We start from the raw sequence: 216749 nt of genomic DNA on the forward strand, positions 1-216749 counted from the left end.
ATGGTTGGAGGAAGGCAGTGTGGGGACAGCAACTTACCACCGTATGCCAGAGCCTAGCTCAGCACCTGGCACATAGTAGGTGTTCAATAAACATTTGATGAATAAGTGAGTGAATGAATGAATCTAATGAAAAGCCTCCAGGATACTGTGGTTGTGCTCTTAAGAGCTGGAGGGATTTTGAACTCCTTAGTAACTCATCTGGCTTCACTGGCCAAGGAGGATAAAGCAACACAAATATGCCCTCTTGTAAGAAACTCCAAGTGCGGGGATCCGTGGTTACTGCTGATAAGCCGTCCTCGGGAGTTTGCTGTCACCCTGAATCGCGGACGTCCTTGGCAGGCCGCCTCACTAGCTGTCTTGTCCCTTTTACGGGTGTTGTGTGTGCGGCCAGTCAATGGACACTATTGTCTTGTCATTTACCATTGCATTTGGAGCCATCACCTCTGTGGGCTTTGGGTTTTCCTTATCTTATATCTTAGATCCATTTGTTTGTTTCTAAAAAGGCAGCATCTTGCGGGATATCTCGGGAATAGTCTGAACAGTGACAGGGCAGTCTGTTACCCCCCCACCCCCACCCCGACAAGACGGTGTGTGGGAGAGGGCTCCGGTTCTGGCTCAGAGACCAGCTCGCTGTGACCTTGGGCAGAGCACTTCATCGCGCTGAGCCCCATCTCTGGGGCTCTTTGAGATTTTAATTCTATGTCAACATACAGGAGTGGGCTTCCCGGAAGTGGAGTGATTTTTAAGTTGATGTACGCTTTTCTGTGAAATTGTAGCTATTTTTATTGAAAAACTTTTCATTTAAGCTCCTGTGCTGAGTGTAAAAACAGCACTAGTAGCTACAAGGCATTCATAGTTTGTGATTTATTTGGAGTATTAATATTATATCAGAAAATGGTAGTTTTTTGGTTAAATATATTTTTAAAAGGCTTCTGCATTCTTAAGTGTGATTTTATTATGTCTTGGGATGACTTTTCTTCTCCATGAAGAATAGATCTGTGATTAACAATGAACTTTCACACCGAGGCTGGCCATATTGCAGAGGAGACCAGGTTGCAAGGTTCTTTCTAGAACTCAGGGTAACCTGAGACTAGCCATGCCTGTGTCCAGCCACACACTGAGGTGTCTTAGGGACACACCAGCCCAATTCTTACTTCGATGAGGAAAACCGAAGCTCTGAGTGGAGAACTGGCTTTCCCAGGTAAAAGGCCTAGGATATGTCTGGATCTTGATTATCCCACATTCTGGACCTGGTGCAAGCCCCGTCGCCCAAAGGTGAGCATCGATGCTCGTGCCCAAACCATTGTTCACGCCCAGGGACACGTTCCCTGTCTCATGATTGGCGTTCCAAGCACCACATGATGGAAGGGCTGCTGCTAAGCTGGCTCTCCAACCAGCATCGACTTTGCCCTGGACACACTGTTTCCCCTACCAGCTCGGCAGACAGTTTATTGGCATAATTTCTCCAGAAAGAGGCTGGAAGACTTAGTAAGTTCAAACTTTAACATTTTTATCAAGAATCCCAAAGGGCCACCGTTTTCTCCTCCCATTGCCACCACCAACCCCCATCAGGCGTTCTCTACGCTAGGAAGTCAGGGCGCACAGAGCAGAACAGCACAGGCCAAACCAGCAGGCACATGATACATCATCGAACCAACGGAGCAACCGCCACCCGAGAGCCAGCTTTGTGAAGGGCAAGATGAGCCGCTCAGGATACAGGAGGATACAGGAGAGACAGGACTATCTGTATTCTTCTGGAGTGAGGGAGGCTGGATTGGGGTTGAGGGGGAGACTTTCCTTCCCTGTTTTCTCAGAAAACAGGCAAAGAAAGGCTTCACACACAACGAAGGTTACACACATATCAATGTTTCCAAATTCCCTTTTCAAAGATGGCCGCCCGCTGTCCATTCAGAGAGAGCTTGCAGCAGAATCTCGGGGCGTGGAGAGAGAGACAGGCAGCAGGAGAAACTTAGTTTTCCACAAAGGTTGTTGGTTTTTTTTCCCTTTATTGTTGGAATTTAAAATGCATAGAACTGAAGGCAAAGTCCAAGGCCTAGAGAAAGATATGAGGCCCGAGAGAGAGGCTCTGAGATTCTAAAGGCGGCAGAAGGATACCCACCTAAAAAGGCCACTTGAGCTGCAAAAAAGGATGGAGCAGAGATAGAAAATGGGAAAAAGAGAAAAGGGGTGGGGGTGGGGCCGGGGAGGGGGAAGGTGTTTGGGAGGAAGAAGACAAATCAATACCAGTTCAGAAATTCAGACAAAGATACGGAGTAGGAGCTAGTTTAAACCCCAGGTAAGAATAGATGGGCTGGCCTCCAGGTAAGAGCATTTGTTTTAGAAAATGTGAGAAGGGAGAAATAAGAAGAGCAATGGCCGGAAAGCACAGCACCCAGGGGCCCTTCAGTTGGTGGCGGTAGTGGTTGAGCTTCTCCAAGACTCTGTCATGTCTTCCTGGAGACTCAACAGGGGTCTAAGGAGACTCCATCCAGCCAGGAGAAGGCAGGGACTGGGGATCCTGATCTGGGGCCTCCCCAGAGCTCCCTAGCAGATGGCAAAGTCTTTTTGCTACTGAACTGTGGCCGGGATTGACTCACCCACACAGGCTGTGCCATCTTCGTTGGGCTCGTAACCCCGACTGCACTTCTTGTTGGTCCGACATCTGTAGCTTCCGTATGTGTTGACACACACGGGCTTGTCTCGAGGGCACACGAATGGGAACTGGATGCATTCGTTGGTGTCTGAAAGGGAAGAGAATCACTCACTCAGGAGGGCGTAGGTCCTTGCTCAGGCTCTGCTGTTCCACCCACTCTGTGACTGGGACATGTCCCTTATCTCTGGGCCTCAACTTCTTCACTTCAGTCCCCTTGGCTGACTCCTACTGTGCTTGACCTCTACATGTTAGGGGTGCTCAGGCTCAGTCCTGGGTCTTCTATCTACCATACTTTATCTAGGTGGTCCCTTCATACATGAATGATTCCAGACTTCCTATCTCCAGCCACAACCTCTCCCTGGGGCTCCCGACTCGTGAATGTGTCTAACATGCATCTTAAACTTAGTAGGTCCCAGATGGAACTTTAGATTCCCTCCAGTCCTCAAACCCCTTCTGCCCCCTCTTCCCACCTTCCCTAACTCAAGCAGAAACCAGTGATACCCAATTCTTTCTTTTTCCTTATCTCTGCAGGCAATGTAACAACAGATCCCATTAGTTCTGCCCCTACGGTATCCCCCTTGTCTGTCCACCTGCTTCTCATTCTCATTCTTCTGCCACCAGCCATTCCCAGCCAGCACTGTCTCTTGCCTGGATTTCTGCAGCCGCCTCCTGACTGGCCTCTTGGCTTCCACGCCTCCCTCCAATCCAATCTGCAAGTTGGCAGCCAGCGTGATCTTTTGAAAGTGTGACCACGCCATGCTACTCTCCTGTAAACTGTGCGGGGCCCTAAGAGCAAAGTCCAGACACCTTTCCGGGGCTTCAAGACTCTGCCGGCCTTGGATCTGGCTCCTCTGTCCTCTCTGGGCGCATCGGCCTCCTTCCTGTTTCTCTGACATTCCAAGCCTTTTACCCGCCTCGTGGTCTTCGCTCTTCCCTCAGGCATTTCCATGGCCAGGCCCTTCTCATCCTTTAGGTCTCAGCTCAAAGGTCCCCTCCTCTGAGACCCGTCCTGACTACTCTGTCTAGAACAGTCTCCATAGAGCTCCTTGCTTAACGGGTTTTTAACTCGTCTAGTCCAGCTATTGGGTCACGAGTGATGGTCTGTTTCCCCCGGCTAGGATGAACACCCTCCAGGGGAGGTGCTTGGCCTGCATTCCCAGCTCCCCACATGGGCCCGGTGTGGGGGAGGCACATATATGTCCACTGGAAAGCGAAAAGGAAGAGGCGGCTGGATTGGTGATCTCACAGGGACCTTCCAGTGCCCAAGGAAGGTGCTGGAATTTCTGTGTGTGTGCACCGTCCGTTTGGAGTGGCTAGAGTGGGGACATGGAGAGTGGAGGGGACTCCTTTTCTCCTCAAGCCTCTTAGAGCCCTCCTCCTCCACTTTCTCACCTGTGGTCATTTGTCCACACAGTGCCCTCCAGCGGAACACTTTCTCCCCTCTCTTGGCCTGGCAAACTCCTCATCACCCCTCAGGTCTCAGCTTAGACTTTGATCTCCTGGGGCGTCTTCTTGAACCCTCCTTAGACTGGTGTGGGCCCCACCTCTTTGCCACCTCACAGTCCCTTCCCTCCCCCACCCCAGCCTCTCACACTCTGTGGGCATCGCTGTTAACTCGTGTGCCTTTTCCATGAGCTCTAACCCCTGGAGAAGGACTATCTGTCGTGTTTACTCGTGTATCTCAGTAGCAAACACATTTGCCTGGGCGGGCGGACATCTGCAGGGGGGACTTGGGAAGAATGCTTTCTGAGGGCTGAAAGGCAGAAGGCATCCTTGATCTGACCCCTTACTGTCAGCCAATGGGATGGAAGACATCTGTGAGCCTTCTGGATGCCGAGCCTCTAGGCTGCCCACCTCCCACTCCAGTCCCTGGGGGACTTCCAGGCCACCGGACCTTCCCAGAGCTGCCTTCCTGGCAGTGCCACAGCCACCTGCCCACCTCCCCCAATACTGCTCAAGGCTGCCACCTCCTTGTACTGAGACCATACCCCACACCCTGGTTTGCTCCAGTGCCCTTGCTGCTCCACCGGTGGCCAAGCTGAAAATGCCAGCTCTCCACGGGGCCCTGTGCCAACCCAGCCTCCACCGCCCCCAGCAGTCAGGCCTCCCTGTGAGCACTGTCCAGGCCGTGGTGTGTCTCATGGCCATTCTCTCTGTATTCATGGCACGGAAGCTCTGCCAATTCCCAGAACTGTGGTGATTCAGCCTGCTGGTTGCTAATGTTGCTCCCACCTCAGTGAGTCACTTGGCGGTTGTCTTGGCATCTGGAGCCCCAGGGACAAACAATAGGCTCCCCTCCCCACTTTCTACCCCTTGTCAGCAACCTGAGCCTTGCCAGGACTCAGGTTGACCGTCCCCAGGGAGATTCTGGCCTCTGCTCTATCCCCCGGTGCCGGCAGGCAACTCACCCATGCAATGGCCATTTTCCTGCTGGGAGAATCCTTGGCCGCACTGCAAAGTGGGCAGAAGCAGAGACACTAGTGAGTTGAGAAGATGGCATCTCAGGCCCTATCACAGCCACAAAGAAGCTGCCACCCGGCCCCAGAAGGAGGGATGTTCTTAGCTCGGGGCCTGGAGGGAGCCCCTCCCTGCCAGGACTCCTTCCCTGGCACTGAGAATAGGACACTGGGGAAGGCCAAGAACAGATTCCGTCCAAACTCCTGTTCATTCCCCTCACGTGGGACCCACATGTCTGAGCGGGGACAGGTAACAGAAACGGGTCCTTCTGTGGCCTTGCCCTGAGATCGAGGCTGGGTCTCAGTTGAGGCAAAGGGTATTGAGGGGTGGGAGAAGCTTTCTGAGGTGTCTGCTCACTCCCCACACCCTCTTCTCTGAGAACCTTCCCCACTCACAGGGGTGGCACCTGCAAGCCAGGCTCCCCACCTCCCCCCATCTCTCTGGGCAAGGCCAGCTGGACCAGGGGTGGGCATCCCAGCAGGAGGGATGAGTCAAAGACGCTGTGGCTAGAATCTGAACTGAGGCTGAGACGGATTTGGAAACAGACTTGGGGACTCCAGGCTGTGGGGGCTTTGCTGTGTCTATATGGGGGTTTCGGGGACAGCAGACTGGTAGCAGGTCAGGGAGACTCAAAACAACACTCTACACAAGACAGAAAATGTCAGCTGTCAGCACCGAGGGACAAGGGTGGGGCGTGGGGGTTATTAGGGAGGGGTAATGACCTCTTCACCCCCAGGCCAGTGCACTAATGACAAAGGTCCTTGAGGTCCTGGGGCGCAGGCCACTGAGCTGCATGGTTCCTGCTCACCCTCAGCTTTCCATGGACTTTGTGAGCTCCCCTAGAAGTTTCCTTAGAGGTCCCCTCTTCGGTGTGAATTTAGGTGGGTTCCTGTTATTTGCAACCACGTGACCGCCACCAGAGTTGGAATCTAGAGCTCTTTCTCCAAGAGCTCCCAGAGGCCCGACCCCACCCTCAGAACTAACACAAGGCTTGTCAGAGATTTGGAAAGAGCTGGGAGGGAAGCAGGAGAGCTGGGGTCAGTTCCTAACTCTGCTCCCAACTGGTTGTGCAGCCGGGTGGGTTCTCCCACTTGGTCTCAGCTTTCCTCCTCTGTAGAATGGGTGCAAAGATACTTGTCCTGCCAATACCCCGGATGTCTGTGAGGAGCAGAAGAGATGTGCGTGTGGTACTATTGTGCAAACTACAAATGGTGGGATCATCATGAAGCCTGCCCTTCGCTAGGATTTCCATCGTTCTAGAGCAGTGGTTCTCAATCTTCCCAATGCCGCGACCCTTTCATACAGTTCCTCATGTTGTGGTGACCCCCAACCATAAAATTATTTTCGTTGCTACTTCATAACTGTGATGTTGCTACTGTTATGAATCGTCATGTAAATATCTGATATGCAGGATGTATTTTCATTGTTACAAATTGAACATAATTAAAGCATAGTGATTAATCACAAAAACAATATGTAAGTATGTATGTGTTTTCCGATGGTCTTAGGCGACCCCTGTGAAAGGGTCGTTCCACCCCCAAAGGGGTCACGACCCACAGGTTGAGAACTGCTGTTCTAGAGGCAAAATCTGCAGATTCCCGGGAATCCAGCTGCAGCCCGTGGGTTTGTGGACGAGGCCTCTTTTCTGGCCATCAGGCCCAGATGCCTTTCTCACCTGCAGTGGGGCTGGGTCCTGAAGTCTGTCCTCATCCCGGGGGTAGGGGATCTCTAGCACCGAGTTCATCTCCCCGCTGGCCACGTTCCGGCTCACCACCTTGCCATCCGGCCACGTCACCTCCACGCTGCTGGCTTCATCCTTCCCTGAGGGACAGAAGGAGAAGAGGTCAGCAGCAGAGGAGAGTGGGAGGGGGTTCTCGTTCATTTCCTCATTCACTGAATAAAAAATATGAGCTGAGCATTGTTCTAAGTGCCGGGGGAGCCGCGCACGTGCGGAGTCCAGCAGCACTGCAGTGATGGTGATGTCCCGTCTGTGCCGTCCAGCACGGCGGCCACTAGCACATGTGGCTGTGGAGCAGGGAAGTGGGGCTAGTGTAAGAAGGAACCGGATTTTAAATTCAATTTAGTTTTAATGAAGTTACACTGAAATAGCCCCTCCGGCTAGTGGCTACCCTATTGGACAGTGGCACGGCCAGTCAGCAGGAGGCTGTTTTTGGGAGAGGGTAAAGCCTGGTGATGAGCAGCTGGCTGTGGAGTCCTGGGTTCGAGTCCTGGCTGTACCACTTACCTGGGAGGTGGGGTGGCTATCTGGGAGACCTGGGGACATAGCCCAGCTCTGCAGCTGACTTGCTGCATAATCGGGAGCATGTCACATATTTATATTTGTACTAGTAGCCCTGCGCGTGAATCTGTGCACCAGTAGCTTGCCAGTAGCTCACTGCCGCCCTCTAGTAGCTCTCTGCCCGCTGCCCCGCCCTCCTGTAGCTCCCTGCCCCCATAGCTTGCTGCCCTGCCCCCTCCTGTAGCTTTCCGCTGCCCGCTTGTAGCTCGCTGCCGCACTCTCCTGCTGATCCGTGATCTGGTCATTACACTTCATGGCGTAATGACCATTTGCATACAACATCTTTATTATATAGGATTTATATTTATGCTTATATTTATGTTTATAGCCTGCTACGGGCAAGGCTCTTTTTGTCACTGGGGAATGTCCTGGTTTTCAGAGAGCTTCCATTCTAGTTGGGATAGACAGGCAAACAGATGAACAAGTAAATAGTGTCAGCTACTGACAGGTTCTATGAAGAAAATGAAAACAGGGAAATGGAGTGAAGAGGCCCTGGGGTTGGCTGGGCTCGGGGTCGTCAGGGATGGGGTCTCGGGGAGAAGGCATCTGAGCTGAGCTCTAAATAAGAGCTGAGGCACTTAAGACCCAGAAGGTGGCCGGCACAGGAGCAAGCCCACGCTGCGAAGCCGAGACGTGGACAGACGCTGACAGAGAAGCTCAGAGAACATTCCCGCTGCATCCATCGCACACATCCACGGAGCCGTGCATTACATCATTGGCAGAAAACAAGTTGGAGAGATTTGTCAGGTGTTTAGGCATTGTCAGAACCGGCCCGGCTCCCTGCTTACGGCGCCGTGGCAAGGTCAGGCTAATGGTGATGGATTGGGGTGGAGAGGAGAGGGAGCTGGGCCTTGCCTGCGGAGAGAAGCTGTTCTAGTCAGTTCCCTGGGGAGGAGGGAGGGGGAGAGGGTGCTGCCCCTTGTTATCACCCACCCACGCTGACCGGATGTGGGCGGCTGCTCAGGAGCCCACACTCTCAGACACTCCCCACCCCACCCCCAGCATCACTCGTGGGCTGAATACATAATGTGTCACCCAACGGAGGTGCTCCTTTCCCCTTAATGTCTACAGACACTGTGAGAAAACAGGTGGGACCGAAAAGTGCCTTTGAGTTGATAGTAGCTTTGGTCAGCCTTGTCCATCCAGGGATTTTACAGTGGTAGATACTCTGGGCAGAGGGTAGTTTGTGAAACATCCTCCTGTATACAAAGGGCTCCCACGTTTCAGAACAGGCGTGGGAGCCACGCCCAGACTTTGGGGAGAGATGCTGTGTAGACTCCTGGGCAGCCGTGGCTCTGGGGTGGGGCTGAGGCCGCGTGGGGTGCAGGGAGGCCCAGTCTCCCCGGAACCTTCCAGCCGCCCTGCTGCTGTGCTTCCGGTAAGTGAGGGCAGGGGCCAGCTGCCACCCTGGAGGGTCAACGCGAGCGGCCCCTCCTTTGTGGGCAGGTGGGCAGCCGTGCCAGCCGGAAGCTCCCAGCGGGGGAGAGAGACGCCCACGAGCAGTGCGGCTCTTCTTCCCACACAGATCCTCCCTCCCAGGCCGCCCTCGGGCTCCGGGGTTTGCTTTATTCAGCTGGAGACATGTCTCAGAACCCCTCCACTGCCCCACCCCCTTATCCTACAATAACTCCTTCTGGGGAAGGGGGCAGAAATGGGGGTGGGTGGCAGCGACAGACTTCTTTTAGGTTTGAAGCAGTTTCTGGAGGCTCTGGCATTTGCAGGGTGTGCAGTGTCCTTATGTAAAAAGTAAACATTTTTCCATAAAAAAAAAGGAGACAAAGAGAAGCAACTGTTTGTCACCTAAGCCAGCAGAACAGCTCCATGAATACATCTCCCAGCCTGGCTGAGGTGCCACAAATAACTCAAAAGAGTCGCCGAATATTCATAGATGATCACAAATTTACATCCTGGGCTTGCTGCACATATTTCTGAGTCCTGCTTCCTTCCTTCCTCCAGGCCCAGGGCGGGGCCGGGCTCTGAGATAAGAAAGCCGGGAGAGCACATCTCCGTGGGACTTGCCGGTGATTACTTTGCTGACTGGGCCTCAGTTTTTCCATCTGTAAGGTGGGGGTATGACCTGAGCTCTAGCACTTCACGGAAGCACAGTTCTTCCCTGGAATGTGAGCCCTGCCCCGGCTGTCGCCTTCAGCATCTGCACCCCTGTCATCTCAGACGTGGGGCACCTTGCAGGTCCCAAAGGGCTTTCACTGTTGGCAACAGTACAAGACAATATGTTCCTCAAACTCAACCGGGCGACTCTCCGAGTTAGCACCTCAGATCCTCATGGCAGCTCCATGAGGAAGGTGCTAGTTTTACAATTTCCACTTTAGAGCGCAGGGAGCTGAGACTTGGAGAGGTGACGTGAATTGCCCAGCTACCCACCTAGGGAATGTGCGATCCCCAAACCCACACCTGCTACACCCTGTTCTACTGGCCAGCCCACCCCACAGCCGGCTGAGCATCATCCAGGGTCTGGGACTCAGCAGGAAGGAGACAGACCCTGGCCCCGCCCTGCAGGGCCTGAGTCCTGGGCGGGCAGTGATTATGTTATGAGCAGCCCGGAAAGTGCAGCCGTAGCCTGGGTACCACCAGGCGAGAGAGGCGGTGTTAACAGTCGTTTCAGTTGGGTGCTGTAGGACGTGAGAGCTGGTGAGGCAGGGAAGGAGAGGAAGGAGAGGAAGGAGCGCGCCAGGTGGAGGTGCAGCAGGGGCAACGGCATGAGGTGTGGCAAGGGCCTGTGCGCCTGACGGTCAGGAGAAGTTCAAACTGGGGGAAGCAGAGCCTGAGAATGTGTATTGGGTGGGGTCCGTGGGAGAGGAGACTGGGAGGGGACTCTGGAGCCTTCACATGTGTGGCCCACTTGCCCCCTCCCAACGACTCTGCAAGGGGGCGTTTTATCCCCACTTCTCAGATGCAGACACTGAGGCTTGGCGAGGTAAAGTGAGCTGCAGGGGTCCGCGCTAGGACCGGCTGTTCCCTCGGCCCCAGACATTGCCGACTTCATGCAGCTGCAGAGCCAGGGTCCCCCCAACCCCCAGACACTGCATGGGGCGGCCTTTACGTGGCCTGTGTGCCAGGCCTGTGGGTCTGCGAGCAGAGGTGGCCCCATTAACCAGCCACAGCCCTCTGGCAGCTCTGAAAGGACAGAGACCAAGGAGGCACAGAGAACTGTGCTTTTCAGAAGAGTCACAGCGAAGCAGATGGTGGGAATACAGTTGGCGGAATATCTTTGCACTTTAATAAAGCGATTTTCATGTGGGCCACTGAATTTTCCTTCCCTAAATGAGCACCAGCCGGCATGAAGGCAGCTCTGAGTCACTTGCAAACAACTCGCTGAAAGGAAGGCGGTGTGTGTGTGTGTGTGTGTGTGTGTGTGTGTGTGTGTGTGTGTTACCCTCAATGCCCGAGGTGGGCTGGCCGAGTTGGGGAGCCCCTAATGGAGGATGGCGGGGCGGGGGGGCAAGTAGATTATTGGTATTTGTTTTCATATTTTGGGTTTTGTTGAGCTGCCTCGGCCCTCTGCTAGCTAGGAAATGAAGACCCAGTGTGTGGGATACGCAGGAGTGGGTGGGCAGAAGCAAGTGGGGGCACTCAACAAGGGCTGTGAGTGGAAACACTTATTTATGAGCCTGGTGGGCCCTCTGCACCAGGAGGAGCAGGGAGAGGCCAGGGGCCCACTGAGCAGGGGTGGCTGGGGTGGAGGCTGATGCCTCCAGAAGGGACAGTTCTGCAGGATGAAGCTGAGAGCGCTCTGTGCAAGAGTGGGCCCTCTGGGAACCCCCTGAACAATGAAAGATCCAGCAAGGTACCTGAATTTTTATGGTGTGATTCCACACAGCCCAGATCCTCTGGATTTGAGAGTACATGGGAGGGTGGGAGAAGCTGAGTCCTCTAACCACACACAGCTCAGGGCTGACTGAGCAAGGCCTGCAGCTCCTGCCAGTGCAGAGATGAGCTGGAGAATGTGCTGGTGGGGGGGAGAGGGGGTGTGAGGAGAAGGAAGCACCCAGAGGCTGTCTGCTGAGAGGCTCACGTATGCACCCACATACATGTCCACATGCTCATCACCCCTGGCTGCAAAGTCAGGAGGAGGCGGGGTGATCCATGGAGGGAGGGAGGAAGCAGGGGCAGGTGGGGTGAGCAGGCACATTGTGAGTGCTGGAAGGGGAGCTTCCTGCAGGCCTCGCCCCTTAGAGACCTTTGCCTTCAGCACAGCTTCAAGCCCCACATCTACTCGGTACTTGGCACCTTTAAGGCAGGACTTTCTTGCCTCCACGCTCTAGACATGCCCCTTCTTACCCCAAACATCACAAAACAAACTGCTCAGGATTGAGACACGTCAAACTATCCATCAGTAGGGGACTTGCTAGATAAATTATGAATGCTTCCAAAAATGAAATACTGTGCAGCAAAAAATTAAAAACAGAGCTGCCATCCGATCCAGAAATCCCACTTCTGGGAATTTAACCGAAGAAAACAAAAACACTACCTCGGAAAGGTATATATATATATGCACCCCTCTGTTCATTGCGCATTATTTACAATAGCCAAGAGATGGAAGCAAACTAGATGTCCATCAATCGCTAATAAATAAAGATGATGTATCACACACACATCGTGGAATATTATTCTGCAGTATAAAAGAATGAAGCCTTGCCATTTGAGACAACATGGATGGGCCTACAGGGTATTACGCTAAGTGAAATAAGTCAGACAGAGAATGACAAATACTGTACCTGGTAGCCCTGCTAGTGGCCCTGGGCTCCTTCAAAGCACCCACCCCTCTGCCCCCCGCCAACCTTGCTTGGGCTTTCCCAGTTCTCTAGACCTGCTCCATCCCACCTGCCCTCAGCCTGGCCCTGGTGCTCCGACAGTCTGACCCTGGCCTCCCTTTCCAGGCTCTGCTCCCACCAGACCATTCCCATTCTGTGGACACACTGAGTACCCTCCTTTCTGGGCCTTTGTTCAAGCCAGCACTGCCCCTGGAATGCTCTCCTCAGCCCCCATCCACACCCTCTAAACTCCCACCATCCTTCTAGACCTAGTTCTAGGCCCAGGTTCTTGGGAAAACTGCCCAGAGCAAAACGAATGTCTTCTTCCCGGGTCCTCTCATAGCCACTGGGCCAGGATGATGGCTCATCCGAGTCTGCTTTGCACCAAGTTCCTGTGTCCATCTGCTTCTCTCATGGACTGTGAGCTTGGAGGGCAGGGAGCCTTTCTTCTTCGTCTCATCTGTCTCTTTCCCCGTCTCTGTGTCTCTTGGTCTCCCCCAGGCCCTGTCTCAGTCTACCTCCACCCTGTTCTCTGTCCTCAGCCCTTCCTTCCGCCCAGCCTTCCCCTTGGCTCCCTCTCGTCCTGCCCCATCGCTGGCCCCTCCATCAGTCAGGAGGGCCTGCGCTCTGCTGGGCCCATGAAGCGCCTCATGAATGTGGGAGTCTTCGAGCTGCAGGGATGGAGCCTGTTTGCCCCTCGCTGTGTCCCGGGCTGCTGGGCCTGCCGCCTGCTGAGCTGCCTTGGGGAGTCTCACTGCCAAGCCCATGGCTGACACAAAGGGCCTGTCTCAAAGAGCAGCCTTCCTTCAGTGCCTCCCTGGCAGTGGATCCCGGCACTAGAGGAGTGTGCAGGGGGCCCGTGGAGCAGTTTGAACCAGAGTTCAGACCTGGAACAAATCCCAGGGCTTGCAAGATGCAAGGATGGGCAGTCAGGAGGGGCTCCCACCTGGGTGCGGCGTCCATACTCCCGAGCATGGGAGGCAGACGGTCATGAAGAGGCACCGAGGCTCTTGGGCCCCCATGATCCCACCAAATGGCCTGGCCCAGGCTGCCCAGGTGAAGAGCAGGATTGTTATCTCGGAAGGGCAGATACTGGCCAGGGCAGAGAGCCAGAGACACCCATAACACAGGTCTTAAAACAGCAGAGACAGTCCATGGGGAGTGGGGAAGGAGAACCAGCCCCAGTCCTGGCCTCACCACTGACTTGCTTTGTGAGTTTCAATTCCCCTTTTTGTACAATGGGGTGAGGGTTGATGTCCAGCCAGATACCTGGTGAACATCCCACCTAAGATACCATCGCAGTCACCTTGGTGCCTCGGAGATCTCACTTGGGTCACCTGGTAACTGAAGGGATGTGGATCTCCAAGAAGAAAGAGGCAGAGCAGGAGGACCGTGGCCGGCCCCACACAGACAGCTATAGGAGGTCCAGCAAGATGTAATTTGGGGCAGGTTGCTTAATCTCAGCCTCAGTTTCCTGATCTGTGAAATGGGGTTAATGACTCATCATGTTGTGGTGAGAAATGAATGAGGCATTTTAAGTAAAGCACTTAGCCCAGTGCTCGGCACATACTAAGTGCTCAGCTCATGTCGGTACTGCTGTTTCGTAAGAGAGGACTATGTATTTAAAAGTCATCTTGGCCCTATCTGGTTTGGCTCAGTGGATAGAGCATCGGCCTGCAGACTGAAGGGTCTCAGGTTCGATTCCAGTCAAGGGCACATGCCTGGGTTGCGGGCTCAATCCCCAGTGCGGGGCGTGCAGGAGGCGGCCAATCAGTGATTTTCTCTCATCATTGATGTTTCTATCTCTCTCTCCCTCTTCCTTCCTCTCTGAAATCAATAAAAATATTAAAAAAAAAAGTTATCTTGTACTTTAAGGACTAGCATAGCAAATGGCTGCCTCTGATTACAAGCCAACCCACCCAGGGCGAAATAGCCCAAGAACATGCTCATATAACCAGGCCTTGGGTCCCCTAAATATTTGTTCATCTTTTACAGACAAATTATGTGTTTCCTATAAAAATTGGAAAACACACACACACATAAAAATCATATGGAAGAAAATAAAAATCCCATACTCAGGCGGGTCTGGATTTGAATCCTACCTCTGCCATTTACCCATTACGTGGTCTTGGTTGAGCAGGTTTCTTAGGTGTTTGAGCCTCAGTTGTCCCATCTGTAAAATGGGGATAAATAATACCCATCTCACAGGCGGTCGTGAGGATGGCGAGAAGAGTAAGAGTGAATGTCTCCGTGCCTACAAGGAGTAACAGTTACCACATTGGTCCAACCACTCGAATCTTTCTTCACACTTTCTGCATTTTCTTGAAGTATTTTCTATGCGATATGCTGTGTTAATAATATTAACACATACATATATTTATCCGTTTGAGGCCATACTGCCTATTCTTTTTATGTTAATATTATAGCACCTCATGAGGTGCTAACACAGGTGAGAGGATGTCTGCTTTTGAGCCTAGGTATATGTCACTCAAATGCTTTCCTAACCATCGTGTTTCAGTAAAGACACTCTTGGATCCCCACCCCGACCCCCAGTGTTTCTCAACATTTTTTCCATGATCGCCCCTCTTCCTCAAGAAGCCTTTTTAGAGTTTTTTCTCCTAATTCCTTTCCTCAATTGTGTTTCTTTAAAAATGTTGTATTTTGAAATAATTATAGAGCCACAGGCAGTTGCAAAGACAGTGCAGAGAGATCCTGTGTACCTTCCATCTGGTTTCCCTCAATGGCTGCATCTCCCGGAACTATCGCACAAGCTCAATACCAGAAAGTGGATGTTGGCACAAGGTGTGTGGGTAGCTCCATGCCATTTTATCACCTGTGCAGATTCGTGCAACTGCAACCACTGTCGAGAGACGGGACCGCCCATCACCACCAAGACCTCCTGGGGCTATCCCCGTACAGCCCCCCCCCCTCCTTTTCACCATTTCTCCCCCTCCCGCTCCAGCAACCACTGATCTATGTTCCATCTCTACCATTTTGTCATTTCGTGAATGTTATAGAAATGGGACCAACAGTGACTTTCTGAGATTGGCCCCCCCTCCCCCCGCCCTGCTCCTAACGTAAGGCCCTTGAGAGCCATCTAGGTTGTTGTGTGTGTCAATACTTCATTCCTCTTTATTGCTGAGTAATAGTCCATGGTGTGGGCAGACCACAGCTTGTTGAACCATTAACCTATGGCAGGGCATCTAGGTTGTTTCCAGTCTGGCCTATTACAGATAAAGCTATTACAAACAATCTTATATAGATTTTTGTGTGGACATAAGTTCTCATTCATCTGGGAGAAATACCCAGGAGTACAATTGTTGGGTCTGATAGTAGTTGTGTGTTTAGGTTTTTGTTTTTAAAAGGACTGGCAACGTATGTTCCAGAATAGCGGTGCCGTTGTACATTCCCACCGGCAATGTGTGAGATCCAGTTTCTCTGCATCCTTGCCAGTGTTTGCTGTTGTCACCAGGGGTTTGGTGAGGCACTTTCGTCACCGAGCCAACTCTCAAGAGGCCAGGGAGAGAAATAGTCTGGTGGAGGCCAGTGTTTGAAGCACAAGGCTGCAGCCTGGACAAATGGAGAATTGAATACTTTGACCCCAAGGTGAATACTCTGACAGAGGCACTGGGGTGAGGACCTCTGTAAGAGGCGGGCCTTCCTTCCTGAGCTCAGGTTCACCTCAGAGCAGGGTGGCCTCCAATGGCTGGTGTCACCACCGCGGCTCAGCACCATGGTGCCCGGTAGATGCCCGAGCTGTGAGTCCTGCATCGGTCACCATGATGCGGGGTGCAGTTCCAGGACCCGCTGTCCCGCCAGCCGCTCACTGCCCACCCTCTCCCCTGGCCCCGACTCACCCAAGCCAAAGTGTGCCACGGGCTCCATCTCGCACAGGTAGCCCGAGCCCCCATCGATGATCCGCAGGTGGGCCCCGCTCTGCTTGGTGTAGAGCACGACCTTCGCCCCCCTGGCGAAGGCCCCAAACCGGGTCCGTGGGACCACTCGAAGCCAGTTGTTGTTGAAGCCCTGTAGGGAGGCAGGAAGGCAGGCCAGGCGTCAGCGGGGTGGGCGGAGGAGCAGGGACCTAGGGCAGGAGAGGGAGAGAGGGAGAGAGGGAGAAGGAGGAAGCAGAGGAAAGAGAGAGGAGGCGGCCGGCAGGAAGGTGAGCGAGGCAGACAGGTTGGCTAAAGTTTGGAAAGAGAAACAGTGGAGAAGAGGGGGGGGGGGCAGTCAATAGACTCGGGAAAAGCAGTCTGTGAAGTGCCCGTGGAAGGCAGCGGGGCGGAGGGCTTCTCCTGGGAGGCAGCCCTTCTGGGGGGTTTATGATGTTGCTGGGAGTGTTTTGCCTCCTCCAGGCCCCAGCTGTCCATTTCCTGCCATGGACCCCTGGCTCCTCTGCCCTCCTCCACCCTAGGCCCAGGGGACCACCCCAGGCTGGGCTCCGAGGGTCCCCCAGTCCATGCACACCTGATTCCCGCGGAAGACGGACAGCGGCTGAGCCATGGATTCTCCGTGGGACAAGATGAGGTCCAGCATCCCATCTCCATCGAAGTCTGTCACCACGCCCCCTGCAACACACGGACTGCGCTCTGGCCATCGGCCGGGGGACCCCTGGGGCAGCCGAGTGGGGAGGTGCTGGGCCTGAGACTGTGGCTGCCACCCCCGCCCTCCCCTTTCTATCAGCCACCTCGAGCTAGGAATTCACGGAAGACGGTTCCCTTTCCTTCCCAGGGGCTTTGGCACAGGAATGGGGGGGGCACTATTATCCAGACCATGAGGACTTCCTTCTGGCCTCTGTGTTATACACGCCTGTGATATTGGCACAGTTTTTATCAATCTACTAAGTCTTCGCATACACATGGTCTCCTTGGGTCCTCACTACTCCAGAGAGGTGAGAAGGCAGATGTAATTGGCCCCATGTTACGGATGTGGAGAACAAGACCCAGACCAAGTACCCTTTCCAAGACCACTCTGTCTCTGACACCAGGCTGAGTGCCAAGAGGGGAGGGGCTAGACTTCAGGACCCCAGCCCCTCCTTTCTATCCCCGCCCCGCAAGGCACCGCCAGAGAACCTACTGCCCACAGATTCTCGGCCCAGCCCCGCCCCCAGCTGCCCTGGGACTGGGAGAATGGACCACCCCCTCCTCTGCTTCCTGTCTGACACTCTTGGCGGCTCCCCCTTCTCCACTCTTGCCCCTGCTCTAGGGTCTTGGCCCTCAGAGTGGGATTGGCTGCCTCATCCTTCCCTCCCTCGTCCCAGACAATGGGAAGCACTGAGACAGGGGCATGCAGGCCGAGCCCTGAGGTGCCCTCACCTGTGCCCCGGCCCTCAGGCTCCAAGGCATCGCCAGGATTGAGCTCCTCAATGAGGGGGTCACCGTGTTCCCTGCGGATGACGCTGTAGGAGAAGAGACAGGCTGTTCATGGGTGAGTAACTAGCTGCAGAGGCCTGAGTCGGCACCTGGACCTAGAGACCTACTTCTTACTCCAGTCTCGGCCCCTGGAGCATCTCGGGTCCCACTGTGCAGGGGCTGCCACCTGCATGCCTACGGGGCCACACTTGGTTCACAGGCCCTGGCCACACCCTGCCTGTTCTCTTCTTGGGTTTGGATTTACATTGGTAAAAATGGATTTTTCCTTTCCTAATGGATGAGTTATAGACAGCCTGGGGAAGGCAGTTGATGGATGGAGAAGGGACAAGGACACAGCTACCTTCAAATGCCCTTCCCTTTCCTTCAAGTGGCTCTGGATTTTCAAGTTCTGGATGGTACCCAGGGTTCAACTCCCGCCCCCCCTCTCGCCCCCCCAAGTTCTCCCTGGTCGTCCCACTAGAGGCAATGCCTTTCTGCTCTGCCTTTATCACTTGCCTGGCCTTTATCACTTCCTGCCTTGTGTTAAAGCTTTGTATGAATGTGTCTTATCTCCCCGGTTAGACTGCGAGCTCTTTGCAGGCTGGGACCATGTATTATTCATCTTTGCATCTCCCACAGCATCTAACATCGTGTCTGGCTCTCAGAGCGCTCCAAGCACACGTCTGTGGGATACACAGATGAATTCCAGAGGCAAAGGGAGGAAATGGGGCCCTTTGGGTTGCAGGGGTTCTGTCTGTGTTGACTCGGAATCACAGTAATATTTGTTCCAGAAAAGTCCACTGCAAAAGTCCCGCTCTTTCTCCACAGAGCTGGCTGCTGCCGATGGCCATGAGCTTTCCTCTCTAATGTTACTCACTCGTTAGATTCTCCCAGCCTTGGGTGCTCTACATGTGTGCACAAATCTGGGGGCAAACAGGGGGCTAGGGGGGTTCTTAATTACCGCCCCCCCCAACACACACACATTGCAGGTGACTGCTGTCTGCCCAAATCACAGTCACCAGAGGGCTGCCATGTGGCCAGTGCTTTCAGGAGGGACTGATCCCGAGCTGGAGCCTACGGGGTGTGGATGGCAGAGAGCGTCGGTACAACTGCAGGGTGCCTGCAGGGTGAGCAGATGCCCTGAGTGATGCCCTCCATCCACACGGGGCGCCTGTGCTGACATCCCTGTGAGCAGCGTGCCTGGGTGCACTTGGCTATGTGCACACCTGCTGGAGGTGTGCATGCCCCGGCCTGCGAACACCCACTGTCCCTTTGACTACTTGGGTCCTGCCGACTCCGCCACATCTGGGCAGACACACCCCTTGGTTCAGGTGACCAGGCAGTGAAGGGTTCCCGAGGATAAAACCCAGCAGTTCCATTGCATGTATGTATTCGCTGAACAAGTTCTTCCGCAGCACCTTGTGTGTGCTGGGCACGCTGTGGGGGCCTGCAGCTATGCTGTGCATCAGGGAGGAAGAGCTCAGGTCCCATGACGACAGGAAACCTCATGCAGAAAGGGTGCCGAAGGCAGACAGGGAGAGGGGCGAGGGGAGGGCAGAGCTGGGCAAGCTCATCCAGGTTTGGGAAACCGGGGCAGGCTTCCCGGGGGAAGGGCTGAGCTGAGACAAGCATCCTGAGTGAATCCATGGCATTCAGACGTAGAGGCAGGAGCGAAGTAGAGGGTGTGGGCAGCATGAGGGTCCGGGGCTGGCACAGCCCAGAACGGAGAGAAGCTGGGGTGCCTGGTGCCTAGTGGTAAACGGGGAAGTAGGAGTGTGGAGGCCGGGGACAAAGCTGGTAGGTGTGGGATGTGCCGAAGAGGAGGCTTCTGAAAGGTTTCAAGTGGAAGAGGGGCGTGGCCAGATTTGCCTTTTCAACTGCTTGCTCTGCAGGACTAGACACAGGGAGAAGGCTGCAGGTGGGCACAGGAATCCCCTAGCAGCGGTTCTCAACCTGTGGGTCGCGACCCCTGAACATACATCCTGCATATCAGATATTTACATGACGATTCATAACAGTAGCAACATTACAGTGATGAAGTAGCAACGAAAATAATTTTATGGTTGGGGGTCACCACAACATGAGGAACTGTATTAAAGGGTCGCGGCATTAGGAAGGTTGAGAGCCACTGCTAAGGGAGAGGGGGGGGTGGCAGAGGGTGGAGAGATGAGAACAGAGCAGAGGGGTGTTTAGATGGGTAAGTGGTGTGAGCGTGTACGTCCAGTCAGTGCCTGCTGTCCTGCCGTCATTAACAGGACCCTTGTGCTCTCAGGAAGCTTCCGGTCTGGGTGCTGCATTCCGTGGTCACCCTGAGCGTTGCTGGAGGATGTGCAGACGCAAGTGCGGTGAAGCTTTGAGGCTCCAGGGCCTCCTACACAGAGACCGTGTTCCATTCGGGACAGGGACGGGTCGGGGCTAGATTTCCAGTTTCCAGCTGCGTGGGGGCCTCAGCTGGGTGCTCAAGACCCAACCATCTGCCAGGGGGTTTGGGGCACAGCCATGTCCCTGGGAAGTGACTTCCATGGCTGCTGTAGAGACTCAAACACATGAATTCATGGGGCAAGTGCGTGGTAACACTGTCTGAGGACAGCCCTGTGCCAGCCGGCCCTTGGGGCTGCCCAGAGGGAGGCTGGGAGGGGGGCTGGGCAGGCAGGCCAGTGGGTAGAGGAGGTGTCTGGGTTCTTGGACCTCGGAGATGAGAGCACTGGGCTCCTTGATGATCAGGGGCCCTGGCAAGTGACACTTTATTAGCCTGAGAAGGAAAGCAGTGTCTCTGTTAACGAGTAATTGATCTTCCGCAATTAATCTGGAAGTTGTGAATAAGCTTTTTGCAAGGCACCTAATTAGTAAATCTGGTGCCTCCGGGGGGTGATTACATCCAGTCAAAGATTGATGCTTTGTTAATACTTATATTTTAAATGCACTTAGTCACAGCTCTCACCTTTTATTAATAGTTGGGACCCTCCTGGAGGAGGGGATGGGACCTTGGGGAGCCCAGCAGGTGATCTGGCCCATTTCCTGAATCCAAGGCCCCTGGCCTACCCTTTTCTCCCCACCTGGTCCTGAGCCCCATTAGCATGTTCCATACCAGGGACAGGGCCATCTTGGTTCTGAGGCTTGCTCCCCAACAGTGGTTCTCAAACTTTATGCCTGATGCCTAATGCACTTGTTAAAACTAGACATTCCACCTGGCTGGTGTGGCTCAGTGGTTGGGCATCAAACTATGAACCAGGAGGTCATGGTTTGATTCGGGTCAGGGCACATCCAGTCAAGATTGCAGGCTCGATCCCCTGTGTGGGGCGTGCAGGAGGCAGCCGATGGGTAATTCTCTCTCATCATTGATGTTTCTCTCTCTCCCTCTCTGAAATCATATATATATAGAGCGCTTCCTGGGCCTCACATCCTGAGATTCTGACTCAGAAGATCGAGGTGGCCCCTGGGCTTCTACTTTAAGTAAGAACTCTGGGCGACCCAATGCCAACATTCTCCGGAGCCCTCTTAGACAAGGGCTGCCTCCACAAACCCAGCCCTGCCTGCCTAGGCACAATGCCCAGATGCTTGCAGATTTCTTTCACTCGGTCACTTCATGTACTTGTCTACCATTAAGGTCTCACCCAGCATTTCCCAAAGGATGTCTTGCAGAGCACCAATCCCAACAGAAAAATCTTTGAAAAAAATGTTTTGTGGTCAAATCTATTTGGAATATTTTATCCACCTTTTGGGAGGTAAAAATACTTATGGTCATGTTAAAGGCTCTGAGAAGTCCTGCAGTAAAAAAAAACACCTGCCTGTATTTGCTTGACTCAAGCGCACTTAGACAGATTTGACTCTGTAACCGCTTTTTGTGTTTTTTTCTGGGCACACTTTGGGCCATATCCTTCTGCCCACTATCCGCGCCCCCGCCCCCCCACCAGGAGGCCCGCTTGTTACTCGGCATTCACCCTCCATGCCTGCAACCTCTTGCTCAATCTCTGTTCTTCCCTCCTCTCTGCTCCTTCATCAGGGTACCATCTTCCACCTCAGCCCTGGGACGCCCCTTCTGAGTCCTGCACCTTCCTCCTGACCCCCCAGCTGCCAAAGGTGAGTGGGCATGAGCCTCGCTGAAGCGTCTACCGGAAGAGGCGGTTGGCTGAGGAGCTTCGGTGGGCGAAGTTGTTGAAGAAGATCTCTAGCTCCTGGTCATTGTCAAAGTCGGCGGCGATGACTGTGCGGACAGGGGAGGGCATGGAGAACTTGGGTGAGGCGATGTCCTGGAAGGAGAGAGGCTTCAGGTCAGAGACAGATACGTGGGAGAATGGGAGCGGGTGAGAGGGCGACTGTCCCCCTGTGTGGGTGTGCATGCACCAAGATAAGGCAGCTCGACCTAACGCCTCCTCTCTCACCTCCCAGGTAAGGGACCTGGGGGGCTGTGCTGAGGACCACGGAAATCTCAGGCTGCTTGTGGAACAAGGAGGGAAGAGGGATAGTTCCAATTCACATCAGTGAAGCGCTGGGCTTTTCCTGATTGCTATCACATGTAGCCTTCTCACCCTCACCTGAGGAAGCACAGACATTAGCATTCCCATTTTACAGGTGAGGTAACTCGAGTCCTGGAGAGCCCATAGTCGTAGCTAGTAAGTGGGGCTATAGCCAAGGCTTCTGATTCCAGGTGCTGTGCCCTTTCCAGTACACATCGTTACTCCTCCTTGTGAGAGTCAGAAGCTGGGTGGATACAGAAAAGGGCTGTGCACTGGAATCCAGACTTCTCCGCTGACGAGCTGTGTGATCTTAAGGCAAGTTACTAAACCCGTCGGATGCCACTTTCCTCATCGGGGAGTAATAACAGTGGCCCAGGTTCGAGGGCTGCGTGTAAAATGGCTGGCACAGAGCGGGCAGGGCTAGCTCTCCGGCAGCCTGTCCTCGCCTTGCTCCTGCCCTTAGCCTCATGGAAGGGGGCAGAGGCTGCCTTTGGTTGCATTTTTGCTGTCTCTGTTTGATTATGTTGTTTCTTGGGCGTCTCTTGACGTTTTTAAAAAGACATTTGCTTTGGAAGGTTGCATAGATGCTTGTCCATGGCTCAGGGGGACCCCAGGCTCTGGATAGCCCAGCTGGGACCCCAAAGTGTGGACAGGGCCTGGAAAAGAGTCCCAGGTGTGGGGCTTGCCTTGGAAATAGGAGGAGTGCTGCCTAAATCCCAGGGCCCATGTGGAGAGGGCTGGGAAGGGCACAGTGGTGTTTCTGGGAGTGCCCCTCTTCCCCTCGCCTAGGCCTGCCCCTGGGCCTCGTACTGCAGGCCCTCTCCATTGGCTGCAGGAGGGAGCGGCCTGGGACTGCTGGCGAGCTGCCTGCTGTGGGGAGGCCAAGGAGGGAGGCTGTCCCCATCAGCTCAGTAATGAGGCTGATGAAGAGCCCAGCCAGCTGGCCTGGGAGGGCTGCGCAGGGCCTTAAGAGCTGGGGAACAAAGAGGACTCAGTATCTCCAACTCGTTATTATGCTATTGATCCTGTAAAGACGGAAACCTGCATAGCCCCCGTGGGGCTGATCCCTGGGATGCCTGGGCTTCCAAGATAATGTATGTAAAGTGCTTTGTACAGTTCCTGGCCCATGGAAGGCACTTGATAAATGTTGCATCTGTTGTTGTTGTTGTTATTATTATTATTATTATTATTATTGCTCCTGTGAGCTCTGGGGAGGCGCCATCAGAGGGTTGGCAGGGTTCGGCACTCTCGGCACTGACACTGGGGCTGGGCCATTCTTTGCATCCCTGGCCTCTGCAGACTAGCTGCCCGCAGCATGCTCTGCCCATTGGTGACAACCAGGAAGACATTGCTCAGTGTCTTCGGGTGGGGTCAACATTGCTACTGGTTGAGAACCTGAGTTAGAACAAAAAGCTGAATAAAAATCATCCACATCCCAGGATCAGTGGCCCGAGTTCAGGGCACACCTCCTTCCCTCCCAGCGAGCTGGCTCTCCAGCCTCTGCAGGGAGCGAGCAGCTGGGCCTGAGCACCCCAGGGTGGCTGCCTACGGGTAGGGAGCTGGCGGAAGTCACCCCAACAGAGGTGCCTAGAGACTTCCCTGGAACCATGGAACCTCAGGCAAACGCTGGAACTTTCTCACTCCCTTAGGGGTTTTTGGCAAGACCCAGGTATCTCCAGGGCAACCCTGACTCCCCAAGATCGGCTTCAGCCATCCACTACCCTTCTCGAGACAGCCCCAAACTCCAGCTCATCAGGCTGGTGGCACCTCCATGACCTTCACAGAATTCGTGGCATCCCAGTCTATCTGACAGCTCAGAGAGGGCGCGCAGAGTGGAGGGGCTCGCCCACCCTCTGCCAGTTGTCCTTAGGGGGCAGCTGTTGGATCTGTGGCCTCAACCTCCTCCACCCCTACTCCCCACTGTACCCTTGGCCAGAACCTCATTTTGCAAAGCTCAGGCAGGGCTACAAATGGGGTTTCTGCCACACCCAGAGCCTCCTTTGCTCTGCCCACCTTGGGGGGCTGCCCTCCCTCCTCTGCTACTGGCTCTCTCTGCTCCGGCCACTAGAGATGCTACAGCAGCCAGGGCCAGAGTCCATCGTTGTCTCCCAGATGCTACCTTCCTTGTGGCTCCCCACCCCCACTCCCAGGCTCCGCCTGGTGGGAGGCACAGGCGGGGCTGCAATCCCAGGACTGCAGGGCCACTCAGTGCTGGGTGGCGGAGAGAGGGGCCCCTTCTTACCCGAAAGCGGACCTTCCCGTGGGCGCTCATCTGCAGATAGAGGCGGTGGGGGCCGTTCCAGTTGCCGTAGACAATGTCCACCTTGCCGTCGCGGTTGAAGTCCGCCAGGGCCACACCTCGCCCGTGCTGGTGGGGGTCGTCCACACCTGGGAGGGACGGCAGGAACCCTCAGGGCGGCGCCCCTGTGGCTCCCGAGACACTAACCTTGCGGGGGCTCCGTGATGAGCAGCAAGGGCGGTGGCTCTCTGCTGCCCCGCCCCTTGGGATGGGGAGACACAGTTGCAAGTCTCAGAATTTTCCCATAGGGGTTGGGAGGTGGGATGGCCGTCCAGCTGCAAAGGAATCAGAACCTTGTCTTCAGGCATCATTTGCCCAGCAGGCACATTATTTTTACTCAGTTTTGGGGCAGCCTGGGGGAGACTCGGGAAAATTCTGGAGCACTGAAGCTCTCCCAGCCACCCCAATACTACCACTTGGACACATTAAGTTGACCAGCACTCTTCCGCTTGTCTCTCAGTGGCTCCCCAGTACTCTTGGGTCAAGTTCAAATTGTTGCGGGGGAGGGGGGTGGGGGTGGGAGGGAGGGGGGGGGGATGGACAGGTCCCCGCCTACCCTGGCTGGTCTTTATCTGGTGCTCTCTGCCTCTTACTCATAAGCACTGGCCATCCCATGTTCCTTTCGTTCCTCAAATGAACCAGTCTCTTTCTAGCTCTTGGGTCTTTGCTCAAGCTGGTCTCTCCTCCTGGAATGCTCTCTTCCTGGCTCTTGGGTCCCTGGCTCCCTTGTGTTCCTTCTGCGATTAGCCACCATGTCACCTCCTCAGGGGAGCCTTCCCTGGTCACTCCCATGAGAACAGCCCTTCCGCCCACTCTGTCTTCTCCCCGACAGCCCCTCCCTGGTCTTTTCCTTCGCCGTGCAGATCACACGCATAATCACGTTCCTCTGGGCTTCGCTTGCTTAGGGTCAGTTTTCCTCCAGGTCCTCAGAGACTGCCTTCCTACTCACCTGCGTTCACACGGCATCTGTCTCGGTGCCTGTGGTGACTTAGTCGTTTTCAGTAAATACTTACTGAATAAATAAAGAGGCATAAATAATTCACCAGGAGGCAACTGGGGATGTTGGTGACAGCAGAGGAAAGACCGCACCATGACAGAGAAGCCCACAGCGTGCCCTGTGCGGTCTGGGGGCGGAAGCTGGTGTGCCCAATGTCACCTGCTCATGCTGCCCTTGAATCTGCCTGTGGCCAGCGGGACAGAGCTGATCCTGGGGGAGGTTGGAGGGGGGTTTTGCCCAGGCGGCCTGGCCTGGCTGAGAGATGGTGGATGCGGCTCTAAATACCCACGCTGACTCTTTCGGGGGGCAAACTGCTATTGGTCATCAGGCCGTCAGAGATGGCAGGCGACAGGACAATGAATATAATGGGGAGTGGGAGTCACAGACCCGAGGACACAGGGAGCTCTTGCCAGCTGCAAACACAGAGAAACTGAGGCCGGGAGCCAGGAGAAGGGGGGCTGCCACCCACCCAAGGGCCTTGGAGGCTGAGCATCCTCTGGGGGAGAGGGTGGAAGGGTTGGGGTGGGAGATGCGGGGGAAGAGGCAGGGAGAGCCAAGCTTGAGAAAGAGGGTTTGCAAAGAAATGGGGGTGGCCTCCAGCCTCTCGGGTGAATAACCCATTAATTCTCTGCAGAACCCCCAGCCCGAGCGCCAGTGGCCGTTTGTGTTGGCCCATTTCTCTCCTACCTACGAGGCACCTTGACAAGGAGCAGGTTCCCTTTCACGGGAATAATCGGTACTGGCTGCATTTCACAGCAGCATCTGTTTGGGTGATGAATGCCCTCTTGACATGTCTAGTTAAACCCCTGCAATCATTCTGACTTTCAATTACGGGGCCTCGCACCTTTCCTCTCTCCTCCCGCCTGCTACCCTCTCCCACTCCAACTCGTTGGCTCACCTCTGCTTCCATCTCTTTAACACCTTATCAAATCCTCTAGGTTCTCTCCACCACCACCTCGCTTTCATCTTATGCTTTTCAGCAATGAGAAAATTTGCTGCCAGAGTGTACAGCTCTAGGAGGGGCGAGCTGATGGGGAAGACAGGCCAGGGGAGCTGCCTCCAACTTTAGCTTTGCCTGAAAGGAGAGGGAGAGGCAGGATGGGGAGCTGACCAGCTACCAGTGTGTGTGTGGGGTGGTGGGGGGTGGGGAGGGGCAGTGGTCAAAGCGGGGACTCTGAGCAGAGAGCTGGGGAGAGGTATTCTTACGGATTGGCACAGACGCAGGGATCTGATGCTCCTGCAGGTGCTGGAGCTTGTAAGACGTTGATCTATGACTCTAGGTCCCTGCTCACCCCTTCTTCTGGAGGCCAGGGATTGTCCCTAGGCCACCAAGAAGGAGGGAAGGCAAATCTTCCATTCATGGGCAAGGCAGGAGGGCCTGAGCAGGGGGAAGTGGCTGGAGGGCAGACTGAGTATATCCATCGACTGTTACTGTGTCCCTTCTATCATTCAGCAGAATGTCCTGGGTGACCACTGCAGGCCGAGTGTCGTGTCAAGAATGAATAGTACAGAGCCCGGTCCTGTAGACACAGAGGTTATTACAGCGACGTCGGAGCCCGAGTGAGAGCTACATGCCAGGGCAGTGGGAACACGGAGGAGGGAGTGCCAATCCCTGCCGGGCGGCACAGAAAGGCTTCCCTGGTAACACGCGAGCTGAGTTCTGCACATAGAGAAGGGAGAGAGGGCACTTCGGGCAGAGAGGACAGCAGGTGCCAAGGCCCTGGGGGAGAAAGGGAAGCAGAACTAACTGGAAGCCTGGAGTCTAATTTTGAGTGGATTTTATCCTGTTTCTTGTGATAGCTATTTGTGTCTTTGTCTGCGTCCCCAGCTACAATGGCAGTGCCTTGTGTGAGTGTGTAAGATAGGGCGGTGTATGGTGGCCTGAGCCTCATTCAGGTCAGCATGCCCAGCTCAGCACCAGCCTGGCCGTCAGCAGGAGCTCAGTAAATGGTTATTGGATTGAACTGAATGCTTAAGGTAAATGTGGGGAGGGGACATGGAGAGAGGGGAATTGATGCTGAGACTTAAGCAGAGCTCAGAGGGACATGGGCCTAGTCAAGCTGCCGGAAAATGGAGAGTAATCAGGAGTTCCAGCAGCAAACACCCCTGTGGCCTGAACCATGGCGGGGGCAGGGGGATGCAATTGGAGATGACAAGCAACGTTCCCCTGTGTGGGGCAGAGGATGACTGTCCCGCTCTCTCAGGGGCCTGTGGGTCATGCTAGAGGGGGCGGGGCAGCCCAGAGTCCCTATGGGTCCGGGGGACCGAGGGACACAGAGCAGCGGCTACACTTACCAGCACTGGCAGCTGCGTCCACGAAGGTGCCATCGCCCCGGTTATGGAAGAGGAAGTTGGGCCCATTCTCGTTGTCACAGAAGATATCAGAGGCACTGCTACTGAGGATGGGGCCCACGCTGACACCCCGGCCCCCTGGAGAGGACATGGACCACAGTCAGTGGCAGCAGCGCCCCTGTTCTGTGTGGAGGACTGGCTGCCTATGAGGCCTGCAGAAAGCCGCACTGTGATGCCTCAGGAGAGCCTTTCAGAGGCTTCCCTGAGCCCAGATCAGGGCTTGAAGTCCCCCAAACCCATGTGGAGGGTGGCCACACGGATGTTGAGGCAAGTGAGGAGCAAGACCAAGTCACCCTGTGCTAAAGGAATGAGTCCATGAGCAGAGAGATGGCTGACTTACCATAATCCCTAAACCCAGCTCTCACCATGCCTGACACCCCACCCACACCCCAAGTCACACAGACGTGGGGCGAGTTCCTGTTCTAAGATTTATAGGAATAGGCTCCAGCTATCGGTGCAAGATGCTCACCCTGCTTTGTTCGACATTGTGAGCGATTGGGAACAACCTGCATGTCCATCAACAGCAACTGGCTGTTGGATTATGGTACGCCCATATGGCGAACCATTCTGTAGCTACTAAAAAGACGGTGTAGATCCATATGCATTGACTTGGAGGAGTGCCCTTGACACATTTTTAAGCAAAAAGCATTTCAGCCCTAGCCGGATGGCTCAGTTGGTTAGAGCATCGTTCTGTACACCAAAAGGTTACAGGTTCAATCCCCTAGTTGGGGAGTGTACAGGAGGCAATTGACCGATGTTTCTTTCTCATCTCTCTCTCTCTCCCTCTCCCCATTCCTCTCTAAAAATCAATGGAAACATGTCCTTGGGTAAGGATTAAAAGGGAAAAAAAACAATTTGCCAAGTAATTGTATTGTGTGATCTTACTTTTCTTAAAAAAAAAAAAAGGAAAATACATGATTTTTTCTGAACATGTGTGTGCAAACTTGTTCTTGAGCGTGGGAAAAGTGGGAAAAGCTGCACCCTGAGCCACCTTGGCTACTGGGTGGGATCAAATTTGGGGAAGGAAGAAAAAATGATAGTTGGCCTTTTTTGTGAATGTCTTTATATTGTTTAGCTTGTTCTAACAAGAATTGTTTCTTTAGTTTAAAAGAAAAACATCCAATGAAGTATATTAAAAAAAAGAAAAAAGAAATCTAGCCAGCCAGCATTAAGATCTGAAGTCTCCAAGATCAAATTTGGGCTATCCATGTCAACAAGTCCAATCTTTAGACATCTTGAACAAACCACCCCAACAGGTGGGGTTCAAAAAAAGCCCTGAAAACCACACCCCAAACATAGGAAATACCATGCAGAAAACAGCCTGACCAGGACCAGGACATGGATTCTAGCCCCAGCGTGGCTTTTTACAAGACGTTGGGCAATTTGCGTTACACTTTTAGCCTCAGTTCCCTCATCTGCAAAATGGGAATAGTGTGACCTGCTTTTGTTGCTTCTGGGTTTTTTAGGGGATCAAGTGAGATGAGCTACGTGGAAGGTCTTTGCTACTCAGAGTCAGGCTTTTGGACCCGCCGTGGGGGCATCGCCTGGAGCTTGTTAGAATGCAGATTTCAGAATGGTAAGGCCTTGCATTCCAACAGGACCCAGGGTGGATTCTGCACACAGTGAAGTCAGAAGTGCTAAAATGAAGGACTTTTCAGTGCAGAATAATTACACGGGAATCAGAAGAACTTGATTTGTTTTGAATAACAGAGCTCAGGCAGACACGAGTGATGCTGGGCCAGGCGCTCCCTGCCTGCTGCCTCTGGGTGCAGCAGAAGTTTCCACAAAGTGACTGTGCCAGCTGAGGATGTAGGTTTTCTTGGTCTCCGGGCCCCTCCTGTTCTCCGAGAGAGGCCCCTGGAGGAAATCAGTGGGCCTTTCTCATCTGGGCACATAGGTGGAGCCTAACCACCAGGCGAGTGTTTGGGGACACTGGGCCTTGTGCCTCCCCATTCCTTCCGGGTAATCTAATTAGCTCTCAAAGAGAGCCCGAGACTCATAAAAATTAAGCCACTAAGTCCACGACGCTGCTGGGGAACATCATTCAAGATGCAGCCAGTGCTTTTCATTAGGAGAGCCCCAGTGCGGGGCGGGAAGCTTTCAGAAGCCGTTCCTAAAGCCAGTGGGAGGGGTGCTGGGCCACAACCTGGGCACCACTGCTGCCCATTCAGAGGAGCTGCTGAGTGGCTGTTGGCAGCTGTCCCTGCCCTGGCCCTGCTAGACGCCATCCAGCCCAGCAGCAGGCCTTGCCGGAACCCCTGGAAATTCCAGGTGGGGCTCCGGGACTTGCCGCCATAACTCCATCCTTCTTCCCCTAGCATCCTCCAATTTCCTCTCCGCCTCTGGCTCCCAAGCTGTGACACATTCCCTTCATTTTCTACAAAGCAGGTTATTTCCCTCTTGGAAAAATTTCTAAATCTTTCTAATTAACTAATTGGGTTGGGTTGAAGCCTTCCACCATTTGTAACCTGTAATTACTAGAAAATTGCCATGGTAACCACACTACTAATTAGTGACAATTTATTGCCATGGCAATCAGACCATAACAGAGATGTTACCCACAACTCCTCCTTGGCAAGTTTGCTACACAGTTGGGAGTAGGTGAGTTGACATTGGGGGAGCTGGCCTCTTGGGCACTGGCTCCAGCAGCCTCAGGTTGGGGGGAGGTAGGAAACCTGGGGTCTGAGGCAGGGGCAGCCAGATGTCTGTACCCCTCACTGGTGCCGCAGGGGAAACTCTTCTCCCAGGTCCATCATGTAAATCTCCTTTAAACCAATAAAATCTATCCATCCCAAGTGCAGCCTGACACTCCCACTCCTGGCCTGGTCAATGACAGAGGCCCTTACTCAGCAAATATCTTCTTCCTGGACCTTCCCTCCTCCCCAGCCTCCCCCCTCCTCTGTCACGCCTCCCTGTCCCCCCTTCCTAAGGTTTAGCACACACGTTATGGGGCCGCCCAGAGGGCAGTTAGGAGCATCTTTATCTGGCCTAGGAGAATGTGCCCCAATAGTGATGTCTACCTGACATGGTGGGTTCTTATCTACTGGAGGCAGGGTGTCCTCTTGGGGACAAGCAGTTCCCCGTTGGGGCTGGGGAGGCAGCACTGCTGGTGGGAAAGACTGAGGGGCAGAAAGTTCAAGCTGTGTGACCTTGGGCACGTCACTGGGCCTTTCTGGGCATCTCGTTTTCTCACAAGAGAAAGACTGATAATGATGATAATAGTCTTTGTCAGGGCTGTCCCAGCGGGCTTTTGGAAGGTACCCGGGAAAATGCCAGGTGCCACACAGTCATTAGCTGGGACTATTTCCCACCTGCTGGGTGAGTAAGGTCCCTTCCAAGTTCTCCTGGTTCTGCTGTTGGGTGTGGGTGCTGCTCCCTGCCCACCCCTTCCTGAAGGCTTCTCCACCCACCAGGCGGGGTGAGAGGTGGAGTCACGGGAAAATGTGTCCCCACGGCTCCCTCTCCCTCCTGCCACATTCTGGCACTCCCTTTGATGATTTGCTCATTGGGCCTGAGCCCCATTCACCCTCAAAAACTGTACCCCTAAACCTCTGAACCCTGTACTTGGGTGATGCGGACTCAAGTCCAGTTGGGGTGCAGGTCATCCACCTCTCAGACCACATCTGGGTCAGCACACGGGGGTCCAGGGTGTAGGGTTGTTGTGGGGTGAGGAAGGGAAAGAGGTTTTGGGGGAGAGGATGTGCGCTGCTGAACTGCCCCATACTACGGGACTGAGGACCAGGGGACTGAGAGGCAGGAGGACTCTCTGTGCTCAGGGAAAGACTCTAGGTCAGCCGTGGGCAAACTACGGCCCGCGGGCCGGATCCGCCCGTTTGAAATGAATAAAACTAAAAAAAAAAAAAAAAAAGACCGTACCCTTTTATGTAATGATGTTTACTTTGAATTTATATTAGTTCACACAAACACTCCCTCCATGCTTTTGTTCCGGCCCTCCGGTCCAGTTTAAGAACCCATTGTGGCCCTCGAGTCAAAAAGTTTGCCCACCCCTGCTCTAGGTTCTTGCCCCGCCTCTGCACCCTCTCTGGCCACGGGAACTTGGGAGTGTGCTCTCCGGACCTTGGTCCCACTCCCTGGGAATGGGTGGGGGGATGAGATCCCCAAGGCTCCTTCCACCTCCCTCCTCAGTGCATCCCTCAGGCTGAGCTGCAGGATAAACATGGTTGGGAATAGAATCATGGGCTCATCTAGACTGGGCACAGTGGGGCTCGGGCGAGGCCTGTCCACCAAGGAACTTGGACGTGTGAGAGCAGTCTGCTGAGACCTTGATAGAAATACGATGCTGGTGGACGCCAAGGCCTACAGGCTGCCAAGCACATCCAAGACATTGTAAAAGAGTAGCAAAGGTGCTAGAAGATGTGGGCGTGGAGGAGTGGGCAGTGTGCATGTATGTGTGTTGGGGAAGGGGGGGTGAGGGTAAGGGCAGGATGGTGACGGTCTCTCACCCTAAATTTCCTGAAAGTTCTAACACGCAAACACACTGTGTTGGTGCTAGACCTGCCTGTCTCCCCCGGAGCCTCCGTGAGCTGTCAGATGCTGGGCAGGGTTCCGAGTGGACCAGTGAACAGGGCATTAGACAAGCACAATCCTATTGCGTCCCCAGTCCTCCCTGCTCATCCCTGCAGGATGCTGAGAGGCAGGTGGGCAGGAGGACAGGCTCCGGCATCTGTCTGCTGGGATTCCCACACCTGGGGCACCAGGTGGTTGCAGGAGGGATGCTGATCCTCACTGTGCGCTGCCCCCTCCACCCCAGGCAGCGAGGGGCTGGAAGAAGCTGTTTCAGGAGAGAGGACAGGTAAAGGAGTGGCAGGAGTCGCTCTGCTGGCAACCTGTTGTTCAGTCCTGTGCACCAGGTACTGTACACGTTTCATCTCACCTCACCTTGCCTAGGTGAGGGAACCGAGGCCCAGGGAGGCATGATAGCAGCCAGCAGGCAAGAGATCACAGTTCAAACCCATGTCTGGGTGCCCCCGAGCCTAGACTACCCCACAGTGCTCTCTCCAACACTTCTGCTAAAGTTCCCTCTTGGCAGAGGAGCCATCTGTATTTCTGTAGCCAAGCTTGACATTTCTTTAAAATCTCTTATTTTAGCTAAAGAAAATGTGTACCAAATTACATTTGTATTGTCTAACATATCTGTGTTTGTTTTGGAAAAAAAAAAAAAGTGATGTCCCTTCTTGTCAATCATCTAATGCATCTGATAGCCTGTGTATCTCAGGGCTTTGGGTACCCCTGGCAGGGTTCCCGGGCCCTGGCTGAGGGGCCTGTCACTCCAGCCCAGGCTGTCCCTGGTTGTCAGATCTGGCTGCACTCCCGCTGCAAGGCCAGAGCCCCCCGCCCCCCCCCCCCACCGGGAAGCTGGGAGGCTCGGCGGCCCCCGCTCTGCTGCCCCTGGTCACCTCTCCAGAGCTGGCTGGTGGGGATCCGCCAGAAGGCCTCAGCTGGGCTTTAGGCATCTCTGTCTCCTCCAATAATGACTTCCTATAAATCAGACCTGCCCTCGCTTTGTTCTGCACTGCTCCCAGCCAACAGCGAAATTCCCCACCCAACATCATAAATCCACCTTCATTTTCTTCCCAAATTTCTTTTAAGGCTTCTTTAATCACCACCTTGCAACCCGGACAGATGCTCCCTTAAAGGGTGGGGCCAAAATGCAGAGTTCCTGGGGAGGGGTGGAGTCTGGGGAGGAGGGGAGGCAGGGTCAGGAAAAAGGGAAGAGACGGATTCGGGTGGAGACAGGGATGAAGAGGCCCACGTCTGTGCCCAGGGCTGGGCACCTCGTTTTCTCACAACAGGGGCTGCAGGGTAGAGTGGGGGGCTTGGGCACACATGGAGAATGCCTCCAGGGCAAGGGCTTGGCCTGCTGGCTTTGTGCTTCGCCCCGTGCCCAGCATGGCGCTCCTTACACCAAGGAGATGCGCAACAGAGGGTCCTGGCATCACTGTGGGAACTTCAGGGGAGTAGTGTGTTGCTGTTTGCTACACTTGGTGGGCACGGCCTGTGTGCTAGGCCTGGTGCCTGGCACGTCCCATGTTTGCCTCCCTTCATTCTCACAACACCCCCATTTTGCAGGGGAGAAAGCTGAGGCCCACAGAGGGTAAAATCCTGCCTCCACTGCTGCCTGGAAAGGACATGGTGGAGGCAGGATCTGCCCCTGGTCCTCTGGCTCCAGACGTTGTCCTGGCAGCTGTGAGATGGCTAGTTCAGAGTGCTCACAGGGGCTAAGAGACTTGCCCAAGGTCACTTGGGCCCCAGAGGCAGTGCAGACCTCTTGGTCCCCACCTTCCCCCTCCTTGGATTCCATGCCGGCCTCTGCGATGGGGAGAACTAACTCAGGATTCCCATGAAGGGTAGTTCCCCGCACTGCCCAGGCTCCAAGAGGCTGTGAGCAGCTGAGGAAGCCGGGGCTTGGGATTCTCATCGAACCAGAAGCCATGGGATGCACTCTTGGCTCTCCCAATGTCCCTCCAGGGGCCCTCGAGTCCCCCAAGTCCCCCGAGAGCGGGCACGCTGGCCGCTAGATGGCACTGTGACCCAGCAGAGCAGCAGCAGAGACAGCCTGGAGAGGTCTGCCCTCCCCCTCCAGAGGAGCAGGACAGCCAGTGCGGGCAGTGCCATCACCCGGCCGGCTGACCTGGTTGCTGGGCCTCCCCCTGCTGCCCTGGACACCCCAGGCCAGGCGGCTGCTTCAGTCACAAAAATCAGGGACCATATGAAAGTCTGAGTGGCAGTCCCTGGGGCTGTGTTCCCATGGGGGCGGGCCTTCCTCCTTCCCCAGCCCACTGTCTTGCAGGCTGGAGCGGGATTCTCAAGCTGGAGGTCATCGGAAAGGTCAGCCAGGGGGGTGGGGCTGTAACTGCTAGTTTCTCTACACCCTCCCGGGTGACCTTGGGCAAGTCCCCTCTGCCCGGGGCCCTCCGTTTGTTCTTTTGTAAAACGGGAAGTTCTCTGAGGTCTGTCCAGCAGATGGGGGCTGTGTGGCTTGGCTCCTGGGACCTGCGGCTCCCTGACTGCACAGCTGGCTGTGGCTTGCTACCCTCCCAGCCCGCTCAGGGCCCTGACCCTACTGCCTGCTTCCTCACCCCTTGCCAGCCCCATGGCACTGGCAATGTGCCAGAGCCTTGGCAATCAGACTGGGCTGCGGTGGTGGTCCTTACATTTGGGGTCCATTCCTGGGACTCAGGGGGGTGCTCAGGGCTCGTTTTCCAGCCAGATGTCCACGAGTTGTTAATAGAATGACAACAGGGCCTGCCGGGTAGAGTTGTTGGGGGGCTTGGCAGACAGGGGAAGGGTGGGCTGCGGAAGGCGGGCAGACATAATACTAACTTGGTGGGCCAAATACGTTCTTGTCAGCCAAATGGCTTTTGGAGGTCTGCAAAGCTGCTCTAACGTGTCCTCTGGGCATGCCAGCTGCCCCGGCCTGCCTGTGTGCTCCACAGAAGCTGCCGTCCCTTCCTTGAGCTGCCCGGTCCTTCCAGCACAGCCCGGCACAGTTGGCTGGTGCTCCCGTCCCCACCCCCGCTCCTCAGCTGTCTCTTCTTGGTCCCCTCCTTCCCCCTCCTCGGTTCTTGCCAGCCTCTGCCAGCCCAGCCAGCGAGAACAATGTCCCCTTCATGCTCAAACCCAGCTAGCACCTCCTGAATTCTTTCATTCTGTGTGGAACCCTTTCCCAGACCTCGCCGCCCTTCCATCTCATCATTTTCAAGTGCTACATCTCCCCGGCCCACCCTCCTCCTCCTGCAGATCAAGGCACTTAATTGCCAAGCCAGCCCAGTGCGCAGAATTGGGACCTATTCCGGAAAACAGATTGTACAAATCTAGGCTGAAGCTCCTGCGTGTTTATTCCTTTTCCCGGGAAAACATAGTTTATTACTGACACTCAGCCTTCCCTCTGCACATCCACGTGCGGAGCTCTGGAGGGCTCTGCCGGGCTGGAGCTGTGCAGACGATTTTATTGTCTAGTCATATGTTCCCCCAAACTTTGTCAGACAGGCCGACATCCATCTCCCCTTTTCACCGAGGTGGAAAGTGGGCTAGAGGAAGGCATCATAAACTCGGAGGAGGCTGTGACAAGCCTTTCTGGGTAGGAGAGTGGGATTATGCCACCACCCCGGTGTCTGGAAGCAGAGGGAGTGGGGCAGCCCAAATGACCCCTCCAGTGTCTTCCCATCCCCAGGATTCGGATTCAGGCAGATGGCCCCCCTGGAAGTCTGTGGTGCAGACTGGGATGGCTATATTGGGAAGGTCGACCAATGAGAGAATTTCTCCGTCCAGAGGGCGGACGCGGTGTGAGTGAGGCTGGAGTTCACGTGAGAAGTTGTTGTGCACAGCTCTGGCTTCCTGATTTCTGGCACCCAAAACAGGAACTGGATCGCTCTGCCATCAGCAGTCTATTGGCAGATTGTCAGAGTTTGGTCAGCAGCCGTGCTGGCATTAGAAAAACAGTCTTCCCTAGAAAGATCTCCCTGTCAGAGACTCTGACAATTGGTCTCCCATCTAGAAACATGGGGATGGGGGGGGGGGGGCGCGAGGTGGGGAGAGCTTGCCTTCCAAAAAAGTGCAGGAGAGGTTTTGGAACAAGAACACAATTCTTTGAGCCCAGTTATCCGAGACGGAACCCAGCTGAAGCTCAGGGATTTAGCTAGCACTCAATTCCTGGCTGCTTATGTGTGAGTAAATAATTTCATCTGCTGCTTGGCAGTAAAGAATGCTTTCAACCTCAGCCTTTGTGACTTGCCCGTTTTCTCCTGCAGAACCTGTTCGCCCGTCATGTGGGTCACAGCAGGGGATGGGGCAAAGGTTCTAAGGACAGGTGATGTTACGGTGTTCACACCTTGTGTCCTCTGTACCCCAAGAGGCCACCTAAAGCCCTCACCTGCCAGGCATCTCATCAGCCCTTGGAGAGGCACTGCTGGAGGAGCCCTCTGTGGGTGGAGGGATGGAGTAAAGTCTTCATCCTCCCTCCCCAGGGACACCCACCCATCCTCTCCTGTGGTCTCTGGTGAACTGGCCCACTCCCCAGCCCCAGCCCCGACCCCTCCAGCTCGCAGCCTCCCATGTCACCCTGCATACCTGTATACTTGCTGACCCCAGCCTCAGCAGCCACATCTCTGAGCGCCAGAATGCCCCGGGAGAGGTCACTGGCCTCGGGGTCCATTTCAATGAGGGCATCCGGGCCCACGTTACCGTAGGCATAATTGGCGATGTAGATAGAATAGCGTCCGGAGCCCTGAGGAGGAAGGGAAGGAGGTGAGCAGGCCCATCTGGGCTCATCGAGGTCTTCCCCCCAGAAAGCAGCTCTCCCCCTCCTCTAGCAGGACCACAGCTCTTTTACGGGGTGGGGTTCTTCTCCCCGGATCTGGTGTGCAACGGCCTTGCGGGCTGTGCCCTGCACGACTCCAGAGTGCTTTTCACGGAGGCTACAGAGGGCATGATGCCCCTGGAGTCCCACAAAAAAGCCACCCTCCTTCTCTCTATCCTGTTCCAGAAGAACACATCCCTCCCTCTCCCCCAAACCACCTTCTTATAGACAATTTTCTAATGTGCCTCCCCCCAGCTGAGCTCTCTCCAGCTGCCAGCCAGGGTAGCTGCTCAATAAATATTTGCTGATTGATTGATCTACCAGTTCCCATTATTCTCAGTCTCTCTCTCTCTCTCTCATTCAAGCTCACTCCAGCCAAGATGACAAGCAAATTCCTGAGACATCTCCCCCCCCCCTGCCCAACCTATACTTCTTCATTCCTCTATCTTGGTAGCACGGGAGGCTCGGATACGCAGGGGTCCTCCTTCCCTCCCTTTGTCTTCCCCACATCATATAGAAAGACATATTGTACTGCTTCTGCCTTTATAACACGGCCTCAAATGTTTTCCCTGTGCACGCTCCTTGTTGCCGTAGTCATTCTCGTCTGTAGCCCGCACCACTGCTGATGAGACGGTCTGTTCTGCCCATCATTATAATGGTGTTATTTCTCCACTGGATGCCTCCTCTCCCCCAAGAGACCCACACAGCTGCGAAATCAGTTTTCTAGCTTTCCTCTCACCCCTTTCAACATTTCCCTCCAATTAATCAGATAGTAGATATTTCTTGAGCTCTAACTACATGCAAGGCGCTCTGCTCTATGCACTTCAAGTCTTCATTCTTAGGTTGCTTCTAGTCAGGTTTAAAGGCAAGCCATACACACAAAACTGCTGAGTCCAAGACAAGAGTGTGCTCTGTCAGCCCCCCTTTTCAACTCTCCCGCTTGCTTCTATTTCTTACCCATAGACCCCATGGGCAGAACCACGTTCCAACTAACTGGTCACTGACTTTATCTCCTCTCTGGGACCATTTTCTCCGGGAAAGCTAATTAAGAGCCACTTGGTGGGTGAGGCCGACAAAGGACCTCAGGGTGTCCTGGGGGATGCTGACACATCAAGAATCATACAATTATATATAAATGTTATTTATATATAAAAATATAAATACCTGGTATTGCATACTTGCTGACCCCAGCCCCAGAATGCCCCAGGAGAGGCCACTGGCCTCGGGGCCCATGCTACCGTAGGCATCATCATATGTATATGATTGAGAAAGTGTGTACAAGATTTCCTGGGTAACAGAAGAGGGGCTCCGACCCCAGAGGAAGGGCACCTAGTCATTGGAAATTCAGAAAAGGTTTTCTAAGAAGAGCATCAGCCAGGTGAAGTAGAGGGGAAAGAACCTTCCAGGCAGAGACGAGACAGAGAATGATGTATGCAGGGAAACCACAGCAGTTGGCTGAGTGGTGCTGGAATGTAAAACGCGAGGCAGGGCATGCCAGGGGACAGCGCTGGAGGAGGTGGCGGTGCTGCTCCCTAGGGCCTTGGACACCCTTTCGTTTTTGGTTTTCTGGGTCTCTCTCCTGCTACCTGGGAATCGATGCTTTACAAACCTCTTTACTCAAAGGGGTCCCTGGAACAGCAGCATTGGTGTCATCTGATTCCACCCCCATGTTAGAACTCTCAGGCCCCACCCAGATCTGCTGAAACAGAACCTGCATTTCACGAGACCCCCAGGCGATCCTATGCGCACGGAAGTTTGAAATGCACGGCTTTACAACATGGCTTCATGGTTAGGGGAGAACTGGGAAAGGTTCTTGCCCATCACAGGAGCTTGGCATACGTGGGTGGAATGACTGGGTACACAGTGAATGAATGGGGCCAAAGGGGAAAGTCACCATCACTGTCACGGCTCCTGACCCTACCAGCTGTTAGCAATTTCATGCAGAAATGTGCAATTAAAGCCTAAGTAAATTGAGATGCACTCTGCTAGAAATTAGGATATTTATAAAATTCACTTATACCTACTTCCTGACTTCAATGTATTCGGGGGACACTAAGCTGGCAAACATAGGTGCGTGACAGCCATAGGAGACGGCAGAAATTCACGTGTGAACTTGACCACAGCCATTTTGGGGAAGCTGAGATGGAGGTCATTCCAGGAAAAGGAAGATGTTTCTAGAGCTTTGGGGCTAGGACAGGAGGCCCCACCAGTTAGCCTGGCACGTGGAGGGCTTGTTCCAATGTGGATGTAGGGCTCCGTCCCAAGAGGTTCCGACTCAGGATACCCAGAGTGGGCTCCGAGAATTTGCATTTCTAACAGGTTCCCAGGTGAAGCTGATGCTACTGGTCCAGGAACCACATTTGGAGAACCGCTGGTCCAGACCTATTAGCCTGGGCCCTAGTCCAGGCTCTCCCCCTAACTGGCTCCTGGTCCTGGGGCAGATTCCTCACCCCCTTCAACTGCATCTCCTCACCCGTTAAATGGGGATCATATTCTCCCTGCTTCCTGGCAGGGTTGTTGAGAAGATAAAATGAGGCAATGTATGTGAAAGGTCTTTGAAAGATAAAAATGCTATATAAACATGCGGCATAATCATTATCGATCAGGGAACGCTTCTTGTAAGAGATTGGCTTTGAGTTGGATCCAGAAAGGTGGGTGAGTGACGAGGCAGCTGAAGATGAAGGGCAGGCGGTGTTCCAGGTTTGGGACTGAGAACAAGTGGGGGCTGGAAGGGGAGAGGGAGGGAACAGCAGATGGGAGGGTTGAGGCATTTATCTGGCGAGATGGTCCTCCAACTTGAGCCTGCATCATATTCACCTGCAGAGTTCGGTGAAACCCAGATGGCTGGGCCCTCCCCCCAGGATTTCTGATGCTGTAGGGCTGGAGGGTGGACTGGGTTGGGGCCTGAGGACTTGCGTGTCTAACAGTGCTGATTCAGCTGGTTGGGGACCACACTCTGAACAACACTGACCAGGTAGACTAAAAGGCCCTAGATAGGGCCTGGGGGCTGAGGAAGGCGCAGGGCGAATGCCATAATAGGAGTCGTGGTTGGAAATGTGTGCCGGATACTGGTTCACTCAGAGGCAGGGTAGCTGAGGAGTGAAAGGGTATTTGATTCACTTTCAGGCGGGCAGGACTCAATTCTTGGCTTTGCCTGCCACTCACTATGTGACCAAGGTCAAGTTGCTTAATTGTCCCAAGGGTCAGTTTCCCTATCTGTAAAATGGGGATGCTGAGAGTATCTACCTCGTAGACTTAGTATATGGATTTAATAAGATGATGCTTATAAACCACTTAGCACAGGGCTGGGCATGTTTTTAGTTTAATAAATGATCGCTATTATTGTCATGATTGCTCTCGAATTTTCCTACATCTTGCTGCATTCCTATCTCTCAACTTCCAGGCTGGCACTGACCTCTCCCTCTTCCCCGCTTCCACAGGTCTCAGGCCCCAGGGACTGCGAGGTGGTGGTGGACTCAGAAAGCAACCCCTCTGCTGGCGGCAGATGGGCTGAGGCTTGGGCTGGGCAGGGACTGAGTGAGCAGCCAGGTGCCCGCCTACTGTGCTGCGGGCCCATGCTTTTTTTTTTTTTTTTTTTTGCATTTTGCATTTTGCACGGTGCCTTTGTCCTGTGGTTAAACGTGTGGGTGTGCAGATGACCTTGTTAGGACAGAGAGTGCATCTCTTTGTGATTAACCTTCAGGCCCTCCCACCAGCTCTGAGAAGGTTCCCACCTTAGCAGAGTGTGGAAAATCTTGTTCCTGAAAGACCCAGACAGGAAGCCAGCAGGACACTGAGTCCAGGTCCCCAGCAGCAGCCGGCCTGGCACTTCTACGACCCTCCCCACTCCCTGGGGCCGCTCACAGAGCCGCCTCCCCTTCCCTCCCACCAGGCAGGAGTCCAGGTGGCACAGATTCAGGTCAGGGCTAAATGTGGCTTCACAGCCCAGCTTGGCTCCTCTTCTCAGCACCAGCTTGTTAAGAAATAAATATTTATACCTGGCACCTGTCTTCTCCCAGGTCCTGGAGCCCCTGCTGTGAAGGTTCACGCTGAATCCCCAATCCCCTCTGTGCCATCTCATTCCTGAAATGAGCCAGCCCCCTTGCCCCTGCCCCGCCCTGTGGAAGCTGGGCAACAGCTGGGTCCCTGATTTAGTGAGGACTGTTTTGTAAAGTCAAGGAGGGGGCGGCAGGGGAGCAGGTGACACAAGGGATAAATCACCTCCACAGGATGCCTCCAGCTCTGGCTGGGGCTGCTGGGATGCATGCCCAGTGGGGGGGGGGGAGGAGGTCCCCCAGGGCAGATGGCTGCAGCTGCTCCTCCTGCTCCCCACTTGGCCTTTCTTCCCGTCCTTCTTGTAGGGTGGACCAGCAGGGCAGAAAAGTATTGATAGAGATATTGATTAACGGAGGTACTTGTGCACTGTGGCAGCCTCCCACTCACCCACCTGTGAGCCCCTTTGTCATGCTTTCATTTGTTGGATCAATATTTACTGGGGGCCCTATGACTCAATGCTTGGCACACAGTAGGAACTTAACAAATGTTAGTTGAATGAATGAATAAGTGCACAAGGTTTACAGCTAGAAGATTGCAATTCAGGTCCTGGCCACACCACCAATCCATTTGGGGTCCTCAGGCCAGTCACTGCCCTAAGCTGGGCCTCGGTGACACTGTCCAGCGGATGACAGCACCTAGCCAGTTGCCTCACTGGTTGCTGGGAGGGCCTCATGGGAGAAAGGCTGTGAAAGTATATTGTAACTCATCCTGCAAGTCTTGGTTGTTACTCTATAGCACCTACTACGTGCAAGACACTGGGAGCGCTGAGATGGCCCAGGCTTTGGTTCTGCTTTTGAGAGCCACACTCTGTTTGGGGACATCTGCCTATTGGCTCCCCTCCAGCTCTCACATTGCTGTGTCCCCTCCTCCCCGCCCCCCGCCCAGGTCCTCCATGCACCCCTGAACTCACCGTCCTGTCCACGCAGGCCACAGAGCGCCCGGCAAAGAGGCTGGCCACGCCGCGGGCCACGTTGACCTCGTCGCTCAGGATGTCTTCCCACCTGCTATTGCGGAACTTGAATAACTTGTCTGTGTACGTGGCCACCCCTGGAGAGAGGAGGAAAGGGAGGCTGGTGGGCCAGGGCCCAGATATGTCTCGGAGTACCTGCCACAGGGGTTGGGGCCTCTGGTGGATGGGTCATCTGCTCAAGGTGAACACTCCTGCAGTGCTCACTCAGGCAGGGAAGACTCCTGTGTTTGGGGGCACTCAGGTATTTTCAGTTGAGAGCAGAGACTCTGAGGCCTATCACAGTGGCCAGCCCGGCCTCAGAAACTATGGAAGTGACGTTACTGCTACTATGTGTCTGAGATGAGCCTCGAGATTGGGATGCCACTGTCTGCACATGCTCCTACATCATCCTCAGGGAGACCCGGGATTGCCACTATTTCAGGACCCAAACTCAACCCAGAATGGCTCTTTCTCCAGGAGCTGTCCCCTACCTACATTCTCTGCTGGGTTGCAGGACCTGATTGGGGTCTCAGAAGAAACCGGGTGTGTCTCCAAGTTCTGATCAAGGAAGGGACTGGAAGTTTATCTCCGACAGGTCTGTCACCTCCACCCTCAGGGAACCAGGTGGCAGTAGGGTTAGCACTCGGGCAGCCCTGGGAGGCCCCTGCTCCCAGGACCGGGGAGTCCTAGGGGATATGATCCCCTCGAGAGCTGGAGGGAAGCTAAGGCCCCTGAGCTCAGGGAGTGTGCACCACACAATATGCCATATGTAACTGCAGGAGGTCCGTGGCCTCCTGCAGCTCCTCCTGGGGACATGGGGAGGAACTTCCGGTGGTGGGAGCTCAAGTCCTTCTGAGACCATGAAAGCAGAGCTCTCCCCTCTGCCCTCACCCTTCGTTCATTTCTTGCAAATGTGAGACCCAGAGCATCCATGTTTTAGGAGGGATCATATTCTACCCTTAAGGACTCGCACTGGAAACACAGGAGAGGAGCAGCTAAAGGAATCGGGAAGGTGAGCTTGGGGAAGAGTGGGCTTGGGGACAGAGCTCCTGGACTTGACTCTCTGGCTGCCTCGGGGGAGAGGCAATGGGCTTAGTGTAAAGGGAGAAGTGTGGTACAGTGGTTAAGACCTCAGGGTCTAGAATGAACCAGCCCAAGGCTCAGTCTCAGCTCCATCCAGATTGTACTTCTAGGTTTCAGTTGTTGACTTTGAGGAAGGTGCTTAGCGTCTCTGAGCCTCAGGTTTCTTATTTGTAAATGGGGATGACAAAAACTGCATTCAAGCCCTCGCTGGTTTGGCTCAGTGGATAGAGCGTCAGCCTGCGGATTGATGGGTCCCAGGTTTGATTCCGGTCAAGGGCATATGTGTGCAGGAGGCAGCCAATCAATGATCCTTCTCATCATTGATGTTTCTCTCTCTCCCTCTCCCTCTCCGAAATCAATAAAAAATATATTTAAAACAAACAAACTGCATTCAAGTTTACCATGAGGAATAAATGTGATGATGCACATTAAAGGTTTGGCCCAGCACCCCTCCCCCCCCCAAAGTGGTATGTATTAGCCAGAAATAATGATTCCAATTTCATAGATGAGGTGTTCTTAAGGTGCTTTAGGGACATAAGGTCTGCACTGCAGGGGTTTGTGAGAGTCAGAGTGGGAATGAATGAATGAGAATGAGTATGTGAGAGTAAGCAAGGGAGAGTGGGAGAGTGAACGTGTGAAGTTGAGGAGTGAGAGAATAAGAGTGAGTGCATGTGAAGGGAGTGTGAGTGTGCCAATGAGTGGGTGTGCGAAAGTGAGTGTGAGTGTGTGTGGGTGAGGGCGGTGTATAAAGGATTGGAGAGGACAATACGGTTTGCTCTCTGAGTGGCCTAACACCTCAGGAGCCCATGGAGGCTGGTGCACAGGCTGCGGGGTCTGCAGTTGGTCTCAGGGATGCTCTCCAGATACCTGGGAGGGAAGGCCCTTCGTGAAGCAGGCCTGGGAGACCGGCAGGTGTTTGTTCAGGTGGAGGCCTGGGCTGGGAGCTGCAGCGGGCTCTGTGCAGAGCTGCTGTGGGTGGGGCGGGATGCTCCTGGGGCAACCGCGGAGCCGAGTCCTGACAGAAGCACAGGTGCAACTCTGACTGGGGAGCCCAGGGGCCTGGCCGGTCCTTTCTTTTCTCCCAGCCTTGGTTTCCTCTGTGAGAGTCGGGGGTGACAGCTGCGCACCCTCCCTCACAGCGCTGCTGTGGGAATTACAGGAGAAATCGCACTGAAGTCTGGCCCAGGTCCGGCACCCCCAATTGCTCACCAGAAGCCCTGCACCCCCAGGTTCACAGCCCCTCGTCGTAATCCCTGGGGGTCCAAGGCATTTAGAAATTTAGATTTTTCCTTCCTGGTTTAGAAATGTAACAGTGCACACACCGTTTATTACATAACACGCCCAGCAGGGACCGGGGTGGCACCCCATAATTAAACACATTAATATTTTTGCAGTGAAATATATGAATATTTACATGAAGCGGGATAAATAAAGCCATAAATAGCTCACATCAGTTCAGGACAGGTTTTGCTATCCACTCTTTTTCCAGCAAATTTAAAAAAAGCACTTGAGGCTTTCAGAGCGTTTTGGATTTCAGGACTGCGGACAGGGACTGTGGACCCAGACTTCCATCCTCGCGGCTGCTGTACCGGAGGCAGTGGCAGCCTTGTCATCGCTTCCTGGCGCCTGGGGGGCCTCTAATGGCCCTGCAGGCCGCTGCTCGCCAGCCTCCCCCAACAGTCAGTGACCCTTGCCCTTCTCTGTCAAACCAGGGCCCCTATAGACTGTCCTCCGGCTAGTCCAGTCCCCCTGAAACACTGAGGTTGAGTTTGACCACAGCCTGGGCCAGGTGAGAGAGCAGCTGCCGGCAGCCAGGGCTCTGCATGGCTCTGATGGGCACCTCTGCGTTCCGTGGGAGAAACTGCTCAGTGGCTGAGCTCCTGCCTCAGCGAGACGAGAGGGGAAAACGGGCCCGGGGTGGCTCTACCCCCCTCTGCTTGCCTTATCACTCCCAAGACAACATTTCCCAAAGTGTGCTTTGTGGAACCCTGTTTTCTGTGAGCTGCCTGGAGAAAAGACCTCGTGATCATCGGAGTGCGGCGAAGACCATACCTTCCATCCCCCTCTTGGAGACCTCACAATGAACATGAGTCTATTGAAACTTTGAAAGGTCCTGCCATAAATGACCTGCATCATTTTATGGAATCCAGCCTTTCCCAAACGAGCTTGGTCACGGAACCCCTTTGTGCAGCTCGCCTATCAGCGTCCTGCGGAACTAGGGCTGTTCTTAGCAAACTGCTGCCCTACGGGGTCGCTGTCTGGCCAGAGGGGTAGGGCGTCCAGTGCCGCTAGCCTCTTCCTCCGTTCCAGCCTCCCGGCTTCCGGGCTGACCGAGGACGCCCAGAAGAATAAACTAATTAAGGTAAAATGTGCAGCAGCGATGCGGAGCCTTGTAGATCATAAATGGGAACGGCAAAATCAATGGCAGCCCTTCTGCAGGCAGAGGCCCGAGGCCTGGGCAACGGGAGGGACGGGAGCCCGTGATTTAGGAAGAGCAAACGCTCTGGCAGCTGCAACCTGGGTAATTAGGTATGTCAGGAAGACAGATAAACAGCGAGCTGTGCGGGTCGATGGCACTGGCAATAAACACCCCGCACTGGCCCCCCGGCCCATGTCAGCACCTAATCCTGCCTCTGGCTCCTTGTAGCTGCACTCTGCCCTGGGTCCCTCACTGAGTCGGGGTGGGGGGCAGCTGCTCGGGAGAGGACAGGCTGCTAGCTGCAGAAGAGAGGGGCTCTCCTGAGTCCCTGGGGGAGATGCTGAGAGGGCAGGGGACTGAGAGAAACGGGAAGGTATTCAAGGGCAGGGCAGGAGGCTCTGGAGGTCACGCCCTTGTGAGAGGCACCTCTGGGGACTTCCATTTCCCCCCTGACTTTGGCATCCTGGCATTAAAGGAGCCTTGAAGGTCCCAGAGTCCAGTGGGTGAGGCTCAGGTGCCCACCAGGCTCTGCTGAGTGCGGGCTGCTCTGAGAGGCCCCAGGAAAGTAGGAGTCTCTGCCCGTGACCCAGGGCACTGATGGTCCATTTGACAGCACAAGGGACAGACAGGTAGAGGAGGTGCCATGCGATCGTAGTAAAACTACTACTACCTAACATGTCTACTACACGCATGTCTATATGCCAGGCATGTCACATATTAACCTTCACTCAACCCTAACACAACCCACAAGATGGGTACTATTTTCATGCCCATTTTACAGATGAAGAACCTGAGGCACAAGAGACCACACGGGACTTGCCTAAGATTCCACAGCTAGCAGAACCCCTCAGGGCAGGGCAGGACAGCACATCCTGGAATCGTGGGGAAATCAGGATGGAATAGGCTACAGTGATCAGGGAGGGCTTCATGATGGAGGAGGCACCTGAACGGGGACTTGAAGGGCCAGAGTAACAACAGCAGTGACTCTGGTTTATGGAGCACTCAGTGTAGCCAGGCTTTTAGGAAACATTCCTTTTTTACAACCATCACCTTGACTAATCCTGTGGCCACCCTGAGAGATAGTTACTCCATTTTACAGGTGGAAAATGGAGGGGCAGAGAGGTTAATGCCCAAGGCCACAGAGCTAGTAAATGGTTGAGACAGAGATTCAAACCCAGGACTGACTCCAAAGCCTATGCTTCTGAGCCTTGCACCATATGGCTTAGCCTGGCAGAGGAGGAGGTGGTGCATTGGGCAGGCAGGTAGCATAGACAAAGGCACAGAGGGGCACCGGGTTCGCCTAGAGAGGAGGGTTTGTGCAGGTGGAGGAGGAAGCATGGCAGGGCAACGAGACCCCCTACTTCTAGTGCTGAGGGCGGAGGGGTCGTTGGTGGTTCCTGATCTGGGGAAGACAGTGTTTCCAGAAGATTACCCTGCAGTGGAGTGAGTGGTGGGCAAGCCAGAGAGCAAATGAAATGGGTGGCCACTCTTGTAGTAGCTCATGCTTGATCTGGGGTGCTGACAGTGGGAGTGGAAGCAGTGCCGGGAGCAGGGAGGGCAGAGCGGGGTGTGGTGGGTCAGAGCAGGGGAGTGGTCCGCCATGTGGTGGCAGGGACAGAGCAGGGGCATGGGGCCAGCTGGGGTGGCGGGAGCTTGCCTTCAGACAGTTTGCATTTTAGGTGGTCACAGGGTGGCTGTGGAAGGCATGGTGAAGAGGTCACCGGCCAAGAGGGATGGCAGCGTGCAGAGCGGCGAGGCTGGAGCTGGGGCAGAAGGCAAAGACCAGAGCCACAGACTGAGTCCCAGGGAGCAGCTGCAATTGAGTGTAGGAGGAAGAAGAAGGGGCAGACATGGAGGAGGCATCAAACGTGGAAAAGGAGGTTCTGCACCGAGGGCAGTGGTGTCAATCAAGCAAATGGCACTCAATTCACCACCCCTTTCTCCCCTCCACACCCAGCTCTGCCCCCAGAGGGCAACTTGGAGCTACTGGGAGAGCACGTTTGGGCCATAAAAGGCTCTAAGGATCATTGGTCTGAGTGCCTCCTCCCCCGAGGCTGCCCAAGCTCAGGGAGATGTCCTGACTCATGGCGTGGTATCGGTGAGGGAATGTGTGTGGCAGGGCAGAGGCTCAGCTCCAACCTGGTTCCTAAGGCCAAGGGCTTACTGCCCAACAGTAGGGCTAGGGAGGTAGCCTAGGTCGACCTTGGGCAATTCGTGAACTTGTATTTCTCTTCTTGGTAGCATGGGATAATGAGAATGGCCACCTACTCATCAGGTTGTTGTGAGGATTAAATTAGATCATGTAAGTGAAATATTTAGAGCGATACCTGGCACATGATAAGTTCAATAAATAACAACAATACTATTATAATCATCAGCATCCTTATCCTCACAATCATTACCTTCTTCATTCTCTTACCACCGCCATCAACATCATCATTGAGGGAATTACAGGGCATGACCACTGAAGGTCCTCATGAGTTAACCCCAGGAGGCCACTGTGACATTAAGTGTAAAATGCTTTACATGACGTAGTCAGTGAAAAGCCAGCAAGCAGTGATGGCTCTGGGGAAGAATGAATTCAGGTAAAGAACAGTTTTAAAAAGAATGAACCCAGCCTTCCCTGGCCTGAGCACACCCGCCCCCCCGCCCCCCCACCCCACTCCACCCCCGCCGATGTAATTTCTGAGCCCTGTCTTCCACCCCAGGATGAGGAGGCAAATCTGACCAACCCCTGCAGGTGCTTCGCTCACATTAGCTTATTTAGCCCTCTCCACTGTCGTATCAGGAAGATAGACCCTTCATTTTCCAGAGAGGAATCGCGGCTCAGAGGGTAAAACCGTTTGCCTAAGGCTGCACAGCTGTCAAGTGGCAATGCTGAACTTCAAATCGTGGTCTGACTGCCAGGTGCCCCTTTGCTCCCCTCCCCCCATATTAAAGACCTGGGGTGGGGGGCGCTGGTGGAGGGAAGTCCTCCGTTTCCTAGGATCCTAGGTCTGTGTTATGACGGAGGAAATGTCCTCTGGGGCCCCATGCTCTTACGGTGCTGCTTTGACAGCCTCACCCATTCTTGCTGCATACGGGGAGGGGGTGGGGCGTGTGAATGAGGCACAGTAGGGGTGGGGGTGGGGCAGGGAGCTATCTCCCCCAGTGGGCCATACTGGGTGAGCTGGAAATCAAGATTGTGCATTTAAGGGAAACATCACTGGGGGGACAGGGGACCCTGGAACCTAGAGGATCCTGGGGAAAGAGGGCAGAGGCACAGGGCTGTGTATCCGAGGCTTTGCCAGGCACGGGAAGTCCTGGACATCTGGTTAAAGTGCAGATTCGGGTTCAGTGGGTCTGGGGTGGGGCCTGAGATTCTGCGTACATATGAGCTTCCAGCTGTTGCCAGTGCTGCTCGGAACACCCTCCGAGTAGCAAGAGGTAGGTACCTGGATGCAGCTGGACCTGGGTCCAGGTGACGGAGCCCCGGACAGTGGGTGTGCTCGCTCTCAGGAGCAGATGGCGTGTCTGCTGTGTAGGCAGAGGAGGCTGGAAGTGCGTCCCGCCCCCAACTCCCTTTCTTCTCTCTGGCACTGTGACTGACGCCTCCTCTCTGAGAGGTTACAAAAGCCCTGCTGAAGGCCTAAGTATAACACAGAGCGCAGAAGCCATCACAGAAAAGGGTGATAAATCCAAGTCCATAAAAATAAAAATTTTCCGCATTGCAAAACCCACCATGAGCGAAGACAAAAGAAAAATGACAAACAAGGGGGAACTATTTGCAACTTGTATTGCAGTCAGAGAGCGAATTTTCCTAATTTATAAAGAAGTGTTACAAATCAATAAGAAAAAAATGGGCAAAGGCTATGAGCAGACAAGAGATTCCACTGTATAAAAACATGTTCAGCCTCATTCATTTTAAGAAAGATGAAAATTAAAACTACACATAGGTACCAATATTTGCTATCAGATTGGCAAATATTTTTAAAAACGATGACACACTGTGTTGGTGAGAATGTGGGGAAATGCTCACTTGCATCAGGGCTGATGGGATGTAATTAGGAATGTCCCTTTGAAGCACAATTTGGCAATGACTATCAAAACTGCACACGGATATGCCTTTGATGTAGCAATTTCATTTCTACAAACTTACAGAGAAACACCTGCAATTGTGGAAAATGGCACGTTATACAAACTTATTGATTTGGTGGCACTGTTAGTAAGGGCAAAAGACTGCAAAGAATCTAAGTGTTCATCAATAAAGGACCCCTTCAACGAGTGGCAAATCTATACCATGGAGTACTCTACAGCCACAAAAAATGAGACATCTCTTTGTGTGCTGCCATGAAATAATAGCCAAAATTTATTGCTAAATGAAAAAAAAAATGAGGGGCAGCGCTGAGAAGAGCATCTACTATTTGTGTAGAAAAGGAGGGAGGGAGGTGTAGATTGAAGAGAGCAGATTGTCAGGGGCCATTCTCCTCAACGAAATGACAAGTGGTGGGGCTCACAGCTCATGCCGACTCATCCAGGACCCACACTCCTGTAACCCCCAGATCACATAAGGAGGCGAGCTCAGGGCCGTGCAGGGCAGCAGCTGGTGGCCAGCGCAGGACTCCTGGGGGATGGGCTCTGACCGGGCACTGTAGGAGGTCCTGGGTTCCTGGATGTGGAAGGAGGTGCTGGGACCAGCCTTTTCTCCCCCTCTGTCCTGCACGCTCTTCTGCGTGGTTTTCACCAAGTTAGTGTTGCCTGCAACAGACTGGCTTGTGTTTTTCCAGATCAGTTTAGCCGTAGCTGGTTTTTGGGCCCTGGTCTTCCTGGGATTGTAGTCAACCTCTCTCTGTTCCCTCCCTCTCACCCACTCTCCAAGTCTTAACCCTTGACTCATCCCATCTGGACCCATCATCTGGGTGGCCTGTTGTTTACACTATGGTCCTTTTCTCTTTCTGCTCCTGGAGTCTCTCTTTCTCAAGGGCCAGGAGGGAGGCCTATGGAACCTCTGCCCACGGCACTGCTGGAGGCTCTGGCTTTCTTCATGCCACAGGGTCATAACAACCATTGCTTGGAGAGCACTTCTTCAGTCCTAGACACTATAAGTGCTTTTCCTTCATTATCTCATTTGTTCATTCAAATAGATGTATTTAATATTTACTAAGTGACATAAGAACGTTGGTCTTGGAGATACAGCTGTAAACACGACAACGTTTCCATATCCATGGAGTTGAGCAGAAGAGAAGCAGCGGTGAACCACAAACAAATGCATCACATGCTTTCAGACAATGGGAAGGGCTATGAAGAGAAATAAAGCAAGTGAAGGGTATACGGAGTGGTAAAGGTATGATTTTAAGGTGTCCATCTGAGGAGGGGCCTGAGTGAAGGGAAGGCATGAGCCCTGAGAACAGTGGTGGGAAAAGCAAGTAAAGGGAACAGCATGCCCAAAAGCCTCAGGTGGGATTGCAATGAGTGAAAGGAAGAGTGGAGGAAACAAGGTCAGAAAGGCAACCTGGCTCACGTCAGGAGGGGTTTTGTAGGCAATGATCAAGACTTTGGAGAGAGTCTATGGAGCCATTGTAGTTGAGCTTATGAAAAACAATTTTAATGTATATTTCTTATCGTTCACAGTATTACAGATGTCTCCCATTGATGCCCTTTACCCCTGTCCTCCCAGGCCCTATTCACCCCTGCCAGGTCTTCACCATGCTATTGCCTGTGTCCATGGGCTATACAGCTACACTAATAAAAGAGAAACATGCAAATTGGTGTCACTCTGCTATGCCCACCAGCCAATCAGATGAGTATGCAAATTAACCCAACAAAGATGACAGTTAATTTGCATACACAGGCGTGGAGCGAAGACTGAAGGCTCCAGATGGAGTGAAGACTGTAGACTGAAGAGGCTTGGCTTCTCCGCTGCGGCCGGACCAAAGGCCTGGGTCCTGGGTACCAGAGGAAAACCGGTGCCGGCAGCCAGGGGAAGGAAGGCCTATTGCACGAATCTTCGTGCAACAGGCTTCTAGTATCTATATAAAAGGCTAATATGCAAAGTGTTCCCTTGGGAGTTTGACAGGGAGACTGGGAGTTTGATCGCTCGCTATGACATGTGCTGACCACCAGGGGGCGGCGCGGAACGAAGGAAGGTCCTGGCCAGCAGCCAGAAGGCCCCAATTGGCCCAGATTGCCAGCCAGGCCTAGGGACCCTACCCATGCACAAATTTTGTGCACCAGGACTCTAGTAAGTATATAAGTAAGTGCTTTGGTTTATCTCTTCTTGTCCCCCAAACCACATATAAGAGCTTATGAAATTGATATGATTTTTCCTGTTCTACAGATGAAGGGTTTGAGACAGAGAATCATTTTGAGACTATGATTTTCACCTTAAAATCAGACCTTTACCACTCAGACTCAAATATCCTGTCCAAGGTACCCAGTAAATAAAGGAAGATCCCAGGTTGTGCAAACTGACCCCCTCACAGCACTGCTAGGATACAGGTCTCAACCCTCTTCTGGGCACTCCAGTGCTGACATTCCAAAGGCTGGCTGAGCAAGAGGACAGGGACTGTCCTGCCACAGGTCCTTCTGATGCTCTGCCACAGGCTAAAGGAGCCCCCAGTCATATGCCCTGGGCAGGCAGGGGCTGGCTGGAAGCTCCTGGAGAGGATCTCAGGTTACCGCGGTGGGTAGGGTGGCAATGTCTGAGTGTCATGCCAGCTGGACCCTGGGAAGTGCTGACACAGCACAAATGTCCGGAGTCCACACCCCGCCCACTGTCGATGAATCAATTGAATCACTCAACTGAAAAATTAACTCAAACCCACAGACATCCCTCAAACCCACAGAAGGTCACGGGGAGGTGCACGCCTGAAGCTGAGGCTGCGGGGCACCATCTTCCTCACCCCAGCCCTGGGGGCCCAGCCCCAGCCTCTCTGAGGAACACTTGTGCCCTCAAACCCAGGAAGCCCAGGACCTTCGGGGGGAGGGAGGGAGGACTCCATTTTGCCTGTCTCCTCTATTTTGCCCTCTGTTGGCAAAACCTTCTCTCAGGCCTAATGGCTTGTGTCTGGTCTGTTCTTCCCAGATTCACTTACCAAGTTTTAATTGTGCTGTTAGGATGCTCAAGGTCTGGCTGGGCTAGAGGGATGCACAAAATGACCAAGACAGGGATTTTTGCCCTCAAGGAGCTTAGAGTCCAAGGGGCTGGGCGAGGGTTGTCAGGTACCTAGAGAAATATAAGGTCATGTTGGGGAAAGAGTGTAAAATTCATAAGGGCAGGATCTTTCTGTTTCATTCACTGGGGGCATTCTTAGTGTCTAGAATAGTGCCTAGCACACAGTAGGTGCTTAATAAATATCTGTCCAATGAATGAACGCATTAGTGAATGAAAGGGGCTACGGTTAGGCTGAGCATGGAACTAAGGTGATTCTGGGATAGTGGCCCCCCTTTCTCCAATACACATGGAAATCTGATAACTGAGTCCCGTCCCCAGAGGTTTGGATTGGGCTGGACCGGGGCACACACTGGGCACTGGGAGTGATAAAAGCTCCCCAGGGGATTCTAATGCACAGCCTTGGCCTTGCACCACTGCTCTAGGAGTCACAACGGGAGACTAAGAGAGTGGGAGGGGCTGCTGCTTGAGAGACATCTGACGGGTCCCCTCCCAGGTGCTGTGCTCAGTGAGCGGGGAGGAGAGCCTGCCCTTCCTCTGGCGTCCTGCCTGCACACCCCTGTTGAACACTCCTCCCACAGTTCTTGTTTCTGTTTCCCTGCCCTCCAGCATCTTCCTGCAGACTCACCCTCTCCTCAGCCGTCCCTTGCTGCTGCCCCCCTCCTGACATTGCCCCACATTAAAGGGTTGATCAGCCCATCAATTAATTGTGCCCTAATCCAATCTTGGCTTGGTTGGCGAGAGGGCAGTAAATCCAGCTGGGTAATCATGCCCCGATATTTGTGTAGGGATAATTACTATCTCTCAGGCCTCACTTGGTGGCAAGATGAGATGAAAACCCATAAAACACCACGAGGGGCTGTGGCTCATTGTTTCTTGGCTGCACAAGGCTGGCTGTCAGCCAGCCAGCCCTGCCCGCCCCTGCCCCTGGCACCAGCCCCAACCTCATCTCCAACCTCGTCCCCTCCCATTCATGCAAGTGGCAGGGCTCAACATCAGAGACAGACTAGGGTCTGGACCCTGGCTTGGGCTCAACAACCAACAGGGGCCACACGATGGGCCTGGGGACAGCCAGTATGGGGCTGGGGAGAGGAAGAGAAGGTGGTTCTCACAGCCAGGCAATCACCTGCCCCCAGGAGGTTAGGACCGTGAATACACAGGTATGAACCATATGGTATCATTCAGACCAAACCAAGAGCCTGCTGCCATCTGGAAGAATCCAGTGCACGTCCGAGCGGGCCTCACAGGGACATGAGGTCCTGCATCCTTCAGGAGGACGCCCTGGCCTGGGACTCCCCTGCAGATGTGATGGCCCCACAGGAGAAAACTTCATCCTAGGGCAGCGGTTCTCAACCTGTGGGTCGCGACCCCTTTGGGGGTCAAACGACCCTTTCACAGGGGTCGCCTAAGACCATCAAAAAACACATATATAATTATATATTGTTTTTGTGATTAATCACTATGCTTTAATTATGTTCAATTTGTAACAATGAAATTGGGGGTCACCACAACATGAGGAACTGTATTAAAGGGTCCCAGCATTAGGAAGGTTGAGAACCACTGTAGAATGTCTTGGTTAAAAGGATAAAGCTGGAGTCAGACCCATAGGTTTGAGTCCTGGTATTTACAAGTTGTGTGGCTTTGGGCAAGTCATGTGATCTCTTTGTGCCTCAGTTTCCTCAACTATAAAGTGAGATGCACCAGTACCTAACGTCATCAAGCTACTGTGAGGCTTAAGTGAGATAATTATGATAGAGTGCTTAGATCAGGGCCTGCTTGCTATTTACGTACTACCTGTTACCATTTTTGTTACTATTATTTAGCCTTCTGTGCATCAATTTCTTTCCTCCATTCCTTAGGACCTTGCTACTCAGTGTGGTCCCTGGACTGTCAGCAGCATCATAGCCCAAGCGTATGTGAGCAGTGCAGGATCTTGGGCCCCACTCGGCTGCTGAGTCAGAATTCGCATTTCCACAAAACCCCCAGGTGACTAGGATGGACACTCTGGGCTAGAAGAGGCTCCATGAGCTCAAGGTCTGTCTTCCTTAAAGTTGCACCCCCATTGCCCAGCACCTCTGGCATGGAGTAGGTGCTTGGCAGGAATCTGTGGTGTGAATAAATGAGCTGTGCTGAAAGCTGTGAGGCCACTGAAGGATTTCAAAGCATTTTAGAAAGGCCCCCTTGAAACAGCATGGAGGGCAATTACGGGCAACATTTGTTGCTATGGTGGCCACCTGGGCGAGAGTGCTGTGTGGTTGAGCCTGGCCGGAGCAGTGGGGAGGGAGGGGGGAGGGACTAGAGGACTGGAGGCTGCTCCTACCTACCGGGAGGCCAGAGGACAAACTCTGAAGGTAAGGACAGGCTTTTGCTCAAGGCCCTCCATCTCCAGGCCCAGCAGCCAGGAGATGAGGGCCAGCTTCATGCACAAGAGGAAAAGGGGCTCTCCTGCTGGGACAGAGCGAGGTCCTGGAGGCAGCAGGGGACTATGTCTAGGGGCGGGGGGCCCGTGACAGTAGCCTGAGGAGGGCCAGGGTCCCCAAGGCCCTGCCCCCAGCTGGTGCTGGGAGGAAGGAGGTGGAAAGCAGGAAAAGGCCCGAGGCCCCAAACCCTTACCTGAGAAGGCATTATTGGTGTTGAGGAAGTAGATCTCCTCACGGCCATCCCCGTCGATGTCACAGGCTGTGACGCCGATGGCGTTGCCCTGCCGGTCCCGCAGCGCATAGTAGGGGGAGCTGCGCTTGTCCACTGCGATGTTCACCAGCCGCTTCTGGGCCCGGTCGTACTTCAGAACCAGATTGGGGCCGTTGTACCTGGATGGGGGACGGGAAGGGGACATTGGGGAGGGGCGGTTGGGCCACCTGCCTCCACCTGACCAGCAAAGGGCTCAGAGTCCTCCCAGAGAGGTCAGTGTGGGGCAATTCAGCCCCACAGAATTCCTGGGGAGCCCTGGGCAGCTTGCCCTGGGGGTCCCTGGGTGTTTGGTGAGTGTCCATGAATCAGATATGGGCCCCGGCAAAGCGAGAGTCAACTGGGCCCACACGGGCCTCTTCCTGTTTTCCACCTTCATGGAGCACAATATAAGGAGCAGGGGAGTGGAGGGGAGGGGAAACCAGGGACAAGCCTTTTACCACAGGCTATCCCGAAGAAAACAAGAGCCTCCCGGACACTTAGCCTGCCCATTTCAACGCCAAAGCCACTTTCACACTTATGATCTCATTCTTTTAAATCTAACAACAATTAGGGGAGGGCGGTGAGGAAGGCTGTATAATTAACCCATTTTACAGATGAAGCAACTGGTGAGCTTCATCAGGGAAACAAAGGCTCAGGGAAGTTCAGTGCCCTTCTCAAGGTAACACAGCAAATAAGTGTCAGGTGCTGGGACTTGAACTCGGACCCTTTCTGCTATCCCAAGAGCCCCTGCGTGACTGAGCCAAGGAGGAGCAGAGGCTTTGTGGGTGAGGTTCGGGATGACTCTCTCCTGACGGAAGTCCCAGCGCTTAAACAGTATGTATGAAATTCGCATCTCAGACGGGAGATTATGAATACATCTAAAGTCATTAGCAGAACCTTCTGGGTTTCTTTTCCTATGAAACCCAAAACCAAAAGATTAAAGTTCTCATCAGTTCTCATCTCTTCCATTTCACTCCCGCAGCCCCAAGCCCCCAGGTATGGTCTTGCCTCAGGGACTTGGCTCTTGCTGCTCCCTCGGCCCAGGATGCTCTTCCTGCAGACGTCCACATGGGTGCCTCCTTCCTTCACCTCCCTCAGGCCCTGGCTCAATTGTTGCTTCTCAGTGAGGCCCTCCTGCCCACATTCCTGAAACCTGCAACCACCTCCACCCTGCTCTTCTTATTCTGCCCCCGGCTCTTCCCCCATGGCTGTTACCACTAGCTGACGATCTGTCTCTTCTTGGTCATCTGTTCCTTCTCTGTCTGATCCCACTGGAATGTCAGCTCCACGAGGGCAGAGCTTTCTGTCTGTTTTGTTCCCCAGGGCCTACAACAGTGCCTGGCACACAGAGGTGCTCAATAAATATTTGTTGAATGACTGAATGAGGGAGACCTCAGAGCTCACGGCTGAGTCATAAGGGTTTAGAGGCCCCATAGTCGATTTCTTCCCCTCACGTTTCCATCTGGAGAAAGTGGCATGCTCCAAGGTCACCCCCAGACAGCACAGCCATGAATGTGTGAAGGCCTCTTACTGCTCCTGGAAAACCAGCTTGCCAGGCTCTCCAAAGGAAGCTGGCCAGCCTCCATGCACTAGGCCCTGGTCTCCTGCCTTTGTTCTAACCCGGGCATGAGCATCCTGAGTTCAGCGGCCAGCCGCTGGATGGTCCGGGGCAGAGAACACGTGGAGGGCGGGAAGAACTCCCCAAGGTCTTCGAGAGAAATCACTTCTTGCTTCCTTGAAACAGATCCAACTTGGCCCTCTCCTTCATCACCAAGTGCAGAGGCAGTGAAATTTGGGGGATGCTGAGCAACTGGCCGGGAGCCTTCTGGCACCCACAGTGTGTGAAAGGGGAGACAGAGCTCACCGGGGGCTGAGTCAGCACCGGGTGATGGAAGGTCGCACATTAGACGTCTTGACAAAGATTGTCTGAGGTCTGTGTTAAGGACACAGCATGACCTGGGGACACTTCTAGGCAAGAGAGAGAGTATACGGGTTCCAGCACTGTCAGCAGCTGGCTCCAGCCCCCAGGGACAGGAAGTGCCTTCTGGGTGCTCAACACGAGTCCTCCAAGCCTCTGGGTCTTCTGTGTACCACCGTCCCTACTGCTCCTCACAAGACACGTAGTCCTAGGGTTCTGGGCCTCGTTAAAAGCACTTTCATAAGCATTGTCTCACCTGAACCCCACATAATCCCAGAAAGAAGGTAGGTAAGGCATTTTTCTAGAAAAAACCCTGAAGGTCAGAGAGGCAAAGTGAGCTGTCCGAGGTTACACAGCTCATACATGGCAGTGCTGGGCCTCCAACCGTCTCCAGGGTCCAAATCCCATGTTCTTGCCATGTTGTCTATGATGCCAACACTCTTAGTCCTCTGCATTTAAAACATATATTTCAGAGAGGAAGGGAGAGGGAGGGGGGGCAGGGAGAGAGAGAGAGAAAGAGAGAGAGAGAGAGAGAGACAGACAGACAGACACCGAGGAATATCAATGATGACAGAGAATCATTGATCAGCTGCCTCCTGCATGCCCCCTACTGGGGATCAAGCCTGCAACCCTGGTATGTGCCCTTGACCGGAATCAAACCCAGAACCCTTCAGTCCGCAGGCTGATGCTCTATCCACTGAGCCAAACCAGCTAGGGTTGCATTTAAAAAACACATATATTTTTATTGCTTTCAGAGAGGAAGGGGGAGGTAGAGAGAGATAGAAACATCAGTGATGAGAATCACTGATCAACAGCCTCTCACACTCCCAACTAGGGATTGAGCCTGCAACTAGGGATCAAGCCCGCAACCCGGGCATATGCCCTGATCAGGAATTGAACCGTGACCTCCTGGTTCATAGGTCAACGCTCAACCACTAAGCCACGTTGGTCGGGCAGTTCTCTGCATTTTAAAATTTTTTTCTGGCAGCCTCTCCCAGAGTAGTGATGGTGAGCAATGCCTGAGGATGTCATGTAAACACTGGAGATGATAACCCTACATTTCTACAGCACTTTACAATTTACAAAGAACTTCTCATCCTTGATTTCATTTGTTTCTCGCAGGTCTTGACTCTGCCAGAGGTTAGCTTTGTGACTTTGGCTGGTCAGAAACCCATGTTCTGGGCTTCTCTTCCACAAAACAAGAGATTTGGACGAAATCAGAGGGTCACAAAAGGGATGTCAGTTCCCACACCAATCGGCCGGGGGAGCTGGATGTACGGTATGTGAGATTTCATGCTTCTTCTTGTGACACCTGCCAGAGGTTGTGGGGCAACTCTACAAGTTCAGTGAAATGGGGTCAGGCAGTGGGACAGGGTCCATGTTCTCAAAAAGCAGATGTGACTTCATAATCTCCAAGGCTGGGCCAGCAGGCAGAAGTGATGGGCTTGGAGGCAACTGGAAAGTCTGCTCGAGAGACACCAGCAGGGCACAACCCACAGCTATGTGAGTGCCATCCAATGTTGGTGCCAGTCTGCTGGGACAGGGCTGCGATGGGCAGGGAGGGGCCTGGGGGTTGGGTCCAGAGCAGCCTGGGCGTGGGCTTCTGGCCCTGCCACTTTCTGGCGCTGACCTTGAGCTTGACACTCATTTCTCCAAGCTTCAGCTTCCTCATTACTTCTACTACATCTATGGCTACATAACTCACAGGATAGCTGCAAGGATGAGAGTGTGTGACAACACTTGGTAAACTGTGAAGAGTTACACAGTTGTATGTTCTCATCATTATTACAGAAACAACCGAAGCACAATCTCGAGAACTCTCCAGTGCTCATTTTGAGAGTTTCCAAACGCAATCTAGTATTTCTCTTCCAAAAACATCCCACCCTCATCGCTCATCCTCTGTGGGTATATTTCTTTATTGCCCTTTATAACTGAAGTTCTCAGAGTTGTCGTCACAAGCTGTCTCCACTGTCTCTCTACCCATTTACCCCACCCCACCCCACATCCTCCCCCGCACCCAATTCCAGCCACGCCACTCTTGTTACTGTCATTGGGAGCTTTTGTGTGGCCACATCCAAGGACACCCTTTCCGGTCTCCCTCAGTGTCCACCACACCGCTTCCCTCTTAAAACACTGCTCTCTTGCCCCTGAGTTTGCCACCCTCCTCTGGTTTTCCTTCTCTCTCTCTCTGCCTCCCCCTCCTTTTCCCCTTGTAGGTTCTTCCTCCTCTCTCTGCCCTCTTGATGTTGGAATCCCCAGGCTTGGTCCTGGGTCCTCTTCTCCCCTCTGTCCCCTTTCACTAGGGGATAATATTCGTTCTCAAGACTGACAACTCCCAAATTTATATCTCCTCCCCAAATCCCCAGTCCAAGCTCAGACTCATATATCTGACTGCCTACCTGACATCTCTCCTTGCACCCGCACAGTCACCTCTGATGGAACTATCGATCGCCCATCCCCCTGCCCTGCAATGGACACCCAGGCACTGACGCCAGAAACCTGGTGCCAGCCTTGGTTTTCCCACCCCCTTGTCTTCACACCTAATTCATCAGCCAATCCTGCCATTTCCACCTCTTAAAAAATCTTTCAAAACTTTCTCTTCCCCGCCCCCCCCCCCCACTGCCACCAAAGAGGCTTCTTTCTTCCTTTCATCACTTGTCCCCATCAATCTAATCCCCCCATACCATAGCCACAGTCATCTTTTTAACACACAAATCGGGCCAGCCGTTCTGCTGCCTTAAACCCTTTGGTGGCTCCCCATTATGTTGGAATGGAACCCAGACCCCTTATCATGCCCGGACTGGGAGCCCAGCTTGGTTGGTTGCCCGCTTCGCTGACCTCCTCCAGGCCCTGGCCTCTCAGAGAACTGCTCCCTCTGACTAGGACACTCTCTTCACTTCCCTCTGGCTTCTTCTCATTCTTTAGGTCTCACCATCAAAAGCAGCTCAGAAAAGTCTTCCCCTCGGGGTATCCACTGTCCCACTCTTGTTTGGTTACCTAGGTATTGCCCATTTCTCCAGTAAACAATAAGCTTCATGAGGGCGGGGTCTGTGTTTGCCTTGTTCATTGCAATCTTCTCATTATCCAGTGCATAATGAGTGCTCAATAAATACCTGTAGAGTGAACGAAAGAGAAGTAGCCTATAGAAGGTACCAGATCACCACTGGGTGGCTGAGCAAAAGCCTGACTGAGCCAACAGTCTCTTGATTGGTGTTTGCCCTCCACTTTTATTGTTCCCCAAAGATATACATATTGACAGAGTGGAGGCCAAGACCTGGTGTCCTGGATAAGAGTGAGAGAGAATAACAAAATGTTATAGATACAGAGAATCAACCTTTTCTCTGTTCAGAATCATTGACCCATGTGAAAAAATAATCTTAGACAGTTACATAAAGAGAAACCAGATAATAGGATGTAATAATTATTGGGTACCTGCTATATGTTCGATACTGCGCTAAGTATTATACCTGAATAAAAAATTTTTAAATTTGAAAGATATATAAATCACGCTATTTTGAAAAGTAAGTATAGGAAACCTTTTTCATTTAGAAAGGAAAATAATGAAAAATATATAGCTATTCAGCACTATAGTCAGGAGAGAGAGGCAGGGCAGAGAGAAAAAACAGATGTATGTATGCACAAAGAATGAAAGATAGAGACACATAAAATAAAATAAAAAAACAACCGTAGAAATGGAATGAAACCCTGAGCAGAGAGAGAAAAACACATGCTGAAACATAGACAGACTGGCTCATACAGACACAGAGACACGCAAGAGGGGACATGCAGACCTGTAGAGACAAATGGAGAGACCACTGGGAATTTCAACAGGAACCCGAGATATTATCATAGAGAAACAACCCACCTCTGTGGCCATTTTCAGCATTTACTCTAAAGGCATAAGGATGTATTTTATTCTTGGTCACTTCAATACCCTTATTTTATAGATGAAGAAAGCGAGTTTCAGAAAAAACGACTTTCTGAAAGTCAAATAGCTAATTGTTAGATAAAATAAACCAACGGCAAACTTATCCCTTAGCAGGGATCAACAAAAGTATGGCCTTTGGACTAAATCTGCCTGCTGCCTATGTTTGTAAATAAAGTTTTATTGGAACACTGATATGTTCATTTATTTGTATATTAAGTATGGCTGCTTTGGCTATACTGTAGAGTTCAGTAGTTATGATAGAATGTATGGCCCAAGAGTTGAAAATATTTATCATGTGGTTCTCTGCAGAAAAACATTTCCTATCCCTGACTCAAAGGGTTATCAGCCTTATATTATAGGTATATTAAAAGTTCTAAGTGATCAATATCAGAACAGAACTCAAAATTAGAATAGTGTTAGTAAAAATTACATTGGGAGTCTGTACTTGGAAATACAGTTTTTTTGAGATAACATGGTATTTCAGGGAGAGTATCAGTTGAATGCAAGGAAGATATTAGGTCTTAGGATGGAGACTGTGAAGCAAAATAATCTTTAGAGAAAAGAGACAGAAAAGTTGCTTAAGAAAAGAGCAGTGTTCTCTACATGGGGCTTATCTAAGGCTTAGAAGTAAGAGCATGTTCCTTCCCTCGCAATGAATGAAGTGGTTAAAGGGGTGTGGTAGAGGATCTCCACAGAGGGCAGCCATCTTCTCTTTTCTCTGTGGGCACTTCTTACTCCAAGCAGAAAAAGGTGGAATCTATTTCACCTCCCCTTGAATGAATCTGGACTTGCCTCAATTAGCAGCATATGGTAGAAGTGATGTTGGGCCAGTTCTGGATCTAGCCGTTAAGAGACCTACTTTGGGTTTGGTAAAAGCCAGTCACCATGATAGAAATGTCACTACCTTGAGATCACCATGCTCTGACACAGCCCAATCTAGCCTCATGGAGAGGCCCTGGGGAAGGGCACCGCGGCACCAGATATGTGAGTGAAGACTTTGTCAGCAGTTGAATGCAGCTGAGTTTGTGATACCAGCAGATGTCACGTGGAGCAGAAGAACCATCCAAATGAATTTGCTCGAATTTTTGACCCACAGAATTGTGAAAAATGACAAATTCTTTTTAAGCCACTACATTTTTGGAAAAGAAAGTACATAATGAAGACCTATGATTTCAGACCCAAAGGGAAAAGGAATTTTACTACTGGAAAGTAAGAAAAAGTACTGTTCATAAGTCAGTGAAATTCTGTAGGGTAGCCATTTGAATTTCCAGTAGGCAGGTCTCCCCAAGGGATGCCTGGATCTGTTGAGTTGATACTTGCATCTCAGAATATCTGAGAATTTGTGCAGAGCCTGAGGGTAGAAGGGTAATAAGAAATACAAGGATTCCAGAAACCTGTTTTCTTACTCCTCATTCTCATTCTTCATTCTCTTTTAGCCATATCCATTTCCTAGTTTGAATGTACAACCTTTAATATAGATGATTTTTTGTAGATGTGTGTCATGCTCTTTTTTCTTTGCTTACATATTTAATCCAGTGAAAGCCATTGAAGTTAAATAGGACCAGCACACACATGGGAAAGCATTCAAACAAAAGATTCACAAATTGTATCCTAGGATAGGATATATCCAGAGGCCAGTTTAAAGGAATGGAGATTTTGGTAATGGGAAGGTTCTAGGTGTGGTGAAAACTTTGGGGGTAGGGATTTTAAAGGAGAGTAAATTGGATAAGTGTGGAAAGGGCATCCATCCCAGAAAACAAACAAACAAATTTGATCCCGAATTAGGAGCTAACCAGGTTGGAGAAGACCTCACAAATAGAGGGAAAAGAAGGAGAAGGTAACTTTAAGATGAACAATAAAAACCTTTTGTCCTAAGGGGTAGTTTTTAAAGAAAGGAATATTTGGCACCAAAAGGTCAGAATAATCTACAGTGATGAGTGTCTGTAAGAACTCCATGCAGACTGATTGATCTACACCTTGTTCTAAAAGAGATCTGTGCTCAGCATGAGCTCTGTGCTTTTGGAATTTCTTATATGTTGATGAGCACGGAAGCACCCAGAAGGAAGTGCCCAGAATACCATTTGCAGTTCTTGCATCCCTCACCATACGTGGACAATGCCAGAAAAAACAGGTGCTCTGGTCGTGATGTTGATGATGATGATGATAAAGACCATGACTCCATTCCTCAATACATGTTTATCTCACTAAACGAGGAAGACAAGGAGACAGGAGTTCCATAAAATATCAAAGAAGGAATTCAGGTGACAGATGGAGGCTATGGCAAGCAGGATTCTTTCGTTGCAAGTGGCAATCACTCCACATGCACTAGTTGAATAATTTATTGGCTCATATGTCCAAACGACCAGAGCATCAAGGGTACAAGTAGTCTTCTGGGTACAGGTAGATGGGAACCAGGGTTCTGACCAGAAGGTTTCAGGATCTCATTTCTCTTTCCCTCCTCCTCTTTTCTCTGTCTCTTGACCTCATTCTCTCACACCATCCTGCTTCACAAGGCTTGACCGGTGTTAACACTCTCAGCCTCATACTTCAGCTTCAGCACAGAGTGGAGATGCTATCTTTCCTCAGTTCCAATGGGAAAAACTCCAGGGAAGGGCTATGATTGGCCCAGGTTGGGTCAAATGTCCATCCTCAGAGCTGGGAGTCTATGATTGACAGCCTTCAACTAGTACCAAACTTAGTGAAAGCAGCATCTCAGGAACCATGTATTTTCAGGAAGAGATGAGGAATGTGTCTCTAGATAGACAGTCATCCATCTGGGTCTGCACATTCTGGAGACAAACTTGCCAGGGCCTACTGATGGAAGGCAATGACTCCCTAGAACCACCAAGTCCCTGTGTCCTGGAGACACATCTCAAGATCCTCCCATCCCCCTCTAGAGCCCCAGAAAGAAGTAAACACAGGAAGTGGATTCACAAAGGGTTCTTGGCCTCCTGCCTGCTCCTGAAGCCTCTGTTCCAGGCAGCATTGCTGGCTGTGGGGAGGCGGGAGGGCACTGAGAGTTGGCAGCGACAAGCCCGATGTGGGGCATGAGGGGACACAAGGTGAGCTCTGGCCCAACTCTGTGATCAACTCTCCACAGACTCAGGCAAATCACTTAACTGCCTGGACACAAAATACTTTACATCTCTATTCAAACTTTCTTCCTTCTTGCTATCACTCTCTAGAAGCATTAGCTAAAAAGCCATTGGTCTCTCTCTCTCTTTTGTTTGAAGAGGTGGGCCAATTTAGTGAGGCAAATAGCCAATGGATACTTCAGTAAGGCCTAGGATACTGGCCATGGGACACTGAGTTAAGAGATGGTTTCATCAAGCTCTGGGGTCTGTGCATGTTTGCGGCAGGAGGAAAAGACCCAGGGGGGCAGTGGATTTAGAGTGTACCTAGGTAAGATGTGTAGAAGGTGGAAGGCAACAGCAGGTAAACTACCAGCAGATGGGTTAGGCTTGAAGTCAAGAGAAGAGGAGATGAAGCCAGGATGGGTTAAGAAGACAGGATGAGGTGGAGGATAGTGACTAGGAAGTTGATGCCCAGAGACCTTGGTCTGCTCATAGGTAAATAAGAGGTGAGGTTCTTCGCTGAGAGGAGGGTGCAGAAGTCACAGCTTGAGGAATGAGGAAGCTGGAAGAGCAACCGAGGGGCTAATACATGGCCCCTTTCCATGGTAAATGGGGCATGCAGGGTGCACACCATGAGGCTGAATTTGGGAGATACAGAGGGCAGGCCGCGGGACAGGATTAGAGTTACAGGTTGCACAGAAGATACAGGAATGAAGCAATCACAGCAGGGAGGCCGGAACAGGGCCCAGAGAGTGAACCTGGACCAGAGGGCACAGGGTAAGGTGGAGGAGAGGCAGGGCTGCCTCAGGGAGCCGAGTTCAGGGTGGGAGCAGGTGAGGGCAGGTGTTCAGGGCCTCAGATCTGAAATGGGAGCTGCCTGCTCTTGGCTCTGGAGAGTGGCTGGGTAAAGGAAGCTGGAGCATCTACTCTTGGGAGTGAGGTGGATTCTGTGGGGGCAACAAAGGGCAGCAGAAAGTGCCCTGGACATGGAGCTAGAACAGAAAGGCTGAGAGGCAATAGAGCTCCGTGGTGAGGAACTTAGCTCAGGGGTCAAGGGCAGACCCCTACTCTGCAACTCTCCAGCTGTGTAGATTTTCCTGGACAAGTCACCCAACTGTTCTAAGCCTCAGTTTCCTGATATCAGCTCCCCTGCCATAGGGTTTTGCCGAGAATTAAGATAATACCTATAAAGCCATTAATACAGTACTGGGCATAGAGAAAACACTCAATAAGCACTAGTTAGTGTGTCTGTCTTCTTCTCCCATATACACTCAGTCAATGGGAACTCGATAAATATTTTTGAAAGAATGAGTTATTATGATTATTACCTGTGTAGCCTTGAGCACAGGAGACTGTGAGCTCTGTGGAGTTCTGGAATATGTTTTATTCTTCTGGCTCCTAACACAATGTTTGATAAAGGAACCTGATTACATTCACTAGAATTCAGTTTCCTCATCTATAAAGTGGGGCTAATAATATTTGCTCTACCTCAAGGTCAAATGAGATAACGCATGCAAACTGTGACAGAGCTGTAGGTTTTGCACGCATGCATATACATACACACATGCGCATGCGCGTGCCCACACGATATATGACTGCTGTCTGCAGCAGAGGCAGTGCCTGGCCCCCCCGGGGAGCCCAAGCTTTTCTACCCCATTTGACAGGAGCTGAGTGATAGGCCCATTGAGCTGCAGGAATGCCCTGTGAAAGGAAGATGATAGGAGTTTGTTGAGGGCCTCGTCAGAAGGCGGCTGTGGTTTTCTCCAGCAGGGAAGAAGTCTGGAGCTGGGCACTGGGCTGGACAAGAGGCTGCTTTAAGTCAGCCTGGCCTGATGCCTGGGTTGGACAACAAGGAAACAGAGGTCACCAGACAGGTCACAGGCCCTGGTGAGGAACAGAGAACAGACAGGTCTTGCCTGGTGAAGGGCAGGGCTGTTGTGTGAAGACAAGCACCAGGTGAACTCTTGCTGGTCCAGCTCATGGGGGAATAGAGATGGCCATCGTTAGCTTAGAAAAGGCCCATCCTTCTAGCCCAGGATTGTGTCCAATTAGAGTCTTAGCCCAGACTCTCTAGCTGGGTAGCAGGCCACTCTTCGTGACAATGAGCTTCCCCCATAATGACTATCTGCTTGGAATTTCTCATATAAGTTACTGTTGGAGCCCCCCTGTCCCTTGTGCCTATCAGGATATATGGGCCAGGCTGTCCAGGCCACTGTCTGGGTCTCCATACACTCTCTCCAGACCCTGTGGATATGCTGTCCTGATTGCGAGCCTCCACTCCCTGTTCATCCTGGGATCCCATCCCAATGGGAAACTCAAGTTCCTCTGGTTCTCCCTCATGCTGCAGCCCATGGGGCATGCCTGGCTGTGTCTTGTGAAATAATGGTTGGAGGAAGCAGCAAAAGCCTTCCAGTGGCTGTGAAGTGTTAACTGATGAATTAAACTCTTCATTTTGATTTGAAGGCAATAGTCCTAGAAGACACTCTTGCTTTAAAAAAATATTAAGCTGCCAACTATGAAAGGCATTCATTCGCAGGGGTCCTTGTTGCCAGGCTGGCTTGAATTCCCTTAGCCACGCATTAGTACTAATCAGAATCTGGCTGTGCGAGCAAATGTGCACTCGAGTTTAGGGGCAGAAAATGTGTGTAAAGTATTAGTGAGAAAGTACCAAACATACCTATTTGTTCCTTAAAGTGCTTGTAGTATAAAAATGACCTATCTGGCTGGCAGTTAAAATAAACAGTTATTTTAATTACAAATGAAAGGTACATGACTATAATCTAAGATATTAGGTATCACAGACAATTTATATTTGAACCATCCATCTAGATTAAAGCCCTGCTCGAGCTGGTGCATCCTGATTACACAAGACTAGCAGGCAAATCCTTGCTCCTCACAGTGGGGGTGGGGACATGTGGCACTGGCAACATTTGAGAGCAGGTTAAAAATGCAAAATCTCAGGCACCAGATCTCCGTGTCAGACTCTGCATTTTAACAGATGACAAGGTGATTTACATGCACATTCCAGTTTGAGAAGGGCTGGTCTGGGTCAGTGTTTCTCCAGGAGTAGCCTGTAGCCCATGTACATTAGAAGTACCTGGAGAGCTTATTACAAATGCAAATTCCTGAGCCCCACTCAGACCTACTGAATCAGAAATGTCCAGACATGGAGCCCAGGAACCAGCATTTCAAACAAACTCCCATGTAGTTTTTATTTTTGCAGAACTGTGAGGCCTACCCCTAGTCCTTGCTATCTTATCAAGATCTGTTAAGGACCAGTTGACATTCGATGTTCTGAGTCCACTGCAAAAGGATTTGGATGGATATCATGTCTGCCATTTAGGGGTTTAAAGCGACATTGCTGTAGCTGAACATGTAGGGGACAAGCTATGGCATAAATACCGAGAAGGATAATGGTATTGACTAATTCACGATGCATTTGAGTCTCCCTTCTGCACTGAATACATGTTCTTCCTGAGGGGGAGAAAAACAGACATGTGGTCCTCATCCTTCCTACTTCTCCTGGAGCCAGGTGGACTTCCACCTAAGGGACCCCTCATTCTTTTGGGCTACTGGGCAGAGCTCAGCCCATGGCTCAGCATTTTGTTCCTTCAGAAAGAGAGAGACATGAACCATAACATTCTCTTTTAGAGATAAGAGAAAAATAGCCAGCATCTTTTGGAATTCAATGTATGACAAGTGGAGATGGGGAACATGTGATAGGAGCCGAGCTGAGGCCTCTGTTGACTCAGAGCTTAAATGGAATGAAGGCTGGCCCTTAACCTTGGTCCTTTGGTGAAACAGTGTCTAAGTTGGGCTAACCTGGCCCAGATCTCAGGACTCATATGTGGTTACAGAGTGCTTTCTGGTTTACCAACATTATGACTTTATTCCCTCATCGATCCAATCTGGTGGGGTCATTATTTCTCTCCCCTCCCCCTTTAATGCAAAACCAGAGGTTAGTCATGTGCCCATCGCACAGCTGGAAAGTGGCAGGGCTGAGCCTTGAATTTGCTTCTTCTAACTCCAACCACAAGCCTTATTTGTCTTCTATTCATGAACTAACATATTATTTTAACTAGACCAGGGACTCCTTTTGGCAAAGCTCTCTCCATATTATACCAGTGAGTGCAGCATGAGCACGTGATAACCCCTCAGCAGGTTTAGTGGCCAAAAAAGAGTTATTGCTTCTTTACTTTGCAGCTCTGGCAAATTCTCAGAGGTGTAGGTGAAAAATCAATGCCAGATGGCTCTTGTGGAGAAGATGCCACGGCTTGGCTGCCGTGGAATCACCTTGGGAGGAACGTCATCGCAGCTGAAGGGTATGGCAAGATCAGGCTGGACTCTGGACCACACCAGCCCCGCGTGGCAGCCCAGCCCTAACGTGGCTCAGCTCCACTTTCCATGTTCACGCAAACAGTGAGGTGAAATGAGGGAGGAGGAGCGGCAGAGAGAGCAGCATCCAGGAGGCATTACTGCTCGCCCTGAGAGACCCCTCCAGGCCTGGATGTGGATGGTGATGAAGCTCCACGGTGACAGCACAAATAAGGCTCCTGTCCACACCATCATTGGGCTCAATAGATAAATGCAGACCTGCTGTCAGAAATGACAATCTGGGTGTTGCAAATAACCGACTCAACGTCATGATCGCTGGCGCTGAGGTTCAGGAGCAAAGTGGAAACCTGAGTGGAAATCCACAGTGGCCAGGAGGGATCTTGAAAGAGCTGCGAGGACTTTTCCAAAGCCTGCTTGCCCGCGTCCAGGAGTGATGTGTGCACCTCTGATGTATGTATTATTATTCTCAGGATTCCGGCATGGGCTCCTCCGTCTTTGTAGAAGACAATACCCATACTCACAGCATGGGCTGGGGCCCAGCTGGAGCAGTGCGCCCTGTATTCGTTTCCTAAGGCACCATAGCAAATTACCAGGAACTGCGTGGCTTAAAACAGAAGTTGATTCTCTCACAGCTCCGGAGGCCAGAAGTTCAAAATCAAGGTATGGGCAGGGCCGAGTTCCTTCCAGATGTTCTAGGACAGAACCTCCTCCAGCTTCTTATGGCTACAGGCATTGCTTGGCCTGTGGCCGCCTCACTCCACCTTTGTCTCCTGGTCACATTGCTTCCTCCTATCTCAAAACCCTCTCTGCCTGTCTCTTTTGAGGCAATATTGCATTTAGGGCCTATCCAGATAATCCAGGGTAAGTTCTTTTTTCTCAAGATCATTGACTTAATCTCATATTTTGTCATATAAGGTAATGTTCACAGGACCCAGGGACTAGGGCATGGATGCATCTTTGGGGGGAGGGTGGTGCACCAGTCAACTCACTACAGGCTCCTCTGAATTAACTCTTATTTTCCCAATAAATGATCAGTTAGGATCACAATAACAGTACCTGAGAAGTGTGCTAGGTGCTTCATATGCTCATTTAATTTTCCCAACAACTCGGGAAAGCCAATATTTGTATTCCCATCACAAAGAAAGAACAAAGCTCTGAAGTCCATACTCCTTCAGATTCTCCAAAGATTTTTGGTCTGTGTGTTTGGGGAAGAAGAGAGGATGAGCCCCTCACCTTCTTCAAACACAGCATTTCCACTCTGATCTTATTTAGATGGTAGGAGGGTGCAGATTTCCTTTATCTTCCAAAGGGTTACACTGAGAAAAAGTTCACAAGACACAGCTCTGCACTTCACAGCCTTGCATTGTTTGGGCAGGGACCCAGGTTCAGGAGCCCCACCTCTGGAGGCAGACACGCCTGGGCTCAAATCTCTTCTCTCTCCTAACCTTGTTCTCTGTCCCTGGGCAAGTTAGCTAACCTCGCTGAGCAGCATGTTTCTCACCTGTGCAATGGAAATGATAATAGAATGTACCTCAAAGGGTTGTCGTGAGAACGGAATGAGATAACGCCCCTCGAATGTTTAAATAGTGCTCCATAAAGAATAGCTATTAATTTCATTGTTATCTTCATTGGCTTATGCGTTTCTTCTACTGATCAGTTCCCTTGATATTCAATCTGGGATCTCTTGAAAGTGGAAATGTTTATCCAGAATAGGTGAGTCCAGCTATTTTTCCCTCACTTTCAGAGGACGGGTGGCATCAGTCCAGGGCAGTGATATGCAGTGTCACTCTTCCCGGCTCATGGAAGAGGACGCTGACGTCCACACTATACCCAAAGGGTCTGAGTCACATGCATGGTGATGAATTCCAGGTGCAGCCCTAGACTCACACAGGAGTTCCCAAAGAGGCTGTGATGACAAAACTTATAGAGCAGTGGTTCTCAACCTTCCTAATGCCGTGACCCTTTAATACAGTTCCTCATGTTGTGGTGACCCCCAACCATAAAATTATTTTCGTTGCTACTTCATAACTGTAATTTTGCTACTGTTATGAATTGTAATGTAAATATCTAATATGCAGGATGTATTTTCATTGTTACAAATTGAACATAATTAAAGCATAGTGATTAATCACAAAAACAATATGTAATTGTATATGTGTTTTCCGATGGTCTTAGTTGACCCCTGTGAAAGGGTCGTTCGACCCGCAGGTTGAGAACCGCTGTTATAGAGGCTGGGCCCTGGAGCAAGGTGTGGGACTTTATTGACATCTGTAATAATTGCAAAGATTTATTTATCGACATCTGTGGGGTTCCAGATGACCTTAGGCAACTGCTGCCTCAGTGGCCAAGCGCAGCTCACCGTGAAGTGCTACATAAGTGGCAAAGGGATGCTCATGTGCCTCTGTGAAGGGCTTATGATTACATTTGCTTCCAGATGAATGAAACGCGAGTTCCAAGAGGCAGGCTGACTGACACCAATCTCTTCAACATATTCCAAAACAGCTGCTTTAAGTACAGGTTCTGATTGAATTTTGGAATGTGTCATAATGAGAGCTTAGCATTTATTGACTGCTTACCACCTGCCAGGCACTGGGCTGAGGACTTTATCTGCATGTTCTCACGTTCCCCCAAATGAATTTATTATCCCTTTTTACAGATGAGGCACAGGAGGCCAAGGGACTCCTTGAAGGTCATTTAGTTGTGAAGTCGAGGTGCATGGTGCAGCCTGGGCTCTGCGGGAGTCTCTGGAGACGCCACGCTAAGACCCGGGCGGAAAGAACGCACACTGCCTGCCCTTGTGCATCTTCGTTTTGGACGGGATCTTATCCTGATCATTAAAAATGAATGTTCTATTCAGTAGCTGTGGTAATTTAGCAAAACAGAACAAACAAGAAAACACCGCCACCATCAACAAAACCCAAACTAACAAAAATTTGCCTTGGGCCAGATTCTTCTCTAAATCGCATAAATCTACAACTATAGGCTCCCAAAAGGAACAAGCACTCACACAGACCTAACCCGTTTCTCTGAAGGCACACTTGTGGGCCAGGGTGACAGATACGCTCTCAGATGACGGAGAACTTTCTAGAAAGTGCATGCTGGGAAGCAGGGCACTCATTTTAAGAAAAGAGGCACCACTCTAAGAGAAGGAAATTTCCAAAAAGACGTTGGGACGAGGGTGTGCCTGGCTTTGGCGGGGTCTCTGCAGGGGGCAATGGTAGACATGATAGTGAGGAGAAGGAGGTAACTGAATTGAGGTGTGACGAAATGCAGTGAGTGATAACAGAAGGAGTGTGTTTTCACTGTGGCCCTGGGAAGGTGGGCTTGTTCTTAACAGCATTAATGATATCTGTCAACAGTAGAAGCAGCAGCTGATATTCACTGAATACTTGTTGATGAGTGATGTGCACATCAATGATCTTGTTTAATCTTTACAACAACTCTATAAGGTAGGAACTATTATTAGTCCCATTTTACTGATGATGAAACTAAGGCTCCGCAAGGTTAGGCAACTTGGCAGAGGTTGCACAGCTGGAAAGCAGCAGAAGCCCATTCAATGAACCTGGGCCTGTGGGATCCTAGAGCTCATGTTCTTACCCAGCTTTCTTCTTGCCTTTCACCTGGCTAGTCCCTGGACTTAGTCTCCTGAAGATAGGACGTTTTTGATGCAGTGAGGACTGCCTCCTTGCATTGACTACATCTATTGCATTATAGTGTGATGGACTCTCCACACACAGGAAGTGGGTTTAAAATGTGTGAGAGACTCACTGAGTAGGGGTGGGTTAGGAGGTGATAGGGACAGGCTTAGAAACAGGACGTGACAATGACATTCATCAATATGCATCATAACCTCTCACCGCTTTCTGTGTCGATCAGAGTGGATTTGAATTTGGGGGGACTGGGGCAGGGCCTATGAGGCTCTCTTCCTTCCCACCCCTGTACCATCACCAAGGCTGCATAGGGGAAACTCTCCCTTCTTTGTCTCCTCTAACCCCTGCAAGGGGCCTGTGACAGCCCTAGCAGATAAGTGGGGGCTACTGGAAACAGGATACTAATACAAGTGGTAATTCCCTGGTAAACCTCTGGCTCCCTCAGCCCAGGGCACCTTAGGTGAAGGATGCGTTTTAAAGACAGAACTGGGCATTCTGTGCCTTCTCGGGCTAGAGGAGAAGATGGGCACATCACATGCCAGTTGGCAAAAGAAAGGGGACAATTTCTTCTCATTCAAAGTCATTTCAGTGCATTTATTGGCGATAGCAGTGGGGGACATTAGAAATTAGTCACCCTTTTAAGTCAGCAGCGGTCCCTTGCTGCCCTAATCTACACCCTAAATTACACTTGGAGATCTAGAGCGTGTCGTTTTTTTAAAATTAATAAATTTTACTTTTTAGAGCAATTTTAGATTCACAGCAAAATTGAGCAGAAAGTACAGAGAGTTCCTATATACACTCTGTCCCCAAACACCGACAACCTCCCCCATTGCCGACATCTGGCACCACAGCGGTGCATTTGTTACAATCGATGAACCTACACTGGTGCATCATTATTGCCCAGAATCCATAGTTTACATCAGGGTTCACTCTTGGTGGCACAGTCTATGGTTTTGGAGCATGTTCCTTTTTTATTTGATAGGAAAACGCATAAGATGACTGGCTGTGGCCATCTAGTAGGGAGAAGCTGCAGTTATCACGAGCCCCTAACCCAGCCGTGGGCAAACTACGGCCCGCGGGCCGGATCCGGCCGGTTTGAAATTAATAAAACTAAAAAAAAAAAAAGACCGTACCCTTTTATGTAATGATGTTTACTTTGAATTTATATTAGTTCACACAAACACTCCATCCATGCTTTTGTTCCGGCCCTCCGGTCCAGTTTAAGAATCCACTGTGGCCCTCGAGTCAAAAAGTTTGCCCACCCCTGCCCTAACCCCTCGTTGGTGCTCACACTCACACCTTTTTTGCCAGAAAATACAATCAACTGGTCTCCCAGGGATCATATAATGAGAAGAGAGGCAGAGAGAATCCACAGGGATGAAACTAACAAGAATCAATTCCACGGCTTGAAAAAAAAGGGACCCCTCCCCACACCTGCTGCTTCAAGGTAGACTGTTCTGTGGTTTATTCTCACCCCAGAAGACACCGAGATGAGACTGGAAGACTGGAAATCCGGCAGCAGCAGGACTGTCCATTCAAATCTCAGGGCCCGTGTTAGCACTGAGCCTAAAGAGCATCGGGTTACTGTGCGAGTCTGCAGGTCAAGGGAGCCTGGGAGTCTTCTGGTTTCAAGCCCAGGATCTGCACGTTACCAGCAGTAAGTGTAGGATTGCTATAAGAATGACATGATGTAATAAGCATCAAGCCTGTGGATCAGGGGTCCCCAAGACCACCCCCAGATCAATGATTCCCTAGAAGGAGTCTCAGAACTCAGCATCCAGAATGCATGGCTAAGATTTATGACAGTGAGACGATATAAAGTGAAATAAACAAAGGGAAAAGGTGCACAGGTCGAAGTCTGGAGGAACAAGCTTCCAACAGGCCCCTCCCAGTAGAGTCACACAGAATGTGCTTAATTCCCCCAGCAACAGGCTGTGACAACATGTGTAAAGTGCTGTCTGCTAAGGAAGCTCATTAGAGACTCGGCGCCCAGGATTTTTATTGGAGGCTGGTCACGTCGGCACACTCTGCCTAGCACATACCAATACTCCAGACTCCCAGAAGGAAAGCAGGTATTTGGAATAAAACCACAGTTTGTGTAGGCAGTTTAGGTACAGTGAGCTACTGGTATCGGTCCTGGGGATAGTGGGAACGCTCCCCAAATCCAAGTTCCCATCCACAGGCCAAAGATCAACCTTGAAAGTGGGGTTTACTAAGGATAACGGCCTGCTCTGTTAACCCTTTTCTGCCCAGCCTGCTTCACTGTTTGACACATGGTAGATGTTCGATAAATTGCAATTATCATTACCAGCAGCACTGCAGTTCTGCACCTTTCTCTACAGGAGGAGAGCTCAGCATACCGACACTGGTGTCCTCCAAGTCCAACCAGGTACCACTTAGAAAATGAAGGAGTCTTAATAGTTGGAGAGCTGGAGGAGAGAACCAAGATGGCGGCATAGGTAAACACCGGAGTTAGCTGCCTCGAACAACTACTCCACAAATACAACTAAAAGACGGAACGGACATCACCCAGAACCACAGGAAAGCTGGCTGAGGGGAAATTCTTCAACTAGAAGCAAAGAGAACAGCATACCGTGACACAGAGGAGGCGCAGTGCGGAAAATACAAAGGTGCTGAGGTTGCGCGGAGCGGGCTGGTGGCTGAGGGTGCGGTTGTCGTTTTCAATCAGGAGGGAGGCTCAGGCCCTGAGCTCCAGTTCTGGGCGAGTCTCTAGAGACCCGGACTCAGACGGGAGAAGCGGGACTGTCTGTCATCAGTCAGAACGCAAGGGCAGCTTTCTCTCCGAGGTTTGCAGCAGTTGCTGGGACTCTGAGAGGCAGAGCCTCTGGGGACAGGACTGAGAGCAGCCATAACTGCTCCCTCCACCTGCCCTGTTTGATCCCGTGTGACCCGCCCCGCCCAAGCCCTGCACAGAGCCATTTGCCCATAGCCTCAGGCAAAGGCTAGATTAGCACCTCCCCAGAGGACAGAAGTTTTCCCACTGCAGACACAGCTGACTCTCACAGCCAGTTGGCCTGGAGGTCAAATCCCCCCAGTATCAACTACAAGAATCAAGGCTTAACTACAACAAGACTGCGCACAAAGACCACTAGGGGGTGCACCAAGAAAGCATAAAAAAGAATGCGGAGACAAAGAAACAGGACAAAATTGTCAATGGAAGATATAGAGTTCAGAACCACACTTTTAAGGTCTCTCAAGAACTGTCTAGAAGCCGCTGATAAACTTAATGAGATCCTCAAGAAATCTAATGAGACCCTCGATGTTATGATAAAGAACCAACTAGAAATTAAGCATACACTGACTGAAATAAAGAATATTATACAGACTCCCGACAGCAGAACAGAGGAGCGCAAGAATCAAGTCAATGATTTGAAATGCGAAGAAGCAAAAAACACCCAACCGGAAAAGCAAAATGAAAAAAGAATCCGAAAATATGAAGATAGTGTAAGGAGCCTCTGGGACAGCTTCAAGCGTACCAACATCAGAATTATAGGGGTGCCAGAAGATGAGAGAGAGCAAGATATTGAAAACCTATTTGAAGAAATAATGACAGAAAACTTCCCCTACCTGGTGAAAGAAATAGACTTACAAGTCCAGGGAGCGCAGAGAACCCCAAACAAAAGGAATCCAAAGAGGACCACACCAAGACACATCATAATTAAAATCCCAAGAGCAAAAGACAAAGAGAGAATCTTAAAAGCAGCAAGAGAAAGAAACTCAGTTACCTACAAGGGAATACCCATACGACTGTCAGCTGATTTCTCAACAGAAACTTTGCAGGCCAGAAGGGAGTGGCAAGAAATATTCAAAGTGATGAATACCAAGAACCTACAACCAAGATTACTTTATCCAGCAAAGCTATCATTCAGAATTGAAGGTCAGATAAAGAGCTTCACAGATAAGGAAAAGCTAAAGGAGTTCATCACCACCAAACCAGGATTATATGAAATGCTGAAAGGTATCCTTTAAGAAGAGGAAGAAGAAGAAAAAGGTAAAGATACAAATTATGAACAACAAATATGCATTTATCAACAAGTGAATCTAAGAATCAAGTGAATAAATAATCTGATGAACAGAATGAACTGGTGATTATAATAGAATCAGGGACATAGAAAGGGAATGGACTGACTATTCTTGGGGGGGAAAGGGGTGTGGGAGATGCGGGAAGAGACTGGACAAAAATCATGCACCTATGGATGAGGACAGTGGGTGGGGAGTGAGGGCAGAGGGTGGGGTGGGAACTGGAAGGAGGGGAGTTATGGGGGGAAAAAAAGAGGAACAAATGTAATAATCTGAACAATAAAGATTTAATTAAAAAAAAAAGAAAATGAAGGACACGTGTGCACACACATACCTGTACACACAAGTGTGTATCTAAGATAAAGTAACTGCTCACATAATAAACCTTTTCCTCTTCAACTATTGAATGATTCTTCTCTCATCTCTGGTCTTAGTCTGCCATTTACAACTCTAATTAACATGTTTTTTTTGTATCTTCAACTGAGTTGTTTTTAAAAAACAAAACAAAACAGGGTCATACCACATGATCTCACTCATTCATGGATAATAGAGACCATTATAAACTTTTGAACAATAATAGATACAGAGGCAGAGCTGCCTCAAACAGATTGTCAAACTGCAGCGGGAAGGCCGGGGAGGGTTGCGGGGCAGGAGGTAGGGGGGTAAGAGATCAACTAAAGGACTTGTATGCATGCATATAAGCATAACCAATGGACATGGGACACTGGGGGATGGGGGAGGCTGGGGGACTGTCTAGGGCGGGGGGATAAAATGGACACGTATGTAATACCCTTTGTAATACTTTAAGCAATAAAAAAAACAAAACAAAACAAAACAGGGTCATCATGTCAGGACCAAGGACAGAGCCCCGGGCACTTGTCTTAAAGCAGGGGTGGGCAAACTTTTTGACTGGAGGGCCACAATGGATTCTTAAACTGGACCGGAGGGCCGGAACAAAAGCATGGATAGAGTGTTTGTGTGAACTAATATAAATTCAAAGTAAACATCATTACATAAAAGGGTACGGTCTTTTTTTTTTTTTTAATTTTATTAATTTCAAACCGGCCGGATCCGGCCCGCGGGCCGTAGTTTGCCCACGGCTGCCTTAAAGCCTCCTTTTACTTAACGCTCTTGGATCAACCTTTAGGATGATTCTGCTAAAGGAATGATCATCTGCCTCATGGCAGCTACAATAATATGTGAGGAGGCCATTAACTGCTTCATTAAAATAAAAATAAACGATGTATCCAGCATTCTGCCAGTCCACCAGGCAAATGCTTGCTTGCAAGGAAACAAGGTTCGTTGTGTCTGCAGCCAGTGCTGGCTCCTGGTGATCACACACTGTGTCTTAAAAATTTATAAGCCATTTGTTTGAACTTAATGTTCTTTAATTGACAGATACACTCTTTTTAAATGTTCTCTGTTTGAAACAAGCTGCCTGTTCTCGTCTTTGACTGTGGGTTCCCCAGCCTCTGGGATGCACCTGGTTTTGTGACTTAATGTCAGATGACCAGATGTGCACCTCACCTGCCTTTGGCTGCAGTTCTCTTAGTAGATTATTGGTTCTACCTGTTCAGGTTTGAAGGCCCCCTTCATGGAGAAGATGGAAGTCAACTGAAATTCTAAGTTCTACCTCCTTTCTATCACTTGAACACTATATTCTACTCCCACTCCCAACAACCTATCCTTTGTTATGTCAAAGGAGAAATATAACAACGTGCAACATTGCATTCCAGGACATCAGTAATTAGGAAACACAGTAACTAAAGCCCACCAAAATTACAGGGGAGTCATTATACTATTCTGCCTACTTTTGCGTATGTTTAAAATTCTTCAGTATAATGTTTTTTGTTTTCTTTTTCAAAAAAACAATGAAACTGGCCCTAGTTGGTTTGGTTAGTAGACTGAAGTGTCCTGGGTTTGATTCCAGCCAGGGCATGTACCTTGGTTGCTGGCTCAATCCCCAGCCCTAGTCTGGGTGCATATGGAGGCAACCAATTGATGTGTCTCTCACATCGATGTTTCTCTGTCTCTGCCCCTCCCTTCCACACTCTCTCTAAAAATTAAGGGAAAAATATTCTGGGGTGAGGATTAACAACAACAACACAATGAAAATTATTTCAGCAATATTAGAAAACATAAGTTATCAGTCTGGATCTTGGGTCAGAGGGACAGGAGGGGAGAGACTAGGCATGTATTCAGGAAGTAAATAAACCAAGTAGACACAAGATCTTGAGAAAATGATCAACTTCTCTAGGGCTTTACAATCCTGAACCCAAAAAGCCAAAATGCACTTTTTCCTAGCACTCCCTCCCCTTGGGTGGTGATGACCTGAGGAATAGAATTCTGACCCGGTTTAAGCTAACACCTCACTGCTCACAGGTATCGATCTTATGCCTTCCGTAAGCACCGACCCCAGGCTTGCATCTAATTTGAATAGGAACTGGTTAATTTCCATATGTATTAGTGCTTCTGTCTCCTCTGTGTCTACCCTTGTTGGTGGTATTCTTTTTAGCACACAAGATCCAAGAAGACCGTTTCCCTGCCTTTCACTTTCTTCAGAAAGCCCTGCAACTAAGCATCCCTACCGGCTCCATGCCTGCGGCTCTCCTTCACCCAGTGCCCGTCTGCAGATGGGCCTCAGGTCACAAGGGCTGGGGCTCTCTGCCCAATTTCCTGGTCAACACCCCAGACAAGAGCAAGGAGAGAGACTGAGGAGATCAGAAGCAGCCTTCCCGAACAAGACCACGAGGGGTGGGTCACAGCCAGCCCCCGACGGGAAGTCTCTGATCCACGGAAAACAGGACACTCTGTATCAGTGAGAAACACTCAGAACCATTTTTCAAAATTAGCAGCTGTAAAGGAATGAAAGCCGATCACCGTCCAGTGCGCACACAGACTCATTCCACCCTCAGAGAGCCTCACAGTCATTATTAAAGAACACATTTCAGAACATAATATTACGCTATTGATTGCTGTTTGTTTCGATGTTTAATTCAGTCACAGCTCGGGTTGTGGAGAGTTTTAAATGGAACGGACGCGCTGAAGACCTGCACGAATGTTCCAATTTTCCACTGGGTTTCACAAGGAGCGTTGGTGATGCTGTGGGGACCAGGGGCTCCTGGTGCCCCCAGGTTCTTACAGGCGAGGAAGTCAGGGGCGGCTGCTGAGCAGGGCTCTGCGGTCTTTCTACAGAAAATGGAAAAGGTATAGAGTTCCACATGAATCCAAGCAACATCCACTCCTTCTGCCACCACGCATTAAATGATCTGGGACCGAAATTCAATACACACCTCAGGCACTCTTGCGGAACGTTACCAGTGCATCTCGCCAGCATCAACATCCCCGGAGGAATAGAAAAGAAAACAAATAAAGGCTCTCCTCTGAACATACACAGAGATAAAGGGAGACCACAGTGGGAAACCCCGCTTGGATGACAGGCCTGAGGGTTCCAAAGGCACAGCCAGACCCACACTGCAGCTGCTCCTCCTCGCCCTGAAGCTGGTAGGTAGGGAGGACCCTAAGGGTGTGCAGAAAATCTAGGGACAAGCAAACCCTGAGGCCAGACCTTGAGGTGACCCAGTCCTGGTGTCCCTGGGGCCCTGTCATCACCACTTCCTGTCCTTTCCACCCCTAAAACTTGCCTAGAACCATTTCCCCAATGACCCTAGTTTGCATCTTCTTTATGTTTCCATGTTCTCTTATTTGCCTGGACCATGGTTCTCCTATTGTGGTCCCCTGACCAGTGGCATCATCATCATCATCTGGGGACTGGTTAAAAATGCAAATTTCTCAAACCCCAACCCAGACTTCTCCCATCAAAACTCTGAGCATGAGACCTGGACATCGATGTTTTTAAAAAGGCCTCCAGGTGATTCTGATGCACATTCAAGTTTGAGAACCACTGACTTGGACTCTTGCAACAGTTTGTAAGTCTCCCGCTTCCAATCCATTTCCCACGCTGCCACCAGAGCCGCCTTCTAAAACACAAACCTAATCAGCATAGGTGCCTAGCACAACCCAACACAGAGTAGGTGCACAATAAATACTTATTGACTGAGTAAATGAAATACCACCTCTGCTTTTAAAACTTTGATGGCTACTCATGGCCTATACAAAATAACCTAGAAACTCCTCAGTAAGGTAGATTAATATTTATCTGATCGTTATTTCTTGTTAGTACTATTTTTCTTAGTAGTTGTCATTTGTGGAGTAATCTACTCACAATTTAGTCAGTACCCTGTATTATGCTATCCTTTTTCTTTTTTTTTCTAACCTGTCCACCCTGACAGAGCTGGGTAGGTATCTTTTATAGATGAGGAACCATCAGAGAGGTTATGGAACTTGCCTAAGGACCTCCAAGCACCAAGTGGTGGGCTGGAGTTCAATGCAGGTTTGTCTGTCTCCAAGGCTCATGCTTTCAATGTATTTCCTTTCAAAATCAGATCGCAATGTCCCTTCTAGGCTCTGCCCACCTCTCTCAGGCTTTGGCTTGTGCTCCAAGTGTTCTCGAAGTCTCACCCAATACTCTTCGAAAAACAGAATGAACTACTTGCTAATTATACTAACGGGCCAGTGCATTATGGTGGGTGGCTGATGGGAGCCTAAAAACCCTGCAATGAGTAGCTCCTGAAATGCGGTCCTCAGGTCACCTGCATCCGAATAACCTGGATGCATGCTGGAAATGCAGAGCTCCAGGCCATGCACCCCCAACCCCAATTCTAACACAAGGGACTTGGGGGACAGTCAGGAAATGAGTGTGTCCTAAGCATCCTGCTCCCCCATAGTTATTCTGCAGTGATGTCTGAGACCCACTGCCCTGGAGTGTGAGCTCATCTTGTCCACACTGGTCCCTGCAGCAAATCCACAGGGCTGCTGCGTGACAGGCCATCAGAGAATGAATGAGTGAGCCCTTTTCTATGAAAAGGATTGAGGTGGGGTAGGGTGTCCCATAAAACACTCATAGGAGAGAAAAGAAGCCACGGCAGAGACAGGCTTACCAGATGTGGCACCAGCTGTTGGCACACAAGAAACAAGCCTGCGTGTGAAGAGAAGACAGAAGTTTCGAGCCACAAAAACTTGACATATCGACTTTGGCAAGGCTTGCCGACCACGCAGTGCCGATAATGTTATTAACGCTGAATGTATTTGCCTGACCTTATCAGGCCGTATAAAGAACACAGGAGTCTAATTAAGTTCAGAAGCCAGCACCTCTAACTTCTTTCTCGATAGCTACTGAGCCCATCATTTACCCTGATGTTCCTGAAATGATTGGTCTTTAAAACCAAAGGAAGTTGGTCATTAGCATGTGTAAGGTGCTTGTCATGATTTGTGGTGAGACCAGTCTGGCAGCCAGAGATGGAGGGTATTTCATTCTGCTTGGCACAGCACCAGCCGGCTGATAGGAGACCCGGCCTTATCACCCCATCACACTCACCGCAGGGCTCTGTGCCTCCATCTCCTTCTATTCAACATGCACGCAGATGGATTGAAAGGGGACACTGATGGGCCTGCTGATCAAATGGGCAGATGACATAAGCTGGGGAGGAAGCCAGGATCCAAAAGGGATCTGTGAGTCAGGAGTAATTTACAGGGGCTGATGGCAGATCTTACATTTGGACTGCCTCCATCCTCAAAACAAATATTAAATAGTAACTTAAAATAACTGCAAACACTTACAGAGAGAGGCCTGTGGCCAGAAACTGTTCTAAGAAACTTTGAACATACTAATTCATTTACTTCTCCACACCCTGTAAGTAGGTTCTGTTGTTATCCCCATTTTTAAGATGAGGAAACTGAAGCAAGAGCAATTAACTAGTCCAAGGGACTATAAATATTTTATTAAATATTACTATTTATTTAGTATTTTATTAAATATATACATTTTTGGTTATAGTAATGATTGTTTATTTTCATTTTTATTTGTTTTGCTGATTGAAGATGCACTGGGGTCTGGACTGGGTGAGAGTAGGATTGGATCACATGTGTCATATGTTGCATTAAAAATCAGGGAACCCTAAGGAATACTCCCCTCTGCTTAGGAGCCTCCTGGTGTGGGGAGGAGGCGAGGCCTTTCCCACATGTAGGGTTAACCATACACGGGAGAGTCTGATGGAGGGTAGGGTGGGTTGCAGGACAGGTGCCAGAGCCCCTGAGACAGAATTCACCCAAAGGGAAGGAGTCTTTCCAGGAAAACCAGGCCCAGCAACAGAGCCTGAGGGTTGGAGGAGAGTGGGCCTTCGGTGCTTCCCAGACTCTGGGTTTTGATCCTGTCGCAGGATCCTTGTGTGACATCTCTTTCCCCAGTATATCTCTATATTAGAAGTTCTTCTTTTATTTATTCATGCAGACATTTCCCTATAACAGTAAGCCTTAGAGAATAATCCATGAAAGTACTGCAGTTCTGGAAGCTGGAGTCCCAGATCAAGGTGCCAGCACCTCTGGTGTCTTTTTCCTGGTTTACAGATGCCATCTTCCTGTGGCACCCTCGCAAGGCAGAGGGCACAGAGCAGGAAACTTACTGCCTGCACTTCCTTCTTCAGTTCCGCCCACCAAATCTCCCCTTTCTTTGTATATAGCTGCCAAGTGTACTTGACAAATACTCGATCGATGGAACATTCACTACTGTCCCCCAGAGGCAACTCCCCTACCCTCATTTTTTGGGGGTAGGCTCCAACTTTAAAGAAAGTTATTTCTTACGTCAATTGTAGTAACGCTGTATTTTAAACAGGGGTAGTTGAGTTGGAGATATTAATGTAAGGTGCCTGCTCCCCAAAGTACCAGTCATTGAAATCACTGTGGGCTATCCTAACAGAGATATAGTACATGAATCGAAGGAGGTGACATAATGCTATGTTCAGTTCTGGGCAAGTCAATGAACTTGGGAGGCAATTGTCTAGCTGAGATTTTTTTGGATGAGGGTGATCTGGTCAGTGAGAGACATGGCAACCAGGACTCAGAAGATCTGAAAAGGAGATGAAGATATCTGACTTGGAAACGTAATCATGTGCATCTATATTAAGCTAAACATGAGTTTACACTGATGTCTACAACTCAAATCCATTACCACATGCATCATTCTATCCGAGGGGAGGCAGATTGTTAAGCAACAACAACAATTCTGTAAGGTGATGGATGTGCTAACTAACTTTATGATGGTAATCAGTTCACAATATACACATATGTCAAATCATCATGTTGTATACCTTAAAATCACACAATGTTATATGCCAATTATATCTCAGTAAAGCTGGGAGAAACTACATTAAAAATAACATTTTGCAAAGGTGGAACTGTTTGCTTCTAGGGGTGGTGGGTATTCCATCACTGGGGGCATTCAAGCAGGCTGGGCAGCTACAAGGAAAGGGGAGATCTGGTGGTTGGAACTGGAAAAGTTAGTTCAAACTTGACCATGTTCAAGGTCCCTCACAGTGTTATGGCTGTTGAAACAGAAGGAGAGGGTATGTATGGCTTCCCAGACAGATTCATTGTTTTCTAGCTTCCAGAAGTCTAAGATTTGGGCGAAGAGAAAGAGCTGGCATGTATGACAAATAAAGGAGGCACTATTCAACAGGTAGGAAATTTATGGCATTTGTAATCCAAAGAAGAGAAAACAGTCTTAAAATATAAATGAAACTCAAAGAGATTTTAAATTCACAGATGTCAGCCAGAATGGATTGTGAAAGGGGAGTGATGCTGGCTACACGTGCCAGGGGACTGACGTCTAAGGAGTTAATCCCTCTGTTTCTTTAAGAGTCTTGGGTGTCCACAGTCAGAGGGACGATTCTTTATGTTTTATGACCACAGCCCACGGAAAATGCGGCAGCCCAGAGTCCAAGAGAAAGAAACAAGGGATTGACAGTCCTGAACACACAGAGAGGGCTGAATTTCCCAGCAAGGTGCCACTGCCCCACTTTAGGGTGACAAAAATGGAATGGCTACCCCACTGTGTGAAAGAGGAACCCCTCTTCAACTAGCAGTTCTTCCTTCCAGCCACAGCCTTGTCCAAAAAAGACCATCAATCACCTCTGGAGGAAAGAAGAGAGATGAAGGGATAGAGAGGGGCAATGGGGAGCTCAATCGTCCTGCCCCCAAAGATTCTGAACCAGTACATCTGGAAACAGGCTCAGAGATTTATTTGTAAAATAATCTCTCTTAGGTGATGCTGATACTGGGATTTCTCAACCACATTTGGAGCGACACTGGTGCTCTTAGTTCCAGAGTTTGCCCAGGACAGCCCCCCTTCCTCCCATGTAAAAAGTGACCTGGTTTGAGTGACAAATTATATGGTCACTCTTCTTAATACTGATGAGTCCCTGAACCACACAGGGAAGAAATCACGTATCTGCAAGGTATCCCTTTGGCCAAACATTGCTATTCCATCCCTGCTCCAGTGGGAGAGTATATTCACTACTGAGCGTGAGGGCTCTCCATTGGGGATGGGGAGAGGTTCATATTGGGGCAGGGAGAAGTTTCTAGAATCTTCTGGGGTCAGGGGTTTGGGGGGCAAGGAAAAATAGGTCGATAAAGCTCCCCAGGTGCTCTTCCCTTCCCCTTCCCCAGGCCTTTAAGAATCACTGCTTAAGGAAGGAGCTTGCGCATAGCATAGCACAGCGTAGCACAGCACAGCATAGCATAGCATAGCATAGCATAGCATAGCATAGCATAGCATAGCATAGCGACACTGCTGCCATGCCAGCCCAAGCCTCCCTTTGGGCCCCTTGCCCTTCCTTTCTATTTCCTCCTTTCTCTTTTTCCTCCTACATTTTCCTGTGTCAATATCAAAGGGCTGTCGATGTGAATCGCCCTGTTGATGATGGCTCTCGAGATTAAAGAGTTAGCTGATCTTTGGTCAAAAGTAACCATGGAAATCTGAGACATTAACCGTTGCCTGCTGGGGACCTCTGATGGGAAGCTCTCAGATTCTCTCCACGCTCAAGAGAGATGGGATAAACTGCAGGCCCACTCTGCAGAGCCACTGATCTGAAACACAGATGTGATCCCATCTTTGTCCCCACCCCTGCCTGCTCCCAGACTTGTAACCCTTGAGATGCCAACACCATGCTGAAAGGTGCAAATCTCGCCTGACTTTGGAGGCAGCAGGCACAGTCACTGGGCTTCTCCTTTCTCTCCCATCCATTTCCCACTCCGTGGTGACCTCACACAGCATCAGGGCTTTAAATACCATCTCTACGCTGACAACTCCCAAATTTATATCATCTCCACCCAGGACCTCTTCCCTGAACTTCAGACTCATATATCCAACTGCCTGCTCGACATTGCTCTTGAATGTTTAATAGACATTTCAAATGTTACTTGTCAAAAACTGAGCTTCCAATCGCCCCTCGAGATTCACTCCTACTGTCTTTCTTTTTGCAGCTCCTGACCTCCAGGGGCTCAGGCCCAACACTTGAAGTCTTGCTTGACTCCTCTCACATGCTACGTCCAACTCATTAGCAAACCCCACTACCTCCACCTTCAAATCTGTACAGATTCTGGTCCTTTCTCACACTTCTCCTGCTCTGGTCTAACCCCCATCATCTTTCATAGGGATTAATGCAGGGACTTCCCAACAATTCTTATGGTCTCCCTCCTTTCCCTCCTTCAGTCTATTTTCAACATAGAATGAGAGCTATCCTCTAACGTGTGGGTCATGTCACATCACCCCTCTGCTCGAAATTCATTGCCTATCGGGCTCCTTCTCATTAGGAGAAAGAAGCAAGCAGCCCTCAGGGCTGGCACAGTCTGCCGCTCCGGCCACACTCAGACCTGATTCCTCACTCCTCTCCCCTTCCTCACTCTGCGCCAATCCCACAGCCCCTGTGGTCCTGCCTCAGGGGCTTTGTGCGAACTGAACCCTTTGCATGATGACCACGGCTCCCTCCCTCACCTCCCCCACAGCTGGCCTCAGACTCCTCAGTGAGGTTTCCCTGACACCCAGCTCCAACACTTTACCTCTCTTCCCAATTTATCTTTATCCCTTAGCACTTACACCATCTAACGTATTACATCACTGGCTTATTATCTTGTGTAATGTCTCATTCCCTCACTGGGATGTCAACTCCATGAGGGCAGGGGGTTTTGTTTGATGGTTCACAGCAGTATCTCTAATGCCAACACAGTGGCTGATGCAAGATAGGAGGTTTTCCAACAATACTGGAGGTTGTTCAAAGGAACCATTCATCTCTGAGGAGCACATATAAAGTAATCAGTAAAACACGACATCTTTAATAGGAAAATGATCAAGGACACAAAAAGACAATTTATGAAGAGGAATCACATCTGGCTAAGGAAAGTGTAAGAAAAAGTTCATCTTCATTAAGAAGGCTTCAAAAATTGCACACTAAAACAACGATGTTGTTTTTTTTAGTATAAAAAATAAACCCAATAACAATATCCAATGCTGACATGCATGCATATACACTGACAGAGGGAGTCTACATTTGTATAAAGTTTTTGGAAAGCACTTCACGTATGTATCAAGAGTTTACATTTTTTCATATCTTTTGATCAATGAACTAGAGAAATCTAATCTAGACAGAGAGTCCAAAATTCAGATAAAAGCTTATTATGCACACCGATGGATGAATGGATAAACAAAATGTGTTCTATAGTCATACAACAGAATATTATTCAGCCTTAAAAAGTAGGGAAATTCTGACACATGCTACAACATGGATGAGCCTTGAGGACTAATGCTGGCGAAATAAGCCAGACTCAAAACAAATACTGTATGACTCCTCTTATATGAGTAGCCAAATTCATAGAGACAGAACAGTGATTAGTAGAACAGCGATCACCAGGGGCTGGAGGAAGGGGAGTTGGTAGTTACTGTTTAGCAGGCACAGAGTTTCAGTTTTGCAGGATGAAAATAGTTCTGTGGATGGTCCGAGGAGACGGTAGCACAACACTGTGTGTTCAAATGTACTGTACACTGAACTGTACACTTATGAGTGGTGAATGGTTTAGATGCTAAGTTTTATGTTATGTACATTTACCACAATTAGAAAAAAAGCCACAGGACTCAACACAGAGCTACTGTTAAGTTCACCAATAGGTTATTTATATCTCTTGGAGAGAAAAAAGGTCACATTTTTGTCAAAGATCAGTCTTAGACCATTACAGTGTTTAGCGCAGTGTACCGTTATCTCTGATAAAAACATAAAAAACAAAATAGTAAAAACTTAAAGCACATCGGTTTTCACGGAGGGAGGAAAAGAAATCAACATAATACCTATTGCTAGGGAAAGGACTGCATGAACTGTGAAACATTCACACAATGGAACATTATGCAGTTGGTAAAAAAAAAAAATCATCTTTACAAATACTTTTACAACCTGAGGAATTATTGAGGTATAATTCTAAGCGAAAAAGTAGGATACAAAATTTGAAATACAATGAGAACTTAACTGGGAAAAAAAGCCTCATTTCATCGACTCCAAGGCACAGATTCATTTCCCCCCACATTTTAACTCTCTGAAACGGAACGGGTCTCACTCTCTCTGAAAAGAAGCATTGTATCAAATGTAATTGCACATTCTTAGTGGCACATCAAGTAACAGCGTGCTCCCCAACGATGGGGTCTCAGATTTTAACGCACGGGAAGAGGACTAAACGTCCTGTGCCAAAGCGTTCACAGGAATCTTGTGTGTGTGTCTCGATAGTTTTCCTTTTTAAAGGAAGTTTATAATGAGCTTGTATTGCTTTTGGAATCGGAAGGGAGGGAAGTTTGTTAAAAATATCTCTGCAGTGACTGCGCACTGCCAGACAGGATGGAGCACGAACTCCTCGGCCCCGTGCCCTCTGGCTTCTGCCTGCTTTTCGGTGATTTCATCCGCCCACGCTCTAGCACCAACACATTATTCCTGGATCTCCGAACACAGCCAGGTCTTCCACGCTTCCATCTCCGGGAAAATGCTCTTCCTCCTGCCTGAAGTGCCCTCCCCGGCCCCTTTTCAGCCTGATGAATTCCTCCTCATTTTTCAATGACCCATCATCTAAAAAAAAAAAATCTCTCTTCTCATCTCCCCACCCAGAAAGGAACAGTTCCCTCCTCGATGTTTTGAAAACAGTTGTTGCTGTTTCTTCACCCTCTGGGCCAAGAGTTTGAAGACGGAGTCTACACTTCCCTTCCCCACCGTCTAGCTGGTGGGCCACCCCTTGAACATGTGAGTCTTGACCCTCTCCCCACCGAATTCTTCATTCTGATGAACACTGCTCAGTCCTCTTGTCCTCTGAGCATTCTGAGGCATCCATCGCATGGGCACCATTTGTAACCCCTGTTGGCCTGTGGCTTCAGTGACACCTCACTGTTTCGAATGTTCTTTCTTCTCCACATCACTTTTCCTTCCTGACCACTGTCACTGCATCTCCTTTTTAGACAGTCACAGCAGTGCCAGTGTCCCCGGCCTCCCACTTCTGGCCCCCTGCTTCTTGTTTGGAGGTCCAGCGAGTCTAAGGACAGGCCCTATAGGGGTTCATGGGCCCCCCCCAAAAACTATGCAGAATTTTGTGATTGTGACAGAATTGGGGAGACAGCCACAGCATTCTTTGTCTTGTAAAAGACCCGTGACTGAAAAAAGGTTAAAAAATGACTGCCCTACACATTCTCCAATGACCTCATCTACCTCTGATTTGAAGATGAAATGCCACTTACATTTTAATCTGCCCTCAAAGAACTTCTAAACAGTGGGCTCTGCATGGTGTGTGCGGGAGATATTTTTGCTTGGGGAGGAGGCGTTTCTCTTAAATCACAACTCAGCCTGCTCTGCCTACACACTCGAGGAGGAGGGGGAGAAGTCGCAGACTCCCAGGAAGCGGGTGTCTGTGTGTAGTAGGGAGGATCGGATCTAGGGAGGAACGGCCATGAAACCATGACCCAGGAGGAGGGAGCGGCCAGGGATCACCCCACGGTGCAGCACGCATGCTAACTTGGCTGTGCGTTTCCTCTAATCTCCGCACTGAGGTCTGGCAGTTCAACACCGGTTACTGCTCAGGCAGCAAGGTCATCTGCTGACAACGTAGACAAACCTCAGAGACAACAGTGCTTAGGGCATTCCAGTACAAGCCCTTCTCCCTGACTGGCAAGTCAGCCTCTTTTCACACTTCCCATCTCCTCAAAAATAAAGAAAAATAATCTAGAGGGAGAAATAGCTCTGGTGGAGATGATCTCCAGAGCTGTTCAACACTCAAAGATAGAAAATAGACTTCATCTCTAATTCTCGGCATCTCCCGGCCTCCCCCTGCACCCCACCCTGCTTCACCTCTGGCCCTCTTCTGAGGGTGGGGGTCTCCCCCTTGCCAGTGGGTGGAGGGGCGGCTCTGGACTCCTCCCATTAAGGATCAGGGAGGACCAGCGCGGATCCTGAGGCCAGCAGTATGCTCCCTGCTCAGAGATAGGAAAAAAGACCCCTTTCTTCTGCTTGATATATTTAGTAACGACCTTAAAGAGTCTGCGAGGCTGAATGAATTGGTGCATCTCGCTGCATTGGAAGCAGCTGCCACGCGCAGACAGGAGGAGGGAGAGACTGGAGGGAAGAGGGAAGAGGGGCGGCGGGCGGGAGGCGCTGGGAGGAAGGAGCGGGAGGCAGGAGAGGAGAGAGGGAGAATGCGGAGAGTGGCGGGGAAGAAGCCAAGAGGATGTGCTGGCAGCAGCAGAGAGGGCTGGAGTGTGCCTGAGCCCTGGCTGTCTCCTGCGCTGGCCTGGGATCCACAGGGGATGACTCTGGAGGGGTCAGCCTAGAGGGGGTGGCAGTGGGGGCCGGGGATGGCCACAGCCTCCTGTTATATCTGGCTAAATGGCAGCACTTAAGGGCTGTGTGAAGGAATCCAATTTGCTCACCAGGAACGTCCACAAATTTGGATGTCGGCATTTAACACAAAATGCTCCTGGACCAATCCCAGGACAGACAGGGACCTGGGGCCTGGCTGACTGACTCTGGGCTGGCCCTCGCTCTCCTCTCAGAGACTGTGGGGCGGGGGAGGGGGCAGCTCCGGTGCCTGACCTGCCTTCTGGCTGGAAGGTTCAAAAGCCTTCAGACCTCCCAGCTCCTGGGTACAGAGATGTTGGCTTGTGGGGGGCCAGCAGGGGCGGGGATGGGGAGCTTGCGGACACTGTGTTCTTCCTTTTCTTCAGGGAAGCAGCTGAGAGATGCAACATCACTTGGCATCAGAGAGGAGAAAGAGGATTAACCCTGTTGGCGCCTTGGCCCAGGTCAGAATTGAGCCGTCTCTTCTTCCTTAAGGACATAAGGTTGTCAGTGGCACCACTTCTGTTCAGCCTGTCAGCCTCATCTCTGTAGAGTCCCAGTGGACCCTTGTGCCAATGAGCTAAAGGTGCTCCTTCCAGGCCGGCACAGCCGCACACAGTGGGCGGGGCTGGGAGGATGTGAGCCCCAACACACATGCAGAGGCCCTTCCTAAACACTACTTTCTCCTCTGCACCAAGCGCCTCCCCCAATCCTCTGAAGGAAACAGGGGACACCTGGCCGAGTGTCCTGGGTCCATCTGGTGAGGAACCTCCTCGCTGCTGCCTCCTGGGCCATGAACAGTCCCAAACCATAAAACCATGGAATAAAGAGCAATCACCCCCCTGGGTGTGCCCCCCTCCCCCCACAACCACATCTTACATCTTAGGGCTCTAAGGGGACCATGGACACTGAGCCCGAAGCCCCAGAGAAGGAGAGACGGGCTTGGCTGGCCTCTGAGGACGGAAAGACTCTCCAGGGTGGAGGAGTGGCCGGCTGGGAGAGCCCATCCTTGGTCTTCTAGAGCTCAGAAAGGTGGGCTGCCCTCCAAGAACCTCTAAACGTGCGCGAGATACGTTCACAAGGGGAGGAGGCGTTCTCTTAAGCTGAGCTCCCCCAGAGGGCCTCGCTGATTAGTTGGCTGAAAGGCCCACAGTGAGGGAGTAAACAAACATTTTCAGTAGGTCCTCAGTGCTTACTCGGCTTCTAACAAAGCTCAACAGAGTTGATTAGTGATTTTAAAATGAGGGGAATAAAAAGGAAAACCAAGTGTCTTGTACTTGGAGGCAACAGACTTCAGTCGTTTCCAGCCTGGCCACCGGTTCCAGGATGCCCAGGTTCAGATTCTACTCCTCCCCCAACACCCTCCACTAGTATTTGGCCCAGGGCAGCTTACCTGACCTGTCTGGGCTTCACCTGTCTCACCTGTAATATGGGGGTGATAATATAGGTCCCTTCCTCACGGGGTTAATGAGATGAGCAAATGAGCCAACACATTTACTTGTAAAGCACTTAGAACAGCATTCGATACTTGGTAACAGCTTAATAAATGCCAGATATCGCTCATTTCACTAAAAATGTTTATCTCCAGGTTGAAATTCTGTCTATCCTATGGGCAAACCAGATTCAGGGCCACCCCTTTCATAAAATCTTTCCAGACTTCTCCAATTAGAATTAATCTCCTCATCCACCCAGCTCCCAACCTCACTCTGTTCCTGCCTCGAATCCTTAATTTATCGCATTCTCTGTTGCATGCCAGATATTTGTGGATGTGTCTATGGGCTCTACTCTAATAGATTGCCATCTTCTTGACGATAGGGGCTGCACCTTATACATCTTTGTTTCTCCTCAAGTGATTAGCAAGGTTCCTTTATACCGCTCAATAAGTATTTGCTGAATAGAATGAAATGTAGACAAATACAGGTCAGCCCAGTCATTTTTGTTAATTTAAGCCTATGGATCATCTCAGCGAAAGGTGTGAAATAGATAATTCCCTGAGTGGCTCAAGAGTCTTTGCCAGACCTTCAGGATGTCTCAGGAGAAGTGGGAGTATTTGCCAAGCATTATTCTGCAGTTAGTATTCACTTGCAATTTCCTGCTGAATTAGTATTGGTTTGCCTGGAATTTATGGGTAAGTTCGAAACAGCTGGGCCAGGTGGGCCCATGACAGCTCAGCGGGCCCAGGGTGACTGACAAAGGGGCCTCCTCTGCGGCATCTTTTATGACAAGCTCTAGAAGTCTTTTGGCAAGTTGCTCACCAGGACTGGAGCTGAATTGTGATGTCTGGAATGCTATGGTCAGGGAGGAGGTCAGCAGTTCCAGGAACACTGTCTGACACATGCGGGAGACGGGAGCCAGGCTTAGGAGCTGCTAATGCACCTCCACAGTTCCTTTCTAGGTTCGGCCCTGCTCACCCAAGGGGGCAGGCCACTGTGAGGTCTCCCAAATCAAACCTTGTCACTTTCCCTTTCTCTGGATGATAGTAGCTAGTTAGTGCAATGCCATTCCTGCTGTTAAAAAGAAAGCCAGATGTTTACCATCTATACCAGTGATGGCGAACCTTTTGAGCTCGGCGTGTCAGCATTTTGAAAAATCCTAACTTAACTCTGGTGCTGTGTCACATATATATAGAAATTTTTTGATATTTGCAACCATAGTAAAACAAAGACTTATATTTTTGATATTTATTTTATATATTTAAATGCCATTTAACAAAGAAAAATCAACCAAAAAAGTGAGTTCGCGTGTCACCTCTGACACGCGTGTCATAGGTTCGCCATCACTGAGCTATACACACCTTTTTCCTGGGAGAATTTACTGGGGACTCTCCAGAGTACTAATGCAAATTTAAGCCCAAAGAACCCTGGGGAGGGACACCAGCTCTGAGGTCCTGATAGAAACCAGATCTGGTTAGCAAGGCAACCAGAGAAACAGAGGCAGCTATGCCATCCTTGGAAACCTAACCGAGAAATGTTGGCTTTATGGAGCTGATTTTTGCTATCACAACTGAAAACCTAAAATAACTCAAGAAGTTGCCGGTGGGAATTGATGAGCACTTCATGAGTGTAAATCAGAGTGGCAGGGAGCCAATATGCTGCGGTCATCAGTATGTATGGCCTGACACAGAGGCTTTGCCTGAGACAAAGGGAGGATTTCACAGCAGCCAGGACTCTGGCTGGCCTTTCTGGTGCTCCTGAGGAGGCTCGGCAGTCCCCCAGCTGTTTCCTACGTGTTCCATCAGTGTCTGGGAGAACTTTATCCTCTGACACTGGACCCTCTGGGTAGGTAGGAGGTGGAATTCCAGGGACATAGTCCACCTGCTCAAATAGCCAGAATATGGAATAATGACCTAAGGCCTTGCTACTCCCCAAGTGTGGTCCATGGACCAGCAGGAGTGACATCGCCTAGGAGCTCGTCAGAAATGCAGAATCTCAAGCCCTGCTCCAGGCATACCAGTAAGACTCTGCATTTTAAGTAGGTTCCCAGTGATCAGTGTGCACATGAAAGTCTGAGGTGCACTGCCTGAAGCTCCATTTCTTACCTGGCCTGTCACCTGGGGAGTAACCCTTGACCTCTCTCCAGCTCAGTTTATTTTTTTTCGTACAAAAATGGGGATATAGCCCTAGCTGGCTTGGCTCAGTGGATAGAGCATCAGCCTGTAGACTAGAGGGCCCTGGGTTTGATTCTAGTCAAGGACACATGCCTGGATTGTGGGCTTGATCCCCAGTAGGGGACGTGTAGGAGGCCACCAATCAATGGTCCTCTTTCATCATTGATGTTTTTATCTCTCTTTCCTTCTCCCTTCCTCTCTGGAATCAAAGGAGATATATTTTTTTAAAAATGGGGATATATATATATATACTCTCATTCCTCTTACACCACAGGGCTGTTGTGAGGCTCCCATAAGAACGGATGTGAAGAACTGTAGAGTGTAGGCAATGCAGTGGCGCTGTGCACACATCCACCACAGCTGCTTGCTGTTCTTCACGCGCACCAAGTCCTCCTGCCTCAGGCACTTCTGTACACGCTGCTTCCTCTGCCCTATGACACTTGGATTTGGGGTTCTGTGCTCTCATTATTCTTAAGCACCCAGGTTTGACATTCTTGGTATAGAGGCTCTTCTCTCTGGTCCTTGAAACATTGTCCTTGACTAGGTCCTCTTGTCATTCGAGTCTCAGCTCAAATGTCCTCCCTTCAGAAAGGCCTTCCTACTCCTTCCAGTCTCTAGCACATCACCCTGATTTGCTTGCTCCATCTCTTGTCACACTCTGAAATTATGTTTATATCTATATCTATACATATACGTGTACCTATGTCTGGTTGGTCACTATAGGAGCTCCATGAAGGTAAGAATCTGGTCTGACTCGTCTACCATTCCTCCAGCTATTGGAACACTGCCCGGAATTGAGTTTGTCGAGTAATTTCATGAACATTTGTCTCTGGAAGTGTGTGTAATAACCAACTGATGACTGAGGGCGGGGATGGGGGTGAGGCTGGCCCTGACTTATCTGTGTGGGTGCCTCAGTGACGTCTCCTGCAAAAGCCAGGGTCCAAGGGCCTAAGACCCAACAGAAAGCTCCCTCAGAGTAATTCTTCCTCTCAAGCACAGTCTCATTCTGGCCTGGAAGCCGTGATGGGTCATCCTTATGGCCACGTGGCACGTGCATTCCGTGACAACCCAAACGCTAAAGCAGTAGTCCGAAAAGGGTCACCTCCAGACTAGCTCGCCAGCCCCGCCCGGACCGTCTGCATCAGAAACTGTGGGACAGGGTCCTGCAACTTCCTCAGCGCACCCTCCACGCGACTGCCTCACACCAGCTGGAGCCCCGCTGCCGGAAAGGAGGGAGGGCTTCCCCTCTCTGTCGGCGCTCTGGGCTCTGGCCTAGGAAGCACCTTCCGGGCATCGCATTCTGGTGCTCCATCGGGAGCTGGGGAGCAAATGGCTGAAAGGACCGGTGTCATACCCTGCTGGGCATTTTGCTTGTCTCCTTTCAGGCTTCACATGACTTCCTCTAGTTGCCGGGCTACAGTGGAAGCCGGTTGGTGAGTGATTCTTCCTTTCCCGGTGTTTTTTCAGTGCAATGATTTTCAACCTTTCTCATCTCATGGCATGCAAAAACTACTCAAATTCTGTAGCACAGCAAATATATATATATATATATATATATATATATATATATATATATATATTTGCTGATCTGACAAAAAATAGGTACAATTTTGTTCTGTTCACATTGGATGGCTATTGTTGTATCTTTTTTTTTTTTTTTTTTACTTGCCAGTCTAAGGGAAAAGAGGTCAGTGCCCCTGACTAAATAGTCAAGGTATTGCATGTTTTAAAAATTCTTGCGACGCACCAGTTGAAAATCGCTGTTTTAGAGCGTCGGGCTGATTTAATGTTAATCAGCCACGGCGGCAGAGCAGTGGTTCTCAACCCCGGCTTCACTTTAGAATCACCTGAAGTGCTTTAAACTACTGAAGCCTGGGTCCCACCCCAGCCCGATGAAATCAGAATGTCTCCGGTGGAGCCAAGCACCGGGATCTTTTTTCATAAGCTCCCCAGATAATTCTAACTTGCAGCCAGGACTGAGAACCACTGCAGTGTTCTTTGATAAGAATCACCAGGGGCACTTGTTAAAACTATCAATTTCCAGATCTCTTCCCAGACCATCCTATTAGAGAAGCTCAAGGGACTGGGGCTGTCTCTTTAGCAAAAATTCTGGGTGCTTCTTCTAAGCAAGCTTGGGACCAACTGATGAAACTGCTTTGCAATTCAAATCAACCTCAGGAAAGTTCTTAAACCTCAGTTTCCTCATCTTTCAAATGGGAAGGGGATAGTTTTAACCTCGGAGGACTGCTGAGGCGTACATGAGAAGATTCATGCAAAGTGCTCAGCCCCAGGCACACAGTAGGTGCCCAATAAATATTACTTGCCACCTTCACCCGCATATAAGGTAGGTTTCGGGAAGCTGTATCTAGCAAGGCACTTGCTTCCATTTCAGTTGTGGGCAAATGTTTGGGTCCTGCCTTCCCTTTAAATCAGAAACCTTGTCTACCATTGCTTCTAAGCACTCAGAACCTCCCATACTATATTCTACACCCCAAGTTCAATTCTTGCCGATTGAAGGGTGGGCTTTAATCCACTTTCAGTAGTGCCTGGGAGGAAGTCCTGGGATTCACTTCCACAAAACATCACACTTTCTTAAGAAAAATGAGGGGCTAGAGGAAGCGGCAGACTCAAGTGTCATAAAAACAAATCAGGTTGGAATTGGAAGACACCTTAGATCATGTAGTCCAACCTCCTCGCGCCACAGCCAGGAGGGAGAAAGCTTTTAATTTCCAGCGAACTGACACCAACTCAGAGGGAGAGAAATTGAGACATCTATAAACCAGGGCAGAAGCTCAAAGAAATTTGGCACAACGAGATGAAAAAATGACTCCATGGAAACATCTAGCACTCCTCCAACATTTTATAACACATGTAGATTTAAGTGTCAGACACACGCGCGAAGCACATGGAGTGGCCACCAGCCCTCTTGTTGTTCCTGGGTTCAGAGCCGCTAAATAAGAATGAAGCTGTCACTTGGTTCCGGAATGAGCATTTCGGAGACCTTCTCAGTTAAGACAATTATTGAGGAACACGTTTTTAACTCCATCCTGCAATATCAGACAAAAGAAATCTGCGAAAGCCCTCTGATTCTTGACAAGGTGCAGAAAATCATCAAGCAGCTGCAAAAACAAGGAAGTGAGCCCATAGAATTTCTCCTAAAATTTTACAAATTAGGTAAAGAGAAACACGTAATTGTTCTCCCCATTGTCATCTTGAGGATCTAAAATACTGAAAAAATTCTTGGGTGACCCTATGGATGCTGTGATTGTGCTTGTGAACATTACAAGTTTTTCCTGATTATAAAAAAATATGTGCTTTATGCAAATAGTACAAAAATTGAAAATACAGAAAAGCTTAAAGAAGAAAATTAAAATCACCTCTAACTCAACCACCTGGAATAATTAATAGTTTTGTCTATTTCCTTCTAATCTTTTTTTCTGTGCATATTTAAATGTTTTACAAAGCTACAGCCATACTGTATGAAGTCTTGTATTATGCTTCTTTCTCTTAATTGTGATATCATGAATATTTCCCTCAGGTCCTTAGATATTCTTTGAATATAATTTTTCATGATCACATAGTATTTCATCATATTAGTGTTCTGCCATTAACAACCATTTTGTTATTAATGGGTAATAAATTTGCTTCTTTTTTGCTATTATTAAAAGGTGAAACAAATAGCCTTGCACATAAATTTTTGATCACATATTTCTGATTATTTACCTAGGACAGAGTTATAGAAGTAGAATTATAGAGTTAAAGGATCTGTGTATTTTTAAGGATCTTAGTACCTTTTGACAAATTTATCTTCAGACTTTGAACTCCCACTAGCAGTTCCTGAAAATATCCACCTCTTAACATCTTTGCCCACACTGAGTAGTATAATCTGCCTAATATTTTGCCAGTTTTGTTACTGAAAATTACAGTCTGATTTTATTCCCATCTTAAAAATTCTTAGTGAGATTGCATATTATTTTCTTGTCTCTTGTTCATTTGTGTCTATTCTTTTGTGAATTACTGATTATGATTATTTAAAAAAACTCTTATGTAGAGTGAAATTACACATATCACCTTATAGGAAATTCCTATACAGGACCGCTCATGAGCTTTCTCCCAGCATCTGTGGCTTTAAGTCATGTAGTCTCAGACCTATGAATGGTTACTTTCACCTCTTGCAAGTGGCAAGAAAAATCCAGAACCCATAATCCTATTCTTTTTCACCTTATCTGATTTCACAAAAGCCTCTGACTCACTCAAATGATAGCTACTGTTGGAAGATGCCCATCAATACAAAGGTCCACCAACACGTCAACATTTATTTTCTCTGTGATGCTCTACAGGCAGAAATCTTTGATCAAATGTACACTTCCAGCCCTTCAAGGTCATCTCACTAAAGTCAAAAAGGTTGGGTTTTCATCTCAATGCTCCCTGACATTTCTTTTTCTGATGGTAAGTTATGTCACTAACCACCTTCTAGCATGAAGTTGAATCAGTCGGTGGGCAGTAAATCTGTGCTGATTCTGAGGGGAGAAGTAAAACCCACTCAGATCTAATCAAATTTAATCATCAAGCTCAAAAATGCTGCTGCTACTGCTGCTTTAATTTCAGTAACAGATCTTCACCCAACTGTCAACATCATTACCAAAACACATCAGAAAATTGGATGAAAGTGCAACACGTAGACAATCATAATCCCCCATCATCAATCTCTAGCTGTCCCCAGTTGACAATTCAGATTAGGGGTGAGCCTCTAGGGGGACACACTTTGTAAATCAACTTTACACAAGAACAATATTAACCCCAGAAACACCTCAATTGTGTACATTCAGGCACTGGCCAACTGAGAAATAGGAAAGCAAAGAACAACTCTTCATTTGAACAAAGTTTACCGTCTTGCCTATCTGTTATGGATGACATGACATAGCTAAAAGTTGAAGGAAATTAGAGAGCTGATGCACATAAAAAAGTTTTTCAAATATATAGAATAAATAAGCAAGCAACTTTTGACAAGCAAAAAAGCCAGGGGCATTGAGCAATGGTGGTCAATAGCAATTCTGCTCATAAGCCAGGTAGACTTTCAATTCTAGACTCCTGAGATGAACTATATATGTGTAGAGTAGTACTGAGCATGCTCAGGAGGATGGCAGACTAATGCTTTCAAGAAAAAATGTCAAATGACCATGAAACATGCCAAGGGGCAATGGTGCTGTCCACTGTGGGGAGGGAGCCCATCACTAGACTCCTTTCAAAAAACGGCAGGGTGTTAGAGCCGAAAGGGAACTCCGAAATAATCTCATTCATCCACAAATACTTACTGAGCATCTACGTTGTGTCAGATACTGTGCTTACACCCAAGTAAACAGGTTCAGAGAGGTTAAATAATTTGTGCAAGGTCAGACAGATACTTAAAGCCAAGACATCCACTGAGAAACTAGCATTTCAATTTTTTATGACAAGAGATAGAAAAAGAATGTTTGACAGAAATGAGTTGCAGAACAAATAAATAATCCAAGACTGTCTTGGAGCCTGCCAAAAGTAGAGATTCCCTCCCTCTCCTTTTGTGGGCTGTGATCTTTGATCACAAAAAGATGGAAATTGCCAGATACCAAGATCCAAAAGTCAATTCACTCTTCCATTTTTTTTTCCTATCAAAGGAAACATCAAGAATGACCACATTTCTTCTGCCGCCTGCCTGAAAGTGTCAGGATGGTCCAGGACCCTGGGCCTGGCAATGGCGTGGGGCTGGGTGACAGTGGACTTATCCATTCCTCTTGTTTGAATGAGTCTGGACACAACCAGGTGACAGCATCAAAGTGGGAGTGGGGGTGGGGGAGTGTTCTACCTATTATAATGTTTCAATTTGGGGCCCATAGTGTCATCCAAACATACGTGCATGCACACACACACACACACACACACACACACCCATTTTTATTTGGGAGAATGCAAGGGCAAGCCTTTCCCCAATCTAAGAGAAATTTACAAAGCAAGGAAGCATGACGCCTATACAAGAGGCACTAACGCAGGATTTGCTGATGGATGTTATGTGTTCTCTTGTTTTAGATTTGCAGCCCATCTCCTACCCAAGGACACACATCTTCTTTAAGAATAACAGGTAAGAGTCAATGCCTGTTAAACCTCACCCCCTTCCAATGTGAAGGGGAAAAGCCTTACCTGGCCATGTCTACGGGATGAATTTGAGGGGAGAGTATTCTCAGGTTGTATGTAGTGGATTTTCCAAAGGGTCTTTAAAAGAAAGTCTAATTTTTAGGCTTAGAAACATGTTTCCACCATGGAGTGTGACTTTTAGATAACGAGATGGGCTATGTAATAAATATACCAGAATATAGCCATGCAAATGAGTATCTTTCCCCTTCTAAGCAGTCATCCAGAGGTGCCAGATATTGTATCAAGGCTGCTGCCATTGTCCCAGAGACTTTGGGAACTCCCTGGAGAATTTTCTCCAAATCAATGCTGCATTATTTGGAATAAGCATAATGGTGGCAGATCCTCATCCTGTGAAGCTGGATTTTATTTTTGGAAACGGTCAAAGAGCTTTTTGGCATTTGTAGCCAAGTCTAGTGAATAACCAGCTGATTGAGTTTGTAATGTTGTTTTGGGTCCAAATTGAGGCATAGTTATGAGGTCACGTGTTGTTGTGTGGCATGGAAACAGCCCCCCAAGGCCACTTCAGATGAGGAGGCTCGGCTCTGTTGGAGTGATGGCAGCGCCACTGGGCCAGGTGTCTGGCCTTCCAGAGAGCTACCGAGAAGAGAAAAGCACTAATTTGGGCAGGCGCTGCTCAGTAACAGAAACAGACTCTGCCTAACTTATGTAAAAAGGAAACGGATTGGTAGACTATGGAGAAGCTCGCTGATTCAAAGAGAAGGTTAGAGACCAGGCTCGGAATAAGACAGGTCCTGAAGGAGCCAGAAACCTCTGACAGCCTAGCTCAGGTGCTACTGCGAAAATGACTAAATTTCAAATGTTCGTTCCATCCTGCATTGCTCTTCCTACAATGACAGTGTCGGGGGACATTCCAATTGGATGTGCTTAGGGCTTGTGCCCACCTCTTGGCTCTACTCCTTGGCATCTGATGGAAGGACCTCCAGGGATCTTTTTGGCTTCTGTAGAGTAAGGGCAGGATTCCCTGGTTACCTTTTCTCCAAAACTGCCTACAAAAGGGGAGAAATAATTTCTCACGAGGCAGTGTGAGTGTTTTTAGAAAGAGAGAGTAAGTACTAGGTACCAGAAAATGACAAACATGTACCATAGTCAAGCCCCACTATTATTACTAACTAGAGGCCGGGTGCACAGATTAGTGCACCAGTGGGGTCTCTCGGCCTGGCCTGCTGGGGATGGGCCGAAACCAGCAGTCCCACATCCCCCGAAGGATGTAGTAGTATGTGAAGCAGCAGGTGGCTGGGGAGGAGCCCGAGCCCAGGCTGGGCACCAGCGTCACTCCTGCTCATCCAGGCCCGCTGTGCCTACTGTTGCCACTGCTCTGTAGGCTCGCTGCCACTCTGCTGCAGTCTTTGCGCGCCCATCCTAGGGCGATACCAGCCTGCCCATGACCGAGAAGCACCCATGACCAAGAAGTGGCTGGGGCTCGTGCCCAGTCAGTCCTGATGCTGGTCCTGATCCCGGTCCTGGTCCCGATGGGGGAGGGGCATGCAGGGGGAGCGTCCATGGGAGAGGCTTGCCAGCCATGAGCCAGGCCTCTGACACCGGTTGGTCAGCTGAGCGGCAGTTCTGCTGTGGGAGCGCACTACCAGGGGGCAGCTCCTGCATTGAGTGTCTGCCCCCTGGTGGTCAGTGCGTGTCATAGCTACTAGTCGACCAGACACTTAGGCTTTTATATATATAGATCTGCATAACGTTATGTGTAAGATTAAGCTTTGCTCTATATGTCAACATTTTTATCGTTCTGTAAATTACAGTGGCCTCCTTAGCCATCTCCAGTTGTATAAGCTGATGGAGACTTTCCCCTGTGTCTATTATTGCCTAAAAACTCATGGGTCTGTGGTCTGGTCCCATCTTCTCCAGGCAGAGCCAGACTCTGTCCCTCTCCCTCGAGCACTCACGAGTCCAGCAGACAAGCTCGGTTCTTCTCCTCTTCCCAATGAAGAGAACAGGCACTCTCCTGTCTGCGTGTATGGCTGCCACAGCTGCATCAGGCAGTCACATGAAGCCACACTATGAGGCTGTGACGATGGTTGAGCTGGGGCAGGAGTGAGAACAGCCTTTGGTCAACCCAAAGGTACATTTGTCTCTGCAGAGTGCCAAGGTCCCCTGTGCAGACGGAGTGTGCAGCTAGTGAGAAAGCCAGCCCCAGCCTGTACAGGGGTAAACCATCCTGCAAGCCCTGCACATGGGGGACGGCCATGTGCATGCACCAAGACCATTGTGAACATGCAAGGCCCTCTGGGCAGTGGCTGACCCACCTACCCACCCCCACCCCCACCTCCACACAGTCGCTTACCCTGTGTGAAGATAAGATCTCATTGTGAACTGCCAAGAGCGCTGGGGAGCTCATTTGACCTCAAAGTTCCTGGCCAATAACTCACTATCTTCCTGTTCAGTTTCTCCAGGAAGTTCTTCCAAGCTGGAGTACCAGCAGAGTCACAAAACTGGCCTCCGTCTCTAAAATGCTGTTTATGGAGGCCCTGAAAGCAATCAAAGCTTCAGTGCATGGGGAAGGGGTGGGCTCTGGGGGAGAGGAAGTGTGAGGGAAGATGCTGCTGTACCCCAGCTAGGAACACTCGGGTCTCATGCAAGGGCCCAGGAGTGGGAGGAGGGCTGCTTGGGGGTGAGCTGCACAGAGGGCAGGGAGACGGGGTACACAAGCAGCCTGCCACTATACACGAGAGAGTGAAGGTGGAGGGCTGGAGCCGGAGGTCTCGGCAGGGACCCTCACCTCTCTAAGGTGCTTAGTTTCCTAATCCGTAAAACCAGGGCAAGACTTCCCTTTAGTGGTTTGATCAGAGGTAATGTATGCAAACCATCCAGCTCAGTGCGCACACATGGCAGGCACCCGATGAAGGGCAGCTCTGCCTTCTGAGATCCCAACGTTACATAGAGCCGTGCTTTCCAGACTGTGAGATTTCATGACACAGTAAAATTTCAGAACCCAAACTTTGCCACACTCATGTGGGATTGCCAGTGTTTTATTTTGCCAACTCAGGACAATAAAAAATCAACAACTACCACTTACAATGCAATAACCATAAAAATATTTTTAATACAAGAAAATCTTAGAATTAAAGACATCAGTCCTGTAGATGGAATCTTTTTAGTTTATGAAAAAAAATTACATCATCTTTATTTAGTTAATTTTGCTACAAAGTGAAAACAACTTTGTTCTAGACTGGCCAGGCTCAGGAACCAGTGGCAGGGAGGAAAGAGTTCGGGCTTTGGAGCCAAATAGGCCATAATCTCCTCCCAGCTCTGTCCTTAATAACTGTGACTTTTAGCAAGGGACCAGCCCGCTGGGTCTCACTTCCCTCCTTTATAAATTCGAAACAATAGCACCTCTGCCGATGAGAATACATGGAAAGGACAAAGCATAGAGTTTGGTACATAGTAGGTGCTCATTAAATGCTAATGCCAGGCCCTCTCAACATTTGAGATGACCGGGCCACTTCCAGTTTTTGAAACTCTTAGTATATTAAAAAATGGGGGGAAAAGCTAAAACAGGATTGCCAAAATCATTCACATCCTTTAAACAATATTTACATTAGAGAGAAATACTTGGGACACACCCACACACAGAAACATATCCAACGCATCCCGTATGAATACATGAATCTCACATTTGTGAGGCGGAGGCCCTGCAGCCCTTTAGGCCTAGTTATCGGCTTCCTATAAACCACAGTTCTCGCGGATGACACACTCCAAGAACTCGGGCACGCCAACTTGACTCATCTCCTTTCTCTTTTGTTCCCTTTCCCTGGCTGGAGTTCATCTGGAACATTTCTCCGGACCTCTCTACCATTAGTTCATAATTCTGAGCATGCAAATTTCCTTGGAACTCTAGCTGGTGTCTTTTTTGCATCACTGGATCTCAATAGGTTTTTTTATATATATGTGTATAAAAAAACCCAGCTGAAATTGAGGGTTAGAAAGGAAGATAAATGGCTGCTAAAGTGGATTATTTAACTGAGGAATTATCAGGTGACCTGGAAAGGGTAAGGGGTCTGCCGAGGCCTCTGGGGGTGGTGAGGTGATGAAGGCTTCAGTTTTTAATATACTAAGAGTCTCAAAAACTAGAAGTGACCTAGTCCTCTCAAATTTTGGCAAAGCTGTGTGAGATTTTCCCAAGTGATGTGTGTGTGTGTGTGTGTGTGTGCGTGTGCATGTATGTGCACCTTGCTTCTCAACAGAAATTCAAATTTCCTGTCTCTTTGTTTATTGCTGAGTGCCCTGTGAGAATGTCAGCTCCGTAAGAGCAGGGACCGTGAATATCTTGCCCACTTCTGTGTCACTAGTGTTGAATATAGGGGTGGACACGCAGTAGGTGTTCAATGAATGTTTGCTGAGTAGGAGACTGTATCGTTGCTGTGTGTATATGCTCGGCACTTTGCCCTCTTGGATCTAGGAACAGAAGCTATCATATCTGGAGGATCAGCATTCTCCCTTTCCCATCCAGACAGTTTCCTTGAACCACAGGGATGGGCACATACCATTCAGAATCCTTCTCTTATAATTAATTGGAACTTTCTCTCTGGTGGTCAGGCTGGGAAGATACATGCCCAGAAGCTGCTGGTGGTTTTGACTCCAGGCTTAGGGAAGAAAAATGCTCTGAAATAATTAAGCTGACAGGCCGAGATACAGAGGCAGGAATGAGAGGCTGAAAGCCAGGAAGAAAGAGAATCAGTCCATGTTTGGACTCTGTCTCCTGTCAGTCCTGACACCCCGTGCTGCCCTCGGGCCTGCTTTCTCGAGGCTCAGTTGATCAGATTGTCTTTGTTATGTGAGTTACCTCAACATATCTCCACTAGATCCTGTCTTTTTTTTTTTTTTTCATGGGGAGGAGGAGAAGTTAACAAGTGTTAGTATCTACTGCAATCAAAAGAGTTCTGATAGCCCTGGCCAGTGTGGCTCAGTTGGCTGGAGCGTTGTCCCATGCACCAAAGGGTCGTGGGTCTGATTCCCAGCCAGGAATTCTGTAGCACTTCATGAGTTGCAGGTTTGATCCCTAGTTGAGACATGTATGGAAGGCAACTGATGGATGTTTCTCTCTTAACATCGGTGTCTCTTTCTCTTTTCTCCCTTCCTTTCTCTAGAATCAATGAAAAATATATCTTCGGGTGAGGATTAAGAAAAAGAAAAAAAAAAGAGTTCTGACTAATCCAGTTTGTTAAAGATGAGAATTAACCAGAAAGTAGCACTCGGGTGTTTGCTGAAAGGTAAGACTGAAAGATCTCCTGGGTGGATGTGAGGTGAGATGATAAGAGATAATGACGATGGTAATGGTAGTTAATATTGAGCACTTTCCATGTCTCAGACACAGGACCAAGCACTTTGTGTCATTACTACCACAGGGCTATGAAGTAGGTTACTGTTATTATGACCTCTATAGAGGAGGAAGCCAAAACTCAGAGACGCCAGGTAACTTGTTCTAAGGTCCCACAGCTAGGAAGAGAAGGAGCTGGAGTCTTCATGCAGGTTTGCACGACTCCATAATTTCCCTTCTATGTCCTAATTTTCCTCTCTTCTCTCACTCCCCGTTCTCTCATCCTTTCTCTATTTCTTGTCTGAAGTCTCTCATAGTCTCTCCTTTTAATCACCTTTCTCTGGCTCCTTTTAACCCCATTTTTTTCAACAGTAAATGAGCATATATTTTAAGACTGTGGTTTTCAACTCTTGTCAAGTATGAAGATACCTTCTTAATGTTAAAAAATGTCCATATAATAGCAGCTGTGTTTTATTGCCTATTGATAAAATGTCCATGCACAGATGAATTCTCAGACGCCTTGTAATAACTCTGTGATCTCTAGTTTGGCACCCGCTACTTTAAAATATATGGGAGAATCCATATAACCATCCCTCTTACTGCTACCTGGTTGGTTTATTATAATATAGAAAAGGCTTATAAATGCTACTACAGAGTTCTTTTTTTTTTTTTTTTTTTTTTTGCCCACCCTCTGCCTTCAGGCTACTAATTTCTTCAGAAATGTGGTCTTTTTATCCCTCTTTTAATATGTTTAATTATTTAAGAAGGCATGAACTATGGTACTTACATTTTATATATTACCTCTTGATTATTCAGGGGCTGATTAATTCATAGGTTGCCCCAGTCATGTCCTTCTTTTTTCTATCTCATTTGTTTTATTATTCCATTTCTTATTAGCGTCTTTTGGCAAGAATGGACAGTGGGAATGAGAAATGATCCTGGTTACAAATTCTGAATTCTGAAAAAAGATTTGGTTAGAGGAAGTTGAATTCTTTCCCAAAGTATGAATTTCTTTAATTCATCAGGCATATTGATTCTCTCTGAGCACCGTGAAGGCAGGATTTGCTGTTGTTCACTACTGACCTCCAGGGCTCAGTAAGGTGCCTGGCAAATGGTAGCTTAATAAAAAATTGTGGAATGAATGAATAAGAGCTGACTAACATAATAGGGGTAAATAAACTTCCTCTGAGGTGGGACATTGATTTATAGGAAACCAAGTAAAATACAAGACAACTTATTTTAGAATTGCATGTCCGCAGACAATACAATATAAAAATGTTTAAGTGACTGTGCTAAAAATTAACAACAGATGATATATAGTTCTAATTAAAAAACAAAAAATGTTCCACAGTGCCATATTACTTCATTGATGGAAAAGGGGACAGAGAGAGAGACACTGGGTTTTCTAAGATGAGGGTTGGTCCAGGTAAATTGTTACTGTTATGTTAGGCATTACATAAATATAATCACCTTCAACACACTAACAAATGAGCATTTAGTATGTGCCACGTGCTGTGATAAACAATTTACATGCCTTATCTCATTTGTCTTCACCACAACCTAGGAAATATTATTCTTTAATTAACATAAGAAAGTAACTAGTGTCCCTGAAAATTTCTTTAACGCTCTAGATTAAAAGAAAATGTTAGGTGCTTTTAAAAAATTATTTTTAAAGAGAGAGAAACATCGATGTGAGAGAGAAAAATCAATCTGTTGCCTCCCATACACACCCAGACTGGTATTGAACCCACAACCTAGGTATGTGTCCTGACCAGGAATCAAACCTGCAACCTTTTGGTGCACGGACAACACACCAGCCAACTGAGCAACCTGGCCAGGGCTAGCTCTCTAAATTTTTGAACCATGCATAAACTTGTCTTTTTTTTTACTTCCAAATTTTTTAATTAAATATTTATTTTCCCATAAAATGTTAGATATGTTTGAAAGACTTAGATTTTAAATAATTTTTAAAAAATTGATTTTAGAGAGGAAGGGGAAGAGAGACAGAGAGATAAACATCGATCAGTTGCCTCCTCCCCAACACACCCTGCCCGACTGGGGATTGAACCCGCAACCTGGGTATGTGCCCTGACCGGGAATCAAAACCATGACCTTTCCATGTATGGGATGGTGTTCCAAACAACAGAGTACACCAGGCAGCGCTGACGTAGATTTTAGAAATGTCCTTGGAAATTGGAGATATCTGTTATGTCACTAGTTCTTGCCTTTTGACATTAACAAACTATCTGGAAAGGAAACATTTATAATGATACTTGCCATACTTTTCAAAGTCTTCCTAATTTGTGGAAGCAAAATGGTTTGCATGTTGGTATTGAAGGTGGGAAGGACAGGGTTCAGCCTCTGTGCCTAGGCCCCTAGTCCATAGATCTATCTGGTGCTGTCCAGGAATCAGGTGCTGAAATCTTTAACCAAGGCCCTCCCAGGCCAGCCAGATGGAGTAGTGGCCCATGGGGAATTGGGGGAGTGCAGCCACTCTATAGGCTGGGGTGGCTGCAGCTTCCCAGATTCGGGAAGCAACTTGCAAAGATGCTGGAGTGACTACAATTATGGTCTATTTTATTTGAAGGGGGTTGGAGGAAATGGCTAGATTTCTCCCCCCGCCTCTTCTTCCATACTTTGCTTTAGCTTGGAGGGAAGGATATGAACAATAGATGACTGATGGAAAAGTATAATTTTTAAAAGGCTGGGTAGTGGTGTATCGTGGAGCATTTCACTGCCTCTCTGAGGTGTTAAAGAGGAACCAGGACGAACCAGGACTGGAGGCTCAATGACGGCAGTTCCTTGGGACTACTCAGTCAGCAAGCAATGATTGTGGTTTCATGAAAGGGAAATGAACACAGAGATAAGAGAAGATCAGACCTGTAACCTCATAGAGAAATTCCATACAAGGCGAAAAAAGCCTATTGCCACAATCTCCGATGAAATGCAGTGTTTATAAGAAACTGGAATATTCACTGGGTAATGAACCTGATAAGTGTGCTGACCGTGAAGTGAGCATCTCCTCTATAGCTCCTATGACATTCTGCTCTGTTATTTCCACATGTGCCTTATCGCCCTCCTGACTAAGATGGCTTGACGGAAGGGAATGTATTCTTGTATCTGCCAAAGCACTGAGCACGTAGCTATGCACATGCAGGTAGGAATGTAGGATTTATTTACTGAATTGATTGGTGCTGCCCTCAAACCTAAGGCTCTTGAAACAATCCCTTCTGAGTATAGCTAATGCTTAATTTTTTAAATAACCTAAGATCCTCCATCCATCCATAAGACTCTGGCCTATTTAATTTCCTTCATTCACTGAATACTGACTATGTGCACAGGTTAGGAGAAAGTGCCTACCTTTAGGAGTCTGCAAGCTAATGTGAGAGGGGAAATTTTTGAAATAATTCTTGGTCAATGTGTGTATGTAGGAAGTTTACTGTTTAATTAAATAACATTATGATATTTCTTTGGTTTTGAGGTCCCCCCTCCCCAATAGTATCTAGCTAGCAAAACTCCTCCAGAAACACAGGTTAACACTAATTACAGATCATCAACTGGTCTTACATATTCTTAAGAATCTGTGACTAGATTCTATGACTAGACGGCCACAGAATCTCCTCTGGGACTAGGTATAGTTATGCTCTGGTCTGCAACACACACCAGATAGGGTGGTTGCTCTGGCCTACAAAGGGGCTGCCTTTGCCTAAATTTACAAATCATTACTTTGGGCATTAGATGAGGAAAGTAGCTCTAGAAAAAAGAGGGGGTGGGAGGATTTTTTAGAGCATGCCAAGTGCTCCCAGCACTAAAGAAGAGCTGCAGGAGACCTGTAGGTCTGGGGACGTCAGGGACAGGAACCATGGCTTTGATGCCTCCAGGATCCTCTCCACTACTTATTTATGGATGCCATTTCCATTCTCTCAGGTTCCTCGTGGGTAAAAGACATGGATAGACCCAGGGTGGTTTTGTGATATATCCTTACAAATAACGATTTCAGAACAAAGATAGAGGCAAAAAGTGGGATTTAGAAAACAAGAATCTTCTCTTAACACCCCCCTCCTAAAAAAGCCCCTCAACCAATCAATTTCTTTAAAAAGCAAGCACGCACTACCACAGTAGGATATTTCAAAACAAGTCTCTTCGTTATTTATAGGAAGAAAAATATTAACAAAGATTATGGCCTGAACAACACAATTAACAAACTTAGCAGGCATATTATACAGAATAACAGTTACCTCTCACCATCTCTGGGACCCTCAGCAGGTCTCTGGGCCTCAATTCCCCCAACTGCAAAATGGGGACAACACTATCTACAATGTTTTCATCAAATCTAAGGTGTCATCGGTGATAAGACTCAACATTATTTTTCATACCGCTAAGGAAAAAAAACACAATTAAATGCAAGCTGCCAAGTGTAGGTCACATCTCAATTTTAGTGATGTTAAAATGTGAAAAAACGTATAATTTAGATTTAACGAAATACTACATACCGTATGGGCTGCTGTGATAGTTTAAAATGAGATGATGTGGGAGAACCAAGATGGCGGCATAGGTTAATGCCGGAGTTTGCTGCTTTGAACAACTACTTCAAAAGTGAAACCAGAAAACGGAAGGGACATCACCCAGAACCACAGGAACGCTGGCTGAGTGGAGGTCCTACAACTAGGAGGAAAGAGAAACGCATACGGACACTCAGAGGAGGCGCAGTGCTGAAGTCAAATTCTGAGGTGCGGAGTGCGCGCGCAGAGCGGGCTGGCGGCGGAGGGCGTGGTTGGCGTTTTCAATCGGGAGGGAGTCGCAGACTCTGAGCTCCAGATATAGGTGAGTCTTTAGGGACCCAGACTCAAACGGGAGAAGCGGGACTGTCTGGCTTCGGTCAGAGCGAGTGCAGCTTTCTCTCCGAGGTTTGCAGCCATTGCTGGGACTCAGAGAGGCAGAGCCCCTGGGGACAGGACTGAGAGTCTCTGTAACTGCTCTCTCCGGCCCACCCTGTTGATCCTGTGCGACCCGCCCCGCCCAAGCCCTGCACAGAGGCATTTGCCGGATAGCCTCAGGCAAAGGCTAGATTAGCACCTCCCTAGAGGACAGAAGTTCTCTCACTGCAGACACAGCTGATTCTCATAGCCACTTAGCCTGGAGGTCAAACCCTCCCTGGTATTAGCTACAGCAATCAAGGTTTAACTATAAGACCACGCACAAAGACCACTAGGGGGTGCATCAAGGAAGCATAACAAAATGCGGAGACAAAGAAACAGGACAAAATTGTCAATGGAAGATATAGAGTTCAGAACCACACTTTTAAGGTCTCTCAAGAACTGTTTAGAAGCCGCCGATAAACTTAATGAGATCTACAAGAAAACTAATGAGACCCTCGATCTTATATTGGGGAATCACCTAGAAATTAAGCATACACGGACTGAAATAACGAATATTATACAGACTCCCGACAGCAGACCAGAGGAGCGCAAGAATCAAGTCAATGATTTGAAATGCGAGGAAGCAAAAAACACCCAACCGGAAAAGCAAAATGAAAAAAGAATCCAAAAATGCGAGGATAGCGTAAGGAGCCTCTGGGACAGCTTCAAGCGTACCAACATCAGAATTATAGGGGTGCCAGAAGATGAGAGAGAGCAAGATATTGAAAACCTATTTGAAGAAATAATGACAGAAAACTTCCCCCACCTGGTGAAAGAAATGGACTTACAGGTCCAAGAAGCGCGGAGAACCCCAAACAAAAGGAATCCAAAGAGGACCACACCAAGACACATCATCATTAAAATGCCAAGAGCAAAAGATAAAGAGAGAATCTTAAAAACAGCAAGAGAAAGAAACTCAGTTACCTACAAGGGAATACCCATACGACTGTCAGCTGATTTCTCAACAGAAACTTTGCAGGCCAGAAGGGAGTGGCAAGAAATATTCAAAGTGATGAATACCAAGAACCTACAACCAAGATTACTTTATCCAGCAAAGCTATCATTCAGAATTGAAGGTCAGATAAAGAGCTTCACAGATAAGGAAAAGCTAAAGGAGTTCATCACCACCAAACCAGGATTATATGAAATGCTGAAAGGTATCCTTTAAGAAGAGGAAGAGGAAGAAAAAGGTAAAGATACAAATTATGAACAACAAATATGCATCTATCAACAAGTGAATTAAAGAATCAAGTGAATAAATAATCTGATGAACAGAATGAACTGTTGATTATAATAGAATCAGGGACATAGAAAGGGGATGGACTGACTATTCTTGGGGGGGAAAGGGATGTGGGAGATGTGGGAAGAGACTGGACAAAAATCGTGCACCTATGGATGAGGACAGTGGGTGGGGAGTGAGGGCGGAGGGTGGGGCGGGAACTGGGAGGAGGGGAGTTTTGAGGGGGGGGGGGAAAGAGGAACAAATGTAATAATCTGAACAATAAAGATTTAATTAAAAGAAAAAAAAGAGAAAAAAAAGAAAAAAATATATATCCTATATAAGAAAAATAAATAAAATGAGATGATGTAAATAAAATACGAGACATATGTTCTTTTGCCCTCTGTCCCTTTATAACTTTAGTCTGCAAACAGGTACACGAGGGAATGCACGGTAAAAATCTGAAGTGGGGAATGTTTGATTTAGCTTCTTCATATCATAGCATGTTTTCCTAGACACCTGCACCACCAAAGTAACTTCTTCCTCAGAGGGAAAACTGTCATAACTACAGCATTCTTGAAAGAAAGTGACTCACCAGGCCAGGAGGAGACGGGGAAGAAGGGGTATGTGAGGGGAAATGCAAGAAGGGGAGGCTGGGTCAGATTGGCCACCCACAGCAGAAGTGATCTGCCCAGCTGGTGTGGCTCAGTGGTTCAGCGTCGACCTGTGAACCAGGAGGTCATGGTTCGATTCCTCATCAGGGCACATGCCAGGGTTGCAGGCTCGATCCCCAGTTTGGGGCGTGCAGGAGGCAGCCCATCAATGATTCCCTCTCATCATTGATGTTTCTCTCTCTCTCTCTCCCTCTCCCTTCATCTCTGAAATCAATAATATTGAAGTGATCCTGGGAATGGAAATGGCATGTGCTCCAAAGAGAACTATGAGGTGTGCTTGCGGTGGGGCAGGGGATGGGGGAAGGAGGGGGAAGAAGGCCTGCGGGCTATAAGACTACAAAGTGGGGAAGGTCGGCCTATTCTCCAGCCTACTGTGTGCCTGTGCCTTCGTTGGGAGCCTGAAGAGGGACTCAGGGGACAAGGAAGGTCTCCCAGCCAGCCCACGACTTTAAAAAAAAATGAGGAGAAGAGAGACTTAAAGGAAAGTTACTGGAGACAGGGCATACATCCACTTTCTGAATGGATGACAAAATCAGACTACCAAAAGCAGCTTTGCGTTTTCAGCAGAGGTAATTTTAGTCTTAATTGTATTACTATTTTGGAATGGCTTTTTATAAATACTCTTCACTACTTTGTGAAAATCCGTTTTTTAAAAATGTTATTTAAAAAATAATAATTTAAAACAAACACAAAATCCAAATAAGCCTACAGGTCTCCCTGACCTGGAGAGAGGCCACCGTCCTTCCGAGGCCGTCCTCATGGCCCTCATCCGATGTGGCTGTGTTTTCCCACCAGGGGCAGCGAGAGCTTTAGAAGCTCCGAATCACTCTCCCACCTCCAACCATCCACCGCATCGGGTGTCACACAGTGAGCGGCAGGGTGCATTGATACCGGTGGTCAGCAAGGAATAAAGGGTGATTTTAGGGATTCTTCCCCAAACTTCACATGTTCCTAAGACAGGGGATTTCCATTGGTTAAAAATAATACTTTAGTTGGTGGTTTATTGATCTTAAATATATTCTTTTAAATAATATGCTGTGGGTGGTTTATTTATGTTACCGCTGCGAAGTTATTAAAATAATATTATTAAATTCTCTGAGGTAATGGCCATCACCTCTCTGAAAAATGACACCAAGCACCCAACCTTTCCCGACTATATTAGTTCCTTATTGCTGCTGTAACAAATGACCCTGGGCTTAGAGGCATAAAAGGATACAAATGGATTATTTTACAGTTCTGCATATTAGAAGGCCAACCGCGGCTTCACTGTGCTGAGATCCAGGTTGTGTTCTAGAGGCTCTAGGCCGTAGGAGTAAATCTGTTTCTTTGCCTTCCTTAGGTTTTAGAGGTCACCCACATCCCCTGGCTCGTGACCCCTTCCTCCACCTTTACAGCCAGGAATGGTGGTTGAGTCTTCCTCACATTGCATCACTATGACCCCCTTTTCCGCTTTAAGGATCCTGTGATTACAGTGGTCCCACTGGGCTAATCCAGGATCATCTCCCCATCTCCATCTCAAGGTCCTTAACTTAACTATGTCTGCAAAGTCTCTCTTGCCAGGCAAGGTAACATACTCATTGGTTCTGGGATCAGAACATGGCATCTTTGGAAGACCAATATTCTGTCCACCACACCTTGCTCTGAGCATGCGTGTGTGGCTAGGGTAATCCCATAGAGGCCTCAGGCCTTTGAGCTGTCTGTGACTTAGGGTGGGGGCGGGAATTTTTGTCCATTGCTTATGGTTGCCCAGGGCTGGAGAAAGGGTGGAAAACCAGCCATGCATTGTTTAGTAACCTTTTTAGAAGTTTTAAGAATGGGTTAAAAAGCCCTGGCTCCTGCTCCAGCTCATGTCTTAATAGTATTCAAAATCAGGGGCAGTCCCTGCCTAACCAAGCAGAAGAACTGGCACCCGCCCCCAACTTTCATTCTTCCATGATACCGACAACAATGAATTCCAGGGTTAAAGAAATATATTTTTGAAATATATTTTTGCAGAGGAGGCTTTAGAGGAAGTTCTTCTAGCAGTTTAAATTAGAAAGTATTGAAGCTCCTCAATCCAGTTAACAGAAGCAGCTCCTTTTGCAGATGTAGAATGGGGTCCTCGTCCCTACCTGCTTCTTGAACTATTGGATCTAAACTGATGCAGTTCAGGCCCTGGAGCAGATGTGGCTGTACACACAGTAGGTGCTTGAGCAGCAGTTGAATTCAATAATCCCAAAGCTCACCTTTTATTTCTAGGTTATGAATAAACAGAAAAAGATTAAGACTGGAAAAAAATTTGACCATATGTACTAAGATTTGAAACATACATGTCATTCCCGGCCTTTCCACTTATTGATCCCAGAGAAATAGTTGCAGATGTGTGTAAGGATGGACATAAGCCATGTTTGTAATAGTCACAGATTAGAGACAGTTTAAATGTTACTTGAGGAGGGGTAAAACGAATGTGGTACATTCACACAGAGCAACTTAAAAAAATAAGCCACAGCTATATGTTTGAATCATGAACATATTATACAGTGAGAAAAGCAAGTTTGGAACAATATGCATCAGTTTGATTCCTCCAAAAATTATTATATATTTTATAAATATATATGTTACATAGAAATTTCTAGAAGTATAAACACCAAACTGAAAACAGTTGTTATTCTGGAAGAGGACAGGGATAGGCTTAGAGTAGGGATCGGGATTAGTAAAGATAGATTTTTACTTTTATCTATACCATGTGCATTTTTTTGCAATAAAATGTATTTAAGTGCTATCAAATATAAAATATATTTTAAATTAAAAAAGAAAGATAAATTAAATGAAATAATATAACATCATAAGCTGTAGAAACTGGTGATCAAATCTATTAAAATGTTATATTTCACAAAGCAGCAGTGAGAACTGGAAGTTCAAAATGATTTCTCCCATTTTGTTAGAAGTGTGTGTATATATGTGTATATATACATCTATACTACATATATCTAAATATACTTATATGGATGTTACATCTATCTACTACACACATACTATATATGTTATATCTACATATGTTTCATCTACCTATATATACTTATAATAAAATGTGCAAATGCTGCTTTGGTTAAATCACAGGAAAATATCTTATTCTTTATCATTGTTTTTATTATGTACCATGGAAAAATATCTCCTATGTAATTATGATTAATCTGGTAATTGAGTACAATTTTCCTTTTAAATAATTCAATTAACTTCAGCAAATTAAAAAAGTTTTCTGACATAGTTGCAAAATTAAGAAAAAAATGAAACCCAGCTTTCTGATACGTAGCATCCCTTTAAATGAAATCCTTCCAAGTGTGAAGAATGCATTAAGATTATATCAAATGAATGCTCTTTGGGGAAAAAAAAAAGATCTAAATTGTGATTTAAAGTTTACAACCACTACAATCTTTCCATTTGAGCAAAACTCCTATTGGAAACTGATAGGGTAGGGAGGGTTCGGGGGGTTACCTCAGACAGACCTCTGGGGATATCCCAGGAAACAAAAGCTGCTCTAAAGGAATTGTGCAAGGTTGACACCAACAGGAATTCCTTTCCAGACGACATGAAACTGAAGGTTGGGCGTTTAGTTCCACCGAGAAAAGGGGAACCAGTCTTGAAGATCCTCAACGGTCTGTGCATGTGCACATTTCTCTGGGGGTGACCAAACCCTCCCCTGACTCTGCAGGGTGGAGACTGTAAACAGATTGCAATCACGCACCTGCCGGTCAATGGATAAGCTCTCCACATGCAGTGACACTCGCCCAGCTGAGGTGTGGGGAGCAGAGCTGACCCATTCCCTCCCCGCCTCCCCACAGAACAAAGGGCGGTCATTTTCTGCTCCTCCCAGAGCCAGATGTATGCACACACCGTCCATCACAATTAACTTAAGAATCAGAAACACAATACAACTCACCCACAGCATGCTCAGAATCAATGCCGTCAATACCCAGAATGAGGCTACCGAAAAAGCAAAACAAAACAAACCTATTCAAATAGTAAATACTCCAAGCAACAGGGCTTGAATCAGACACACTACAAGGTCAACAAATCCAAGACAAGTTCAAGTGTGGGCACCTTGTAAGCGGAAGAGCTGGACATTATCCCAAGAGGAAAACGTAAATGCCTTCTGGGGCCAGCGAATGGGAAGGTCTGTAAGATAATAGAGAGTGAGCCTCTATTGAGATGGACTGCAGGTGCCCCAGGTAAAAGCATTCACATTCAATTTTTTAAAATTTCAATCCCTGCTACGTGATTCTTAAACAGAGAGTCTATAATCAAACAGAGAAGAAACAGAGTTAAATATGGGTGTAGAGTAGATGAAATAGAATACAAATCAGTCAGAAATGTTGCCAAGGAGTGCATAGGGAATGAGAGGCAGGGCAGTGATCCTCACTGCCATTATTGAAAGGATGGTGGCCTCTGGTTTATATCTTCAAAGGCAACAGCAAAACTAAAGTTAAAAGAAATGGCTTACGAAGCTCTACTATGAGAGATCAGATTAGTCGAATAGAGTCTTGACATAAGTAATTGAGCTGGATGACAGAGAGATTGCACACATTCTTATGGAAGGCTCTAACTACCTTCAGGGAGCCTCCAAAAACTATAGGTGTGGCCTAACTGGAAGGCAAGGCAGGGGTGAACCGAATGACCTCCCAAGGTCCTGATTTAAATATGTCTGTATAGTCAACCCGTGGTTATCCGGCCCAAAGAGGAAGACAGTGACAAATCATCCTGAGCTGGAGATAATAAAAAGTTATATTTGCCGTTGGAGTGTATTTTGGTACTTAAATTAGAACGTGACTTTCCGATGCTCTGAGAACTCACAATGCTTCATAATAGTCACAAAGAAGGCCTGACCTGGAGCTGGGAGGCTGCCCAATTTTGCCATCTTGTCCTCCATGTAACTCTTCTTCTTTGCTGGGGTGAGCAGTATCATCTTTCAGAAGAACACCCTGCAACCCAGGCTTTCTCAGACAGGGGCTGCCCACATCACCCTGGCCCTGGGAGAAGAGACAGGGTCTTTCCCTGATCTCAGGATGATGCAGGATCAAAACCCAAGATGGTCTGTTTCTGGTTGCCAGAGGATGGATCCAAAGGGCTACCTGACCCACAGTAAGCGGCAAGCTGGACACAGACATCGACTCTAGGCTGGTTACAAATGATGGCCTAACTTCTCTACCTTAGAGGACACAAAAGCCAATTTCTGGAGAGAAAGAGCAAAAGACTTAGTTGAAAAGGAAGGTGAAACGAATGCATGGTGTTTGGAAAGAAAGAAGCTGCCCACATGGGGGTGCTGTGGTGGTCGGGTGCTCATCTAAGGATGGTGGGATGGAGACCTGCACGCAAAGCCCCCTGTCCACGGAGAAAGGAGAGCATGCTCACAGTAGTAACTTGTGGGCCCAGGAGGAGGGGGCAGATGGTTACCCACTGTTCTCTGTCCTCTGTCAGGCCCTAGGCTCTACAAGGGGAGGCTGGTGTTACCTAGCAGGAAGCAGGGCCAACCAGAACATCTCGAATGCATTGAAGTCCTTTAACCAGAGACTCTGGCAGAGTGGTTCATGGCTGCAGGAGGCAGAACTGGGTCAGGAGCACTTCTCTCAGATTCAGAGAGTGACTGGACAGTCACAGGAACACAGACAAGCTGCTTGGCCTCAACTCTCCTCAGGTCACCTCAGGCCATAGGGTCATTATAACCTTTTCCATTTTTCCTTTTTCCACCACACTCTGCTCTTTAGTTTTTCCTTCTGAAAGCCCAGACCTGTGCTGATTTAAATGTGGCTGAATAATTAAAATGAAATAAAATTCACAATGCAGTTCCTCAGTCACAGCAGCCACATTTCAGGTGCTCAACCATCACAGGTGTCCAGTGGATACCATATTGGACAGTACCAACACAGAACAACTACATCATCACACAAAGTTCTGCTGGACGGTTTGCTAATCCAGACTTTTAGGTCTAGAATGCAGTCCCTTGCATTCTTCACAGGGTGGAAAAGGGAACAGAAAGAAGAAATACACTTTATAAAGCATCTCTTTTATACAGCATCACTACTGATCTTCACCACTGTCCTGTGTGTAGGCGGGGGATTTCAACATGTTCCAAAGGGCCCATCTGTGGGCTATCAGGCGATAAGGTAGGGAAGGTCAGCCTATCCTCCAGCCATACCCTGTGGTAACTACATAGCTAAGTACTTTGCACAAGGCTCACAGCTACTGGATGATATGGTTAGAATTAAAACCAGGCCTTCCATTTCTAAGGTCAATGCTTTCTACTGGTACATGCAACTGCTACAATGATGTTACCTGACAGTTACTTTGGTCAGTGCTGCCATAAAAGCTCAGGTCTCCCACAAGAAGGCTGACAGCTCCCTGTAGTGTTTTTTAATTGATTAAACTAGTGGCCTGGTGCATAAAATTCATGCACATTAAAAGGGAATTAATTAGAGGAAATATTTTAATATTGCTATATTTTCTGTATAATAGAAGTGTCCAGCCAGCCCCACCCCCATTGGGCGACACCAAGACTCGGCCGCCCTCCCGGCCTCCCCCCCCCCCCCCACCACAAGCCCTGCTGGGCAGGGGACTCAGCTTCAGGTCCCCCAGCCCTGGTGCCGGAGCAGGAGGCATGCGGCCTCAGGTCCCAGCCCCAGTCCAGCACCATGCAGCCTCAGGTCCCTGCTGATGGGTCAATATGACATCACAGCATGATGACCATTTGCATATCAGCCTTTTATTATTAAGATGATTTTTGAAGTGATAACTAAACTTTGTACAATGTATTTTAGCAGCTGTTGGGTTGGGGAGCCTTGGGGTTCAAATCCTGACTCGTCTACTTACCATTTACTTGACAGAAGGCATGCCACTCATCATCTTTGAACCCAAATCTCCTCTTCTCTAAATAGGGATGATAGTAACTTACTTTATAGTGTTGTCAGGAAGATTAAATAAGGCAATGCGTGTGAAAGGCTCAGCACAGAGCCTGGTACGTATTAGTGCTCAGTACATAATAATTATTAATGTAATTGGCAGAATTTATAATGCACTGTCCCATGCAATAAATGGCCTACTATGGAGGCTTCCGGGCGAGAAGGCATTACAGTCCCCAGATGATCTGAATCTCAGCAAATAAGGGAGTGATCAAAACCATGCCACCAGAAAGCTGTAGATCTAGGGCATGAACTCAAGTTATTTGGACTCCAAATCCTATGCTCTTCTGGCTACACAATGTTGCTTCTCAGGAGAGAAGGGAGCAGTGGGACCAGGGCATGTTTTAGAGGAAGTTTAGCTATCCCTCCTAATTCCATCTTCCTCCCTTCTTTGAAATGGACAATTAATGTTTCCTTAGTGTTATGTGAAATGCTGTGCAAAGGCTGACTGAGCATCCCCATCTCTTAATTGTCACCATGAAGCCCCTCCTACAGAGATTCTAGAATTCCACTGATAAGGAAGTAACTACACCTGCATAACTAAGGATATGAAGAGAGCACCTTGAAGCAAAGCACTCAAATTTTCTCTCTGGAAAGCGCGTGGAATGAACACCTTTCTTGGATCTCCCCTCCCCACCCCCCCCCCCGCCCCCCACCCCCCGCTATAACAAAAGGCAAAGAAGTAGCATACCAGCATCCACTGAGTCCAGCTAGGACTCATGAGTGAGAATGTGTGTTGTTGCAAGCCGTTGGATTTGGGAGTTGTCACTCAGCCTCATCACAGTAAAAGCTGACTGATGTATCTATCAGACTCAAGGTGGGAGGCACTTACCCTGCCACGACGATCTCAAAGTCCCCGTCATCGTCCACATCAGTAACTGCCACTCCATAGTTGAGCTGGGTGGGGTTGCTGTCATAGTCAGGGGGCAGAACCGAATTGGTGACTGCCGTGAACATCGGTTCAGCTCGCTGGGACCCCTCGGTGGGGGCTAGAAACCACAGCAGCAGCAGGAACGGAAACATCCTGAACATCTGAAACCAAAAGTGACACGTTACTGAAACAGTCAAAGCAGCCCAGGAAAATCTAACCCTGGTAGACCCAGAAGTGCCTTTCTCCCCTGTTCACGGAGGACCTGGCGATGCCTAGACTGCCACTTCTCCACAAGACTGCTCTGACCTCCCTCTTTAAACGTGCATCCTGCCCCCATCACGCCTGGTCACCCTTACCCTGCCCCGCCTTTTCTTTTCCTACAGCACCTATCACTATATGACACACTGTGTAACACATTTATTCGTCATGTCTATTATTTGTTGTCTGTCTCCCTCTGCTAGCATGTAAGTGCCACTAGGGCAAGATCTTCGTCTGTTTTGTTCACTCATGTACCCTAAGCCAAGGACAGCATCTGATACATAATAGGCCCTTAATAGGTATTTGTTGAGTGGGTGAATGAAGGGAGGGAATGTAGAGTATAAATACACTGGCACCTCCCATACTCTGGAAGGAGGATTGGAAGAATGAAGAAAATAACAGCTTCTAAGTGGTCCAGGGGTGGGGTGAGACTCCCACGAGTGTCCAGGTGTAGAACAACAGCGAGGCGTGAAGGATTATCTTCTGTGGCCTATACCCCAGAGGTAGTCTGGAGGGAACCTGACTTAGCAGGTTTCCCTGGCCACGGACCCTCCCTAGACAGCTGGCCATGGCCTCCAGACCAGCAAGGAGGCAGTTAGGGAATGCATCCCAGCAGGACCTGGCGGGCAGCACATCATTCACTTGGGGAAATTAAAGCGTTGCGTGCGTGCTTTATTATAAATTAATTATGTATAATCCATTGTATAATTCATTATTATATCGCTAACATAACTCAGGGTGTTGCCGAGCAGCCTGGGGCCATGGGAGCCTGTGGCACACGCCCAGGAGACAGATGAGAATGGCCAAGGAGTTGGAAGGACTCCACCCCCTCCTCGCTGGCAAGGGAGACACTCAGAACGCTACAGATGGCACCACCCTGAGACTCTGCCCGCAGGCTTCGAATCAGAATCACAGAGTGTTGTTGAGAAGGCTCTGCTGGCACGAGGCCCGCACAGGCAGGGCAGGTCCACTCCCGCAGGCAAGGCGGTGCCTCCCTGCCTTCCGGAGGCAGCAAACCCCTTCCTGATGATGGAACTTTTCCTGCTGCCTTGTCAGTGCGTCTGGCAGCCGAGAGCAAGGCTGAGTGTGGCTGATGTCTTAATGAAGAGAAGATCTGAAGGCTGACTCCCCATTATGGAGACGGACGCGCCTGCCAGCAAATAAGCTTGCTCCGGTTCGGGACTCAGAGATCAACATGAAGGGTCCACGCACTTCAGAGCTAACATGACTCGGAAGCCTCCTTACCACCTCGTGGGAGAGGCTGGAGAGAGACAGGGGCAGGGTTCCAGCAGCAGGGCAGAAGCTAACCTCGGCGAGCCTTCGTGGGAAGGAAGCTCCTGGAGTGTCCTCATAGGGCACATGTTGCTGTTGCACGATCAGAGTGAGGTCAGTCCAAATTACAGAAACGTCTGAACAAGACAGCATCTTCTACCGGGCTGGCTAATTACCAAAGGCAAACGCGTCGCTGGGAGAGTTTGCAACTCGGCAGGAAGTTTGGTTGGATAAAGGAAACTCATAATTGGATTAATGAGCAGCTGGAGGGGTCGGAAATGAGAAGCTGAAGAGTCTTTACGAACCCGTGCAGACATGCTGCAATGTAGTGAGGATCTGAAGGTCACTCGGCTTTTCAAGGTATGACCTCTATTGTAGGGATGGCAAAAGTGTTTCAACTCGAGATTCAAATCCAATTGATTGGCAGTGGCTTGAAAGAGAACTGTGATCAGCTTACAGCGTTGCAATGGGCATGAAAGACAAGAGTGGCCTCAGGTAGGCCTTCCGGAAGCTAGTTCGTTCCTTCCGGGCACCGTACCTGCAATTCGGGTCACTGCCCCCCGGGAGGCAGGCCCCGATAAGGGTGACACCAGTAACTGTTAGAAATTTTTTATTGAAGGACATGAGGGGCGAGAACCATGATCTAGCCTCTTGATATTTATCTTTTCTGTGAAAAGTAGAGCTCTTAATTAAAGGAGCCGTCAGAAGGAAGTAACTACTCCTATCCATTTCTAGAAAAACAACCTAAAGCAAGATAAAAAAAAGAAAGCCTACACCCATGGGCTGACCCCTATTTTGCTTGGTGACCTTGAGAGCAAGCCACAGTCTCATCGGGTCCCAGCTTTCTTCTCCAAAATGAAAGTTTGGGACTAGATCTCTGAATTTCCTTTTCAGCTCTACAATTCTGTAATGGATTAAAGGATCGAAAAAGAAAAGCCAGCCCCCATCGGTTTTTCTCCCCAGTTGCTTCTGTAAACTTCAGACCAAGGTGTGGGTTTTCCCTATCTGAGCATATTAGACATATTTTGAATTCAATGGCTTTTCAGTAGTTCCCTCCAGGGGGCCAAGGCCAGCGAGGAACCAACCACCATTGCTGTGGAACCTGAAGTCACCTGTCCTGGGCAGAGCATGCATGGCCTTCCCCGAGGGGGTGGGCGAGGGTCGGCAGGGCGGGCATACACTTTGCATTTCTACCCTCTGCCCTGACAGAGGCACCGGATGCACCCACCGGGGCTGCTCAGCGCTGGCTCGTTAGAGGGTAAGCCGTGGGCTGGCGCTGATGGTGGATCAGGAAACAGTGATGGTGAGGAAACTTAGGGAAAGGCCTGTAAATATCTACCCTCTGCTTTCAGGGCTCAGATGAAGGAACTCATTGAAACGCAACTCAACATCCTGGCTGCTCAGAACGGTCCCCACACCCGCATCAGGGAGTCTGTTCAAATGCTGAGTCTTGGGCCTCACCCCAGACCTACTAAATCAGAATATGCGTTTTAATAAGATTTCAGGTGATTCAAATGCAACGTGTCATACAGTTATTTAAAAACTGTTCTTTGCTTAAAGCAATGCTTCTCAAAGTGTAACATGCTTACAAATCACCAGAGGATCTTGGTAAAATGCAAATGTTTTATTTTTACATTTATGAAAGCTGGGGACAGTGAAACCAGGAAGGGCTTAGGATAGCGACGGGAGAGGGCCTCGGTGCTGCTCTGCTTCGGTTCCCTAGAAGAGTGAGTTATGGGAAAGAATGAGCGCAGGCGGGACTGCTCTGGCTCACTGGGAAGTCAGGGAAAAGGGGGTCTTGGAGACAGGTTCAGGGGTCAGCCTGGGACGAGCTGCCACTGCCCATTGCTCCCCTGGTTGCAAGTCTCCTGGGGACCCTTAGAGTTTAGGAGACACATACTCTTGGGAGGAAGAGCACCCGTAAAATGCAAATTCTGACTTGGTAGGTCTGGGGTGGGGCTGGAGATTCTGCATTCTAGCAAGCTGCCCAGCGATGCCCAGGCTGCTGGTCTGCAAGCTTCACTTGCAGCAGCAAGGCTAGACCAATGGTTCTATACATGAGCTGCCCAACAGAATCACCTGGGGAGTATTTAGAAATATGCTGCTGCCCAGGTCCTTCAGACTTAATTGGGGGGAGGGCGGGAGTGTGTGTGGGGGAGAGGGGTGAGTGCTGCCTATTTTTGGAAACTTCCTAGATGATGTTGATGGGCAGCCTGGGGCTGAGAGCCACTGCCCCAGACGCATGGTCCCCAGATGGGAGTGTACGTTACAATCTGATTTGAAGTGAAAAATGTTTCTGCTACTAAAATTCATCACCAGCTTGTTGAAGTATATGAAGAAAATCTATTTAGCTAGAGAGTGTCCAAGGAGGAGGCGGAATGGGGAGTTTGGGGAAGAAAGCAGAGCAGGAGGGTGCTGCCTGAGGCAGTACGGGGCAGTGGGCACCCCAAGTGACCTCTCCTTTTACACGGCTGGCTCAGGGAACCTCCTCTCACATCCCTGTGAACATCTGAGTCTTTCGGAAGAAAGGTTAAAAATAGAATTAAAAAGTAGGTTGGACTGAACTTTGTTTTCCTGAATGCATGTGTGTCAAGCACCTGCATCAGAGCGTGGTGAGTGGTGCTCTCAGGCACCGGCGTAGTAAGGAGTGTAAGTGTACGGGGCGGACATCCAGGGCAGAGCGGCCTGCAGCGGGCGAGGCTACACATCCAGAGCGTGGGCAGAGGGGTGCAGGGCCAGCGTGCCAGCACCCCAGTAAGCAAAGTGGTCTGCTCCTGCAGGGGAGATGGGGGAGGGGACAAAGAGGGGCCTCAACAAAGGCGAGAGATGGTAGGACTTGTGTTTCAGGCAGTGAGAAGAACTGCTTTGTAGTAATAATTTCTTAAAAATGCTCTCTAAGCAAACTTCTTGAACACGCCTCAGTGGGATGGAGAGAGAAAAAATAAAACCCAAAGCCTGGAGTCAGGGACCTGAGTTTGGATCTTAACTCCACCAGAAAGTCTCTGGTGACCCTGAGTATGTTCCTTAATCGTTTTGATCTCCAGTGTCCTTATCTGTAACATGGGAACCCTCTGATGTACCACGGTTCCTAGGGTTAAGTGAGCTAGGGAAGGCCTCGGGGGGCGGGGGGGGGGCAGGCAAGACGGCGCTCACTGCGTGCCTCCTCTCCTTCCACAGACTGTGCGAAGGCTAGAGAGCCTTTAGACACTGGCCGTGGGTCACAGGCAGCCAAACTCAGTTTTCTGTGGCCTCGGGACTTTCCTGAATTGGGTCTGAAAACTGGTAACCAAGCAACCTAGGTCTCTGATGTGGGGCCAGGCAGCTGTGGGGAGAGGCTTCCAGGGCAATTTCCAGGGCAAGCAGTTATTTAGCAATTATCGAAAGAGCCAAGGACACCACCTTGAGCTCTCACAAAGGCAACAGCCCTGAATGCTTCAGATACTGGGAATGGGCAGGGGGCACAGAGCCTTTCCAGATGCTGCAGGAGGGCAGGGGCTGGCGGGAGAGGGGCAGCTGCAGGGGCAGCCCACCCTGCACGTGCCGGCCTCCGGATCTGCACAGAGACCCACAGAGGAAGGCTCAGAACAAAGGCATCGCAGGAGAGGAGCTACGCGAAGCTGCCCTGGCTCATTCGCTCACAGCTCACTTCCTGGGGACCCTCGATGAGCCGGGATTGTGCTCAGCAGCACGGGGTCACAGGGAGAAAGCTGGCCAACATTTGCAATATGGGGTGAGGGGTGCTGTGGGGCGGGAACATGGATATCTAAATTAGCTGGGAGAGGCTTCCTCCAGGCAGGGGTGCAGCTAAACCTCAAAGGATGCTCAGAAGTTAGCTGGACAGGAAAGGCAGGCGGAGGAGAGGAGAAGGAAGAGAAGACAGGGAGCAGACTCCTCAAAGGTCTGAGGAGCCAGCTGTCACTCCAATGAGCCCTTCTAGCTCTGCCTATTGAAAGGCCCTGATTCCTGGGAGGAGAGTGAGGGGGAAGCGTTCATTTCCCATTCCTCAGGTCTCCATCCCGGAGGGACTTTCATTAGACCAGAGCAGTGGTTCTCAACCGAGAGCCGCTTTGCTCCCTGTCCCTCCCGACCCCAAACATCTGGCAATATCTGGAGACACTTTTGGTTGCCACAGCCAGGGAAAGGGGGGAGCCACTGGATCTAGTGGGTGGAGGCCAGGGAGGCTGCCAAACATCCTACAAGGCACAGGACAGCCCCACAACGAAGGATTATCCAGCCCAAAATGTCAAGATTGAGGGGCCTGGATGAGTGCAATGTTCTGGCCTCCTTCCTCCCCTTCCACTCTCCTCCCCAGGGCAGGAGCAGGAACTCATCAGACTGGCCAGTGTGGAAGAAGTGGGCATGGAGAGCCCTTTCGGCACCTGCCTCCCTGCAGACCACTCTCTGCCATGTGCTGAGCCTGGCCAAGCAGGGTCAGCCCCGCCCCCACCCACCAGGAGCATTGCAGCTGGAGGTGCAGGCCTAGCCACAGGCCCCATGGACCCCACTCCAGAGCCTGGCCTTCCAAACAGCTGTATCTGTAATGATGCATTTTAATCTCCATCTGCCCGAGCCCCTCCTCTCTCCTCCCTTCTCCCTCCCCCTTTCTCTCTCTCCATTGATCCTGATTCTGAAGGGAAGTGGGATGCTATTCCCTGGGCCCCTTCAAATCCCAACACTGCCACTCAGGTTGGAAATCTGGTGTCATATTTGGCACTTTCTTCTTCCTCATTCTTTGCAACCACTGGCTCACTGAGTTAATTGTGCTTCACGAATCTCTCTCAAAACGGCCCTGTCTTTCTGTCCCCACTGCCAGGGATTTGCCCCTCTGTCTTTCTTTCACCCGACAAGAGCAATACTTGCCAACTGCTTCCCCCCTCCTCACACCTCACTTCCACATGGCTATCAGAGCTCCCTTCCCAAATCTCAGAGCTGATTGTGCCGCTCTTTAGCCTAACTCATGGGACCCTGTACACAAGACAAACGGGAATTTTTACTGCAATTTCATGTAACAAGTCTATATGAGGAATAGTTCATGTGACAAGTACCATACTATGTGAGGAATGGGTAGTAGTAATAACACCTACCATATGTGCCAGATATCACTGTAACCTTCATATAGATTTTATCTTCATAGTAGCCTTATGAGGTAGGTACTACTATTGTCCTCATTTTGTATTAGAGAAAACGAAGGCACAGAGAGGTTAAGTAACTTGCTCAAGGTCACACAGCTAGTACATGGTGGGGCCAGGGTTTGTGCCTAAGCCATTTGGCTCTAGGATTGGTATTCTTGGATACTAAACAGTCTCGCTCACTACCCTAACCTTGTCTTAAACCATGTGAGATGGGAAGACAGTGGAAGAAGCAAGCACCTCTGCTTGGGGCAGCAGGGGAAGGCCTAAGAGAGAGGCGGTGGTGAGCTGGCCAGAGGGATAAGGTGGAGAAAGTGTTCCAGGCTGAGGGGCCAGTATGTGCACAGTGGCTGAGCAGGATTCTGTGGTTCAAGGAGGCTCTGTGCAGCTGGAGCATGCGATGGGGGCAGGACAACTGGTGGAAGGAGTGTGGCTTAGGAGGCTGGGAGGGACTGTGGAGGCCTCAAGAGAGACAGGAGCCAGAAGGGTTGGAGAATGACCTGGCAAGAGTGGTGTGCAGGAAAGAACATTGTAGCAGAAGGGTGTGAACAAGGCCAAGGGGCTGGGACTGGAAGCAAATGCCTTGGCTCAAGTGGGAGAGACAGCTGGAGGCTGCCATTCAGTCATTCACTCACTTACTCACTCATTCATTCATTCCATAGTCTTGTGTACCTACTCTATGCCAGACACTGTTCTGAACGCTGGGAAAACAGCAAGAATAAAATTAAGTCCTTGCCCCCGCGGAGTGTACATTCTAATGTCTCAATTGCTGGCATTAGTCACTGGTGTTCCTCCATCCTGTCCCCATCCTGGTCCTCTGCATTGCCAGCCTGGAAGACAAATGCTAGACCTTCTGCACCTTCCCACCTCCCAGGGGCACCATGGCCCATGCATCTTCCCAGCACCAAGGAAATACAGGCTGCCTTCTCTTCCCCTCTACCTGGAGAGAGCTCCAGGCGCTGCCTGCAGCTACACTCAGACAGAGAGGAGACTTGGTCCTGCTCCAGAAAAGGCAGATGAAAACTCAAGAGACCCAGGCTAGGAGGTGCCACAGAGACCAGCAGGCTAATGAAATGGCATTTCTGAAAGCGAGAGGACAAATGCAGTCTCCTAGCCTTATGCACAAGGCATAGCAGGTCCTTAATAAGTATTATTAACTGCTCAGCCTTCCTCGTCTGTAACAGGGGAAATGAAATGAGACAGTGTTAAGTGCTGAGCACAGTGCCTGGCAAACAGAAAGCCCATACATGGTAGGCAGCAGCAGCATCAACAATCAGACTATTACTACAGCTAATCAATGTTGGCTGAATGAATGAAGGCATCTCAGGAGGTGGAGTCCAGGCCCACCAGGTGCTCCCCTTCCAGGAGTAGCTGCCAAATGCTGAATGGAACGCAAGGGCCTGTAAGACTTTGAAGAATAGGCTTGCTTCTGTTTCTAATTTGTCTAGGAACCTAGTGGAGTTCTTTGACTTTCAAAATACTGCTTTTCAAATGAGGAACCCCTCAGTTTACTGTAATATACACATTCATTCTTCAAGCATTTTGTAGGTGCCTGTGGGCCAGGTTGGAAATGATAAATAAGACATGGCTTCTGAAACCAACGAGCCTGCAGTCTACCAGGAGTGAGTCACAACACAAGGGGAGAAGTTCAGAGTAGGAACAGGTACAAAGGCCAGACGGAGGCCATAGGAAGGAGGCATGAACTAGCGAGGTGGGTGGGACGGGCATGTAGAAAGGGCTCCCGGAGAAGGGGAACAGAGATTCCAATGGGAGCTGCATCCCCGGTGCTGGAGACCTACGGATCCAAGGCATGGCTGTGACAGTGCGTTACTGGTGCATGCCATAAATGCAGTTGTTGCTGCTGTAATGCAGTGTTGGGATGGGGGAGTGGGTATGAAGTGGGAGAGAAGGTGGGATGCAGGAGAAGACAGAGACAGTCTTGCATGGAGGCAGCCGTTGGGGCCTGGGGAGCCTGCTTTGCCAAGGTACCAAGCCTGGAGTCATGCCAGTGGGGAGGTTTTGAAGTTGGGCCAAAACATGATCGGACTTGCATTTTAGAAAGGGCATTTTAGATCTGGGGCAGCAGTGTGCAGGACGACCAGGCTGGCCGAGTTTCTGGAAAGGGAGCGAGATCTGGACATCCTGGGGTGGGGGTGGGGCATGGCGTGGGGATGACCTCCAAAGTTCTCTTCCAGGCCTGCATGTCTACGGGTCAGATTGTTTCCGAAACCATTTACAATGCATTGTGGACTTTGCTATTTAAAAGCATCCGCCCGGAATCGTTTTGTGAAGCAGTGATCTACTCCGTCTTCTGTCTTCAGTGGAAATCCAAATGACCATCTATGTATCTGCTTAGAGCCAGGGAACCTGCACTCAGCCCCTTGCGGCAGCCTGGTGGGAAGGAGCGGGGGCTGGAGGGGGAGTGGAATGAGCATCCAGAGCATGGTGAAGAGGACGAGAAGCCTGGCTGTGCTCAAGGCTAAGAGCTGGCCACCAGCTCGTGGGATGGGCCCTGCTTGATCAGTGGGACCTTTGGAGGTTCATAGAGCCCTGATGCCAAGTGCTAGCTCTGGGGAGAAGGAGCCAGAAGGAAAACTGGCCTCACTGACCCAGTCTAGCTTGAAGACCCGCTTTAATACCAAGAACCACCTCTGCCCCAGAATGGCCACCTGCGCTCACTTATGCATTTGTCACCCGCTGAGCACCCAGGGAGCCCCTTCATATGCCGAGCACCGTGCTAGGCACTGAAGTTACAGCTGAGAACAGAGACACAGTGCTTCCCCCCACACTGCTTACATGGCTGCACCTCCCCCTCGGGGACTCTCATTTCCCCACCTGGATATACATAGCTTCTCAGACGTGAGGTGCATGACTACAGTTCAAAGCCGAGACTGCTGGTGATGAAAGGGCTTCCTGCCCAACTCCTCTGATTACAAGGACTGGCCTCCCGAGGCCAAAGGGCCTGCCCCGGACATGCAGAACATTCATGGAGAAACAGGAATGAGATCTATGGAGTGACCTCCAACCCCCAATTTGGGAAAGGAGCGGTATAACCTCTAAGGTGAGTCTCAGGTGACTCCCTACATCCATTCCTGAGTGCAAGGAGGGCAAGACCAGGGATAGGCCTTCTATGAAAACACCCACAGAGGCTGTTCCCACCAATTCTACAAGCGCCCCCCTTCCCATGTGGGGGCGGGGAGGATTCGGGGTCCCAGCCTGTGGTCCCTCCTGAGAGCTGTGTCTGGATTTGCACATCATGATGTGTCTACCAAAGGAGGTCAGGGCAGGGGTGCCAACAAGACACCTCCACGTGGGACTGCTCTCCAGGTGGGTGGAGGCTGCTGGCAGGGAAGGAAGTCCCTGCAGTCCCTCCCCTGGTCAGTGGGACACCCTGAGCTCAACAGTGATCCCTGCAACCTTGTCACTGTACGTGTCGGGTGCAAACAAAGATAAGAGTAACTGGAAACAACAGCAAGGGTCATTTTATACTCTCTGCACTCGCGATTCTTCTGTGGCTAATTAAAGTAATATGTCTAGATGTCCCTTGGAAGAGATCTTTAAGTATATGCCTGTTAAGTAAATAAGGTTTTACTAATTAACAAACACTCCTTGCCATCCCTCCTTGACGTTCCTTGCAGAACTCCCCGCTGCTGAGAGTGTTGAGCAGGAAAGGGTGGAAGAGGAGCTGCCACCTCCCCTCCGGGGGGAGTGGGGACAAATCTAGTGGCTAGTCATTTGTGGAGCTATCAGTTTCTCCTCCGGATGTTGATCAGATTTCCTGGGCTGGAACCATCTTACAAGGCTAGGGTCCTGGAACTTTTCCAAGAAGCAAATGCTGTACTTCTTACCAAGTCAACATGATTTCTTTCAAGGAAAATTTTATCTTTTAAGCGCCTAGGGTTTTTGAAGGGCAAATCTTTGGACTTTTCTCTAAAGATAGTGATTATGATATACTTATCGTTTGCTAAGACCACCCTCCCCCCGCCCCCGCCCCAGAACACACACTCACAGAGAGGCATGGGGGTGCGGGAACGATGCACCCAATAGTCTGCAATGAGTCAGTGGCATAGCCAGAACTTTGCAAACTCCCCAATTCTTAATAATAGCAATATTAATAGTCTCTGTATCCATTTCTAAGTGTTTTCACAGCTCCCATTTAATCTTCATAACAATTTTGGGGGAAGTCCATCTCAGGACACAGCAGATCCGAGTTCCAGACCAGCTTTGCTGCTTGCTTGCTGTGTGACCCTGGCTAGTGCCTTCACCTGTCTGGATCTCAGGGTCCTCAGCTGTGAAGTGGGGCAGTTGGATGAGAATACTTCTCAGACCCCTCCTGCCTCTCACGTGCTCTGATTCTGTGCTGCAATACTTCTGGCCCCAGGTTTCCCAACCTTGTTACTATTGGCATTTTAGGCCAGACATTTCTTTGTCGGAGGGCAGTCCTGTGCACTGTAGGATATTTTGCCTCATCCCTGACCTCTACCCACTACATGCCAGTAGCCCTCCCTACCCAAGTAGTGACAACCAAAAATGTCCCCAGAAATTGCCAAATGTCTGGGATGCAAAGCAACCCCTAAAGTCACTGCCCAAGGACTTCAGTAAGGTCAAGATCTTGAGTGATTTAGTGGGAAAACATCTTCCTGCCCTTTCTCTTCCGCAACCCCTTTACACCTTTACACACACTTTCTAAACACAACCTCCCAGCCCTTTGCTGCTTCCTATTTCTTAAATGCCCTAAGTGGTCCAGGGTGCGTTTGGTGTGATAATGAGCCAATTGATTTCATATTTCCTCCTAAAGAGAGTTCATAGGTTTACGTCCCCAAAACAACCAGCCAGGCTCCCCAGAAATCCCTTGCAGAGCCCCAGCTGGCCTGGAAGCCTGTATCTGCAGCCTGCAGGAGGCTCGGTGAACACGGATTTGTCAGCACTCTTAAATCACTGGGCTCCGAGGAAGGCTTCTCCCAGCACAAAGATCCTTCCCTAGGAATCAATAGCTCAGGGCCTTCCATCACATTCAGAATTATCCTGGGACTTGTAAAATTTATTTTCCCCAAGCATGGCAAAACCCCAAAATGAAAGCCCCACGGCAGGGGAGGGAAGACAGCAAGGAAGGAGCCCTGCCAAGAAGGCCTTGTCCGTCAGCCCAAATGTTGCTGTGAGCAGAGGCTGATGTACAAACCTGGACACTCGGCCTCATTTGCTGGGAAGAGACCCAATGTGGTTTCCAGTGGTCCTGCAAGAATATCTCCTCCCAGCCGATACCTCTGCATATTTAACCAAGGGCAGAGGCGTGTGGAAGACTGTCTTCCTTGATCTTCACCATCCTACCCTCATCCCAGGGTCACCAGCTTCAGCATTTTGCAGAGGAGGAAACAGACATGCAGGGGTTGAGCAGTTTGTCTAGGTCTCTAAGCCAGTAAGCCGGGGAGCCAGATTCTGAGCCTGTATCCTCCCCACTACACTGGGCTGTCTGCTCGGGGAGAGTGGGGTACGGGTAATTCTCTAGTGGGGCTCAAGAAAGAGGCGACTTCTTGTTTTCTCGGTGTCTAATGCCACGTCTCAAACTCTAAATCCTCTCCCCCATTCAAACCAAAAAACAGAGATCCTGTGCTATAGTTGCCTTTTATGTAATTGCTAGAGGCCTGATGCACGAAATTCACGCAAGGGTTTTGGCCCCAGCCCCTGCCTGCCGCCGCTGTGGTGGTGGTGGTGGGGTTGGGGGGGGGGGGTGGGGGGCAGGGGCCTCTGCCACCTTTGCCTTGGCCCCGACCACAGCGGCTGTGTCTGGGAGGACATCTGGTCTAATTAGCACATTACACTTTTATTATTATAGATATTCCTCAGGCCTTGTCCAGAACCAGACCAAGCTTTGGGAATGCTGGCACAGCTCTTTAGCTAGAGCTGGGAGCTGGCCCGGATCTCAAGCACAGCCTCTCAGACCCCACTTTAGAGGAGGAACTGTTGCACCCTGGTGGTTCACATTATCCTACTGCCTCCCTCCTCCTCCTGAAGGTAAAGACCCAACTTTTCTGTGAGCCTGAAGGAGATGAGGAGACTCAAGCATCTCCCCTGGCAACAATCATCCCCTGGGTAAGCCTTAGGGGCAGAAAAGGATCCACCCCTTGGCATTCTGTGCGGCAGCACTGGTTTCTCCTGGGGGTCACTGCCACGTCCGAGGGGAACGTCACACAGTGTGCAAAGGAGCAGGGTGGAAGGGGAAACGGAGGGGGCAGCCCACAGGCCACTCAGCAAACCTCCTTCCCAGGCCCAGCTCAGATGTCGACAGCCAGATTCACAGAACAGAAAAAGGGCAATGGAAATGGTAGTATCTTCCAAGTCACCCAAGAAGTCCTAACACAAGGATTTTGCAAAAATAGAACATCCTAGCACTCTGACCTTGAGCTGGGAGCGGCAAGACTGGGGAAATGGGCAAATACTGGTTGGAAACTCTCCACTTCACCCAGGGATCTGAGTACCGGAGGTCCCACAGGCTGCGATGTGACTGCAAGACAGAGACCCCACCCCAGCACACCTTAACGAAAGAAAGGAAGAGCTGCAGGCCTGGGTTTCAAGACACTGTGAGGCAGTGGGCACTTCTGATTCCTAAATGTAGGAACAGAAACTGGAGTGCACTTCTTTTGCCTAAAAAACCCACTTGGAATAATGAGATAAGATAATGGAGAAAGGGGAAATAATAATTAGGAATTTCTGTTGCCTGTATATGTACATTATAAGAACTTTATCTGCTGCTCACCTCCTCATTCTATATAACAGGTTCAAAGGAAATTTCCCCAAATTACTACATTCAATAATTGACCTATTTCTGATCAATCAGAATTATGAGTACCTACTGTGCAGGGAACACATGTCCATCTCCATAGTAAAGAGGAAGCAGGTCACGGGGTGGAAAGAGCTCTGAGTAGAGGACTAGGAATCCCTAGGATCCAGTCCTATCTCTACACAAAATAGCTACATGATACTTGCCCTTATTGGGTTTCGGTTTTGTCATCTGTAAATTAAGTGTGCATGTGTGTGTAGGAGATGAAGTGAGGTTGGACTAGATGCTCTTCAAGATTTCTCTCTTCTAGCTCTAATGTTCCTTGGCTTTGTGAGCTCTTAATGAGTTCAAAGAACACACCAACACCAAGCACGCCTGAAGGATCTCAGAGGGCGGGTGGGGCTGAGGATCAGCTGTTTCCTTGGAATGTTGTATTTGCATCTGCCCCATTGCACCCGAGATCACAGGACCACCTGAGGTCCAGGAAGCATGTGGTAGAAGAGTTTCAATCCTGAAGGTGACCGTTGGGGGCTGTGGCCTGAGCTTGCTTGGAACATTAAGTTACTATGGCCAGTGAAGGGCAAGAAGTGAGTCCCTTGCCCTGAGGTGGGTGCCTTTGGCGCCCCCTACTGGAGACCAATGAGCCCGCAGGACAGCTTCATTCACAGTAGCAGGAGGGAGGAAGACTGAGAACAGGAGACTGTCACAGCTCTTTTAAAAGAACAACCTTCCTGGTTCGTGTCCTCTCTCCATGAAGGTCTATGTTCCACTACTCAGAACTACACTGGCCATTGGCCCACACATGCACACGGGCACTCCTGTGCAGCGACAGGACCTCTTCATCAGACATTAAGGTGCCAGATAATAAGCATCCGGGTTCAAAACACCAGGTGCAGCCCAGATGGAGAAAGGGAGAGAAAGAGTAACAAACAGGTATTTTGCTGTACAAATCCCCAGTGGGGAAAAAAAGTCTTGGGAAATGCAGCAGGAAAATGTTGACTGTAGCACAGGATAGCTGGGTTTGGGGATATGGATTATAGCCCCATAAAAGATCTCCAGGCTCAAGTAGCTACTGTAGGAGTTCAAACCCCCCCCACCCCCATATTCAGGGATGGGGTACAGGGGAACGCTACAGCTCCAACTGAGCAGCCCGCCCTTTGACCTTCTCCGGAGACCATTAGTACCAACTGGAAACCGGAATGTTCAAACCGTGTTCCACTGTCAGCATCAAGACCCTCAACTCTCTTCGTTGCCTCTTAAATTAACTTTAGGACCTGCTGCCAGAAGGATGTTTTTAATCAAGTCAGAGGGTGAGAAAATGCTTCCTCAAAGGCCATATTGGATCAACCGCCATATTCCCACCTTCCCACCTTCCATCTCCCCTTCCTCGTGGCTGAGAGTGAGGTACAGTGCGACTCTGAATTTGATCTAATTCAGTCTTGGGTGTCTCCAGCCCCGAGTCATCAGGGTAAAAAAGCCAACAGCGCTTCTCTTCCTACACGAGTTCTCTCCCCATTGGAGCCAGCACCACCGAGCTGCCCTCTTCCCTTCCTTTCCACATGGCTCCACTTGGGAAGTCCTACACCCCATCCCAGAAAACATTTCAAGTGTGACTCAAGAATGTGTCCTGTCTGGAGGGCTCAAGCACCTCCTGAGACACACGGAAGCCCCCCCCCCCCCCCTCAGGTGCACACCCTACCAGCAGCAGCAGCAGCAGCAGCAGCAGCAATACCCATTAGTCATGCCCAGAGGAAGGGGCGAGCGCGCCCCGCAGCCCCGGGAACATTGCCCAGCCACCCTCAGACCTCCCATCCAGGCTGGGATGACTTTGGATTCTTGAGTTGGTTTCTGCAGAACTGGGACGAACCAGGGCTCCCAACCACTGTCCTGTGGAGAAGTGCGCTGCATTGCTGGGCATGCCCCCAAGCCTGGCCTGCTACCCCTCAAAGCCTCCATGTGTCCCCGCGGGGCTAAAGGAGGACCTCCGGCTCCAGGGCAATGCCTGGACCTGGCTTGCCTGAGACAGCCTGAACGCCAGGGACCACACCTCTGTCCAGCAAAGGCAGCTCCCGGCGAGGCGAGCAGGGCTGGCTCCGGGAGCTCTCTGCCAGCCAGCGCCGTGCCGGGGAGAGGGGCTTCCCCGGGGAAGAAGCGCCCGCCCCCCGGTTCTTTCCCACGCTGGAAGCTCGGGCACAGGAGCTCCCCCGGCCCAGAGCGGAGCCTGCCTGGCTGGGTGATTCCCAGCACCCCCAGCACATCCCTCCTCACCTGCTCCGCCCCCTCCCGGCACCAACGCCCCCTCCCCGGACCGCTGACCTCCAGTGCGCCCCCAGTTGGGAACGCTGTAGCCCCACACCTTCGCTCCCACCTCTCCACCACCTCCGGCCCAGTTCCCGCCTCGCCCCCGGCCCGCGGGGGAGGCTCTGCGCGCCAGTCGAGTCCGGAGCCTCTCGGCAAGTTGGCAGCAAAGCCGTTGCCACCTTGGCGGTCTCTCTCTTCCCGGTTCCGGGCGGCATCCCCGCCACCGCCGCCGGCAGATCGGGAGGGGAGCCTCGGGCGGGAGAAACTTTCTCCGCCTGAGGGGCCTGACGGGGTGGGGGCCCGGAGCGGGTACTCACGCCGCGGCCAGCGCTGCGAGTCCTCCTCCGGCTCTCTCACCCCCACCGCCTCGGGGCGTCGGAGCGCGGGCGTCCGCTGCCGCCTCTGCCGCCGCCGCCTGCCTGCGCCCAGCGGGTCCCGGGCTGGCCTCGAGCCTCCCGCCCCGACGTCGCCCGCCCGCTTTATACAACTCCACTCGAGCGCGCCGGGCTTATGTAAAGCCTGGCGGAGCCCCGCAGCCAATGGCGCTGCGGCTGGGGCTCGCGGCCCGCGGGTGGGGGGCGCCCGCGCGGCCAATCGCGGCCCGGGGAGCCGGGGAGCCGGGTGGGGGAGGGCGCGCCGCCCCGCGCTGATTTAGGAGTCGGGATTGCGGTGGCAGCAGCCGGCAGCACGGCCGGCCCGGCCGGGCCCCACGGCAGGCGCTGGGGTGGGCGGCGGCGCAGGCGGCGGCGAGGGCGGGGGTCCCCTGCTCCCCGCTGCTGCGGCGCGTAACCTTCAGGAGGCAGCGGGGCCGGGCAAGGGGAGCGAGGGCGCCCCGCAGGACTCTGGGGACCCCGGGCCCGCGGGAAGCTGGGGTCCCTCGGGAGGAAGCGCTGGGAAGGAAGGCGAGGGGGAGGGGAAGGAAGGGCGGCGACCCCTCCCCGGGCCCCGCGGCCACCCCCGCGCGCAGGGCCGAGGGTGGCGGCGGGAGCAGCGGCGCTGTCGCGTTTCCCCCCCAGGGAGCGACCTGGCGTCTCCGGGCCGGGCCGGAGCGGCCGCTCGAGCCACGCAGATGGCGAGATTTCGCGCTGCGGAGAGAGCGAGCGCCGAGCCGATCTTTATCGGCGGGGAACGTGTCCGAGCGCCTCCCGGGGACTGCTCAGTATGGAGCGCGGAGCTTCGCGACGGCCCCGGAGGGCGGGGAGCCGGCGAGCACGGCTCGGAGATCTGGCGCGGCGGCGGCGGCGTCCGCGGCAGCGTCTCCTCCCCTAGTCCCCCGCCCGCCCGCTGCGCCCCCACCCCACCCCGCCAGCCCCGGCCCACCCGCTCGGGTCCCGCGCGTTCTTCCAGCCTCCCTCGCCGCTTTGCGCACAGGTACTGCTGCCCCCTCCTCACCCCCAGCCGCTGCAACGGGCAGGATGGTCTCTGCTTCTCGGGCCCGGGTCCTGGGGACGAAGCTTGGGAAGAGAGCTCTTGGTCAGCAGTGCCCAAAATGCCCGGGTGCCCGCAGGAAAGGAGCCTAGGTCGATAACACTTCATTCCTTTACTTCGCGCCTAGAATAGGGCCTGGCACATAATAGGCGCCCAGGAAGCGTTTACTGAATGAATGTTGAGCTTCTGTAAGCAAGGTCTTTGGGTCTCTGTAAGTTGGGGCAAGGACAGGGCTTTGGAAGAGAAAGACCTGGTAGTAAGTCATTAGAGGAGGGAGGGAGCGAGGACTGTTTCCCATCTATTGACGGCTTTGTCGTCATCACCCTGGCATCAGGACACGTCGCTATTAAAATGACTCCAATGTATTTTTATGGAGGGCCTGCCAGCCCCTGACCGCAGAGCCTCCAGGGCCTACTTTGGCCCTGTTTTGAGGTCTCTGTGATTGTCCTCTGGAAAGAAGTAAGCACAGGCAATCCTAGTTTTGGGGGGGCCTTGGATCTAGCTCAGGTTCTTAACCCTTTGAAGGTTATGGGCCCTTTTGAGAATCTGGCAAAAACTATTGAATCCTTTCTTTAGAAAAATACACACACATTTACACACACACACACACACACACACACACACACACACACACCCCTGGAGTATAATTTCAGGATCATTAGGGACCCCAAGTCTGTCTTAGAACTCTCTCTGCCTGATGTAAACCTGTTTCTCTAGGGGTCGAAGGCAGTAGTTTATAATTGCCCTTCTTTGGGGGATCCTAGAACCCTTTTGAGCCATTCAAGAATCTGATTAATGTTATGAGTCTGCTTCTCAGGGGGAAAAAAAATGCTCAATCATACATGTTGACATATAATTCTCAGGGGTTTATGGATCCTTTAAAGCTTAACCCAGGGTCCCCAGATTAAACCTCGCAGCAGACAGACTCGGCACTAAGGGCTCCCTCCATAAAGAGTTCGGCGGCCCTGTACCTGCTGCATCATGTCCCACCCTGCCTGAGGGCACCTGAGTCCTGTGGTGATGGCCCTGGCACCTGAGAGACCATCTCCACACTTGCCTCTGCATCTTGGTCCCCACCACCCTCTTTGTGTGAAAATAAGTTGCAGGTTGTCATGTTCTGTCTGATCTGTGAGTGTTCCGTACCCAGAAACTCCAACTCAGGGTGACAGCAAGTGACTGGTAATTAACCAGCTTCACTCAGTCCCAAGCATCTGAGCACACCTTTCCTGGTTTTTGTTCTCACCTCTCTTTCTGAGGGCGAAGCTGTGAGCAGCAGCCCCAGCTGTGGAGCCTCGCCTCACCTAAACCTGATGGATTTCATAACGAGCACGGTAATGGTCAGTATTAGCCATCCAGATGTGAATAGGCCCTCTGCACAAAACAGCTTTGTAATGACCTCACGCTTGCCTGCAGCTAGCCAAGGAAGGGTGCAACAGGCCAGAGGTGCGGGGGAAGGACAGAGAAGTGCTGGGAATGATGGAGACATTCTCTCCTCGAAGTTCTCCAGGAAATGGAATCTGGTTTTTGCACTTGAAATTGTGAGGGTTAAGCCAGGCTATCCTGGTCCTATAATTTCTAATTTCTCTAATGTCCTCCACGCCCACGTGCTCAGCTCATGTCTGTCCACTTGAAGCTCCAGCCCTGCCCTGCCCATCTCATGGAAGAGGTCTTACCCTCACAACTGCACAGACACGCCCTGCTTGCTCAGGGCACATGAACACTCTATAAACTGAATTGTGTCTCCCTCCTCCAGACTTATATGTTGAAGCCTTAACTCCAATGTGACTGTATGTATGTATTTATTTTTGCTGCCAAAAGCTTTATTGTTTCGTTTGGTCCAATGCATGGGAGAGGGTGGTTAAAAGAATGGCTAGCAGCTTTGGGGAGAGGCTCAAGTAAAAGCCAGACACCAAGGGATGTAGAGGGGCCTCTCAAAGGCCTCCGGGCTCCAGGCTCCTAGCTGGAGGGTGAGCCTTTCCAAGGATATTCGCCCAGCCCAGCCTGGGGGCCGGGCAGCCTGCAGAGGTGAATCAGGTGTCGCCCATCTTCTTGATGAGTTTCACCTCCTCACCTGGAAGTGGTTCTCCAGGAAGTCACAGAGCTGAGGTTCTGTGGGAAGAACCCAGGGCCAGCAGCTCCCACAGGGGCCTGGTCAGGTTCCTCTCCAAGGACCTGGCGGCTTCCATGACGTCCTGAGTTTTTCCCACTCATCTTGGGGAGGCTTCAGCACGTCCTGGAGAGAATGTGGCCACCGCGCTGGTTTTGCAACTTTAAGAGCCGCTCAGCGCCCAAGCGTTTCTTCTCCACCAACTCAGGCAAGAAGTGGCCCGCGCCCTCGAGAGCTACATCGTTGTGGTCGAAATAGAAGCCGAGAGAGAGGTAGGTGTAGCGGGCCCGCAGCCTCTGCCTCGGTGGAATAATTCTGGTGGATTTGGGAGCTCATGGTTGTTCGCAATAAGGAGTTATGGTAGAAAACACAACAATAGTTTGTTGGCTGGTCCGGAGGTGGTTCTGAAGTTGGTGACTGGAGAAGATCAGGAGAGTGTGTCTGTTCTGTCCAAACACGGTTGAAGCAAGAGGCAGACCGGGACTGCCGAGGGCACTGTCCCCATGTGACTGTATTTAGAGAGAGAGCCTTTACGGAGTCAATGAAGTTTAAATGAGGGCAAGAGGGTAGGACCCTAATCCTCAGGATTAGTAGCCTCATAAGAAAAGAAAGACTAGGAATCTCCCTCTGTGCGTGCGCACAAGAAGAAAAGGCATGTAAGGACACGGAGAGGTGGTGTTTTGTTATGGCAGCCCCAGCGGGAAGATGTGCATTTCCAGCACACTCCTTACCCAGCCAGCGTGTTCAGTCTCCTCCCGATACTTTGACTCCAGCCTTTTTCACGCCTGTGAAGTCAGACCTTATTGATTCTGGCACACTCTCCTAAAATGTGTTTTTCATCTTTTGATGCCCAAACTAAGTCTCACCTCTCACGCCACTTTCCAAAACTGCTCTAGCCAGAGAGCTTCGCCACCTCAGCTCTCTGGCAGGTGTGCCACATGCCAGCATAGTATGGATATTATTCTGTTTTCTCCCTAATTGTGTCTTACACATAAAACTTGGCCTTCCTGTCAGAATGAAAGCCCCTTTAAGTCCAGAGTTTGTAGCTTATACAGTGGCAACCTTATAGAACCCAGCATGAAACAGGGGGAACACACAGTTAAACAAATGTACTCCTCAAAAAAAAAAAAAAAATTCTAAAAAGGTTACATAGCCACTTCATGTTCTAAAAGCTCAAGCCATTCTGTGTGTGCCATTCCAGACATCCCGAAAGCCTGTTGGAGAGGGGGCCCTCAGGAACTAGTTCTCCTATAATCCAGGCCAGAGGGGCGTCACAAATTGCTGAGTCACACAAAGTCTCCAAATCAGAAGCCATGCTACCCTTGGTTCCCGCTTGGCTATCTTCTCTCTCCAGATGGAGAGGGAAGGGTGGGGAAGCTCGGATCTTTGAGATACTTCTGTTCCAACAGATTAGTTGCAAAAGAAAAGTTGGTACAGTCCCTCCAGGCTTGAAGCCAGAGGTGTTTTAGAATTTGGAAGTTGCCATATATTCTGAAACATCCCCTGCAAGGTTTTGGGCAGTATCTCATAATCAGCCACGTTAATATTTCTGCAGTAAAATATATGAATGTTCACACTACGCGGCTCGAGTACCTTCACATCAGTTTAGGTCTGGCGTTTGTCGCCAGGTGAGTTTGGGCACTACACTTGCAAAAAAAAACAAAAAAACAAAAACGAACCAACAAACAAGCCTCACAATCCACCTTCTGGTTTTCGGAGATTTGGGAATTTGAGAATTACGGAGAAGGGACTGGGGAATGGCATTTTAGGCTTGGTTGTCCCTAAAGAAATGGCTGTTTTGTGAGGGTGTGGAAAAGCAGCAGTAGTAACAAATGAGAAGTCATAAACTGTGAACGAAGTAGGGAGTTTAAGGGGGTACAAGCAAATCACTGTTCTCTAGCCAAGTTGCATTGGGTTGTAGTTGGTGTGTTTTTTTTTTTTCTAAGGAGCACATGTGTGTCACATGGCTGTGAGTTTCAGGTGCCCTTGTGTTAACAGTGGCTTAGAAGTGGCAGACATAAGGAGCGGACTTCTGAGGGAGCAGGTGGGGGTGAAGACGACAGAAGCTCCTGCAGGGAAGCCACAAGCCATGGTGGACTTCCCTGTGGTGAGAAGGAGTTCAGAAAAGCTTGAATGCGGAGCGCTTGCTACAGACGAACTTCTCCGGGCAGAGGGAGGGCCGGCCTGAGAAAGGAGGCTAAGCAAAGGAGGACGTGATGGAATCCCAGAAAAGTCTGGTTGGAAAAGTCGGCACTTCTTGGGGCTGGGAGTCTGGGGCGGCCTTGCAAGTGGATGTCTTCTCATTGTGTTCATCTGTGTCTAGAGGGCTTGGGTGCTTTGCGGTTCTCTCACACTGGATGGGGTGGCTTTGATAGGAAGGAGGAGGACAGTGAAAGGAAAGCCACAGTGAACCCCTAACTACTTGGCTCTCTCTGCCTGCTTACAGTGCTTGGTCAGCAAGACTCTCCACGGTCAGGGGGCTCCCTGGGGCCCAAAGTCAACAGCAGGGAAGCTTCACTTGAATCTGAAGGCTCACCCTGTTGCTGGCTTCGGTCCTGCTTTGCTTTGTTCCAAAGTCCTAGTACATGCCCTTACCTTCCTCTTCTGACAGAATGCTCTGTCTGGTACCCCCAGTTCCAATGACTGGGTATCTGTATCATTTTCCTATCCTGCTACCCTCTAGGATCCAGGCACTTGGGGACTAAGAGTCTGGGGTCCAGATATTCTACTTTCCTCCCCGTGGCTGAGTCGTCTACCACCTGCTGCCTCACATTCCTGATATCAACTGTCTTCTTGAGCCTCTGCCAGCTGCCTCATGCCAGCTTCCTTTGACATGCCCCCAGCCTGGCCTCCCTTCCTACCACTTGCAGCTGCCAGGACCTCCCCAGATCTTGGCCCTGCTTGGTGGATAGGTCTTGATCCAGGTTCCAGCCCCTCATGGTCTGGCATATCCAGCTACCAGCCCAGCCAGGTTTCTGACAGCCATGGGCTCACAGTCATGGCTTAAAGAAGAAGAAGGGAAAAACCCTGTAGTGAGTGGTAGCCGGCATGAGGCAGAAGCTGGCATAAGGCAGTTGCAGCAAATGCCAGGGAGCTCCTGGTCTAGGGGTGCCTTGGCCAGTTTCAACCTAAGGGGAGAGGGGGGAAAGGGTGAAAAGTGAACAGGAAGAAGTAAATAAAGAGAGGGAAAGAATCAGGAGAGAAAGGGAAGGGAGGATGTTAGGGAAAGAAGCAAAGGGGGTGGAGAGAATGTTTCTAGTCTGAATTGAATATCTGAGCTGAGCATGAAGATTCTTCTCATCAACAAAGAGTCAAGCATTGACATAAAAGAAGATGGAAAGGATAATTGAGCCAGGGTGTGTGTGTGTGTGTGTGTGTGTGTGTGTGTGGTGGGGGCGGGGGGGGGGGAGCAGACAGATAACAGGTAGGCAGGCAGACATAGGGAAAAGAGAGAAGGAGGAATGAGAAGATAGACTATCCAGAGAGTAAGTAGGGTAGAAGTGGAGGGCTAATGAGAACAGATGGGCAAGAATTGATGGCCTCTGGGAAAAGGGACCCATGTTTGAAAATGGCTGGAGATTTCGTCAATCAGGGATTGTTGAGCACTCCCTTCCCCCACCACCTAACTCTGCACCTCTTGGTTCTTCCCTGATTTGTCCTAAACTCCACCCTCATCTTGACACCAAATTCCATTAAAGATAGAAGGGATTTCTCACAGGTTCAGCTTCAGGGTCCAGAGGTATTGTTATAACCTGCCAGATGCAAGGATAAAATGAGGATGATAAAACTAATTTCGGGGCTTTTCTAAGAAGCACGTGAGATGATATATGCAAAGCACTCAGCAGAGCGCCTGGTGCGTAGTGAGCGCTCCACACACAATAACCATTGCCATTCTTCTCTGTCCTCCAATCCCGGTTTCCAGCCTGTCACCTCCGCCTGCCTGTCCTTCCTTTGAAATGTCGCTCACTTTCATCGCTTTCTCTTTACTCCCAGACCTCTAGCCCCTGGAAGTTGTATTCCTACGATGGCAGATCTGTAGGTGCCTCTGCCTTCATCTTTTCCTCACCCAGCTCTATGGTATTCCTTTCATTTGTGTAGCATTCAACAGAACAAAAAAGATCCTAAGTGCAGGCTCAGGAAGGTGAAGTGGCTTGTCTAACGAGGCACAGCTAATAAAAGGCAGAGCTGGGACATAAATTCAAGTGTCTTGGGCATTGCCCACTGCCTACAGAGTCGAATAATTGCTTCTTTCATAGTGATATTCTTGAGGATAAAGGCCTGGCCTTATATTTCCCATAAACACCGTTAGGATCTGCTTACAGGAGGCCTCAGCCACTGTCAATTGATTCGTTTCTTCCAGGCACCCAAAGAACTGCGGGGTCACCCTTGGCTCAGCCCCACCTCTGCTCGAAGGGTCCACCGGCTTCAGCGTCTCTCTGCTCGGGCCTCTGAGGCAGGACCCAGCCCTGCCCCACGGCTGTGCACGCAGTAAATGAGGGCTGACCAGCGCAGAGCCAACATTCCACCCTCGGGTAAGTAGGGAGAAAATCACGAGGAATTATGGTTGTTTAAGTGTAGCTCAAACTAGTTGAGGATAAAAGCAGCTCCATGCTCATAGCAACAGAAAGGAATTGAGATTTCATGAAAAGAAGGCTTTCTTCTCTGTGCGAGTTGTGAGATGTTAGAACGAGATTCCTGCAGAGGTTGTAGAAACTGCTCCCCTGGAGGTCTTTAAGAGCTGGAGCACAATTCGCTTTTCAGCGAGAGGTGGATGTGATGGCTGTGAGTGTGGAGCTGGGGCGCAGGCAGCAGGGAGGAGGGGTTAGATGCCTTGGGAGGCAGGCAAGGGCTCCAAGGCAGGGCCAGGGCGTGGGACAGGGAGGGGAGGGCAGGCCCCAGGGACACGGGGGGGGGGGGGGGGGGGAGGGGGGCAGTGTGTGTCAGGTCAGGAAGCAAGAACGGAGTTCTGAGTGGAGAGCCCCGCAGGCTGTTGCCTGATCTGTTCCATGGCTGCCTGCCGGCTGGGGCTGCTAAGCCTGCAGCATGGAGGCAAGGAGCTCATTCTGGACCCTCAGGGGTCGGTGGGACCTAAAGGCCAAAGAGCTGGCCCTCCCAAATATTACATACAAATAACTGAACCTGAAGAACCCTCTTTCACCGTGTTCCTTAAACAGGGTGTTAGGGGAGGACTCCAGGTCCATGAATTACCCCAGATAAAAGTGCCACATCTTCCTGGAGTACCCATTTTTACTGGATGTGCTAGGGATGGGGGCAAGAGGAGGAGTGGCAGGTAATTTCACAGATAAGAAATGGAAAATGCACGTTTCATTTCAATAATTCTGGGTATTTCATGGAGTCGAATGCAAAATCGTGCATGCGTGTTTTAGACAAAGCGTGAGCTTTGAAAAGATGGGCGTGTGTGATGGCCCTTTCTGTGGCTTTTAGAGTATCTGGGTAGAAAAAGTTTTACCAGGAGTGCTTTCGGATTTACAAAGCATTGTCTCATGCACTGTCTCGTCTGGTCATTCAACAGCAGGTAAGCGCTTTTTGTGGGTCAGGCGCGATGTCCTTGGTAACACAGAAGTGGGTGTTTACATTTTCCCTCTAGTGGAGTTGAGGAAACAGGCCCAAGATGGAGTGCTCCCTCCCTGGCAACAAGACTCACAGGTGGCAAAACAGGATTAGGGACGCGGGTGCCCTTTTTCCCATGCTGGGCCTATTCCATTGTGCCTGCCGCCCTTCCCCGTGACTGCAGTTCTTCCCCACACGTGTTCCCTTCCCTTGCACGGCGCTCATTGTCATGTGCTCCCTCCTAAGAGCCTTCAAGGTGGGAGGGACAGGTCCAGGGCAGGTGGGAAGCCCAGGAGATGCAGCCGGTGCCGTACCGTTTTCCTGCCTGTGATTTTGACATGCTCCGCACACGTGTACAGATAAGGACATTAGCACGGTCGCCAGCCTCCGCAGGTCACGGGCAGAGTGGGGCTGGCAGCGTTCTGGCTCAGTGCACAGCCCAGGGGCGTCGGGAATGCGATCAGTTCTCAGCAGGGCCAAGGATAGATGGGTCACCAGCCAGCATTTGTCCGGGGCTTGTTAGGTGCGGGCTCTGTGTTAGGCCAGTGGGGGAACAACGACGAATAAGAGCTTTTCTGCCTCCAAGGAGCGTACAGTACAGCAGGGAATCGACGCCCAACTCGTCAGAAAGAGGGAGGAACAGGAACGGGCTGGGGCCATGGGACCAGCAGGTGATGCCCCCCTGCATCCTATACTCTCCGCCTGGGAACAGGGGCAGGGGCAGGGGCAGGAGATGGCTCCCTGACTTGGTTACTGTGACCATCCCCTCTCCCTCTCCATCTCCATCATCTCCATCTCGATGTGGGACTCTCTCCTTTCTCTGCTTAATCATGATTCCTGAGGAGTCATCCTCTGTCAACCGTTCTCTTTTCTCTCCAGTTCCCCAGCAGCCACCCAACTAAAGCCACCAAGGCCTGTGTGCACAAGCCGACCCACCTGAACGATGTTTGCAAATGGTAACAGCACACACCTAGGCAGCAATTACATGTGCTGCATGATGTTCACTTGCTTTAACTTCTTCAGTCATCCCCACAAGCCGATGATTCTGTTATTATGTCCATTTTATAGATGAAAAAGCCGAGGTTAAGTGAACAGAAAGCAAGTCACTCACGCACACTCTGGACAGCCTCTAGCCATGCCATACACAGGACCTCAGTTGGGCCTCACGATGATACCATGGGGTAGGTAGATGGGGAAATTGGAGCCCAGATGGACCAAATGCATTGCCAAGCTCTATGGCAAAGTGGTGACTAGAATCCAGGTCTGACTCTTAGCCTGGTGTTCTCTCCATGACATGTTGTTGCTGAAATCAGAAACTATTCCTGTATGTTTCCAGTAACCCTGTACCCAACCAGTCTTCAGAGGATCGGGTCTTTGTATTCTCCTATTGGATGAAAAAAAACAAGAGGAAACAGTCATGACCAGGCACTGATGCAACTGGGAAAGCTGGAAAGACTGCCACCTGGTGGCTTCCTCGGTGGTGGTGGCTGAAACTGGGCCCAGGGTCTGTGCGCACTGGCCTTGGGAGTCCATGATATGAAGTTCACAGTAGAAGCTGTAACTTACTGACCGTACGCTCGTGCTCCACTAAGTGCTTTGAATGGCTTCTCTCATTTATTCCTCGCATTAGCCATGTGAGATTGGTCCCGTTATCATCATCCCCATGTCAAAGAGGAGGCTCAGAGGTGAAGTAGCCTGCTCAAGGTCACACTGCTGTTAAGTCTCAAAGCTGAGTGTAAAGTCCAGGTTTGTCTGACCCCAGGAGCTGTTTCTACTTCACCACTCCTCACCCTGCCTCCCCATGCCTTATACCATTGGGCCACTGCCAAACTCTCCCATCTCATCCCGCAGCTCATCACTGGCTGCTCATGATACGGGTCTCAGCTCACAGAGGTCACCTCCTCAAAGATGCTATCGATGCCAGCCATCCATCCAAGGTGCTCCCATGCAAGCCCAGCTCTTCACTGTCCCGTGAACTCACTGCGTTGCCTTCTCAGGGCTTACCACTCTCTGCGATGAGCTTATTTATCTGTTGTGTGCTTGCTTGGTATCTATATTCCCCACTGGGCGTGTCAGCGCTGTGGGGGCAGGGACTGCTACCTCCACAGTACCTAGTACAATGCTTGTGAAGAGTTACTATGTAAAGATTTACTGGATGAATGATTGGAGTGGCAGGGGAGAAGAGGCCCTTGGACTAGTATGTTATGCATGAAACTCAGAGGTCTTCTTATCCACCCTTGCCTCCTTCCTCTTTGGACCACTCCCCTATACATCCTGGACCAGAGGTAAACTGAGGCCAGAGCTAGGACTTGGTTTAATTGGACAGATAGGCATTAAGATAACAGGATGCATGAAAAATAAGATGCTTTCTATTCCTTGTCCTCCGCGTTTGATATAGTTGAAGTGTCTGGGGTTTTTTGGTAGTGGCTGTTGTTAATTCGTGTAATTAGTTTGTACCTAATACATATTGCTCTTGGTCATTTGAAAAGAGACTTAATTGTTCATTCAGGCCTGGAACCTATTCTGTTCTCCAACTTTATTACTTCCGCCACCACATTCAGGACCTGGAAAGGTAGATTAGCATCTCGGGATTATAAACTGCCTGTTCTCACTCACCCACACTTGGATGTGCTCCAGGAAGCAGACGTGGGCCTGTGAATTTGAATAGAGTCCTGTGCTTGTAAGGAGAAGCCCAGACCCAGGCACCGTTCCTAAGATGGGCCGCGAATACGAGCAGAGTACAAATGCTTACAGATGAGTTTATAGCCAAAGACATGAGCAGCCTCGGAAGGGAGAAACCACAGTGGCTAATGGTCATTAGAGCTCCACTGATGTAATGTCAGAGAATGAGGAGAGCCACAGCCCCAATTAAACAGACCAGGAAAATTGAGCTCTGTGCCAGCAGCCCCACCATGGTGATAGGGAGGCAGAGCAGCACTGGGGGGTGAGCGTGGACTTGGAGGGGGCCACCTGACCTCTCATCTGGGCTTACCTCTGTCCCGCTGTATGTCCTTTCTTCACCCGGAAAAACAAGGCAGAGCTGGCTGGCCTTTCAGATTCCCTGCAGCTCTGATGTTCTAGGCCTTTCCTGGAGGGTGGGAGACAGGGGAAGGGGCCGGCGGAATGGAAGCTAATGTTGATTGAATTCCTCCTCGACATCAGGTCCTCACTGACACGGTCTCTGTTTTGCAGATGAGAAGGAATAAAAAGGGGGTTAAGTGATACGCCTAAAGTGGCATTGCTAGAACGTGACGGAGCTTTGCCACGAGGCACCTGGCACTGACACACCATCTCTATCTACCAGGGCTCCCGAGTATCTAATTCCTAGAAGTAGCACTCACCTCCTAAGGAGCACTGCTTGGTCTGCTCAGTGGCTGGGGGGGAGTGGGGGGGAGAGAAACACAGCTGGGGTTGTCAGATTTCTTGGTTTATTTCGACACCGTTCTCTAGCTCCTAATTAGGCAGCTCAGGGGTGAGATGCTAACGTGGATGTAAGTAATGAGCAGCAGACCTTGTGTCACAGGCCGACCCTGGATGCAGGACACAGAATGACTGTGTAATTATACCAGCCAGGGTTTACAGAGGGCCTCTCACGTGCCAGAGACTGACAACAACAGCAACAATAGTAAAGCAACAGCAGCAGCAGCAGCAGCAATAGCGGAGGGCTCACTGTGCACCAGGCAGAGTAATGTCCTCACCAGCGGACCTCCTAGGAGGGGAGTAAGATGCCTCTCCCTGTTTGCCTGTTGAGGAGATCAGGGCTCAATTTCTGAGAGTTGAAACAAGTACCCCAAGGTCAAACCACCAGGATTGCCACGTTTCTGCTTCTAGATGGCGAAGAAGCTGTTAACTCCCAGAAAAGCCAGGACCCATGTTTTCTGAGCGAACAATTAGGGCCTGTGGTCTGATGCATTGACTGGTGAGGAGGAGCTGGCTCTATGAACAGTCCAGGGGCTGTGGCTATCAGTGTGGTCTTGGCATTGTTATTCACCTCTCAGTGCCCCTCTGTTCCATGTCCACCACACCACTCTCTGGCTGCCCAAAGCCCCCCTGCAAAGGCTCATCACTCTGGTCTCCCTCCTGCAGAGTATTCTGTGCTCCAAAATTATGACTTATTTTAATATACAATTAAATTGACCATTCTCAGGCTAAACAATCCCCCCATGTTGTAATTCATACTAAGGTGTGAGTGACTAACGAGCCACCCATTACATGAAGATGTTTGTTCTTTTGAAGAGAAGCTGGTTTATCCACCAAACAGCTCTCCCTATTAGAATCCTAGCTGACTGGCACTCCAGGATCCGTGGGGGCAGGTAAAGAGAGAGGCTGCCTTCCCCAAGGGGCTATGTTCTGAAGGGAACTATTTATAGCCTCTTTCCTCTATCTGAACCAAGTTCAGTGGCACAGGGGAGCTCCTAGAAATCCCAAAAGGCACAGTACCTATCCTATTGGCATTATCTCACCCTTTGAGACCCCCTTCTTTGGTGAAAAACCGTTTTAATAAGGCTGTAATTTTGTTACAAAATTTTGTAATTAAATATCCTTAAAAATAATGAGGTTGCAGGCCTCTATCTCCCAATTTATCACAGACTTAATGCCCCAAGTTACACAGTGTTTAATCAAGAATGTATCCGCATTGTAACTCCATGAAGGCCTTAGAGATAGGAAGTGCTCTGAATTTATCATGAAGGTTGCTCTCTGTTCTTGAGATGTTACTCTGTTTACCAAGTTGCAAAATAAATGGTGGTTTCTTAGTCAGAAAGAACAATCTCTCTCTCATCCCGGCCTTCATCCTAGGCCCAGGGGCCTTTCTCATCCTCAGAGGTAAATCCATCCATCAGCTCCTCACAGGTTCAGAATTGGCTTTTTCTTTGAAGGAGCAAAGTGCTCCCCCTGCTGGCTGAGGGCAGCCACTACAGCAGTGTGCAGCAAAATCACAACACTTTTGGGACTTCTTTCAAACCACAGGATGAGCACCTACTGTGTGCTAGGTGCAGTGCTAAGGGATATAAAGATGAGAAGGACCAGGCCTCTGTCCTCAACGAGCTTAGTATCTTGTTGCATAATACATATAGCAACCTATTAATTGCAGGATCATAAAGAAGGGAGAAATTCTGTCCACAGAGATAAGAGAGGCTCTCTGGTGGTGATAGTGTTTTACTTGAATCCTGAAAAAAAAACCAACAGTTGGATTTCAGAAAGTGACGACAGAGAAAATGGGTCATGTAAGGGGCCCTAGAATGTTAGGGTGAAAGGGACCCAAAGCATCATGTACTTTAATCTCCTTTTATTTATTTATTATTTTTAAAAATATTTTTATTGATTTCAGAGAGGAAGGGAGAAGGAGAGAGAGATAGAAACATCAGTGATGAGAGAGAATCATTGATCGGCTGCTTCCTCCACACCCCCCACTGGGGACCGAGCCCGCAACCCAGGCATGTGCCCTTGACCCAGGCATGTGCCCTGGGACCCTTCAGTCCGCAGGCTGACGCTCTATCCACTGAGCCAAACCCACTATGGCCTTTTTTAAAAAAAATTATTGATTCATTTTTAATATATTTTTGATTTCAGAGAGGAAGGGAGAGGGAGAGAGAGATAGAAATATCAGTGATAGGAGAGAATCATTGATCAGCTGCCTCCTGCATGCCCCCTCAACCCGGGCATATGCCCTTGGCCGGAATTGAACCTGGGACCCTTTAGTCCCCAGACTGACTCCCTATCCCCTGAGCCAAACTGGCTAGGGCCCTTTAGGGCAGCGGTTCTCAACCTGTGGGTCACTACCCCTTTGGGGATCGAACGACCCTTTCACAGGGGTCGCCTAAGACCATCAAAAAACACATATATAATTACAGATTGTTTTTGTGATCAATCACTATGCTTTAATTATGTTCAATTTGTAACAATGCAAATATATCCTGCATATCAGATATTTACATTACGATTCATATCAGTAGCAAAATTACAGTTATGAAGTAGCAATGAAAAAATTTTATGGTCGGGGTTCACCGCAACATGAGGAACTGTATTAAAGGGTTGCAGCATTAGGAAGGTTGAGAACCACTGCTCTAGGGCCTTTAATCTCCTTTTCTAAGTGGGGAGAAAGGAGCTCAGAGAGGCTAAATGCCTCGAATGTAAGAGAAGGAACACAGAAGCTGGAACCCACGTTTGGGTTCACCAAGAATTCCAGGCTGAGGAGGAATGAAGGGCGGGGTGGAAGTGCTGGATATGTCGGGGAAATGGAGAATGGAGTCTGAGTCGCTGCCACAAGAAATTCAACCCCATTTACAGAGGAAGTGAAATGGTCTGGTTAATTTCATTTCCTAATTAGATGAATATTCAGCAAAATGCCTGTATTGTTAAAATGTTGATTTTTTAAAAACTTCCTGAAATGTTTTACTTCACTTTTCTGCCTTAGCGAACAAAGTAAGATAACAGATCATTCATTGATCTTTCTGGATCTTGCAGGATCTTGCGATATTTCAGACATAAAGAGTATACAAGCTTGTAGATATAGAACCATCAATGGATTCTTTACATCTTTCATAGCAACATACTTGCCTGCCATTTGTCTCTTTATCATCCACCATAGTATTCAGGCTTATTTATCAGTGTGGGGAAGTTGAATAAAAAAATATGATGAAGTGATGGTCCTGGCTCACTTTGCTCTGGTTAACTGAGGTTTTGCTGGGTTGTTTAGGGTGGTCCTGTGAGCCTCCTGCACCGCTCTGACCTCACCCTTGCAGGGCTGCGCTGGACGGGGGGGTTTCAGTGAGGAGCCTTGCAGAATTCCTGGGCTTGCTTTGGAAAGGTGTGGGTAGGACACTGCACTGATGATACTGGCTGGCTTATGCCCAAACTCGTCCCATTGAGACCCACCCTCCGAAAAGTTATGCACAGTGGCCTTGTCTAAATGGGGGCCTTGTGAAATTTGGCCTGGGTGTGGTAACCAGCCCCCCAGATGGCCCTCAGCGCTCCCCACCCCCCAACATTCACGCTCTGTGTAGTTCCCACATACATTATACCAGGATTGATCTATACAACCAGTAAAATACAACTTAAAGGATAGTATGTTACTTCCTAGCTTGGGTGATAAAAGGATGTTGCAGCTTTCATCTTGGTGACTCTCTCTCCCAGGCCACTTGCTCTGGGGGAAGCCAGCTGCCGTGGCATGAACATCACTGGGAGGAAACCCAAGGGACGGAGGCCTCCAGTCAATAGCCATGTGAGTAGCTTGGAAGCAGAACTTCCAGCCCCTGTCGAGCCTTCAGATGACTGCCACCCTGGCCAGAACTACCCAGGTCCCGACCCTCAGGAACTGTGTGAAGTAAGAAACACTTATTGTTGTAAATTGCTAATATGTAGGCTACTTTGTTGCACAACAATAGAAAACTAATAATATACTTCTCAAGAGAACTCCCTGAGACAGGGAACCCCCAGGCACTGCTCTTTCCCAGAACCCACTGCGTGACCTGGAATAGTCTTGACATCCTGGTATATTAAGTCCAGAAGGGGCCTGGGAGCTTGGCTAGTCTAGTTCCCTCACTTCACAGATAAAAGAGGAGCGTCCAAAGGGGAAGAGGCTGTGTGTGGAGCCACGCTGAGGCAAAAACTCGGGTCTCCTGATGCGAGGTTTAGCCTCTTCTCTCCGTAGTCCCACTCCCAGCATGTAGTCAGCTTCCCAGTTCACTGTTTTAGTCACCAAATACATAGAGAATGCCTACTGTGTGCTAGGTATTGTGTTGGACCCTGGGGCATTGTTGAGACTCTGGGCATTTGTGGAATTGCTGGTCAAAAGTTATTTGAATGTCATATAATTATTACAATGAATGAATGCACGATTGAATGTATACATGAATGTAAAAGACTGGATCACATCAGGAGATTCACGTACTGGTCCTTGCTTTGATGAATGTCCTGGCTCTCCTTTGTCATTCTCTGTAAGTGAAGGCTCCAGGCCGAGGTGCAGTACAAAGACTTAGATTAAGATATAGAATCTTAGAATTTTAGAACTAGAAAGGACCTTGGCAGGCGAGTGTGGAAATTACACAGGAACAGTGGATCCCTTTGAAAACCAGATGAATCTATGTTCCCCCTTTAACTACATGTCTAAAACACCACATACAATTTGGGAAGATTCCTAGGACATTTGAAGGCCATCCCTGGATTCCCTAGGGATCCACAGGCCAAGAACCTCGGATCTGATCCACCCTCCTGTTATTTTAGGTGAGAAAACAGACCCAGAGAAGGGGAGTGACTTGCCCCACATCACACAGCAGTTCGGTAGCGAAGCCCACGCTTGAACCAGCTCTCCCGAGGTCTGGTCCAGCGTTCTCTCCCCGCAGAGCCCTGACTTACGGGAATTACACTGTCGCCAGGAAACCAGCCCCGGCTCCTGAAATCCAGAACTTCAGGAAATCACACGCTGGCATTTGTTTTCTGTTAATATCTCTTGGAGGCAGACAGAGTGGCTCAAATGACCAACTCTGTCTCCAGCCCTAGGCTGAGAGGCCTCTCTGCCGGCTTCCTAACACTGGGCAATTAGAAAGCCCTCGAGAAGGGAACAGCGACCCAGGGAGGGTCCAGGATGGGAAAGTGGGGGGAAGTCTGGTGGCTGCCCCTAAAGCCCAAGGACATTCAGCTTTGCTCTGCCCAGTGGCTGGTCCCAGGTGGTCAGGGGGTACCTCTGCTGTGGAGCGGACAGTCCACGTTTAGACAAACCTGGCTTCTCACGACCCCAGAATGAAGCAGCTGAGCACAGTGTCAAAGAGCAGGAGCTCCGATGCCAGCCTGCCTGGGTGCAAAGCCATGTTTTGCTGCTTTTTAGCTGTGCCATCGCGGGCTACTAGCGAACCTCTCTTCTGATCGGTAAAATGGGGGCCATGATAGCCCTTTCACAGGCTTGTTGCCAGGATCAAGTGAGTTTTTGTAAAGTGCTTGGAGCAAAGCCTGACATATAAGTGCCATATAAATGTATGATAATTAAGGGCATAAAATCCATACTTCTTCAGGCATTCGTTTTTATCTGCTGGGTCCTTCAGAACAGAGGCCACTAAACTTAGTTAAAAAAAAAAAAGACATATTCTGGCCCAACCAGTGTGACTCAGTGGTTGAGCATTAACCTATGAACCAGGAGGTTACGGTTCGATTCCTGGGTTGCAGGCTTAATGTCTGGTAGGGGGTGTGCAGGAGACAGCCAATCAACAATTCTCTCTCATCATGATCTCTCTCTCTCCTTCTCTCTTCCTCTCTATGTCAATTAAAAAATGTGTATATATATATATATATATATATATATATATATATATATATATGGCACATTTTAAAAATCAACTTTATTGAAGTATAAATTGTAATAACATTACCTATTGTAAGTACACATTCAGATGGATGAGTTCAGACACATTTATATCCGTGTGTAACCACCACAGTCAGGATATAAAATGTTTCCATTATCCCCCAAAGCTTCCTTGTCCCTCATCCTAGTCAACCCCTTCACCCTCAGCCCCAGGCAATCATCTGTGCCACTGAAGGTGATGATGGCCCTTCTCTCTTAGGAAACAGGTGTTGAGCTGCCAAAATATGTGAACCCATTGATTTATATGTTACATATGTCCTGCTGTCAATCACACTAGGACAGCTTAATTTCTGTTTTATTTTTTTAGATAAAAAAAATATATTAAGCAAAGAGATAAAACATGAACAATTGGTGAATCTGACTAAGGGGATTTGAGAGGTTTTTCAAATAAAGTTCTTGAAACTTTTCTGTAAATTTGGCATTATTTCAGAATAAAAAGTCACGACAAATCAAATTAACTTATGTAGCATAGATAGAGCGGCTGCTGCACGCTTGGAGCGCTGTTCGCTCCCAGCAGCCCCCGGAGAGTTTTCTAAGCCTGCCAAGGCCCCGGCCTCCCCCTGCGCAAAGGAGTCAGCGCTCCAAGGGGGCGGCCTAGGCATCTGCTTGGCACCTAGTGATGGGGCCAGGCCTCCTCGGGGCCACGGGGCCTTTGGCAGGAGAGAGACCCTCTAGCTGGTTGAGTCCACACTGGCCTTTGGGGTAAAATGGGCCAAGCTTGAGTTTGGCGGGCAAAGGGCTGGCTCAAGTTTGGCAGGACAGATGTGTTTGTGAAACGCTTTGTATCCATAAAGCACCTTATGGCTTAAAGCATCCTTTAGGCATGAGGCAGCTTTAAAGTGAATAAATATGATATAAATGTGATAGAAAGCACCAGCTAATTACAGCTGCGGCTGCTGCTGTTACTGCCACCAGCTCGGGTGATCAACCGTCTCAGGTGCCTGAGACTGTCCCAATTTTAGGGCCAAAAGCCCTGCCTGCCAGGAAGCCCCTCAGCTCTGGGCAGGTGGGGGCCGTTGGTCACCCTAGACCAGCGGTTCTCAACCTTCTGGCCCTTTAATACAGCTCCTTATGCTGTGACCCAACCATAAAATTATTTTCGTTGCTACTTCATAACTGTAGTGTCGCTGCTATTATGACATTTACATATGTAAATATCTGATATGCAGGATGGTCTTAGGCGACCCCTGTGAAAGGGTCGTTCAACCGCCAAAGGGGTCGCGACCCACAGGTTGAGAACCGCTGCCCCAGAGCCTATTACTAGTGCTTTCATTGCCACAATCACTTCACTCCCCACCATGCTAGTCTGCGCTGGCTGCTCTGAGAAACACCAGAGAGTAGGTAGTTGAGACAACCGTTTATTTTCTCCCCGTTCTGGAGGCTGGGAAGTCCAAGATCAAAGGGAGAGCTCGCCTGCTGCAGACCGCCACCTCTGTCCGTGTTCCCACGTGGCCTTTCTTCTGTGTGCGCGCGGGTGGGAGGGAAGGAAGGGACTCCTGGTGTCTCCTCTCTTATGTGGGCACCTGTGCCATCAGGGCAGGGCCTCACTCCTGCGGCTTTGTTTAACCTTAATTACCTCTGTGGGGTGAGGGCTTCAGCATGTGCATTTTGAGGGCACCATCTGCCAACCAGTCCGACTGCCACCATCGCAGCTATAACCGTGTAACCAGTCCCTCCTGCTCTCAGCTTTGGCTTCAGCCGTACCTGCCTCCTCCAGGGACAGCTCCTCCACCACCCAGACAGCCTCCCGCCTTTCCCCCCTCCACTGCTCTCCCCGCTTCCTTGGGATCTTAGCATGTTGCTGCTCCCTCTTTGTGTCCTGTCTCTTTGAACATGCTTCCCTCCGTTGTTTGCCTTGGCCCAGGGAAACCAAGCACCTGACTTTCATAGGAGCTGGCTCTGGGAGCCCAGAAAAGGAATTCCCAACAATTGTCTCCTAACAGAAGCCTATCTCCCCTAAGTCACTCCCCCAGCCTCCCCCTTCCCCTGGACTCATCATGACAGTGGCCATAGCAGCAGTGGGCGGCCCACCAGGGCTGCATGGGAGTGGCGGGGGTGGGGGGGTGGTGGTGGTCATGAAGGTTAATGAGACTCAGGCTACCACTCCTCCTGGAGGTCACTGTCACCCCGAGTGCCCCAGAGCCCTGTGCTGGCCTCTTCCTGTCGCCAGGACATCATTAGAAATGTTAATTATTAATTATCACTAAAAGCTCTTTTTGCTGCATTGCTGATCTCTATTGCTCTCCCTATCTCTCTTTTCCTCCCTTATTTTCTGCAACCGGATCCTGGCTTCTGCATCTCCCATTTTTCTTTTCGTCCTTTTCCTCTGACCACCTCTCACCTGTAGGGTGGGGGTTGGGATATCCTGGGCAAGGGTCACCCCGCAAGAGGTACCTGCATGTCCTTTTGCTGTGTCGTTCTGACGAGTGCCCACTTAGTTCTCTCAAAGCACTGATGACTTAAGGACATGGAGACTGGGCAGAACCTGAGCAAGTATTGGGTTCTGATGTTGTGAAGTATTTTTTAAAATATATTTTTATTGATTTCAGAAAGGAAGAGAGAGGGGGAGAGAGATAGAAACATAAATGATGAGAGAGAATCATTGATTGGTTGCCTTCTGCACTCCCCACACTGGGGATTGAACCCTCAACTCGGGCATGTGCCCTGACCAGCAATCAAACTGTGACTTCCCGGTTCATCGGTCAACACTCGACCACTGAGCCACACTGGCCAGGCATGCTGTGAAGTATTTTTGATGAATCTAAAACCCTCCCATTCCCTTCACCTTCCCTATACCTTCACCTCGGGTGCCGCAGCCCAGTTTTGTGGGCAAATTCAGGGAGTCACCTAAAGAGATGTAATTTGAAGGAATCCCTGGGAGGATCGCTTCACCAAAATGCCTCCTTCCCCCGATCCTGGCGCCACCCTCCTACCCTCGGGGAGGCAGGTCGCTGGGAGAATCAGGAGGCAGCTCACGCCCGGAGTTGTCACTACCTGCCCTGAGAGGCTGGGCTACCTCTTTCCAGGCCACGTAAGTCAGTGAAAAGAAGAGTTTGAAATCAGAACTGAATCCCTGCTCTGCCATGCGCTTACTGTGTGGCTTTGGACAAGTTAGATGACCTCCCTGAGCCTCTTCTTTAAAACGTGACAGTAGTCTCTCCCTCTCTGGGCTATTGGGGAATTTAATGAGAGCATGACCTCTGTCTCTGAGTCTGACATATTGGGGGGCTTAATAAATGTTCATCTCTCTCTCTCTTTTTTATAAGTAGATGAAAACTCCTGCCTCTCCTTTATCCGACAGGGCTGGGAAGGTTGGATTTCTGAGCACCTGCTCTGGGCCAGCCACACTTCTATATACTTTACGCATATTAACTCATTTAGTCCTCATAACAACTCAATGAGGGAGACATTGTTATTGTCATCACTAGTTACGAAGGAGACAAGAGATAGAGAAAAGTTGAATATCCTTCCTGAGGTCATGTGCTAGTCAGCAGACAAACTAAGTCATCTTTAGGATATAGTTTAGGAACTAGAACTGTGTTGTCCAGTAATGTAGCCATTTGCCAGATATGGTCATGGATACGTGGTTAGTCTGAATTGAGATGTAATTTAATTGTAAATTATAACCCCAGTTTCAAAGATCGTATAAAGAGAGAGGGTGTGAAATACTTCATTAATACTTTTTAATATTAATTACATGTTGAAATGGTAGTATTTTGGATATATATTGAGTTAAATAAGATATGTTATTAAAACTAACTTTACCTCTTTTTCTATTTTTAATGTGGCTGCTAAGAGCTGTTCAGTGACATATGTGGCTCACATTATGTTTTCACCGGACTGTGTAGCCTAGAACCCCTGCTCATAACCACCCACTATGTTGTCTCCAGCAGAGAGGATTTGTAAATACTACCGCGCTAGCTTATGCCATGACAGGGAAGTCACCACCAGGTCCTAAAGTCGGGTTCGTAGGGTTTTGCCCATATTAGGAGTCCCCTGACTAAGGCGTAGCCACCTCTGAGAGATAGGATCTCCCAGCCTTCGCCAGGGGGGTCAAGGGGTGGCCTAGCAGAGACTGAGCCTGGACCGCCTCCCTGCCACCCAAATTAGAGGTAGCAGTGAAAGAAAGGCGAGCTTGTCCAAGACAAATTTTGCTTCTTAGTTCTGCCCCAGGAAGGGATGAGGTTCACATCTAATTCCCCCCACATCCTAACCAGCTGTTTAGACCCCAGGGGCGGGAGAAAGAGGCAGGCTCTGCGATGCCTGTGCTCCTCAGGAGGCCCCCGACCTGCTCTGCCTGCAGGTTCTCTGTGAGTATCTCCAATAACAGAGAGATTCTGCCCACTGACAGAATCTTCTGCTTCTTAGAAATGTCTGCTTTTTCCCGAACCTCCCTTTACAGAGTGCTTCAGTTGCACAAATTCCTGCGTCTATTTTCTGGAGCTGTCACAGTTCCAGAAAGCATGGCACACAGCCCAGTGTCCCGCAAAGATCAATGGAATCCAAACCTCCAGGGGTAGGACCCAGGTATTTGCATCTGTCTCTCCCTCTCTTCCTCTCCCCTCCCCTTTCTCTTCCTCTCTCTCTCTCTCTCCCCCTTCTACCTCTCTGTCTTTCTCTCTTACACACACACACACACACACACACACACACACACACACACACACTCAGTGCTGTAAGAGCCAGACAGACCCACAAGCAAGGCTCTCAGTGTGGTGTCACAGTGCCCAACAGTGTGATCATTTGTGACATATGCTGTTAGTCATGTTTCCTACAAATAAAATGGCTAAGTTTGCAAATTATTTACTTCTTTTTAACAAATATATATTTGTATTGATTTCAGAGAGGAAGGGAGAGGGAGAGAGGGAAAGAGAAATAGAAACATCAATGAAGAGAGAGAATCATTGATCAGCTGCCACCTGCAACCCCACACTGAGGATCAAGCCCACAACTCAGGCATATGCCCTGACCGGTAACCAAACCATGACCTCCTGATTCATAGGTGGGTGCTCAACCACTGAGCAACACCGGCCAGGCTGCAAATTATTTACTTCTTACATTAAATTGTGCAGGTTAAAGATTACTCATATAATAGTGTCACTGTTACTCACTTGCATTCCTGGACATGTTCTTGATTGGAAGAAAAGAGTGTGGTGTTACTGCCACATGGTGGGCACTGGGCACACCCATACCCTATTTTATCTCTGCCCAGAATGGTCAGTAATTGAGGAGAGGAAAGAGCAGGTCAACAATTATGCTAATATTGAACACTTACTTTGTGACTGATGGTGTGCTAAGAACTTTACGTGAATTATCTCATCTGATCCTCACACTAATCCTTGAAGGTAGGAACCATTATTAGCTTCATGTTACAGATGAAGAAACTAATAACAGAGGTTAGGTAACTTGCTCAAAGTCACCCAGCTGGCAAACAAACCAGAAAGGTCCAGGAGATGTAGGTAGGTCTGTCTATCTTGGTAGATTTTAATTGTCCCAGACAATCAGAGATGGCTCAGGAGACTTGTATAATCCTTGTCTAGGGACCCAAATAAGGGGTCTCCATTGTCTCAATGAGTGGTCCCCAGAATCTTTTTTAAAAAAATATATTTTATTGATTTTTTACAGAGAGGAAGGGAGAGAGATAGAGAGTTAGAAACATCGTCATCGATCAGCTACCTCCTGCACACCTCCTACTGGGGATGTGCCCGCAACCAGGGTACATGCCCTTGATGGGAATCGAACCTGGGACCTTTCAGTCCGCAGGCCGATGCTCTATCCACTGAGCCAAACCGGCTAGGGCAGGTCCCCAGAATCTTAGAACACAGGGAACAAGGCAAGGCAAAGAAACAGGTTAATGCCCTTGGTACTCCAGCCCCATGCCCCAATGGGGCGTGCCAGTGAGCCACACTGGGCCTTTTGGAGAACTCTCTACCTCATTAAAGACAATCTAAAACCAAAGCCAGCCATAAGGCCCACTCTGCCAACTTCCATGCCCAAAACTCTACCCAATTTTTGGCTTTTAATTCAAGGAAAAAACCATACTTGCCAGCAAGAAGTAGGTGAAAGTGTTTTTGTACACTGTGTATTTATTTATTCCTGTGCCGCTCAGGCTCTACTTAGTCAGCATCCTCAGACCTGGTGGTCCATAGCACAGTCTTCCTCCTGAGGTGTATGGGGGGAGGGGAGGGCAGGAAGAGGAGCTGTGACATTTCCTCAACTCCCAGGCCCTTGCTGGAGGCCAGTCACCACTACTAATGTGACTTTGTTGTGAAGCTGTTGTAAATTCTTTACTTTCCTACAAGAATGGGTGGGCAGTCTAAAAATAAGGGTCTGCCATTGGGATGTGTCTGTCCCTTGTGCCCCAGCAGATAAGGGTAGTCAGGAATGGCTGGTCTGGTGGTCTCCACTGAGGAAGTCCACACCAGCTTCCACATGACAGCCTATCACATGATTTGCTCCTCCTGGTCCAAAGTTTCCCAGCTCCCTCGAGACTTCTTTATGGATATGCACCATCTGGCTGCCATTCTCAGGACGCGCTCCAATTTCTCAATGTCCTTCTTCCCCTGTAAAGCCCAGGGTTGAGTGTTGTGCTGCAGACAGGATTGGCCAGTTCTGAGCATGCAGAGGCCAGGTGATCATCTAAACCAGAGACACTCTACCTCACTTAATGCAGCCAAGACTGTGCTCACTTTATGGATCATATATCAACCACATAACATAGTTGGGCCCGGCTGAGCTAGCGGCCAATTTACAGAATAACAAACAAATAGGTAATTTTCCCATGGACTGCTGCCAAACCAGGTCTACCCCATCCGGTACTTGTGCAATTAATTTTTAGCCTAAATGCAGAACTGTGTATTTCTCTCTTCTCACTCCATCATGTTGGTTTCAGCCCTGTGTTCCTTCCTGTTGAGGTCATTTCTTATTTCCATTCTGTCATCTGTGGTGGTAAATATGCTTCCCAGCTTTGTGTCTGCCGCAGACTTGATTGGAACACCTTGTAGGTTGTCTTCTGAGTCACAGGTAACAATGCCAATAAGGCCAGCACCAAGGGCAGAGCTCTATGGCATGCCACTAGAGACCTTTGGGTTGACACAGAAAAACTAATCAACATTCTTTGACTGTGGTTGTTCATCCAGCTATGACTCCACTTCCTGTCCTCTGACCCAATTCTCATTTCCCCATCTCATCTTCAAGGGCACCAGGTAAAGCATTTGTCAAACGCCACGCGGAAATCAAGATGCATTGGGTCCATATCATTGCCTTGATTTGCTGCCTGAATGAGTAGAATTGCTGCTGACATGTGATGGGCAAGACATTTATCTGTCTGGGGGGTGAAAAATAAGTGTGTTAATGATGGAAAAGATAGGGATTCACTGTGGAAAATGCAGGGAAGCCCATTTAAATGGAAAGGTTAGTATGTAGACTTCTACTAGCATGTATAGTCTTGCTCCCTCAAATGTTCATATTATTTTGTTATAACATTCTCTCATGTATGTAATTATTGCATGCACTTTATCTCCTCCATGAACCTCTGAATTTTTCTTCTTTTTTATTTTCTTATGCCAGTTTTACATTTCTTGTTACCAAATGTTTCAAAAGCCACATACCTTAAGTCCAAGGATATCTTAATCATTGAATAAGAACATATGAAAAGCACCCACCCCTAGCTTGGCCCAATATAGGAGCTCAAAAAATATTAGTTCCTAATAATATCATTAGTAAAAATGATATACCCAGAACACTATAGCTCAGGGCCTTGCATTCAGTAGGTGTTCAACAAATGTGTGAATGGATGTACAAATAACTAAATGGCTCTCTCATATTTCTCTGGCATTCAGACTTACATAGTAAAGGCGTGAGACCTGGTACTCAGGTTTATAGTTGAGCTGCTTGCTTGGTGGGAGAATGTTGACCAAATAGGATTGATTAGGTATTGGGGAGGGAGGAGATATTTGATGGGCAAGACATTTATCTGTCTGGGGGTGGAAAAGAAAAATAAGTGTGTTAATGACTGAGAAGATAGGGATTCACTGTGGAAAATACAGGGAAGCCACCCTAGCTGATTTGGCTCAGTGGATAGAGTGTCGGCCTACAGACTGAAAGGTCCCAGGTGCGATTCCGGTCAAGGGCACATGCCCAGGTTGTGGGCTCAATCCCCAGTAGGGGACATGCAGGAAGCAGGCAATCAATGATTCCCTCTCATCATCTCTCTCTCTCTCTCTCTCTCTCTCTCTCTCTCTCTCTCTCTCTCTCCCTCTCCCTCTCCCTCTTCCCCTCTCCCTTCCTCTCTGAAATCAACAAAAATATAAAAAGAAAAAATCCAAAAAGAAACCACAGGGAAGCCCATTTAAATAGAAAGACAGCATCTGAAAGAGTAGCCAGGACTCCAAGAAAAGTGAAGTTCAGTTGGTCATTGGGTCTGAGGGTCAGGGACAGAGCTTCATGTGGCAGATAAGCCAAGAGGGCAGATGCCAAGTAAGTGCTAGAAAAACCAAGGAGCAAAAGTGGGCGTGCTCTGAGAGGGCCCAGGGCTTTGACAGCAAACGTGTCTGCTATGCCCAGAGCTTGCTGGGATTGGGAGCTGCATGGGGTCCGGTGGTTGGCCTGGTTGAAAGACCCCAATCTGGGCAAGCTGTTATGACAGGTTAGTATATCTATATACACATTTTTTCCTGCTCCATATTGGGGAAATGCCAGTATATCTACATTATCCAAATGCTTCTTTTAGGCAAAGTCCTTTCCTGTGTTAACCAAACAGCCCTACTATTATGAAATAAAATGCTTGCTTTATAGTCCAAGGATCCCTTACATGGCCAGGATGGGCTTTGTACTCAGGCAATTTGGGGTTCAAATCCCAGCCCTGTCACTTGTGGCTGTGTGATATTGAGTAATTATGCTGTTTTTCCAAGACTCGGTTTCCCTGTCATAATAATGTGTACCTTATGGTACTGTTGGGAAATGAGATTTAACGTATTTAGATTTTTAACATAACTAAAATGCCTGACAGGTAGTTGTAGTTGACTGTAGCTATCAGTTGTAACTGTGTACCCTTGGGCAAAAGTCACCTACCTCCTCTGAGTCTCATTTTTATCATGAACATAATGGTGCAAGAACCGTGGGAATATAAATGGAAACTATTTTGTAAAGTGTGGTTTACTTAACAAATGTGAAACTTATTTACAGGTTGCTTAGGAAAGCCTCACTCTTCTATGTACCCACTAAATCCAAAGATGTACCCTTGAGTTGGGGATTCAGGGACAGTCTTCAGAGGGGACTCTGATGCCTTCAAAATGGTTGTGAGAAAACGGCTGTGAGCATCCATAGGCAGCATATGCTCCTGGGGGGAGAGCCCATTGCTTTAATTACATTTTCAAAGGGGTCCACAGCCCCCAAAGGGTCAAGAAATACTTCCCAGGGGTCATGAAACTATAGTTTCCCAATATTGCCATTAAATGGGAGTGTGTGGAGTTTCTTAGAGTGTGGAGAGAGAGTCAGCACTGTGACCATCTGGGGAAATTCCAGATATGGTCCCATTTCCTTGGATCTTCCACCAGCACCCAGGAATCCAAGGTCCTACCTGCCTGACCTTGCTTGTTTCTAGAAGCACTGCACATCAGCCTAAGCTAGCTATTCATTCAGTCTAAATAGCCCTTCCCATCTGCAAAGGTCTTTCATGCCATTCCCAGAGTAATTCCAAACAAACCCAAACCTGTAAGCTCACTTAGACTGATGACCCCCATTTTGTCAATGGTAAAAAGGGCTCAGAGATGCTCAGGACAGTGGCCAACAGAGCTGAGGTGGAGAGTGAAATTAGCACTGTAGACAGGCAAGAGTTAGAAGATCTGAGCTATAGACCAGGTCTGCCTTTATCTGGCTGATGGAACAGGCCAATTCAAGGACTCCGACCACTGCAGAGGCTTGGTGAAGAGGCGGAGGGGCAGTTGGAGGTGAGCAGCTTGTCAGATGATGTATATGGTTCTGACCACCTCACTTTTCCCTCATTCCTGAGGATGGTGAAGTTGGGTTGTGGTCTAATGCCAGCAACCCTTGTGAGAAGATGCTATTACCAACCCCTCCCCTTCATTTCTCCCTGAGGAAGTCACACTTGGGTTACTCCCCTGACCTCAGGAGCCTTAGGGAGGAGGGTTAGGCCAGCTTCACTCTAGACCAGTGATGGCGAACCTATGACACGCATGTCAGAGGTGACACGCGAACTCATTTTTTTGGTTGATTTTTCTTTGTTAAATGGCATTTAAATATATAAAATAAATATCAAAAATATAAGTCTTTGTTTTACTATGATTGCAAATATCAAAAAATTTCTATATGTGACACGGCACCAGAGTTAAGTTAGGGTTTTCAAAATGCTGACACGCCGAGCTCAAAAGGTTCGCCATCACTGCTCTAGACATTTGGGCCAAGGCCAATCTCTCGCTCTTCCACCCTTCCTTTGGCTTGATGTGACTTTGTATCCCATAGGAGCATAATGTTCTCAGACCTAAGTTTTGATGTTGAAGGGAATAAATGGTTTCCTTTAGTATAAGGAAAGAGTGTCCCTGCATAGTCCAGCCTACTGGGATATGAATTAAAAGCTCCACCTAATCCTGGCAATAATAACTAACACATGTGTGTTTGGTGCCAAGTATTAAATGCATTTAATTCTCCCAACAATCTAGCAAGTAAATCCAATTATAATCCCTTTCTGAGAGAGAAGGAAATTGAGGAATAAGGAGAGGAAGCAAATGACCTGCCCAAGGTCACAGCTAGTAATCGTGCTAGGTAGGATTCAAATCCAGCAAGACTGGCCCCATATTCCATGCACTTAAGCACTGCACCATGTTGCCTCTGTAAGGGGAAAGCACAATTCCCCTGACCCTGCCTTGTTTGTGCATATAACTATGACAGGGTCCTGCTGGGAGGAGAAGTGCCTGGGCCAAGACAGAATTTACAAATCCGCGGTTTGAATGTCAGATCTGGCCTCAGTTTCCTCCTCTGTAAAGTTCATGCCCTACTTACTGACATGGCCCTCACTCCTGTTGTCCTGAAGAGTCATTGGGGGTAGCTTTGTGTGCTTCATGGGTAACAGAGAGCCAGGCAGCAAAACAGCACTGGGTGTTGGATGGGTGGAATCAGACTGGACCTTGGTTCAGCAACCTTGGTGCTTGAGTTGTGGCTAAGAAAGAATTCAGAGCCAAGACTCAAATACAAGCAAAAGTTTATTTAGAAAGTCAGAGAGGTAAAAGAAGTGAGCTGTAGAAGAAATGGGCTCAGGAAGCAGGTTACAAGGCAAAAGAAGGGGCCCTTGAAGCTTAGGTGAAAGGCAAGGAAAACGTGCCTGGGGGGCAGGGGTGGGGAAAGGTGCGGGAGTGCTCCATAGAGGGAACCACACTAGCTTCTCCATCTTGAGGGTATTTATTTATCTGGAGGTCTCAGGGAAGGACCCCAGTAGAGCATTCATCAAGTTTCCAGGTATGTCCTTTCAGGGTCATGGTCTCTACTGATTGGTTGGTACCAGGCAGGAAGTTAGTCAAGGCAGCTGGTCCTGATGTCAGCCAGTCAAGGGATCTTTTATCTGGTGTTGCTGCTTTTCTGGGACTGGAGCTGAAACACAACTGAGGCCTAGATGGTATCCTAAGGGGTTCATACTTAAGGGAATGGTTGTGACAAGGGCCCACGTGGAAGTAACATGAGGCCACTTTTAGGTCCCTTGTTCTTCCTCCAAGGGGGTCTACTGCACGACTAGGAACATGCCAGGGGAGGAAAGGTCAGGGAGGATCTGAACCACATGGCCATGGATATGAGAGATCAGGGGATCTAAACTGCATGATCAGTGATATGACAAGTCAGGGAGGGTTCAAACTGCGTGACCAGCAATATGCTAGGGGTAGAAAGGTTACCCTGGGGGGAGGGGATCCTTGTTTTCCAGTTTTACCTGTTGCTAGGCATCTGGGCCTTTCTGCCCTGGTGCCCTTGTTGTGCTCATGCCTGTCTCGCTGCTACCACAGTAGGAGCTCAGAAAGATTTTCTGAAGAAATGTGGGTAGATGGATAAATGGATAAGCATAGCTTCTTGGAATTGTGTGGGTGAAGGCAGGACCAGTGATCTAGAGATTTGCTTCGATGGGTGTGTCGGGCCATGGCAGGGTTACTCTCCCTTCAGTGGGGGACTGTCGGGGAGGACAGAGTATGAGTTTCCTCATCCTAGAAACCTAGTTGTTAGCCTTCGCCGCAGCTGCTGAGGTTTACAAAGTTTTTTAGGAGTGTCTGGATAGGAGGGTTCTGCCTGCCCAGAAATGCTATTCTCAAGAGCAGACACAGAACAAGGGAAAGAGAGGCTGTCTGTTGCTTGTGCAGAAAGTGCCTATAATCTATTCAGGGAGGCGAACCAGGGCCTTATCCCTCTGAGCAGGAGATTAAAGGCCTGAACTTGTGATTGCTGCTCAGCCGGGGACCTCTGCTGTACGCCGCCAACAGGGAGCCCGAGAGCGCAGAGAGCACAGCTGCCACTGGAGAAAGTCAGCGTGGGGGACCGCCAGTGGCGGGCTGTTGAAAACAAATGGGGCAAAGAAACGATTCTGATGCTATCGATTGGAGCTGATGTTTGCAGAACAGCCGGAAATGACTTACTTGCCTTCAAAACCAATAGGCAAACGGAATCAGTGAGCCTAGGATGGACCTCCCTGAACCCTGCAAAGGGTTTTCATATCCCCAGTCCTCTCCTCCCTCCCAGAAATGCCCACACATTAACCCACCCACCACCACATCACCCAGCCAGGGCCTAGGAGATAAGACATGTACTCCCTGCTGCCCCTTCTCTTTCCTCCTCCTTATCCTCAGATGGCCTCCAGCGTTAATGTCTTTCTCAGCCTCCAAACCGCCTGGCTGCTGCCACCATCACATCTGGCCCCTGATCTCCTCTTGCCACTGTCATCAGGGCTTCTGTTGTGTGTGTACCGGGATGTGGATGAGCGCCTTCCCTCCTTCGGTTAGCTGAGAAAACACTGGAGCCTTTGTTGTTTACTTAAAAAGAACTCCACTAGTAAATTACCAAAACAAAGCAGGAAAAGAAAGTACAAAAGCCTAGAAATGCATGAGTCTGCAGAGCAGGGACCCTTCAACCAAGATAAAAAAAAAGGGGGGGGGGCGAGGGGCAGAGCTGGAAGAAGCAATGCAAGCCTGACCTCAAGTGCAAGAAGGAAGACTGAGCAAAAGCATGTTTGACTGCCCTGCAGTCTAAGGAAGGTTCAGCAAGGCTGTCAGGGCAGCCCTGAGCAGGGTTGGCTGTCTGAGGAGTGCACTGTCTCCTGGGCATGGGCCTGCCGAGCATCCCCACTGAGCAGCCCATCGGAAGCAGGGCCTTGGTGGCAACTGGGTGATGGTTTTCAGAGCCTGGCACCGGTAGCTTTGGTCAATCCTGTCCCTGCAGTTGGCAATCTGTCAGGCATCCTCTGGCTGCCATGACCCTCTGGTTCAGCATGCCGGAAGCCAGTCAGAGACTGATTCTACCCGTCAATGGACTCTGACTGTGTTCTCTAGTCTTCCTTTCCGGATCTACATGGCTTACTTCACTACAGCCTTCTCTGCAATGCCTTCCCTGGCTACCCCATCTAGAATTTCAACTTTGTCTGACACCCCCTGGCCTCCTCCCTGCTTCATTTTCTAACCCACCATCGGTTTTTCTTATCTCTTGTGTTTATTGCCTCTCATCCCTACTAGGATATAAGTTGCACGAGGGCAGGAATTATTGTGCATCTTGTTCAATGTTGAATGCCCAAAGCCAACACAGCGCCTGGACTTAATGAATATTCGTTGAGTGAATACACAGGTGTCTGTTGTTCAGAGGACCTTTGAGCTCAGTTTCTGCAGCAGCTGTGTGGACCTCGGGACAAGGGCTGCCGCCTTTAGAGCTCGGGAGCTTCACCTCCCTTTCTAGGCCCTGGAGAGGTAGGTGCTACTGTGCAGGGGTTTATAGCATGGGGTTTGGCACTGGACAGACTCAGGCACTGGTCCCAGCTCTGTCACCAGCTGTGTGACCCTGAGCAAGGCACTTAACCTCTCTGAGCCGTAGCTCCCTCATGGGTGAAATGAGGACGATATAACAGTTAGGGCGGTTTTAAGGTTGAGAGAGTTCTGATTACCCCAGCTAAGCCTTGAAGACTTTTCCTACTTAAGTCAGCTCTCACTAATGGTTTATCAGCAAACTATTTCTTCTTCAACAAACTATTGAAGGGAGAACTTCAAAGCTCAGTCCACTTCCCCAGGTCTTTTGGAGCCATTTCTCATGTTTTCTCCTACTGTCACCGCCCTTCTCCCCACTGCCCAAATATTGGTAAGTTTTTAGGATTCCTAGGTTTCCATCATTACTAATAACTACCATTTCCTGTGGGCAATTACTTTGCATACACTATTACGTGACTTAAATAATTACATGACCTAAATAATGTGTTGACAGGGACCCCATATCTAGTTCCCTGCTATACCTCTGGAGTCTGGCGCTGTGTCGGTGCTCAGTAAATATTTGTTAAATCAGCAGAACCAACTGGGAGGTTGTTATTATCATCCATATTTTACAAATGCAGAGACTTAAGACTTGCCCACAGTCACAGAGCAAATAAGTGGTAGAGCCAGGACTTACACCTAGATCTGTCTCATCTCCAAACCTGACAGTTTTCAGTTCTGTGGTGCATTTTACAATCCCCAGGGGAAGAGCTCTGGATGCAGGCATGGGCTCATGGTGGTCTAAAGACTCAGCCAGCTGCAGGTTATAGAAAGGCTCAGGAAACTCCAGTTTAGTGTTGGGGGACAGCATGGCCTCACGAACACTTTGCCATTAACTTTTATTGCAAGCACATAATTTTCTAGGTTGAGTGAATCATTTTTGGCTGGCAAAGAGACCTCTCTTCATTTTTTTAGCTGCTCCTGAATTCTTGACAATGTTGAGTCATTCCTTGGCAGGACATTGCCAATATTGTGGCAGTTGGGACAATTGATGTAGGCCAAATAGCTTAGTTAGCTAACCCAGTGGTTTTCTTTTAACATGGTGCAGAGTTTAACCCTGTTTTAGGCAGTCTAGAAAGAGTGGTAGAAGTCCTCTAATCCTGGCAGAATGCTTTCAAAGTCTCAAGGGTGGCAAAAGGTAGTTGGAAGACTGGGGATATATTTGTAAATTTGCAAATGATGAAGTCTTTTAACGATTCAAGCTGGGCCATTTGTGCTTGAAATAAGGCTCAGGCATGCACACAAATACACAAACACCCTATGATGAAAAACCTGAGTTTTTATTGTACAAACAGCTGTGTTTACCTTTAAATGATGAAATTAAAATACCTATAAGTAGAGTGGCATTGCCTAGGGACAGTTCTTTGAGGATCAGAGGAAGAGCTGCTGATGGGGATTGGTATTTGAGAGGCACCTCAAAGGCTGTTCTTTCTCAAAGGCCCCCACCCGCATTCTGCTTCGGGGGTTGTGATTTTTCACCATTGGTCACTGGAAGAAAGTGTGATATTGGGCCTTTCATTAAAGAGCAAGAATGGAAATTTGTGGTAATACATTAACACGCTGGTGCACAATAACACTTCAGTCATTTTAGGTGTCAAGCTAGCCAGCTGATGGCCTAGATAAGCTGGGAGAGTACAGTTAAGGATAAGGTGTAGTTTGGCTGTGGAGTGGGTATTTGTTTTTTCCTGCCCAATATCTTTCTAGACACAGGATCCCACTTTTCCTTTAGGGAACCATCCCTTCTCTAGTCTTTGTCTAAGGAATTTCAGTGGGCATGTGATAGGCTTAGCCAATCAGAGCATTGCATTCTCCTGGCCATTTCAGTTGGTTGAAGAATAGACATGTGACTTGAATCAAGCCAATAGGAGGCCTACCTTCAACTTGTGCTGGAACTATTGGATGGGAGCTATATTCTTGGGTGTTGCTAAGCTAGCAAAGTGTACCATAACAGACCATGTTACATTTCAAATAAGCTCAAGACACTAGTATCCATATACTGCTGACCCTGGCGCTACATATTCGTCCATCAGCAGACTCCTTGAATGTGTTCTCAAGTCTCTATCTCTGGATGCAGTGCTTCTGGCCAGAGGCAGGGGAAGGTGTCTTCATGTCTGAGGTTAGTTGAACGCTGAGTAAAACTGAGCCTCCAGTGTTTTGGTGGGTGATGGAACAGGGACTAGTAATCAACAATTGTCCTGTTTAGAATTCCTAACCACATCCTATAGGAAATTTTGTTCAGTCTCATTGCTGCTTCTGTGGCTCCCCCAAATCCTTACTCCAACACCAATCAGAAGTTGTGTGGCAAAAGGCAAGTCAGTATAGTCTTTTCCTATCTTCAGCTCTTGGGGTTCCTGGCTCCTTGGTGCCCTCTCAAGGAGGGAAAGGGCTGCGTGGCAGATTCAGAAGGTGTCAAAGTGAGCCAGGAGGCCTGAATTCTAATTCCTGCTCTTATAGACCTTCATTCCTTGGTCTTGGGAGAGTCTCCCTCTCTGAGCTTCAGTGGCTTGTTGATTCTGTAATTCTGGAAACTGATAAAGCAAAGCTAACACTCTCTTTCTCTCTCTCTCTCTCTCTCTCTCTCTCTCTCTCTCTCTCTCTCTCTGTGTGTGTGTGCGTGTGTGTGTGTGTGCGTGTGTGTGTGTGTGTGTCGTCTGGGAAGGCTGAGCACTTGGCCTCTGTGTCTGGGTCTCACCCTGGGAGATGATTATAGTCTCTCTGGGATGACCCTTGCTATTCACATATACCCTCTCAGCCATACCTTCCAGTACATGCCTGGATTTTTTAGTTGGGAAATCTAAAGTTGGCAATAACTTTAGAGGAGACCAAAATATTGGGTCACCAGAGACCAACAGGGGATTCAATAAATGAAACTTCAGCATTTAAAATATTCAATTCCCTCAGAAAAGTTCCTGAAAATAAAGATTATCTACTTAAAACACCCAAAGATAGCATTTACGAAAAAGGCACTTTGCAGGGAAATCAATCTTAATGTTGCCGTTCACAATTCCAAGTCCCTTATGCTCTATTAAGAAGTGGCCCCTTCACCTTGCCTTGGGTCTCTATTCACCAGCACCCTCCCCAGGTGGACCCACTTTTGCTTGGGGCTTGTCTTCTTTTCTGTAGTGATGGTTATGGGAAAACTGGAGGATTCGCTGTGGTATAGCTGCCCTGAGCTGAACACTGATCTCAGGAAGGACCCTGCTCATTTAGTTCCCATCTTCAAGCAATTATAGACAGAAGGAAAGGTAGTGAGCGGAATGCACAACCTCCAGCTCAAACCCCAACTTGAGGACTTTTCTCTCAAGGCTTGTGCAGAGAATGATCTTTAGAATCTTTTTGCCTACCACTCATGCACATGTTTCTGAGTTTCTCAAGGAAAAGGAATCAAAACCTTCTCACTGTCTTGGATTAATTTTTTTGTAGCTTACAAGTTGGGAAAATATCAAGTGATAAAATAAACAATGACATTTTTTTCTTATCTAAGATCAGTTTTTTTTTTTATTATAGAAGCATTTATACCCATTTGAAAAATAGTGAGACATAAGTGTAAGAAGCGTATTATTTATTTATTCTATAGATTTTACTGATTTTGCAGACTTGGAGTTCCCCTACAATAATCCTGGAGCCTCATTAGGATCTGTTTTCTACAGATTGGAAATTGCTGCTTTACAAAAAACAAAAAAGGTATTGAGTGTTTCCTACATGTCTGTTGTTATCCTCAGTTGCATACATTCCATTTGAGTCTCATGACAACCTCACAAAATAGATACTTGTATTATCCCCACTTTATAGATGAGAAGATAGACTTAGAGGGATAAAATAATTCACTTAAGCACACTTAGATAGTAAGTGGCAGAATCAGGATTTTGAGTCACATATTTCTGATTTCAAACCCATATTCTTAATCACAGAACTAGAATGTGGCCTATACTGCTATATATCCTTTGAGCTAACTACTTTTAACTTAGTTATTTGTATCCTGTTTATATTCTGGCTCGCAGAAAAAGCTCAATAATAGCTTTTTAATTAATTGATTAGTGGTGAGGGTGTTTTGTTTTTTAATTTGATTCCTATGTTTGTACTGCTTATTCCCAAAGAGAGGCATTTTAACCTCCTTGAGCATATGCCACCAAAGTTCTTGGATGGCCTTGGTTGATAAATATCATTTTGAGTTTTGAATTCCAAATCAGGAATTAATAGATAGATGTCAGAGAAGGAACTGAACTTGGAGACTCTCCATCTAATTAGAGAGCTTGATGAAGATTATTTTGTTTGCAACCCATGAATCATCTATCCCATTTCCCAGAGCATTCAGTTAAGTTTCTTCATCATCACCACCACATCATCATCCCCAAAATCATTGCAATTTAAATATATTTTCAGAGCTCCTTATTCTTACAGGGGACTTTTCTAGATTCTGAAGATAGACATATAGAGGTATGGTATAGGTTCTGTCCTCGAGAAGCTTAGAACTCAATGGGGAAAACAGGGAAATCTTCCATGTGGAGGTGCATTTAGCCTGGGCTTCAGAGGAGAGTTGATTGGACAAGAGGGAGAGCAGAGTTAGGATTTGTTCTATTCTAGACAGAGGGAACAATATAAACAAAGGCAGTGAGATATGGAAGTTCATGCTTAGAGAAATGTAAGCAATAAAATAGAGGGTATTTAAGAGTTATAACCCTTTGGAATATATTCCATGGGGTGTGAGGTAGGGCTCTGACTTTCCATAGAGGTGATTTCCATAGAGATGATTAGTTGTTCCAACACCACTTAATGAATTGTCAATCCTTTCCCCACTAATAAAAAATAACATCTCTTTCTTGTCCTTAAGTGTCCTTAAATGCTTGGGTTTGTTTCTGGATTCTGTTCCATTTCATTGTCTTCTTGCTCTGTACCTGAGCTAGTGCCACATTATTTAAGTTCATATAGCTTAGTAATATGACTTGCTATCTGGTAGGACAAGTTCCTCTCTTTGTTCTTTTTCAAAATAATTATGGCTATTCTTGCACATTGACTCCTCTATATGAATTCTAGAAGTTTCTAATCAAATTCCCTGAAAAATATTAGGGGGCATAAAAAGAATGCCATGAGGCATAGAGGGAGCATAATGGGTCATGAGGCTGGAAAAGTAGTTTGAAGGTCAAATAATGAAGTCTTAGATCATCAAGCCAAGATATGCAGAGTCCATAGCACTTCTAGGCATGTCTAAAGAAGCTAGGAGAACTTCTAGCATCCTGGCCCCTCTGTTAAGAGTTTTGTCTGCCATGCCTTGCACATAGATTGCTGCAAGCTGGTCAGAACACCTATGTCCCCAGAGCCTTCTATGTCAGGGCTGGAGAGAGAGCTCAGCCTGTGTTGGAAGATCAAAGAAAGCCTTGTCCATCTTGCTTACTCAGAAGTGACCTGAATTTGAAACCCTGAAGCAGCTTCTTTCTCTCTGCCTTGGTCTTTTCACTGCCTCTGCCCCTTTTCATAAGCAGCCCTCCCTTGCTGCCATCTGTCATAGTTACAGATGATTGGACAAGGAGAAGGAGAGAGAGTCAGCCGCCCATCGTGTCTTCCTCTGAAGACTAATGTCAGCCCTGGATCAGAAATCATGGGAAGCAGCCCTGGCCCTTGCGTGAGGGGAGGGCCCTTTGGACATGCCTCTGAGGACAGGCTGCCCTCTCATCCATCCCCTTCCATTAACTACAAGACAGAGACATGTGCACAGGGAAGTACCCCTCTTCTGCTTGCCTTTCCACTTTCTCTTTCCTTTTTTGTTTTTTTTTATTTCTTCATTCAATAAGTATTTATTGAATACTCGTTATGTGTCAGGTGTTGGGTAAACAGTGTGAACAAATCGATTTGGTGTTTGTCCACATGGAGCTTACAGTCTGATGGGTGAGCCAGCCAGCAATAAGCTAGCAGACAAACATACACACAGGTTTTCTTCTCTGATATCCTCTCCTCCAAGCACAATTCTTCCTCAGGAAGCCTGTTCTAGACATGGATAGAGGTAGGTGGGGTGGTATACCAATCTAAAAGGGCACTCCAGCCTTGGTGTTGGAGTTGGGGGGTAATCGGTGATTTCTCTGTTTAAGGGGCAGTCTAAAAGAGTCCTGAAGATCTTACCTTTGTTTGATTTTTCTGACCTTACCAGATGATTCTTGTCTCCTTTTTTGAGAGTCAGATATATATCCCATGTCTGACGACATAAACTGTAGGGAAATGGAAGAGGTTTTTTTTGCTCTATGTAAGGGAGAGGAGAATGATGAATAATTCTATATCCAAGGTGAGGAGGAGGAGGACAGGATATTCTAGCAGAGATAGTCTACAAAACATCCTCCATTAGAGGGGTTCCTGGTTCTAGTAACTATGATATAATGTGTATGATTGAAGTTTTGGGCCAGCTCTGTAGGTGTGGCTTTGAGCACAGGTGACCTTCTGGAGAAGGTAGAGGGAAAGGAGCAATGTAGACCCATGGCAAGGAGCATCAGATAGCTCTTGACCAGAGTGAAAAGTATGAAGATTGTTGAATGGAACGCTTTTAATACTTGTGCATAGGGAATTTGTTTTAAAAAAGCAAATAGCAAACCAGAAGTGTGGCCTTAGAGAAGTCATGAGCTATCGGTTTTTACATTTATAAATAAATTGTGGTTGGGAAGGTGGGATGGGGCGCCGAGAGTGATATTTAATGGTTTCTAAGATTTTTGCACCTTTAGTAGGATGTGATTCTGTTTTTATCCCTGCGGAGCAGACACTATGTTGTCTAGAAATGTGTAGACGAAAGTTTTTGTTTTTGTACATTTACTTCTGGAGTCTACAGGCTCTTTGAGAGCAATAGATACAGGAACTTGCATAAAGTTTAGTTGGATGAATGAGGGAAAAAATATTACATATGAAAAGTTCCCCCTTACCAAGGAGCCTACTTCTGGGTTAGAGAGACCAATTAACATACTTGAAATAGTTAAAGAAACCTGCTAGGCAATCCATATTTAAGTTCTACATTCTGGCTTGACTCCCTGGTTCCAGAGAGTACTGTGGACAGCTCCATAGTGCTGAAGGTAGAACTATAATGAGGTGAATGCACTTTCCAATTCAGTGTTCACCTACTCACTCATCCCGCAAACCGTCACTGAGGGCCTATTACACTCAGGCAGCATCCAGGTACAGTCGGAAAGAAGTTGTTTTTGAATATTTTAAAGTTGAAGATAACCTCAGAAGAAATGATCAAAAACTATTACAACACAGATTTCCAAGAAAAATAGAAAAGGAAACACAAAAGAAAATTTCAGTTTAAAAAGTTGAATTCAGAAATATTAGGAAACTTTTCATACTATGCACCATTTATTGAGTGTCTACTATACGCCAGGCTCTGTACATACACTTTTTTTCTAAGTAGTTTTATAAGACAGGAGCCCCGAGAAGGTCTGGGTCCAGAATCACATGGCTTATAAGTGGAGCAGGACCAAGGCCCACATTTGTTTCCTTCCAAAGCCTTGGGTCTTTCTCAATCTTCATGACTCCCCCATAAGTTCACCATGGGAGGAAGAAACGTTTTAGTTTTCACACAGCTTATGTAAGCTCACAGGTGGAAAGACCAGCTCCTTTGTTCCCCTTCCTCCTCTATGTGTTTTCTTGCTATCTTGGACCTGGGACAGCACCAACTGGTGGTGAGTGGGAACAGAGAGTTTCCAGAACTATTTGGGGTGTAATAGGCAGAGATCTTTCAGTAGGATAATAATTTCTCCAACTCTAGTCTAATCAAAATGTAGGTAATTAGCTTACAAGAGTAGGAACTCTAGGTATAGATCCAGCTTCAGATATGCTGAATCTTGGAGGAGAGGAGAAAAGAGGGATGTGTATCACATGACATCATCATGACTCTGTCCCTTCCTTCAGCCCTCATCTTCTGCTTTGCTTTATTCTGGAGGTAGGCTCTCATCACATGATGACAAGGTGGCTTCCGGGAGTCCCAGAATCACACTGTCTCTGATTTGCAACACCAGCAGAAAAGTACCTTCTTCTCTCTCAATTCTTTGTGTCCGTTACAGATAACATTCTGATTGGCCCTGCTTAGGTCATGTGCACCTACTCTGATGGATCAGCCTGAGTCTCATGGTTTTACCTTGTGGGGAGAGAGGGCATACATGGCATATGAATGATGGGTCAAATGGCATCAACTGGAGGGAGGTAAGACCTTTCTGAAGAACCAGAAGAAAGATGATGGGGAGTCAGACTGGACGAATGAAAGTGTTAAATACTCTGAATCCCTGTAGTGGAAACACATAGCCCAAGGCTCTAGGCCAGGGGCTCTGTAGGTGGTCTTCTCTTCTGGGACGGAAATGGGGAGGCTGTGGGAAACAGGCCCAGGAAAGGTGAGCAGCCCAGCTCAGAGGGGTCTTCAGACAAAAAACAGTCTGGTTCCTGGTTTTACCTGCAGAGTTCACCATTTTAAGGCAGAAAATCAAGCTTAGCCACAAAAACAACGGCCCCTGTCTTCATGCAGTTCTCTGCAGTTTACCGAAGACTATCTTACCATCTCCTCCTCAGAGCCTTACAACCACTCTGGCTGGTAGTAAGGCAGATAGTACTTCCCTGTGCTACAGGTGAGGAAATGGAGGCTCTGAGATGCTCAGTGACCTGCTCAAGGTCACTCAGTTAAGTTGCAGAGCAGTTACTGTCAACCAGCTCTCCAGCATCCGGAATTAATTAAAGGCTCATGGAAAAAAAAAAAAACTCCAACACAATCAAGATTGGTAAGTGATGGGGAGAAATCTCATTGGCCAGACAAAAAGCTGCAGAGAGAACAGATCTGCCAGTTGGAAAGGCAAAAACAGGAAGCTTGGCCCAATTGCCCAAGAAGAGAACAAAGAAATAGCCAGAATTTATAGGTGTGAGAAGAGAAAAATCAAGGAAAGAAATGAGATGCAGCCTGCAAAACACATAAAAGGAAATAGAAAAACATTCTTTAAAATACACTAGGAACAAGAGGAAGATAAGGGGGAATGTTTCTTCCTAATAGATGATGAGGGAAAGCTGATAATAGATGACACCAGAAATGCATAGGTTTTTAATGCTTTATTTCTCGGGTGGCTGGAACAAACTGCATACAGACTAGAAGACGAGGAAAAAAACTGGAAGGTGGAAGGTAAAGGAAGGTGCCTGCAAGGAACTAAAGATCTGGGAACCCTAGAATATCAAAGCTGGAGGGACTCTAGATGTCATCTGGCCCCACCCCTCACTTTACAGACAAGGAAACTGAGTATCAGCGATAGAGGTGAGCTGCCCAAGGTTGCTCAGTTAGTATTACAAGAGCCAGGCTTCTGGCTCTTGGTCCAGTATATTTTTCTGGCACCTTTGGAAGATGGAGAGAAGGGGAGAGACGGGGAGAGACAGTGGTGGATAAACCAGGACATAAAATCCAGTATGGGAATTAGGCAAATGTACAAATAAGCTTGATTGAAGGCAGGGTAACGGGCAGGATTTGGGGAGAATCATGGGTGTAAGGTAAGGAGGAAGCGGCCTTGACATTAGGGTTCAAGTCTGGCTGTTGCTCTGGCCTCCAGTCTTCTGTCAGTCTGGGTTTTTAGGGTCTCCATTTGTTAGACTCTCTCAGATCAGCAATCTCTGGATTACTGACTGCTGTCTGATGCTTGGATGCTGCCTGTCTTGCTTTGTCTCTTGAATCAGTTTTCTTTAGCCACAATTATACTGTCTAACAAACCACCCCAATAATCAGAGGCTTAAAACAATATGCATGTATTTAGCTTGCTGTGGGTAAGTAATTGAGGCTGGCCTCAGCTGGGAGATTTTCCTATAATGGCTGGATTCATTCACATTTGTGGAGTGGCGAGTTTGCAGTTGGCTCATCTAGGATGGCTGCCACTGGGTGTGTTGGATGACTGGGATGTATGAGATGACTCAGCTCTTGGTCCAGTGTCTAGAAGACACTGGATATTTTCATGACCAGCAACCCCCATCATACAAGGAATAGAAACACACAAGTACCTTGAAAGTTTATGCTTGCAAATATGTTTGCTAACATTTTGTTGGCCAAATCAAATTACATGGTTGAGTCCAGAATCGGAGTGGGAAGCACTACAAAATTACAGGGTAGAGGGTGTAATTCAGCAAGGTTATTAACTGGAGCCATTAGCACAATCAGTCTACCCCCAGGCCTCCGCTCCCAGGGTCTTTGGTTCTGCTGCCATTGTCTACTTCCCACCATCCTGGTCCTGCTGAGAGAGCTGCTTTTCTGGCTCCCAACCCTCATTGTAAAGTTCTGGGCTGCCTGGGCTCCCTCAGCCCATTTGCCAGTGGGACAGTAAGCTGAGTGCCACACCTTGATTCCGCCCGAGAAGACTTTTGTGTATCCCCAGCGAGGACAGTGATGAGGACACTGCATGCTCAGGACTGGTCTCCTGCAGCCACAGTCTCAGAAGCACTGCCCTCTAAAAGCTCTTGAACTGGAAACCCCTACATCTGTGGGAATCTATCACTGTTATTCACTTCCAAGTCTTCCCTGCCCATGGACACATGCCAAGGGAAAGCCAGGTAGGTCCTCTGAAGCCTTTATTCTGTGTCCACAACACCCTGGACTCTGTCCTCTGAGAGGGTATTAAGGGCTGAATTCTGGTTCCACCAAAGTCATATGTTGAAGTCCTAATCCCCAGTACCTCATAATATGACAGTTTTTAGAGACAGGATCTTTAAAGAGGTAACGAAGTTTAAATGAGGCCATTAGGCCCTAACCTGTTTGGCTCAGTGGATAGAGCGTCGGCCTGTGAACTGAAGATTCCAGTCAAGGGCATGCACCTTGGTTGCGGACACATCCCCAGTAGAGGATGTGCAAGAGGCAGCTGATTGATGTTTCTCTCTCATCGATGTTTCTAACTCTCTATTCCTCTCCCTTCCTCTCTGTAAAAAAAATAAAAATAAAATATATATATTTTTTAAAAAATAAATGAGGCTATTAGAGTGTCCTATTAGAGTGGCCATACTCCACTTGTCCTTACAAGAGGCAATAAGGGTACAGACATGCATGAGCCCAAAGGAAAGACCATGCGAAGACACATGAAGAAGACGGCTGTCTGCAAGCCAAGGAGAGAGGCCTCAGAAGAAACCAACCCCGCCAACACCTTAATCTCAGACTTCTGCTCTAGGACTGTGAGAAAATAGATTTCTGTTGTTTAAGCCAGCCAGGCTGTGGCACTTTGTTATGACAGCCCAAGCAAACTAATACAGAGGGAGAAACCCAGTGTTGGGTGTTTGGCTAAAGACATCAGGATAGTTGGAGATAGTCCTCCCTTCAGCACCATGGTTCCTGCTCCCAAGACAGGGAAGCACTCAGTGGAGACACCAATCCTGGTTTATGTGAAACCACCCCCTGGTTTATATTCTGAAGACTGAACATGTCCTGACCTCTCGCTACTTGATGAGCCACTGGTCAGAGTGGACCTCTGCTTCCCCTAGACAAGGCTAAGTTTCTCTCAGTTCTGGCTTCTCTATCTTCTTGTGCCTGGCCCTGTATCCCCTTAAGTCTTTCTCCTCCTTGACTTCAAGCCAATTCAAGTGTTCATCTCCTGGCCTGGGATTCTACTGTCAGGAGTTCAGGTCTAGATTTTCATGAATTTAAGATGTCAACGCCCATCTTCTTCTTTCTTTCACCTTCCACAACATACACCCTCCACAACATACACTTTTTAAATTATATATATATATATTTGTATTGATTTCAGAGAGGAAGAGAGAGAGGGGGAGAGAGAGAATCATTGATCGGCTGCCTCCTGCATGCCTCCTACTGGGGATTGAGCATGCAACCCGGAATAGAACTGACTGGAATAGAACCTGGGACCCTTCAGTCTGCAGGCTGATGCTCTATCCACTGAGCCAAACCAGCTAGGGCCACAGCATACACTTTCAAAAAAAATTAATGCCCCAATAATTTGAGAAAGGGGGAATAGTATGTTTCAGTACAAGGCAATAAAGAAGGACCTGTGTTAAGTCAGAAGCAGAATAGTCAAAGGAAGGATGTGGAAGCACAGTTTAGATTGAAAGGGATGGAGTGGTGGCGGGGAAGAGTCCGATGGCCGTTGCACCATCAGAGTGAAAGAACCCTGGACCAGGAATCCTAAGACCCAGCTCTGAATCTGGTTCTATAGGTCGAGCATGTACCTACTGCGTCGGATGCTGTGTGCCACTTTGCCAGGTGCTGGGAGTACAGAGTTGAATAGAGCTGACACGGACCCTGCCCTCATGGGGCATTCACTCTCTCTCATGTGACACTGGGCAGTTAGTTCACATCTGAGCCTCCATGTCCCCATCTCTAAAACAAAAGCTTAGACTGTGATTTCTAATGTTCTTTTCTGCCCCAGCATTCCATAAGGGCTGTCATCAGGTATGAGGTGTTGAGGCCGTGATTATGACAGTGGCAACTCTGAAAATGGGAAGGGAGGGATGAATCCAGGAACATTTCCAAGGATGAATTAACGCCTTGGCTATGGGGAAGCAGTGAATCTGAAGAGGCAAAAGTACCTGAGATTTTTAACCTGAAGGTGTCATCAACAAGGAAAATGGAAACTGGGCAAGCAGTGAAGATGAATGCTGGCACAAATTAGATTATTTTTGGTAATTATACAGGGAAATGGGTCAAAACTATGCTTATGTTTTTCCCTCCAAAGAGGGAAAAGTAAACTATGTAAGTGAAAAGGCGTGTGTGGAGGTGGGGGAAGTACTCAGTGGCTACATTGTGCATTTGGATGAAAAAGATCTTGAGGTCCCAGTAGAAATCAGTGCTGCTATCGAAGACAATCACTGCATGGCAGTGAGATGACAGATGGGAATTGCACGTGGAGGGGCCGTTCTGGGTGTGCGCTGGAGGCCGCGGGGCTGGAGAGGAAAATTGCCAGCTCATTGCTCCATCCTTGGGGGATTGTGAACCTGAAGCAATGTCCTTCTTAACAACATAATGTTTCATCTTTTTAGGGAGCTGAGCGCCCAGTAAACCAGCCAGACAAAGGTGGCCACCATTTAGTCAACATTATTGTAGTACCCTCCATGTTCCAGGCAAGGATGCAGAGATGATAAGAGAGGGTTCCTGTTCATAAAATTAGAGTATGGGGTGGGGTGGGGACGTAGACACATGACTGAATCTAATGCAGGCAGCCTGTGACTTGTGCTTAAAACATTGTTGTATGCACAGTGCTGGTGATTAGTTCTTATGGCCGAGCTCTGGGAAGACTTCATGGAGGAGGTGGCATTTGAGCTGGGCCTTATGTGCAATCAATATGGGAAGAAGGAAGGTAAATGAAGGGACTCGTGGAAGCATCACATGTAGACTTTGGCAGGAGGAGAAGAGTGGAGGCTGGCATGGAATGTACAGTTTGGAGGTGGCTCTGGGGGAGGGGTCTTTCCTAATATGACCTGGATATCTAAGCGCCCACATAGGACAGAACCAGATACACTGATTTAATTCAGAACTAAGTGGGGCCACCACCCAAAAGGCGAAAGAAGCTACGGGAGTGGGGGAGAGTCAGGTACAGGCCAAGGAAGAGGAAATGTCAGGCGGACAGGAGGATGTGGGAGGTTGCAGACAATGCTGCTCCTTAGGAAGGGAGAAACGGGCCAATGTGGCAAAGGCATGGACGGCTCCGGAGCCTGAGGGACCACATGCTGATGAGCTGCTTGGTCAGTGAAGCAAGGAGAGGAGCTGGGATGGCAGCTGAAAGGATGCATGGGGTCAGAGGAGGAGGGGGGCAGTAAGTGGCCTGGGAGTTCCCAGCTCCTCCCTACGCTGCCCTGCCTGAGCCTGGGGCTGGCGGTGAGGGGTCTGCAGGCTTGTCAGGATCTGCAGGGAGGGGTTGTGGACCAGCTGGAGGCCTCTGGGCAGCGTGGAGAGTGATCAGACTGCAAAACACACACAGCTGAGCTTCTGAGGCAGTGTGGCTGAGCAGATGCAGACTGCTTACCTGGCAGGTATCGCAGACAGGGAACAGTTGCGAGCCCAGACCCCCATTCTGCTCCCACTGCTTCCTCCCATAGAATCTGCCTCCTTCTCCTCCTCTCCTCCTTGCTTCCCTCTCATCCTATCACCTCTCTGCCTCTCAAAAAACAAAAAAAACACCCAGGCTCAGTTACAGTTATACCCACCTGGCTCCCACCCCAGAACCTGCCTGCACCCTGCATAGACCAGGCAGAGCAAACCTTGTTGGCTGCTCCATTCTTGTGCTCACCCCCAATTGATGACATGCCAAGTGGGGTTTGGGGTAGGGCTCTCAAGTTCTTGGTAAAGCCTACTCCCGACACAGGCCTACATTCTTTTCAGCCATAATTACCTTCCTAATGTCAATCTCACCTTCTTTCTCTTAGTATGCTTAATTGAATTCCTGGCCTTCTGTCTCAATAAGCTACCGCTTATTGAACAGTTACTATACCAGCAGGCATTAAGTTAAACAAGTAACTTTAATCCTTATGACAACTTGGTAAGATAGATATTATTCCCCCCATTTTTCAGAAGAGCACACGGAGGCTCAGAGAGGTTAAGTAACTTGTGCAAGATCATACAGCTTGGCAGAACCCGTGCTCCATTCCATTCCAGGCCTACCTGATTCTGAACCTGCACTAATAAACACCACTTTAGACGGACTCCCATTAGCCTTTAAACAAAGCCTCACAGGTTGTCTTTCACCTGGGAAGAAAGGTCAGATGGCCTCTTTCCTTCAGACCCATCTCCCCTCGCCTGGAGCCCAGCCACCTTTGGTTTCAGCACCATCCACACCCTTAACGCATCCAGCAGAGCTGCATTACCTACAGAGAGGGGTCATTTCACCACCAGTTTTTCAGAGTGAGGGGAGCAGAGGTAATTTGGCAGAACAAAGGACAGCTCAGATAGAACACCCGAGGACAAGGGCAAGGGAGGGAGTTGGTTCCATTTTTCAATGCTGGTGACTTTATTGGCAGGACAAGGTAACCAAGCGTTGCCAAAGCTAGTTCATCAACCTCCTGCACTTCCCTTTCCAGCTCCCGTCCTGATCCAAGCTGGTTGGTGTCCCAGGGGCAGCTGCTGGCTCCTGTCTGTGTCTGCTACCTCATCTTCCTCCAAAGCTCTGATTTCCTTCCTTGATAATCCAGAGATGATGATAATTATGATACGTACAGCAGTCTAACACTTAAGATGCGATTTTCACAGGCAGCATCTCATCGCCACCTTAGTAATGAGGCCCTATTCCAAGAAGTAGCTTTCGGGGGGAAAGGCTTAGACTGCACTCTAAAATGCTGCTCCCCATCTCTCCACCTGGATTCAAGTCTTCATCTCTCTCCTTGGGGGCAAGTTTGAACCCCAAGCTCTAGCTTTTCCCCAAATATGTAGACTCTACTATTACCTTGGAGGGAAATAGTGCTACCTCTATTTAAGATATGGAGAGACTGCTTGGCTGGTATGGTTCAATGGTTGAACATGACCTATGAACTAGGAGGTTCGCAGTTCAATTCCCAGTCAGGGCACATGCCCAGGTTGCGGGCTCTATCCCCAGTAGAGGGTGTGCAGGAGGCATCATCATTGATGTTTCTTCTATCTATCCCTCTCCCTGCCTCTCTGAAATCAACAAAAACAAAAACATATTTTTGAAAAAAAGATATGGAGAAACTGAGGCCCAATGTGGTTATATCCTGAGTGAGGGTACACAGCTATTAAGCAGAGAAGCCAAGATTCAAGGCTGGGGCTCTATCTACTACACTGTGTTTCTCTGTCGCTGCAGGGGTGATGTTTGAACTGGGCCATGATGCACAAGCAGGAATTTGGTGGTGAGGGTAGGAGTGTGAGAGGCATAGAGGTGGGATAGTGCATGGCAAGTGGTTTTGTACAGCTGGAGGACAGATGGGCTGGAGACTTGGTGAGAATGTGGGGCCCCACTACAAGGGCCTTCTCTGCCATGTTAATGACTGAACCTCATTACAGGCATGGCCCATGGGGAGCCATTGGGATTCAGAGGTGGGGTGTGGGAGCATCTAATCTGGACTTTAAGGTAGATGGAATTTCTGAGGGAAATATCTGACACTTCAAGGAAATAGCTGATACCAGTCCTTGGAGACTCTAACGAAAGAAGTGAAGTTGAGTCTAGTGGTTTTGTCCAAGGAGAATATCACTGGAGCTGGGGTGAGTCTGAGGCTTCTTGGTCAGCAGTAGGGGAACTCATATGTCCCAAGTGGCCCTTGAAGCTGGCTCACAGGGGCTGGGTTCTTGCCTGGACCAGGGGGCATAGAGAGAGGATGGGTTCATGGGGTTCCCATCAACTGAAAGATCAGGTGTCAGGACTTCAAGGATGAGCCATAGGGGGTGAGAAGAATAACTTTCAGTCCTCAAGACCCAGGAGGGCAGGTGCTCATAGATTTGGGGAGAGGGGCCAGGGCCCTCAGGGTAGTGCCGCGTGGACTCTGTGAAGCCTTTCCAGGGAGCCTGGGGCTGGCCTCCCATGACCTTCTAGGGAGCAGGAGGAGGGTCTTGATTTTCAACATGGGAGCCCTTGAGAGAGAAGACTCAACAGATTTCAGGGTTCCAGCCCTCGGAAGAGGGTGCTGAGTATCCCAGGCCAGGATATACCTCTGGGATCTGGCTCCCTGACTTCAGTTAGGCATTCAGTCAAAATCAGGCAGGTTCTCAGCTGGGGAGCTGGAAGCAATTTGGAATTCTCTCCGTGAGTTGACCAGGCCTGCCTCCCCACCCCAGCCCCTTCTCCCGCCTCGTAGCTCACTACACTCCAGCAACCCTGGCCTGTTTTCTTCCTTTTGCTCCTATGCCCTTCCCTGTGGGGACTCACACAGTCTTCCCCCTACTTGTCCCTTTCCTTTCATTACCCCTACTTGTCCTTTGGCCCTTTGGGTCTTGGCTTAGACCTGAGGGCAGCTGCTGAGCCTGGAGTGCTCACTGGTATCCCCTACGCTTGGCACATCATGGGTACTCAGAAGGGTGATGCTCTCTGGGGTCAGAATTTCCTTCCATTGCACCAGATCAGACACGAGACTACCCTGAGCCATCTCGTTAGCCTTGGATCTGGGTCTGGCTGGGCAGGAGTGCCAAGGGTAGTAGCCCCAGCATCACTGTTACTCCTTCAACAATCCTATGAGGTAGGGCTGATGTTGGAAACCCTTTTTGTCGATGAGGAAACTGAGGCCAAATGAGCGTAAGTGACTTGCTCGAGGTCACACCACTGGCAGCACAGCTGTTGATTTGACTGCAAAGCCCATGGGCTTTCCACGTCCTCACATTGCCTCTCATTACCTTGTTCTCTAGGAAGAACCTGAGAGAAAGATGTAATGCAAATGCGGGTAATGGTTGTCTTTTACCTGAGGCAGGAGTCAGCTGTTCTGGGAGATGTGATTGGGTCCTTCATCCTCTGGACAGGTTTGCAGATGAACTGAATGAAGAGGATTCTACCCCAGTTGTTACCTAACTCTTCCCTGTGCAGGGCAGGCTGTACCCAGAGACCAGAAAGTTTATTTAGAAGCTTCAAGCATCTCTGCCCACAAAATAGATACTAACAAGCGAAGGGGCATTTGTCAAAGATAAAATACAGGAAAGAAGAACAAAGAGAAGTCAGTGGGAAGCAGGGAGAGGAAATAAGAGTCAAGGGGCTGGTGGACGCAAGAAAGACAGAATGACTCAGGAAGAGGGATGGGTGCCCTGGGGGAGGGCTTGGGAACAGAACTGGATTGGCGAGCTGCAATTTGTGAAGTTTACAGATAAATCTTGGTCCTTTCAGCAAAGCTTATCTGTAATGGGCTCTGCTGGCTGAGGCCCTGTCTCCTGTAGACATAAATCATTTTCTAATTTATAACATGAATAATTGATTTTGCCTCTGTAGCCTCAACAATAAATCTCCCGATCACACATGCATAAGAAAATAATAATAATGAAAGCGATCAGGATATGCCGCCATCGATTAACTGTGAGAGGGACCACTTGACTCGCGATTCATGCTTTAAGTATTCCAGGTGGCATCGTGCCCACAAGCCACTTCTGCCCCTTGCCCCTGGGCTCGCCTGTCACTCGTGGGGAGGGGAGGAGGGGGAAAGCTGGGTCTGGCCATGACTGGCCACAGACAGGATCAATTCAAAGGTTTCCTCAATGGTTATCATTCATTCATTTAGCAGCTATTTACTGAGCATCTTTTACCTAGAAGGTCCTGGGACAGGTGTTGTCCAGGGCAAAGCAAGACACGGTATATGAGTTCAAGGAGCCTATGATCCAATGAAAGGGCAAAGCATGGAACACACGATTTGGTTTGCAGGAGGGACAAAGGGGGAAGAGGCTTTCACTGTTCTGTTGTGGTCACCTGCAAGCCAGGAGCCCGGGAGCCCTCCCCACTCTTCTCCTTCTCTCTCTCTCTCCCACCAGGTCCTGCAGATTCTGTCTCCCCAAGGCCCTGGAATCTATCCACTCCTCTCCACTTCCTGCTACAGCCTCCATCGTCTTTCTCCTTAGCTACGTAATGACCTAAATGGCTGCGCTGCATCCCTCTTTTCCGCCATCCCCTCATGCATCCTCCTGTATCCAGAGTTTATCTTTAAAATGATAAGTGGGCTTTCCCACAGGCCCTTGGTCCAGGCTTCCACCCTTCGCTTCTCCAGCCTCACCTACCAGGATTCCTCTCCAAAGCGTGAGACGTATTCAACTTCTTAAAGAAGCCAAAGGTGTTCTGTTCTTCCCAGCCTCAGAGGATCTTTATGTGCATTCTCTTTGCCTAGAATACTTCCTCCCCACCCTGGCACCTCCTGTTGCCATCCTTTGGCCTCAGTGGAAACATCACAACTACCCCAGCCTGGGTGAGATTTCCCCGATAAGCACTCCTGCCACCCCTGCACTTCTTCACATCACACATCACACTGGTCATTTCCTGTTCAATATTTTTCCTTTCTGTTGATGACACATTTCAGGAAGCCAAGATGCATACCTTTGTTTGCCACTGGTTCCTCAGGACCCCTCATAGTGTCTGGCACATAAGAGGTGCTCAATAAATGCTTGTTGAATGAATGTTCCTGCCTCCAGCCTAGTTCCTGTCTGGGTCATCCTACAGAGAATTTTTTTTTTTTTGTAAATACCATAGCCAGATTATCCTTCTGTTTAAAAATCTTCACTGTTGCCAGTGCCTGTGTATCAAGTACACATATTCTAGCCTGGTCTTGACAGTTGCAACCTGTCCTATTCGGTCATTCCAACTTCATATAACATGAGTCTTCTCAGTGGGCTCTCTGCTCATTTCCTGAAAAACTTGGCTCAGATGCCAACTCTATTAGAGCACTTATTTCCTTGCTTAAACCTCTGATGATTCCCCTGTGCTGCTGGATGGAAGAGGAGGCATTGAAGAGTTTTAAGTGGAAGAGTGATGTGGCCAGATTTGGGTTTGGGGTTGATTTGTTTCTAAAACTTCATGGGGGGTGGATCTGAGGGGCCGGGGGTGCTGCAGGGAGGCAGGCCTTCCACTCTGAACATGACCCTAGCCCTGCACCTCAGATCCATGGAGCCGGGGGCTCGCTAGGGGCCTCACAGTGATTCATCATCAGACTTAGATTTATACCCAGTCAGTGCCAAGGTGCTGCCGTTTTATCCACTCACTTATACTGCTGGTCTGGCCCCTGGGACTGTGGTTTCCCAGCTCCTTGGATCCCTGGCCTGAGTCCCAGGGTCTCCCTTACAATGGAAAATTAAAAATAGAAGCTGTTTTTATAGTAAAAGGGAAGAAGCAGAGGACCGAGGCAGGGTTTGAATAGACAGAAGTCATACCTGGAGGGCTCTCTGGGAGCATGGGGACTAGCCCAGGAGGCTCTGAGCACATCGGGGAGCAGAGGCCAGGCCCTCTGGCAAGAGACAAAGTATCCCTGGTGGCATTTGGGAAGGCTTGGCTTCCCTTTCCTCACCCCTCACAACCTCTGTCCGCATGCCTTTCCTGGCTCTGAGCCCATGCCTTGGCCCATGCTCCGTCCTCATCCCCAGGGAGGCCTTGTGTAGCCATCAATGTAACACAGAAACATTAGAGAGAGCTAAGGAGTCATCAAAGCAAAGCTTTGTAGAGAAGAGGATGGGGTGTAGCAGGGACAGGGGAGGGCAAGGATGGAGACATGGCCCTGGGTATCTGAAGTGACCGACCGCCATCCAGGGCCACAGCCCTTTCTGGATGATGATCCCTGGACATTACTGTTCCCACCCTAAGGCCGCCGAAGAAGCCTAGGTGAGCCCACGTGCCAGGAGGACGGAATCACAAAGTCTAGACACAGTCCTTGTCTAGATCTTGACAGTATGATCTAGACAAGTTACCTTCCAGAACCATAGTTCCCTCATATTCACAACGACAATTCCTTAAAATTGTGGGATTTTAATTTTTAAAACCTCAGGTATAACTTCCATGTAATAAATCACACAACTGTTAAGTATACAGCTGATTAATTTCTCATCCGTGGGCACTCACCTAACCATCACCCGCTTCAGGATACAGAGCATCGCCAGCACTGCACAGGCCTCCCTCAGACTCCCCCCAGTCAGCACCCACCATCCACTCCATCCCTGCTCCACTGCTGTTTCTGATTTCTGTTGGTATACATTAGGTAAAATATGTTTGAAATTTATATGAAATCATATACTATGTGGTCTTTGGGTTCTTTTCCTTGGGGAAGTTTATATAAAATCATATAGTATGTGGTGACTAGGTTCTTTTCCTTGGGGATAGGGTTTTATAATGATCCAATGAGTAGTTCGTATCAAAGCACTTACTGTACCATCTGGCATACAATAGGCACTCCAGGAATATCCAAGGAGGCATGGGGTGGTTTGAGTCAGAGAGACCTGGCTTCACAACCATCTCCACCCCTATATGGCTTTGTGACATTCTGAGCCTCAATCATCCCATCTGTATAAGTGAGTACTAATTGCTACCTCATGGGGTTGTCATGGGCACTAAACGAGAGAAAGGAGGTGTAGCACCTGAAATGTCCATTCTGTGCTCCTCTCCACTAGGGTGCTGAAACCAAAGCCTCAGACTTTGTTCCGGAGAGCCAGTTCCCTTGGTATATTCCAGTGGTTTTCAAATTGCATTTCCTGGGGCCTCAGGATCCTGCGGTTACGAATCAGAGGCTGAGGGAGAGGGAGAGAAGAACAGGGGAAGGAAAAAGCTTAGCAGATGGGATTTGATTTTTCTACCCCAGGTCAACTGGAGCAGCTCTGCTGTCATCTGTTTGAGAAGTTGGGGGGGTGGGGGGGATGGCATTTGCAAAAAAGAATTCTGCTTCTAAAAAGGGCTTGAAACCACTCTTCTATTCTATAACCACAGAGTGTTGCCCAACATGCCAGCCAGATGTTGTATAAAAGGGAGGACAAATGAGAACATATCTATGCTAATTGGTTAGACCTTTCTGAAAACCTCTCCAGAAAAATGCCCTACACTTCAGTGCAAGGACACTGTAAGAGGCAACCAGGAATGAATAAAGCAGGCCCTTTTTTAAAATTTTTGCTCAAGTATCAATTGCTTCCAAGGGACATCTACAGTTCTATTTCTTTTATGAACTGAAATACAACAAGATAAAATTTTAGAGGAAAATCTTTTATGATTGCATTGCTTTAATACAGCAACAATGAAACCCCATTAAAAAAAAAAAAGTCACAGTGCATCTCTATTGTTTTTGTCTGCCAAGCAAGCATTTGCCCATCCTCTGGCACCAGCACCTCCTTTTCCCTTTGTGGAGCCATCCCTTTCCCACTCTCGGTCATGTGGGTTACATTTAGTTTCAAGAATGCACGTCTGACCCAGGCCTTGTCACACAGGGAATTCCATCCCGTTGGCCATGGTGATTGTCTAGGGCAGGGCATCACACAAGCCAGGCCAGTAAGAGCGCAACCTGGGGCTTTTGTTGAAACTGGTGGGAAAGTGAAGCGCTTTTTTCCTTTGGATTTGAATTTTGAGCTTCTGGGGGCCACCATGATTGGAAGGCCTGCTTGAGAACATAAAGAAAGCATTGGAGCCCAGCGAACGTAGCTCAGTGGTTGAGCGTCAACCTATGAACCAGGTCACAGATGGATTCCTGTTCAGGGCATATGCCTGGGTTGTGAGCTCAATCCCCAGTGTGGGGCATTCAGGAGGCAGCCAATCAATGATTCTCTCTCATCATTGATGTTTCTATCTCTCTCTCCCTCTCTCTTCCTCTCTGAAATCAATAAAAATATATTTAAAAATAAACAAAGCAAGTGCAGCAAAAGAGCTGAGAAAAGAAAAAAAAAAGGCCAGATCCTGAATACATTTCAGCTCCTGGATTCAGCTATGCCTGAAACAAGACCCAACAGTGCATGTTTCAGTCACTGAGACAATAAATTATTTCCCCCTTAGAGATTTCTTTCACCTGCCACCAAAAAAGTCCTATTCAACATACAAGGAGATCAAAGCGTAATCATGTCAGTGCATTTGCCTTCAAAGCTGTCACTTTGGGAAGCAACACTTATTCCAAACTATGTTTTAAATCTTCTCATTGAGATGACCCTTAGTACCAATTTAACAATAAAATCTATCCTTACTTTCTATCATTGCAAAGGAGGACAAAGGTATTATATTGGATCACTTAGTTTGTTTACCAGACTTAATTCTGATTCACCATATTCAAACTCACTCTACCCTTAGCGGATGGAGACTGACTGACTGGAATGGCAGCTGAGAATGGGCTGCAGTCACATCTGTACATTGGCATTTAGCTTTTCAAGGTGAATGGGAGAAAATTAATTTGCATACATGTATTGTACTATGAAATATCAACCTCATTATCTTTGGTCTTACTTCAAAAATAATAAGCAGTGGTTGTTCCCCTGGCCTCTATTGCTCAGTGAACCATATGGACTTCATCTCCCTCTGGTCTTGATAAGAGAACTCACATTCCCATTTCACAAATAGGCAAATCAAGGCCAACTTAAGTTCAGAATAAGGATTTTTATGAAGCCAAGTATGTATTAGGATCCAGAATACTATATGGAATCACTTAACAAAGAGACCACTAGAAGTCAGGGCCAGAGAGCATGGATCTTGGGATCTGGGCAGGGACAGAAGGGGCCAACAGGAAGCAGATGAGGAACATGGGAGGGGCCAATCAAGCAAAGACAGTACTCACTAGGAAGAGGCTGAGATCAGTTAAGATCAGAGGAGACACCTAGCATAGTCTGTGTGCCCTGCAGTGTCCTTGTCAGTGTGTGCATAACCTCGGGAGAGAGCCAGGAGGAACCCCAAGCCTCCTGGCTTCCAAGCTCTGCCCAAGAAGAGGTGTCTCACTCTGTGGAGAGGTTTACTGTATCCAAGCTTTTAATCCCCCCCAGCAGTTGGGCATGCTCTGGGGATAAAAAAAAAATAAAGATAAAAAAGGTAACAGAATGGATCTGCAAAGCCTTTAATACACAGCATTAAAAGGTAATGGGAAAATCGATGGGACTGTTCAACAGGGTCACCCCAACTGCCAGCAGTGCTGTCATTAGTGGGACAGTTGGTGCTCCAGCTGTGGCAAGGCTGCTGGGCAGGGCACCATCATCAGGGCCTAGCTTGACCTCTTCAGAGCTCAGATGGCTTCACGGACTCTTGGACTTCTTACTAGAATCAGAACACTAGGGGATGGCCTTCTTTTCTTTTCTGGGCACACCCCACTCTTCACCAGAGCCAAGTGACTTTATAATAGCCACCATTTATTGATCACTTTCTAGGGCCAGGCTCTAGGCTAAGAGCTTTCTGAGTTGTTGCATTTAATCCTTACAACAACTCTATAAATTAGCTACTCTCACCATAGTTTCCATTTCACATGCCAGTACCCTAAGGTCCAGAGAGACACATGTGCCCTTGGCCATTTGCTAGGAGAGAGGGTGGGTGGATTAGCACAGAACACAGGATGTGAGAGCTGGGAAGGGTCTCACAGAATATCTGACCTGACCCCTCAGGAGAGAGAAGTGGAGTTGTCTTACTTGTCCAGGGTCACACAGCTGCTCAGTAGAAAATGTACAATTACAGAGCAGGCGTCCTACCGTTTCGTCCTGTTGTTCTTTATCCCCATATATCGGCTGATCATTTCCATCCACAAAGCACACACTCCGCTGGCTTTGGACTTTGGAGTCATTCGTTGTAATTAAAAAGATGGTCATTTAGGAATTGTTTCAATTCAATGCAAAGTTACTAAAGCCACTCTGTGTTCTGGGGGGAAGGATGTCGGAGAGCAAGAAGGTCTGGTTATTGTTCTTAAACATCAACAGCATCTGGCTGGGGAGAGAAAAATATACAGACCTGAAACAACCTTTGAATAATTCTAAGACAACAAATAAATATGAGGGTGTGTGATGCCAACCACGCACGCTGAGGACTAGGGAATTAAAAGTAATGGAAAGTAGACTCAGCTGGAGGAGGTTTTGTGGAGGCGAAGAGTGTGGAACTGGGCTGGTGAAGAAAGGATTGAGATTAGAGAAAATGAGAGGCGGGGGCTTGTCTGATGACAGAAACCACACAAACAAAGGCTGGAAAGAACATGGTATAAAATGTTGGGCCTCCAGGAAAGGATTACTGCTGCCGAAGCTGGGAGACGTGGGCTGGGGTGGCAGGGGAGCTCAGACTCCGTGTGGAAGGCAATGTTGAGCCAATGGAGATGGTTAAGGAAGGTAATGCAAGATGACAGCAGCGGATGTAGGAAGATGTAACTGATGCGGCCATCCTAGAATATTGGAAAGTTGGAGGACTGAATTCTATCTAGGCAGGTAATGAAGGAAATCTTCCAGTCATGATGTGGTGGAGGTTAGCAGAGGCTGGTGTGTGGGCCAGGAAATAAACAGGAGGTGAAGCTCAGAGAGGCTGCAGGGAAGGGGTCCCCGGGGTTTGGTGTTAGGGCTGAAGGAGAGAGGGTGTCAAGTGGAACCCACATGTTACAGGCTGAGAGCCTGGGGGGATGATGGCAAACTGGGTAGTGAGAATTTAGTTTAGGGGTGCAGGGTGGAGAGGGGAGAGTTGCTTGGGAGGAGAGACATCAGGCCAAACATAAGAAGGTCGAGGGAAAGGGAAACAATTGGGGAAACAGGGCTTTTTCCCTTTGGACTTCTCATGGGAAAAGAAATATCCATAAAAGACATTTCCTAAAGGTTTCCTCTCCTTTGACCTATTTCCAGTGTGCTTGTTTTGTGAGCAGAATGGAGAAGGAGAGGGGGATGGGCTACGGACTGTCACCTCAGGCCTGGGTCCCTGGGCAAGTCACTTAATGTCAGTACAGGGAATAATAAGACCCACCTTTCGGTGTGGCAGCGGGATTCAGTAAGTCACGCAAAGTGCTCACCTGAACGCTTCACACACATATGCTCCGTCAATGTTAGATTACAAAACCAGGTGTAACATACCACACCATTCAAGTTCCAAACCACCGACATGGCTCAGGACTCCTGCAAATTGTTGAAAACAGGTGGAGTTGGAGGAAAGGCTCTCGGATGGGATGAGCCGGAGAGTCTGGGGCAGCAACTTGTCGGAGCTTGCCCCTGTGTTTCTCAAAGACTGGCTGACAGCCTCCTGCCTGGGTCTCCCATGGAAATGGCAATGCTCTGGCCCTTTGCAGACCAGGAGAGCCAGGATCAGGGGCTATGCTTGGAGCTATGTTTTTAATAAGCTCCACAGGTGATTTAAAGTAAACTGAAGTCTGAGAATCACATTTTATCGGCTAATACGAATCTCCTTGGTAAGGTCTCCGGCGTATGTGATCACCGCCAAGGTGATGGGGATCTCACTCCCCCACTGGCCCACCCATCTCTTCGGAGCGAGTTTCCTGTTAATAAGTTTCCTCCCAGCCTCATGACCCTCTCAGAGCAATGAGAAGGCTGGGAGGGAAGAGAAGGGAAGTGGAATCTGGCAGCAGGGAGAAGAGAGAGACTGAGGAAACGAGAAAGGATGGGAGCTGGGGGGCAGAGGGTGGTGTGCCACCGGGGCGTGGAGAAGGGAGCAGCCGGAGCTGGTCCTTCCATGGTGCAGCCGTGCTGGGTTATTAAAGGAAAGAAGAATGAGCCTCTATCTCTGCAGAGCAGGGCAGGAGTCATCAGCAGACGTTATTAAAATCCTTTCCTCGTCAGTGAAAGGCGCTTATCGCTCTTCATCAGCCAAGCTCTCTCTTTTTGAAAAGGAAAATCAGCTTAACAGGTGGGGACTGTCCCTTCACGCCTCCCATGAAAGAGACCAAGGCGGTCTCCTGGCGGCCCCCAAACTAATGTGGAGCTCACAGCGCTCCCCCAGAATGGCAGGAGAGGGGCCCTAGGCGTCCTGGTACTGAGTTCCCAAGGGGGACTTCTCCCCTGCTGCAGGGGCTGTGTGGGCAGCAGCGACAGCAGCACCTGGGGGTTCGGGGACCAGTGGTGACTACCTGCTGCAGGGGGGCCCTGGCTCCCTCAACAAGAATTCGTTTAGAAGGAGCTCCACAGCGAGGCTGCAGGGAACAGGGCCTGGTCCGAGGAGCAGCCTCCTCCCGGGTCCGCCTGCACTGGCTCTCACCTGCTTCCTTCTGTCTCCGGTCCCATTGGAGGCGTCGCTCCTGGACATGCCACTCGCTTGCTGACAGGAGCTCAGAAATTGCTCACCGTGGCAGGAATCCATCCACACACCCTAGCCCAGGCCCTTAGCTCAGGGCTTTTCCCAGAATGGCCCCAAATGACGCTCCAGCCTTCTACCCACCTGGTCCTGCCAGGCTGCCGGCAAGCAGCCCCCCTCACTACTGTTCCCCAAGCCCACACTGCCCTTGCATGCCTCCCTGCTTTTGCTCAGTGTGGTTGCTCTGCCTGTAACGCCTTTCTCCCTCTTCTCTGCCAGGTGATCTGCTTAATGACCCAGCTCAAATGTCCCTTCTTCTGGGAAGCCCTCCCTGACCTCTCCAGGCAGAACTAATTATTTCCTCTTCCAGGCTCCCATGGCAAGCCTGCTTCTGTTTTAACAATTAACACATTATATTCTAGTTGATGGCAATCCCTTGTCTTTATATGTCTGTCCTCATTACAGGGAGTTCTGGCAGGAAAAGGGGTTGGGGGCTGTATCTTGCTTCTCCGAACCTTCCACAGAACTGGGCAGAGTTCTTAATAGAAATACCCACTAGCATGTACTGATGATGCTCATCCGGCACTCTGAAGGTCCTTCCTCTGCATCGTCCATGTACTCCGCCAGATGATTAAGCTGTTTCACAGGTGAGGAAACGGAGGCTTGGGGAAGAAAGCTGACCTGTCCAAGGACACGTGGCTAGTCTATAGCAGCAGGAATTAGAAACTAGGGTGTCTGAGCTTCATAAAGGTTTGTTAACTGACTGAATGAACCCCACCCACCTCGCCTCAGGTGCCAGCAGCCCCTTACAGAGACTGGCAGAGGGACCTGGAATGCTGTCCAGCTCCTGAGCCAGGTCCCATTGATCCATCTCCCTCCTCATGTCTGTGAGCTCAGACTTCCTCTGCTTCCAGGGCATCACACTGCTTGCTCTGAAGTCCTTTGTCTGTTTTCTCCCCAACAAGGTAAGGCTCTAGAGAAAGGTCACTGTCACCTTCCCACAACTAGCCCCCATCTCTCAACCATGCGCACGCTCCCCAAGCCAGCAAGCCCTTCAGCCACCCCCACCCCAACACGCTTCCCAATCCCTCCTCAATCTCCGCGGTGTGTTCAGCATTTCAGCTTCTCTCCTCCCCAGCATCCCAGTCCCCAGTGCTTCCCTGGCCTCCAGCTGAGCCCTGGAAAACCCGCACAGCAGAGTGTCCTGCTTCAGTTAACTCTGGAGGGGGTCAGAGCCCTGAGCAGTGGCCACAGCGTCTTCCTTCACTGGGGCATTCGGGCGTAGCTCCTCTCTTCTTATTCCCCAGTCTTCTAGACCAACTCCAAGTTTACAATTTTGTAAGTTTTCTGAGACTAGCAGCTGAGTTCTTTCCATCTCTACAGATCCCACAGTCCTTAGTCCAGAGCTGTGCCCTAGGTGATACCCAGGAAGTGGTGAGTGAATGACGTCATGGAAAACACGAAGGACATCGCACGAATACATTCTCAGGCACATCACTCTCCATCCTAATATGTCCTGTCCCTGCATCAATCTGCTTGTTGTTCCCTCTGGTTCTAGGTGGGATGATGTCTCTGCTCCTCCGTAAACCTGACCCCTCCATCATTATTGTGCCCACATCCTCGGCTGCGCCTCTCCAGCTGCTCGAGGGCAGGCCAACAGCTCTGACGCCCTCCCCTCCATGTGTTTCCCCGGCTCTGGCATACTGAAGGGACCCTGCTCTAAAAGACCAACAGAATTCCTGTCATTTCTATACGTATTTAGCACAAGGTAACTGCAAATCAACCATATGCTAGGATCTGCAATAGAGAGGAAATATGGGTCAGGGCCACCTGGTTGGGGGCCAATCACATTGTTTTGTTCACTGTTGGTTCTCTAGTGCCTAGAACAATGCCTGGTACATGATCGGCACACGATAAGTATTTGTGAGGTGAATGAATGAATGAATGGCCATTGTGTTTACTGTACTGTCTATTCATTCCAAATATACTTACGTTATATTACTGTCCTTCAACCTCTTTTACTCCTGGGACCTCTCTCCATCCCCCGCCTCAACGACCACTCAATTATTTCTTATCTTCTCCTCGTCCTCAATTCTGTAGCACCCCTCTGGGCACCAAAGCTCCCACTCCTTCGTTCCCATTAGCACAACCCTTCACCTCCCTCTTCCAGTCTTCAGTCTCTTCTCCTCCTAATTTCCTTAGTCCTCTCATCTGTTCGGTCTTTACTCATCTCCGTACAGTGCACCGTCATGAAGCATTTCAGCAAAGAAGTTGGTCATCTCTTAGTGACCTCTGCCTCCTCATGCACCACCTTAACAGTCTTTGGCTCAGAACGTTCCGACTCTTTTTTTTTTTTCTTGCTGCAAGGAGAGATTTTCCAAGAGCCCTGCAGATCAGCCTCATTACAAATGCATGCTTACTTGCTTCAGCTGTTTGGCAACTCTTTAAAAAAATGTGTATTTAAACAATTTTCTAAAGGGGAAAAAAAATCTCTTCACCTTCTCACACCAACTGTTTACATAATTCAGTGACCTTTTATGAACCCCATCATTGTGTGTAAACATCATTTTTCAAGCTAGAAATCAACTTATCCATCCTACTTCATACTCTACCTTGTTCACCTAACATTTTTCTGTATGCACTTTCTCGTGTATTGACAGAAAACTCATATTTATCATTTGAAATGGTTATATAGTATTCCATCACATTAATGTTCCATAGTTTGCTTAACCATTGCCCAATTGTGGAGCATTTGGGTGGTTTCCAGGATTTTCCTATTATAAACAGGGCAATACACATCTTTTTACAAATAGCTTACATTTCCTTTTCAGTTATATTCACGGTATATATTCCCAGAAGAGGGATTATTGGGTCAAAGGCTAGAAACACTTTTATGGCTTTTGTTGCAAGGTGTCAGGCTGTTCTCCAGAAAGACTGTACTAATTTGTAGTTTTCCAGTCTCTTTACTCATGTTTTGTACCCTCTGAATTAATTCCTCCAGCAGTTGTTCCAAATCTTCTGGGCCTCTTGGGGCACCTCACCCTGCAGAGGTGATTTTACTGAGAAAGTTACAGGCACCGGCCCCTGAGTTTCCTCAACTCCCTTCCACATCAACATGTCTATTTTCACGCTGGCTCCCCCCTAGGCTGATCTCTGCTGCAGAGGTGTCCAATTTTCTTTCCAAACAAACCTCTCTGCCTTTGTGTTTGACCGTATCCTCTTCTGTCTCTTCAAAACCATGCTGCATTAGTTATTCCACTCTTTTACGTCATCCATCTCTCCCTTTTCTCCTGCTCTTTCTCCACAGCCTGCAAATATCCTCAAGTCTCTCTTTTCCTAAAAGCAATAAGCAATTTCCCCTTCTACTCCTGAACCGCTCTCTTTTTCCATCACCATCCATCTTCCTGAAAGAAGAGTCTAAACGTCGTCTTCTCATTCTGCAGTTCCTCCTCAGTCTTTGGCTCTTTCATTAATGACCAACACTCAACTAAAGCAGCCACCTCAAGGCCACTGATAATTTTCTTAAATCACCCGAACAAATGACCTTTTATCAGTCATTGTCCCCACCATCTTGTTGGCTAGTGTATCCTCATTGAAACTTTCTCCTGCCTGGGGTTCCACTGGCAGTGCAATATTCTTAGAGCCCCTATCCTACCAATGTTGTAGCTCTAGAAGAATCTGTTCTTGGACCTTTTAGTGAACTTTAAATTATTTCTATCTTCCACTGTATAACAGACAGTAGAGTTGGATAAAATTGATCCCACTTCCAACTCTGATTGACTTTGGCCAGTGGTCGGCAAACTCATTAGTCAACAGAACCAAATATCAACAGTACAACGATTGAAATTTCTTTTGAGAGCCAAATTTTTTAAACTTAAACTATAAGGTAGGTACATTGTTATTAACTTAATTAGGGTACTCCTAAGGCTTAGGAAGAGCCACACTCAAGGGGCCAAAGAGCCGCATGTGGCTCTCAAGCCACAGTTTGCCGACCACGGACCTAGGCCCATTAGTATATAAACCCATTCCTCCTGTCACAGTGATGGTTCAGGTGAAGCAGATCAGAGCAATCAACATGTGGTACTTACATGTGACTTCTGGTGACTCAATTAGGGCAAAGCTCAAGATTTTGCATAGTCGAGAGAAGCAGTTCTTTCTCTTCTCTCCAGTGTAAATGATAAAACATACAAGCCTCATTGCTGTTGGCCACCAAGTTATAACCTTGAGGGAATTTAGTATGAAGATTAAGTCAAAACACAGAACAGAGCATAGAGAACTGAAGTATAATGGATCCAGCTCCCATGCCTGAAGCTCACTCCACTGGATTTTTCAGTTCTCTACGAAAAATAGAGTCAATAAATTTCTTGGATTAGTTAAATCATTAAGTATAGGTCTTTTCTATTATTTACAATTGAAACATATAACCATTATAACCTTGTTCACTGTTCTCCCTTTATACTCTCATTGTATAATTTCATTACTTTCACCCATTCCAGTAGCTTCCATGATCACATCTATGTAGGTGATTCCTCTACACCCCTAGTTTACACCTGTCTCCTCACCTCCAACTCCAGCAATGCTAGCTCTTTGTTGAGTGGCTATATGTGGTCTATGAAGCTTTAATTTTAGCACTTAACACCAAAATTTTCACCACCACCAAATCAACCTTACTTCCCTAATTCCCCATATTTGATTAGTCAGTTGCTCAAGTTGGAAACTTTAGAGTCATTCACCTGCTTTTATTTACATTCTACAGCCAATCAGCTACTATGAATTCATACTTTCGCCTCTGGGTGCATCCTGACCTTCATTACTTCTCTCTCAAATTGATTATCTTCCAGTTGGTCTTCTTACCTCTTAGATATCTCAACTTTTGACCTTCCTACACAACATCATTATCAGAAACATCTTCCTAAAACACCAAAGCAATCAAACTAAGGATTTCTCAATATGCTTTAGATTTAACCCCAACTTTTAATCCTAAATCTAAGTCCTCTACTGCAGGGTCTTTTCATTATCTTCCTAGTTTTATAATCCCATTACTCTCTCATTGGTGCCCCAGCTATAGCCAAACTGGGCTATTTACTGTTTTTTTCCACACCTTGCTGCCAATGAGTTGAACTGCACCTGGACCACCTTCCCTTCATATTTCATGTATTGAAATCCTACTCATCACTTACAACATCTCAAAAGACATCTCTATAATGTATACCCTGACTCTGATTTCCCTGAATAGGTATTTCTTTTTTTGAACCTGTACAGTGTGTCACTCATCAGAATAGAAAAGCTGACTTTTATTTTTATAGCCCCTAAGCACAGAGTACAGGACCTTGAAAATAGTAGGTGTTCAATAAATACTCATTAAATTAGTCTGAATCAAGGACAACCTTATGGAGACAAGATGATATAGGAAGATGCCTATGAGTCTTATTTTTTACCTGAATATTCACTAGAACCTCTTTTTTCTTTTTTATATTCCAATTAGGGATTTATCAAGTTGACAAATATTTATTTAGTGCTAACTTAGTGCAAGTTAACACTGGAATCTGAGAGAAACTAGCTTTGAAATCCTGTATCCTGAGGTGACTCAGAATTATGGTTTGCAGAGCGTGGCCCATATAGATGTTCCTGGAAGCCAAGGGCTAATCTTCCTTCCTACAATGTTAATATTTAGGACAAACTTTAAGCTGTATAGCTATTAAGGCTAGTGGGGGTGGGGGGTAGGAGGAAAGCGATGGACTAAGAGACCATAGACCCGAGTTTTGCACCTGGATCTTTCACTAACAAGCTGTGTGACCTTGAAAAGTCTTTTAACCTTCCTGGTATTCTATTGCTTCTTTACCTGTGAAGCAATACAGTTAGGTTGCAGTATTTCTCAAAATGCAGTCCTCAGAATGCTTGCAACAGATTCACCAAAGTGATTTTTAACAACGCAACTTCCCCGGACTCAAGCCGGTGCTATTGGAAATGAGTCTTTGGGGTTAGGGCCTAGGGGACTGCATTTGAGCAAGCTCCCCAGGTGATTCTTATTCCCACTCAAGTTAGAACCTCTAGAAATTTAAATTACAAGGTTCCTCTGTTCTAAAATGGGGGGGGGGGGCTTACTGGATTAAGTAACAATTTTAGTTATTTGCAGTGATAAGTAGGATGGACGAGTGAGTAATCGAAGTGTCTATGTAGAGAGGTTAGAGAACCCCTATTCCATGGCCTGCTACCTAGGCCACAGCCAAGGACTACACTGCAGCGGCCCTCCTGTCTGCTTGCTTACCTTCTTTCTTATCCCTGCCTCCCTCTCTCCCTTTCCTTTCTCCCTTTCCCTTCTTTTCATTCTTCCCGTCCCTTCCCTCTTTTTCCTTTCCCACCCTCTGTCTTCCCTTCCTCCCCCACTTTTCCTTTCTTCCTTCCCTCTTTCCTTCCTTCCTTCTTCCTCCTTTACTTCCTCATTCTTTCCAAAATCCCTTCGGTACCTGGGTAAATACATCATTAACAATACATTCATTTGCACTTACCTAATTTGCTTTTTTAAAGATGAAGTCTTTCCGGCTCCCTCCATCAGATGTGGGCATTTCCTGATCAGAACTCTCAGAGCACTCTGAACTTCTCTTAAGCCATTAATCATACTTTGCCATGTAGCATTTCTAGGTCTACTCTACTGTATACCCCTGAGGGAAAAGACTATTTTATTCATTTTTATTCCCCCCTTTACAGTGCCTAGCATAGTGCTTTGTACATGTTAATAATATATTTTACATTTATGTAGTACATACTGGTTTAATAAGTATTTTCGCAGATGTTGATGAATAGCAGACACTAAATAAGAATATGCTGAATGGATGAAGGAACAAATTCCTCTGTTATCCTTATCTTATTCTTGAGCTTGTCTTAGCTCCTTCCCAGAGGCAGGATTGTACAGTGGCACGTTCCACTGACCTTGGAGTCAGAGGCTCAAGTCTGAAATCTTGTTCTACCTCTTAATAGCTGGGTAGCCTGGACAAGTTGTTTAACCTCTCTGAACCGTGACTTTATCTATGAAGTACACATACTAATGCCTTATTCTCATGGTTGGTGATAATTAAATGCAATTACATGTGAAAACAGCTGGCATGCAGCAGATAATTTAAAAATACTAGTTAAATGAAATTCTCCCCTTCCCCCAACCCTTTACCGTCACTAGACTGTCCCTCAGGACAAACACTGGCTTTTCAAATCCGTTCTCTCCAGATTTGTATGCTGTGTCTTGGTGCAGTGCATACAAAGATGTGCAGAATACATTTTGTGGCCTCTTAAAAATAGTCAATGTCATAAGGTGAAACACATATGGAGAACACTCAAACTGAAATGAACAGACTATGTTTCTCAGGATTCTTTGTTGTGGGGCCCATAGAACTAATTCAAATAAGTTTAAGGAGAAAAAAATTTATCGACTCCTATAATTGGGAAGTTCTAAAGTGGGTTTGGCTTTAAGCACAGCTGCATCCAGAGGTTAAAATACTAAAGTCAGGATGCTGTCTCTTTTCCTGCACCTCTGGGCCCTGCCTCTATGGCAGCCGTGGGCAAACTACGGCCCGTGGGCCGGATCCGGCCCGTTTGAAATGAATAAAACTAAAAAAAAAAAAAAAAGACCGTACCCTTTTATGTAATGATGTTTACTTTGAATTTATATTAGTTCACACAAACACTCCATCCATGCTTTTGTTCCGGCCCTCTGGTCCAGTTTAAGAACCCATTGTGGCCCTCGAGTCAAAAAGTTTGCCCACCCCTGGTCTATGGCTTTGGTCTCAGGCAGGATCCCTCCCGTTGGTGAGGAGAGTGACTACTGGCTTACAAGCCAAAGGGGAGAGAGGCCCTTTCAATCTTTGTGTCCACAGGCAAATCTCAGCAGGGTTCTCATGGACCCTGCTTGGGTCTTGTACTCACATCTGGACAAGTCATTGGGTCCAAAGGTTGTGGCCAGCCTGGGTCACATGCCCATCCCTGTGGCCCGTAGGGGAGGACACAGTGGTTGACAGCCCCTCAGAGCACAGGAATGAGGGAGAAGTAGCTCCTCCAAAAGAAGGGGTGTCGGCAGCCAAAACCAACGTGTTCAGAGCACAAGTAGAAAACGTACCATTTCCCATAAGATGCTTCATGCTTACAACTGCCTACTTTGTATTATTTAAAGGGGCCAACTTATCCACTCATTAATTTATTCATTCACGGCTATGGGAAAAACAGAAGCATTTTGAGTGTGATCTAAGCCTCAGGCCCAGGCCAAGGGTTGGGGTAAAGCAGTGACTGTGATGAGGACAAACACGGGCTTCCTCTCCTGGAGCTTCCAGTCCAACGATGGATCTCAAACCTCTTGCCTGTCGCACGGAATGCGGCGGTTCCTAAATATTCTGCACTAAGTGTGACCCATTTAGCACAATCAGTGTGTTGGCTGAATGGGCCTCCCCTGGCGGAGATCAGAGACTCAGAGATGGTGTGATGAAAAGCATGTAAGACTCTACACAATGGAATACTATGCTGCTGTAAAAAGGAAGGAACTCCTACCATTTGCAACAGCATGGATGGACCTGGAGAGCATTATGCTAAGCGAAATAAGCCAGAGAAAGATAAATATCACATGATCTCACTCATTTGTGGAATATAATGTACAACATAAACTGATGAACAAAAACAGATCCAGAGACAGAAAAGCATTGATCAGACCATCAGACCTCAGATGGTAGTTAGGGGAGGGTGGAGTTAAGGGGGAGAGAGCAACCAAAGGACTTGTATGCATGCATATAAGCCTAACCAATGGACACAGACACCAGAGGGGTGAGGGCATGAGCGGTGGGGGGAGGGGGGGTGGGGGGGGAGAAGGGAGGATAAGGACACATATGTAAAACCTTAATTAATAAAGAAAAAAAAAAGCATGTAAGGTCAGCTCCCCTCAGAAGCCTGTGCTCAGTTGGCGCAAGTGGAAGATTGAGGTGGTTTTTTGTTTTAGTAAAAAATTGTTTAATTGTGATAAAGTACAGAAAGCATAACAGTTAGCATTTTAGCCATTTTAAAGTCTGTGATTCAGTAGTGTTTAGTGCATGCACATTGTGTAACCAATCTCCAGAACTTTATCTTCCAAAACTGAAGCTTTGTACCCATCAAACAACCCTCCGTTCTCCCTTTCCCCTGCCCCTAGCAACCACTATTCAGCTTTCTGTCTCTATGGATTGGGCTACTCTAGGTACCTCATGAGTGGACTATATAGTATTTGACTGGCTTAATTAATTAATTATTTTTTTCAAATATATTTTTTATTGATTTCAGAGAGGAAGGGAGAGGGAGAGAGGGATAGAAACATCAACGATGAGAGAGAATCATTGATCGGCTGCTTCCTACACGTCCCCTACAGGGGATCAAGCCTGCAACCTGGGCATGTGCCCTTGACCGGAATTCAACCCAGGACCTTTCAGTCTGCAGGCCGAAGCTCTATCCACTGAGCCAAACCTGCTAGGGCGACTGGCTTATTTAATTTAGCACAATGTCCTCAAGGTTTATCCCTGTTGCAGCATGTGTCAGCATATCCTTTTTAAAGGCTTACAATATTCCACTGTATGTAAACGCCACATTACGTTCACCCATTTACCCATCGATGGACACTTGGGCTTCCACATTTTGGCTCTTGTGAATAATGCTGCTGTGAACAGGGTGAGGAAATCGGTTTTGATGGTAGGAACCTTGGCGTTTGGGAGCTTAGCAGAGTTCACATAAAGTCGGACCGAGGTAGATCCCGGAACAAACCTTGTGTTCTCAAGAGCAGCGTAAGGCTCAGGGTGCCCTCCTCTGGGATAGGCTGGGGTTGGAGGAAGGGAGGGTGTCCTGGGACGGAGGAAGTGTGTCCACGTTTCAGGGAGAGGGCCCAGAAGGAAGGGGAATGCCAAACTATATCTTCCTCACAATTTGTCCAGCCCTGGCGCCGATTTCACACTTTGTTGACCACTCTTCAGAACTCTTGTCAGGTCATGAGGGGTGACCCCTGAACTCTAGCATTGTACTAATTACTTGAGGAGAGATCTTTCCTCAGTCCTCAAGACCCACCTCCTTCCTTTGCTGAGCCTTCCATCAAAGCTCTCCCAGCAGCTGCTGGCCACCCAGGGCCACCCCTCGACCCACCCACCCCAGCAGAGCTCTGTCTCCCTCCTCTGCCACCACCCAGCCCAATTACACTTTTTAAAATTTTTTATTTATTTTTTGCCAGAATTGCCTGTATCTGAGTCAGTAACTTATCTGTTTATCTGTTGTCTACACCAGACTGAGGTTTGGAGTCGGCCTTATGCTGAGTGCCTAGCACTGTTCCTGGCACTGAAGAGGTTCAACGTGGCTTTGTTTGAAGGCAGAAAAGGAGGGTTACACTGATTAAACGAGGGGTCCTCAGTGATGCCCAGCATCAGTAGCCTGTTAGCTAGAGGCTGAGCCAAATAGAAGAAGAGTTTCCAGGGGACTTTGAAATGGTGGCCGAAGACAAGGGAATTGCTTGTTGGAACTGGGTGACCCAGGAGCAGGCTTCAAGGTGCAGGAGATCAATACTGCTCCTTCCAAGAAAACAAACAGAATCGATGCCAGCTGCCCCAGCTCTCTGAGCAGATCTGAAAGCCACGGGCCCTTGGATGGACGTTCCATACTGATTTTGCACACTGCAGCAAGGTGTCCCCGCTTGGGAAACTGGAAGCCACTTTATTGTATTTCATACCTGCAATTGTACGGAAGGCCTCACAGCCAAACACATAGCAGCAGAAGAACATGCAATGGAAGGGTTGAGAGAGTCCTGAGATATTGGGGCTGACTTTCTTGCTGCCATTCCCTAGTCCTCTACCCACAGCAGACATTGCCCACTGACATCCACACGCTGGCTTGCCGAGCAGAAATGCAGCCTCAAAATGTCCTCACAGTGTTTCAGGCTGCCCCTGCCAAACATTCATGGCTGGGACTTAATGTAAAAGCTTTGGCTCTCCTGAGCTAATCCAATATACCTTATTCCGGTAAGGCTCCTTTCTAAGGCTTTCTGGAGCCGATTCATTGTTGAATAGCTGGAATTGTTAAACCTCCAATTCAATTAAAACACATTGTGTTTCTATGCAGGAAAGGGCCGGGGCTAGGTGTTAAGAAGGTGCCTCCTTAAGCAGGTCAGAAATCTGCTCCTTGTCATTTCTCCCGTTGGTCCTCCCCCTGCCTTCTGGACAGCACACAGTAAGGTTCTCCCTCTGTCCTGTGACAGCTCTTTCACACCTGAAGATGGCTGTTGTGCCTCCAATACCCCCACCCTCCCACCTTAGTCTTTCTTTTTTCCAGAGGAAATCTAAGTGTTTTCAGCCATTTCTTAATAGTATTTTGTTTGCAGACCCCTCAACGCTCTGGTTAGCCTCCTGTGGCCATGCCCCAGCGGGTCTACATTCCTCTTAAATTGTGTTGCCCAGTATGTGCACAGTACTTCATTTGTGATCCTACTCATTCAGAGTACAAGCCAACACCAAGGGACATTCAGGTGAGTCTTGGGAGGTGAGGAAGAATTCACCAAGTTGACAAGGTGCATCAAGGTGTTTCTAGGCAGGGAGAACCTCTATGAAAGTGTGACCATGACTTTTTGGGGTAGAGCATGCAAATACTGGTATGGACTAAGTTCTATTATTTTTTCATGACTTAACATTATTCTTAGAATTATAAAGGCTGAGAGTGTCAAAGCTCCTTAAAAGGCACAAACATCCATCTGATGATTAAATTGCCAGCTACAGCATTCCTTGTGAAAGACTGGAAGTCTCATTGTAATAGTGGTCATTTTCAGAGTTATTCCAGGCATTGTGTGCGCCAGTAGATGTGCGTTCTCCACAGGAGCAACCAAGGTGGAGGGACAAGGACAAATCAACTCAGATTTTTGTTTCCAAGAAGACTACGCTCTAGTGGGTGGAGGGTGCACACACACACAAAGTAAAACAAATGGTGCAATAGAAGATGGGCAAATATTGTGGAATCACAGAAAGAAAGGTAGTATTTCCAATGAAGAGAACAGAGATGGCTTATCCTGTGTCTAGACAACAGCCAGAGTTATCTCTCTAAAAACCAAAGCAGATCACATTACTCTCCTGCTCAAAGCCTTCCTCTGAGACTCCCCAGCACACTCAGAAATAAACCCAAGGTCCTTACAGTGACACGTAGGATCCTACATGGCCTGGCGCCTGGCACCTAGCCACCTCATGGTTCACATGAACTCTTGTCCTTCCTTCCCTCCCACCTTCCTTCCTTCCTTCCTTTTCTTCCTTTCTTTTCTTTCTTTCTTTCTCTCTTTCTTTCTTTCTTTCTTTCTTTCTTTCTTTCTTTCTTTCTTTTTTCTTTCTTTCTCTTCCTTCCTTCCTTCCTTCCTTCCTTCCTTCCTTCCTTCCTTCCTTCCTTCCTTCCTTCCATATATTTTTATTGATTTCAGAGAGGAAGGGAGAGGGGGAGAGAGATAGAAACATCAACTATGAGAGAGAATCATTGATCGGCTGCCTCCTGCATTTCCCCCCCCCCCCCACTAGGGATTGAGCCCTCAACCCGGGCATGTGCCCTTGACTGGAATCGAATCCAGGACCCTTCAGTCCACAGGCCGGCGCTCTATGCACTGAGCCAAACTGGCTAGGGCTGCACTTTCCACTCTGATCATACAGACCTCCTTGCTGTCCCTTCAACCTGCAGGTTCCTACCTTAGGGCTTTTAGGCTGGGTGCATTTCCTCAGGCCTCCCATGGCTGGTTCCCTCACTTCATTCAGTCTCTGCTTAAATGTCAGCTTTACAGAGAGACCTAAAGTCTACCCCAGCCTCGATCTGTCACTTGCTATCCTCTTACCCTGCTTTATTTCATAACATTTATTACTGCCTGAAATTATCTTTACATTTATTTGTTAATTGACCGTCTCCCGGTAGAATGCAAGCTCTGTGAAGGCATGGGTTTCATCTGTTTTGTTCCTGTTGTATCCCCAGTGCCAAGAATGGGCCCCCTGGCACATAATAGATACCAAATAAACATTTGTGGACTGAACTGGTGAGTTCATCTTCTTGACAGCCTATTCTAAAATTATAGCAGATATTAACATTTGGTGTACTTGGCTATATTTTATAGAAATAAACTCAATCTCTTTGAAAATGAGGCTAAATGTGGTATTTCCTACTTTTCATGATTTCTCAAAGATTTTGACTGTGGGTCTGAGGTCTGCAAATTCTTTCAGCTGTCTGGGGGATTTTCCATCTAGGTCTAGGGACTAGACAAATTGCATGCACAGAGGACTCACACCCAGCATAAGAGTTACATGCTCAAGTCAGCATTGAAAGCTAAAAGTGCCATGTCCCCAAAATTGTCCTTGAATATCCTTAGCAGGGCAGCAAATCACTGATTCTTAGTTGTGCATCCAAGGAATTGGTTTGTTTGCATTAGTAGCCCCGCAGTATGAAAAATGATCTCTGAACACCCAACTCACTCTTAGCTGCCTAGCTGCCCTTCCTATAGGGGGCGTTTGGAAGCTGACTCTAGTGAGTCCTAGAGCCAGACTAACTTTGAATCCTGGCTCCATCACTTACTTACTAATTACAGGCAGTTACTCAGCCTCTCTATGCACCAGCTTCTTCATCTGTAAAGTGGGATCATAATAGTACCTGCCTCATGGGGTTATATTGGGGACCAAATTTATAAGTCCACGAAGGACCTTAGGCTAGCACTTGGCACATAATAAGTGTTTGCATTGCTATTACCAATTATTTTATTATCTCCCATCTCATGTTCACACTGGGGCATATGCTCAGTGGGCGGAAAGGCAGGCAGAATGCTCTAGACTACTTAAATTGTAACTGCTGGCTCATTCTCTCCAACTCTCTTTGTTTCTCTCTTTCCCAAATGCTGACGGTAGAATGTGTGACCTCTCTGTAAATTGCTGAGGTCCTTTCCTTCTGCTGGAGAGAATTCCAGCTATTCATTCTTCTATGATTGGCATACAATTTCTAGTTTGGACACCTTTGTAAAGACTGGAGAAGATGTGAAAACAAATATGGAATAGTTTGACCTCCTCGTCTGTGTACACACACCTTCCATAGACAATGGGTTTAGCCTTTGCTTGCAGTTCTTCCCCAGACATCACTGTTGAGTCCCTCGGGTTGCTTTTAGCTTTTCCTGGAGCACTGGCTTCTTCTCTAGCTTCAGCTTTTTGGACACTATTCTTACAGATTCATGTGCTTCCCTTTCTTTCAGTATTGAGAAAGAAAAAAGTCGGAAGAAAGGCAACACTGCAGAAAATTCATGAAACATAGCCAGCCAGTTTTTGGTTTTTTTTTAAATGTGAAGAACAGAAAAGAGAGAGGAGGCCTGAGGAGTTGGCATGAGGAGAAAGGAGCATTTGTTGTTATATACGGCAGAAGCGCTGTCCTGCCTGCAGTGATGAATTTCCTGAGGCCAGAGCTGCAGGAGACTTGCAGGGGTCTAGGGAGCAGTCCGCCCAAGATGCCAGCTCACTACCGGGAGGCAACTTTTGACCACACCTGGCAAGTTCAGGTATTACAGGTATTTGTTTTTCTTCTAAGTCCTGGGACAGAATTCCTTAGTTCTGAGCTGATATTGAGAACAGTGAGGGGATCCTTCTAGAACAGTGGGTCGCGACCCCTTTGGGTGTTGAACGACCCTTTCACAGGGGTCGCCTAAGAGCATCGGAAAACACATATATAATTACATATTGTTTTTGTGATTAATCACTATGCTTTAATTATGTTCAATTTGTAACAATGAAAATACATCCTGCATATCAGATATTTACATGACAATTCATAACAGTAGCAAAATTACAGTTATGAAGTAGCAACAAAAATAATTTTATGGTTGGGGGTCACCACAACATGAGGAACTGTATTGAAGGGTCGCGGCATTAGGAAGGTTGAGAACCACTGTTCTAGAAGAACTCAGGAAGTGCCAGATATTACTATCATCCTTGGGCTCAATACTCCATTCAATCATTCATCCAACAAATATTTACTGAGCTCTTATGTTCCAGGTATGATGCAAAACATTGAGGATAAAAAGATGAAGTAGGCACAGTCTCTTCCCTTAAGTTGCTTACGTCTAGTGAGAATGAGAGGCACAAACAGATAACCCTCCTACAGCAGGGTAAGTGCAGTGTCTCGGGCTGGGGGCCTCAGGAGCGGTCCCCAGGCAGCGATCCTAGGAAGTGCCAGGAGAGGGGTGAGAAGCTGAGACAGAGAAGGAAAAGAAACCAAAACAGGGTGTGTTAATGAGCAGGTGATTGCTGTGTGCAGCGGGAGCTCGGGCCCATTGGGGAGTGCTCAGAGCAAGTGCAGAAGCTGTCTCATCTGAGGGTGAGAATCTGACAATTGCCTATAAACGCCCACCTCCTGGCCTGCCCTGATGTCTGGCCGAGCACATGCAGGGCTATAGGCAGTAGAAAGCCATGGGTGTGTAGGAAATGATGGTGCCAAAGGATGTAGGCAGAGCACTGGCAGTATCTAATACGTGCACTCATAGGAACAAGCACAGGGCACTCCAGGGGCTCCAAGGGGGAGCTCCCAGCTCAACTTGGTTGGGTCCAAGAGGCCTTCCTGGAAGAGGTGACCGTTGAGCAGTGTCCTGTGGGATGCCTTACACCAGAGATGTTTAGCAGTGGCACAGGCTGATGTCTGGCCACACTAAAGATTTTGAACTGAGAGTTTGGCTAAAGTTAAATCAATTTCTACCTATCACCTTGCCTATATGGTTTTGGAGGATGAGAGCAGGATAAGAATGCAAAGGGCTGCCATCCTCACAATGCTATCTTCTGCAGAATTGAGAAATGAGAGGGAACAGCAAGCAGTAAGCTTATGTTTGCTTTTTGCGAAGAAAAAAAAAAAGTTCAAGGGCTTTTCTGGGTTCATCCAAAACCGACCCCAGGTTTCTGTCTTTTGTGGGTTAGGTGCTTCCTCAGAACATCCTTCCTTCCAGAGCTGCCATCCACAGCCCTGCCCAGCCCCCACATGCTCGCTGCACTCACTGCTCCTTCATCAGCACCACCTCCCAATTAGACCGAGGATGTGGCAATCGGGCTGCCCAGAATTGCTCTCCCCACCTTCAGCTTGTCCTGAGCAGAGTTCAGATTGCACATTTCCCGACACTCAGAGAGACCCATTAATATTTAGCATGTTACATTTCCAGAGCACTTTGCTAACACGAATTGATCTTTCCGGCACCCCCTTGTGAGACAGCTCAGTGCTGCTGGCCCTACGAGGGACATCAGGCTTTGGAAAATCAGCTACTTACTTAGGCAAGAGCCACTGCTGGTGAGTGATAGATCCAGATGAGAACCAGTCGATGACACCAGTTGTCTGAGCCTCCAGACAGAACTCCAGAACACTCCCGCCCTGGAATAAACCCAGCCGTCGGAAGATTTAAATAGAATGGGTTTGTTATCTTTAAATCTGGACCCTTTACAAACCAGTTGCCATTTTTTGGAAATGCTTATTATGTACCTGGAATGGGGCACTTTACATAGAATGTATCACTTAGTAATCACAATCCTTGCCCACCTGCTGTGATGTTGCCACTATTATTATTTAATGCATCAGAAAACCGAGGCACAGAAAGATAAAGTATCCTGCTTAAAGTTGCACAGCTAGTAATTGGAAGAGCTAGGATTTAAACCCAAGCTATTCATCAGGGATCAGGTCAAATAGAATTACTCTTTGTGAAGTTCTATCTATTCCCAAGTAATTCATCAGATGCTTTGCTACATTATTTTTGGAGGTCAGAGAATTGGGGGGCGAGGAATGGGGCACGGAGAGGTGCTGTCTGCAAAAGTGTTCTTGAGGAATGAGAGTGTAAACTAAAGTTATTGGTTACTTGATTTCCTCTGATTTTACCCCTGGCTCCCCATTCCCACCCCTGCTTTAAAGAACAAAGAGAGGACTAGTTCATCCAATCAATAAGTGTGGGGCCCACATGCCATGAATGGTGTTTGGTTATGACACCTGCCATGGTGGGGTAGAGGCATACACACAGTTATGATTTGGTGGGAGCTCTATAACCAAGGATTATTGGGAGGAGGAGGCAGAAGTAACTTGTTCATCTAGTAAAGTGGGGGGTGTTTTGTGGAGGCTGCACATCATGAGGCAGGTGTGAAGGAGGTCGATATCAGGGCATAGATGATGCCATGCTGGAACCCATGGTCCAGTTCTAGATACCTGACTGGTTCACTCAGAGCGCAACTGTGAGATTCAAATTGGCAGAAGTTGCTACATTATTTTATTTATTTTTTTAATTAAATCTTTATTGTTCAGATTATTACAGTTGTTCCTCTTTTTTTCCCCCATATCTCCCCTCCACCCGGTTCCCACCCCACCCTCTGCCCTTACCCCCCCCCCCCACTGTCCTCATCCATAGGTGTATGATTTTTGTCCAGTCTCTTCCTGAACCCCCCACACCCCTTTCCCCCCAAGAATTGTCAGTTCACTTCCTTTCTATGCCTCTGATTCTATTATATTCACCAGTTTATTCTGTTCATCAGATTTTTTATTCACTTGATTTTTAGATTCACTTGTTGATAGATGCATGTTTGTTGTTCATAATTTTTATCTTTACCTTTTTCTTCTTCTTCCTCTTCTTAAAGAATACCTTTCAGCATTTCATGTAATACTGGTTTGGTGGTGATGAACTCCTTTAACTTTTTCTTATCTGTGAAGCTCTTTATGTGATCTTCAATTCTGAATGATAGCTTTGCTGGATAAAGTAATCTTGGTTGTAGGTTTTTGGCATTCATCACTTTGAATATTTCTTGCCACTCCCTTCTGATCTGCATAGTTTCTGTTGAGAAATCAGCTGACAATCTTATGGGTACTCCCATGTAGGTAACTGACTGTTTTTCTCTTGCTGCTTTTAAGATTCTCTCTTTGTCTTTTGCTCTTGGCATTTTAATTATGATGTGTCTTGGTGTGGTCCTCTTTGGATTCCTTTTGTTTGGGGTTCTCTGTACTTCCTGGACTTGTAAGTCTATTTATTTCACCAGGTAGGGGAAGTTTTCTGTCATTATTTCTTCAAATAGGTTTTTAATATCTTGCTCTCGCTCTCTTCTTCTGGCACCCCCATAATTTGGATGTTGGTACGCTTGAAGTTGTCCCAGAGGCTCCTTACACTATCTTCATATTTTTGGATTCTTTTTTCTTTTCCATTTGGGTGTTTTTTACTTCTTTGTATTTCAAATATTTGACTTGATTCTTGCGATCCTCTAGTCTGCTGTTGGATCTCTGTATAATATTCTTTATTTCAGTCAGTGTATGCTTAATTTCTATTTAGTCCTTTTTCATAACCTCGAGGGTCTCACTAGATTTATTGATGGTCTCAAATTTATCGGCAGTTTCTAGAAAATTCTTGAAAAACCTTATAACCGTGGTTTTGAACTCTATATCCAGTAGTTTTCTTTCCTCCATTTCTGTCATTTGTGACCTGTTTCTTTGTCTCCGCATTATGGCTGCTTCCCTGTGTTGATAGGGTGGCTTTTCTGTGTTAGTTGTCCTATAGGACCTAGTAGCTCAGCCTCCCCAATTACCTGAGGTGGACACTCTTGGTGCACCCCTTTGTGGGTTGTGTGCACAGTCTTGTTGTAGTTAAGCCTTGATTATAGTTGGTATCACTGGGAAGAATTGACCTCCAGGTCAATTGGCTCAGAGAATCAGCTGTGTCTGTGGTGGGAGAATTTCTGTGCTGGAGTCACCCTTATGGGTCAAGACTTGCTTCAGTGGGGCTTTGGTGCTCACTGAGTCTGCCCCCAGAGTGTGTCCCTTATGCATCTGAGGAGTTGTAATCTGGATGGTCCCACTCTGACCACGGGGTACACTGGCTCTTGGATCTCTAAGGAGGTGCTAATTTAGCCTCTGCCTGAGGCTACCCAGCAGGAGCTATGAAGAGATCTGCAGATTCCTCTTCTTTGTTTGGGGTTTGGAGGTGCCCAGATGAGGCCCAGCTCTGCACTTTACTTCTGCACCTCCTCTGAGTCTCAGTGTGCTTTTCTTTTTTCTTCTAGTTGTAGAATTTCCACTCAGCCAGCCTTCCTGTGGTTCTGGATGATGTCCGTTTTGTCTTTTAGTTGTATTTTTGAAGTGGTTGTGCAAGGCAGCAATTTCAGGTGTTTATCTATGCCGCCATCTTGGTTTCTCTACACTATTTTAGAGTTACCTCTCTAAGGAGTCAAGTTGTTCTCAGATCATGATGACTATGGGCATAATATCAACAAGCCTTCCCTCCAATCAGGCATGGTGGCATTAGATAGTTTAGCTGTACAAATCCTGACATCAAGCGATGGAAACTAGTGGTGGGAGGGGAATATGTGTGTGTGTGGTGGTAGTATGGTGGTGGGGTGCTGGCACAACTCACAGCTGCATAAGAGCTTCAGATGCTGTGACCTTACAACCCAGAGAGTCAACCAAAACAATAGTTGTGTCCATGCCCTCTTTAAGGTAGCTTCACCTAGCGTTGAGAGAGTTCTCTGGCTCCTAATTTAGGCTTGGGGGCCTGGAGTCATTGCTGCTCATGAGTCCTCTCTCCTGCTTTTTCTGAATTAAATGGGAGCTGTCTGTTGATACCTTGCCCTCCTATTGTCCTAAAAAGTCTTATAATTCCTCCAGTTGATGCCCAAGACCCATACAATTTTGGATAGTAGCACTTTATGAGGGAAAGGTCAAAATACCCCAAATCTCAATAAAATGTGGATGCTTCTGTGCTTATTGGCTGAAAATCACAAAAGCAAAGAAATTTCAAGTGGGGAGGGACCCATCAGGACTCACATTTCCAAGGGGCAGGCTCGTTTAGTCCCTCTCTCCTGGTAGCATTTTCTCCTCCATCTTCCATGCCAACCGAGTAATTGTGGTATTATATTGGGAGGCTATTAAAGCTCCGAGGAGATTGTGAAATGCCCCCCGCAGGGTTTTTCTCTTATATATGCCTTGTTCAAACTGTCTACTTTGAAGCTAGGCTGAGAATCATTAAACAGACAGGTGACATGGAGTCCCTAAGAGTCTGAGAACCAGATATCCTCCGTTAATTTTCCCAGGACTCCAAAGGATCACACTATTAAAACAGGTGAGCTGGCGTGAGAGGTGGTATAATTTAGTGGCTGAGAGCTCAGACTCTAGAGCCAGACTGTTTTGGTTCAAAACTCAGGTTTTTCACTTATTAGCTGCATAGCCTGGGGCCTCGGTTTCCTCCAGTGTAAAATGATGGTAATAACAGATTGTACCTTGTACTGTTGTGCAAGGATTGACTCAGATGGGACATGTAAAGGGCTTAGCACGGTTCCTGGCACACATTAAGCACTTGTTAAATGCTATGGTTTATTAAAGGGAGAACCTTTTCCTCCCCTAGGGCATTTCTTTCTCCTCCTTATGTCCTTGACCGCTATGGTTGGGAGTTCAAAGGCAAAACAGCTTGCACATGGGCATTGTTCCTCCCCCTCTCCATTGCCTTAAACCAGTGGGTTTCAACCTTCTGGCCCTTTAAATACAGTTCCTCATGTTGGGACCCAACCATAAAATTATTTTCGTTGCTACTTCATAACTGTAATGTTGCTACTGTTATGAATCGTAATGTAAATATCTGATATGCAGGATGGTCTTAGGCGGCTCCTGTGAAAGGGTCGTTCGACCGCCAAAGGGGTCGCGTACCCACAGGTTGAGAACCGCTGCCTTAAACCAACCTATCACCATTTTTATCCAAGAGCTAAGGTCCCTTTAAGCAGCCATTCCTTATTTAGTCTATTTAAAAAAGAAAAGGTCCTTTGGTTTCATGTTCCTTTATTGTATTTTGTAAGGGACTGAGCACATACTGGATACTATGTAAATGTGAAATACTCTAACAATAGTAACCGAGACAGATGAGAAACTCAAGGAAGCAAAGTCACCATTTTGAATTTAGCGTTTTATTGATGGGCTGAGTGATTTGGGAGAGACAATGCGGCTCCAAAGCTAAAGAGCCCACAGGGATTCAGAGGGCAAAGATTTGAATTTCAGTCACAGCAGCAGGTCTGGTGTCCCCAGGCAAGCAGCTTCCTTCCCCTGGAACTCAAATTCTCCCCATGCATACTGGGCTTAATGCCACAAAACCATCTCTCAGGGATGTTAAGCCAGGGCTGCCATATGTGGTTGTGCAGACTGTGCACTGCACAAGGATGCCAGCTGCAGAAGCAAGTGGGGCATAATGCAGCCCAAGCTTGCTCATTGATCTGTGCACCCTGGAGATGGGCTTGTCTATCTGGAGGAAGGGGCACTTTTTTCTCATTTGCATGAAGATACTATATGGGCTAGTGGAGGCCCTGTATGAATGAAGAACACAGAGCTCAGCACATTGAATGGATACCTTCACTCAACACAATTATTCAACACCTACTATGTGCCAGGCTTTATTCTAGGGGCTGCAGATATGGAGATGAATATAAACAATTTCTGCCCTTGGGTCTTTTTTCCTTCATCAGCCCATTCTCCCCTACATTCAATCATCAGCAAGTCCTGTTGGCTCTGCAAAATATTTGTCAAATCCACCCATTTTGTTTTAACACCAGCACTCTGTGTCATTCTTTCTTACTTAGACTAATGCAGTAAATGGGCTCCCACTTCTACTCTGGTCCTCCAAGCAAAAGCAGAGTGATTGAAATGTGGATCGGATAACACCACCCCCTTGGTTGCTCTAATTTAATCCACAGTCCTCACCATGGCCTTAAGGTTGTGCACACCTGACTCCAATTACCTCATGTTATCTGGATCACCTAATTCACACTCCTGCTATCTGTATTAGGGCTCCCCAGAGAAACAGAACCAATAGGAGATATATATATGTATATATATATATATATATATATATATATATATCCTATATGATTGTTTTGATACATACACACAAACACTACATATGTTTATCTAAATAAGATATATATCCTATTATATGTATACTGGTGGCCCGGTGCACGGATTCATGCACATTTAATTAATTAAAGGAAATTAATTTGAAGAAATATTTTAATATCGCTATTTGTCCTTTCTCTATAATAGAAGTGTCAACCAAATTCACAGTCGACAATGACAGATGGAAACACACACGTGCGATTGGCCCCAGAGAGAGCTTTGCATATAAAGAATAAACTTGCTTAATTAGACCTGCTTTCTGATTTAGCTAAACTTTTTCCAACCCAGTGAAGCACCCCAACTTCTCTTTCAGGTAATTGTGAGCAACACAGCAGTAAATATCAACATGAAGCAGATTATTATTGTAGATCTCAGGGAGAACAAAGGGTGAGATATTTAACAGTATTTTCAGTGTTTGACTATATTCTGTGCAGTGAGAAAACCTGAAGTCAT

At 48.7% G+C, this 216749-nt stretch overlaps 1 protein-coding gene across 4 annotated transcripts; it reads right to left on the minus strand.

Moving 5' to 3' along the window:
- Positions 1-1489: 1489 nt before the first annotated feature.
- Positions 1490-135941, minus strand: CRTAC1 (cartilage acidic protein 1). Of its 4 annotated transcripts, none has more exons than XM_081105269.1 (15): positions 135710-135941; positions 119616-119815; positions 55227-55423; positions 41923-42059; positions 36728-36884; positions 27581-27715; positions 24232-24377; positions 21646-21782; positions 17497-17579; positions 16649-16749; positions 16039-16207; positions 6786-6931; positions 5062-5104; positions 2598-2741; positions 1490-2053 (listed from the first exon to the last, which is right to left on the minus strand). In XM_081105269.1, exons 2-15 carry the CDS (start codon positions 119813-119815, stop codon positions 2019-2021), a joined length of 1830 nt encoding a protein of 609 aa, XP_080961395.1. In that variant the 5' UTR covers positions 135710-135941; the 3' UTR covers positions 1490-2018. The 4 variants fall into 4 exon arrangements, with proteins under 4 accessions (XP_080961395.1, XP_080961394.1, XP_080961396.1 ...); XM_081105268.1 differs by having other exon boundaries at positions 1490-2137; XM_081105270.1 differs by lacking the exon at positions 5062-5104.
- Positions 135942-216749: the final 80808 nt, after the last annotated feature.

The sequence above is a fragment of the Myotis nattereri genome, assembly GCF_964212035.1.
Source record: "Myotis nattereri genome assembly, chromosome: 13".
In the NCBI taxonomy this organism is placed as follows: Eukaryota; Metazoa; Chordata; class Mammalia; order Chiroptera; family Vespertilionidae; genus Myotis; species Myotis nattereri.

Bases quoted from the DNA above. Each gene is read 5' to 3' on its own strand.
- CRTAC1 (XM_081105268.1), bottom strand. From the start codon at position 119,815: ATGTTCAGGATGTTTCCGTTCCTGCTGCTGCTGTGGTTTCTAGCCCCC. The intron at 17,580-21,645 runs GTAGACGCTTCA...CTTCTCCTACAG, and splicing joins TCAGCCAACCGCCTCTTCCG to CGTCATCCGCAGGGAACACG. The intron at 6,932-16,038 runs GTGAGTCGGGGC...TCTGTCCCTCAG, and splicing joins CGTGGCACACTTTGGCTTGG to GGAAGGATGAAGCCAGCAGC.